General features: G+C 38.7%; 1 protein-coding gene and 1 non-coding gene across 2 annotated transcripts; both read right to left on the reverse strand.

The window, feature by feature from the left end:
• Window positions 1-58,300: 58,300 nt before the first annotated feature.
• SATB2 (SATB homeobox 2) lies at window positions 58,301-234,976 on the reverse strand. The gene is made up of 10 exons (XM_090268339.1): window positions 234,793-234,976; window positions 213,850-214,026; window positions 164,404-164,530; window positions 163,153-163,276; window positions 150,950-151,052; window positions 131,208-131,680; window positions 112,178-112,390; window positions 107,854-108,009; window positions 92,635-92,832; window positions 58,301-58,804 (listed from the first exon to the last, which is right to left on the reverse strand). The coding sequence occupies exons 1-10, from the start codon at window positions 234,959-234,961 to the stop codon at window positions 58,343-58,345; spliced, it is 2,202 nt and encodes a 733-aa protein (XP_090124465.1). The 5' UTR covers window positions 234,962-234,976; the 3' UTR covers window positions 58,301-58,342.
• Window positions 234,977-272,822: 37,846 nt separating this feature from the next.
• On the reverse strand, window positions 272,823-272,927 carry LOC150022471 (U6 spliceosomal RNA). The gene has a single exon (XR_016513435.1). It is a non-coding gene; the product is annotated as a U6 spliceosomal RNA (small nuclear RNA).
• Window positions 272,928-288,358: the final 15,431 nt, after the last annotated feature.

A 288,358-nucleotide genomic window follows, 5' to 3' on the forward strand; every position in this document is an offset into this window, starting at 1 on the left:
AGATATTCATTCTTACTACTTCTATTCAACATTGTACTTGAAGTCTTTGGCAATGTAATAAGAAAAGAGAAAGAAATAAAATGCACAAACATGGTAATGGAAGAAGTAAAATTATCTTTATTTGTAGACAATATAATTATGAACATAAAAATTCCTAAATAATCTCCAAAAATCTACTAAACCTTGTAAGAAAATTTAGTATATTAGCAGGATATAAGTCAATAAGTAAAAATGTATTATATTTCTATATATTAGCAACAAACAATTTTTTAAAAATGAAATGAGCTCTCAAGCCATGAGAAGATATGGAGGAATCTTGAATGCATATTGCTAAGTGAAAGAAGCCAGTTTGAAAATGCTACATACTATATTATATTATTCCAACTGCATGACATTCTGGAAAAGATGAAACTTGGAGACAGTAAAAAGATCAGTGTTTGCCAGAGACTAGGTAGGACGAAGAGATGAATATACAGAGTACAGGAAAATTTTAAGCCAGTAAGAATATTCTGTATAATATCATATGATGGATACACGTCATTATACAATTGCTCAAACCCGTAAAATGTGTAACACCAAAGGTGAACTCTGATGTGAATTATGGACTTTGGGTAACTATGATGTGTCAATGTAGGTTTATCTATTACAACTTTGTAATTCTGATGGGGGACTCTATGCATGTGTAAGAACAAGGGGAATATGGAAAACTTCTGTACCTGCCCTCAATTTTGCTGTGAGTCATAAACTGTTCTGAAAACAGTTTTAATTTTTAAAAACTTCACAGGGTTTATTTTAGAAATGACAAGCTGATTTTAAAATTTTATGTTGAAATGAGAAGAACTAGAATAGCCAAAATAGTCCTTAAAAGGTAAAACAAAGTTGGAGGACTTGTATTAATTAATTTGAAGACTGAATACAAAGCTATAATATCAAGTAAGTGTGGCATTGAGGTAAGAATAGGCAAATATAAAATGGAATAGAAAACAGAAATAGAACTGCCTTTATATGGTGAATTATTTTTTACGAGTGAGCCAAAGCAATCCATTGGGCCAAAAAAGGAAAGTCTTCTCAACAAATGGCACTGAAACTAGATATCTGATGAAAAAAAATTGAATCTTGACTCCTCCCTCAAACTATGCATACAAATTCGTTAGAGATGAGTCATTAACCTAACATAAAAGGTAAAACTTAAGGCAGATATAAATTTTTATAGAAGACTAAGAAAATATACATTATTTAAAAATTGATAAATTAGACTCATGAAAGCTGAAAACCACTTTTAAAAAAAACACTGCTAGTAAAATGAATAGTTCAGCCACACACTAGGTAAAAGCATTCACAACCTAGGTCTGTAAAGAATTGTATTCTTTAAAGAACTTCCACAACTCAATGACAAAATGGACAACCAAATAAAAATTGTAGGAAAAAGATCCTTAATGAAAGAAAATATAAAAATGACTGACACACATAAAAAGTGTTCAATGTTATTTGTTACCAATACAAATTTAAAATATAGTAAGGACCTACTATTCAGTATAATGGCTAAAATTTGAAAAACCTTATACTACCAAGTGTTGGTGATGATGTGAAATAACTGGTATTCTCATAGATCCTTGAGGTAAGAGTGCAAAATGGTATAACCACTTTGGAAAACTCTTCAATAACTTCCTAAAAATTAAACATATCCAATCCTATAATCCAGCAATTCTATTTCTAGGTATTTGCCACTGCCCCTAAAATGAAAACTTATTTATACAAAAGATTGGACAAGAATATTGATATCAATTTTATTAATAATAGCCCAGACTGAAAATAACCCAGAATTCCCTCAATAAATAAATGATTAAACAAACTGATATAGTCGTGCAATGGAATATTATTCAACAATAAAAAGGGATAAATCATTGATACGTGCAACAACAAAATAAATTTCAAAATCATGTTGAAAGAAAAAAGGCAAAGTAGAATTCCATTTATCTAAAGTTCTAGAAGAGGCAAAACAAAAATCTGGGATAGAATTCAGAATAATGGTTACTTGGGGTAGTTGGAAGAGATGAAGAATGTTGGGAAAGGGTCATAAGAGGACTTAATGGGATGATGGAAAGGTTCTAAATTTTAATTGAGCTGATTGTTATATGAGTATACATTTGTCAGACTCTTCAAACTCTAATTCATACCTGTACATTTTATTGGATATAAGTTATACTTCACAAAAATAGTGAAAAACTAACATCTCTCTAAATGACTGCTAAGCTGTCATTTTAGCCATGTTTATAATAAGTCCCAGTAACTTTTTCTAAATATATCAAATTTACCAACTATCTAGAATTAATTGCCTTTATTCAGGCCTTTTCCTACAGTTTCAACAAACAGAGGAAGTAAATAGATGATAGAATGTGAACTACAGATAAATACAAGCAACAAGACTCAGAAGCATGGTTATTATGAGAAAGTCCCTCCAAGAAATAACTTCAGTAGAACTAAATGATTCAGGCGTATTCAGAAAAAGAAAAAAAAAAAAAATCAGACTGAGATGAGAGTATAGTTCAACAATGGTACGTCTAATATGTTCCTTAATTTTATTGTAACTTACATTTCATGCTTTCTGTACTAATACTGAAGGAAATTAAAACAAAAGGATATGACTAGATCATTTAAATTTCTATGAGTAGTCTGCTGATGATTTGGCCAGAAGACTACTCTTCCATAGTTAAATCTGGCTAATCCAAAGACCCAATTACACCATATATACTTGGGTTTGTGTAAAGTTGGGTTGATTTCCAATCCTCCTCCCCTCCACCTGGGAGGCAAAGGCCAGGAAATGAAAGGTTATTTTCCACTAGGAAGGTCTGGTAAGAACTGGATAGCTTCACACAGAGGTGCCCCATTCATAATCACAACACTTAATGATGAACTGGCTATTCAGAGCGGCTTTAAATTTAAATAGGAAGACTAACGATCGCCAAAGCATTCTTTTCTCCCAATCTCTTTTAAAAATCAAATGTTTTCAAACCTCTCCTTACCTTTCTTTAGCAAACAGCTGCACAAGATAAACAAAAGTGAAAAAAATCATACAGTATAAATGCTCTGTGCAGAACCTAGATAGAGCTGCAAAACTGAATTCTTTCACAAATATTTTCTAACACACAATGCACAAGAAGATTGCACCATGAGTTACACCACAGGGTTTCATAATTGCACAACAAAAATCATTAGACTTTGACTCTGACCCCAAGGTCTTCTTGATCTTGTGAACAGGCACTCCACCATACTACTAAACTACCCTTGTAATATATACAGTTTATACCATGTCCTCTTTGACTACTCCTGCAGAGTGTAGTATAATAAATTAAAGAAATGTAATTGCAGTTGGTATAATTTATACTCAATTTCCTAAGAAACTCAAATGAAGTGATCATTTTCTGATCTAGTCTTTCTTTTTGAATCAGCAGTAAGAGACGTATACTTCTAACACATTCTAAATGAGGCATGTTATTACAGCTGAATTATTACAAAAGGCTTCTTTTCAAGTGATCACACTGGCTTGAAACAGCATGGAATCTGTGGCTCACTGATAAATGCATGGTAATCACATGTTTTCTTATTTTCTAGATGACTTCATGGATTATTTAATTTTAGATGTCCGCTACACTTAAAGGTGATTGAAAGCCAAATACCATAACCACCATGGAACAATGCATTCTATGGCTAATGTGTTATGATTACTTATAGTGAAATGTTTTGAAATATCTGAGAAATCTAGAAAACAGGAAACCATATTGAAACTACAACTTCTTTAGTCTTGAAACAATCAGGCCAAAAACCCAGTGCTCTTTGAAGTAGTACTTATAACCTTAAATTCCCCTTTCTATCTCCAGTCATGTAATTCCTACTTTTCTTCCTCTTGTCACTCTAATTTTTTCATCCTCCACTTATTTTGCTTAGATTTTTACTCATTTTTCTCCTTTTTGGTCTATGTTTTACAATTGCCTTATAGAAATTTCTTAAGTATTATGTTCTCCCTTGTGGCTATCTCAGCTAGAGAAGATAATAACTTTGAAATATTTTGATCCTCTGCATCTTGATTTATTAATTCATTCTGTTATTCAACCTCTACAATAAAACCCCACCATGAAATGACAATCAGACGACCTCAGTAATCTTACGCAACTGGTTGGCTAGAAGGTTCAAGGGTATAGATCATTGTCTAATTGTGTCCCTTCTTCATCTTCCTTTTGTGCTTCCTTGAGACAAGTTATATCTGTGATTCACTTTTGCAAACCCATATAGTTCATGTGGTGAATAGCATACGTTAGTGGCAAAGAAATGTAGCTAAATAAGTAGATAATGTTGGAAAGAAGTGGAAGGAACTAGTCAAAGAACATGTATGAATGACCCATGGACATGAACAATATTGTGGGGGTGGATTGTGGGAGCAGTGAGCTGGTAGAGGAGGGCAAAGGGGGGGGTTGGGACAACTGTAATAGAATAACAATTTTAAAAAGTATTATAATTTGTTTAAAGAGATGAAACACAAATAAGGAGCAACAAATATTTGAAGTAAAACCAAACAGAACATTTAGAAATAAAAAGTTTAGGGGGAGGGAGAGGTGAATAGGTGGTATGGGGAATTTTTAGATCAGTGATATTATTCTGTGTGGTACTATAAATGTCATTACACAGTTGTCAAAACCCATAGAACATGCAACACAAAAAACGAACTTTAATGTAAACTATGGGCAATGTTGGTTCATTGATTATCTTAACAAATGTACCACTGGTGCAGGATATTGACAGTGGGGAAGTCTGCTAGGTGGGTATGGTGAGAGGGGATATGGAAACTCTACTGTTCACTCACTTTTTTGGGGAGCCTAAAACTTCTTTAAAAAATAAATTCTCTTAGTTAAAAGAAATGAAAACCATGAAAAAACAATTTTTAAGCAAACAGATTTACAATTGTTCTGAATTCTTTTAATATAATAAGCTCAATGAAGCCTACTCATTATTATAGCTTCCTCTTTAACCTGTTTTGTTTTTCACTAGAAAAAATCTTCAATTCCTTCATTATGGTTGTTAGTGTGAACTCCTTTTTTCATGCCCTATATTGCCAAAATAATATCTACATCGTGCAAATGTTGATGATTATTTAAAACCTTTTATTCTTTCTTGTATGCATGTAAAGTCTTTGGGATTTTTTTATTGGTGCTTTCTTATTGTTTTATTTTAATGAGGACTATGTTTTTAAATATTTACTAAATATATATTTTATTATAAATAAATATATTATATTTCATTGTTATTATATATTACCAAGTATATATATTTGAAGATCAGAAGTAATATTTAAACCATTTTAGCACATATTATAAATATTTAGCAAGTACACTATCTCAACTGAAACGCCTATGTGAATTCAATAGCCATTGATATTATAAACCCAGGAAAATCATATTGTTCTCTGAGGCAAGTTGTTAGAAAGGAACTAAGAGAGCTTTAACTAAGGGGCCAGGGACATTACTATGCATTTGTCTGTTTAACCTTGATTCAAGCAGTAAGAGCATTGTGAGTATTTCTATGGAAGCTCAACCACCCAACATAAAGCCTTAGTAAGATAATAAAAATCCTCATCCACCTCTATAGGCCTCTTAACACCTGCCACCCCGTGAAGATTCCTATGGTACCCAACTCCCTAGTCCCTTCTCACATGCTCATTGTTACTTATGCCAAGGTCTATGAAACATTCGAAATATGCTGTCTACCTTTTAATATCCTGTACAACCCTAACTTGTGCACACCTGAGCCATCAGCAGCTAAGGAGGGGTTCTAAGAATAGCCATTCATAGTGTAGCCACAAGATGCAACATGAAGACCAAAGGCCATCAAAAGAAAGAGGACTCAAAGAGCAGAATGTTGGAGTGAGGCAGAGAGGCTCTTGAGAAAAAAGGAAACTTTGAGACACAGCAATTTTACAAGGGATTGAGACAAGTGACCCTGCTTAGCGACACAGAGGATGGTGTCCTTTAATTAGTCGTCTCAGCAGGAAGAATTTCTGATTCCGAAGGTATCACAAAGGGCAGGTACTATTCAGATATAGCTCTTAATTATTTTGACAACCATGGAGTATCCAACAAGAAGAAAGAAAGAAAGAAAGAAAGAAAGAAAGAAAGAAAGAAAGAAAGAAAGAAAGAAAGAAAGAAAGAAAGAAAGAAAGAAAGAAAGAAAGAAAGAAAGAAAGAGAAAGAGAAAGAAAGGAAGAAAGAAAAAGAGAAAAGGAAAGCAAGTTCTAAAAGTTTGTCAGACTGACTTTCTGGCTGTTTCCATCCACCTAAATGCAGTTTAAGTATATGTAGGTCAGATTTTACCATGTCCAGCATTTCTATATTGAATTCTAAGCAATATTGTATTTCTGAGGAATATGAAGTAGTTGTTTACTTACAATAGTATTATTATTACACTCTTTCTTCCAAAAATGTATGTGTCAAGACAAAACCTGAGAATAAGTCAAGCACAGACTTAAATTTTTATGACTTTACATGTTGTCCATTGAACACATAAACAATAATTCCAGTGACAATAATGAGAATCCCTGTTAATTTTATTATTTTACAATTTAAAAGCACACTTTGAGTTTCATTTAAGCAACAATATCTGAAGAAATTTCACAAAATTTTGAAGTGATTACATTTGATGATAAAAACAGATTTCTTATAAAAAATAACATGGAAAAATTTAAAGAAGACAATTAAAAGTACTTTAACACTACACACATATATTGAGAGAAACCAACAGTAAAATGTTGCTAAATTTCTTCTCAGACTTACCTAATAAATAATATTTAAAAATATATTATGTAATACAATATATAATAACTTATACTTTGATTGCTTAATAATGTATCCTATTGGGCATTTGGACTCCTTCTAATTATTTGCCATTTAAATAATCCTGTAATATATAAACATGTTCATGGCTTTTAGTCCCCATTTCTATTTAGATAGGTAAATAGAGAAGGAAAACTCTGACTCCAAAAAACCTCCGCTGCCTTGCGGCATACCTCTTCAGGGGAAAGGCTAAGGGAGTAAACCCCGACAGAAAATCCGGAGCCGGAGTCCCTAAGGCGGTTTGACGTTGTAGTCAACACCGGCAACTCCTGTGGCGCACCTGAAGCCAAGCTGTATTGACTCCGTCTTTCCCTTGGACCCTTCAGCTGCGAAGAGAGGGGGGGTCTGCTGCATGGGCAACAGCAGACCCTCCATATCACCCTGCCCAGGCTCTGTAGCTTCAGCTTCACTGGAGAGGACACTCCAGCGTCATCGCAAGATGTCGATTCAACACGGGAGGAGACAGATACCGTGTCACTCCCGAGTCGGACTGCACAGCCATTCTCGGCGGTGCAGATAGACTCTTAAGAAGCTACACCATCGTCTCTCGAGACGGACGGCTGCCGACGACGACGATATATATACATATATATGTATATGTATATATGTAAAATATATATTTCTTCCCATATGTATTTCTTCATATATTTCTGAAATAGTTGCCAAGAAATAATGGTACCGATGTATGCTTCAATCTATGAGAGTTATTTAACTTAATAGCCCCCTCAGTTTTATCAGTTTTTAAATTTCCACCAAGGAAATGAACCAAAAAGAAAAAGATAGATTATGGTTTTCTTTGGCTTATCTTTTAAAATTTTCACAGATGTAAAAAATAAAATACCCTGGTTGTTGCATGTATGAGAGGCAACAGTTCAGTGTTTCTCTCTCTCTCTCTCTCTCTCTCTCTCTCTCTCTCTCTAAAAATCAACAAACATATCCCTGGATGAGGATTAAAAAATAAAAATAAATTAATTTATAATTTATTTTGTTAATCTGTCTTCTTCTTTAGAATGTAAGTTCAATGAAGACAGATACCATGTTTGTCAGACCCTAGCACAAGACCTGGAAACTGATGTTCAATTGTTCATTGGATACATAAATGATTGATTTTTATTTGTACCAGCTTTTGTAGATCAGCATATTTGCTTGACTTGAAATGATGAAGATTCTCTCCTTGGCCAAACTTAGGCTCCTCTGAGCATTATTCTTGACTAGGCCTCATCCATGGCCAGTTAAACTATAGACCCTCAACACAAATGATTTCAACCACCCCCATCTTTCCACATTGAAAGACTTAAACCAACAAGAATATACTTCCTAACAGTTCAAGGACATGTTGTAGTCCCCCTTAAAGTGCCTGTTTCAGAAAGCTTCAGAAAACCAAAAGAATTTGTTCTAGCCAAGGCCTGAGAATAGGCCCCTGACCACCCTTCATTAGAGCATTTACTAAAGGGGATTTATAATGTCAAATCCTTCCTCTGTCCCTTTGAGATATGTATGTATCTCCCATAACTAAGAAGCATCTTTCTCAAAGACTTGAAAGCCATTCCTTTAAAATCTAATCATCATGGTTCTGTCTGGGTCACTCAGTTGGCTGGAGTGTCATCCCGTAAACCAAGAGGGTTGTGGTTTGATCCCTAGTCAGGGCACATACCTAGGTTGCCAGTTTGATCCCCAGGCTGGAGCACAAGTACAGAAGGCAACCAATTGATCTCTCTCTCTCTCTCTCTCTCTCTCTCTCTCTCTCTCTCTCTCTCTCTCTCTCCTCTCCACCACCCCCTACTCCTCTCTCAAAATCAATAAAAATATCCTTGCATGAAGAAAAGGGCCTGTGTTATCTCAGACTCTGTGGGAGGATGGAATCCTAACTTTGATTATTGCCAGCTAACGGTCACAGAATTGACATTAACCAATCCTTGGTAATTTTATACTTACCCCACTCTCACTCACCCCCATCACTACTTCCTCATTCTTCAAAACTCTCATCACCTCTGTGCAAATTGCAATTGGCTTAGTTCATGCTGGACCATCTTCCCTATTGTAATAGTACATGACTGATTAAAATCTTTCCTTCCCACTAGTATCTGACTTAATCTATCTTTCACAGAAGCTTATTCTTGTCTTCTCTACCATTTCAGTTAATATATCAGTAAGTGAATCAAATATTCTAACAAAATTAGTTATAATGTATATCTGCAGAGAATTTTATGATGATGGTACCAATCCACTGGCATTTTACATGTGGTTAGATACATTTTTGCTTGAATCCCACTGGAAGCATTGGGCTTATACGTATATGGTTATAATTTAAATAACATGTTAAAAAAACAGTTCCAAGCACAAAATCCCATAGGCCATTAAAAGCTATAAAATATTTTAGCATATGCCGAAAACTTCACTATCTTTCTCTCTGTGTCAAAAGGTTTATTATCTCTTCCAGTTGAAAGGTATCAAATCTCATAATCACCTTTTTAAAGGTTCTCCATATTTTTCAAGTGTGTTGTTTTCTACATGTGCCTCTGTGTCTTAGCAGTCCACAGGTAAACGGTAACAACAGCTACCATCAGTAGGTGCCAACAGAGTATCAGACTCTCTTTAAGGTGCTCTATGGACTTCCCCTCAAAATGTATCAACAACACAGTCAAATTGACATTGTTAAAGATGAGAAAACTGAGACTCAAAGAGGTTCAACAAATCGCAAAAAACACAGAGTCTGTAAATAATGGAGCCATAATTTGAACAATGGACTACTTGACTTCAAAGTCTGTGTTCTTTCTATTACACTACACAACCTCAGTGGATATAGCCATATACAGATTCTGGGCTCTTTCATACTTCTCATCCTTCATAATTAACATGCAGTCAAAACAAAAGTGAATGCAAGGAAAAATTATACTCAGAATAAATACTGTAATTATAAAGAAAGAGAAGAAAACAGTCAAGCTGTGGCAAAGCAAACTCCAAAGCAATCAAGGGGCTTCTAAACCTCCAGTTTTCTTTAAGGGAGCTATATTCATTCCTCTGAAAACTCTAGCTTTAGCATGAAGGTGGCATACTGTGGGAAGATCAAGGAAATTAAATTTTTTTTAATCTTATTGATTCCTATTTCTTTCATTCCATCTGTTTCCTTGGCATGGTGAAGGGGGTGATGATCAACGCAGAGTAAGTCGGCTCTGTCAGTCAGAAGATAGGAGCTGACAAACCAGACACAGGCTTGGGAAGGCCTTCCGTGAGGCAGAGAATCTGTGCCAGACGACAGGACTCATGGAGAGTCTGACAAAATGTTGCAGACAATCAGGAAGCGTCTGATCCAGATTTCGTAGATAATAGGCAGGGTCTGTTCTGTGTGTATGCGCATAGATTTGAATATTTCTGGTTGAGTGCCTCATTTTCACATAGACCAGGAAGTATATCACAGCAAAAAAGAAAATATAAGGGGTCAAGAAGGAGGGTCAAAAACAAAGGAAAAACAAATAACTAAATTTATAACACAGAAATCTTGAGTATTTTGAATCCATACAGTACAATATAAGGATACAAGGAGGAAATGATTCAGAAGTTAGTATCTCTTAATAGCTTTACTAGGGTACAAATATATTGGAATTTGTACCTTCTTTAAAATCATGCAACATTCAGTTGCTGTTCCACCAGAAAAAGCCTATTTTGTAATTTCTATAAGGTGGCCTTCAATACAAACTCTAAAATAGCCATTAAAATGATGATTTTTGCACATGAAAGAATCAGAAACAGATCATTGGACAATCTTGTAACTAAAGTCTATTAAGAGAGAAATTCTGTATGTCCTCATGAAGAGCTCCACGCAGAAGGGGCTTCTACTCTGGCAGAAAAAAAGACTAAAATGGAAAACCAGTTCATCAAAGGAAGTTCATTTTGTTAGGAACCAAGAGATTTACACGTAGTAAGGCTGGAAAACGAACCAGTTTTACCATTTTGTTACTCCCTCCCTCCCCCATTAAGTTACTATCATCAACAAAAGGCATAACCTTATCTCTTTACCTGTTTTTTTCCTGGACTTGAAGGTGCTCATCAAAACAGACAAGAAATGTCTGAAACTGTAAACTTCTGAAATCAGAAGACTAACTCAGAAAATCCCCATGTAAATAATTTGGTTATAAAACACCCCTGATTCAACCCTCATTATTCAGCTGCTACGGGTTGAATTGTGTCCCTCAAACACACACACACACAAAACGATTTTGGAGTCTCAACGCCCAGTACCTCAGAATGTGACCTTATCTGGGGAGAATATTTTTACTGAGGTAGTCAAGTTAAAATGAGATCACTAATGTGAGCCCTAATCTGATATGACTTCTGTCCTTATAAAAAGGGGAAGTTTGGACACAGAGTGGTATCACATAGAGAAGAGAACTTGGTTACCTATAAGCCAAGGAAAAAGCTTGGTATAGCTCCCTCCTCCCCAGCCCCGAAGGATCCAACCCTGCCAATACCTCGACTTCAGGTTTCTAACCTTCAGAACTGTAAGACAATAAGTTTCTGTTGTGTAAGCCGCCCCGTCTGCAGCCCTCACAAACTAACAGAGACTTTGGTATCAGGAAGTAGGGGGCTGTTGTAACAAACACCTAAAAATGCGGAAGTGCTTTGGAACTGGGTAATGAGCAGAGGCTGGAAGCGTTTTGAAGTACTTGATAGAAAGAGCCTAGAATGCCTTGAAGAGAGTGTTGCTAGAAATATGAATGTTAAAGGGGCTTTTGGTAAAGTCTCAGGTAGAAATGAGGAAACTGGATGAAAGGTGGTCTTTATAAAGCAGTGGAGGACTTAGCTGAATTGTATTCTATGGAATTAAAAGCAGAACTTACAAGTGATGAACTTGGATATTTAGTTGAAGAGATTTCTAAGGAAAGTTTTAAAGGCATAGCCTCATTCCCCCCTGAAGTTTATAGTAAAATGCCAGAGGAGACACATACATTGAAGAGGCACAACTTGAATTTGAAAAATACTCATCCTATCCATATTTCAAAGAGGGAAAGCATGCTCTGGTGAAAACTTCCAAGGTGTGGCTGGACAACCATTTGCTAAAGACGTTAAGCATGTGACTTGTGGACCCAATCAACCATATCAGCATAAACAGTACTAGCCTGGACTGAAGGGGCAGAACCAGGACAAAATGAAAGAATGCTGTCAGACCTTTGGGACTGTATCAGCAGGAAAAGGGTTGACATAGCTATTGAGCAGTAAATGTGTGTTAATGTCATAAAAAGAAAAGAATAACCCCAGGGCTGTCCTGAGGCTGGTGGCCACTGCCACCATGGGCCTTGAGGACAATGGGGTGGCATCTCACCTTCGTTTTCTGAGGGCAGGGCCCCCTTCTCCATTCAACACAGTAGGACCAGCCTCATTGCAATTCTCAGCTCCCCTTCCTGACTTCCTTGTTTCTATGGTCTCATGTCCAGTAATGGAAGTTTAACATGTATGATCCACGACTCCTTTCCATTCTCTCATATTCAATTAGGACCCAGTTCTGTTGATTCTTCCACTCTTCACCATCACTACTATTGCCAAGGGCTGTACTTGTAGCACAATAAAAAGCATTCTTAACCAGTTTTATGACATTGTGTAAGGAACTTTATGTGGTTTATGTTTATAATCTTTATAACAGTTCAGTGAGATAGCATGTTATTCATATTCATTTTACAGGTAAGGAAAATGAGGCTCAGGAGGTACTGAATGACTATGTTTACCCAAGACCAGACAGTGATGAAGTGTCAAAGCTGGGACCTGACCCAGATCTTGCAAAGCCCTGAGCCACACTTTAACCGAGATACCCCTCCTTTGAAATATTGCTCCTATTTTGTTTCTTGCTTTCCATTTCCACTCTTACCAACCTACGTTTCATAGACCCTTACCATTTTATTACAGCAAAAATTTCCTTGTATTTCTCCCTAATTCCCATCTCTCCTCCTTCCAACTTGTCTTTTTTATTAATGTAAATAGAAATCTGTCTATAAGTCACTCCATAGCTCAAAAAACTTCCTCTGACTTCTCACTGTTTGTAGGATAAAGTGAAAGTCTCATAGACTGGCATTTCAGATTATCGTTACTCATCATGGTACCTGTTCAAATGTTGCATATCCTACATGCCCAGTCTGTCTGTGAACTTATTGTTAAACTTTTATGTGAGCACTTCACTTGGAAAAAATGTCCTCCCTTCTTAAAATGTTATCATCTGTATTATTCACCCAAACCAACCTCAGGTTTAATATGTTGCCACTGAGTGTGAAATCACCTTCCCTCACAGCTTCCTCTCGCAGTTCCCTGTCCACCTGCCAACCACTTCCCATTCACTTAAAATCCTAATGAGGCCTTTGACCCCTCCTCCTTTTCATGTTAGCTGCTGCCAAACCATATTGTTTGTCCTGTCACTGAAGTGTCTCAATATACCTCTTTCTCTCCATTGTCCCTATTTCTGTCTGCTTTTGTGCTTTTGTGCTACTTGGGCTTGAGAACAAAGAGAACTAGCACTGGATTAAATTTCCACCCTAAAATGAGTGAAGATTGACAGGACAGAGGGGCCAAAGAAGGAAAGAGACTCAGGAGAGAGATTATAACAGTTTACATGGAAAGGAGAATAAGGGAGAGAGAGAATAAACTCCACATCAACTGGGGCTGGCGAATGGGGAAGAGAAGTGGTGACAGAAGGTTCTAGAAGCTTGAAGATGAGGAATTTGAGGAGAGAAACCAAGGTACAAGAAAGGTGGCTGGGATTATGAATCAGATCCCTTTAACTATCTATAGAAGAAGCAAAGTTTGCCGTTCTTTTAAAATTAAAGTAGTCCCCCTTTGTCAGTGGGAGACATATTCCAAGAGCCCCACTGAATGCCTGCAACCACTGATAGTACTGAATCTTAGATACACACTACGTTTATTCTTACACATACATACCTATGATAAAGCTTAATTTATAAATTAGGCATAGCAAGAGATTAACAATAACCATAAGATAAAACAATTATAACAATACGCTCTAATAAAAGTTAAGTGAATGTGGCCTTGGTAAGTAAAATCAGGGTGGCTTGCACACGAGCACTGTGGTACCTCAACAGTCAGTCTGATAACGAAGCTGACAGTTAAGTGACTAACAGACAAGGAGCACCTACTGTGTGGAGACACTGGGCAAATGGATGATTCATATTCTGGGAGGCATGGAGCAGGATGGCATGAGATTTCACCATGGTACTCAGAGCAGCGTGTGCTTTAAAACTTATGAATTGTTTCTTACTGGAATTCTCCACTTAGTGTTTTCTAACCATGCGAAGCAAAACTGCAGATGAGCAGGGACTCCTGTGCGTGTTGGCTGTTAACGCTGTGCTCACCTTTGACGTCACTGTCTTCTGTGAACCACGGTGGATAGTTTTTTTCTAGCACTGTTTTATCTACAACTCAACTCATAAAGATCTCCCCAAACTAACTCTGCATCGCATTTGAGGCTCTGAAACAATGGCTCCAACACATTACTCCCGCACCCTCAGCCTGCCAGGCCCTGGCACTGGGCGCCACCAGTAGCTCCCTTCTCCAAGTGTCTCTGCCCCAGCTCCTGTGGGTCTGAAACTTCCGGTCTCCAACCCTGCTCCCCCAATCCCCTCCATTCCTTGGGGTCTGCGAAACCGGGCTTCCTGATTCCCTCAGGGCTCTTTCTCCCTTTTTAAAACACAAACAATGCTTTGTTTTTTATCTTTTCAATCCTGTCCCTTTTTTAGCCTTGCTTGTCTCAGACTGGAATATTCCCTCCTCTTATCTTCTCACCAGAATGTACCCAGCCCTGAAGGTAAGAAATATGCTTTGCTTATCTTGATATAGCTGCATATCTAATACAAAGTAGATACCTACCTACATATTTACCAAAGCAAATGGCCTCTTTAACTTTTGCCCCTATTAGGCAATGAGGTGAGATGTCCCTGAGGTTTTTGCATGGGAAAGCTTCTCAAGGGAAACCTTAGTCTCTTTGTTATAGATGAAGCATCCATTCAAATGCACAAAGTGGCACAGTCTGAACCTAGAATATATCCTGGGACCCAGACCAAAGAAAGAGACAAATTTAAAGTTGTACAAACCAACAGTGGGAGGACCGTCTATACTTAGTGACTAGTCTGTCAGAGTGAAAAACCTCAAGTGGGTTGTAAATATAGGGTTGATTCTTTGGGAGATTTCTCTTCTATTTGCTGATTCAGCTCCTACAATCAAGAGATTTTGTTGGTGTTCAATTTTACTTAAGGCAGACTAAATCAACTGATTCCATGTTTAGTCCTGATTTGTGTTTTTCTTACCTTGGCTAAACTGTATTTTACAAGGTCCTTCAGTTTTAGTGATCAAAAATATGCTTTTATCCCTTTAATTTTTTTTTTAAGCCATCTACTTCTTTGCTTGTGTTCTCTATGAAAATCCAACTAATTTGTTACAAAAGATGATGTTTTCTAAATTTGTAGGAATCTGCAAGACTCTTGTGCTCCAACATTCTGGCTGATGATATTGACTGATTTTCTTCCCAGCATTCATTAGGACCCACTGCAAACTCATGTCTGCACAACATATAAATGGCTCACTGGTTGGTATAAAAGGTTGTTTAACATTTTGTATTCTCAAATACACCAATGTAACTCCTTTCATAATTCTTATCTCTAGAATGAGAAGGTAATATGGAGGGCATAACTTTCAAGAGACTGCTCATTTCAGGAAATTCAGTCTACCCAATGTTTACTTATGTATGATGACCTTAAATGGGGAAATTAGCAAAACAACAATGATTAAAGTTTCCCAAGCCTTGATTGGGCAGAAGTTTTAAAATCTTTCTCTTAGAGCCACATGATATGGTCATTAGGTGTTTAGGGGAATAACTATAAGATTAGACAAAGCAGACCAGTACTCCTAACCACTGAAGTTCTAGGCGAGGAAGGGGGGGGGAGAGGGAGAGAGAGAGAGAGAGAGAGGGAGAGAGAGAGAGAGGGAGAGAGAGAGAGAGAGGGAGGGAGAGAGGGAGGGAGAGAGGGAGAGGGAGGGAGAGAGGAAGAGAGAAGGAGAGAGGGAGAGAGAGAGAAAGAGGGAGAGAGGGAGAGAGAGAGAAAGAGAGGGAGAGAGAGAGAGAAGGAAAGAAAGAAAGGAGGGAGGGAGGGAGGAAGGAAAGAAGGAAGAAAAGAAAAAAAAAAGAAGAAAGGAAAGAGAGAGAACTTTTGGGTCCACCATGTATTAATTACCAGCAACCTAAGTTCTTCTTGAACAACATCCGACTTTCCCTCCCTTCACCCATACTTCCAAATAGAACTTTTCCAAATCTGAGACTCTGCCTTGTGACAATGTAGTCCCATTGCAGGCACCCACATATGATACACACATATTTACACATACCCACACATTTACACATGGAAGTTTTTCTTTCATATTTAGATTTGCAGAGGAATGGGAGGAAAAGGAGAAGAAAGACTTAAGGAGAAAAAAAAAACCTCCAGTAAGTTTGATCTAAACAAAATGGTTATTCAAATGGGTCCCCTACTAATTTCACAAAGATGCGTGATAATATCCAACATATGGCTTTAACTATGTTTTTTAATATTAGAAATTGAATGCACATTTTAAGACACAAGTTTTTCTGATATGCTGTTGATAATATAGGAGAACAATTTTCCATTTGTTTCTAATTATCTTAAAGACAGCCCAGGATCATTTACCCATGGTTTTAAGAGCACTCAGATAAGTCCACAGATGCGACAGGCGGCATGTGTGTCAGCTACTGCAGTGGGGCTGCATGAGGGTGGCTTAGCCAAGGCTATCCTCTTAAGTCTGAAACCACTAGATAAGGTTCCTAAGGTCAACCAGTACTAAAAAATAAAATCCTTCCTTTCTCAACATTCTTAGAGTGTGGGCTCTGGAGCCAGACTGCCTGGCTCCACCATTTAACCAGCTGGGTGATCTTGGGCACGTTAGTTAACCTCTTCTTGCCTCTATTTCCTCATCTGGAAAATGGGGATGTGTCTATATCATTTGGCCATCACAAGGATTAAGACACCCAGAATGGTGCCAAAAACTTAGAAAGCACTTGGTAATTCATCGGGCCCCAGTGTAATTCTGCTTAATCTCTCTCTGTCTCCTCACCCCCAATTCATTTCCCTGAATCTTGTTAGCAAGATTTCTTCCAGTTCTCCTAATATGTCCCCCTTACCACTGCTGGAAAAAATTTCTCTGGCCAACTCCCACTCCTTCTCCTGGTCTCAGTGCAGACCACACTCCCTCCAGCCTGAGTTAGGTGGTCCTCAACCATATGCCCATAGCTCCCTGGATTTCTCTTATCATGCTGACTTTAATACAATGTTTTAATACTTATTGGTATACCCCACTGGACTCTAGGCTCTGAGGCAGGGATAGAATCTGTTTTATTCATTGTAATCCTACTTCATGTAGAAGTGCTTTGCACTGGAACTAACTGGATTGTGTGGGGGATGGGGAAAAAATATCTTCCTTCATCAGTGTACCTATCTATTGTAAAATAGGTAATAATGCAGAGGAGCCAGGAGAGAATTACATGCTTACTTGACAGCATTTTTAATTTTAATCTTTCTTGAGATTTGATGAGACTGTTCAATCTGGAAATGCAAGTGTTTCTTCAGCTCAGGGATCTGTTCTTATACGTACACACACGTATGGTCATGCACATGCTCAACACCATTCTTTCTACTCCTTCCTCTTTCTCTGTCAATAATGGTTATTTTTTTCTTATTAGATCTCCTGAACTTTTCTTTTTATTTCTTATTCCACCTTTTCAGTCATGATTTTCATTTCTTTCACTTCATTTCTTTGCTATGTGTTTGAAATAGTTCCTCTGTTTAATCTTAATGGTTTTACTATTCTCATCTTTCCAAACACATTGTTAAAGCATTCTCAGTTCTCTTTTTGTTTTTAAGTTCCCTTCTACTTCTTTCTTTACATCTTCCTCCATGCATGGCAGTTGGTTCATCTTCTTCAAGTAACCGAGACACCTTAGCTTACTTCTATCAGTTCCTGTCCCAGAGGCGCAGCAGGCTTTTGGAGCCTGGGGCAGTGTTAGACTGGCCAGCTGTGAGAGAGAAGGTTGAAGTTTTTTCTCTGGATGATGGGCCATGAAGTGCCATTTGCCAATTAGGGCTTCTGCACTGAGAGCAGGAGCCTCTCCCACCAGCTGCAGAATCTACTCTCTCCCCTCGGGCCTGCAATAGCAAGGCTTCCACTGCGATGGACCAGAAACACCAGTTCTCTGGGTCTGCAACTCCTCCCTCCAGGCCCTGAGCCCAGACCTCAGGAGGTTGAGTTTCTTACAATCTGAGTGTAACCCACAGGGTTCCCAGAGGGAGATGGTGGTCATGGGCATGTGTCCAGGTAGCCATCTCCCATTTTTTATTTTAAAATTACCTGAGGTGATGAGAATAGGGGAGAAATATGACAAAGCCTTATATATTAAAGAAAAAGAAATTTTACACTCAAGTTGAAATGTTCCAAGTTGACATAATCAATTAGGAGCAATTTCCAATTTTAAAGAGAAAACTACAAAATCAAAATATCTCTGAAGTTTAATAAGATAGCCTGAAAGATACCTAAGTCTGTCTGGGAAAAATTAGCCTGGAAGTTTTATGTAATCTTTGAAATGTATCATGGCTGTCCCTGAAACACCAAATATGGAGGCAGCATGGTAATTAACTACATAGACTCAGGGCTTGTTCTTATCCTCATTACCTCAGTTTCATCATCCTCATTACCTCAGTTTCATCATCCATAAGATGGGTTTCATGATACTACTTACCTCACATAATTTTGTGAAGGTTGAATGACCCAATATTTGGAAAGTGCTTAAAATAGTACCTGGCATATAATAAATGTTACAAAAGTATTTGCATTATAAAATAAGTATAAGATCAGTACTGAAAGTTGTAAACACTAAAGGAACATTTTTGATATCCATGTCATTGAATTTTTTTTTTTTTATCTTTTCAAAATATCTTCACCATCAAAATGGGTTCACTGCTGCTTACTTAAAAATGATTCTCAGCCTGGCTGCTGTGGCTCAGTGGATTGAGCGTTGGCCTGCGAGCCAAGTGTCGCTCGATCGATTCCCAGTCAGGGCACATGACTAGGTTGCATGTCAGGTCCCCAGTTGGGGGCGCGAGTGAAAGGCAACCACACAGTGATGTTTCTCTCCCTCTCTTTCTCCTTTCCCCTCTCTCTAAAAATAAATAAATAAACAAACAAACAAATAAATAAATCATTTTTTTAAAAAAAGATTCTCTGGTAGATGCAACAAAGACTGTGGCGTAGACAGTCCTAGAGCGCCAAGAGTTTCCAGGGAGCAGAAAGAGGGGGAAAGAAGTGGAAATTTTTACTTTAAAATGTTTCCTTGATAAGTTTCTAATCACTATGTCCTATACCCAAAACTAATATAATATTGTATGTCAGCTGTAATTACGAAAGTTTAAAAATGAAGAAAATAAAATGTTTACCCAAGGCATATGTTTTCATTAGAGTTCATTTTTGATTTAGAATCCATTTTTTTTCATGGTAGAATAAAATAGTATTTCTATCAATTAAATAATATTAGAAATAGCCTAACATATCATATGTTTTAGAGATCTGTATACTCTCAAGACACAGCAGAGGAATACTTTACACTAAAAATGTTGATATGCTAAAAATTAAAACAATCACTTAGGAGCACTTTCTAATTTTTAAGAGAAAACTACAAAATTAAGCAGGCCTATTTTAAAGCATGGCCCACACTTTCACACAGTTAAAGTCTGACAGAAATGTGTACCCCAATGAACCCCTTTGCTGTCTCCTTCCTGCCTCTGCAGTTACAGGACTAGAGGAAGAGAAAATGTCAGCGTTCGAGCAATGACAGAATGCCAAAGTTATGCTAATTAAAATTTTTATAATAAATGATAAAAGCTAACATTTATTGGAGCATCCTGATAAGCACTTCACAAGCATTATTTCCCTTGATTTTCTAATTATTGAGGTTTTATATTTTACTTCTCTGATTACCCCTTAGCTCTCCATGATCTCTTAGGTTAGCTGTATCTTTACCATTCCTAAAGGTCGGGAAACCAAACAACTAAGTCCATTTCATTTAGTTTTAATAATTTAGATGAGCCAAGTGACAACAGAGGTTTGGGATACAATGTGTTTTTGATCCATGCTAAAGACGGATGTTAAGTGGCACTGCATAAATGCTTGACTGTGATCCACTGAATAAGCTTCAATCAGCTGTATAATTCATGCAAAACATTCAGCTTGATCCAGACATCCAAGGACAATGCAGGATTTCATCCTACTTGATCCAGGATGGAAGCATCGAGTCATTATATTATTTATCGTCAGCCTTCTATGTTACTCAATGTCTGCAGAATCCAGTTCAAAGATAATCTCCTGATAGCATTTTTGAAGAGCAGCCGAGGCTCGTGCATTGGAGAGAAAACAAATACATGTGACATGCAGAGCCAGGGAGCAGGTCGAGTTAGTCGCAGATTTGGATTTTCAAATCTACACCATTGCCCAGGTCCTGACCCTAACCTTCTGTCTCCCACTGGCGAAGAGAATCAGAGTGTTCTGCCTCATGGAACATGAGAAGCCACTCTGCTCTGTGAAATCCCCCATCAATTTTGCAGAGGTTTTCTGCCATTATCCTAGTCCAGGTAGGCAGTTGTCACGAAGCATTAGAGCTGAAAGAGGCTGACAGTGTAACTGTGGGCAAGCTCTGGGCTCAGCCCGGCCCAGCACCTGCCGCCTGCTCAGGCAGGAGTGTCCTCTGTCAAGACAGCCTGGCAAGAGGCTTCAGGAATCACTTTGTATCAGTGCCCTTCATTGACAGCACGCTGGAGGGCAGCCTGTCTAGCAAAAGCAGGACTGAAACCTTTGCCAGCCACCTGCCTGCCCCCATATGGTGGCCATTTAAAAACCCGTCACTTTTATAAAGAAGCTCTCGAATTATTCATTCATCAAGTGCGGTTTTGACTGGCCCGACTGTCTCAATGCACGAGCACCTGATTCTGTGATTTGAAGAGCTTTGTTTTTAAAAGGACTTCATTTGGGTGTTACTAAGGAAGAGATTGCTTCAGTGCACCTGGGTGAGCAAGTCAAGTCCATTCTACATTCTGGGCTCTGACTCCCACTTCCAGTGCCAAAGGAGGGCATTCCTGGGGAGCAAGAGTGTTTTCACACCCAAGTGGCTTCCAGCACCACGCCCAGGAGCCTCCCTCCCAGCCCATGGAGGGATGTCTCAGCGGTCTTACTTCTTCCCTCACTCTCCAGATCCAGAGGCTGATAGTTAATGGGGGAGAAATTGGGGGGTGGGGATCTGTCCCGAAAACACAACAAAAAAATGAATGGTACAAGAGGGTTCACCTGAGAGATCAACAGATCCCGGAAAATTTAACAATGGAAAGGGCCCAGAAATCCATTACTACTTGCATGCAAGTCAAAGTTCCACCGACATGTTTTCTTCTTTAAATTAGATTCATGAAGTAATATAGGGGTATGCCAATGTTTCAATGGCTATGCTGACATTTTCTTCCTTGTTTCCACGTTTTCCATCTCCCTCCACTGTCTTGTAAACTCCAGGAGATTAGGGAACCTCATCTATCGTATGTATCACTACAACACCAGGGCCTGAACAGCGCTTGACCACAGGAAGTCCTCAATAAATATTTAGTAAGAAAATTAAACAAATAAATGTAAAAAGGAATGAATGAGTGAATGAGTGAATGAATGAGTGAATAAATGAATGAATGACATCTTACAGCATGGCATCTCAATGTTTTCTGGCAGGGGTTGTGATAGAAGAGGTCGAATGAAGTTTCGTGATGAGAGTAATAAATATTGTTTGTTTGTTTTTTCATTTTGAGTTTAGTTTGGTACATTTTGGCTGAAAATTTAAAGTTAAAAAAAAACTGTAATAATAAATACTGTATCAACTGGACACCTGATCACAGAGAGGTTTTTAAGAAATCAGGCAGGTGAGAATGTACATCCTTTCTCCTAAAAACAGTCGCCAGTGACCAGGTGCTTTTTCCTCACTCTCACCCTGCTAGTCTTACCATCTATTCCTCTTCTGTCAGCTAACACTTGTGCTCAGATGATATCAGCCCCGCAGCTGTCACATGAGACTGAGCTTCTTCTGTCAAACTGTTCTCAGATCTCTAGCTCCACTTGTGGGGTCCCATGGACCCTCAAATGCAACAGTCCCAAACCCCTGCCCATCCTCTCACAGTGGCTGCCCCTCCCCTCTCCTCCATCTCAGTGAAGGTGTGAACATCATCCAATCCAGGAATCTGAGGACATCCCCAATCCCTCTCAGAAGCCACTTTCCACATCACAGCCCGTCAGTCACCAAACTCAGTGGATTCTAAGTCCTTCACCATCGCTCATGTCTATCTTCTCCTCCACTTGACTACAAAAACTTAGTTCAGGCTTTCATTATCCTAACAAGGATTATTGAATAGTCTCTCCCTGGTTGTCCTGACTCCGGTTTCGCCTGGGTAATCTTTCTAAAATGAAAACCTTCATGCTACTTCCCCACCCAGCTGCATTTCAAACCTCCTCATGGCTTCCAAATGTTCAAGAGCTATGACTGAGCCTCTGAAGTGGGCTAGGAGAGCCTTCAGGATGTAGGCATTGCCTTACCACTCAACAAGACTTCCTTTGCTTCCTTCCTCTGCTTCAGCCATGTGAGCCGACAAGGGTTTCTCAGTGGGTAAGGCTGTTTCGTTCTCAACATGCCACTTCTGCCCCCACACCAGATGAATGAGGCCTTGACAAAGAAAGGTAACACTCCCCTCCCCCAAGGGCGGGAATGGGAAAGGAAGCTAAAGAGAGAAACTTGGCCCATATTGAGACTGCTTACTAAAAAACCCCACCTGGTGCATTAACCCACAGAAAATCTTAGCCATTCTTTAATTTTGGTGTGAGAAGGTATGATTTCTTGCCTGGACCAGAAAAATGCCTTCTGAAGTGTCTCACCTTCAGTCCTTCTCCTAAGCCATTCTCAATGCTGCTGTCCACCATTTCCCCAAACCTCAGATAGGCTCGCATTCCACTCTTGCTTCGGTAGATCCCAAACTTCTCCCTGGCTCCTGCGAACGCCTTCCACATCCCCCAGTGCAGCGCCTGGCACACACAGCAACTTCCACTCCCTGCTGCGTCTAAGTGTACTGGTGACTTATAGACTGGGCCAACTACAGGTTTAATTTTCAACTGAGAACAGACAGGTTTCAAGCAACAAGAGCAGGAAACATTGGCCTGTCAGAGTCCATCACTCTGGTGAGAAGTGTCTGTGGTTAAGGTTGCAAGGCCTTGCTTCTTGCCTTTCCCAAACTTAAGCAGCAGGAAGCAGCTTGAGAACTATAGACTTTGAATGGCATGGAACATGGTTCAGAGCCTGGCCCTATCGCCTATGTGTGATCACGTACTTTCACCTTACTCTCTGTGAGCCTTGGCGGACATCATAATTCCTATAGTAATTGTAAGGCTCCATCGGTGGGTATGGCCTTATCAAAGGACATCTAACTTATTTTCTCTCATAACACAATATGTCCACCCTTTCAGATTACTTACCTCAGATTTAAATGGCATATGGCTTCTTTCTGTTAAAAACTGTTGTTAAAATGAAACAAGTAAAACATAACAATGAAAGTGTTTAGCCCATGGCTGGAGGTAAGATCTTGAGGCTTTGATGGATAGGCTGTTTTTTTATTTGTTTGTGTTTCCTTCTCTTTGCACAGATGTTGGTCATGAGAGACTGGCTGAAATAGACACTATACAAAGATCATATGACAGAAGGAGTGGACTCCAAAGGAAGGAAAACCCTGTATTTAATTCTTTTAAATCCTTAAGGTCAGCTTCAAAAAGGAAGTTGGAATAACTTAGCCAAATTGGTAGTGACTAGGAAGTGACCCAAACCAGATAGCAAATTACTAGCTAATAGAACCAAGTTACCTTTGTTGTGATGCCCAACTGAGCTTCAGGTCTGTCTGCCTGCCATTGACAGCATGGCCAGTGTCTGTCCTCAGAGGGACCATCTCCCACTGAGGTGGCTCCAGTTCAGGGTTTGGATGGAAGGTATTTAGATAAACTAATAATTGCATAGGAATGTGGTTGGCTCGGGAAAAGTCAAGACTGTGTTTAAATGTCTGAAATTCCTGGTGTTGCTAATAATTGTAACCTCTGCTTCAATAAAACACACAAATCATGTTACTGAAACATTTCTAATCACAAGGTATTATTTTTGGTCTGAAACAGATGCAGCCCTCGGCACTTAAAAGTAGGATGTCTGGATGGATTTACCTCTGCTTGAATGGAAATAAAAATCCTGGAACTTTAGCCAAGGCTCCAAATCTGAGAAGCATCCATGGGAGCAATGGCAGCTCAGCAGTGTAACTGGTGTGCCATTTCCATCACAACAATGAAGGGCCACATTGGGAGATCCTTATTAAAGGGTTATGAGCTGGCAATTTTGAACATTCAATATTGTCGGGCTGGATATTAATATGGATTAATCTCATTTAATCCTCATAGCAAACTGTCGATGTTGAGACTGAAACCTAGAAAGGTTAAATAATGGACGCATAGACATCCACTCATTAAGTGTGGAATTGGGATTCAAACTCAGGGCTGTCTATACTTAAACCCCATGCCCTTTGTATTTTCTTCATACAGCTTCCCTGGCCAATTATAAAGAGCTAACCCCCAAACAAAGGGGCACCTGGAGTCAAGTTGCCAGGGTTCAATTCTCTGCTCCATTTTTTATATCTCTGTGATCAAGGACAAGGCATTTAACCTCTCTGAGATAATAGTACCTATCTCACAGTTCTCTTAAGCAGATTAAAAGAGACAGTACATACAAGGCTCAGTGCTATGCCTCTAGCCTTGTGTTCAGTCCAGACACTCAGACATCAAGCCATTAGGCAAGCAAACAGGCTTCTCCCTTCAGCCCAGCCTGCTCTGGAGGACCTCTGAGTTAGTCCAGAGACCATTCTCTTTAATCCAAAAGAGGACCCACCCCCAACTAAATATTCTGCAAACAACCATGACTAAAATTCAACTGCTTCATCTACCTATAGGGCATTTCCCAAGTTTCAGTTTCACCTTGAGTTGTCCTCCTAAGCCTGTCCTGAAGAACACTCCTCAGCGGCTGCAAACTCTTAGCCCACTCATAGTAATTCACATTTCTTTACTATTTCACTTCGTGCTGGAGTACATGAATAAAGATTTGCTAAGAACATGTGGAACACATTAGTTGCTATGTGGATTCAGGCAAAAGGTAGTTAGTATCCAAATAAATCAGATTGATGCTTTATCTAACAACCATTAAAGCAAAGCATGAATTCAATATTTCTGGCTGCAGAAAGGACTTAGTATAAAAATACCAATCACCCCAACTGGAAAGAACTCAAGTCTTTAGGTATGGTAATGTTTTCTCCTTAGCCAAACATCTATGTACACCAGTGTTATAGAAGTTAATATCTTGCATGAGAGATATTAAACAAAGATAAGGTACTCAGCAATTGTATGGAATTATGAAAAATTAGGCAGTAGAGTAAAAGAAATTCTTCCTTTTTTCAAGTTAATTATTAACATTTCTCCAGGAAACAAACAACTGAGACTATTGTCTTATTTTCAAAGGTTGCCCAGGGGTGAGCAGAAAAGCTAATTTCATTAGATGCAATACGTGATCTAAGGGTGGTCATACAATCATTGCATGCATGTGTGCCTGACCACAAAAATACCCCAAGGACTGGGAAGTTTCAAAATGAAAATAAAAGTGGGATACACAAGGACATGTTCACACAGTGTTTGAACATGTATATGCTTCAATAAAATGCACAAATAATGTTTTCATTGTTTAAATACAGCCAATTGATCACTATTCAATGCATGTCAGGTGTCAGAAAGGCAGAGACTGACTTCCTCTTGAGTTTCATTTCTGGATTCTTGTAACAAGAAGTAGAGAAACTGTGAAGGACAATACATCACACAAAGCCATCAAGTAAAGCAGCAGAAAGGAGAAAAAGTCAGAATTCTAAGTTTTTAAGTAACCAGGAACTTTTTTAAAAAAGAGACCTTTCCATATTTATTCTCAGTTACACAGTCAATAAAGTTATGGATTACACATTTTTCACCATGAAATATTAAATTCCATTAAATTGAATGATTATCAGTGTGAGACTCCATAATATATGGAGATCACTTAGCCCAGTGACTGGCACATGAAAGAACTTGTCGTTATTATCATTATTATTCCCTTTTCCAGAAATTTATCTTAACCATGGAGTCTGTCACATATATTTCTGTTCTGAATGTTTCTCCACTGAAAAGCAAACATTAAGGGAAGACGGTTGCCTCCTTGGAATAAATCCTTGAAAAAGAGACTCAAATCATTTAAGTCATGAAAACACATGATTCAGGCTAAAGGCTTTGGCCACTTTCATCTGTTGAGGCCCCTGATGTAATAGAAATGCCAAAATTTACAGTGAATTCTAAATGTTTACCCTTTCCAAATCTATATTTTAACCCCCGAAATACAATGCAGTGTGCTATTCACAATATAATAACGAGATTTACTTTGAAGAAATTGAGATTACGTCCTTGTTGGAGAAACAGTTAATTTGTCTCGGGCCTCCTGTGCTTCCTCTATTGTCATAACTCTAGTAGAGTCTCTGGGACTCATCCAGTCTAAGTATGTGGATCCTCGGTGTTATGGGTTAATTTGTGTGCCCTCCAATAAAAATCATTTAAAAAGATGTGTTGAAGCTAAGCCCCAATACCTCAGAATGTAAATTTATTTGGAAATAGGGTCCTTACAGAGGTAAGCAGGTTAAAATGAAGCCTAATTGCAGGGGGTGGGGAGGGGGGTCCCTAATCCAATATTAAAGGGGGAAATGTGGACACATGAATGATATGCACTGAGGGAGGACAATATGGAGAGACAAAGGGAGGGTGCCATGTGAGGCTGGAGGATTGTAGTGATGGATCCACAAGCCAAAGGAAGCCAAAGATTGCTGGCAAACGAGTGGAAGCTAGGAAAAAGCAAGGAAGGATGCCCCTATCAACTTCAGGGGGAGCGTGGCCCTTGCACACCTTAATTTGAGATTTCCAGCCTCCAGAACTGTGAGCCGACAAACTTCTGTTGTTCTAAGTCACCCAGTTTGTGGTGCTTTGTTAGGCAGCCCTGGGAAACTAACACACCTGAGACTGGGAGGCCTTCCTGGCAGCTGGCATGGCCTCTTGCACCTGCTTCATCACTCACCATAGGATCCCTCCCCTTAGACATATGAGGAGGCAGGTAAGATTTCCTGCAACCAACCTGGCTTCAACAACTAGACTGAAATTTGTCTGCAGTGTTAGCATGGTTTCTTTAGCTGTGCTGTGTACACGAGGAGAAATAAACATCTCATGAATACATTTTTCTATGTTATAAAATAAATTTCCAAAAGAAAAGCAAGGAAAGGAGGCCACAATCTTCTGTTATATGTTCATTTTAGTTATAGGGCTATAAATTATCAGTATGTAGGTCTTTGATCTTTCGCTAAAGATAAAAATTAACCATTTTCTAAGGTGACGATAGTTCTTGGTCTAAAAAAGGGCAAAAGGAGAATGTGGTCAAAGTTTTAAAAATCTCATATCCATATTACAACCTATGTCAAATTAATATGTTAAGGCAATGAGCTGCAGTATATTTGAGTATACATTCAATTTTTTTTTTTTTTTTTTTTTAGTAATTTTTACATTTTCTTTTCCCTGAATCTCCCCTTCCCTGGAATGAGTTCCTGGATATAATAATAATAATGATTAAAATAATGATGATAATAGCTAATATATATCATTTACCACCCACTGTGCCAAATCTTTTATGGGTTTTATATCATTTAAGCCTCATAATGGTCTTTTGAAGTAGGTGCTATTATTTTTGCAAATGAAAAAACAAAATAAAAAAATTCAAGTAATTTGCTCAAGATAAGATGGTGCATGAATAGCGGGGCAGAGCTTAAGCACAGCTTTGTTGACCCCCAAGCCCCCTACTCTTTTTAAAAAATTACTTTTTATTGATTATGCTATTATAGTTGCCACAATTTTTTTCCCTTTTGCTCCCCTCCACGCAGCAGCCCCCACTCCCTCAGGCCATCCCCCCAACATTGTTCATGTCCATGGGTCATGCATATAAGTTCTTTGGCTACTCCATTTCCTGTACTGTACTCTACATCCCCATGGCTATTCTGTACCTACCTATTTGTACTTAATCCTCTCACCCCTTCACTCATTCCCCCCCACCCCCTCCCATCTGGCAACCATAAAAATGCTCTCTGTATCCATGGTTCTCTTTCTGTCCTTCTTGTTTGCTTAGTTTGTTTTTAAGATTAAATTGTTGATAGATATGTATTTATTGCCATTTTATTGCTCATAGTTTTGATCTTCTTTTTCTTAAGTAGGTCCCTTTAAGATTTCATATAATAGTGGTTTGGTGAAGATGAACTACTTTTGTTTTTTCTTGTCTGGGAAACTCTTTATCTGCCCTTCCATTCTAAATGATAGCTTTGCTAGGTAGAGCAATCTTGGCTGTAGGTCCTTGCTTTTCATGACTTTGAATATGTCTTGCCAATCCCTTCTAGCCTACAAAGTTGCTTTTAAGAAATCAGCTGACAGCCTTATGGGAACTCCTCTGTAGGTAACAAACTTCTTTTCTCTTGCTGATTTTAAGATTCTTCCTTTTTCTTTAACCTTTGGCATTTTAATTATGAGGTGTCTTGGAGTAGGCCTCTTTGCATTCATCTTGGTTGGGACTCCCTCTTCTTCCTGGACTTACATGTCTATTTCCTCCTTCACCAAATTAGAGTTTTATTTCATTATTTTTTCAAATAGATTTCCAAATCCTTGTTCTTTCTCTTCTTCTGGCACCTCTGTGATGCAAATGTTGGAACACTTAAAGTTGGCCCAGAGGCTGCTTAGACTATCCTCATTTTTTTGGATTCTTTTTTCTTGTTCTGATTGATTGCTTTTTGTTTCCTTATGTTCCAAATCATTGATTTGATTCTTGGCTTCATCCACTCTACTGCTGTTTTGCTGTAAATTGTTCTTTTTGTTGTTGGTGGTGGTGGTTTCCATCATTGTTTTTTAAAACAGTTTTATAAAATTCAGGTACATTTAATTTTCTCACATTTTTTTAACAAGGTTACTTTATTTTATTTTATTTTTATTTATCTGTTTTTAGAGAGAGGGGAAAGGAGAAAGAGAGGGAGAGAAACATCAATGTGCGGTTGCCTCTCACGCGCCCCCAACTGGGGAACTGGCATTCAACCTAGTCATGTGCCCTGTGTAAATTGTTCTTTATTTCAATTAGTGTATCCTTTGTTTCTGACTGACTTAATCTTTTTTCTGCTGTTAAGGTCCTCACTAAGTTCTTGAACATCCTTATAAGCAGTGTTTTGAACTCTGTATCTGAGAGATTGCTTATCTCCATTTTGTTTAGTTCTTTTTCTGGAGTTTTGATCTGTTCTTTCATTTGGGCCATGTTTCTTTGTCTCTTCATTTTGGAATCCGCCTTCTGTTTGTTTTTATGTATTAGGTAGAGCTGCTGTGACTCCCTGCCTTGGGAGCATAGCCTAATGTAGTAGGTGTCCTGTAGGATCCAGTGGCACATCCTCCCCTATCACCCAAGCTGAGTACTAGAGGTGCACCCTTTGTGTGGTCTGAGTACATCCTCCTCTTATAGATGAGCCTTGATTGCTGTTGGCAAGTCAATGAGAGAGAGTTACTAAGGCCAGTCAGCTGCAAGGACTGGCTGTGACCACTAACCACCAACCTCTGCCCCCCGTGGAGAATCAGCTGTGCAGGGGCAGGGTGGTGGTGCTTGACATGGTCTATAGCTGTCCACTGGGTGCGCTGGCCCTGCAGTTTCCCAGGTGGCAGGCCAAGATCATCCCCTATCTATGTTTTTTTCAGGGCCACCCTGCCTGAGCTGTAAAGCAATCTGAGATGGCTGCTACTTACGCTGCCAAGCCCCATACTCTTAAGCACTGCGCACCCCCTCCTCTGCTAGACATTCCCATCTCTGGTATAATTTAGATAAGGCTGAATGCAGTGACAAAGATGCTTGGGTGCTTCACATTTAGACTGACAGCTCTCGTTCTCAACCAGTCAACCTTGAGTTCTGTGGGTCACTGGTCAGCTCACACATATAAATCCAACAAAAATCCCAATGGTCATTTAGTGATGTTCATACTCTCTCTATTGACTTGAGTACTTCATTTTTAAACTCTTACTGAGCCATTCAGAGGTTATTTTCACCATCATTTGATAATTTATATGTACTTAAGAGCATCTAGAGTTGACTTTGACTTCAGGCCAGCTATAGATATTATTCAAACCACCATTTTGCTATATGATAAGGGGCTTAAAAATAAAATTTATAACAAATGTACAGTTGCACAACAAATATTTTACATTTCTAGGTCTGATGATTCAAGACATCAGGCCAACTCTGGGCCTATTTAGCTCTGTTGCATAGAAATATTATATCTATTGGAAGTACAATTTGATGGGAGATTTTTTAAATAGAAACAAACAATTCAGAAAAACAATAGGAAAACTTGCCATTGGTTGAGTTCCTATTCAAACAACATGCCAGACCCAGTATTGGGCACTCAGTGTACAAAACTGATCATAAGTTCTTCATTTCACAGATGGAGAAACTGATGCTAAAAGGATGTCAGAATTTGCTGGTGGCCTCACAGCCAGTAAAGGGCAGCATTAGGTTTCCAAGAGCGAACAGTCCAACTCTTCACTGTTTCACTACCCTCATTCTCTAGCCACATTGTTAACCTGAGGGGCAGATAAAAGAGTAATCTCTGACCCAGTGGACAGAGCCTGGAGTCTTGCCTCCAATTCCATTAAATTATTTTTTCTGCCTGGAAATATTTTTGTCTCGAGATATAATGATGAGAAGAGTTACCATCAATTACACCTTTAATTTTGATTAAATAATCCTGCCTCTGGAGAATCTGTGGGTTTTAAATACAGATTATCCAAAAAGACCAGAGAATCACTCAGTTCTCACTTATTATCTTTTCCAAGCACAAAATAAAAATATGACTTTAAGAGAGCCATTGATGCTCACCTCTTAGATGGGGGTATTAAACGTAATACATTTATTAGCCCACAGAACATGTACTCCAAAGTGGTCCTCAGCATAACCATGGAAGTGCTCACCAATTAATTCCATGGACACAATGAACTTAGGGTCAGTCAGCCTCAGCTCTTCCCCTACTAGCCTCATCTCCCTGGAAAAGGCCCTAAACGTCTCTGTGCCCAGTTTTCCAAATGTTGATATGGTAAAAACAATGTCTGCCTGTCAGGATATCAAGTCATACACAAATGCTATCAAGGGTTAATACCAAGGATGACACCAATTTGAGGTATTAATATTCCACCACTTCCTTTTCCTTATATCATCATTAATAGTAACATAAATCCTGGTAATTTACTACCAAATGCTAGGAAAGTACTATTTGTATAAATATTCTCTCATTTTCATGCACACTTCAATTAGAAAAAACTCAGCAATTGTTTTTCCTGGACCTTCTTCACCCTGAACTTGTTAGCAGCCAGCACAGAGCTCCCCATCCATCGACAATGGGCCCTTCCAACGCCCCATGCTACCTTGTTTGTCCACCTGGTAATAAATCATTGATACCTGCAATGAGTTACATGTTCAAACACTATCATTCTTGGCTTACTCAATAATGTTACAGGATTGAATTTTAATTCCTCATCACCACAGCCTCTTAATTTCTTTCATTTAACATGACTGACATACAGTCTTACCAAAAAGGAAAAGCCAACTGGCACACTTTCTGCTCAATGTGTACTAAGTCATATGTTAAAGTTTGTTTAATTTTAATTAATGGAGTCAAATTTCTCAAGCCCTCTTTAACTTCCTTTTGCCTTTCAGATGGAATAGTAAGAAAAGCTAGACCAATTACTCATCCTTCTCTGACAAAGAGCAATGATTTTGCCATCAGAAAATCGCTGGCTAGGAGAAGGTTTATTAACTAGTCACTTAGAGCTCTAGTTCTCAAAATTATCTACCCTTTGACATCACTTGGGGAGCTTTAAAAATGCTGGTGCTCAAATTGCATCCTGAGAAATACTGATATTGCTGTTCTGGAGTGTGGCCTTGGGCATTGGGATTTCTTTAAGTTCCCCATGTGATTCTAAACTCAGTCAAGTTTCAAAGCTACTGATTTAGAGCTTGGAGAAAGCTAGTTTGAGTACAGTTAGCAAGTTAGGAGAAGAAATTATAATAAGAGGGGTGAATATATCTTGATTTCTCATTGGTAGAGCACTGACTTGCAACTGGCAATTCCTGAGCATACACTGGTGTAGGGGTTTATTTATACTCCCTCTACAATTTCCCTAATAGCCTCCTTTCTTTGGGAGTTTACTCCTCGGCTTTCTTTGATTTTTATTTAGAGTGAAGACATTTTTTAAATGCTATGAAATCAATTCTGCTCTTTGCTTCTTAATGCCACAACTTTTAATAAAGAAGATCAACTTTCAGTTCAAGTTGAAACAAACAAACCCGTCTGTTTGAAGTTGCTTAGTAAAAATTCATCTAAATGCCAATGCCAGCAAAGAAAACAGAGAGGGCAACCTGAGAGATGGGGGACCATTTCCCTGAGTAGTGACTAAGACGCTGAGTGTCAAAATGACAAGCCAAGAAAACACCAGGCGAAGAAAGAGTCCTGGTTTGTAGCGCTCACATCAGTGCAGCTGAAAAGGCAGTGTGGTCCTAAATATTTGGCCTTTATTTGGAATTTCCTTATTTTGGTGAATTTAAATCCTTAGCACTAATATCATGCGGTTATTTTTGTACAGTTTATTTTTTCTTCCTTTTTGTCATTCAATATTCAAAACAACGTGAAATGTACATTTTTCTTCACATGGAGAGTGAATTCAGCAACAACTCAAGCACATAATTCTTCTCTGCATGGAAGGAGATTCTGGACATCTGCTCACCCCAGAGCTACAGAACAATGTGCTACATTTACATGGAGGAACTGGGAGAGGAAGTCTCCTGTGAGGCTCCTCACATCACACACTTCAGGAGAGAAGCAAATGCAAGCTTTATTAGAGGTAAAGAACCTACAACTACCTCATTTCTTAAAAATCTGTTTATTACTTGTCAGTTTGTCCCCTTAAGAATAAATGCTCTGTAAGACATGTATAATCTGTTTACACCATATCCTGGAGCCTAAACAATGCCTGGCATATAGCAACACTCAATAAATATTAGTTAAAAGAATGAAGGGTTCCTACTTCAAATATTATTACATCATGAAGATAAAGAAAAGTACAGTGCATTTCCTTCTTACTCTCACTACAAAGACATGTGTTTAAATAAGTGTTTTTCTCTTAAACTCCATAGACAAGTTTTTGCACATGGAAAAAGACACATTCAGTTCTCTGAATACCTTTTGCAGAAGATCTCCACAGCCCAGGCAAGTTCAACCGCTCTCACAGGACATCCAGGAGGGGTTTCTTGGAGAAGACAGGCAACCATCCAGGGCCCCAGCATCTTGTTCACTCACACTCTTAAACTGAGCCCGGCTCCAGCTCCAACTGTATCAAGCATTAGTGTTATCAGAATCACCCGGATGGTCTGTTAAATCACAGTTTCTGGGACCCCAAATTCACGCAACAATGGAATACACCTGTTTAGTACAAGAGCTTCAGAATTTGCACCTAGATTAGAACAACTGGTTCCTGTTTTGAGACAGCCCCTGAGTTCACCTGGATAAGCCTCTGAGTTCACCTGCAATTGCTCCCAGAGTGTCTTTCATCAAGCTACTTAATTTCTCTGAACCCTGAGATAAGATTTCTCATCTTGTTTAAAAAAGTTCAATAGACTTTATTTTTAGAGCAGTTTTAGATTCACAGAAAAATTGAGTAGATAGCACAGTGTTTTATATACCCCTGCCCCAAACAGTTTCCCCTATTATTAGCATCTTGCATTGATGTGATGCATTTGTTACAATTAAGAAACCATTATTGACATATCATTATGAACTGAAGTTCACAGATCACATTATGGTTCACTCTTTGTATCACACAGTTTTGTAGGTTTTGACAAATGCAATGTTAACGAACCCAGAATTACAGTATCTTATAGAATAATTTGTACTAAAAATGTCTTCATCTATTCTTTCCTACCTCCCTTCCTCTGAACCCTTGGCAACCACTGATCTTTTTGCTCTTTTTATAGTTTTGCCTTTTTCAAAATGTCACATAGCTGGAATGGTACAGAATATAGCTTTTTCAAACTGATTTCTTTAATTTAGCAGTATTCATTTAAAGCTTCTCCATGTGTTTCATGATTGAATAGCTCATTTCTTTTTATCACTAAATAATATTCCATTGTATAGATGTACCACAGTTTGTTTATCCATTCACCTACTAAAGGACATCTTTGTTGCTTACATGCTTTGGCAATTATAAATAAAGCTGCTATAAACATTCATGTGTAGGTTTTTGAGTGGACATAAGTTTTCAACTCAATTGGGTAAATACCTAGGAGCAGGCATATGGTAAGATTATGTTTACCTTTGTAAGAAACTGCCAACCTGTCTTCCAAAGTGGCTGTGCTGTTTCTCACTCCATCAACAGTGAATGAAAGTTCTTGTTGCTACCCATCCTTGCCAACACTCGGTCAATGTTCTGGATTTTGGCCAGTCTAATAGATGTGTAGTGGTATCTCATTGTTGTTTTAATTTGTATTTCTCTAGTGACATATGATGTTGAAAATATTTTCATATGCCTATTTGTCCCCCTTCTATCTTCTTTGATGATGCATCTTTTCAACTATTTTCCCTATTTTCTATTTGGGTTATTTATTTTCCTACTGTTGAGTTTTAAGAATCATTTTTATATTTTGATTACAAGTCTTTATTGATATTTGTTTTTGCAAATATGTCTGTGGTTTCTTTCCATTCTCTTAACAGTGTCTTTCACAGAGCAGGTGGTTTTAACTTTAATAAAGTTTGACTTTTCATTTTTCTTTCATGGATCATGTTTTCACTGTTCTATGTAAAAACTCATCACCAAACCAAGGGCCAGTTAAATTTGCTCCTATGGCATCTTCTGAAAGTTTATAGTTTTACATTTAAATTGGAGATTATGATTTACATTTTGAGTTATTTTTTGTAAACAGTATAAGATCTGTGTCTAAACTTACTTTTTGCATGTTGACTTCCAGTGTTCCAGAACCATCTATTGAGAACACTATCCTTTCTACATTGGTTTGACTTTGCTCCTTTGTCAAAGATCAATAGACTGTATTTGTGTGAATCTATTTCTGGGCTCTCTATTCTTTTTCATTGATCTATTTGTTTATTCTTTCACTGCTACCACATTATCTTGATTACTGTATGTTTACAGTAAGTCTTGCAGTCAAATAGTGCTGGTCTTCCTCCAACTTTGTTGGCTGTTCTAGATCTTTTGTTTCCCATATATTTAGACTCAGTTAGTCAATATCTACAAAAGAGCCTTCTAGAATTCTGACTAGGATTGTACTGAATCTATAGATCAAGTTGGAAAGAACTGACATCTTGAGAGTATCGAGTCTTCCTACCCATGAACATGAAATATACCACCATTTATTTAGATCTCCTTCGATTTCTTTAGAAAAATTTATTTTTATTGAGGCCTAACTCACATATACAAAAACTGTGCGTATTTAATGTACAATACTGTAAATATGTACTGCTTTCTGTATATTTACCCCTAAACTCATACACCTGTAAAACCATCACCACAATATATGCCAAAAACTTACCCATCACCTCCAAACGTTCACCCTCTATCATAATTACTATTATTATTATTAGGATTACTATTTATGATTAGACTGTTTAAAAAACAACCCTTTTAGCAAAAATTTAGTTACACAACATGATATTTTTAACTATAGTCTCTATGCTGCTCTGATCTTGAGGACTTATACATCTTGTATAACTAAAATTTTGCATCCTTTGATTTAAAAGTTTTGTTTTTCCTCCCCCATCCCCTGCAATAATCATTCCATTCTGTGCTATATGAGCTTAACTATTTTGAATTCATGATATAAGTATTTATAGTATTTGTCCTTCTGTGTCTGGCTTACTTAGTATAATCTTCTCCAGGTTTATTCATGTTGCTGAAAATGTTAGGATTTCTTTCATTTTTACTTATTATGTGTATGTTGTGATATATATATATATATGTGTGTGTGTATATATATATAAACTGTGTGTGTGTGTGTGTGTGTGTGTACTTCATTAATTTATTGATGGATATTTAGGTTGCTTCCATGTCTTAGCTATTGTGAATATGCTGCAATGATCATACAAGTACAGATATCTCTTTGAGATAGTGATTTTAATTCCTTTGGTTATACACCCAGAAGTGGGATTGATGGATTATATGGAAGTTCTATTTATAATTTTTGGAGGAAACTCCATGCTAGTTGTTTTTTTTTTCCTAAAATTGTTATGGTTTCAGGTCTTATGTTTAAGTCTGTAACCCATTTTAAGTTGATTTTTTTATACCATTTACTATAAGGATAGTAAGGACTATAAGGACTTACTATAAGGACTGCGCATCTACCAAGCCTGCGTACTCAGCACTCTCCTCTATGGCAGCGAGACGTGGACCACCTACGCAAGGCACGAAAGGAAACTCAACAGCTTCCACATGAGGTGCCTGCGACGCGTCCTGCATGTCGCCTGGCAGGATAAGGTCCCCAACACCGAGGTGCTGAAGCGAGCCAATATGAGCAGTTTGCATGCAGTTCTTAGCGAGAGACGCCTCAGGTGGCTCGGCCATGTCAAAAGAATGGATGCAGGCCGTATCCCCAAAGACCTCCTCTACGGCGAGCTAGCAGAAGGCAAGAGGATGACAGGGCGCCCAAAACTGCGGTTCAAAGACATCTGCAAAAAGGACATGACACAATGCTCCATCAATCTCAACACATGGGAAGTTCAAGCAGACGACCGCCTAGCCTGGAGGCTCGCGGTCAGGCAAGGTACGTCACGCGCAGAGGCTGCGCGCAACGAGGAGGCGGCCCAGAAAAGATCGAGGCGGAAGCAGCGTCTACAGCAGCAACAACAGCCATCTGCCTTCACCTGTACCAAGTGCGGCAGGGATTGTCACTCCCGAATCGGACTGCACAGCCATTCTCGGCGGTGCGGATAGACTCTCAGGAAGCTACGTCATCGTCTCTCGAGACGGACGGCTGCCGACGACTATAAGGATCCAATTTCATTATTTAGCATGTAACTATGCAGTTTTTCCAACATTGTTTATTGAGAATAATTCTTTGCCTGTTGTATATTTCTGGGGACCTTGACAAAGATCAGCTGACAGTTTATGTGTGTTTATTACTGGGCTCTATATTCTTTTCCATTGGTCTATATGTCTGTTCTTATGATGATACCATACTATTTTGATCACTGTAATTTTGCAATATATTTTAAAATCAAGAAGTGTGATGATGCCTGCAACTTTTTTTCTTGTTCAAAATTGTTTTGGCTATTCTGGGTCTTTTGTTTCTCCATATAGACTATAGAATTTCTTTTTTACTCTTTGTAAAAAATGCTATGAATGTTTTGATAGGGGTTGCATTGAATCTATAGATCACTTGGGTAGTTTGGACATTCTAACAATACTAAATCTTCCAGTCCATAAACATGAGATATCTTTCTATTTATCTGTGTCTGCTTTAATTTGTTTAATTGGTGTGTATAGTAGTTTTCAGTGTGCAAGTCTTTCTCACCTCCTTTGTTAAATTGATTAGTATTTTATTCTTTTTGATGCTATTGTAAATGGCATTATTTTGTTAAATTTCTCTTCAGATAACCTATTGTCAGTGTGTCTAAGTGCAATTATGTTTTTCTATGTTCAAAATTCCTGCAATTTTGCCGAATTAATTTATTAGTTCTAACACTTGGTAATCTATCTAAAGATTTGTCTATTTTGTTTATATTTTCAAAAAAATTAGCTCTTAGTTTTCATTGATCTTTTTTATAGTTTTCTTAAAATTCATTTATTAGCCCATGCACATTTTATGAGATTGCTAATACCCTTGGATTAACTGTTTTCTACTGTTGTCCTTATTTGTTTCTTTTTTATCTTACCCTCTTTTTATCTTCTGTTTTTATTTGAGCATTTTATATAATTTCCCTCTTAGCATAACAATATTTCTTTTTAAAAAGTTAGTTGCTGCCCTAGAATTTTCAATATACATTTACAACTAATCTTAATTTATGTTCAAGTAACATTCTATGCCTTCTCAAAAGTAGTCCCAATTCCTTTCTTTCATCCTTCTGGCATCACTGTCATTCATTTCATTTACACACAGGCTATAATCACCCAATACATTGTTGCAATTGCTTTGAACAAACAAGTATCTATTCAGAATAATAAAATTTTTATTTTACTTTTATTTATTTCTTCTCTGATAATCTTCTTTTCTTCTTGTAGATTTGAATTTCTGATATATACCATTTTCATCTCTCTGAAAAACTTATTTGAGCATTTCTTGTAAAGTATGACTAATGGTAACAAAATTCCTCAGGTTTTGTCTGAGAAAGTCACTGTTTCTCCTTTCTTTTTAAAGGATATTTTCATTAAATACAGAATTCTAGGGGTTTTTTTTGGTTTCTTTTAACACTTTAAATATTTCACTCTATTCTTTTCCTGCTTGCATGGCAAGTCTGATATAATTCTTATTCCTATTCCTCTATAGATAGGGTGTTTTTTATTGTCTTCCTCCTTTAAAGGTTTTCTTTTTGCCTCAGGTTTCTTTTTTTTTTTTTTTTTGTTTTGTTTTGTTTTGTTTTGCTTTGTTATGTTTTCTTTTTCTTTTTCTTTTTTTGGTAATTTGAATATTATATGCCTACATGTAGAAATTCTGGTATTTTCCTTGCTTGGTGTTCTCTGATTCCCTGGATCTGTGGTTTTGAGTCTGTCAATAATTTTGGAAAATTCTCAGCTGTTATTACTTAAAATATTTATTCTTCTTTCTTTTTCTCCCTCTGGTATGTAACACCTCCTGTAATTGTCTCACGGTTCTTGATAGTCTATTCTATTCTTTTTATTTTTTTCCTTTGCATTTTACTTTGCAAAGTTTCTGTTGTCCTATCTTCAAGATCTCTGGTTTTTGTTTTTAGGGCATATAATGTCTACTGATGAACTCATCCAAGACATTCTTCATTTCTGCTACAGCATTTTTTTTATTTGTAGCATTTCTTTTGATTAAAGTTTCCACATCTTTGTTAATATTACTCACTGTCTTTTAAATGTTGCCTATTTTTCCATTAAAATGCTAACATAGTTATTTTAAATTGCCTATATGATAATTCCCAAACTGGTGTCATATCCAGGTCTGGTTCTCATGAGTGTTTTATCTTTTCAAACTGTATGTTTTTTCTTTGTATTTGACATATCTTGTAAATTTTTGTTGAAAGCAGAATATTATATATCTGGTCATAGGAAGTGAGGCAATTAAGAGTTTAGTGTGAGATTTTATGTTAATTGGGCTAGCAGCCGGTTGATACTGTTTGCTGGGGCAGTAGGTGCCAGAGGCTTTAGTTTCCTCTCATTTTCATTGTTTTCCTCTTCTCAGTTATACCTTTGACTTCCCCAAGGAACTCTTTCTTAAATAGAGTCTATGTCTTGCAGATCTCTCACTGGTCATTTACTATTACTATACCAGAGTCCTGTTGATATGATGGGAAGCTATTAGAGAGGGGAAACATTCTGTACTTCTATGATTAAACCTCAGATATTTTAGTGGGCCTGAGTCCCTGAGCTGTGACATTCAGAAGCATTTCTTAGCCTTAGTTTTTCTTCCCTAGTCATGTAAGACAGGAAGGCAGTCCCTTGGTGGATGGCTCTGGAACTACCCAATTGTTTTAAGTCACTAGCTTTTCTGTATTTACCCATCAGGAACATCTGTCCCATGGTCTGTCCCACAGCCTTGATTGATGTTTCGAGTTCCCACGCTGACCTCACTCAGTCTACAGACAAAATATTTGAAGAAAGACATTGAAAAGGTGAGTTGTGGAATATCAAAAATGGTATGTTAACAGACACACAAGATATGTTAATACACACACACACACACACACACACACACACACACACACACTAGCTTAACAAAGTCTATAAATGGTACTTGGAGATCCTACCTCCAAGATAGGATCCTAAGGAGGATTATCAGAGATCTGAAGACACTGTTCAGTCACAGCTTTCCTGTGAATGATAGGATGTAAATAAAAACAAACAAGGTAACTAATTTGACATAGCATTCAATTAAGGGCCTCAATGTTCCTGGCTAGGCAAAGCATGGTCTTCTCCCCACAAAGAAAGGGAAGGCACTCTTGTTCAGGAAGATGCAATTGGTAAGGGTGAGATCTGCTGCTCTGGGCCTAAACAATGACTGGCTTCAGCAAACATGGCATTTTCTGGCTTCTCTCTTTGTAGATAGCACATGCTTTTTGAGAATTATCCTTTCATGAGAACTGCAGGAGAGAGAATGGTGTTGAGAAACGCTATTTGTAGTCACTCCCAACCGCACCTCTCTCTGGTGCAAACTCTCTTCAGGGAGAGTTCTGGCAAAGAAAAAAAAAAGAAAAAAAAAATAAAAAACACCCTTGTTTCCTATCAGTATCTCATTCATTGATCTAAACAGCCCTTTTTGAGGAATCAATCTACATCAGGAGCTCAGCATTCTAGCATTGCTCTTCATTAGAATTCATTAACGGCTAAAATCAATTTCCCATTCTGTGTCTTTTACTGCCCTGAAATCATCTGCCCAGCATATCTTTCTAAAAAGTTTGGTTCAATTTCAAACCTACTATTCCACTTTTTCAATAACCAAAAGGGTCAATATCCAACCAGTGGTGTACTGGTAAATATTTAACAGCCATCTTTCCCAAAAAAAGAAATAAAGGAGCATAATTTGTAGAATTTGGCAGTTTGCATGGTATAAATACTGTTACCATGGCCAACTTCAAGCTATCAACATGACATCAGCCAATGTGGGGAGGGAGAGAGGTGCACAGTAGCACACAATCATATAACATGTCAGCCACAGACAGATGCAAACAACCTCAACAGCCTAAATAATAGCAAGTGTTGGAAAATAATTTTGTTGTGATAAATTTTGAGCACTTATAATATTTATTTTAATATACTTTATTTAATTGTTAGCTTATATAATTTAAATTTTAATAATGGCTGTATTTAATAATTAGCTCACACTATTCCTAAAAACATAACAATGGACAAGCTGGTTTGCATGGGCTCTAGCATGCTCCTGAAAGGCAGCAATGGCGACAGACTGCGATGAGCATCACAATAAGAAGAAGGGGCCTGGATTTTAGCTACAGGGCCATCAGGGACCTGCTTAACTTTTCTGGTTTTAGTGGCTAGAATAGGTAATTTCTCAAAATACATCCCATTCAAGCCACAGGGTTTGAATCTCCAGTTTTCCATTGCCACCTCAAAAACTTCTATTCTGTTGCCATTTGCACTTTCATGGGCACATGATTTTACACAGATTTTTAAAAATGAGTAATAATTTTCCATGATAATAATTGCTAACATTTATTGAATATATATCATGTACCAGGAATATACTAATAATAGCTTACTAATTCCCCACAACTCAGTGAAACTGATACCATGATTATGACCATTTCAAAGATGAGTAAATGAATACACTGAGATGTTAAACAAATTACTATGGTCTCATACCCTGGCCTCTTTGCACTGAATCATTGTACTCTAAATAAATAAATAAGAACAGTTCACTGGGGAGGGAGCATTTTAGGACTATTTGGAGTTATGATTTTTAAAGGAAAACTTGACAAAACAAGAAGAGTTTGTTTGTGGGAGTAGATACACACACACAAAATCTTATTTTACCAGGGTAAATCTTTTTTTGTTGGCTTATGTTTTAAAAAGTACCCTTCTTTGAAAACAAAAACAAAAACAAAAACAAAAAACTAATGTCTATAGTAGTTCCTGACAAAGGAAAGGCTTCTTCATTAATTTTTTAAAAGACTGCCTTACTATATAATGAAAAAGATGGCAACATTCAGTAACACACACTTCCATAAAATAATCAGATATTCCCTTACCCACCTCCAATAAAATCTTATAAGATAGCACCGATTATTGTGAGAATTATCTTCATTTTAACCATCTGGTTCTTGTGAATAGAGAAAGTGTATGCACGTGAGCCTGAGAACAAGACTGAGAACTGTTGTTATCTTGATTTATTACAACATGTGAAAATAATTGCTTTTAGTATGGTTAATACTCATATCATACACAATACAACTTTAGGGCAAAATTCTTGTCTGTGTTCCATAGAATAATTTGACTCCAACATTCAACTCTCCTTATATGTACAAAACTGACTAAACATTCTAAGACTGAATAAATTTTGCATAAAATTTTCCAAACTAACTTGGTGATGAAAACTCACACACAAGAAGAATATGAAGTTAGTTTATTTATTTCCATAATGGGCATGAACATGTGACTTGGGTTTTTTTTAAAAAAAGATAATGGATGTGTACTCTCTGTGCTGGTTATTCTGTACATGCCCCTCAATCCTATCTCTCACTCTCTGTTCCAGGCACGGTGCCCAGGAGGCTGACCTCTGTTACCATCCAGGCCCCTGCGCCTTCCGGTTTCCAGTTACCTTGGGGCTATGGGAGGAATTGACAGAGTATTGAAACCAGTTGAAAAGAGATGGGACAAGAGTTTTTTTGCCCCTTCCTTGCTGTGGTTCTGAAGGACTTCAATATTCTGAGGCCACAGACCCTGTTACGCAGCCTCCCTTACCCTTCCACATCATGGCCCCTTCAGACCTACACACGGTGACAGCTTCCGCTGTTGTACACCTCTCAGGTGCGCAACATCCCTTCTCGGTTCTTTTAATGCTAACCATACCTCTATGAACAGGCCCTTCATTAACCTTATACAGTTAAACACTTTGCATGTGCCATCTGTCCCCTGCCCAGCTATTCATGGAAACACCACACTTCAAAGAAATGAAATATGCATGTCAAACGTGTTCTAAATGATGAGGTTGATGACTTGTCATTATGTGTGTATGTGTGTATGCACACATATATACAGATTTTCTCCTCTCACTGTTCCTCTCAACAGGGAGTAAATCCCGAGTTATTTGATTCGGGTAAAACTGACTTAAGGAAAATTTCAGGTGACATATCTGTTGCAGAAATGAAGTACCCTGGAAATGTGAAGTGTATTTGAATGCTGAAGAAAATAAATGTGTAAAGATGCATCTTGGTCTCTAGCCACAGTTTTGGCTACTAAAAAGTGAAAGCCAACAGAGTCCAGGAAAAAACAAGATCCATTCTATTCCAAGTTGTGCGACTTGATTCCACAGTTTTCCATGATCACCTCAAAGAACTCTCTTTTTCTGCCTTTTGCACTTTTTACCTGTAGACTCCATTTCAGTCACACACAAATAAAATTAATTAATAATAATGTTCAATAACAATAACACTTATTGAGTCAAATATTGCATGAGGCATTTGTTGTTTATCTGCAATTCAAATTTAACTAAGTACCCTGCTTTTTGCCATTTTATTTTGTTTTTGTTTTGTTACATCTGGCAACTCTACACATGTGTGAGGGCCTACCATGTTGGACAACACAGATGTAGAACATTTCTATCATTGCAGAAAATTCTACTGGAGATTTCTCTTCTAGATTGTTATAAACTCCATTTACATTATGTACTTCTTGTGCATAAAAACCAACAAAATGCTGTGCATCGTCCTCTTGATCTCTGAAGAGTAACACATTTTGATAAAAACATATTGTGAAGTTGAAATCCTGAATAATTACATTGACTTTATTTGTTTTGGGGTAAAGTGTAAATAGAGACCAAACCTTTGGACCACAGCATTCAAGTTAACACTTTAAGGAGTTGGATGGTCACTTTTCCTAATAATTAACCTTTTGAGATAGTCTTTCTTTCAATATCACCCAAGCCATTCTTTTAAAATATTTTTGTTGCAAAACACAATCTCCATATGGAAATGTGTTTAAGACATTATTTGTATAGATTGAAAAATAATCATAAGTCTAGACATTCCTTGTGATAGGTGATAGAGGCTGGGTATTCTCTTGGGATCGTTCTGACTTCTTCCCTTATAATTCTCTAAATCTGGCCAGAAATAGTTATCTCTCCCCTTCAATCAGCACCTGGTAAATACATGATTAGAATCCTTGATAAATTATTTAGAAACTAAAGGAGTAGATTGTGTTAAAGGAAGGTATTAAGAAAATTGACCTCTGTTTCTCTAATAAAAGTGAAAGAGACAGGATCCTTCCAGCCCAATCAATGCCATTAATTAGTTATTAGAGTAAATGAATGATTCTCTTTACCTGTTCTCCAAATTTTGGAGGAGCTAATCTGGCCAATTAACCTTTGGCATCATGGATTTCAAGCAATTTGGAAAACAACTCTTTTTCATTTCCCTGGGCTATCCTTTTGTCCATGTATAAAGAAAACTCTATCCAAGACATCCTAACAAACCCAGAAGGAAAAATCCCGATTCCCCTGATGCTTAAGAGAGAGGCGACTATCCTAAACAGGCAGGGCCTTTATTTCTGGAGGGAGACAGCTGGAGCATGCTTTCTCTGAGGGGCTGAGAACACCCTGCTCTGTACTCAGCTTCTCTGATCAGGCCTTCAGTTGGGCATCAGTTTACCCACTGGTAAATGGAGTTGAATAATATACACTTACCATTCCATAGTAAATGAATATTGAAGATCTTTGGCTAAAGAGGGCTATGAATATGTAAAAGCACTGTGAATACAAATCAAGAATTCATGACTTAGTAAAAGCTCAATATGTTGATAAATCTTGAATTTTTGCAAATGCTGAGATGTTTCACTTTTATTCAGAATATATAATAGTTAGGGATTGAGGTTTAGCCAGAGAGGCTTTATGCAAAGGACACATATGTAACTACATTCAGCAAAAAAGCTGTACATCTGGCATGTTGGGGGAGATTGGAGGCACCAATCAGTCAAAAGTTCTGACTAACAATTTTTCATAGCTTTTGATAGCAGCTCTCTCGTTTCTTGTCTTGGCCTCTCTACTAAAGCCTAGAGGAGGGAAAGAAAGGTGGCGGTTTTACTCAGGCAAAGCTCTGTTGTTTGCACTGAGTCCACTGAAGCAGAGACACAGCTCGTCCTCTCACTTGTGGGAAGCCCAAACAGCCTAGGAGAGCCCGCTGTTCACAAATCATGAGTTTAGGGGTGGCATTCTAATATCAGAGAGAAAAATGCTGGAATGGGATACATACATGCATATGAATTTTGCATGATTATGAGCAGAGACATGCTGGCCCATTCAAGGGCCTCTTTCTCTGGGCAGAAGCAGACAGCACACCACAGCACGTAATTTGGTGAGCCTATACGTACTTTCTTCTTTACCTGGACACGGTACACCTGTTCTGTGAACAACCTGCACAATCATTTGAGGTGGCCCTGAATATGAATTAGGGAGCATTCTTTGTTCTCTTCAGAAGGACGAATTTGTCTGTGTAAAGAAATTAGGTTTAATTTTCTAATGACTTGCTACTAGAAGCCCTGTACTCTACAAACTTGGCTTTCTGGGTAATTCCATTTGTCACCTTTTTTCCATTTAGAAATACAGAGTTAATTCAGTAGTTAGGAGTACACACTAGGCTGACTCTGAGCCACTTAAGAAATTCAGATGCTTGGCTGATGTGGCTCAGTTGGTTGGGCATTGTCCTGCAAAACAAAAGGTCTCCAATTCAATTCCCAGTCAGGGCACATGCCTGGGTTGTATGTTTGGGCCTAGTCTGTCCCCAGTGAGTCCCTGGTTGGAGCAAATATGAGAGGCAACCAATGGGTGATTCTCTCTCACACTGATGTTTCTCTCCCTCTCTTCCTCCCTCCCTTCCCCTCTCTCTAAAAATAAATAACTAAAATCTTTTTAAAAAGAAGTTCAATTGTTCTCATTATCAGAAAAAGAAAATACACCCATTCCCATGGAGAGACAATGATCTTTTTTACTTTCAACCCTAAAAGAATTTCTTTCATGGAATTTTACTTGGGAGCCACTGAGAGACGTTACAGGCAGTGGCTGCATCACTAGTTAACAGGGACTGCTGTGACAAGGTCCCTGGGGCGGTGTTTTCTTATAACAAACCTCGATACCAGCTAAGCACAGGTGAGTCAATCCTGAGAAAATTCAGCTAATTTTGGCTTCAGTGTGGATCTTCTTTTGCTTGATTTAATCAAAAGATAGAGCTTAGACTATCTGGGGTAGGAAATACCCAGTTTATTCCTCAGAGTGGTGATTCTCAAATGTCATCTGCAATTACCTTCTGGGTTGTGACAGACTTGTCACTGCTCCCCAGAGAAAGGAAAGGAAGAAGTAGACAAGACATGTACATTTCATTGCAAATTGGTTAATTCTCTCACATACAGAAGACCATGCTTCAGTCTAAGATTATGCCCTCCAAGCTTTGGAAGGGGTTCGAGGTTCCGTCTCTGACATAATGATGCTGGAGCAGGTGGTAGTAGTTGTATATTTTGTATGGTTTGGAGAATGTTTTTATTTGATCATATGAACTTAACAACTCTATTCACCCCCAAGTCTGAGGAGTGGCTATTGCTGGCCCATGGAATTCTAATGTCTGGCTGACAAACATGGACTATGTTTCCAAAATAGAATTGCTGAAAGTAGCAGATGGTTGAAAGTGTTATTTGCTGATGAGGGCCTGGCACCTGTTCTGTGCTGGTGCTGAAGGCTGCAAAGTCTCCCCACTGTGCCCAGACAATAGTCCTCCCCACTACCACTAAAGCAGAGCCACCTTCAGGAAAAACTTAAAATATGTGCAAGAGTTTTGATGCGGAACTGGTTGAAACCCACATTGTTCTTCTGTTTGAGTCTGGAGGCATTCAATGCAATGTTATCTGTGACCTGTCTTTGATGTAGAGAAGGTTCTCTGGTGTTTTGACCTTCCTTCTGGTGTTCAGCACCAATGGGATGCTTCCCCACTATAGAATAAACTATAAATGTGACCCCAGATCATCTAATGAGTGGCCTGCCATCAGGAAATTTTAGCGGTGTCCAACTGAATACAGAAGAATGGAGAATGACTGAAGGAGATTTTACCCTTGATCAAGTTTACCCTGAGTCACACTTACAGGAGTAAGAGTTCAGGACTAAGTGTACTTTGAGGTCACTCCTTGTTTCTGCTCATGAAAGCAGGCAGAAGTACCTTGGAGAACACTGTCCTTCCCTTACCATCTACAGTGGGTCTAAGTCGTCCCATGTCAGCTTTTAGTATTTGAGGTTTACATGTTACCTACCCATTGACATACTTTTCTTGGAGGCACACACAATAACTTCCTCATTCCCACATTTTGAAAACTTGAACACTTTGCTCTTGTGCAACAACATGGTGGATCTAGAGGGTATTCTGTGTAAGAAAAACAAGTCAGAGAACGAAAAATACTGTATGATTTCACTTAAGGTGGAATCTTAAAAAAGATGAAAACAGAAACAGACCTATAGGTAAAGGGAAGAAGTTGGTGTTTACCAAAGGATAGGGGTTAGAGGCATGGGAATAAAAAATAACAGATAATCAGACACTTTGCACCAAGCACCATCCTTGGTAATGGACTTATAAATATAACGAGGGCAAAACTATCATTTGCAGGCAGGCAGTGTGCTTTAGGTGCTTTAATCATGCTTCTCATACAGAAAAGTAACTACAGGTAGGCATTATTTTTCTATTTTTACAGATGTGGAAACTTTTTACAGGTTAGACAATAGCATAAAGTCACAGACACCTAAGAAGCAGGGTAGTCAAGATTCATACCAGATCTTTCTAATTTCACACCAGGCACTATGTTGTTTGAATAAGATGCAGTATCATTCTGCAAAGAGCTCATAGTCTAGTAATCCCATTGCTGTTGGCTTTTGGGCCCTGAGTACCTCTGATTGCTCCTATGCTTGGGGAATTTCCCACCTATGAATCCATATATCAAGATAAAAGACAGAAATTCACCTTTTCAACCTTACTGACATATGACTTAGGCTCCTTCAGTCGGTTGCACCTGCATGAGACTTCTATTTGGAAGGGAGTAGAATGAGGAAAAAATATGCCAAGTGGATTCCATTCTGTGAAGGGCAGTAGTGGAGCCCTTCAGCCTTTAGTGGCAGCAGATTCTGCAGGTATCATCCACGCCTAAGACCAAGGGACCCTGTTCTGAGGACTGTGCCCCATTGGGGAGCAGCATGGTCTACACTAGAGTAGATGTGGACATTGACCTTAAACTCTAAACCTCTGACACTCTCAGAAACTCTCTGAGCACTCTGATGTCTTTTAGTAAATTCCTCTTTCTGCTTAACTGGCTAGAATTCTGTTGTTGTCAACTAAAGATCCTAACTTTGTTTTCCTCACAGTGTCTTCAATATAAGAGACATTCATAAATTTGGTTTGTTGGTGAGTGAATTTGAAAATGATTAAATAGACTAAATTAACAGAAAGTAAACTTACAAGCCTCTTCACCATCCAGTTCACACTCTGTCTTCTGAATATAACTAGGTCTTTCTAATAAGTATCCAGCCATGTACTATGAAAAATAGAGACATTTATTATAGAAGATACAAGATACAAAAAACATTGTACACAGGATAATGATGCCTCAGTCCCTTTCAAAGTAGGCATCTTGGGACCTCACACAGTTTCCCAGAGTCTCTTCCACTGTTCAAAACTCTCTGCAAAATCCTTTCATGGAATCACCATCAGCTGACCCATCATATTTTCCTGATTCTCATCTATGGTCTGAAACCTTTTGCCCTTCAAAGGTGGTTTTAGTTTTAGGAAAAGCCAGAAGTTGCAGGGCACTAAATCTGAGCCATAGGGAGTCTCAGCCACCTGGGTGATTTGATGTTTCGCCACAAACTCTGCAGTAGATGTGATGTATGAACGGGTGTGTTGTCATGATGAAGCCACCAATCACCAGTTGCCCGTAGCTGCAGCTGTTTTCATTGTACTGTATCTCTCAACCAAGGAAGAACATTGAGGTAGTACTCCTTATTAATTGTTTGGCCTGGAAAGGCATACTTGTGATAGACGATACCTTCCTAATCAAAAAACACAGTTTACATAGTCTTGATCTTGCTGAGACTTTGCTACATCTTCTTCGGACCTGGAGAACCAGGCGACTTCCTTTGGGATGACTGGGCCTTCGTTTCTGGATTATAACCATAGACCCATGATTCATCTCTGGTTATGACCTTCTTGAGGAAATCTGGTTCATTGGTAGTGGTTTGAATCAAGTCATTAGCAACAGCAGCATAGTGTTCTTTCTGCTCTGGTAGCAGAAGCTGCAGAACAAATTTTGCCATGACACATTTCATGCCAAGGTCCTGCATCAAAATCTTGGACACAGTAGTTTTTGGAATCCCCAGGTCAGCTTCTAGTTCTCGCACTGTCAGTTGCCAATCTTTGTTGATTGCAGCAGGTACATGTTCAACATTCTCAGATATTCTACTTGTTGCAGGCCTTCCAGAATGTGGATCACTTTCAACAGATTCCTGACCATCTTTGGAGCATTTGTGCCACACTTTTATTGGCGCTGCACTCATTGCATCAACCCTGAAACCTTCTGAATCATCCAAATAGTTTCTGGGGAAGAATGTTCAAGCTTAATGCAAAATTTGATGCAGATTCATTGCTCTATTCAGTCATTTTGAATGTGACAGCCACACAGTACACATGCTCACTCAGCGGCATCAACCACCCCCACTGACTAGTACAGTGAAGTCATCATTGTTGACTCATGTGCATTCCAGTCCACTCTCCTTGGCTGCCACCATGCAAACCATTCTTATTAGTTAACAATGGCTGGACTTTTTCCACACAGACATATTATACCTCAATTTACCAATCCTTTTTTCAAAGCATGTCATCCAGAATTGATGATGATGCTATCATATGGTCTGATTAGTTTGAAGATGATAAAATGATCACTTCCTTGATCCAAGCTGTATATGTCTATTCATGCATTCTGGAATGATGTACGCTCTCTTGGTAGGTATATCGCATGATTAATAAAAGAAACCTAAGAATTTAAGGGATTAGTGGTTAAAATCCAACGTAAGCCCAAATGTGAGAGGTGGTTATTAGAAGAGCCAATGCAGTCTAAGGGGCATCAAAAATAATTCAAGGACACAAGAGATTACCAAAGGTGAAATGGGCTGAGTTTGAATGTCATAAGCTCCTGATCATGGAGAGACAAAGACTGCATGGCCTCTAGTTAAGGAAGTCTTCAAACTGAAAAGGGCTTTCTGCGTTGAATAAGAGGATGTCCTAGACAACAAAAATCATGGTTCAGTGATTCTATTATATGTTCTAAGCCAGCACTGAACCACAGACTAAAATTTAACCAAATGTGGGTTTACAAATGTCAGCCTTGGAGGTTCTGAGGTTTCAGGTACCTTGGTTGTGCATTAAAGAAATATTCAGGTGCAATTTAAAACCTTAATCCTGGCTGAAGTAGGGGAAGTTGAAAAATCCAACTAGATAAAAGCTGCTAAGAAATGTACCCGACTTAAATATTTATTGGTTAAAAAATAGCCTTTGTGCCTTCCTGGTGTTTTCACTGGGTTGAGGAAACTAACAAATGAGCAAAAACAAAAAAATAAGTAAACTATAGATTATGTTACAAGCTAAGAAAAAAATTAAAGTAGGGTAGGATAAAAGGATCCCGAAGGCAGGGTGGGTCTGCTTGCAATTTTAAAGAAGGTAGTCAGAGGAGGTGATATTTGCGCAGTGTATAGGGAATCCAGGAGTGATCCATGTGGTTCTCTCGGCAGTGGGGGACTTTCCTGGCCCAGCAAAGAGATAGAAGAGCAAGGGGCCCTCAGGGAAGAGTGGGCCTGTTTATGACACATGATCTGTATAATGTACTGTGTGACCACCACCCAAAGTCAAATCATCTTCTGTCACCATATTATTTGACTCCATTTACCCTTTACTACCTATCTCCTGCCCTTCCCTCTGGTAACCACCATACTCTGGTTTATGTCAATTGAGTTTTTGTTTGTTTTTCTTTTTGTTCATTTGTTGCTTTCGGTGTTATATCCCGCATGCGTGTAATCATATGGCTCATTTTCAATCTGACTCATTTCACTTAGCATGATATTCTCAAGATCCATCCATGTTGTTGCAAATGGCACTATTTCATCTCTTCTTATATAACTTTAACTAATGTCAACCCAATAATTTAAATTTTTAAAAAGTGACCCAAAGAATGGCCACCTGTGTCACTTAAAAAAAAGTTGACAATGCACGCAAGCAGAAGTAGTATTTGCTGGATTCCACTAAATACACAGACTCACTACAGAAAGAAAAAAATGAATGGGCCTGTCTTCACTGGGGACAGCATGGGGGCAATGTGGCTGGAGCCCAGGAGGCAGGGGAAGAGTGAAAGACAAGGAGATGAGGGAGGGTCAGCTCAGGTAAGAGACAATGTTGGCTCTGACCATGCTGGCAGCAGTGTGAAAGGTGAGAGGCTGTAAGCTTGTGAACATATGTCCAAGGCAGAGCCAAAAGGACTTTGCTGACAGATCAAAAAATAATAGAAGATAGATCCAGGGTTTTGGGTCCAGGCTACTAGAAGGCTGGAGTGCCATAGCTGGGTTGAACAAACTTGGGGAAGAAGATAAGTAGATTATTTTGGGACGTGTTAAGTGCACCATTCAAGTGAGGGTGTTAACAGGCACTAGAACTTAACCATTTGCAGATCCGGAGAAGGTCTAGGCCTCAAATAGAAATTGGAGTGCTGTGGGCTTATGGGCACAGTTAGTATCGTGATGGTGGATGAGGAAGGGGCCTAGATCCAGGAAAAGGAGGGTTAAAGAAGGGACCCTGAGCACTCAGGTTTAGAGAGAAAAGAAGGAAACAGCAGAATGTACTAAAAACAAGCAGAAATGAAATGGGAGAAGAACGGGAGAGTGTGGTGCCATTCATGTTTAAACAGGTAATTTTGAAGACTTCAGAAGGCTACTAAAACATCTCATTCATTTTCTTTCTAGTTAAGAGAGAAAACCACATTATAGCTCTTGACAGAAAGATGGAAGGGAAGGAGAGAAGGCAAGAGATTATAATAAAAGAGAATGCAGGGAGAAGGAGAAAGCAGGGACAAAAACAGGAAATACAACGTAGCAGTCCTTCAGGCCCACATGCTTCAAATTGCCTAAAACAACGTTTTAAAACATCAGACTTAATCCTACTTCAAAATTCATCTGAACTATATGAGGTCATTTGTAATATTTTATTATCCTGTATTTCTTTTTCTCTCGGAAGGAAGACAGGAAGGATTGTTCTAGATGGTCCTACCTAGTTATTTTTTAATGGTAACAATTATGAGATATATGAATTATTAGCCCTTTTGTGGATGAGGAAACTAGGGACCTGAAAAATAACTTAAACTGCAAACATGATGATAAGAGAGAAATACTAGTTCGCTGCCTCCTCACAGTCAACGTGAGACAGACGGAGGCTATAAAGAATTTTCTCCTTACCTTTTCCTTCAGGTGAATGAAGAGGGTTCCTAGGACTGCACAGTCTAAAGGTGCTCCTGAGCCTGCCGGACTCCCTTAGTCTGTGCTGGTTTGTGTTAAAATAGGAGTAAGCTTGTTAATGGAGAGTGAATAAATTATAGTTTTCTATTTAATTAATCACTGCTCTGCACTATTTATTACAATGTTAATGGAATATTTTTGTAATTATTTCTCCATATGTGAAGGTAACACTTTAAACCTTTTAAAATGTCACCGAAGAAGCTACTTTTAGATTCTTCTGGGATAATTTTACTAGCAGAGCATGTGATTTTTAAAATACATTTTTTTCTGACTGAACAAAATTTCATCATGGATGTCATACTCAGACAAGATTTTTTATTTTTTAGAAGTGTGTTAAGAAAAGTCCAAAGGTCTTCTCATATAAAATACGTTGGCCAATACATTTATGTTGTTTAGTTCATACAACCTTTCTAGAACATTCTAGGACATAAAAAGAGAGGTGGTAGAAATGCAAACTTTGAACACATGCAGACCTGACCTTAGATCCGTGGTAGAAATGCAAACTTTGAACACATGCAGACCTGACCTTAGATCCTGGCTCTACTATTTCCTAACAATTTTTAATTAGCAGTGTTTCAAATCACCTTTCCCTTATCGTACCTTTCATTCTTCATTTCTGTCTGACTCAATATGCTAGTTCCATCCAGAGGAAACATTGTCCTACCTATCTCCACAGAGCCCATAGCAGCGTCACATGCCCACCCCTGTCCTCTGCATGGACAAATGCAAAGAAAGACTTCACACCTTCCCACCGAGCATCCATAGCAACCACAATACGCTGTAAGTCCTGTGATAGTAGAATATACTGGGGACTATGCAAACATGAAAGACTTTGTAACCACACTGGCAGAGCAGATCGGGCAGGGCTTTCCTGGAAGAAGTGGCCCTTGGACTAATCCTTCAGTTTAGCCAGGAAAAGAAGTCAGGGTGAGGAAGAGGAAGAGGAAGAGGTACAAGGAGTAGCAATAGGGCACATGTGCCTCTTCATGTAGACTCTTCTTATCCTTTTCTATATCCTTTTTGATACCTTCTCTGGCAGAGGCTATTAGGTGCCTACAAATGTCCACTTCCCTCTGGAACTAATAGGAAAGCTAGAAACAGTTACCAGTCTTCCTTGCATTCAGGTGTAGGGCTTGAAGAAGTCTCCATAAAAGAAAGAAAGTATGCCATTCTTTAGTCCTCTTTCCACCCCAGTGTCTGGAAGGTAGGTGTGATGGCAAGAGCTCTAGCAATCACCTTGGATAGAGGGAGAGGGAACACAGGAGCACAGGGAAAGGGGAGGTGGGAGCTGGAAGGAGTGTGAGTCCTTGACAGCATCTCAAAGCCAGCTTACCTCAGCAACTCCTTTATGTGAGAGACAGGTAAACTCTTACCTCGTCTGGGCCATTGTCAATTAGTTGTTGTTTTTCTACTATATGCAGCTATTCCTAAGTGATCCACCTTTCAAGACCATTCTAGCTCACAAATAATGATCATTTCCTTCTATAAATTTATAGCATGTTTGCACCACTCACTAGACAAATAAATCTTTGTCTGCAGACAACTGCTGTACGGCTATTTCACTTTTCCTGGATTTATATGATACCTTCCCAAGAAGTTATAAGCTTCTTGGGGGAAGAGCATCAAGCTATATGTTTTTCCTTGTCACCTCAGTTTCTAGCAAATTATCTGGGTTAGAGCACATGTTCAATAAATGTTTACTGTCTGATTATGCCATGATTGCCCTTTAGAAAAATGTGGAGCTTTTAAATCTTTGTTTCAAACTCTCCAGAAAAGGAAGTAATGGTGTAAAGGGAAATATCTCCTGTAAGAAATAAAACACAAAAACTGAATCCATAGATCGATGCCTCTGAGATGCCGTAATAGGACAACATATAGTCAAGAAATCTCTTGGCCTTCTTGGAGATAGTAGCAGCAGAGACCACCTTCTAGGCAGAAACCAACCCAGCTGTGGGCACAGCCGCCCGCTTTTGAGTTTGTCATCGCTGATGAAGTTTGACCCCTAAAAACACAACCTCTCGCATGTGGAAGCTATTTGTGCTAAAAGTCAGATTATCTCACGCACGCTTCCCTTCCATGTCTTTATCCCCAACACAGATTTCATTTACATTTGCACAAGTAATGTGCTCCACCTTGTACTGAGCCACTAATTTTTCTTTAAAAACCTCAGTGCTCTGTACTTTGGGACTGTCTGCCTTTCTGCAAACACTTTTTCTGTATACTGTCATTAAAACATATCTACATGATCCATGGAAAAAAAGGCAAGTGAAACTGAGGAAGAAAGTGGGGAAAATCACATCTGTACATCCACCAATACAAACAAAAAAAAAAAAAAAGAAAAGAAAAAACAACACAGGAAAGACAATTTATAATATCAAAAGAAAACAAAATCACTTTTTAATTGACTTTCCCTTTGCCACTTCTGAAGCTAAGTACTTGGCTTCTTCCTTATTAATTTTAGTTTTTTGAGCAATTTCTTCCATTGTAAGCACTTTCTAAAAAATCATTTTCACACATTTCTCAGATACATTAATCCTTTCGGCATTCCCCTATGCACACATTGTGGTACCCCAGCTCCAAACATAAAAGACTTTTATTATGTCCATTAACCATGGACATATGTGCTCCAAAAGTTTCCTGACATGCAGTCATTTGTGGTTTTTTAATTATAAACAGAAAATATTCACTAGAAAAATAAGGAAGCAAGCCCATAAATATATCTTTATACATTGGAGTTTTGCTTGTAGATGACAAAACATTTGGATAAATGACTCTCCCGGGTGCAGGCTCCAGGATGTGAGCATGCGTGCGTTTGTACACACACAGGGATGAACATACATTCATGTGTGCAATTAAATCTGTGTATCGGGTAGGACTCACACAGCTCTGAGACTGCCGCTGTCTTATTTCTAAAACCAGGGGACAGATTTTTCCTTACACTCACCAGATCTCAATCCATATGACTGGGAAACGGGAAAGAAGGCAATGCCCAGTGCAATACTTGACAAACAAGGTCATATTTATTGAATGTGTTTTATTTTAACAACCAAAAAATTCTAACAGCCTAACAATGCACATAAGTTAAAAATTAATTATCACTTAGTGATAACAAAGATAGTTGATTTACATGGAAAAAAGAACATTTACAATATGTTAAACCTTATTCACATTGTTGATACCGCAATAAAACACAATTTGATTTCATTTCACAAAAAAAAAAAAAAAAAAGGCGGGAAATTGTGCTTTGTCAAGAGGCACTACAAGAGAAAGTTTCTTCTTCCAAATAGATATTATATGACAGATATTGAATAAATAGACATATATGCATTGTAATTCGCAAAGATCTGGCAAGACCACAGGCTAAAATGCCCACAGATTCACTTAGAACCACTGCAAACTTGGCAGTGAAATTAAAAAATAAAAGGCAAGACTTAGCATTGAAAAATACCTAATAAATTTTTGGTTGAAGTGTAAAAGATACCAAATGCGGATGCCATCGATAGATGAACCACCTCGTAAGAGCTTGGCAAAATCAGTTTCCGTTACGTGTACAGAGTGACCTTCAGCGACAGTGTAAGAAGACAATTTGGAAAGAGTAACTCGGAGATCAGGAAGCAGCAACCACGGACTTTCTGATTAAAGCTGCAGCATACTACAGAAGTAGGAAGGCTGGGCCCAGGGCTTAACTGCAAACAACCATCCTTTTGCAAAGGTATATGATGCTTGTGTCGAGATTAATTTTTAAAACATCATTATTTGAAAAAGTACAGGAAAATGTCCCTTTAAAAACTCCAGAGGTTACTGAGCAGCTAGAATTAGCTTGTATTGCAACATGTCTTCTCCCTGTATATTGTAAGTTCTGAGTTAATATCTACACATAGAGGTTTTTGTTTTTGTAACTCCTACCTTTTATACCTTTCAAATATATAAATAGTATTAACAGTTATATTACAATGTTTGTGTAGTAAACAGAAAATAACTTTCAAAGTGATATTGCATGAGGTCTTTGACAAGGTTGCATGAGAGCACAACTCAAAAAAAACAAAACAAAAATCCAACCGTGTGGGACTGTTTGATGGCCACGCTAAAGCGTGGATTAGGTTCACCAGGCAGGTCCTGAAGGTGAGGTCTCCTCTTGCAATTACTCTAAGTAGAAGTGAAAAGTAATGCTATTGGTGTTTCTGACAGGAAGCTAAAGGAGGTTGGGAGGACTATCGCAGAATGCAGCTTTAATGCTCATTCCACTAAACAGCCAGTCAGCATTAGTTCTGCTTTATATACGGTAATTGCTATGTAGGCAACTGGGAAAACGTTTCCGCTGGAGACGAGTAGGTGATTCCGCTGCAATTGCTTCACTTATTCTATTGCCTGGAGCTGCACAACGATTCAAAAACAGGTTCTTGTTAGGACTGCCACATCAGGGAAGGGATGAGGCTAGTGAGAGCAGGGACTGAAAGCGTGTGGTTAAGTGGATGGAATGTGTACGAAGAAGAGGAAGCCTAAAGTGAAACAGAAACGAGAAATGTCTTTTGGGAGAAGGAAGGATGGAGATTTATTTCAGAGGGAGCCCCTTTAACTGGGCAGCAACTTCTTTTCTAACTTAACATTACATTAAACTATTCTCTATTAAAGAAAAAAATGAAAACAGCAACAAACAACTTTTAAATGAGCAGGCTTATTAATTTTAAGATTTGAAGCCACGAGTAGGTACGTAAATTTCACAACAAAATGTGGCTCATACTATGAATTCCATATGTCCAATGACAAAATGTCATTTTATCAAGACTGCACTAATGTACAAGTTTTCTCTGTACTGAATTTCAGTTTTACTCATTTGGAATTCCACAGAAATACATCTGTTCACTAAAGTAATAACAAGTTGAATAACGGAACATAGCGAGTCATTTTAAGTGTGCATTGTGTTTTTAAGAGTAATTTGACTTATATCATTTAAGGTGCCCTGATTTTTTTCATTTTCTTCTTCTTTCTTTCTTTTTAATTTTTTTGGCAGTGTTGATTTATTTTGTTAAATACATACCTCAAAAATTACCCATCAAGCTGCCAGATAGGAAGCCATAGAATTAAAAAAAAAAATCAGGGACAAACACAGAAAATAAATAGGAATTCAAAAATAGTCACCCCACCCTGAGAGCAGGCCGAAGTTTATCAAAAAGCCAAAGCGACTCACTGTGAAGTGGTTTTTTTTTTAATACATAAACAAGTCTCTTCCTTAAGAACTCATTTCACAGTCTATTCTTTCAGATTGTAAAGTTCTCTGTCCCATGCAATTTTAATATATATATGTAAATATATAGATATATACATATACATATACACACACACTTGAAGCTTCCTTCATTTATTTCGTAGGTCTTTTCATCCTGGAACTTGCCTGATGTCTCTTCCATAAGTGCAAGAATAATGAAAGCATAGTCTCCTGTGATTATAATAACTATGATCCAGTCAATTGTAAAAGTGTAACACGTTAGCGTCTTTGCCAAGGCGACATCTGATTCCAAAATACTGAACTTATTCAGTCTACAGGTGTATCCTGTGCAACAAAGAAATGTCAAAAAAGGTAAGAAAAACAAAACAGACAAAAAAAGACAAAAATAAAGCAAAACAAATTTTTATAAAGAAACTAAAACAGAAAATCCTTGGACCGATGTATTGCTCTGCCTGGCAGGAGTTCCCATTATCTCTGCTCGATCTCAGCAGGCGTGGCCTTGCTCTTCTCCGCAGTCTCCTCCTCGGCCTCCACTTTGTACATCTCCTCTGAGCCTTCCTCGCTGTCGTTCTCCTCGGACTCTGTCAGCAGCTCCTCGTCCTTGTACTCGGCCACGTCTACCACGGAGCCCAGGTGCTCCTTGAGCTTCCCATGGTGTTTCACGTGGTACCGTTGGTTCTGGAAGAACTTGATGATGGTGTGTTTGGGGAGATCCAGCTGGGCAGAAAGAGTGTGGATAGCTTCCTGGTCAGGGTACAGGCCCACATCATGAATAAAACTTTGGAGGATCCCCAGGGCTTCCAAGGAGATCTTTGTGCGAGACCGAGGCTTTTTGGCACAACTGTCTTCAGTCGGGGGAGGTGGGGGAGGTGCTTCTTCTCTGGGAGGAGAACTCTCCTTGGTTGGCTGAGACTGCTGTCTATGAAGAACCTGATAATTAAAAAAAAAAAAAAAAAAAAAATTAACATGTGACTCACAATTTAACCTTTCCAAAGCCATCATCCTCTGAAATACATGTTGTCTATTCATCATTGGAAGAAGGCTATAATCATTTGTAAATTCAGGTGTTCAGAAAACTTAAAAGCATTACTGGAGATTTAGAATCATATCTATAAAACAAGAGGTTACTAACAGTAATGTTTGCTAATACTCTGAGGTACAAAGAAGTTAGTCATGTTGGCCAAGGTCATCTGAATTCAAGCAATCTGGCTTCAGAATCTTCCTTGCTATTAACCAGCATGATATGCCTGCCACCTCTCTGAGAGCTAATGACAAAGAAACTGGACCCAGAAGGAAAGTGGAAGCTCTGCAATTACAACTCAGAAGTTCAAGTCCAGACTCTTCCACTTAGCGGGTGTCCTTGTGCAAGACACTAAACATCTTTAAGCCTCAGTTTCATCATCTATAAAAGATGGATAAGACACTAACTTCCTAGGGATGTTGTAAGGATTAAATGACATAATGTATATAAGGAACAGTACTTACCTTAAATCACTGGTTGACAGACTTTTTCAGTAAAGGGCTAGATAGTAAGTATTTTATGTTTTGCAGGGCCATAAAGTCTCAGCTGAATGACTCAACACTATAGCATGAAAGGAGCCATAAGTTATATATATACAAATAAACATGGCTATATTCCAATTAAGTTTTATTTATAAAAACAGGCAGCAAACTGAACCTGGCCCATGGGTCATAGTTTATCCACTTCCAGCTTAGGGCAAATATCTAATAAATGACAATCATTGTTATCATCAACCTCATAATTACTCTTACAGGAATAGTTGATATTTGAGCCAGAAAATCAATCCTTCATAAAATTAGGAACTTTTCCTTTATTTTCTTGTAGCTCTGCTTTTGATTCTTAAATGTATTTTTATTTTTAATCATTTTTATTGTTATTCTATTACAGTTGTCCCATTTTTCCTCCTTTGCGATCCTTAAATATATTTTAAATAAAAATGTCAAAATTAATGTAAAGGTAAAACTTTTTCTTAAATTATGAATTTTAAGTGTTTGTTTTATACTCATTTGGATGGACATTCTCAATATAACTATAAACTATTAATCTGCTGTTTTGCACACACTTCATAATTTCTGCATTTTCATCCTTAGTATCAAAGTTTTCTAGTGGTAATTAATTAAATTTCTCTTTATCTCTGCCTATCCCCCACTTACTAAAACAAACAAACAAATAAATAAACTCTAGTTACGCAAGCTTATTCTTGATCTTCAAAATTGCTTAACAACAGCTCTCTGCATGAAATAATTTCCCATTCTAATGTTTATTTATGAACTTCTTCAATCCGACACAAGAAAGAAAGCAATACGGCTGAAACTGTCAGAGCCACCGGCCTGTACTCTCTTCATTGGCTGTGTGAGGAGGGCCTCAAGGGCTGCATGGACAGGGGCAGGGGACAGGGGGCATGGATCCCAAGCAGGGAGCTCGGCCCCTGCTCACACCTCACAACAGTAGCAGCAATGTGATGTAACTCAAAGGCAAACACAACAGGCCCAGTTAACAAGCTTTATAGGTACTCGAAAGGCAAAGACCTCATTTTTTCTACTCACATGGTGCCCAGTTCCTGGATCATCCCAAGACCATTAAGAACAGGGAGTTTACTTTTTTAAAAAAACACACATATTTCCTCTCACCATTCTCTCCTATTTTATACCATCTTTTCTATACTAGAGCAAATTAAATGTCTTCCAGAGTTCAGGGGGTTATCAGTCCCATTAGCGCAGAAGAAAACACATCTCATTACATTAAAGAATCACTGGTCCCACCACCTCTACCACCATCACCATCGCCTGACACTCTACCCAGATGACCCATCTTCTTTTCTTAGCTATAAAACATCAATATCAAAGCAAGCATTTCAGGGGGGAAAAAATCTCTGCCATCTATCCTAGTCTTAGGGACCATCTGATGAGAAAATAATTTCAGAGTAATCTGAAAATAGCAGTCTTTTATATAGAATTTAATAAATTTATTTAGGGCAAATGAAATTGTTACTTAAGACAATGATAAACAAAACAGGATGAGACTTTTCAAATAATAATTGATAATCAAGTAACAATCAAAATAGTAACAAAAAGGATAATCAAATACAAGTAAGAATATCTCGTAATAGCTGACAGCCTACAGTAGCGAAAAGAAATCTGAAGCAAAGGACCATAAAATAGTGGCACTAAATGTCCATGTGATGTTCGCCAATTAAAATGGATGTTCTTGGCATTCTCTCCATCACTTTTGACTACGAGTAAACTTGCGTGGTCTGCTGTGGTAAGCTGGCATCAGCAAAAGAAGTGACTCCATTACTTCAACATCCTAATTACAGCTGTCAGGAAAGCAGGGCTGCATGTGGGCCTGTCCTGCTCGTGGCAACTTCGATGGCAGGAAGACATTGGCTCTTAGGTCAAAATCTGGGCAGCCTGAGCATTGTAATAGATGAACCTCTATGTCAACAGGATTTTGGTTTCTCAGAGAGAAGGACTGAAATGATGTATGAAATATATATACTGGAAAAGCAGGTACTCACGCACGAGTACCCTCTATTAGAGCAATTGCATTAATTGGAAAACAAAAGAGAATTAAAATGCCCCATTTTCTAAATTATGCTTGCCTTCCTTAGTAAAAGTCAGCATAATGGTTCCATTTAATTAAATAATTAGATTGGTTCTTTAGGGGTTTTCCATTGTGCACTGGTTAGAGTTAAAGAGATTTTCCAAAATTCTACTTGGAAGTTACTATAATCTTTCTGCATGAGAGGGTCTGTTCCTCTCCTTACATCCAACCTATGGGCCTACGTCACCTCCCCTGCTTCACACTGGAACCTAGCAGTAGTAACACATGCACACTGGCCAGCCACCCCTGAAACAGAGAAACTAACAGTAATAATAGTTGCCACTCACTGAACGCTTACCCTGTGCCAGGCAGTTCTCTGAACTTCACGTAGGATTAACATTTATAATCCTGCCAGTGCATCATGAAGGCACTATTTGGATCAAGAACAACCTGAAAACGTGGAGTACCCCAGGAAAACCCTTTAAATTGAAAATTTAAACACAGGGAGCTGTCAGTCTGAGAAAGCAGGTTTCCAAGGAACAATGAAATCCCATCACAAAAGAGAAAGATCTTTCTCAAGAAGTAACAACAGAAATAATCTAGCAAGTGAAATATCTTGTTTCCAGTCAGACAATATTCTATAGTTAAGTTGCAGCATGGCGCTATTTATGTGAATAAGGGTAAGTGATATTTCTAGCGCCTTTGAACAGATAAGGAAAGAGTGGTCAGAATAGAGAATGACAAAATGAGCAACTCTACGGCAAAACCATCTTACAAGTCACCGAAAGGGCCTGCCTGAGGTTTTTCGGTGACACCGACACTTCTTTTGGCTAAAACCCCCTTTCGACTGCAATATGCATTAAGACCTGACATGCAAAGATTCCCCAAGTTATCTGGCCCAGGAATCTTCTTCCCCCCAAATGTTCTAATAACTCCAGATTGAGAGTTGTTTCTTGTCTCTGGATAATTTTTAGTAAAAAGAACTCGCTAGCCAATTTGCAGTAGCTTATTATTATGACAATCTAGGAATTTTTCTTAATGTCTCATAGTGCTTTCTTCTAGTGGTTTAAGGACTTTGAATATAGCAGAATAGAGCCTAATGCTTATAAGATGGTCTTTCTGAGACACGGAGATCAATCCAAACCTTCTGTTAAAATCTTCCCATTCCAATGGCAGAAACGTTTTTTCACTTTCCCACATCTTGACTAAATAACGTCAGTTCTGTTAGCCTCTTCTTCATAAGACAGGTTTCTGAACTCCCACTTAACTGAATTTTAGTTTTTCTATCTGAATTTCTCAGAGATGTTCAAAATTCTTTGTTAGGTAACTAGAATAAATCAAGTTTGGTCTCTGTCCTAAAGCAAATGCCCTGGTAACTTGAGTTTGAGGCCATGTCATGGGTTCCTGCTGGATGGACCTATAAACCATCCTGTTCCTCAGCTCATTTGATCAATCAGACATGTATTTCTGGCCAACTGATTTTTTTTTTTTTAATTAGAAAATTTTTCAGTTATTTCAACAAGATAGAGTATGCCCTGCCAACTTAATAGAGTTACGCTTTTCCTAACAAGATCTTCACACACCCAGGTATTGATTTCTGAGATTTTTAAGTTCAATGAAGCATCTTCCCAGATATTTAGGTAAAACTGCCCAAGTCTGCAGACTCTCCAGCCTCATCCATTGTCCCCTTATTCAAAATGGGCCCAGTATTGATCTTTTTCTCTTCCTAAGGTACATCATCTTTCATGTAACTTCCCCAAATAACAGAATGTGTCATTTTGTAAAGACAGCCACCCATCCCTTTACTCTTGACCTCTGTAAACTGAAGCCTGATAATTCATACTAGCTCTACTATGGTTTGGATTTTTCTTTATCACAACTGAACTTAACCTAGTGCACAATTCATTACTAATAATTTCTACAAAGAGAGTTTTAAAAGGTTTATTTAAAAATCTCTTTCCCATAGCTTGTATTATTGATTTTTTAATACAACGGTTAGGGGTAATAGCACTGACATTTCTAAGTAGCTTCAATAATAATAACAACAGCAATAATAATGGTAATAATAGGTGGTAGCATTCATAGTGAAGCTTATTATGAGCAAAAACTAGCCTAAATGCTATAAATATATTTTCATTTATTTTAATTTCAGTAATCTTGGAGGAAGGTATTTTTATCCCATTTTATGATGGACAAAAACTGGAGTTTGGAGAGTTTTGATCATTTGTTTGGGGCTACATTACTTGCAAGTAGCAGAACTGGGATTCTAAAATATGTCTGTCTGCTTTCAAATCATGTGCCCTTAAACATTATGCTCTATGAGCAAGATTACATAGGAAAATTGAACAGTCTCTAGAGCAGAGGTGACGGACTATAAATAAAATATCAGGCAGTAATAAATATTATAAGCAAAAATAGAGCAATGCATAAGTAGGAGAATTGGGGGGAGAGAAAGTTATTTTAAATATGGTGACTCAAGGAAGCCTCCCTAAGGAGGAAGCATTTGAGCAGAGGCCTGAAGGAAGTGAGGACAGAGCCAGGAAGAGGAGCAGGCAGACAAAGGAAACAGGGAGCAAAACGGCCGGGAGGCAAGAATATGCTCGGTGTATTTGAAGAACATCAGGGAAGGCAGCATGTTAGAACTTTGCCACCCAATACAGCCACTACTAGTGACATGTGTCTGTTTATATTTAGAGTTAAGTTAATCGAAACTAAAAAAGAAAAAGCTCAGTTCCTCTGTCACAGTAGCCCCGTTTCAAGTGTTGATAGCCACACTGTGCAGTACCATACTGGGGAGCACAGAAAGAGCTCATTTCCATCATCTGAGAAAATAGTGTTAGACATCCCTACACTGGACAGAAATGACAGCTGAGAGGTGACCTCGGCCAAAGCAGGTAGGGCCTGGGCACAGGGATGGAAAGTCCTCACGACGAACTGAAATCATAATCTGATCTAGCCAAAAATATAGTTAAGACTTGAAATTGATACTATACTAGAGAGAGGAGAAATATTCATATATCCAAATACTGAGTAAGAAAATCTCAGTTTATAGTATATTACTGGACTTTCAATGGAATTCCACAAATAGCAACACTATCATAAAGACAACCAGAAGGATGCACTGGCAAAACACCCTTGGGTGAAAGAGTGAAAAAAGTATTCATTTATCAAATCTTTGTAGAATGCCTGTAATTGAACCTATTAATTTACAAAGCTTTAAAATAAAGAGTCCTACCTTCAACAATTAAGTGTTGGTGAACAGGTTATGGGTAGGACATAAACAAATAGAAAAGTAAAAGTTCCTTCTTATTTATTTGCTGAAATCTCTCTGGGCTGAAATCTAACATGTGTACATAAATGGGCATGAGGATGTGACAAGGAAAAGAACACTGTAAATATATTCAAGAGACATCAACTACTAAATAAAACCCCAAACCTCCTTGCCCAGTGACAAAGCACAATCACAATATGGACGTGTTGTTTCTCTGCCTTCAAAACTGCATATTTTGAAAACACAAGGACAAAATGGTACCATGACAAAATTGACTAAGGAAGATAAAGCAGCTCTTCCTAAACCTCTCCGTGTTCAAATGCATTTTGAAGGTCTCAATGAAAACCAGCTGGGAGCCATGTGTAAAATATAATGGTTTTTGCCTGCAGGACGGGAAGTGAGATCTTGAATGATTAAGTTGAGGAAAGTATATAATTCACTGTATCATTATAGGGTGAAATGGATTGCTTATAATAAGCCAAGACCTTGTGGTCTTTTTCTGGAGAGAAAATGAGAAATTATTAAGGAGGTGACTGTAGATAGGGCTGATCCAGTGAGGTAAGAGGGGAAAAGAGAAGTTGCCCAGGTAGCTGCTTCCGCCTCTCTGTGACAAGCCTTGCCCAGAGGAGGAAGTCTCACCCAGAGCTTCAGATCCTCAGCGGTGACGCACATCAGCAGATGAGAACACAAACAAGATGACTTTTCTGTCTGCATTTATTTTGAGTATCAGAATTACTCGGACTTGTCTAATCTTACTCATCTATGACAAAAGAATGTAAAATAGTTGACACAAAAGAGGAAAGCATTCTGCTGCTAAGTGTCCCGAGAGGAATATACTTAACAGACAATAAGAATAACTGGTTGAATGGTCCCGTGCATAACTCAGTTAGACTTTGTTAAAGAAGTGAACCAATAAAGTCTGCTATTTAAAAACATACTATGTATATAAAACATCATATAACTGAGATATTTGTTTTAAGTTTCAACAACATAGCTCTATGCCATAATATTCCCCTTTTTTCAAAATCATCATTTAAGACTATTAATTTTGGCTCAAAAATTCAATGGGGAAAACTGCATTAATGATTAATAATGAATATAAATACTACATATGTATCCCAACTATTGGACTGTGAACCACATATTGGCACACTATGTGCCAGGCACACAGTAAGTGCTCAGTTCATCTTTCTTCTGCTGCACTAAATTAATTTCACATTTTCTCTATTTTCAGACCAGTTATTATTCTTGTAATGCACAACTTATTATTTTTGTTACTATTCCTTTATGGCAAAACTATGTTTTAAAAGTAAAGAAACTTTACTCATTACAGAAACTTACATTTAGTGGGCATATGAGAGCAAATATAATTTTTTTTTTACCATTTCTTATGTTAAAAATAAAAATTCCAGGGCATTGCACAACCCATAAGATAACACTGTATAGAAGTTAAGAGCAAGAGTTATGGGGTCACAAAGTTCTGGTTTTAAACCCAGTCCTTACCCCAAAAGCACATCATTTACTAGACCTGTGACTCTCAGCAAGTTATTTCTCTGAGCCAGTGTTTGCTATTCTGTAACATCTTCCATGCAGTAACATGAGGATTAAGTGAGATAGTGCAGGCTAAGTTCTTAGCAGAGTTCTCATCATAAATAAGTTTTTCACAAGTAGTCACTATCATTAAAAAATGAGGGAGGATTTAAGAATCAGTAGTACATTGCCTCATGTATTTTTCTATCAATTATGAATCATCAACAAATTCAGAGATCTATCTGTCCTTTTCACACCAAAGATCTGCAGATCTACAGATCTACAAGTAAGGATGTCCTCCAGTAGGTCCTCTTATTTCTTTTGCTCATGCGCTACATGTATCTTTGACCTTTAACATGGCACCTAGCACATGGGAGTTGCCTCTTAAGCATTTATCACACGAAATTATACTTCACAGACATAGTCCTACTGAAGGTGACATCTTCTATAAGTACAGCCTGGTATCCCCTTAGGGAGACATCCTTTATCAGTGGTTCTCAAAATGTGGTCCAGGGGAAATCCTTATACCCCTTAAGCGGTCCATGACATCAAAACTGTTTTCATGCCAGAAGTGAGATGCTCTTTGCTTTTCTGATCATGCTGTAATTTGTACTGAAGGCACAAAAGCAGTGGTGGGAACACTGCTGGCCAGTGAGCATAAATCAAGACAGCGGCGCCAAACTGCACTCAGGTTGTATCCTGCACTGCCACACACACAGTAAAAGTGCCCACTTTCATTCAAAAAGGTCCTTGATGAAGTAGTAGTATACTATTAATTACATAAAGTCTCAGTCCTTGAGTATACCTTTCTTAATATTCTGTGAGAGGAAATGGGAAGTACACACGAAGCACTTCTGTAGATACAAGAAGACGCAAGATGGCTGTCACAAGAAAGAGCACTTGTTTGAGACATGAGCTGAGCTAGCCACCTTTGCCATTCCTTAACCATTATTTTTATTTGAAGGAAAAACTAACAGACAAACTATGGTTATTCAGACTTGGGTACCTGGCAGACATTTTCTTAGAAATTAAGTAAGCCTATCACTTCAAGGAAAATATCTGACAGTATTTGTTGCCAATGATAAAGCAGGACCTTTCAAGCAAAAATTCAAATTTTGGAAAACCTGTAGCTGCCATTATAAGCTTAACAGCTCCCCAAATCTTAAAACCTGCTTGATGAAATTGGTGGTGATTTAACAATTTTTAAGTATGTCATGTAATGTAATCTGTCAAAATTTAGAAGATCTCATAACTCAGTATATCAATATTTTCCAAATGACCAATGCATGATATTACAACATCATGAATAAGTAGAAGCCCCAAAGTGCAAGTATTAAAGTAAAGAAGTATGAAAAGTTCATCAATATGATTTTAAATTCTAATTTGCAACTTTCCTTCAGGAAACCATGTGTAGAATTTTGCTATAGTAACAAAGAAGAATATTGCCTGCAAAGGCTATTAATATATTCCTTCTTTTTCTAATTGGATGTCTGTGTAAGGTTTGACTTTCTTCATTTACTTCACCCAAAACCATATATTGTGTCAGACTGAATGCAGAAGCAATTATGAGAATCCAGTTAAGCCAGATATTTAAAATATTTGATATATATATATATATGTATGTATATATGCACAATAGTACTCTTCTTATTTCTTTGTTTCAGATGTTATTTTTCATAAAAATATATTATTTACACATGTGCATATATTTTAATAATTATTTTAAACTAATAAACATTACAAATTTTTCTCAGAATTTCTAATATGATAAATATTGATAGTTATAATACATAATTGGAGTCCACAACAGTAAAAGCAAAAGAGGATCCTGATATCAGAATGTTTGAAAACTCTGAAATACATGAATCACACTCGACATATAGCTCTGTCTTTCTCCTAATGAAAATCAAGTGCTTTACCATAAAATTCAAAATGGACCCCACAGTTTAAAACATCCTTATCTGAGCCAAGTCACCCAGGTCTTAGAGAAGGAGTGTAAGAGAAATTCCACATGAACAATGACCAGACTCTTGACCTTATCATTTAGACATTTTCATAGGCAAAACATTCTCCAGGAAACACAGCTCAGCACTATTTCTAATTCCAAGTGATCGCACTTGAGTTGGCTCTTATGGTTGTAATTTCACATCCTAACATTATAAGACTTATTAAAAACCATGGTTTAGTTTGTTGCCTTTCTTTTTTTTTTTTTTTTTTTTTTTTTTTGGATTATAAGTATCCTAAGGTCAAAACTCAGGAAATCTGTTATTAAAAAAAAGTATCCATGAAGTGATGACAAATTGCAGACTACAGGTGTTAGATTACATTTTGACTCCAGGCAAGTTTAATATAAGTTGGTCTCCTTTTACAATTGCTCTTAGCACATATAGCTATAGGAAGGGGATTTTTTTAAAAATTAAAAAATGAGAGAGAGAATAAGAAAAAAAAAAAAAAGCGGTGCTCAATAAAAGAAGACCATGTCAAGAGAAATCAATACAAACAAGCAAAATGGTAGGAAGTCTGACATGGAAATATGTGCTCAATTTCATCTAGCCTGAGTCTGAGTTTCCTTTAATATTGTAACCAAGATGGTATTGGGACACTGTGTATGTTTTTAATGCAGCTTAATTATTGGTTCTCAAAATAAATACGTTGGACAAAGATAAAAGCATAAAAACACTGTGACACAATAATCTGTTAGAATAAACTTGGGTGTTGGAAGAAGCATAGTTCTGAAAACAGCCTTTGGCTTATATCATTTCCTCTTTGGTAACAAACTGAGAACAACTTATGCCAACAACTTTGGTATGGTTTGGGTGGAAAAAAAAAAAAAAGGTTGCAGTCATTAATCTAATTATTGGGAGTGGCCAGAATCTGCAAGCACTAACGAGGTAGCTGGGGGAGCTGATTCTGCAATATAAGGAGATGAGCTGAAAGACAGTAAATTAAACAGAGCCAAGATGAACAACTATATCTCAACCAGATAGTCACCATGCCATCTTAAAAAAAAAGTCATGTCTCCTGTTATATAAGAGAGGCAGAGCACAGAATCTATTTATTCTAATAGCAATTATACCTCTCCTTCATCAGCATCATTGAGAGCATGATTAAAACCATTCTACAACAGGTTGGAAAGAATCCATAAGGCAATTCGGGAAGAGCAGACTCTTGAGGATGGTCTGGCCATGACCATATGTCCTTCTGCCTGGGAGAAGCCACCTCCCATTCCACCCACCCATTCCATTTACCTGACAGCCGCGAGCATTCCTATTCTTTCTGTTCCCATACACCTCCACCGTCTTTCAAAATGTTTTCTCAAAATAGAAAGCTGAGTCAAAGAATTCAGAGAAGCCCTATCTTTTCAAGACCGGATTTAAGGTACAGGTAACACCAAAGTGTCTTTAAAGACTTCACATTTGTGTTCAAAATAAGGAAGGAATAACATGGACATGACAAGGGCTGACAGTTACCTCTGGAATTCTGATTTTATAACAAATGCAGGACTTGTTTCATCGGTAAAATCAAGAAAAGAGTGGCTTTTGCACCAGCATGAATGAAAGAAGGTCTAGTTGAAGTTAAAGATAACCAGAGTAGCTTAACGAAGAGGGTAAAAGATTAGGATGACTTGAATACCAGGAATTCATAATGTAGTAGAAGAACCAACCTGAAAATTCATAATACCACATCAATAGTAAAAAACTAAGAGAAAGAAAAGTGGGAAGGGTTCAGGATAAGAATGATTCATTAGAATTCTTAAACAGTTAATCCAGTTAGCTAAATAATTCTGAAGTACAGTAAAAATGTGACCAAAATGAAACAGTAGCAATTGCCAGTGATACATGGCCCAGTGAGTTCTAACATTTGTTTTTTTTAAAAACAGATTCAAGGTTAAAACAACAAAATGTAGAGACTACGTCAGATAAATAAATTTCATCCAATATTTTTAACCAGAGCAGAATTTTGATTCCTGTTAAGTGAAAACATGTTAAGTTAAATGGAGGTGGAGAATAGTTACATTTTTATAAGAATGGACACCAAAGCAGCCAGCCAAGAACTGTGTCAATGAAGATTTAAATAGTGATTCCTAAGATAAAGCACTAGAGTCAGAATTCAAACCACTTCCAAATCTCTTAGTGTTTATAAATCCCATGACAAAAATAATAATTTGAAAACACCTGTTTGGTAAAGAATGACCTAGAAACAAGGATATATGGGAGGAAAGAACTATGTATACTTTAAGTTACAGGATCTCAATAAATTATATAAGCTTCATTGAAATAAAGAATTACTCTTCCTGATTTATATACATGTTCTATAATGTGACTTAATGGTTAAATTTCTATAATTATTTAAATTATCTAATTAGTATATTATCCAAGTGCTTTACTATCTTTTGGACTTACTTGTTTCTTAAAAACAACAACAAACTATTCTCAAAATGTAGGTGGGCACGGTTGCATTTATTCTTCAAAGGAGGAAATTAATACACAAAATTGAGCTCTGCCCTCAAAAACCACAAACCCCAAAGTCTAACATGTAACAAACATGCCCTTACTGCTGTTTAACTGGTTACTGGAGAAAAATATATTCCATTTAAATTTAAGTTTTGAACACAAATTCATTAAGGTGAATAAATATCTTCTAATTAAAATATAAAAATAACACTTAAAATGACAGAGAATACTATTCAATGTTTCAAGTTAGGGTTATAAGACAAAGAAGTTAGAAAAATTCAAGTATATTATGGAGAAGTCCCTCTCCTAAATGTTAATCTCACTTTTAAAAAGCATAGACCTATTTCATCAAAATTTGCTAGCACCAAAATGACAGAGACTTCCTGACAAAACTCAGCCAGGACTCAATTTAAGATGAAAACTCCCCATAATTGTGATGGCACTAGTGACATTGTAGTGATGTTGTTTTCCAGCTTCTTAAAGAAGAGGATTTAAATTGTTTAAGAAGAAAGGGTGTTTGGATTAGATCCTTTACTTGGGGCAGAAAAAGGAGAAAAGGGAATCCGTGTGTTTGAGGCCTCCTATGGGGCTATTTAGAATCCCATGATAGGTCACATTTTCTGTATAATTTTTACAGTTGGGGCACTCAGAAGTCAGAACAATCTGACAGTTATGGTTGGTGAAAATATTAGATGTTCACCAAGAAAATACTACCTCAGCATATTTTCTTGCCTTCTGGATGTAACCACTTAATAACAGGACTTGAGAAAACTGCGCTGTGTGAATCAAACACACAAAAGTACAAATATTCCTTTTATAGAAAGCAAATCTTAAGCAGAGCATTATAATCAACCACTCCGGTAAAATACAAAATATCTGGCATGACCGCACCGCTGACATATTATGGTGTATCAGAACCTCAAGTCTAAACTGGGTAAACGAAGTCAAATGATCAAAGAAGGGTTTTCTCCTCAGACTGAGGCAGAGGCCATTGATCTCCAGGGAGTGGCAGCAAAGATTCCTTGTGGCTTAGCCATGAAAAGGTGTCAAATGAGAGCGTAACAAACTCAGCCTTTAGCTTGCAACTTTATTTCATTTCATTAGAAACCGGCTTCCCTGGTATTGTTTTCTCTTGAGAGAAAAAGAATATGGAAAAATTAAATCATATGAGGTCAAACTTACAAAGATTAATTCTAGAACACCGTATTACATTCTAAGCCACTTTGCATTTATTGTGGGGAAACTGGTTTTACATCCTCTACATTAATAATTTTACTAAATTATTTATTAAACAAAGCCAGGTATGGGAAAACTTGCTTCTCAACTTTGCAGCAAGCACACCAGGTGAGTAGAAAGCAGACAAGAGCCAGGCACTTTTAATTAGACTGTGGTTTCCTCAAGAAAATGAATGTCCTTCTCCCAGGATACCAAGGATGGTCACTGAGAAGAGAAATTCTCAGTTCCTAATTCCCTGGGGCAAAGTAACTGGATTGGTGCTTTCTCCCCCCACGGACCCCCACTAAAGATTGGAGTCTCCAAGCTGCAGATGAACCATTCCGGTCCCCTGAGGCCAGTCATGCAGCATCCTTACCTATTCGGATTCACAAAGCAAGTCCAATTTTGTCTCTGTGCCGTGTGGCCTTGGCTTTTCTGCGCATACAAGGTGGGGCCCAAGTCGGTTTACAGTGGTGAGTACATGAAACACAGGTTATTCTTGGACTGTCATTTATTAATTCTTGTACTACTTTCCATACGAACAACTGCAAACCGACTTGGGACCCACCCTGAACTTGCTGACTTTGTGCAGGCTGTCCGCAGAAACTAGAACTGTCAAGTCATTATGCTTTCAAATGCAAATTTGCTTAAGGGTGCATTTAATACAATAGCTGAAAATTCGGTACAAAACAAACATACTTACAAACCACACTGGCAGGGAATTAATCACTAACGCTCTGATTGGTGTTCCAAGGCTTCTTCACCCAAGTCAGGATCAGAGATTTCCCTGCCTCCTTCCCCTCACCCCCACCTAGTCAATGCCCTGGGCTGCTGCCGATTCCTTCTAAGCAGTTCTTGGGTTCGTTTCCCCCTTCCTACATACACTCCCATTGCTGTCATTCAGACCTTCGTAATTTCTTGCCTGAATTACCACGACTTCCTCCCAACAGGCTTCCTGCCACGGCCTACAGAGCATCTTTCCAGAGGCCTTCGGCGGCCTTAAGAGGGGTCCAGGCGTCTTGGGCTTCCAGGAAGGCCCCGTGACCTGACTGCAGCTTGTGCCCCTGCCCCATCCTTGCTCTGCAGCCCCCGCCTTTCAGGCTGTGCTCTGACTCTACAGCTGTAGCCTGCGCCCTCACGCTGTTCTGCCCCTCCACCTCCGGACTTTGCCTCTGCTGTCCCTTTCACCTGGAAAACTCCTCTAATGAGGAATTCTGTAAGTGGCCCTGAGCAGCACAACTTCCTGGGAGCCTTCTCCTAGGTCCTGTGAGGTGCCTGCTAGGCTTCAGGTACAGGTGCCCCTCTTTTGGGCTTTTCTTTCTCTGTCCTTACTTACAGGCTATATTACAGTTCTCTGTTCCTTGAACCTGTCTCCCCACAAATCCTGAGCTCCTTCGGGGTAGATTCTGTGGTACAGTCATCCCCACACACTCAGCACTTAGCACAGGGTCAAGCACTGTGTTTGAATGAATGTTTGAAACTTAAAATTGATCCTAAAATGTCCAGCATAGTTCTGTACTGGTAACAGCCATATTACACAAATCATAAATCTTCTTAAAATTTAGAACATGTCTAATAGCCCTAAGGGGAGGAAAACAGTGACAAGGTCACATAGACACTCATTTAAAAATATACATATTACCAAAAGAGCTGGATTACAATAGTTTGTAATAACTTACTAGATTTATACATATTCTCTGAATAAGCTAATAACAGTACATAGTGATTCAGGTAGTTCTTTAATTCTCCCTAAATTATCTAATTGAAAATCACTGACATTCAGAGACATACGTTAAGGGTGTTACTGTTCACAGCGATAAAAAACTGACAACATTCATCAGCTTGCTTCTCTCTCCCCCCTCTCCAATCTGCAGAAATGTTTCCACCACCAATAGGACTCAAAAGGCCGACAGCAGACAGTTTCTATGAAGAGAAAAGCTGCTGGAGGCAAAACAGCAAAACAACAAATAACAAAGAGAGAATGCACATAAGACCAAAAAAAAAAACCCAAACCTTTAAAAAAAGAATGTATGGGAATTCGGTGTATTTGTGTAAAAGTGGATCGGAGGTATCACAGTAAAAGCCTGACACAGTGATGCTTCTCAACTGAACTGCAGAAGAATGCTGCCTTTCTATACCAAGGACGCTACAGAAAGCACTGCAGGTTTTTTCCAAAACACACGAAACGCCAAACTGATTATTCTTGGAGTACAATGAATGACATTAACCCTTGTGCGAAGAAAATAAAGTTACTTCGAAGCATATATTTTTGCCCCCATTTTGAGTCAGCCGCACAATCCAAAGTGAGTAAGGTGAAGGGTTTCAAAGTGAGGGCCAGAACCTGTCTTTGCTGCTTCCTCCCTGACTCTGTGGCATAGTGAGATTTTAACAAAATTTGTTTTTAGAAGTATTTAAGTAAAACTAAATAAATCGTAGAAGCATAGAAAATCTAGGTGCTAAATATAAGCCATCTCATTTATACTTACAGAGACCAAATAAGGCATTTTGGTATTAAAGAACATTTAATAAAGAATATTTTTGTTCTTTTGTGCAGTGTTCTTAAGGCATTATATAATTACCCTTACTGAGAGTATAGTTTTTAGCTTTGTCAAGGTCTCTGTTGGAATTATAATTCCAGACTGAGCAAAGAATTCTATCAAAACTCAATTATCATATTAAAACACTTGATCATGTGTTCCCTCGATTCCCAACTTTCTATTTCTGAGACGAGAACAGATTTAACGAGATATTTTCAAAGTAGAGCTGGTAAAGGGAATATTTGTGAAAAGTACTGCCAAAAAGACAATTCATTTGGTAGACACAGAAAAGGCAAAATTTACCACATACACTGGAGCAATGGGTATTAAATAATCATCTTCAGATAAACTCTACAAATCAATATGGTCCTTCTGGTCCAAACTAAAGATGGCATTGCCTAAAGGAAATCTCTGAGGCCAATCAGCAATTAACTGAAAGGCTCTGATTAAAAATGCTATTGACTGGTTTTATATCAGACAGCTTGCTGGTTATTATATTTCATGGGCTAAGTAGGTGCCAAGACATTAAACTGTCAATAATCTATTAATACGGGACTGTTACACTCACTCTCTCTGAATCTGCAGGCAAAGTCATTCAAACCAAGTATCTGCTTAACTAATGCAAATTCCCCAATATGGAAATCCTACCTTTATTACCTCCCAGGTTAAATGCCTAGGAGTGCTGACAAAATATAACAAAAACATGCAGATAATAAATGCTTATTCAGATGAGTGAAACTAACATTTGTTTTTTAAGAAATTGCTGAAGGGATGGGGAACGTGTCCTGGAATCTGACTTTCTTCCTAAGCCATATTTAACAGTTTCTAAATTGAATGTAATAAACACTTTACAAAGAGAAATGAGAAGTTATTTAAAGCAAGGCTTATAGGTCCCTGCCACTCAGCATCTGGAAAGCAGTTATACATTGGGGTGGGGAATGAGGGGGGCACTTTTAATGAATTTAATAGAGAAAAGCACTTTAATTAAATGCTGTCAGAGTGGATTGTATTAATGACTGTACACAGAGGAATTTAAAGCGAGCCAAGTTTATTTAGCAAATAGAAATTGGGCTTTCAAAGCCTGCAAGTATTTATGTTTCTGCAGTCACAGTCCATCTAAAAGATGATGGTGCTAAGTGAAACCACTGAGTTATTAGATATGATTTTATTTATTGTATATTATCAAAGTTTCAAAGGCCTTGGGGGAATTAATTTCATTTTCAAGATGAAGTAACACATCTGATCAGAAAGGGTTAAGAAAATATTGTCCCCCAATTTTTTGTGACCTAGAATACTGGAGCAGCTGCATGGCTAATGGGAATGAGCTTTTCTAGGTTCAACCAGTCAGAATTCACTTCACCGCATAGTAGTGGCAAAGCAATTGATGACAGCATTTCTTCTATGACTTTTTCTCCTTTTTTTTTTTTCAGCGATTTGTCACTAAACATAATTTATTCAATTACACATAAGCAATAAGCTGAAAAATGACCAAAGCTTCTAAAAATCTCCATGAAAATTTGGTTGCCATAACTTTCTTAATGAAAAACATGAGTAGCACAAAGGAAAAGGTATCAAATGTTTGACTTGGGCCAAATAAGAAAAAAAAAAGAGGTCTTCCTTGGTATCTTCTATTCAGAGGGTGACCACAGAACAAACCTATTATTAATGATAATATTTTAAAAATAAATGAAGAAAATATGAGCCTTAATGCATGAAAACTGTAAAAGATTGAAAAGCTGGTCTGGCTGGAAAATACTATGTGTGTGTCAAAATGATTTTCTCTACCGTTTGTAAAAATGTAATTATCCATGATATGCTATTATCTATGATATGCTACAAGGGTGAGGGATTTCAAGTAAATGCCTTGGAAGCTGAGGATCCGCCTTTGGTCTTATGTCCCCGACACCACCATGTCTGTGAGATCACAAACCACTGCCATGATTTACCACATCCTTCTTGCAGTTTTATATACACACTTCTTCAGTCTGTCTTTAGATTTTAATTTAAAACATGAGGAGGTGGGGGGTGGTGGAATGTGAGGATGGAGGAAAAACGCAAAACACAAAGCCCGGCACCTATTTCCCTTCCAGAACACAGTAGTGATCACAAATGGAGACCTCCAACTTTTAAAATAAATAATATAATTTTTAATCCTCCTCTCCCTATCCAAGCTATTTATTAATATCATATGTTTAATCTGTGTCTTTGTAGTTCTGGGACTTAAGAGCAACTCTGCTTTTCCCCCATCTGTGCCAAGATGTTTCAGACTAGTCTTTGAAATGCTGCAAATGCAGATGAATGTGACATAAAATAGGAACTGATTACCTGCACATTCTATATGTGAGTAATGGCAACACAGAACACAGATGACATTACATGTTCATATAGTGTCCCCTACAACTCTGCTTCACATATGCAAATATGTAGAGACCATGGAAGTAGAGCATGCCATCTCTAGCATATATGTCCTAGGGGTTCAAAATGAAGTGGCTGGTTTCTTGCAAATAACATGATAAGAAAACATCTCTCCTGGTACATCAGTAGTTCTAATATGAAGATATATCAAAGAATTGTCAATTGATAGAATATACTGATGCATCTGATCCAGATTATGTTTTACAAGCCAAAGAATCTGTCAGTTTGCTCTCTCTTTTCATTAATAAGGAAGTGACTATATAAACTTACTGCACACAGTTTAATATTTTAATTATATCTCTTTGGGAGGCTTTTGTTTCACATGAAGCATAAACTCAGATAAGGATTTCTCTCAAACGTATACCCCTAAATTACACCTACATAAAACTACATGTCATTTGCCCACCATAATTCCTTTTCACTCTTCTGTTACACTTTTGAGTACATTGTTGACATGAATGGTCATAAAACTGAAATGTGAAAAATGATACTTAAATATTATTGGCTTATAATTGCCTGTCTACAGTATATGCTCACTTTAGCATATTTATTCATTTAGATCATAAGAGAAATTAGAAGACCTTTCATATCCATATATATATTTACCTTTAGTTCACATAATAGATTTTAATTTCCTGAAAAATTCAAAATAATTGAGTACTCATTTTGAAGTGAACTGAGTTCAGTTTATCATATTTTTAAAAGTACTGCTAAAATATCTTGTTTCCCATTTTCTAGAGTTCTCAAATCTGTTGGGTGTTTGACACTAGGAGATCATAGACTACAGACTCATTATGTACATGGTTCTGATTCTGCAAAATGAATCCACCAAGACACTCAAGTTAGCCTTGTATATTACATACAGGAAGAAACACAAAGACGGGTTTCTTTGAACATGAAGAAATAAATTTAAAGTTAAGGAAAGCAAGAAAGGAAAAGAGTAGAAACAACTACTGCATAAATAAGGTATTTTGATACCTAGGTGATTGAGTGAGCAATAATACCATTCAGCTTATTCAATTTGAAAACACCCGACCTTTCTCTCATGCAGTGGTTTTGAGCATATATTGTTTCTGAAAAATAAATATGTGGGATATCCTCAGAGCTTCAAAAAATTAATTGGAGTCTATTCAGTGTTCTGTTGGTAAATAGTTAAGTGGCTCTCTAGAGAAAAAAGCCCCAATTGGATCACGTGTCAATTTTTGTAGTGTGAATAACCCCAACATGGCCAGCTATATTCTACTGACAGTGTAATACTGCCTTTTAAATTCTCGAAAATGTAGCAATGGGTTCCTGGGAGCCAGTGTAAACTTACTCCAACACGCGCGGAATCTCTTGTAGAAAGCGATACCCATCCCTCCTCTGTTTCCCAGACTTGCTCACTGGTAACCCTTTGCTTGGCCTGATTTACCTGTCATTTTCCTAGCCCCACAGTGATGAGGACGACTCTGATGTAATACATAATTCCATAAAAGATTTCATATCAAAAGGTGAAGGGTTATATGAAATGCAGTGAATTAGATCTAGAAACAACTTGTGAAGAAATTGAACTTGTGCCCTTAGAATTGTCAAGTCTATCTGGTTTGCTTGATCTTCCATTTCTAGGGTTAAACCGAGTAATGATAAAATAAATGAATTTCAGAACTTTGGCAGTTTTCCTTTAATTGAAAGTATGCTTTTCTATCATTACAAGGGGAAGTTCCAGACTTCAACTTAATAAAAATCAGCAGTAGTTTTCAACTACATTAGATTTCCACACTAAACAGAAACAGCTGAGAAGCCACGGTAGGTAGGTTTGGCTACAAGAGTTGAAAACTCAGTGGCTGGCTTTCTCTTGCAATTGTCCTAACTATCAATCCTAATAAAATCACCTAGATCTCTCTGAGTCCTTACAGGGTGTTCATAATCTGTTACTGTGTTGCTAATTTCTTTCTCCAAAATTCATTTAACCTCCCAGGAGCAATGTGTTTTTGTTTTGTTTTGTTTTGTTTTTCACGTTTTCATTAAAATACTCAAACAGGGATCCGAAATAGATGAACCAAGTCACAGAATGAGTGTTTAGGTAAAAGAGTCTCTGAGATCTCTTACTCAAGGTTGTAACAGTTTATAAGACAGTGGGAGAAATCTCAAAGGGATGAAACCCCTTATCTAAGGTCACATGTCCAGCCCTATGACCACAGTTTGTCACTTTTCTTTACCATTATCTTTTTTTCCCATTTGGTTAAAGGTTCATTGAAAATAAGAGATAGAAAGTAATTTTTATTCTTTATAAGATAATCTTAGTTCCTGAAACAATGAACGGGAAGTCTTAGAGAGGTAATAAACACATACAAAAATTTTTAAGTCTTTAAAAATTTTTACTTTAATGTCATACCACACTCAGATTTAAGAAAATGCCAGTCATCTATATTAAATGTACTTTACAAACCAGAAGGATCTGCATTCAAAAGAAACATTTACATTTGTTCCACCATTATGTAAGACATCCCAATTTTTCAAAAATCAAATCAAATGGTTATACTTATCATCAAGCACTTAACCCTGTGGCTCCCAACCACGGAGCCATGACTCAAATATTTGTTGTGAATTGCACATCAAATAATCTGTTACCATCAAGAACAAAATTTGCAAATGTTTTACTTGTTTTCTTTTGTTTTTAGTCGATGAGAGCTGATTCTATAATTCCTACTTCAATGACACTATTCACACGTACTTCCACTCCTGTTTACTTGCAATTGTGAGAGGAAAAGGGGGAGAATTCCAGGCAGTGATGCCAAGAATTGAATCACTTACATGAAAGCCACCCATTATTATTGTTGGTATGAAGGACCCCTTAAAAAATGTCCTAGGGTCTTTGCAAATTCTGCATCTTTACTCAACCTATACCACTGAGCCTACTCTACAGACATCTGTGTTCGGCTCCTCGATAACCTCTGCGCAACAAGGCCAGAGGCCATTTCCTTCCCCTTGTTGAGTCCGTCAGAGGCCGGGAGAGAGCTGCTGACGTGGGGGATGCTCATTTAACCCGGGACCAAAGAAATCCCAGCATTGCCAGTGCCTGGCATCTTGACAACTTTGTGGGTTCTGGGTGTTGTGAGAAGGACAGCGGAAGTCCCAGGTTTTATCCAGAAGCTGAGTGGTCTTTTTGCTTTTATAAGCTAGAAACATTTTCTTAAAAAAGTACTAACCCACTTTTGTCACATTCAATGCATTTTTTTATGCCTAACAGGGATTTTGTTCAGAGCTAAGAAGAAAAGTTCTCACTTTTAAATAACTTATAATGACTTTTAAAAGAGCTTGTAAATGTAGAAAGATCAGCTGAAACTAGACAGCTCTGAGTTTTTCAAATATGACTCTTAACAAAAGTATAACATACACCCTCTAATATCTCCTTAGTTATAAAATTATATGCTGACACGATCCTTGGCTCAATTCTGAACTCTTTTGAGTAGAATTATTTACTTTATCCTCAATATTAATACTAATAATGCTTAGACACTTCTATCATTTCTCAAGTGCCTCCTATGCCATCACCTTCTCACGTAAGGCTCAGCCCTACGGATCCGGGATTACTATCACTATTTCCATAAAACTGAACGGGTCTCTGCAGGACCAGAGCGCTCCAATCCCAGGAGTGGCCCTAGTATTCAAACCCATGTCTTCTGAAGGTCCAGCACCCTCTCCTCTTTACCCATGCTCTTCCTCGTGCTTGTGCACGAGCCGCTGTTCCCAGCTACGTGGACAAGCTCTTTGTCAATTTCCCTCACCTATGCTCAAAAATGACAAAGGGTAGGGAGGGTGGCTGAAGAAATATAATTTTCATTTGGGTATTTTACTTTCTACTAAAATATTGTTGAGTCCGACAGTCTAAAAGCTTATAAAAATGGCTGTATTAGTGTGTGGGGGGAGGTCAGTTCTGTCAGTTCCATCAGTCCCCAGTATGTAGTCCCAGGAGTCTCAGAAAGGCTACTAGGACCCTCACTCCCTGCTTCAGCTGCAATCTTCTCTCAGACACGCGGACTTGTGTGAGCAATGAGCCTGAATCCAAGTATGTGAAATTAGCACCCCTGCTCGGACCAAAGACTCAAATGAGGAGAATTTCCTCGTGTGGGGAAACCCTTCTCTGCAGATGTGCATCTGTTTCCTCTGCAAGGACAATGAATACCTTTCAATCAAAAATTGCCTATAAAAGAAAAGCACTCTGATAGAACATTTAAGGCTCCCGTGGTCCTAGAACAGCGTGTATTTTTCTGCCACAACAATTCATTTGAAAGAGGGACTAGTTCCCATGCCTGGCCCTTCAAGGGCCACATCCAGCTTCATCAACACATGTCTATGAGCCTGATGGTTCGCTTCAAGGGTTTGGTCAAGTACTAACAATAAATCGGTCCATAACCCCAGTGCCAAGTAAGAAGGTAGCTGCTTTGAGAAGTCACCCTGAGTGGAGAGAATGAACATGACCAGGATTTAGAAAGCAGTGTCTGTCTGTGGGGTCAGGGAGAAATGAGGGGTGGAGGAGACATATTTACCAGTTTGCCATCAAAACCATCTTTTAAAGTGCCACTCAACCATTAATCTACATGTGCAATTCTTTGTAGAACTATGTAAATCCCTTGGGACTCTGTACTATAGACTCAGAAGGTCTGTTGGCTTCACACAGCCATGCTTGCTTTTTTTTTTTTTTAATATAGAAATTATCACTTCCGAGAGGCTCCACATGTTTTTAAAGATATTACTGAGTACATTCTGGAAACAGCTAGAAAAACTGAAGCAAAGAGCTGTCATTGAAAGGTCAGAATCAGAGAAAGAAATAGAACCTATGGATTCCACTAACTCATAGTTTGGATTCTAGATTAAGACAAGGTAGCAAGAGGGAAAATGAAAGTTTGTTTAAAAATGTAACTCTAAGTAAGTAAAGGGAAAAACTACTCGAAGTGTGTGTGAAATTCTATCTGTTTTATTCACTGTTATGCACGTGGTGCTTAGAATAATAGGTAGCACACGGAAGGAGCTCAACAAATATTTGTTAAATAAATAAGTAAAAATGGGAAGACAAAAATGGCCAGTCTTCTCAATCACGTCTGTAACTTGAGGCCTGAAAACAGTTTTTCTATCAATATTAATCATCTTAACCAAAAGCCAGACTTTGCTAAACATCTATAGAAGTATTGAAAGGAATGTATTTTCCTTCTCACAGATGAAATGTGACAGGGCCTCACAATGGCCTTAATTGTAGTTTAAGTTTATTGTTGTTGCTCTGTGAGTGCAGGAGGAGAAAGGATGCATTCTCATGCACTTCGTTTCTCTATTTATTTTGCCTCTTTCTTTCCCAATTTGCTCCATATTGCTCATATTTAATCAGCTTGTCCCCTCACAAAATTTATTAACCATTACCCTCTGTCTTTACAGGTTAAAAAAAAAAATGTGTTTCAAATTATTTAAAAGGAAGAAAAAAGGGCAGGAGGGATGTAGAGGAGGAAGAAAGGAAGAAAGGAGGAAGGAGGAAGAAGGGAAGGAAGGAAGGAAGGAAGAAGGGAAGGAAAGAAGGAAGGAAGGAAGGAAGACAAGCTAAATGTTCAAAAGTATTATGCATGTATGTTTCATCTTATTTTCCTCTCAGAACGCCAAGAAGAGGCCATAGTGCTAAAGGTTTTCTATTACACATAGTTTTGTTTTATTTCATCAGAAGAAAAAGAACACACAAATGTGTATGAATACCCTGCTATATCAAAACTTTTTAAAACAGACATTCAAAAAGATAATTTATATTAGTGATTTTAGTGACTTCTGAGCACTGGGCAGTGAAGACACTTGTATCATTGAGAAATATTTGAACCAGCACAAGCTAATCCTGGTTCTTCTCATTACCTATAGAGCAATGTTGGGTAAAACACCTTCCATTCAGCTTTAGGATCTAAAAACCATTGAGTACAGCAGTAATCCACAGTGTGTGCTAAAGGGATTGTGCTGCCTCTCAGAAATTCAAAATATCAAAATCAGACTATTATTTAAAGAAACATAGTAATTATGAAAGAGCAAGCTACTCAAGAAACCAAGGTTCTCTATGTTCCCACAGGGCAGGAAAAGACTAGGGGAAGTGGAATCCAGCTGTTGGACATTTCTTCTCCAACTAATAACTAACCCTGGATGTTTAATTTGGAAGGTGGTGTGTTATGAAGGTTCAGTCACTCACAGGGAGAGCTCAGCTTGGCAAAAACACTAGACCAACTCCACAAAGAAGAAGAAGCAGAGAGCTAATTCCAATTACTAAAATGTTGATTCCACTTTAAAGAAATAAATAAGCAGACCCAGAACACTACTATAAAATTCTAAGTTTACTTTTTATCAGGATCTTTAGCACAGTACCTGAACACATGGAAGTACATGATAAATGTTTTTTTAATGCAATAAAATAAAAAGGCATAAAACTTTAAATACACATGGAACTTAAAGTCACCCTAGGCATTTGTTTCCTTCCATGTGCTTACATGTCCACAGCACTTTACATAAAAAAATCATATAAATATCCCTTAATATGAGAATTTTATATTAGGCTTCTTAACTATACCCATAACCATCTATCCTGGTAAGTGCAGGGTCCTAGGAGCCATGTTCAACTACATGGCCCAAACTTTCTAGCCCATGGGCGGCCCGTTCACAAGTTCCCTACAGGGCTTCTATAGCACTTAGTCTTCTGCTTCTCATTCTTCATGACATTATTCTAACATTCTGCCAACAGAACTCTACTTTTAAAAGGCAGTGCTTTCCAAATTAAGCATTCACTTTGCTGGTTGGAAATTAAATGCTAAGAAAGTTTCCCTTTGTGGGGTTCAGGTACACCAGTCAATTTCCCTTTTATAAGAATTTAAAGTAGTAAGTATAAACTTGATAAAGGCCCAGAGATAAGTTATGAGGTGGAGCAAAGGTCATGGGTAGCCCAAGATTTTGAGGAGGCAGAATTATAATTCAGAGAAACTATGAATATAAGCAGAAGTTACAAGACAGACAAAGATGTGGAGTAAATGGGAAATTGCATGGCGGTGAGAAGAAAAGCTGGACAGTAGAAAGAAGCTGGCATGGGCTGGAGCTATGTTATGTCTAAGATAGTAAAGGAGAGGGTGAGTCCATGAACTACTGCTGCTTAACTGAACTCTAATCATATTCACAGTCCTACACCTGGATTTTCATGAGGTTCTACCACCCTCAATTTCTTTGACTACATCTCCAATAACTGAGCTGAAATTTCTTAAGCTGGACATTCTTTGTCAGAACATCTGGTAAAAGAAAAGCTTTAAGAAACTTTAAATTTGAAAAGTAGGCAAGCAACTTGCCTAAATCTCTGGAGAAAAACAAAGTCTTAGATAATGTCTAATCTACTGGCTATCAAGTCTAATAAGGACCTTCAGCTTCCTGACATCATTACTGAGTGCAACATATTCACTATACTTTGGAAGAAGGTCAGCCCAAGACATAAGTGCCCATTTTCTAGGGGAAAAAAAAAAAAAAAGGCCGCAAGTGAACTCCAAATCTTCTCTATATTCCCAAGGACAAAGTAAAAAGTTTGGACATGTTGAAAAGCTGACTAGTAACATAGAAATGAAGAATAAATGTATGCAGGATAACATAATAGTAATACGAAAAAAAAAAAGAAAAGAAAAAAAAACTAGTGCGGCTCCTCCTTGAAGGCCAGGGACTTCCCACAGGAGGGCCTACTTAGACAGTATTTCATTAAAAATGACAAGTGTTAATTTGCATTTCTCCTCAGGACTAGAGTAGGGTTTTAAAACTCTGAAACCCCATTCAGTCAGAAGGCTTCACATAGGGTCTTGGAATGAATCCAAGGTGGGAGAAAATTCCGGTAACCTGGTTAGAGAATTTGCAAACATCCTTAACTGATTGATTAACTAGCCTATGTATTTCTTTTCTTAAAATTCCTCTTGGAAGCAAATTCACACATCAAGATACAGCTACAGCTGGAGTAGAAAGGCATGATTGAATTTTCAGGGCTTCAAGATAGATTTAAAGTGTCCTCAAACATTAGCAATGAGAGTCATATTCCAAAGCTATCTCAAAAACGCTTGGTGTAAAATGAAAATTTCAATCACATCACTTCTCTGACATCACACCCAGGGTATAGGTTTCACTGCATTAAGTATCCTGTAAAAAAGAAAACTCACAAAACTAGATCTACTCTGGAGAATGATTCAAAACTGAATTGTGTACATAAACAGGTTTACATAATATGAAGAGCTAATAGCAAGAATTCAGGGAAACATACTAGCAGTTCTTCCCAGCACGCAGATAAAAGTCAGACACTGAAGGAAGACAAATGTGGGCTTACGGTCTCATTTTGAGGTTATTTAACTTCTGTAAGCTTCAGTTTCACCTGTAAAAGTAAATAAACCGCCCCCCTTCGTTTTTTCACAAGGTTTAAGAAAATAAGACAAGTACAAGACTCACATTTTGGAAGCCTCATTTACAAAAAGGCTAGCTGCTATTGGACTAAGAACTGTTATCATCATCATCATCATCATTAATACTGATATTTGTATAGGACAAACTCAAAATCAACCTCAGTGATAATTATGATTTTTTATCTCACACTGTTGGCAATTAATGATGTCTCTAGACTAGGGTGTCTCAGCCCCAGCACTACTGACATTGTTGGATAGAGAAGCTTCTGTTTGGGGAGGGGGCATTGTCCTGTGTATTGGGGGACATTTGGCAGCAATGCAGGCCTCTACCCAGTGGATACCAGTAGCACCTCCAAGTTATAATAACCCAAAATATCTCCAGACACTGTCAAATATCCCATGGGGCGTCAAAGTCACCGCTGGCTGGGAACCACTGTCTGATACCAATGGCCGGGAATCGGTGGGTTAGAAAACGCTGAGCCTTCCCTGTGCCTCAGCCGAGCAGAGGCACACTGCTGGTGTCGGCTGTCACCCACCAGGTCTCACATTCTTCCTCAGTGAACGGCATGGAATTTTAAAACAAGTACTTGTCAGGAAACCACAGAGCAGCAAGCTCAGAATTCCTGGACTTCCAAAATAACCCATGGAAACACTGTGGTGGAAATATAATAAAGCAATAAAGCACGAACTACACAGACACGAACAATTTGGCAAATGCTCCCCGATCAACCCCATTCAGTGACCTAGTCACAGCATGAGCAATGTCCTTTCTTCCCTAGCGCATTAAAGGAGGAGTGCGGTCAGAGGGAAGACGGGATGCCAAAACACGCCTGCGTTTTCACTCAGCTGGCGATCTGGCTTCAGGCAAGGCTCAGCGTCTCTGCTGCAGTTTTTCCAATTGTAAAATGCTGTTGTTAATAATGAATACTATGACCTAACTAGTTTTTGATTCTAACTTGAGAATATCTATTCAGTCTAGGGCCTCAGGTCATAATAACCGCTAGGGAGAAAATCACTACAACCACAAGAAATAATTTTGTCTCCAACTTCTGGCGTAAAAAATAGAACTTGCTTCACCTTTTTCACGGACTGTTTTGGTCTGCCTCACCACATCCTCTTACCTGTGTTGGTCTGCTTTGTGCTATATTTACATGGACTAGAAATATTATGTGTATTAGTATTTCACAACTTTCCATCCCTTTTTTATTAGCCCCTGAAAGAGCCTACTTAGGAATTTTTTTCCCCCTAATGCTCTTTCCGGCTTCATTAAATTTTAACACCAAAGATATACTGAAGGTCTCCCTTTGGAGGGCCACAAACCATTGTAAACTAAAGATGTTTCAAGCTCCCTGAGAACCAGCGTTCACCCCCTGGGACAATACTGCCTGCACTGAGGAACCAAGGTATACAGGGATCCACTTTATAAAGTGTGCTCGGAGCCTGAGTAGTTGCCTCTACACAGCAGGGACTTAAATGGGGGTTTCTGAAGAGACTCAGGATACAAAAAGAAAACTGGAGAAACCAGACAATTCAATGTGACATCAAAGCTACACATCACCTGGAGAGAGAGGAAGTCCTGGGGAAGAACCACCTCACTCTTCCCGGACGCCTCTGTCTCTGGGGCTGACTGTACCTCTTAGTGGCCCCAGGTCCAACTTGGCCTCACCCATAACCTAGCTTCATCTCTGAAGGGAAATACCATTAACATGTATTTCTTGGCAAGCGTGCAAAGGTTTCTGTTAGGTATTAGGATTATAAAAATAAATAACACACCATGGTTACCATGAAAGAAATCAGAACCACAGGGCAAAGGCACATGCAGCTTTGGTGTGGCGGCTTCAGTGTAGAGCCGGAGTCACAGAGGCGAGGTGGCCTTACAGGGGAGGAGTAACATGACAGGGTGACAGCAGGCCGAAACAAAGGGATGTGTATATGTAGCAGACACAGAGGGTGGATGGCGAGGACCGGGCAGCAGCAAGGCCAGCGTGCGCCCCGCATAGAAGGTATCAGCTCCAGCCAAGTGGCCCAGTGCGCCAGATCTCCTGATTTCTTGGATTGTTATGTGAAATCTGGATTTTATGTGAAATCTCCTCATTTATAAGTGTGGGTTTAAAACTTTAAAACCCTCTGAGGGCTTTAAAAACGAAACACAGCTACAGGCCATATAAGCCTATCAATTTGTAAGCTATTTGCAAACAAACAGCAAAAAGAATTTCCTCTCTCCTTTCTGTAAGGAGGGAGGCTCTGACTCAGAAGCTTCTCAGTCTCACAGGAAGTACTGGCTGGGGGGGAGGAGGTGACGGGAAGCTCCTTCTTTTATCCAGCATGTCTGGGGGCCCTCACTCAACAATCTAATGTGGTGGGTAATTGTGCACAAAGGTCATTGCTTCATCTCCTTACTACTTAAGAAAAACGTGGGCACAGTGCACCCTAACTGCTTAAAGAAATTTAAGTGGTACCCTTCTATGACCGCAATGTGTGCATTTTAATATGCTGCATATTTCAGAAGCTCTTAATAATCACTGATTTCACCCATACTTAACAATTTAATAAACGGTGCATTGTCTGCCTAATTAGACAAAATGTAACATTGTCAGACAAATATTATGCTACACGTGAAATTTAAAATTCCTGAAACATGTAAACAATCACATCTCCTTAAAATTTCAGTTGATATAAGGATACAAGTGAAGTCTGATCCTGAATCCAATGGCTTAACTGTTGGACAATTAAATGAATTTTAGTATTTTGGGATCTTTTTTAATCTAGCCCGTCTCAAGTCACAGAGGCTGCGCCAATTGTATTCTCCAGTCTCAAGAATTCCAATTATTTTTCTTTATTTTTCATATCATGATTATAAATAATCCAAAATTTTGTATCTTGCTGACAAACAAAATGCAGCATTCAAACCAGTGTCACTCAGACACAGACACAATGTAAAAAAAAAAGTGACATATTTGAAAAGTTTCATAATAGTTATGGGATCAAGGTCAATGGCTAAGGCAAAGTCAATGTAGAGAAAGTTGCCCTATTTTTGAACTCTTAAGCTAAGGTCTGAGTGATAGGAGTAACCTCTTATAAAATAAAAGAATCCTCTTAGTGATATCAGAAGTTAACATCTGCAAAGTGCTTAAAACTGAAAACAAAAACTAAAGGTGGATTCTCAGCCATTAAATATTGTTAGCATAGTCTAGTTTTGACATACTAACATAGAGGTAATAAACTCATAAATCAATTGGCTGTCTGCTTCAAAGATTTATTTTATTCAAACTGATCATCTGAAAGAAAAAAATAGCCTGTTGAATATCCTTTAGTTCCCTAAATCTGGAGACCTCATAGAAATGAGAACGAAAATAAAGGCAGAAATGTATAGGAGCCATTATCATCCAAATAAAGGGAAGCTCTCAATTATAATGGAGAATAGGTTTTAGTTTTTTTATATAAAACTTCTCTAAATTTCTGACTTTAAAATAAAAATGGGATTAAAAATGGGATGCTATTAATGTCTAGAATAAAGCAGTTTTTCACTCCTGTTCTACTTTTCCTGGATTGAACTAAGAAGACCCCGGAATCAAAAATGCACACAAAGTCAATGATTCCCTGAAGATGGCCTTCTGTTGGTTCAACATAAAAGTTTTGACCAGTTTACATCAAAGTGAAAAAATCAAAGGTGATGCAGAAGGTTGTTTTTTTTTTTAAATATGATTGAATGAGTTTGTAAGATCTTTTATCTTAGGCTATCCTTATCATTAATTTGCTTCTTAAAGTACTTTATTTTATAAAATATATGTATAATAAAAAGGAGCTTTCCTTAAATTTTTCATGTAAATTGAACTTCTGGTCAAGATGGAAGCATAGGTAGACACACTTCACCTCTGTGCACAACCATAAGAAAGATCACAACTAACCTCAAAACAAAAATCACCCAGAACTGCCAGGAAAGTGAGCTGTGTGGAAGCCCAACAACCAAGGATTTAAAGAAGCCACATTCATCCAGACGGGTAGGAGGGGCGGAGATGGGGTGCCAGGATGGAGAGGGCACAGTGTGGCGGGGGTGGTAAGGGGCCGGCACTGGCGGAATGAGTGGTCCCATATTCACACGTGGTGGATAAAAATTGGGAGGGACACCTTGGGAGCAAGCAATCCCAGCCCCAGGCCAGACCACACAGCCTAGGGTCCCAGTGCCAGGAAAATAAAGCCTCATAACTTCTGGCTGTGAAAAACAGTGGGGGTTGGGGTGGGAAAAGAAATTGCCAGTCTCTTAGGAGAGTCTGTTTAAAGGGCCCACATGGTCCTAGAACATTTGCAAACTCATCCACTCTGGGAACCATCACCAAGGCAATAGTAGAAGGGTGCCAGTCACATATAGGAAGGGGGTGAAGTGACTGGAAATGGTGCAATTTCCGAGCAAGCCTCTAGCAGCCAGGCAGCAGCATTGTCCCCTCTCTGACTCCTCCCCCACACACAGAGTCACAAAGCAGTGAAACAGGTTGCCTGCCCCTGGCAAATACGTAGGCTCTTCCCCATACAACTTAATAGGTGCACTAAGACAGGGAGTCAAAGCAGCTCTACCTAATACACAGAAACGAGCACAGGGAGGCTGCGAAATTGAGGAGAAAAAGAAATATGGCCCAAATGAAAGACCAGAACAAAACCCCAGATAAAGAACTAAACAAATGGAGATAGGCAACCTATCAGATTGAAAACATTGGTGGTAAGATGCTCAGAGAACACACTGAGTATGGCAAAAGCATAAGGGAAGAAATGACGGCAACACTAAGTGAAATAAAGAAAAATTCATAGAGAACCAACAGTGAAAGGAAGGAAGTTGGGGTTCAAATCAACTGTTTGGAACATGGGGAAGAAATAAACATTCATTCAACCAGAACAGAATGAAGAAACAATAATTTTTAAAAATGAGGAGAAATAGAAGACTTTGGTACATCTCCAAAAGTGCCAACATACGAATCATAGGGATGCCCGAAGAAGTGGAAGAGCAAGCAATTAAAAACTTACTTGAAAAAAGAATGAAAAAAAACTTCCCTGATTTGGGAAAGGAAATAGAGACAGAAATTCAGGAAGCACAGAGTCCCAAACAAGTTGGACCCAAAGAGGACCACACCAAGACACATTATAACTAATATGTCAAAGGTTAAAGATCAAGAGAGAATCTTAAAAGCAGCAAGAGGAAAGCAGAGAGTTACCTACAAAGGAGTTTCCATAAGACTATCAGTGGATTTCTCAAAAGAAAGAAACTTTGCAGGCAAGAAGGGACTGGCAAGAAGCATTTGAAGTAATGAAAAGCAAGGACCTACAACCAAGATTACTCTATCCAGCAAAGCTATCATTTAGAAAGGAAGGGCAGATAAAGTGCTTCCCAGACAAGGTAAAGCTAAAGGAGTTCATCATCACCAAGCCCTTATTATATGAAATGTTAAAGAGGCTTATTTCAGAAAAAGAAGATCAAAACTATGAACAGCAAGGTGACAACAAACTCACAACAATGAACAAATGAATCTAAAAAACAAAAATAAACTAAGCAAATCACTAAAACAGGAATAGAATCATAGATATGGAGATCATTTGGAGAGTTATCAGCAGGAAGGGGGAAAGAGGAGAATAGGGGAAAGGATACAGAAATTAAGAAATATAATTGGTAGGTACAAAATACATAGGGGGCTGTTAAGAATAGTAAGGGAAATGGAAAAGCCAAAGAACTTACATGCACAACCCATGGATATGAACTAAGGGGGGGATTACTGGATGGAAGTGGGGTACCAGGCAGAGGGGGACAAAGGGGAAAACATTGGGACAATTTTAATAGCATAATCAATAAAATATACTTAATTTTTTTTCATATAAATTTATTTTCCTAAATAAAAAGTTAGTGAACTTCTATTGGACCTCCACTTAATTTTAATTTCTACTAAATCTCAAAATAGTAAAACCACTGTGTATGCAACTAAGTGTGCTGATCTAATAGGGAGGTGCTCTGGTTGTTGAATGAGGCCCCAGCCAGGAAAGTACAAGGAGAAGCAAGGTGGGTGGTAAGTCCTGAAGGGTAAGCCCTGGGCTCACCTCTGAGGAATGACTGGGGCAAGCATCTGTCCAGAGCCAGAAAAGTGGGCTCCACCACTTATTAGTCCACCCTCATCACCTACTGACTCTGAGTTTACTGTGGATAGGATAAGTGACGGCCTCCAGGTGCTTCTAGTTCTACAAATGCATGAGTCTAGTCATTTGGGCAATTCACGCTGTGATTTTTGGAAACTGACCAATGAGAACATGAAAGCATTGACTGAGATGTCAATGTTTGGATGAAAAGTGATGTAAAGGACCAATTCACTTCTGACTTCTCCTGAGGCATGCAAGAATGGACCAAGGAGAAAGGAGAGAGGAACCTCAGGTAGAGCATCTCACCCCATTCTTCACTACTTCTCCTATGACATTTTGCTCAAGAAGCCACGCCCCCCCATTTTTCCATTCTCCTAACTTTCTTTTCCATTCTTTACACACATATACACACCTACATGTACTCCTGCCTTAACCCTCCTCTTCTTGCTACACAAAAGGAGATTCAGACAGCGAATCGGAAGGACTCTCTTTGGTCGCAGTTGAGATTGGTGCTATTGGGCAGAACAAATCTCATCACCTACCAAAACTGTCTGTGGATAAAATTCTAAGGGTGTAACTTTGGAAACCCTAGTTAATATTCCTTCCTAAAACTAACTGATTTTAGACTATAGCAAGAGTCAGTAGAGTTAAACTCATTATTTTTAGAAAGAAGTATTTCTCTCAATGATAGCAAAAACAAAGCAACAAGACCTGAGACCCAAATGAAAGATTTCTATAACAGAGGAAACCAAAGAAGGCAAAAACTCATCTTAAAATTCTAAGACTCTATCAATAATTTCTCTTAACGCTTCAAGTTGAGTGCAATGGTTTTCTCTAGCTCATGTGGATATTTCTTTTCCACAGCCCAATCAAAATTTCTTTGAGGAATTTTGAATCCATTCATTGGCTATTTCAGAGTTTTTTCTTTAGAAAATGAACTGCTGAGAACTATGAATTATGTTTTCTGATTGGGAGATTTAATTCTGCTTGAATGCACTTGCTTCACAATTGCACTAGTAACATGCCCTTCGGAAAGGATCTGCCTTTGGAATTGACTTCTCAGTCATTCTTCTCTGTATGAGCATATTCCAGCACACACTGTTCCCACTGAGAGAAAGGGGTCCTTGTGCTTCCGGACATGGCATGAGACACTTTCCTATGGGCGTTGGTGTGGTGCACCCCTTGGGCCCTCCACAGTTGCTAGCACAAGCAGCCTTGCTCGGGCTGGGAGAAGGGAGCACTGACCTGCACCGGCTCAGGGGGAAGCTGGACCACGTGCTGCATGCGCTCGCTGTGGTGGTGCCGCGACTCCTCCTCGTAGATCACATCCCTCTCGTGCTGGGGAAGGTTCAGGAAGCGACGGATGGTGCAGAGGTTCTCCCAGAGCGTGCGGTTTTCTGGGCTGGGGTTCTCTTTCCAGCGGAGCAGCTCGCACAGCCAGCCCTAGAGAGAGAAGGTCACTTGAGTTCACCGCAGAGTGCAGAGAGGCAGAGCTTGGCTTGACTGCAGACAAGTGCCACCCCACGTTATCATAGTTTTCTGTCAAAAGTGTTCCCACCAACCTGGGGAGATACTGAAACAGACTGGTAACTCTAAAACCAACCAATAACCACAAGGGGGTTCACACCAACGCCTGAGAATCTCCACTCCTGTTAATGATCTTATCACTCTTCCTATCACGTATATTCTCAGTTAAGGTAGAGTTCCTTTGTAAAAAGCACTCAAACAAAATTATAGTTACCTATCCTTAGAAAAAAGTAATTTGTGTTGGTCTACTACATTTTTTAATTAGCCAGTTGGACAATATTCCATCCTAAGAAAATAGTGAAGATGAACAAATATATATTACAAGATGGCAAATTCAAAAGAAGTAAAAATATCTAAGTGTGAATAGCATTGAATTCTCTAAGGGGAAAATAGTCTTATAATTAACAATAGCACCACAAAATAGAAACAACCACCTTAGCTAGAATGAAAACAATTGTATATTTGCTCTATCTTGGAATGCCTTGGGCTCTAGGCCTTGTTAAGCATCACCTTCCCGCCACAGCCACACCTGCAGGAAGGTAGGCAGTTGGTCGGGTCACACCTGCAAACGTGTGCCTCCCAACTCTGGCATCCATCCGGATGTTCTCTTGCTCGCAACTGCACGAGAAAGAAAATGTAATGCAAATAATGATAGATTATATGAAAATAATACAGAGGATGCTGTCAACATCGCTCACTGACTCATGTCAAAATATTTTACCCAGTAGCTTTCTAACCCATCATTTCTAAGCTACATCGCTAATTTTAAAAGCAAGAACTGTCCCACATCATGCCTCTTGCAAAAGAGCATGAATTTTTCCAAAAAGGTGCATAAGCAAACACAAATGACTGTGTGAAAAATAAATCCCAAACCTCAACAAATTTCTATATCATAACTTGTAAGCCAATGAAAGTTACTGACACGCATTCTAAAAACCCCATATAATATCATAAGCCGTTGTTTGTCTGACACTCCACTGTGTCTTCTGCCTTTACCCCCCCCCCCAAAAAAAAGCAAGATTTGATTATCTCCGCTGCATCAGCCAAGACAGCAACACCAGCTGTTCTCATTGTGCAGCCTCTTCCTCGCGGCCTCCATGTTAATAACCTGATCATTCCATTTTCCCCTTCAACTGCTGGCCGCAGCACCGCGAAGAGACAAAAACCCAGGCCCATCTGCAGCAGCTGTAGGCACTGAACTGTGAAGCCGCTGGGGATTTATAAACTAATCTGTAACACAACACTGCCTTGTTTTTACAAGTGAGAGGCCACATTTGCGCAGACCTGATCTTTTCTTACAATAAACTGGGAGCTGGGGAGAGTTAGAGGGTTAGGAAGAATGAAAACAAGATATCTAATCATTTGCTTGGAAATCCTTTTCCAAGTATTTTCATAGGTTTTTTTTTTCTTTCAACTCAGTGGAGAGACAGGTAATGGCTGTTTTCAAGGTGCAACATATATGAAAACGGAAGACAAATTTTTTAATCTCTATCAGAAAATAAATTGTATTTTTAAAACTCTCCTAGTCCCGAAGTGTTTCCTCAAGGGTTTCTTTGTAACAAAGGAAAGGATTCTTGAAATGGGAAATAAACCATCTGTGGAAAAAATAAGCTATTTCTCTGTCTTTTCACAGATCTGAATAAGTCTCCAACTGAACTCTTTCATTTTTCCAAACAGGTATGTTTAACATCCTCCAGGGGAGGCTATGGCATGGAGACCAACCATCGAACAGAAAATAAAAACAAAACCTACATCTGTTAAAAGATAAAGTTCTGAGATACCCAGACCTTCAGGAGGACAGCACCTGCTGTTCTGCTTAAGGAGTGAACTGCGTGGTGGGAAGCCACAGCTTGACAGGAGACAGGTGACAGCTGAGTGGTATCTTCACTCGTAACACTCAGAGTGTCTCACACAACGTTATTGCCGCATGTGATTTATATGTGCTGTTGTAATCTGCACTCATTACAATCACTTAGAACAAACTACAGGCCTCGTTATGGCCTGCGTGCTGTCTGCCATCAGTCTTTAAGAAGTGCAGTGCTCAATTTGCCCACTGACATGCGAGGTCCTGACCTTGAAGCTATTAGGGAGCGGATTAGACACAAGTGTGATCATGTGTGCAGACATAAGCAAACCAAATTAATTTCTGGCACAGGGAGGTAGCCAACAAGACCCTGTTCTTAGGGCACCAGAGAACCTCCTCAAATCCCTGATGGAGCTGAGCTAATAGCATGTTTAAGGGAACCCGGTTTTGAAGATGAAGCACATTCATGGTATTTAGAGGGTTATTAATCTAGTTTCCCCACAAAGTGTTTGCTCGGCTGATCAGATTAAGGGATGGAGCCTTCACTGGCGCACCCCCACCACAGCAGGCCCCGAGAAATCTGTGATACTTCACAGCCTTGGACATATTGCACCATGTGTACCCAGCTGCTTCAATAATTAGCTTATGAATGTATCAGCTGGTTCTGTGATTTTTATAAATAATAACTAACCTACAGAGCAGAAAGATTGTCAAGAGCCTTACACCAGCACAAAACTGCAAGGTGCTCTAAACTCGAACTTTCTCTTCTGCTAAACGCCCATATTCCCTACCAGTGGAGCTCCTGTAATGCCCTTTATAAATATTTATTTTGCATTGGAAATGGCAATGTACTTTGTCAGTTTTCTTTGCAGCAGCCATGAGTTGCCTTCTCCTCGGTCTGGCTCACTGCTTGCTCTCCCTGTTTTATGCTTACCTTCCAGAAATCTATTTCTTCCACCGTACTTCCCATCTCACCCTCCATCTTTTTATTCATTCGATCCTTCCACCAATCCACTTGGGATGCTTATCTCTGTTTCTCTGTAGGGTCTCTTATTAGCTTGTTTGGTAGCTAATGAATGTGTGAGAAAGTACCATACTCTTGCATGCACACACATGTATGCAACTATGAGTGAACCCATCAGAGAAGAGATAAAGAGTCCCCACACTGGCATTTTTTTTTTTTTTCATTTATATAATTTTTGCATGCCATCCAAGAAAGTTTTGCAGTATCAGGCAAAAAAAAAGTGTAAATGTCAAATAAAACAGTGACAGATGACAGTATTCTCTATTGAATAGCACTGTTTCTGCCGTGCATGTTCAATGGGAACTCATGAATTATTAATATACAAATCTCCTTTTTCTGTTAAAAATCTCAAGTAGATTTTTTGTTGTTGTTCCCTACGTGGAGCATTCCATGAGAATTATTTTCACTTCAGAAATGCTGATACAGAAGTTGCTCTGATTCCCAGCCTGGGCCAGCTCTGTGAGCAGGCACCATGAACTGTGGGTACATACCTATCTATGATTAATCGGTTACAAATAGTGACCAAAAGTTGGCTAAATACTCATATAGTCAGTTTAGATTTTTTTATTATGTTAAAACTGAGGCTAAATGAATCACAAGTGTTGGAGTACAGCTAGTAATCCTCACGCTACTCTGTTGGCTGAAAGGTCTCCTATCCAACCCTCGATCCCCCATGAGAAGCTATACTTCAAGAGCATTCAGCTTGGGTCCCAGAGACTTAACTGCTAAGTTCCAGCTCTGGCATTAAATAATTGGGTGGCCTTTGGGCAAGCGATTACCCTCTTGGAGCTTCTGAGAAAATAACTGTAAAAGATGGTCTCCACATTCCATGATCTGTTACCTTGTCATTTTTCAGAAATAGTAGATAATGATTAACTATTAGGGTTAAAGTACAAAGAAGAAATCACCTTGACCAAGTGATCAAGGTCAACGTCATCAGTGATGATATAGCGACACCATGAACTCCGTGACACAATGCACTTCGAAGGACTTCAATCCAATCATAACAAACCCAAATTGAGAGATGTTCAACAAAATAAATCAGTACTCTGAAAAAGTGGCAAGGGCATTAGGAAAAAATAAAGGAAAGACTGAGGAATGGTCACAGACTACAGAAAACGAAGGAGAAATAATAACAAAATGCAATGTGGTTCCTGGGTGGGATCCTGGCACAGAAAATGGACATTTGTGGAAAAACTACTAAAATTAGAATACAGTTTTTAATTTATTGTATTAAAACAATCTTAATTTCCTGGTTTTGATTATTGCACTACAGTAATGTTTTGCTGCAAGGTATTAACATTAGGGAAAGTTAGGGGAGGGATATATGGAAACTATTTTGCAACATTTCTGTGAGTCTAAAATTTGTTCGAACTAAAAAACAATTAAACACACAGAGTATCTGGAACTTACACAGAAAAATATACAGGAAGCCTAAGTGTAATGATGCCAAGAAATTTACAATTAAAACTCTTTTACCTTCAAAATCTAAACCCAGAGAAGGAATATAAGTTTAAATGCTGCATCCTTGCAATCAGTGGTTAGAGTTCCCAGGCATTCAGTGCACAAGCAAATAATATCTATTAACATCTCATTTTAGCCACCTTGTCAGACTCTTAAACAAATATATTTCCCTTGGTAGAAAAAACAAGTCTGACCATCCTTTTCAACTATGCAGGTGAGGTGATATGCACAGCCATCAAAATACAGTTTATTTAGAAACCAACGTGTTTCTGAAAAGTCGTATGTCGATCTACATTTACAAAGCAAATCATGTTGTATGTGTATTAGGAATGCTTACTACTTGAAGAACTGTGTCATTATTTCTTTTTGGAAGACGAACAATAACCCCGTAGTTTATCTCTCAGTAAAGGGGCAGTCATTCATGATTTACTGAAATGAGACATCACTAGTTCACATCTCAAAAGCATTAAAAGAGGACACAATAAGAACCACAATTTGCTCCTGTTCGTCCTTATGGTCTCATCTCCCATCAGTGCCCCTATTGACCTTGGGCTCCAGCTAGAGTGAATTACTTTCTGTCCCCAAAAGTGCTTGGTGCACTCCTATCTCCATGCATGGACTGTGGAATATACCTCATATGTGATTTCTCTTTTAAGCTGGTTGTGTTGTAACCAAAGGCTGGCTGAATATTTATACAGGCAGTTTAGCTTTCTCAGTATGATCAAGCTGTGGCTAAGTGAATTACAGTGTTTGATCACACCTAGAATTCCTCATGTTACTCCCCTGTCTGAAATGTCTCATATTTAACCCTCTGTCCACACAAGAAGCTGTACCTCAAGGCTCAGCCAACATGGCCTCACCCCAATCTCCTGTAAAAACTGGCTGTTCTCTCCTACGTGACCCCAAAACATTTTGCTTAGACTCTTACACAATTTTGTGATTATTATTGTTACGAGTGGGCATGTCCTCGTAGGGGTGGAGGGAAAGAGGTGGTTTCTTATTCATTTTAGCACTTTCAGAGAAGAGCGTGGTTCCTTGCACATAAAAACTGCTCAAGAAATGCCCATTAGATTGAACTGAAATTATTAGCATGCACAGAAATTAGCATAAAGGAATGTTTTACAACCTCAAATTCAAAGAGATATAGTAGGAGACAAGCGCTATTTTTCAGAAGCAATCCTGTCAATGTTCTGAGCTTTGTTTTCCCACCTGTAATGCATGAATATAAAAGAGAAAATGGGGTGATCCAATTTACCCCATTAGATAAGTGCAAACAGTGACAAAATTTTTTCAGAACATTAATTCAGTCTATAATCTTGTATTGAGCACCCATCTACTGTCTGCCATGCTATGTGTTGGTATGTTACATGTATCAGTTAATTTCATTATTACTTTTTTACTTAAAAGGTTAATAGAAATCACCAGCAAGGAAGTAATTATGACAATGAAGCTCAGAAAAAAATGTCATTATAGAGACTATGACATGTAAGGTGAGCCTTGAAAGATAAAGAAGGATTTCACCAGGCGGGGTGAGGAAGTGATCAGAAGCACATCCCAAGCCAAGATAACATTATCAGCAAATGCAGAGACTTAATATAATTATCACATCTGGGGAATCAAAAGCAACTTTGTGGGGCTAAATCACTATCTAGAATGGAGGTTGAGATCAGATTATAAAGAATACCATGCAAAAAAAAAGTTCATCTTAATCCTATGGGCCCTGGAAGTTATAGAAGACTTTTAAATATGATGGAATTAACTTTTCTTTCTTTTTCTCCTCCTTACCTTCCTCACTTCCTTCACTCATCCCTCCCTTCCCCCATCCCTCCCAAGAAATCAATAGAGAAAACACTATGATCAAGTCAAGAACACCACAGACTCACAATGGCCTGGTAGTGATAAAGTGCATACTTCATCAGCTTCAACATTTTGGAGTTTTTATTTGAAAAATACAATGACAAATATACCAAGTGCCACACTATATCAGTCATTTTTTAAAAATCTGTCCTTATCTTTTAAATCATTTTTTTCTGTGTATGTTGTTGTTGTTCAAATAAAGCATTTTAAAGCTTTCCTGGATTAAAATGAATGAGAAAAGGCAGTATCTATTTCACCAATATAAAAATTTAAAAGCTTAAAAATCTCAAGTAGTCAACAAATGAGTGACTACCTACTCTCCAAACCACATACAAAAAGGCTGAATTTTTTCAAATGACCAATGAAGTCTTTAAAAAAAAAAGAAAAGATCTTAATTTATTTATTTTTAGAGAGAGGGGAAGGCAGGAAGAAAGAAAGGAAGAGAAACATCCATGTGTGAGAGAAACATCCATCAGTTGCCTCTCACACAACCCAGCTGGGTACCTGGCCTGTAACTCAGACATCTGCCCTGGCCAGGAATCAAACCAGCAACCTTTCAGTTCACAGGTAGGTGCTCAATCCACTGAGCTACACCAGCCAGGGCCAGTGAGGTCTCTTAATACAGGCTAGTGTTTGAGTTTGAAGTCCATCATATATAAGCTTGAGTCCTAGCTCCAAAACTGAAGGTTAAAAAAGTGATTGGGGAAGGGAATCAAGAGGGAAGAGTTAGGTTCCTGTCCGTGGTACTGAAATGTCACTGTATACTAAGTTACCTGTTTTCCCACCCCCAGGACACTAATAATGATTCCTGCTTCCTCGTGTTTTTTCCTTAAAAAAAAAAATTGAGATCTATGTTGGTGAAAATTTCTTAATTTTTATAATATTTTGTAACAATACAACCAGGATTTTCTCAGCAACAAACACAGGTTCAATCTCCAATAAAAAAGATAAATAAATGGCTGTTCCTGCTAAGGATGTACTAGCCTTGAAGGCAGGGCCTTGTCCCAGTTGTTACTGTTCCACCAGATGTGTCAAACACAGAGCTGATTGTGAATTCAATCTACAGATAGTAAACAGCCCCCACCACTTTTGCCCCTCTAGGAACGCTATTGAATGAGTAAATCAGCAAATGAACAGTTTTTCGGGAGAATGACTCAAGCCTTCCTGCAACAGAAATCTAAAAGGACATTTACTCACCCACATTTTCAATACAGAAAATGTCAGCATATGTAGCCAAAAGGAAATGTTTTCTGAGTGTCTCAAAAGAAAATTCATATTATTAACCACAGACAGTTCGCTTTCTAAATGGAAGCACATGAAGTCCCCAAACAAACTTTTGTAACTACAAAAGGATTTCTCTTCAGCTGGTTGAGACTCTTCTGAAGTGTGAAATGAGCCGGATAATATTCAGCCCTTGTTTCTTAGTCACTGAATTCTCTTTTCATGAATCCAATAAGGGTCTATTAAAATAAATAAACTCCCTAATGATTCAAGATAACCTAATCAAGAAACCTGAAATGGGTAAAGGATAACTGCAAGGGAGACTTGTCAAGGGCTTCAGTGAATCCCTGACAAGGAGGTCATCTAAACCTGAAAAAATGCCTTGTGCTGAGCATTTGGTTACAGTTCAAGGTTAATTATTTTATACCTTGAATGTGTTAAGTTAAAATGATCTGCTTCTTTTTGCTTGTTTTTCAAAAAGGTACACTAAATTCCAAACTGTATTTTCATGGGGACCAATTTTCAGCTGTCTCTGGGCATGTCCCTCACATTTCTATGGATGTGTTTGTAAAGATTAAATCTGTAATTGAGAGTAATGAAAATTTTATTTCAGATCAACTCCTTAACCTCTGTTATAGAGGGCTCAAGTTCACAGGTGATTTCATAAAATCTGGTTGCCCTCCTTACTACAGATACATAGAATATACATAGTTATCTAACAGTATGAAAATTCGGCATAACTTTTATAAGTCTGTACACACATACATACATGCATTCCTGGGAATGTGAATCTGAAAAAGCTGTCTATATTTGTGAAGAAGATAAATGAATGTAGAATCTTGTACCTTTCCACTTAAGTACTAAAAAGGTACTCACAACAAAATGTACTAGATTGAATATGAAACAGAAAAACAACAGATATTTCCAGTCCCTGACTTCAGGTCCAAATTTTAGCATATCTATGACACAATACTACATATTGTGCAAAATGCCTCAGGAACTCAAAGTGCAGGCGGGAAAAACCAAACACAGAAAACTAGGAATGATACCTTCTGAAAGACCAGTGCTGGTTCTAGGGTGAGGCTAGCCACAGGAACCGTGTGCAAAATCAGAAGTGTGGCTCTCAACGTGCATGCCTCCCTATATTTTACATCCTAGGACCTCATTTGCCTCATCCTAGTCCTGGTCCCATGAAAGGAAGATGACAAACAGTCTCTACAGCAAAGCGGTAGGGATTATTCACAGGTACCTCCATTCTCCAGCTGTAAGAACCCTGCTTTAACTCAATGTCCTCTTTGAAAGAGGGTTGGGAGTGTTGAGAGACGTGGCTTTAATATGTGAGCTTGATTGGCTTTGACGTTGCATGGGAATTTCCAAAGGTGTCATGTCATAAACAGGCAAAATAATAATACAACTCAAGGTTTCTACAGTAGATAAAGATGTGCTTAAAACTAGTACATAAACTTTAGCAATGGGTAAATGCATCTGACATTTTAAGACCTGCTTATGAACTCTGTGATTAATCTCTGTTGATATCTAATTAAGGGCTCCCTTAAAAGCTAGTTTGAGGGTATGGAAATGTAACATAATTAATTGAGGGCACAATAAAAAGAGCCCAATTGCCCACTGTGAGACTGATATAAAGATTGAGATCTTGAGTGAATTTCTGCTGATAAAATATCACTAGAATCTAATCCTTTAAGATGATGATAAGAGAAAAAGGGAGAGAATGAGGCGCTCGATTTGACAGTTAAGCATCATACTGTTCACTGCCTACTTAGTGTGGCATTTGGGAACGTTGAGAAACCTAATTTCTTCACTATATGGCATTATAATTTTTTTCAAATGGTAATTATAGTGTAAATGTATCAATTTTTTATTTGAATTTTGTGGACAGCCCTGAAATTATAGTATACATGTCCCAGTTGACAAGAGTAGACTGTCTTCCTTGATAAACTGTCAAAATTATTGTGTTCCAAAGAAACCTGCCCAGCAAGGGTAGCTGCTTGGGCAAGCCTGGATGCCTCTTTTTAATCTGCTGAATCCAGGATGGCAAAATCATTAGGAGTAAGACTGAGATCACCAGCCCAGTTTACGTGGGGTATCATATGGCCAGAACTTTCTGCCATTTTTATACCAGAGATGGGGCAAAGATTTGCTTCCAAGAGCTTGAGCTAACCTGGACCCAACAGAGCCACCTAAGAGGTAAGGAACTAAATAATGGGACAAAGATAATGTTTTATACTGTGTAAATTTACTCTCCTACATAAAATGCTGGCCTTAAAAAACAAATTGTAGTTTTAACTTGTCTTATGTGTTGTACAGTATGATCTCAGTTAGGATATAAACACCCATGTGCACACACATGTGCATTAGAAGGGCAGACTCTAAAATGTTAATAGTAACTATCTCTGGGATGTGGAATTATGGGTAAATCATGTTTTTGCATTTATACATTTCTGAATTTTCTAAATATAGGATGTTATTACTTAATCATATAATAGGGGTTGTTTCTCTTAAAAAAAAATAGGTACAACTAAATTGTGCCTGACATTTTTAAAAAGAGATATAAAAGCAAAGATTAATATGGCAACTCATGACTGAATGAAAAGAATGTTAGCATATATACTGAATGTGATATAAAGTCCAATAGCAAAGGTAATAAAAGGAAGAAAACAAGCCAAATAATATATCCATTACTTTTCTTTATGTAAAGTTGTCTGTTTTTTCTTTATTTTTGCTTTTTTTTAGAAGGATCTGCTGAAAAGACCTGTGTATTTTAATAAATCATTTAGCCTGTTAAGCAAATTAGACCATTTATAAGGAGAGATTTTATAATAAAGCAGTGTGTCCACTGCCCTGGCTGGTTGGGCATCATCCCACAAAGCAAAATGTCATGGTTTTGATTCCCAGTCAGGGCTCATGCCTGGCTGCAGGTTCAGTCCCCACGCAGGGCACATACGAGACGCAACCAGTCAATGCTTCTCTCCCATTTTGATGTTTCTTCCCCTCTCTCCAAAATCAGTAGGTTTGTCCTCAGGTAAGGATTAAAAAAAAAAAAAAAGTAGTGTATCCATAAAAATCTGAGCCTGTAATCTCCATCTAAAGCAAATATTTAAGAATATAATTTGTCAAGACACTAGGTGAGAACATGGAATACATTTTTTTTTTTTTTGTAGAAACATAGTGATAAGAAATAAAGATCAGTACACTGAATCTACTTGATACTAATATACATAAAACACAAAACAGACTGAAACCCAATCTCCACGAAGAACACAGCTTCTATGAGGAAAATGATTTCAGATTCTGTATTGGAGGCCAGAAACTCATCTTGCCCAGCTGCAGTGGGAACACAATAGTGCCTTCCTCTGTCACTTCTGTACATAGTAGGAATAAGAACCTTAGTATCCAAGATCCTAGTGGTCACTTTTGTAGTTTGTGGGCTTAGGAAGGTGTGTGCGGCAGGGAGAAAACTCCAGGGTTGACAGAGGTCTTTAAATATTGGTGGAAATGAGGACATCCTTCTATCATCTCTTCTGACATCCCTATGGGTTCCAGTTTACTCCCAGATTACTCCCTTCCTTTCATCCCAGCAGCCTCTGCGGTTAGCCTTTTGATTGCCCAACCTGAGTAAGGTTCACACCATGCTGATTCTCTTTTTTTCAGTATCTCCATTTTTTTTCTACCTTCTAAATATGAAAGCAAGCCACCACCATCTCGGCCCCGAATAAAAGCAAATTTGGGGCCCTTCTGAAGTTATGAAAATGGAGATTAAAATAAAATAAGCCCTTTCCCATTTATCTACCCAAACCCAGCAAGAGAAGACAGTTACATACAAGGAGTCTGGCCTTTGGGTACATAAATAATAAAGACTTCCAACAGAAAACTAGCTGTAGGTCATGCTCAGCCTTCTATGAGTAGAACTACTGTAAGCTAACCCCACCCCCCCCCAAAAAAAGAGAGAGAGAGATAAGGGCAGGACATGAGATAAACTATGAGTTGGCATCTGGGGAGAGGGGCAGCTGATGCCAAGGGTAATAAATGGTGCTGAAGATGCTGTCACAAAGCTCATGGCCAGCCCTGGAGGACTGCAGTGGGAGAGCCTGATGGCTACTGTTTCCTCTCTCCGGATTCCACTTCACAGGTCACATGTGAAAAGCTGCAATTGGAGGAAATCAACCCTACAGCATGTAAGAGGGATGGGGAGATTACAAGAAGTTATCAAGGGACAAGGAGTTCCTGTGGCCACACAGACTACACTCCAGAGCGTTCATTCCCTGGTGACCCTTTGTATTTAAGGGTCATACCGAACTTTTGAAGAAAATGTTCTATATGCCTTTACATGATGGCTCCTACTAAGGACCCTCACTCCTATTTCATGGAGAACAATCATTGACCATTGTGCATCCTATCCAGTGAAAACCAACAATCTGAATATTTTGCAGGAAAAAAAAAATGGAGATAATCCTCAGAATTCTATCTCTTTCTCTCTCTCTCTCTCTCTCTCTCTCACACACACACACACACACGCACACACACACACACCCCTCTAAAATTAATCCTAATTGAAAATCAAGAAAAGTGATAGGTGAAAGGTATGCTTATGCTCGGGCAATGCTGCACACCTCTTTTTTAGCCTACCTTCCATTTATTTCTTCTTCTGTTCCTTCTTTCACTTTTCCCCCATGAAGAAAGGGGCAAGAGTCAGATAGGAACAGTCTATGGGTTGGGATGACAGACTGGACACAGGAGCTGGAGCTGATCTGGAGGAAGAGGTGGTCTACTGCCCTACAAATGCACCCTGGTGTAACCCACACACACACTTTCCAGCAATATATTTCCACCAACAGGAACACAGGCAAACCTGCAAAATCTTGTCACTCTTTCAACTCCCTTTCTGAACCCCTCCTCCCATGTGTCCCTAAACACTTAAGAGCCCTCAAGGACCATCTTGGCCCAGTACCCATAATCTCTCTAAAATTTTCCCTTCTTTTTCCTACTTGTCATTCCAAGCTTGCCTTACACATAGTGTTAAATATTATTCTTAATAGTTGATGACAGTAATTGACACCAAGGAGTGAATGAGGTTTAATGGAGAGTTTGTTTCTATTTTAAAAGATATTTAAAATGGAAAGGGAGGGGTCATGATGTATATTTGAACTGGGCTTTCAAGGGTCCAAGCCTATTCCATTTCATAAGAGTTCCTAATCAAAGGTTCTCCTGATTTCACCGCTCAGGGAGAACGGAGAGCCCTTACTATTCATCTGTCTCCTCTGTCACTCTAGGAACTTCTGACACCCTTAAAGAAACAGAATAAAGGGAGGAAAGGGAATAGAGGTGAGGAGGGGAAACCCTTTGTTCTATCAGTCCTACATTCCAAAGAAGAGGGTGTGGCCACTTCCCACTGCAGCCTGAATAGGTTAAGTACTTTGGCCAAGGTCCCACTACTAGTCATATATATACACTTTATGGATATGCACCAAGTACACATGCAAAATACCACATCATGCAACTGATTTCACTAAAGATGATCTTTATGACTCTAAAGCTGGTACTTACAAAATGGAATGAATGTCTTATATTAAATTACCACTTAAAAAAATCTTGGCACTTGATTTGCCAATCTAGTCAGCTGTTTACAATAAAATTCCACATTCATAAATGAGAATGAGACCATTGTCCCAAAGGAAAAAAGAAAAACTTCAAAGCACCTTATCCCCACTTAGGTTCAATCTCATCCTTCAACACATGTTAATTCCCAGAATTATATTTCCTCCAGATTCTACAAAATTGGGGCTACTGAGTTCTTTAGGAGGCATCAAAAATTTGGAGAGCTAAGTTCGGGCCAACTGGCTTTCAATCAGCCACCTGAATTATTTTTGGAGGCCGAAAGCACCCCTATTTCCAGAAGTCATGTTGCACAGTCAAGTAGTAGGAAGATGACAGGCATTTTGCATCAAGTTCCCAGACTGTGGTCTTCAGTTTGTCTTAAAAGTTTCTTGTATTTAAAGAAAGGACTGAGTGAAACTTTGATATTTATGTCGAGTCACAAGTAAGGGGCAGGTTTGCAAAATCAATTGTGTAGCTTTTATACTCACTGCACATTTACCACATATGTCCTTTATTACACAGTGGAAAACCATTAAATGCACAGTAGTTTTGCCAAGTGGCATTATGCATTTAACAGCTTTATTCGTTTAACAGCTCCAACTCTCATTATATTTTGCCATGTGGTACATGGGATTTTATGCATTTAACAGTTTAGAAAGGCTCCATGATATTTTCTTTTCATGTATTTCATACTATGATTGGACATCAAATCTTAGCAAACTGCATTTCGATGATTTCTTTGATGAGAGATAATAAGAATAAGATTACTACATTAAATTGAAAAGGGAAACAAATATTTCCATCCTCTTCAAAGTTCCTTGATATTCTACTCCTTTCCTTTTATCAACATCTGAAAAATAACTTAAGTCGGGTTACTGCCAAACTGCAGGTAAAAAAGGCTAATCCCAAAACCATATAATTAGTCTAAATACAGCATTTAACTATATGTCATCTTTAAAACTTGATTTTTATTGAAAACCGTCTTGCTTAATAGAAATACGGTATTCAGAAATCTTTCTTTATAGCATACAAAGGAAGATCTGTTAGGGAGATGATGGGCCATTTTGCTATTGTATATGCAGAAATGAAAACATTTGCCATGGAAGGTCACAGAGGAAATCAAGCTCAGAATCAAAGGACTCTCAAAATTATGCTTCAACCAACTTTTTTTCCTCTAACATGCATTACGCAATTGTTCATCTTAGGTATAAATAAGTAGGCATCTCAACCTAACCCATTCTATGACAGGGTGGTAGCGGTCCCTTTAAAGGAATTGAAACAGATAGTAGATCCCGTCAACTGTTGCTGCTTCCATAAATAAAAAAAAAAACAAACCAGCCCTAAGCATCTGTCTACCTTTCTCCCCAGAGCATTCCATTCCCCACAATCCCAGCACTCTGAAACACTGCGCTGGATAAGCTTCTATGTTTTTCTGTTAAAGATGTTAGCACTCACCCTGGACTCCCCACATGTGTTTTCTCCTGGAAAAACAACTGCGTTCTATACATAAAAGAAACACTGGTGTCATAAGATGTCTCTGAGGCTGGAGGAAAGCAGGTATTATAACAATGTCAGCCATTCCCCTGGTGGGAATAAGGGAGGCAATGAGACCTGGCTAAAACGCAGTCCCAGAAAGATGCTGGTTTGTACATACCAAGTTTCGTTCAAATGCCAACAAAGTGGAAAGAAATACATAGTAGTGTTTAGAATTAGAAGAGAAATTATTCAAGGCTGATTTTTTAAAAAAATTCTTTAAAAGACAAAAATCTGGGTTTTGACTTAGTCTCTATTTTTTAAACACCAGTGGGAATAAAAGGAAACTGCAGAGCAAGATTCAGAACATGACAGGTTCCCTAGGGATTATTATTGTTATTATTATTCTAGGAACAGATGTATTTTTATTGGTGGGAGGGGGAGAACAGCTCTCACTTTTGCTCTTTTAAAAACCACTCACCTGACTTTTATTTGCAGCCACTTTGGCAAACAGGGCCTGAGACACCTTGGCCCTTTTCATCTCCTGTTGGATCTCGTCATAAATGGCAGCTGTGATGTTGACGTTGGCGCCGTCCACCTTAATGGGGAGGTCTGTTGTCGGTGTCGAGGTTTTGGCCTACCAAGAGACCATGAAAATAATAATTTAAAAAGTGCTGCATTCAGCCCCGCCATCTGTGCAGAAATTACCAAAGGATTTCAGTCAGCTGATGCCAAACTGCATTAGTTACAGAGGGACACTTCCTGTCCATTATTCTAATCAGGTTAATTGTGATTGGAAATAATTGCAGTGCATTCCTATAGGACACGCAGAGTCCTGTAAACCCTGTTTCTTCCCTCACAAAATCCTAGACAGTTCACAGGTAGGATGGCCACTCTGTAGCAAAACACTATCACCTAGCTGCAAGACAAACATGCAGAACACACACACACACACACACACACACACCACACACCGAGTTACCTTTTCCTTTCTGAGAATGGCACACCTTGAAGGAAGAGCCAATTCTTCCAGAAAAAAATGAGTAAATGAGTAGAGGTCTCTAAATAATAAATTATTACTCAATTTAATGCGCTCCCCTGAGCCTCTCTCATTCTTTATTAAAGCTTTACGTATGTCATTCGAGTATGTATAGTTTCACATCATTATCATCATTATGCTACCCAGACAGTCACCTAATTTCACCTAGGAAATCAGTGGAAATGAAACAAAATTTCATTTCATAAAACTAGGCTTCAGAATACCTTTGATGTGGCATTTTCATTTTCTTAAACTCATATTGTGGTTTTATGTATTCTGCCGTGCTTGTTTTAATTGAATGATTTCCCATCAGCTTCAGAGACAAATGAAGGACAAGATAGGTGTCTGTATTTCCTGGGGTTAGGATAACCCTAAAACATTTGGAGCTACTTGATCCAAAAGACTGTCTGAGCACTTGCTCTGGTGTGTAATGAGAGGGGCTGGGTGGCCTTCTCTGCACCCCTGGCAGCAGGAATCTGCCCCAATACTTGGGTTCATGAGCATGACCAGCTGATTTGGTCTGAAGTGGATTTTTTTTTTCCCCTTTTTGTCCCCACTCACCCTTAATCCCAAACCAAGAGAGTAGTCCCCACATCACCACTGTCCCTCTCTGGGTGCCCTGAACTGTCCCCCACTGCACTGAGCACATGCAGGTTTGGGGGAGGGACCTGGCATGTAGTCGGGATGCTGTGGAATTGTTCTCAATGCTGTCTTGAAGACAGAGTTAATGTCCTCAGCTGCCATGAAGGCTTTGATTCCTAAGAGCAGTCGGTGACTTTTGCCATTCTCCTTTGACCTGCCTGTCTTATATGATTTTCTAGTTACTACAAAAAAATAAAAATAATTTAGGCCATACTTTTTATGTGCCAGGCATTCCAGAAAGTGTTTTACTTCTGTTATCTCATTTAATTCTTCTAAGAATGCAATGAGTTAGACATTATTATTATTTCATTTTTCAGATGAAGACAACTGATAATAAAAGAGGATATTAACTTGCTGGAAGACAGGCAACACCAAGTGAGACAACCATATCCTGAACTCAAGTCCTTCAGGCTCCAAAGCACGGGCTCAGGATCACTGTGCTAATCGGCCTCTAAAATCTACAGTTTATATGGGTGCTGTTTTTACAGGTGTCTTCTTGCCCTCAACTTTGGAGTCTTCCCGTAACAATCCAATTTTCTGTCATCTTATTCAAGAAACTTTTCTCTTCTCAAAATGTCTAGTTTAACCACAGTACCTTTCCTGTTAAGTGCACGCTTTAGCATATTATTTCTGCCTTTCTCAACTCCGGTTCCTTACTAGCCTCACAGACTAGCTCACCTTACCTGACTGATCAGATCTTCTCCAGAACCATGGGGGCTAAAATGAAAGCCCTCAAAGCACTAAAATATACAGTTAGCAGCCCAGGCCTTGCAATTAGAATAACCCAAGTTCAAATCCTAGCTCTACCACTCAGCCACCTGATCTTATACAAGGTCTTTAATGCATCTAAACCTGTTTCCTCATCTGCAAAATGGGGATAACAATGCAAAAGGGTGAAGATCTAATTCATGCAAAAGGCTCACAATACCCAATACACAGAAAGTGCTCAATAAATGATCATTCTTATCCATGTATTGTAGTTTTTTCATTAAGCACATCAAGGAACACTGGCCAATTGAAGGGCTATGAAAAGAGACTCTGGAGGTATAATTTTATATCTGAAATTTCTTCCATTTGTTTTAAACCAATAGTAAAGTGCTGATGGGGTCTGGAAAATAATCTCCATGCACTTATGTAAGACTGCCCCTGTGCCCTAGACACTGACTCCAATTAAATGGCTGAACCAGCGGGTACCCCTCTAACTTTTGTTCTCACATGAAAAGCTTTACCCAACTATACATCTTTACCATTGAGATATGTCTGTAAAGAATTTTAAGTAGGTAATCATGAAATGTTTATAACTTCCCTCTTCTCACTATTTAATTAATAGAAAAATGAGAATGTTCCTGAGAATGTAAAGTGTCAGTGCCATGGCTATATTCTCAAAAATATTTTAAGTAAAACATTTTATATTTATTTTCATGGAGTTCAAAATTGTGAAGTTAAATAATTAATTTTCCTGTTGACCTGTCCTGAAAGGGAACCTTTACCTAGGAATTTTCTAGATGGGATTTTGTGTTATCGACAAAAGCAAAATACTGACCGTGGGTGGCCTTGTAAGCTGGCCTATCTCTGAAAGCTATCAGGTCTTTGAAAAGATGCCTAAGAAATCTTCCTAGAAAAAGATGAAGGAGCAGAAGACAAAGCACATAGACCTGTGTGATTTCATGACAAGCAGAAGTGACTTTATGAGAAGGGTTGTCTGGTTAAACAGCCATAGCTGGACTCTTCTACAATGGTTTAATGGCCTTCAAAAGTGGCAAAAAATTTTGGTAAATTTAACAGAAGTAAACATTAGTGCAAATTAACAACTCACCCAATTCGACAGCTTAATATGTATACCCCAAAACTAAAAAAAAAAAAAATTCTATAATAAAAAGCTTGGTTACACTCATTCAAAGTAAGCAGTCAAGAGATTTAGTTTTAGTTTAACAGTAATTAAAACTCATAATTCACTACAGACTAAAGTATAAGTATCACAGTTTGGCAGTGCATGGTAGAAAATGATGTTCGATTAAAAATTGATTCCAGGGTGCAAAATTATAATAAGTTAAGATGTGTGAAAAAATGGATGAACTTGAAAAAGCTCAAATATTTCTACTAGAATAAACTTTTGCTTCTATGCTTAATCAGTTCCTCGAAACTCATAAAAAAAACTATAGTATTTAAGCAGAAAATCCTTTGGTTTCCATGTACCCCTTTTCCTGATTTGTACACATGTGTATCTGGTAAATGCTTTGAGAATTATCACTCAGAGGGAATGTGCAACCATCCCAGCTACAGTAAAAATGAGATGGCTGTCTCATAAACCTCGTGAGCAGTAAAAGATTAAGGGAAGTAGGCAATGGGCTTAAAATGACTGGGCTCAGATCTAAATTGAAAATGACTCTTCACTGACTTGGCCTTTGACCATTCAGTTAGGACCTCTGAAGCACACAGCATTACTGGAGGTCTGCATTTGCAGGAGGAATTGAGAGCAGAATGAGTTTAAATTGTGGAGAAAGGAGGGATGGCAAGCTGAGTCATAGAATCCTGGGGGAGATGCCCCGAGCAAGCAAAATAATGAAGACTTACCTTTGCACTACCATGGTCTAAGGGATCACTGAATGATCCAGTCATTCTGATCTAGCGGCTGCATATGTGTGCTTCCATGACATGCAGGTTGCTCTGCCATGTTGTCTTTTTCGGATTGCATAAAGCAGAGTTTGGACTACTCATCTGTCCCCTGCCCACAACTACCTTACCCCCATCCAAATAAATGTACAACTTAAGGAAAACAGTGTGCTTGCTATGCAAACTCAGCTTCAACACAAATCCTCTAACTCCTTTGATAACTAAGCAGCTGTATATATATTGCTAGACTACACCTCCCTCTACTCACTCTTGTTCTCCTGCAGTGTGTGGTGGAAGAATGGTACCTTTTGTTCCTGAAGGGACAAAATTGACATATGGTATAGTCAAGGACAACCAATTTTATATGGTTTCATATCATCTGATCAACATGTTTGGTGGATTAAAAAATTCTTGAATTATGTCTCTTAGTGTTCAAGGAAAAACACAGTCTCGGTGAAGGCAAGATGTTTCCAAGGCAAAGAGTGAAAAATGAATAGAGCAAATATCTCACCTGAGGGGTTCGGGAGGAGCTGGGACTGCTAGAGGCCGACGAGACCATGCTTACATTAGGGTTCATGCTCCGCTCTCTCTCATCCTGGTATATGCGATCCCGCTCCACTTCCGGAAGATTGAGAAAATTCTGCATGGCCCTCAGGTTTACCAAAAGAGACTGAGAGGCTGTCCGAGGGTCTTCTTCCTTACGGAGAATCTCAGACAACAATCCCTGATTAAATTAAAAATAGGCTAAGTCATATTTGCAGGTGTGTGTTTCTGTCTTCCACCCCTCTCTCCTTTTATTTGCTTGCTGTCACCAGTTGGCTGTAATGTCAAGAACCTAAATCTAATTCCTGAGGGTTCTCCAGCAGGAAGATTTGGTGGGAACATGCTTGCGTTCCAGGGACTGTGCCTTATTCTGGACCATTCTGTTCTGACACTATCATTGCTGTAATAATCATTGGTGTATGGAGATGCCAGCTAGCAAGGTAGGCGCTGGGGAAGAATTGTGAAGCTGCAATTACCACCAGGTGCCTCCTACAAGTATTTCAGGAACTGTTAGAACTCTCTCTGCTTGAAATTGGGAACACTTGGCAGTCCTGCTCAGCTTTAAAAATCTGCCAAGTGTGGTAAATTTAGTTCCGACATTTAAACAGCATGGGAGATTTACATCGACTTAAAAAAAAAAAAGTTTGGCTGAATTTCTATGTGACCCGCCATTGTTTTCAATATAGATGTTTCTTGTAGCAAAAAAAAAATAAAAAAATAAAAAAAAATTAAAAGACACAAACCAAATGGCTATAACCTGTGTTAACCCTCTCTGACAGCTTCTCAATCCACACACATAGCAGGTATCCTTGCTTATGTACCAGAGGGCACCCAAACATTTTTATGAGATGCCCTAATTCCATTAAAGGAATGGAAATGTAGTAACATCCAGTAAGGGGCCTGAGCACATATTGGATAATGCCATGTAGGCTCAGAAACTTTCTCAGTGTGTGACTTATCCACGTAGAAAGCTTTAAATAGGAAATTAGTGTTTTTATGTGCTCTGATGATAGACTTCACTCATGTACACAAAAAAGGAAAATGTTGGCAAGAGTAGAGAAAAGTAGTATGGCCATAAGAAAAGGGCCAGAGATTGAAGTGGGAACACTGTAGTACTTTGGGCAAAAGCAGATCCATTTCCATTCTGCACACTTGCTAGGTTATCACACAGAGGCATCTCTTTACATTCCCAGCTAACATCCATTCTCAGGATACCATGAGATCAGGGCCTAGGATCATCCCAGAGGCAAAGCTTAGATGTTAACCTCTGTATCTTAGAACAGATGAGGCAACCCCTAATCATGAAAAGTAGATGCCAAGGACATTTCCACTGAGGAAACTAATCATTCAAAAAAAAAAAAAAAAAAACACTATCAGATTTGTAATGTATGGCTTAACTATAAGAGGAATATACCATCTGCTGATTGGCCAGAAATCTTCAGGATAAGTATGGCCATCTTTGAAAATAAAGTAATGTATTCTAAAATAGTGAAGCAAATGTCACCTACAGGAATGTGCATCCCAAAGTTATCACCACTCTAAGAAGGTAATCACCATTCAGAACACCATGAAGGCAATTTTACTATAAGAAACCTACAAGCAGCATGCTATAACATAGTTCTGCAACTTGGGTGTCATGTCACTATGATTAGAGATGTCTGTATGAATGGAATAAAATAGGCCATACAATGAAGCTAGAAGAAATGTCAACCAGTGTGTGTCTGTGTGCATGCATGCTCAATGAAACAGCAAGGTAGGATGTCCATGTAAAAATACCCTACAGGTAAAATGATTCTAAGGAAATCCAGATTTCTTGTCATGCTTCTAGAAGCAACAAGTGACAAAGTCTTCCAGAAAATGTTATACAATCTGAGCACTGATTCTCTTTCTAAAATTAAGTCAGTTCTGCCTTAAGCAAGTCTACTTCCACTTGCACTAAGCAACCTGAAATATTAATATTACATTTGTTTCTGAGATAAAAATATCCAAGAAGAAAGTGAACTTAAAATCAATACTAATCTCCAACAACAATAAGACACTAAGATTGATATTTTCTGAACATTCATTAATGATGAACTCTGCACATAAAGGATAAGTTGGTCTTCCCTTCATCCTTTTCTTTCTCTCATAAGTAATTTCAGCATTTTAATATAAAAGACTATCAAATCTGGAGGAGTTTTAGGGTCATAGATACAGACATATTCTTTATGCTAGTTACGATTATACTTAAGATATCTCAAAAGTAAAGTTTGTAAACTTCTATATAATTATTTTTACACAAGGTATAGTATGGCTAAGAATTTGCACACAGAATAGTGAAATGAAAAAATAAAAAACTAGTGTTCTAATAGACTAGGTTTAAATTGTTCATTCTTCATTAATTAAAAAAATCACTCTGCAGTACAAAATGTTCTTACTTCTTTTTTTGCTTAATTTACTTTTTTCCCCCCCATATCGAAACTGTGGCATTTCTTCTGTGTTTTTTACATGTTGGACAACATCATAAGGAAGTGAATCCATCTCGTAAAAAATTCAAGACCAAACATTCCTGTAAATGATTGCTCATCAGCATCATCTCTGAAGTGAACGGGACACAATATTTGTATTTTAAAGAGTTGGTGGAATGTAATGTTGCCTCCGTTTCATTTGCCTAATTGAAGATTAAGTCTCAACCCAACAAGGTGGCCAGTGCCACCTCCAGGTGCTGCCCCAGAGAATGAAAACACTGCTCTAAATTATTTACCCAAGGTCTCGTCTGCATAGCCACCGTCCCAAAGCAGATTCTTTTTCACCTCTGACACTTTCAACAACAAGTGGCAAACAGGTGAACATAAAAAGAGTTTTAGTTGTTCTGCTGAGCCTTTTTTATTTTGGTTATTTATAAGCTTTTAACTATTTAAACTGGGATTTTTAAAAATGAGTCCAAATTCTGCAGGTTCATAAATGCTAAGGGAGTTTATGTAGTCAGTTGAAAATCATCATAGGGGAGAAAAATCAGAAGAAAATCTATGGCATAAGTTCCATACACCACAAATTGTCCCATCTAATTATCACGATAAGTAAATGTTTATCATAGTGAAACTGTCTTGAATAGAACATAAATTAATAATTTATTACACATAAACATTTCGAAAGCCCTTGCCACTATACTGTCTGGCATTTTAATTAGCAACCAGCCAGGCAGGAGCTGTCACTTGGACATTCCCATTATGCAGCCTGAGAAAGAGAAAATGTGGCATGGCACCTGGGCACCAGAAAAAAAAAAAAAAAGATGTACTTTTATGAATAGAGGGCTCATGAATATTGAAAATGTGAAAATTGAAGGAAATTAATAAATTAACCAGGATATTGCTTATTAAACTTTCATATCAGTAATCATATTAAAACATATTGCAAGTATTGAGTAAAGTGGTCATTATGTATTTCCCTCATCGTAGGCAACAGAGTCTTCTCATGGGAGAGATTAAAACAATTCCCTCCGTGGTGGGAGCCGTGGTTGTGTTAGACCAGGAAACATGTTGACTGAAAAGCAGTAGAACGAACATCTGCACAGGGTAGAAAGACATCATGCACAGATAGCTCTTTGGTTACAAGTTGCTGAAAACTGAAGGGAGTCAAGGGGAGAAAAAAAGCCTCAGCTTGGTTTTCCCCCTAGCCTTTTAAGGGAGGACTTTGTGAGCTTCATATTATTTCCTGAACCAGAAAAGACTGTATGAAGTCAGCAGAAAATTCAACAGAAGTGAAATAATTCAAAATGCAAAACAGGAGTTACTATAATGCCATCTACCTTGGTTGCTATTATAGGTAATCTTCACAGGCAAAACAGGCTAATTTTTTAAATAAAAAAGTGATGTACTTACTATTTCTACTATTTTAAATAATATCTATTTGTAACAAATTAAATGACTTTATAGCTTCTGATTTTGCAATTTCTGTTGATGAGCTATCTTATTTAAATGATTATGATTTCCATATTTCTTCAACAATTCATAGTTTGCCCCAAATTTTTAGTGTGCAGAATACATGTTAATACTCAGAAATGTTTGGGAAACATTATCACAAACCGCTCTATAAAATTTACTCCTCCCCTGGCCAGGTAGCTCAGTTGGTTGAAGTGTCTTCCTAATATGCCAAGGTGGCAGATTCAATTCCCAGTCAATGCACATACAAGAATTAACCAATGAATATATACTTGTAAATGAGCAGAACAACAAATAAATGTCTATCTTTCTCTTTCTCTTTTCCTCTTCCTCTGTCTCTAAAAATCAATTAAAAAAAAACGAAACATTAAAAGCATGCATGACCCATGGACATGAACTAAGGTGGGAGGCTGCTGGAGGGAAGGGAAGTACCTGGCAGAGGGGGGCAAAAGGGAAAGAATTGGGACAAATGTAATAACATAATCAATAAAATATACTTTTAAAAAAGACATTAAAATTTACCTCTAAGTTTCTTCACTAGCCCTTAAGGCCTTGTCTGGGACAAGTAAGAAACTGCCTTTGATGCGCCCCTAATCCTTCAGGACAGCAACAGAGAATCCCAACCTGGGCCAGGTTTTAGAAACACTGAGCCTGAGCCCCTCAGACTTCCCCAGGCCACTCCAGACCCAACAGCAGCAGTTAAAGCCATGACTAACTCAACTTTAACAGATCTCCATTCTTCATAGCTCTCACACCTTTGGTAATTCTCTGGGGTTGGGCTATATCTCCCACTGATTACCTACAGAACCCCCAAATTCAATATACCTATTACCAAAGAATGACAGATCAGTCAATTAATTCATTTCTTATTTATGACTTGATACAAAGCTCAGAAAGGAATGAAAAGATTCATTAAGATGCAGATTCTGCTGCCAAGCAGTTTACTATATGATGGTTTATAGAAGCACAATGTTAAAGATGACAAGTGTCATAAATTCCAGATAGAACTACTGCCATCTCAGATCAAATGAGAGTGAAAGTACTGCCAACCACAGGACTCATGGAAAATGTCTTGGAAGAAGTGGATCTTAAGTTGGCTGAGATCTGAAATACACATCGTACATGGATATAAAGACAATGGTGACACCAGGCAAAGAAGGAGGGACAGTGGTCAACTGGATAGTATTAGAACATCTGAAGAAAAAGAAAGAGCATGACTAATCCAGAATACCAAGAGAAGTTTGTGTTTCGTTAAAAGCTTAAAAAAAAAGAATACAAAAACTAATAACGGGGTAGGAGACATTTTGAAGTGAAAATAATACAGTCCACATGAATAGAATTCTGAACTACTGGAGTATACACAAACTAACTAGCAAACATTACCCCCCAAATGAAGTGATATTAGATAATCTGTTCAGCCTTTTTGTCACCTGCAACAAATTAGGCTTTCAATATGCAAAACATCTTCCTTCCAGAAAAACAAATGATCTTGATTCCATTTAATTGTAATTTAATGAGGCATAATTTATTTTTTAAAGTGATATACACCAGGTGTGTACTGAGGAAACTGGCCCAGCCAAACCCTAGTGCTTTTCTTTGGAAAAAAAAAGCCCCTCAAACTAGCCAGAGACTGTTTTCATTTTTGTAAACTACATTTCTGTTTGTGACAGTGAAGTTGGAGGTATAAAGGGTAACTTGTGATGTTCACATATTTATTATAACATATACCTTTAAAGTAACTTAACCCCCCAAAATACTCATTTATCATATAAAGAACTAATTTGAAAGTGTTGTGTTCCAATCTAAACAAAGAGAGATGTTAGAATGTCATAAAAATCCCAAAGATAGCTTATGTGTTTGCTATGCTAAAAGTAAAGCCATATGCTTGACATTTCTTTAGAAACATTTAGACTGGGTATTTTAGAGAAAATAAGCCCTATTTCCTCATAATATATTGTAATTATTAATTGTTGTGTGTATGAACAAAGTCTATAAGCTATTTAATGATGGTCCTCTTCAGAAATCAAGTTGCGTCTCTTTAAGGATATATGAGTTAAAATATTTACTATCTAGTGACAAGTCTGAAAATATACTCTTTTAGTTTTTTATATATTGCTTTTAACAAATGATGTCATGACCAATCAGCAAGGTAAAAAGGCACAGAGATGCCCAATTCACAGGTTAAAATTACAAAGGGTCAAAGGTGGCAGGGGCCTTGGCACTCACATGGGCCAACACTGTATCCTGCCTCTAAGCATGACCGATCACACGCTGCCCTAAAATTAAAAAAAAAAAAAAAAAAGGTCTCTCCAAAGGCACTCCTCATGTTTCACCATCTCTTTTGCATGCATACTTATCAGTTAGCCTTAATTTTTACACAATTCTGAAATTTCTGGTCCCAGCTGATATGAAAGCCAAAAACCAGCATCCTCCTAAGAAGACCAGGTAACACCAAATTCCTGGCCTTAATCCCACAACGTGAACTCTATAGAAATTTCAGTTGTTAACTCACAGTTCACGGAAGCTGAGAAGTCAGCTGCACAGCTGTAGAAAGTATGGACATCCTACATTCCGCGAGCTGACCTAATGGCATCAGTTCTCTCCTAACCTCCAATCTCATTTCCTTCTAGATGTTCCTAAGGGGCATTTTCACCTCGGTTACTGAATATAAACAGGTTTCCCTGGGCCTCATATTCATAATCTACAGCCTCACTACAAACCTGACTGCTGAAATTCATTTCTGTAATGCTAAAAATACTCCCCCTTTCCCCCCCACCCCCCAGAGCACCGCTTAGCCATGAAGCCAGAGTATTTAGTTTGATTTGAATAAAAGGTATACAGGGCACAACAATGACAATTTGATTTTTATTATTAAAAATGATGTCTTAAATCCTCAAAGAAAATGTTGTTATTGCATTAGTTTAATAAAACCTCTCTTTTATTATAATATTTCTTTATTAGGAAAGACAGCCTATGCATATAGCATTTTTGTAAGATGGGGGTGGACAGAATTGAACATCTAAAGGGAATTAACGTACTCTGCAAATATATATGCATACACAAGAATAACATTCTGCAGATACATGTTGTTGCTGCAGAGATGTAGACTGTAATGCACTAAAAGACTATGTCTTGTGTGTACATGTATATATACTGCAGTTTGTAGTACTCCCTCCGTCCTTTGAACAGAAGTGGCACTAATTCTATCTTGCATTTATGACACTTTCACCTTAAATCGTCGTTGGCAGCTGTCCGTCTCGAGAGACGATGGTGTAGCTTCTTAAGTGTCTATCTGCACCGCCGAGAATGGTTGTGCAGTCCGACTCGGGAGTGACACGGTATCTGTCTCCTCCCGTGTTGAATCGACATCTTGCGATGACGCTGGAGTGTCCTCTCCAGTGAAGCTGAAGCTACAGAGCCTGGGCAGGGTGATATGGAGGGTCTGCTGTTGCCCATGCAGCAGACCCCCCCTCTCTTCGCAGCTGAAGGGTCCAAGGGAAAGACGGAGTCAATACAGCTTGGCTTCAGGTGCGCCGCAGGAGTTGCCGGTGTTGACTACAACGTCAAACCGCCTTAGGGACTCCGGCTCCGGATTTTCTGTCGGGGTTTACTCCCTTAGCCTTTCCCCTGAAGAGGTATGCCGCAAGGCAGCGGAGGTTTTTTGGAGTCAGAGTTTTCCTTCTCTGATGTGCCCTGACTGGAAGATCGAACCAGCGACACTTAGCTCACAGGCCGACGCTCAATCCACTGAGCCAAACCAGCCAGGGCACTGTGCTACTATTAAACCTCTTCTTCCCATCAAACAGTAAACTCCTTGGAAGCAGAATCTATACATTTTGTGTTTAGTGGTTAGTTGGGGGATATACAGGAATACTGGGCACTGAGAAGACACGACTTTTTTGAGAATTGGGAGTCCTATCTTTGCTGACCAGTCAGCGGCAGGCCCTGATAGACCATGTGTTAAAAGCCCAACTCCCATTTGACTCAAGATACTTTCATTCAACCTATTGAAAACAATAAGATAACGGAAACCAAAATTTTGGGTGATGCAAACTCTCCTTTGGAAGAAATATTTCATGTACCCCAAATCTGCAATTTCTTAAATGAAACGTTTTCCTCACAGACAGCTATCTTTCTAGTGTATATAATAAAACTTCGCTTGTGCCATGTGACACATCAGAATACGGGGAGCAGGCAACACAAAGCAAGTGGGTACAACCAAAACAGTTCACACTTTTTAAATTTCAAACCCCTACACAAGCCACACTTGAACATGTACAATGGAGGCCTAGGACAGATTCTTGGCAATTTTACTAATTTTTACCTACCTAATCTACACAATAACAGATGCAATTAGATGAGCAGCTTCATCTCCTTTTCCACCTTATTCCTCCTTTCCTTGTCTTGAAAGTCTTAGATACTTAGGGGCGACGCGCAACCCAAGTCAAAATTTTCTAAACACATTAGCACCAAAAAGCAAAATAGAGAACTGAACAGGTTCCCCTTGGAAACATTTTACCAGGGGGTTCTCGGCTGTAGGCACGTCCGTGGTTTCTAGAAACAGCTCGAGTTCCTGGTAGCATATCTATTGCATTCACAAAGTTCTGGACTCTTGGTCATCCCATGAGTGATCTCTGAAACAACTGTTAGCAAACTACCCCCCAATTTACTAGTTTTGACTTCTTTGTCAAATCATTGGCAAAAATAGTACTTTTCAAAAACAAAAGCAAACCAAAAACATATATTTATTGAATATTTATATCTCAAATGTATCAAAATGCATTCAGACCTAAGAATTAAAGCAGGCTATTAACATACAAGTTGACTCTGTTTTGAAACAGTTATAAAATATTGGTTTTTCCAAATGAAATATTTCTGCATTAACTTCAATCACCTCCAGGGTCAAAAGCATCTGTTCTCACCAGCTCGTGTGACACATTACAGTACTTATTATACCACAACAAGATTACTGCTTCAAAAGTCTTGTTTACTCCTTCTCTTTAACTCCTTGAAGGAGGGATTGTGTGTTTCATCTTCTGCTCTGTGACAGCAAAATGATTGAGAATAAAGCAGGTACGAGTCTGAGTGCTGAAGTCTGAATTGCTGGGTTCAAAACTGGGCTCCAATTAGAAAAGGACTAAGTAATCTTTCTATGGCACAGCTTCCTCACATGTAAAATTAAGATAATAACGTACTTCCCTCATAGGGTTCTCTAAAGAGTTTATAACTGTACGTAATATATGTTAAGTGTACAATAAATCTTAGCTATCATTATAATGCCTAGCACAGTGTCTGAATGCTTAATACATATTTGTTAAACAAATGGATAAACACAGAACTAACATCTAAGTACAGTTCTTATATTCAAGGCCCTCCACTTATATTTTGCGAAGTGTCTTCCCGAGTACAGAAGAAAATATAAAGAATACATTTTAGGAAGCAGAATAATTAAAATTATTTGGGATAAAGAAGAATGTAAAGGAAAATTTAATAAATTATATAAAGTGAAATGAACGTAAGAATATTCAGGATAGTACTAAGGTATTCATTTTATCCTTCAGAAAAGTAAAAGAACTTTTCCTCCCTCAGTAACTTTATACCATTTAAAATAAGCCTTAATCTGCATCATTGTTTAAATATGGATCATAATTATTAGTGGATGATAAATTTAGCACATAATAACTTTTTGTAATGAAATGCAATCAGATAGATTAGAAATTACCAAAGTGCTCCATACATGGAAAAAATATTTCATAACCTTTCTTTTCCTCCATGAAGGCTTTGCTTTAGGAATATGCAAATAAAGATACAAGTAAAAATGAGATAGAGTTCAAGACATACAATACACATGTATGTGCACATGAATGAGTGTGTGTACCACTCTACGGGATAAAAAGTATTTCTTACAAAGTGTTGCAGTCAGAAAAGTTTGGAATTAAATGCTATAGTCTACAGTGATAAATTTAGGCACAAAACTTGTAGCTAAAATTTAAACTACCATGTAATTTCCAATTGACTTCAAATTGATTCAGTTATATTTTTCTCACAGCATTTCTGACCTTTAAATTTAATTCACTTCATTTGAGCAAACATGCACTTAACTCCAGGCCAAATGGTCACCATTTCAATCGATGGCCATGAAAAGAACACTCGTGTATTTTTTTTATTACTTTAAATAAGCAATGGTGAAAAGTATATAAATAGTGGGATCTAAAGCTAGTGCTTCCTGGTATTTAGTCTATAAAAATTCTACTTTAATTATAAACATCACCCTGAATTTGGGGAGACTAGTTACACAATAAAACAGTAGGCCTTCACACTGAAAGTGTCTCTACTGAGACACACTCACTAGAGGTGAAAGGAAGTCCTTACTGAGTACAAAGATGTCCTATCTGTATGAAATGAGTCGAGTGCTCCTAGTTAGAGAACAGTGACAAAAGTTTATAAAACCATCACCAAAAGGCAGCCTTCTTTTTTTTTTTTTTTTTAGTTAAAATGGTGAAACCTGAATTTTTTATAACTAAGTTCGTAACTTTAAGACCTTCGCACACTAGTCAGGGATGAAAGGAGTAGATAGAACAGTGTGTTGTCACGTTCGTGTCTTCTGATTCCTTGGGACAAATTTTGTGAAGAATGAGGGGAAAAGTCTTCAAATTTTCTGTTATATAAATGTTTCTATTTCAAGTGGTTGAGGACTGAGGAGAGAGTCGCATATGTTTGACAGCTATGACTCAACCTTCTCTTTACCTGGAGTGCAGACACAGCCAGCATCTCCTCCAAGCTTTTTGGCTGAAATTGCCTAAAAAGTGCTAATTAATGATAGTCTTCATATTTACAGGAGGAACTAAAGTGAGACAGCTATCTAGAGGGCCATCCTTAAGCCATCTAATAACTTCAAGACACTGCTATTCTAGAAGATATTAATATTATTATAATCTTTAAATCTATGAAGTCAAGCCAGTGATTCTGAAATGAAAGATTGCCTATTTTATGAAGCAAGCAGGACCATCTTTTCCTACTTTATTAATTTAATGTTGGAAGCAAAAGAGGGTATATTATTTGCTTCCAAAGCCAATAACACGTTCATGCCTGATCTGCAGCATTTCCTATTTACAGTCCATCTTTCAGAGGCTGGACTTCCTTTTTCTTACAGGTTTTCTTGTCATTCTATAACCAGCTCACTGGACCATGGAGTCAAGACCCCTGCATGTACATTGTGTTTTATTCCTGTATGGCTTGCTGAGGGCCATATCTCCACTGGATACTGAGAAATAATGGTGACTGAGACCGGAGGTCAACTAAGAAAGAATTGCAAACATCTTTGGAGGTCAAATTTTCTACAAATATGAATTGTAATGTAATTAAATCATGCCTATCTTTGACTAATAATCTGTATAAATTCTGTATAAATCAAACATGAGAGAGAGAGAGAGAGAGAGAGAGAGAGAGAGAGAGTGAGTTTCTCCCCTACAAAAGTCACTGGTAATTCACTGAAGCCCGGACTTCCAAATATTTGGTTGCTACAATTTTCATTTTGTTGCTACACATCTTTTCCTAACTGTGCCACTTCAAATTATGTTTAGCAAGTTCTCAGACGTTTTTAATCTTAATAATATGAGTATGCATATACTCTAAACATGGTGCCAATAAAGCATAAGAGCAAAATACAAGTCATTTCGCACAAAGACATTTATATTTCTAGCCATTGACCTTAATGCCAGCTTTCCTGATACATCATTCAATCTAATTTTCCAATCTGTTGAAACATTCTCCAGTTGCTTGGTGACTTCATAAATTGTATTTATAACCCTGGCCTTAATTTTTTTTTAAATGATGTGGCCTTGATGAGTAAACAGCAGATTTTTGGCAAAGTCTCATAAAAAATAAAAAGTAGTCAAATAAGGACGAGGCAACCAAATGAGTTCCCAAAGGATTTTTTAAACCCTCTTCTCTGTCAGATAAAATCAAGATAAACAGCTTTCTCAAGCCAGGCCTTTGACAAAAGGTTGAGAACTGAGTAACTCTGTGACCTTTTCATGGACCCGAAGAAGGAGCAAGATATCAAATCAGAGACCTACTGTTACGGAAGAATAGCACATTCTGCAAAACTATCCATGCTATGGAAAACATGTTTCTAAGAACTGGCTCAAGAGCCCTACCTGAGACACAAAATGAGCCTGAACTTTCTGAGATATGGCAAAAGTCTTGTTTTCAAATGATACAAACTTCTCATTGCTGATTCTTTAAGGAAGGATGTGTCCTGAACCCCACTGTCAAGGTAAGGAGACTGTGGTGCAGAAAGATATGAGAGTCACAGCTAATTGCCCTTTCCAGGCATTCTAATGCTCCCATTCACATGTGGCAGGACATCCATTCCAATGGATTTAGCCTAGTTTGGATCAAAGCTTCCTCTACTTCATTTAACAGATTTGCTCAGATAGAAGGTCTCAGGAGAAACAATGTTAGTAAATGGGGGGGGGGGTTTTTCTAAACATATGAATATGTAGGTCATTGAATTTTAAAATAGAGAACAGTTTATCTATTAAGGAAGATTCACTATACATATTTTATGAAACCATGCTTATCACAGGTCAGTGGACATCCCATGACCATTCCTTAGAAATACTAAGTTTTTATAAATATTATCATAAGCCTCTGGTTAATGTTTTAAATCCATAAAGTTAACGAGGGGCAAAAGAACATGTAAGGTTGGGATTCATAATCAAACTTCAAAATATAAAGATGCAAACACAGTAAATAGCTAAGCAACTTATTTCATGTCCATAGGTCCAGTAAGTGAAAGTAAGCCAACACTAAAATAAATTCAGGATATAAGCAAGGGAAAATAAATACGCAAAAATAAAACCTGACAGCACCGGTCCCATTACTTCTCAAAATTACTACTCCTACAAATACCATTTGCATCACTGACAGAACACAGGAAATGGGGCAAGGCCAAGGAACAAAGCTAGACTTTCAGACTCAATAGGTATGGTTTTCATTTCCATAAAGTTGGGAAGATCTCCTAAGAACTCAAAACTAATGCCTGTTTCTCTCTCCTCTCTCCCTCTCTCTCTGTGTCTTTCTCTCTCTCTGTCTCTGTCTCTCTCCCTCTCTCTCTCTCCCCTTCTCCAACTCCAACATTTAATACATAAGTAAATCTGATCAATATCAGCCTGCTAAATTCAGGGGACTCAATTAAAAAATATTTTTCAAAAGAAAGTGATACAGTAGAAGCTTCTATACTATTTCTATAATAACATCTAGCTTCAGATTTCTGAAGGTACTAAGCACAAAATTGAAGGTAGGTTCATAATCAAGATGTCAACTAGGTTAGCAATGACACTGATCCACAACCTGGGATAAAAAGCACATCCAGAGATAAAGATTCTTATGCAGGTGATTATTAAGGAAGTGCTTCTGGGGGGAACTGGTGAGGGACAAGGAGAAGGAAAAAAATCCATGAAAGGTGTCAGCCTTAGCCTGATCCTGCAGAGAGGTCTGGAGTGGAAGTCACACTTCAGAGCTGTCCCTGCTACACGAGGCAAGGGAGCTGGGCTTTTGTGCTCACTCACCTATGAAACATTGGTTTAGCATTTCCAGCTCTTTGCCAATGTGAGCAAAGCAAAATCCAGTAGCCTGAGGAGAATCCTTTGAATAAAGAGCCAACTAGCTGACATCAGGTTTTAGAGGTAAAAGAAAGAGGGGAGGGGGTTTGGTGGCAGGAGCAGTAGAACTTCAAACCCAGAGCAGGCATGCTATCTGTCTCAGCCTCCTCTGGTGCACTGACCATTCCCCATCACAGGTACCAGAAATGTTTAGACATGTACCATAAGATTGCCTGAATATTAGTGACCAGGTCAGAAAGCATCTTATCACTTCTCCTTTACCATCTTCATTGGTTCTCATTTGTCATAGAAATCTTCAGAGACATGAAAAGCAGGGCTAACCTTTTTTTTCAAAGGACTGTAAAGAAGAAGGTGATTATATTTTTAGACATAAGAATATATTTTAGATCTGGCTGGCATGGCTCAGTGGATTGAGTGCCAGCCTGCAAACCGAAAGGTCTCTGGTTCATTTCCAGGTCAGGGCACATGCCTGGGTTTCGGGCCAGGTCCCCAGGTGGGGACGTACAAGAGGCAACCGATTATTTCTCTCGTACATCAATGTTTCTCTCCCTCTTTCTCTCTCCCTTCCCCTCTTTCTAAAAAATAAATAAATAAAATCTTTTTAAAAAAGAATGTATTTTATACATAAGGTCATAATGACAAAAATGGGCTCTACCCTCTTGATGGCACAGACAGATTTGACCCTCTGCTACACCCTGCATCTAGGACACAGTCTCATGCCTACGCTGAAGATTCACTATCCTGGCATTGCATGGTCTCACATGTGCTGCCTCCCTTGCCCAGCACATATGACTTAATTTTATGGTCTTAGTTTAGACAGTATATGTTTGTATGAACAAACCAGTAGAGAAACATAAAAAATAATAAATAATAAAATAAGATTGGTAAAGGGTTGTCTGCCTCGACCCCAGCAGCAGCCATGACCTTGTCATGAGGTGTGCATAGGGCATCATTTTATCAAACAAATGTATATAACAGTTTCGAAAGACATATTGATTAATATAAAATGTATCAAAAGCAACCTCTCAGAAACATAGCTTTATTCCTTAATTATATTATCTTATATCACCAAATAACATACTTAGAGTGGCAATGAAGCAGATATACTAAGTAATTAATAGCTTCTCTCTGGAGAACTGGTGTTTTTAAATGCTGTTTGTCATGAATGTGAGTTTTTCATCTAGGAGTCTTAAACATGAAAAACTATATTGATATGCTTTTGTAGTTTTTTTCCCCCCCACAAATCTAGCATCACTTATGAATGCTATGCATGTAATTTTGTTCTAAGCACAAACACACAAACTGCCAGATTTGTTCTTTGTTAAGAATGAATCCAGGAACATAAACCGTAGAATGAACAATTGCTTTTCATTGAATTTGATAGTAAATGAATAACAGACATCATGAACTACTTTTAGGAAATATTCAGTAGCCTGAGGAGATGCTACATATCAGTAAAGAAACTGAGTACAAGACTGATATTGGCCTTAGGTGTCCATCTAAAATAATGGTTCTGATTCTGCTTGCTTTGAGAGAAAAAATGTTAGATTCTCTTCTGTCCAAAGAGTAACAATTCATTTATGTTATTATCTATAAAAGTTCATTTTTATTTACTTATTATAGCTGGTAAATTATTATATCACCCATACATGTCTGATTCCAGTCAAAAAAAGCCTAACATTTGGAAAAGCCATGGTTGGTTTCATAGGGCACAGTACACCGTATTTTCCACTTAACAATGCTTCTGGGGAAACGCAGCTGTCCACCCTTGCTGTTAGTGGCTACAGTACATACAGCGAAAACAATCTGCCTGCTGACCTCCAGCTTAAGTTCAAACTATGTCATTCTGTCAATACCATCTACCTTGATTAGGTTGGGCTTTATACACAACAGGTTATGATCCCAGAGGGATGAAAAGCTTTCCCAAATTAAAAGCAGAATTTTAAAAGGAAACACTCATACATTCCTATGCAGTTTCCACTTGATATCCTCAAGGCTGGTCCATGAACTGCAGCTCATGTTGATTGAAAGTGAATGTTCCGTTCTGGGTGTAGCCATCTTACAAATTTAATGGCAGGAGGAAAAAAAATCAAATGTGTTCCATGCTTCAATTAGACCTTTTATAACTTGGCACTTGAAAGATGGCAATGCCAAAGAAAAATCATTAATCCATAAAAACAGACAAAAAGGAATGTGCAGGAGAAGACAGAGCTTCAGAGTCTAGGGCCTTGGCAGAGCATTCCCTCACACCAGCATGGTCTCTCTTTTGTCTAGGCTTACTGTGAGTCTTCTCTTATGCTTCATGCTATTTGGACAAAATGTATACTCTATTTGGTTTTAGTCCAAAGTAGTGCAACCATGCTTTCAACTTTATACTTGGCCAAAGGAGCTGCATGTAGAACCAGGCAATAAAATGTTAGCTAGTCATGAAATGCCTATTCACACACGTGAATGATAAATGAAAGAACACACACACACACAGAACTGCAAATACAGACTACAAGATGCATCCTTCCACTTTGTATTTTGTTACAGTATGCAACAAACTTGATCAAAAGGACCAGAGTTTTTCATAACCTCACTCCATATAACTATGGACACCCAAATGCTCCCTGAGTACTGAGTCACAAGAGAGAGGTGATGGAGTGATGTCTGGAACTGTGTAGACCTCTGTGAACCTCCGAACTCATTTCCAAATGATGTAAACAGACTCTGTCAATAATAGAATGTATAAATTTGCTAAGAACCAGGGGAGCAAGAAATTTCACCTCTCTGGGTCTCCTGCCATACCTAATCTGTCAGCACCAAACCTCAAACAATCCTACTACTGCTCCCACTTCTGTAGTTCCAGCCCTGCTGAAGTCGGTTACCAAACCACAGTGGTTGGTTCTATCACACGTGCATGCTTTTTAGCTTCAGCTGAGACCCCAAACCACCTCACAATCCCTTCTATCTCAAACTGGCTCCTATCCCAATCAAACTATCAACCCATTTCTGGCCTCCCTTTCTACACCAAATTCGGGACACAGTAATTTGCCCCTGCTTCTGTATCCTCAACAGTTAATCATTCCTTAACTCCTGAATTCTGGATCCTGCCTTCACTATGCTAATGTAATTACACTTTAAAGTTTTCAACGATCTCTACCAACCAATCACCAAATTTCATGTCATGGATCAAGCTTCTCCCTCCCATACTTCTTAGGTTTCCACACATGAACAAGCTTCCTGGAAACCGTACTCATGTCTTCTATCTCACTACCATGTCCCCATTCTTCCATCTTCACCTAACCCCATCTCTCCTGGCACTTCTTCGGTCTCTTCCCAGTGGGAGTAGTGGTGATGGTTTCTTCCCCTCATTTCCCTGAGTCTTTAAATCCCAGGCACTGTAAGTAAATTTCAAATCTTCTTCCCTACCCCTGACCACTCTTCTGAGTACCAAAATCCTATTTTCAATGACTGCTACACATTTTCACTTTAAGAAATATGCCTGCACCTCAAAGTCAAAATAGCCCAATCCAAAATAATCACCTTAACTTTACCCCAACCATCTCTATTAATATCCTCCTTGATTCTCTACTAATTAAAGCTTTATTCTCAATCACCAGGTTCACTTTGGCTTTATGTTTAGTCCTCCTTTCTTCACCTATTCAAGTGGTTGCACTTTCTGTCAACTTTACTTCCACAATGCTTCCTGACTCTACTCCATTGATGTAAGCCTCATTCAAAACTTCTACTCATTTCAGCTGAACACTTTTGGTAGCCTTGTAAATGATAGTCCTACCCTCTTGCTATCATGATGGGAAAAGAAATCTCCCTAAAATCCAGTTCTGGTTATTAGACCATAGCATATTCCTGCATTAGATCTTCGATGGTTTCCAGTGCCTATTAAAGTTCAAAGTTCTTAGCATGGCCCAAAGACCTTTTCTGATCTGTTCCCTCCAGATCAAAGTTTTATTATCTAGCTTTGCTCTCAACTACCAACTATTCCCATGTTTTTGACTCAACACTTTTCTCATGAATTCCCTTAGCTTAAAATATCCTACGTTCTACATCCTTTGCCTGTTAAATTTTATTTATCCTTCAAGGTCTAACTCCCCAGCAAGTTAACACTCAAGTCAGTTGTTTACATATGTGCTGGCCCACAATCTTTTTTATTTTTGCACTTCCACAGAGCTTAGATTCCTGCCTTGCATTTAGTAGATGGTTCACCTTAAACCCACTGTCCTCTTAAAGACTTACCATATTCCTTACCCCCAGCTCCTCAGGGATACCCACTTCACCCATTGCTTACATTCTCTTATACTAATCACCGTACTTCACATTTTACTTGAGTTATTTGGGTTTATTTCTTGTTTCACTACAAGGTCCTTAGCTCCTTGAGATTAGCACTTTTAGTTTTTTGTTACTTAGATAAGGGCTAGATGAGTGGCTCTCAAAATATGGCCTCCAGACCAGTAGCATCAGTATCACCTGGGACCTTATTAGGAATTCAAATTTCTGGGTCCCACCCCCAGACTTATTGAATCAGAAAATAGGATGAGACCCAGCAATGTGTTTTAACAGCCTTCTAGGTGATGTGGATGTGCGTTTAAGCCTAAGAACCACTGATGGAAAAGAATCTCTTACTTAAAAGTGTTCCTTCAATAAAATAAGACGTATGTAAATAAGCTGTTTATCTTTCTATCATTTAATATTATACTGGCATATAATTCCCCTAAAACATTAAAAATATGAATAAATTATTCATTACCACTTCATTACTATCTTAAACCTGACTTGTATATTTTAAGGGTTTATAAATTATAGAAATTATAACATATAATGAATGATACTCTTCATAAAGTTCAAAAACAAAGTAATAATTGATTGGGCATACACCAATAGTTTTAAAACTACCATTTAAAAAACATGGTAATGATTACCACAAAATTCAAGATCAGGGTTATATCTGAGGAAAAAGCAGGTGACAAGATGAGGGAGGAGAGGAGCACATAGACCCAAGACATTGGTAACATTTTGGGTACTGAGTTGGTGAGTTCGGACATGTTCATTATGTTGCTGAAATTGATTAATTAGTTATAGCTAAGTATGACTCAATGGCAATAGTAATTCATAAACTAAGCATTATTAACTAATCTAATTCTATGTGCTCTAAGATCTGTAAAAAAAAATTTTAAGAGATAAAGACAAAACTGTGTCACAATTCCATTCCTAACATTATTCTTTTTTTGTTTTATTTTTATTGTTTATACTGTGACAGTGTTCCTGCTTTTTCTCCCTTTCCCCACCTCCACTCAGCCCCACCCTGTCCCCACCTCAAGCCCATATTTACACAATGGAATATTATGCAGCAGCAAAAAGAAGAAACTTTTGCATTTTGAAACAGCAGGGATGAACCTAGTACTATTCTTAACCACCAGTTAATGTTCATATTCAATGCTAATTGTACCTGTGTGCGGTTGAATGCCACTCTTGCAAAGACAGCTTGGGACACACTGGCCCTCTTCAGCTCATCTCTGACTTGCTGGTAGATATCTGGAGAGACTTCCACGGAAGAGTTTGTTGGCTCTGGCTTAACTGCTCTGGGAATGGGTGGATGGTTCAGGAACTGCTGGTTGATGGCTTGAGGATGCTGGTGAGCCAGGAGCCGGCTAACAGCAATCTGTTGGTTTATCAGATGGGCCATGGCTATTTGTTGCCTGACAAGCTGTGGACTAAGCTGGGGAGAAAGAAGACCAGGGCTCATGATGGGTTGTAATGCGGGCACTTGGTTTCGGATTGGTGTACTGTGGTGAATTTGGCTATGAGGAGACTGTTCGTTGGTTTTCCCCAAGGATGCCAGCTGATTCATATTTGGTAAATGCATTGGACGCTGGCCCAGAACACAATAGTCTGAAAGGTTTTCTCGTTCCACTCTTTCCACTGTTAAGAGATAAAAATGATAATTACCATTATTTTCATTGGTATAATTTAGTGTTAATATATTTACTACTGTTTCATTGCATTTTTGGCAAATTAATGGCATAGACATTTTTAATACAAAACTGGAAGCCCCAAAATAAAAGTAAGTTATCCTTTCCTGCAAAATGTTAGAATAATAGATCTTTTATAGGTGATATGGAAGTAATAATATTTGTCACTTTAATTTTCTTACATTCTTAGAAGTAGGCATTTTAGTGAATAGCCAAGACAGAAACCACTAACCATAATAAATTCTAAATCCTTCCATATTTCTAAGATCTATCATCTCCTCCTGTTATAAAAACCCCAGCTGTTTTCATCTCCTATAGTTTGTGATTAACGGTAAAGTTTGTGGTCATGAGAGAATGATAAGGACAACATCTCCTGCCAAATTAACTACAACCTCTTAATGGAATTCCACGTAACCACTATTATACAACTATAGAAACAGTCATAGACAATGATAACACATAGTATTATCTTTTTATCTACTCACTTGCTATCTTTGTTATAGGAACATTTCTTCAATAAATTAATATTTTAATGAGTATAATATACAATATGATAAGAAAGCTCACAAAATTAATACCATCACCTTGACTTGCCACTAAATAAGATGCTTCCCCTCTCCAGATTATCTCCTTTTTACATTCTATTGTACTTTAGTAAAAATTTAGGGAATAACTTTGAAAGGCAGAAGAAAATGACAGTATTATATATGTTCAAACATGAGGCAGATTTTTTTCTTCTTCCAAGGATATTACTCAACCATCAGTGAGTCACCTCTTAGTCAAATACTCATCTAAATCTCCTTATTACTTTGTTATGTAAAACAAAGGTTTGTTTGGAGAAAATACATTAGGCTAAAAAACCCTCCATAATTACTAGCTTTGAATGCTTATAGATGTAAGATACAAAATCTGATTTTTAAACAAAAATTCCAAACAGATTCAATAATTATTTCTTACAATTGCAAATGTTGGATATGACTGTGCAAAAGCCTATTAAGATAACTTTAAAGAGCACTCCTTGGGGTGGTTAGGTGCTGGAGAAAGTATTCACCCATAGGAAAATTGTTTTGAATATATCACTATTTTGTACCATCATTATGGTGCCTGTAGTTTGGCATACGGTCTACTGTGACAGAACCATATTTGAATCACAAAAGGACTGAGTCTCAAAAAGATTTAGGCAGAAGTGATGTTTGCTAGAAAACTAGGTGAGATCACTCAAAACAGTGATGATTTTTGTCTTTGGCTGAAAAAACTAGTGACAGATCACATGTGAAGAATTTGAATAGTTAATTAATGAGCTGGAAGGGTAGGGAAAAGCAGTATTTCTAAACTAATATTTTATGTAATCTGTGATTTTAAAATACATATGAGGAAGTAAATGAATACATAAAAGTGTAAGTAGACATTTGATCATTTTATCTACATGTTTAAGTTTTTATATATTCAAAAGTCTCACTCTGAAAATAAACATGTATATCCTGGGTTCACATTACATTCAGACATATACAGTATTTTTTTTTCTGCTTTAAAAGTAACTGAATGGTTACCTAACTTTCCTATGAACCCCCAATAAGTCAAAAGTTTACATCAAACTTCTTTAAGTGTTCAATTTTTAACTTAATCCTTTCAATGTAATTCATTTAGTTTGTATTCACTTTTCCTTCATGAAGTTCAAGGTGAACAAATTATATTAATCTTATCCTCTAAAGGCAAACATTTTTTAGTCATTAATTAAACTTTAAGGTATACAATCTTAAAATCAAACCAAGCAAATAGTTAAGAGTCTTCAATAAGGCAAGCTAACACGATTTTCATACAACAAAAATTACAATTATCATTTCCTTATTGAGAAAAGAAGTAGAGACCATAGACTGCTTCTAGAGTAAAGTCATACTTTATAGGTAGAAATATTTGGCCCTGGGTAGACATTTTATTTCCTTTTATTTGTTTATTTGCTTTTTAATTCAGCCAAAATAAAGACAAATTCAAATATTAAATTATGTTTTCAGGTATTTAAGCAAAAGTTTTATCCATTTCTTTCTCTACTTAAAAAACATTGACCCATTCTCTCATAGCATGCATTCTTTGACCAAAATGAATTTTCCAAAATTTCAGCATTTTCTTTTTCAATGATTTAATTACATTTGAGTAAGTTACTTTTTTGAGATATACCCAAATCACATCATCAATAAAAAACCACTCCACACACAGATCTCGTCATAATCATGCATGCAATTAAGCAAAAATATCAGAGTTCCATGCAACCTATATGAATTGGTGTAGTAAGAATCAGAATAATATCAATTCATATTCACTTAAGATTATATTGTACATAATAGTTCTCCCTTTTCTTATGAGTTCCTAGATTTTTCTAAGTTCATATAGTTAAGGACAGTGACCATAGAAGTACCCTTAGAAATATGTGGTAACACCATAAAGTACTAACTACTTAGTTAACCATAATAAAGAAATTGCAAATGCAAATGCCTACACACTCAGGGAGAGAACAGCCAAAGAAGTCAGCCACAGGGGTACTGAGAAGAGCAAGCAAAAGCCTGCTCAGCCCAAAGGGAGCATCCCCTCACTTGGCATCAGCCAGTTTTTGTCTTCCTCGTATTGTCATTTTTTCAGATTTTTTTAAGGAAAATTTAAAAAATTAATTTTCCTTAAAAAAATACAATCTGGATTTTTACATGATAGCTACTAATTTTTAAGTGTTGGTAACTAATTCCATTTTCAAAATGCAATAAAAGCCAATCAAAACATTTCTGAAAACCAGATGCTGCCCATGGACAGCCAGTCTTAATTTTTTGCCTACTAAGACTAAAGACATCCCCTTTGTTGTTAAAGAAAAAAAATATATTCAGCAACACTTGTCTAAGATGGTAAGGCAGACCTTATACCAGGACCACTGCGACACAGAGATGGGTCACTCCAATAGGATTGTAGAGTGTGGAGAGAGTTTGGGTCCAACTCCAAATACAGCATGGAAAAGAGGAATGTACAGCCAAAGTGCAGTGGATGGAAAATTAGTTAAGAGGAAATATCAGAAGTAAGGAGGATTCTGGCTAAACCAACCTAACAGGATTCTTTGCTGAAGACAGGTCAGAGTAAATCAGACATCACCTGGGGGAGAGTGGAGGATGCAATATGGAGGGTGATCAGATATCAAGGTTATAGGGGGTTCTGGTTCAACTGCCTTGGCAGGGTTCTTGCTGAAACTGGAATTTACGAGGAAGTGTACAGATGGGCCTAGGAGAAGGTTCAGGAGCCTATCAAAAGTTTGGTCGAGCAAAGAATCTTTGTCAATGTTTTTCAGTCCCTGACAGCTCTACCAATAAAAGCCAAGTTCTTTACTCATAAGAATGAAGAGGGAAAAGAATCATCATCCCAACATGACAAGTGTCTAAAAATCAAATGCTCATCCACAGGCTGCATTTCCACGGACCCAAGGCAATGCACGATTGCAGTAACGGTCTGCACATATTTTGCCAAATTTAAAGAAGTTTTCCATTTTTTTTCTGTTCCAACTCTTACAGAAATAATATCAGAATAACAGTTAGCCAGTTAAGTCTCAGCAGGTGCAATACAAATGCTTAAAAAAAGTCAAGGATTGAGTGTCGGCCTGCGAGCCAAGTGTTGCTGTTTTGATTCCCAGTCAGGGGCACATAACTAGGTTGCATGTCAGGTCCCCAGTTGGGGGCGCGAGTGAGAGGCAACTAAACTGTGATGTTTCTCACCCTCTCTCTCTCCTTTCCCCTCTCTCTAAAAATAATGAAATAAATAAAAAGAAACAAATAAATTATTTAAAAAAAACTTATTAAAAAAATCAGAAGAACATCACAAACTGAATCTGGGTATTCATTATTTCTATTTCTTTTTCTTCCCTCCCTCCCTCCCTCTATCCTCCCTCCCCTCTCTTTCTCCCTTTTTCTTTTAAAATTATTTGGAAGTAAACACAAGGAATGAAACGTAGACCTAACAGAAGTGCCTGATTTTGTGTTTTGCCTTTTTCACTTTGATAGAAAATATCGTGTTAAGCCTGTGTTCTACTAAATCAAGACTGAAGACAACACCTTGGCTGTGAAGGACCATCTTAGCTCTGCAATATTCAGCCATGGATCAGAAATCTTGAAAAGAATGTGAAGAATAAAAGGCAATGCTGCCTTTGATGCTGAAACCAACGTTCACATTCACAACAGAAAATATTCTCCATGAAGCCAAAATGCTTTCTAACTAGACATTAGAAACATAACTGCTTCTAGAACTTTATGTCAGAGGTGCAACTGATTCACTGTGAATTTGATTCTACTGTTGTTGAAGTCCTGAGGGTGATCTGTGGAGTGGAAAGTGCCTGGGAAGGAATGCTGTCCCAGCTCCAAGCGCAAGTCCCCAGACACGAACTATTGAAACAAGTGGGGCCAACATACTTCCGGTAGCTGAGAGGCTTTCTGTAGCTATTCTCACCTTTGCGTACACAATACAGATCTGGAATCTGCTCAGGTTTCGGAGAAACTCAAGTTCCAGGAGGATCTTACTGATTCGTTTGAGCTTTCTGGGACTCAGTGAAAACAGCAGGGAATGAGAAACCAGTATCTAACCACCCTCCGAGCTTCTGGGATTCCATTTAACTCCAAGGTAGGAGAGGTTTTTATAGCCCTATATTAGAATTCCACGGCCTTTCCAACTTCACAGTTGATGTTCCAACAAAAAGCACCCCTTGGCCATTAGCTATTTAATGCCCATGATTGCTGGCTATGGCAGGTTGTTCACACCCCAGAAGGTTTCACTCCTCCCAAGAGATTTATCTGCATTACAATGAGAAGATATTTGGTTCAAAAATCTCATTTTATTTCAAACAATTTTACAGTACATCCAGAAAGCCAAGTACTTATTCTAATTATTGCAAATCCCCAATACATATATTTTAGGTGGTTGCAAGAACATTTTCAATACTATATATATATATACACACACAAATCTTCTCTTATGTTCCTACTGATACTTTTTTTGGTAACTTTTTAAATTGAAATTTTGGGTAAATAGCTTTTCATCTGTTGGGAAAGATGTACGATATAAAGATTATAAGCAGAGACTCCTAAACCAAACTGCTGGGATTTAAATCTCAGTTCCACCACTTAGTAGATGTGTAACCTTGGGCAGCTTGCTTAACTTCCCTGTGCCTAGTTCCCTCATATATTTATTGTGAGTTAACAACTGTGCCTACTATCAAGGATTATAGTGTGGATTAAATGAATTAATATTTGGTGATACTGTACTTAGAACAATATCTGGCACTAGGCAATCTTTACCATTACTATTATATTCATCTTGTGTGTGTATGTTTGTGTGTAGGTAGAAATGAATGAATATAAGTTGTACATTTCAGGTTTCTGCTGTTTCAGAGATTCTCAAAATATTGTCCTTTAACCATTAATATCCATGTCACCCAGAAAAATGTTAGAAATATAAATTCATGGGCCCCAGATCAGAATCTCTCTGAGTTCTTATGTGTGCTAAGATTCCAACAATTCTTTTGTACCCTAAAGTTTGGGAATCAATATATTACCTTTGCTTTTACTTATTGTCTTTTAAGATTATGCCAGATGCTTATTATTATCTCAAAACTGTAAGAGTAAAATTTAGATTATCAGTATCTATGTGAAAGATCTTTGTTAAAGTGCTATCATAAATTATCTGTATAATTATTATTAACAAATAAGGTTTCTCATTTCAAAATTTCCTAATTAGGATCTTCTGGCCAATGGCTGCTATTTCTTAAAGGTCATCTAAAGAATTGCAATTTTTTCTTTTGTTTGAAGTAACTGTGCCATGTTTCATCATATCAAGCTTAAAAACAAATCCGTACAGTTTTAAAGAATTCATTATCAGTATAGAATCGCATGCTTCTTGGTACATGCTGGAATATGTTGCTTTTCCATTTCTCCATGTGAGGCTTAAAAGTTTATATTCTGACCTATGAATTAGGAGGCAGGAGAATATATGGAAAAGAAATGACATAATCTCACAACTCTCGAAATTCTATTTACAGGAATGCTATACAAATAACAGCTTTAAATTTCAAAAATTACTATGAATAAAAATGGGGAAATGTTCAAAAAATAAAATATTCTTTAAATGTATAGGCATACATCATTTTATTGCACTTCACAGATACTGCATTTTTTACAAATTAAAGGTCTGTGGCAAACCTTGTGACAAGCAAGTCTATCAGTGCCATTTTTCCAGCAGCTCACTTCATATCACATTTTGGTCATTCTCATAATATTTCAAGCTTTTTCATTATTATATTTTCCTTCTTATATCCTTTTTTCATCATTGAATTCTATTTTCATTATCATATTATTATACTGATCTGTGATCAGTCAGTAGCCATCAACATTAAGGTAAGACCCTCCACCAGCAAAAAGATCATGACTTGCTGAAGGCTCAGGTGATGGTTAGCTATTTTTAGCAACAAAGTTATTTTTTAAAGATACATACATTATTTTTTGAGACATAATGCTATTGTACACTTAATAAACTACAGTATAGTGTAAACATAACTTCTATATGCATTGAATAACCAAAAAATTCAGGTGACTTGCTTGTGATATTCATTTTATTGCAGTGGTCTGGAACCAAACCTACAGTATCTCTGAGGTACACCTATATACACGTTACATTTACATCAACCAAATGAAGAAAGAAAAGTTTCCTACAGTATTTTTAAAAAGCAAATGCTTAATGGTTTATTTTTATTTTCAACAGAATAGGAAGGCATCAAAATGTCCTAACTTAAAAAAAAAATTTTTTCTCTTCTGTTTAGTGCTTCTTTCAGATGTCATTCATATTATGTCTGTAAAGATGTTGTGTAAATACAGTAAAATTTCAATATTCGAAATACAATCCCCAAAGCATATGGCTGAGGATTTATGAGCAGCAAAAGGAGAAGCATCTGATTGGCACAGATGCCTGCCAATCAGAGCTAGGTGGCATAGGATAGGCGGAAAGAAGAGCACACTGGGATTTTTAAGGCCTGAGTTGTAACTAGCTGGGTGATTTTGGGATTACCTGTAAAATGAGGAGAATTACCTGTAAACTGGTTTTAAATCAAATTTCCAGGTTACTTACCTAATAGCATCTTAAAGTGTATTGCTGCTAGGATTTTCAAAACAATTCTCTTTCTCAGAATAATTGCTTCTGCCTTTTGACTCTGACTAGAAGTAAAGACTCTCCTAAGACATCTCTCTTAATGAAACTGCACACAGCAACAAAAACGTTAGTATTTATATAGCGGTAACAGTGGTAGTTGGAGTATTGATCTTGCAAGTTTATCATCTATCAATACTGTATAAAAGACTGATAATTCTTCCAGAACTATGAACCTAATGTTTCAACACAAACCTTAACACAGTTGATTTGTGAAATAATCCTGGGAGTTTGTCCATGATTATAACGAGTGAAAAGTAGTGAACTGGGTAAAAGGTTTTGAACTGAGAAATTTCTAGAATTTATGGTCTATGAATTTTTCCTTAAATCATTGAGATGCTTATGCAAACACAAAAAGATTAGTATGAATGAATGCTATAAAATGCTAGTGTATCCCCGAAATATCTCCTAAAACCCTGGATGGCAGAACATAAGCCAAATTTTTAAAAAAGGATGGTAAATTTCTCTGCAACTCTCTTGGCCTCAGAAAGTACTCTGCAACTGATTTTACAAAGATAAGACATAGGCTTGCCTTTGGTACTCTTGGTAGAAACATTGCCAATGAAATTGATAATTTCAAATGGGTACCCAAACCTTTGAGCATAGAGAAAAGATAATGAACACATCGTTGCCTTGGATTTCCAAACCATCATCCCAAATTCCCTATTCCCCCACCCAAAACCTTGGTGTCCAATTTTAAACACAGTGATCATGTCTAATACCAGTTAAGTCAGATAACTTGTTCCAAGTCAAATAGCTATCCAAATGTAGATAAATATTTAGGAATATTCAAAAGGATTAGGGCTGACTCTAGTCTCATAAGCATAATAAGCAAACCATATGGCCAGTGAAGACTACTTTCTTTTTATTCTTTTCTCTGCATAACTCTTAAGTTCTTAGGGCCTAAATGTTTCACAAATACTTTTTAATGGGTTTCCTTTAGAGAAAAATGTTTTTATTATGAGTGTTGGAATTTTCACCTCATGCTAATACACCTCTTTTAAAACATGTTGGCATTGCAGGCAACATCAGGCCCTATCACACATAGAGTAGCTGCAGCACTGAGCTAAATCCTTTACATATTGTCAATTAATTCTCACAACAATTTTATGACATAGATATTATAATGCCCTCTCTAGTGAAGAAGTTCAAAAAAAGTAATGCCACAAACATATTAAAGGAAAAATCAGAAATCAAACCTACGTCTTCAGGACCTTAAAGCTTTGGCATGTGATTGTTAATTTTAGGGTTTCAGTCAGGACTAATCAACTTTACTACAGATAAATCCTGCTTTCTATTTCTATATGTGCTCACACATGCATGTAGCATGTACATGCACAGGTGGCATGATGTATGGATGAGTTATCTGAATGGTGAGGGCCCAGCTTCATGCCTCCACTAACATCCTGTAAACCTTCCTGAGGTGACAGACTAAAAAAGCTGTTCAGTTCTATAAGTGATGAAATCACTGATTCCTAAAAAATTGAATTAGCTAATCAATAAAATAAGATCATTCACATTTGTTTATTGTTTTACTTTATATGATAAATATTTATTAACCAACTATTATGTGCTAGGAATGATGTCAGCCCCTAGAGATACAGTACTAAATAATATTAGCTTTAAAAATAAAATCTCTAGCCCTGGCTGGTGTTGCTCAGTGGATTGAGTGCCAACCTGTGAACCAAAGGATCACTGGTTCAATTTCCTGTCAGGGCACATGCCTGGGTTGCAGGTCCAGTCCCTGGATGGGAGCATGCAAGAGGCAACCAATTGATGTTTCTCTCCCTCTTTTTCTCCCTCCCTTATCCTCTCTCTAAAAACAAATGAATAAAATATTTTTTTTTAAAAACTACCTACAGATTTGAGACAATTTAACTGTTTGGTATACATAGATATAACATCTGCCTATGATTTAAAATGCTTTCCTATTGGATAATGAAACATACTTTTTTTTCATTCCTAATCTTGTCATTTATTATCAACCCATACCAGTCAGCTAATACAAATTCACCTTCATTATATGTCTTTTCAGGAATTTCCTTTTCTTTTCTTTTTCTTGTGGTCCAAAAAGCTTTACCCCAAAATGAGTGTCATCAACATGGATTCCCACTTGACAGATGAATGACATGAATCATACAACAAAGAACTTTTGCAAGCATTCTTTATAAACTCTGTAAATATGAAGTGCTTCTTTGAACCAGGTAACCAACAAGAAATAAAATGGGTATTCAACTCACGTAACATGGTAATAACCTGAGAATCTTTAGCAATCACAATAAATTCACATATGATTGAACTACATGAAATTGGTGATACGCAACAGTTTTGACCTACAAAAAAGGTAATTCCATATGGATCTACCTGATACTTATGTTGACTCTTCTCTCTGAACTGCACTGCACATTAATGCTAAACAACCCTACTATTCACCCGAAGTCTTTCACAGAGCTAAATTCTTTTAAAAATGTAAATATCATACTAATTTCCCTGAAAACCCAGAATAGCATCCCACCTGCCAATATTGAATATGTCCAATCACAAAAAATACTACTGATATACTCTCTCCTATTCAATAAGTAGGCACAGTCAATTAGTTATATAAAAACCACTTTCTGTTAATACAGAGACGGACATGATTTTAAGAGCTAAAGCTAATATCTCATATATAACAGATATAAATACCACACCACTGGGGGGAAATAAAGCTATTACCAGAAGAGTTCACTAAATATAATTAAAGAAAATATTAGGCATCTGAAAGGGCTGAAGGGCAAAAGAAAAAGAAAAAGAGCTAAGTCTTTTAGGACTACAAAACCTAAAGATTTTTTCCTCTAAATTTGTTAAAGAGAATCTGTCTCTGGATTGAGAATTTGCTTGCAAAGTCTCTGCCTCAAGCAAGATATTCAGAGCCAACTTGTTAACTCCTAATAAAACAAGGTTTGGAAAGAAAATGCTTCCAGCCCTATAAGTGAAAAGTACCAGCCAGCATTGTGATAATGCTGTATGACTAGTCTTAGGTGTATTTTCCCCTTATTATCAACTTCCTTTTTCCATCATATTAAGATCCACAAAAACATACATGTCCACCGTAAAGAAACTTGAATCTGGACACCTCTGTTTTTTGGCAATAAAAGCTCATAGGACCCCATTATGTTCCATGGAAAAAATGAGCATTATCCACCTTTATCGGTACTGCATCAGAACATTATTGACCCTTTTGGTTTCAAACAATGCTTTATCATAGTTTGAATAATACCTGATCGTTTCAAGTATTCCCACAACTTTCTGTATGGGTAAAAGCTACTTATATCTAATAATATCTTTATTTTTATTAATTATTTTAATCTGAAGCTCTCATTTCTGAGGTAAACTCACGCATGACAGAAAAGAACACTTGAGAAACTTAGCATTATTGTTCTGGACATTCTCACTTTGACATTTATCACTATGTGTGTATTAATTCTTTAGGTTAACCTATTGAAAAAAAACTAATTAAGGAAAAAATCAACCCACGATTCATTCATTTTTCTGAGATTTCATAGAACTTAAATGTCTTAGGCCATTTTTTAAGGAAAATACTCAATAAACTAGCTGGAAAAACCTCAAAGGGATATTTTTCTTAAGCTACATAAATGGTCCCTATTTTTTACTCAGTAAAGGTGTTACTGTCTCTTTCAATGGAATTGACTAACTATTGCTAAATCTTTAGCTCACTAATTAGCAGAAAAAAGAGAATGATTCTAAACAATTACTAATCTGCTAAGGACATTTGTAAAATAATTTAAATAACCAAGTATTTTCTTTTTTCTCTCAGTTGAGAAATCAGATAGTAAATAAGATTAGTCACAATATAATATGTGTGAAAATAAAACTGTTTGAAGTGCATATATGTTTAAATAAGTTCATCTATATAATTTAATTCTATTAATATGCACTAAGTACCTACAATGTTCAAAGTTCTATACTCACAGTGCTCTAAGGAAATCAAACAATGAATGAGACACCAGATGTTTCTTCAAGGAACTTTTAGTCTATTAGGGGGTTACTCAAGAATCAAAGCTACTATGGAACATGGAACTAAGAAAGGTGACAGCTTGAAAGGCCCAGTGTTAGAACTCATAGCCTGACTCATATTCCAGATGATTCAGGTCCATTCCCTTGGTAGGTCAGGACTCTAATTTCAGATAACCTCAAATGCTTGCAAAGGTTAAATTGAAGGCCTATCATCAGTCAGGGAAACAGCTAGTTAAATTGTTAACCACAGGCAACTGTCCTGTTAGTCCTAGTCTTACATTGCACTTGTACTTTAGAGCTTCGAGCACCTTGCAAATTTAAGTGCTTTTCAGCTTTAAACTTTGTAAATTGTCTGAAGAAAAACAAATAACAATTTTTACTTAATTGATCAAGAAACAAAGAGAATTCTTCTATCTTAACCAACTGGTTCCCCCCAAATGAGAGGGCATCGCTACAATCATGCCAGATTTTAAATAAGCTAGACATTTCCTGGTCTACATGCATAAACTCTCATTTCACAACTCTGTAGATTCTTCATCAGTCACCACCGGATCTATCTTTATTTTGAGTTTTTAATCTTGCTTCTGGGCAGGACAAATGGAAATCTGAAACTATGAGAAATCCAAAGCACACTGTAAGTAAATGCTAAGAATTAAAGAGGCTTGTCCCCGTACAAGGCCTTAACTATGTCACGCCAGTTCAAGTCCCTACTTCTCTCTCATTGTTTCCCAAACATCGTTGATACACACCTGTCTCAGGTGTTCTCCTCTACCAAAGCCCAACCCAGTCATTCTCTCCCTCACCGCTAGATAGTCACATCACCTACAACCCTCACTATATGGCACAAGCTACCTTTTTCTTTACCACTCAGTCCATCTTCAAAATCTGTGTCCTTATCCAATTCCTCTCCTCCAGGTTCTTTTTCTTCCAAAGGCAAAGTGCCATCTGTGCCTTAGATCCCATCCCCTCCTGGTTTATGAACTCTAGCTAAACATCCCTCTTCATCTTCAGAGCCATTGGCTCCCACTGGCTCCATCCTCCCTCTCCTGAGTATGGGGTACAAAGGGGGAGGGGGAGAGTATACATTCTACTTAACCCTAGTGCTGCAGCTCGCTGCTTTATAGCATCTTCTGAGCCAGTATCTGCCATCCTCATTTCCTTGCCTCCTTCCCTTCCTGGATGCATATGTTCCCTTTGTTCTCACACTACAGGCAAATAGCTTCCTTCAAGTCATATGGTCTCCTTTTTGCCAAAGCTAAGAGCTCCCAATTACTTCTTCTCTTCTTCTCTTCCTGGACCCTTAATAACATTTCTCCACTGCTAACTCATCTTCTCTTGGCTTCCATGAAACCTTCCTTCCTTCCTAATCACGTCTTCTTAAACCATGGTCCTTTTCCTTTCAAAGCTTCCAATCCCCTCCTGGTCTCACCCTCTCCTTTCAGAATGCTCTTTAGGTATCATTTTAAATAACACACCCAAAAAATTGGCTCCAAAATCTATTCTCTAGTCCCATCTTTTGGTCATCTGGCTCCACGTTTTGAACAGTACAGTGGATATTTCTACCTAGTTCACCAACTCTCACTGAAGTTATCAGTAACTTCCTCTAAATATATGTTGTTCTATTTCTGTCAAAAATATCAAAAGTCACTTAAGCTCAAAATGCTTGGATTCTACTCTGATTTCTCCTTCTCACACACATGTTGATTGGTCCCTCCCTCACTCTTTCTCACTACTTCCACCAAAAGCCAAGTCTCACATCCCTCGCTGTCTTCATTTCCACGTATTATGGCAGTAAACTTTATTTTGCCCACTTCCTCCAGTGCGTACATACTGCCCTTCTCTCTCCCACCTGCCTCCCCGTGTGTTACTTCTTCTGAAATTGCTTCCCTGCCCCCAAACTTGACACTCAGCAAGTAGAATTTACGGACCTTTCTCTGGTGCTACCATTCCACTAGTTTATACCAATGCTGTCTACTAGCCAGATATACCGACAGGGCTGCCTCCCCTGCGAGGGTGAGGGCAACACAAGGAGAGGTAGGAACCACATCTTCTATGTTACTGGGTGTCTCTGACTGCTTCTAACACTGAATGTGGCCTCTAGTAGAGGCACTTGCTAAACATTTGTTAAATTAAAATTAGGTATTTAATTGTGACTAATTTTCTTACAAGGAAGATTTCCTGCCATGTATATAAAGCAGATGTTCAAATTTATTTTTAGATGACAAAACATGTTATATTATCAATTATTTTTATGTAGAATGTAGACTCCTTGAAACCAGGACCTGCGTCTTATACATCTTTCAAAGAGTAAGTATATTGGATGGATGGGTGGGGAGGGAAGGAGGAAGTTAGGATAGCAGATCCTTTTCCCCTTTCTATCCTTTTTTAACGTGTATTTATATATACATGTATTTAACATGTATAAATATGAGCAGATAGCAAATATGTTTTTTTCAATCTTCAAACTACATTGTTGACAAACATTTGTTTTTACTTCTTTAATCATTTATGAATGAACATTTTTAGGCTAGAGAAACAGCTACCAGTACAGCTAGAATGAGCTTCTTAAGATTCAAATAAGGCCCTGACCGATATGGCTCAGTTGGCTGGGCCTCGTCCTGCAAAGTGAAAGGTTGCCAGTTCGATTCCTGGTCAGGGCACATGCCTGGGTTGCGGGTTCAGTCACCCGGTTAGAGCACATACAAGGGGCAACCAAGGGATGTTTCTCTCACACATTGATGTTTCTCTCCCACTCTTTCTCCCTTCCTACCCCGCTCTCGAAAAATAAATTTAAAAAATGTTTCTAAAAATAAAACAAAATTTAAAAAAAGATCCAAGTGGGGAATTAGCTCACATCTGAGCTTAGGGTTCTAGACATTCTCCAAGCACCGTTCGTCTGCTTGCTGGCACTACCAATAAGCTTCTAATCCTAAGGCCAGGTGGGTAAAGTGACTGATGAACGATCACCAGTGTTCATCAGTGACTGTCACCGTGAATGCGTACATGGCTCTTCCGAATATTGGAAAATCAGTAAGATAAAAAGCAGTTGATTGTGAAAGTGATGTTTGTATCTCTGGGAATCCAATATTTATATAAAATTCAAGGATTTGATGTTGGCATGACTTTAAGCAAGGTACAATATAAGGAGGGGACAGACCAACTTTCTTGCCAAACACCTTGATTTAGATCCAAAGCTGAAAGCAAATTTCTTTCATAACTCGGAAGAATTAGGTAGACTAAAGTACGTTACTTTTACCTCATGAGAGCTAAACAACAGCAGAGGCAGAAGTACTGGCAGTTGATTAAAGGCATTGTCCTGACCACCGATACCACCATGGCGAAGCAAGGGCTGCCTTATGGAACCAGGTCAGAGGACATTGATTTCTCTATTCAACTCCGAGGCACCGCTTTGTAAATGACACAATCATTCTGGGGTACAAGAGGTGCTTTAAATGTGGTAACATTATATCATTTCAGCTATAATGATCATAATTACTTATTTCTTTTAATCACAACCCACTTAACCACTTTAGTACAGAGGACTAGTTCAAGGAGTTTAATTTTCATTCAACATCTAATCTTTGTGTTTACTGAAACCCTTCATGGGCTTTGTTTACTGTCTGCTTGCTGGCCTGGACGTTTGATCTTGCAAGACTAGATCAGACAGGGTCAGATAAAATACTGATTACTAGAATAAACCAGGCTTGGGGAAGTCACACTGATTTTTAAAATCCTCGTTTCTCCCAGCTTTTTAATATTTTGCAAAATAAGCTCAAATAAACAAATAAAATTAAGACAACGAGCAATCAGGGGGTTCTTGAGCAATGCCTGAGAAAAAGAAAGTGATGGGGATAATTTTGCTTTCTGGCCAAACTATGGGGTCTAGTTAGGTCCATTCTTTCTAGTGGCATTATTTTATGACACAAATAATTTCATAATATCCACTAGTATTTATGTGAACTTTCAACAACCCCTTAATTCTTGTGACATATTAAATACTTGAGATTGACCTGACCAAGACAACAGTTCATTTTGCCAGATGAAAAATACTTAAGATATAAAATTATTTTCTTTTAACTTACTAATTTTTAATTAAGAAACATTTAAAATATATGAGCCCTTCTTTGTTAAGGCACTATTTTATTCTTACAAAATCTCTCGCAAAAGTAGACTGTCATAAGAGTATAATTTCTAATGGTATGGCATGCATAATTCCCTTACTTTCATAAAAATGGTGGTGAAAGTTGTCTAAAATTAATTAATACAAAAGAAGAATTAGGTTAAAAATGAGTTTTATTAAAATGATAGAACTAATGAAAGAAAAATGGACAGAGTAAATCCCACATAATCCCAAGAATTCTTGAAAATAGTGTTGTAATAGCATGAACATTTTTAATTCCTTGTGGATTATTTTTGTATCCAACTCTAAAACTGCTACACATGAAACAACTGTTAATAATGTGTGTTTTTTATTTTTATTTTTTGCTTTTATACAAAATGTACATTTTTTTCCTTATACTTTGGAGCTTATGAGCTCTACATTGTAAAAGGTAGGCCAGAAGCAATTATATTATGAGATGAACAGCAATCAAAAAATATGCTGTCTAAACCAACCTACTACCTCATCTACCCATTTCATTTTCTTTAATATCAAAAACTCATGGGATGCAGGTTCATGGTTCTGGACCTTAAAACCAGAGTATACAAATTCTGTCTCCTTATCTACCCTGAATTAACACTAATGTTAATTCAAATATGTCTGTGTCAACCATGATTGTCTTTGAAATTAAAGAAAAAAGATAAACAGAATGTGCTTTGCTGTGATCACGGGGGAAAATAAAGTTAACATGCTAAGCCAAACCAACCTAGGACTTTTTAAAGAATAAGTGTAAATAGTTTAGCTTTAAGAACAACAGATTCAAAAAATGCACAGTACAATGTTTACTTCAAAATTTAGACAATTCCATTTGTATATAGTTTTTACATCTGTTTTTAATGATATCAAATTATTGATTGTTCATTTTTCTCATATTTATTTAAGCATTAACTATAGAATTTGCAATATGATCTTTTTTTTCTTAATCCTTCCAATAGACTTTTATTTTTGCCAGGTTTTAGTCATATTTACTTTGATCTTTCAGAGTATATAATTATTTTACTGTTTATTTATTTCTATGAGAAGAGAAAAAAATTTTGACCTAGGAGATCTATATGTGGCAATTTGTAACAGAATCACATAGCTTATGTTGAGGAAATCATGGTTTTGATTAAGAAGCAACCATTTAGTTCCCACTGTTTTATTAAAACAGACATTAGCAGATAATAGAAAACATATTTAACAATGTAGCCTGCATTTAGTTTGGGAAATCAGTAAGTTAGTTTGAGATTTTCTTCTCTACTGACTATCAGCCATGGTACATGTAAATAGGTAACTTTGGGCTGAAAGGGAGGTGGGGGACCAGGAGGGACACGGAACTCTGATTCCTAAGCTCTCAGGAAGAACCCTAAGATTGAATTCTGGTTTTGCTACTACTAATTTCCTTCTTCTTCTTCTTCTTCTTCTTCTTTTTTTTTTTTTTTTTCATTTTGAAAATGTATGGATACAAACAAATTTTACAAGCAGAATCATTCCTTTCTCATGAGAAATGGATTCTACTAGATGAACCCCCACAGCAACATCTATTCATAGCATAAAGCTTCTATCAAATGAAACATGCCTGAATAGGTCCAACACTTCCTTTTCTCTAGGGGTCGAAAGTTAATAAAACACTCTTCTCTGGGTGTTTATTTTCTGTAGACCATTATACCTGTCATGAATTCTTTGTTTTTCCTCCCACTCCCTTGGCTGATGAATCAACACCACTTGAACTGTTTTACGGCAGCTTGTGTTTACTTCACACATACCTTAACCTTCCCTTTTCTCTTCCCACTGACACACACACATGCATACACACTTTTCAACAGGAATGACTAGCTCCATCTCTTTGAATAGCATGTGTACACAGTGTCTGGCAGCCTCTTCAGGTGTGTGGATCCTTGACCTCCTGATGAAATCAAGGTCTTAGTCTGCTTTTACGGCACTTAAAAATTTAACTGTGCATTTACTATCTTGATTTTTTTTAAAAAGAACTTAAGAATTGGATTTCTAAGAAAGGAAAAAAAGAGAAACCACAAGTGTTAATGTGTGTGTGAACGCACGCACAAACACACACACACACACATACATTCTGTAGTGGCAATTCAGAAAATACTAGAGTGAAGGGTTTCCAGTCTTTCTAAATCTGGAATTATACTCCAGACTATTAAAAGAGGACACTCTCTTCCTTTCTCTTAAACAGCAAGTAAATGGGATTTAACAAATGACCTTGAAGCTGTGTGATTCTTTTGATTTTTAGCCAAAGAGGGTATGTTCAAGCACGTTAACAATCTTATTTTAAAAGAAAACTTGGAGATAACACTTACAAGAAAGAAATCCTTCCGAACCACACAATCATATCTTATAATGTGCAGGAGTCATACATTGTATCCTGTACAAGAGTTAATATTAATAATAGTCTAAAGCAAGTGCCCAAAACAGAATCTAAAGGGTCCTGAGAATTTTAGAGTATGTTGAAAAGAAATAGATCTTAACTCAATATTTAGTGAATTCAATTTCTCCTGGGTAGTTAAACATCAAGACTGTTCTTATAAATTGTACATTTAGCATAAAATGCTCTCATTTCTTTGTAATCAGAAGTGTGCCACCAATGCATGTGAAGCTGATTTCCTCTAAAAGTAACCTTATAAACAAGCTCCCAAATACTCAACAACCAACAAGCATTACTTTCACACTCTGTCTCCCGAGAGGAAACTTGCAGGTAGTAAAACAAATAAATCCATCCTTTACTTTTACCAACCCACCATAAATGTCATCTGGCCCTCAGATGGGGGCAGTGAATTGACAGCAAAGCTATGAGAACCTATAATAAAATGTGATGGATGATGTCATAATCATGCAAAATTTGGACTGGAAGACCCTCAAACATCAACCTATTAATGTTACCAAACATTCCCCAAATCACCTCAGGGGCTGGTAGCATTTGAATTAAACAGCATTTGAACTGGGTGAGAACAACATAATTTTTCCAACACTGATATATTTGCAAAGCAAAATGCCACAAATACATTTAAAGAGCTGGATGGTCTAAATAGCATGACATTTATTATGTAAGGGAGTTATATATTCAGGAGCAGACATAATTCCATCTATAAGACATTACTACTAGTATGACTACTACTATTAATTATTGTTTATAGTATGATAGCTATTAATTAAGAGATTGTTTTGTGCTAGTATTAACTTATTTAGTCCTCACAGCTAGCCAGCAACTTTCATGCTTTTATTTTTTTCAATTTTCAGATGAGCAGACAGAGTCTTGGTGAAGTTAAGTAATTTGTTCAAGCTCACACAGCCAGCAAATGGAAGACAAAGATTTGAACCCAAGTCTGCCTGACCGTAGAGTCCCTTTGCTCTAACCACTGCTCTAGACTCATCTCCAAATAAACACAACAACAAAAGTCCATTTCTGACCAAAGATTTCCTGATTCCACAGCAGTCCTTCTGCGTTGATTTAACCTAGAATGACTGCTTTTAAATTTCCATTACTATATTAGTAGAAATAATTTATTGATTAGCTTTTTAAATAAACATGTCTATGTGATACAACCATTTCAAAATATTTTGAAAGATCTCAACCTTCACAAGCATGTCTTGTGAAAACATAAACTTCTTCTATTATGCTAAGAATTTTACTTTTAGTTCTGATACCATCTTGGTTTTAAGGAAGCCAATCTGGATGTCTGGATGGCAATATTAAGAATCTTATCTTTATAAAGACTATATAAAATTTTATTTTAAAATTATACCTAAAGTTAGCATAAATTCCAGAGTATCAGCAATTCATTGGCCTAAGAAATTGAAAATAGGCTTTAGAAAGAAAAAGTTTACCTTTAATCTTCTTGTACTTCTTATACCATCTCCCAAACTCCTGGCACTTGGTTGCTGACACGTTGGCGTAATATGTGCTATTTACAATGGATGAAATCATACTCTGTAAAGAAAAGAATGGTTGTTTTTCATAAATATGAGTATTCCTTTCTAGGGACAACAAAGGACACACTACAGCCCATGGCAATCTCCTTTGTCTCTTCTTTGTCTTTTAAATTTGAAGGGGTCGCCCTCCTGCAAACTAAACTATTAATCGTTCAATATGATTACCTACATTTACTGTCCTTTTCACGTATATTTGTATGATGACAGTGCTTTCTCCAAAAAGCCAACCCAGGGACAACGTCAAAGATGGAGGAGGCAGGACATAACACATTAAGACACCCAGGGAAAGAACAGTTGTGATTTAGGAACCGGAGCAAAAGGTGAGATTAGGAGCTCCAGCATCCGTCATCCCAATAATGCCTTTCAGATGTTTCTGTTCCCTTTCCAACTGCAACAAGCTTAGAGAGCCAAGAATCAGAGAACATCCGTGCTACACACTGCAGAACAACATTTAGGGAAATCAGTTAAATTAATATAATTTATAGAAACGTGTGATTAGCACTTGTGTGAAAATTCACCAAAGGAAAAAATTAACAGTGCTATTTTAGAGCAGGAGGAACTAAACATAACACTTATACTGTGTTTCAGCCAAAAATGAATCAAAGCTAAAACTTTCTGAATGCTTCAGTACTTAGTCCTTCTTGCTCTTCATCCTCCTCTTCCTCCTCAGCTACACCCCTTAGCTGACTTTGTTTGTAATTTTGATACAAACGAAAAGAGAAGGAGCATAACCTGATTTGCAACTGAAAAATTAAAATTATAATCACACACCTTCAATTAAATTTTCTACGGAGATATGTTTTCAGTCAATATGGCATGTTTGGACCAACATTTGTGGCAGATGTTAACTTAAACCTGAATGACTATGATAGTACATGTGCTTGTTTTATAAATAAATTTTATTGCTGCAGATTCTGTCTGAAAACAAATGGACATAAACAATTCAAGAGATCCAAATGACCTACATTAGGTTCACATCCTGCCTTGAAATCTTTCTTTAAAAAAGGTACCACAGCTATGGAGCAGTTGAGCAAAATCTTAAGACTTCTAATGGGATTTCTACAAAATAGCTGAGATTAAAAAGATAACAATAAATCAAGGTAATTGCAAATTATTTACCAGGAGGTTCAAACACCAGCAAACAGTCCTGCATAGCCACCCATTTGAAACAATTCCCTCTGTGAACTCCCTCTCTCCCTCATTTTTAATCAGTTTGCAGTAGTGGTGGGGGAGGGGGCTCCTAATTCAATTCACAGAAACCTTTTCGGGCCTTTATACATAGCAGATGGCTATCCTCCCCCCATTTACTGATCTCTAAATGACAATTCTGTTCTCTAAAGGGAGATAATAAGAACTCTTTTAATCTAAGGATCTGAGCATAGCCCTAGGAACGCAAAGAGTATATCCTGAGTATATCACAGAACTTTGGGAGTCTTGCCTGCTGCCCCAGAGGATCAATGGGTCCCTAATCCTCCTGAGGCAGGGTCTGCTTTGTCTATTATTAATGAAAAAGTAAAGAAGTCTCAGGACTAGCCAGGCTAGTTCCCTATCTGGCTGAGCTTTTCTATCTGTCTGAATCTGTGAGACCCTTGGGGACAGTGGCTAGATCTGTTTCTCTTTTTTTTCTCTCTCCCTCATGTCTAACACAGTTCTGATGTGGGATATCTGAGTCACTGAAATATAACAGATGAAAAAGGACAGAGATGAAATTTAAAAATGCCAAACTGAAATGTCATAATAATGAAAAATTTAACATGAAAGCAGCCTAGTAATAGATGCACCAGCCACACTGGTGCATGTGAATAATGGCAAATGTACTTGTCTTCTCTCTATGTTGTTTGCATGAAAGTTATCCTCTGGAAAGGCATAGGCTATATAGCCACGGCAGGAGTCAGAGCTCCACCTTCTATTGCAAAGTGATTAACCAGAGCAAAAGGCAAAATCAGAAGCTCCAGCACCTATCATCCAAATAATGCCTTTCAGATGTGTCTGTTTCATTTCCAACTGCAGACTAGAACGTCTAAAACGCAGCGTCTCAAGTACTGCCTATAGCTGTACCTCAACTCTTCCTGGCCCTTAAGACCAAGCCACAAACTGTATTACTCTGGCCCTAGATAATCCACATTTCCCTCACTCCCTGGCCTTCCTACTTTGTCATTGCTCCAGATGCATCTTCATTGACACTGCACAAGGCAATTGTCAATCTATGTAGCAAGGAAATTAATAGCCGGGTTTCTACTGGCTCTATCACTGGGTCTTACATTCCAGTCACATTCATACTCATTTAAAAAGGAGTTGGCTACCCAGAGACTCAATCAGGTTTATTCTTTTCCCCAGATTATTATAAATTAGTTTCTATCTTTATTGATCACAGAACATAAAAATAAATTGCGTTAAGCTATGAACTGAGCCAAGGAACTATGAATAGTAAATAAAGAGAGCTTCCTAGATAATTAGACTATTTAGTCACTAAAAAGATCTCTTTGAATTTGCAGCAAATTTTATTCCTATTAATACTCTGCAGGTCTTTACACATAGTTGACATTCAAAAAAGTTTTACTGATATAAAAAATTTAAGTATATTTTACTGATTATGCTATTACAATTGTCCCAATTTTTGTCCCTTTGTCCCCCTCTGCACAGTACCCCCTTCCCTCCAGCAATCCTCCTCTTAGTTCATGTCCATGTAAGTTCTTTGGTTTCTCCATTTCCTTTACTATTCTTAACATCTCCCTGTCTATTTTGTGCCTACCAATTATGCTTCTTAATCTCTGTATCTTTTCCTCATTTCTCCCTCTTCCCCCTCCCCACTGATAACCCTTCATATGATCTCCATATGTATGATTCTGTTCCTGTTCTAGTAGTTTGCTTAGTTTTATTTTTGTTTTTGTTTTTTAAGATTCATTTATTCATTGTTGTGAGTTTGTTGTCATTTTACTCTTCATAGTTTGATCTACTTTTTCTTAAATAACTCCCTTTGACATTTCAGATAGTAAGTGCTTGGTGATGAAGAATTAACACCTTTAGCTTTACCTTGTCTGGGAAGCAGTTTATCTGTCCTTCCATTCTAAATGATAGCTTTGCTGGATAGAGTAATCTTGGTCGTAGGTCCTTTTCATTACTGTGAATACTTCTTTCAAGTCCCTTCTTGCCTGCAAAGTTTCATTTGAGAAATCAGTTGACACTCTTATGGGAACTCCTTTGTAGGTAACTCTCTGCTTTTGTCTTGCTGCTTTTAAGATTCTCTCTTTATCTTTAGCCTTTGGCATTTTTGTTATGATGTGTCTTGGTGTCGTCCTCTTTGGGTCTTGCTTCTTTGGGACTCTCTGTGCTTCCTGGACTTGAATGTCTGTTTCCTTCACCAGAGTAGGGAAGTTTTCTTTCATTACTTTTTCAAATAAGTTTTCCATTTCTTGCTCTTCCTCTTCTCTTCCTGGCATCCCTATGATTCAGATGTTGGCACTTTTGGAGATGTCCCAGAGTCTTCTTATTCTCTCCTTGTTTTTTTAAATTCTTGTTTCTTCATTCTGTATTGGTTGACTGTTTATTTCTTCCTTATATTCCAATTCATTGATTTGAACTCCAGCTTCCTTCCCTTCACTACTGGTTCCCGGTGAATTTATCTTTATTTCACTTAGTGTAGCCTTCATTTCTTCCTTCATGTGTTTGCCATACTCAAGGAGTTCTCTGAGCATCCTGACAATCAGTATTTCAAACTCTGCATCTGATAGGTTGGCTATCTTCATTTCACTTAAGTTTTTTTTTCCTGGGGTTTTTATCTGTTCTTTCATTTGGGCCATATTTCTTTGTCTCCTCAATTTGGCAGCCTGCCTATGTTTGTTTCTGTGTATTAGGTAGAGCTGTTTTTTCTCCCTGTCTTGGCTCACCTGTTATGTTGTAAGGGGCGGAGCCTTAGGTATTCATCTATGCGGGGTCAACCTGTTTCATTGCTTTGTGGTGCTGTATATAGGGGAAGGGTCAGAGAGGGAACAATGCCACTTGCTCAGCACTCTCCCCTTTTCCAGTCACTTCACCCACTTCCCTTATACAACTGGCACCCCTCTCTCGTTGCTGCCCTGGTGCTGGATCCCAGAGTAGGTGGGTCTGTGTACATTCTAGGACAGTGGACACCCTCTAAATGGACTTTCCTAAGAGACAGCCCATTTCTTCCACTGCCCAAGCCCCACTGGTTTTCACAGCTAGAAGCTATGAGGCTTTATTTTCCCAGTACTGGAACCCTGGGCTGCACACAGTCTGGCCTGGGCCTGGGATAATCCCCCAAGTGTCCCTTGCAGATTTTATCCACCACACGTAAATGTGGGACTGCCCATTCCACTGGCTGCTGCCATGCATTGCTGCTGCTGCCACACTGCCATCATACCACGTCCTCTCTGCCCTGGCTCCCTGGCTCTGCCCCTCCTACCCATCTGGATGAATATTTCTTCTTTAAATCCTTGGTTGTCTGACTTCTATACAGTTTGATTTTTCTGGCAGTTCTGGTTATTTTTTTGTTTTGAAGTTAGTTGTGATCCTTCTTACGGTTGTGCAAGGAGGCAAAGCATGTCTACCTATGTCTCTACCTTGGCTGAAAGTCCTGCATTGCCGTGATATAAATTTTTATAATCCAACATCAGAAAGCTTTGAAAACAGAAGAGATATGTCTCGGTAATACTGTAGATGAAAGGTCATGACATGTCTTATTATTTTAGTTTCAAACATGAACTTCCCCTAATCCTAAATTAGACTATTATATTCTTATAGTCTGAGTCTGAATCACTAGGCCTCACTAGAATATTCTGGACACATACTGCAAGGCCATCTTAATGTTAATGTTGATTTACTTTTTTTAAATCAAAACTTAATTCATAATAAACACAACTGAAAGGGGCTAACACAGACCCAGCACATGCTGACCCTTACTCTACAAGGAATAATGTTCTCCAGAGGCCCTGGGTGCAGAGAAGCTGTATTTACCACACTGCATTCACTCTCCAGCCATGTTTTATACTTTATTGCCACTGAAAATTGGGACGCATCTTATAATCAACAGCATGCTAGATCTGATGAGATACAGTTGCTGCAAAATGGGATGAGTAATGATTAAAATCTCTTCCACCTACTACCCTGCCAAAAACAATCTGATTTCCATTTACTGCTTTTTAAAATATGTATATAATTTTGTAGTTCATGTTGCTCTTTTATGTTTTCCCATCATTCCAGAGCAACCACACAACTGGACTTTTAGGATCCCCATACCTTTTTTATAAATGAACAGGATCTTTTTCAATTCAGAATGCAACAAAATCCTGAGTATCCATGTCCACATAAAGAAATGCTGATACAAATAACCCAAAAGATATGTATTGTTATTTGTAATACTTAAACAAAGGGACTATATTTTGCGAAGGGTTTTAGTAAAGTGACTTTGCATTAACTAAGCTCATTCCATTCTGCATGATGATAGGCTATGAGAAAGAATGCAGAACACACATATACAATGAGAGAAGGAGGCAGCCTCCTTAAGACACTTAGTGACAGCCATAAACACCACTTGGACAGTGATATAGACACAGCCATTTTATGAAAAAATAATATTTTGTATTAAAATAAACAGAAAAGCTTAACGTGTCTTCCCAACTCAGAGCATTTTAGAAGTTTCAGACTTCTTTATAATTAGTCATGAGGTTTTAAATATGAAGACTGTAGATGGGGCATAAACTCTAAGTGTCCTCATTTGCAGCCACTCTGCCACATCATTTGCCACTTGTATCTGCAAGTTATTTTTTTTAATGAGGTATTTGAGAAATCAAAATATACCAAAAGTAGTTACTCCAAAGTTTACTAGCTCATTTGAATTTGCTGTAAGCCAAATTGTAAGAGAATATTATAATATTGTTATTAGTACTTACTAGAGCTAAGTAGATTGCCTTATCTAAAAATAAATTTCCTTTTAGGTTTCTCAGACAAATTTTAAACTCATTTGTTTGTTTTTTACTAGCCTAGAGAATAGATGTCACTTGGAATTATAAGTATGGTTTCAATTTTCAAACTAAGGGCCCAGAAGCTCAGAATGAAGTTATCTTGTCCACAAACAACAGAAAGCACCACAAGGAGACACAACTACAGCCACACTATGTCATCGGTTTCTTCAGAAGGGAAACTAATGAATGAAAAGAAGGACATATTCACCATCTCCTTTATCTGCTAGCAAAAGCTCAATAGTGGATACTGCAACCAATCCTTTAGACAAAGCAAGAAACAAGGTGATGAAAAACCAAAACAACTGTGTGACCGCAGGCCCCTTCTATGAGTCAATTAAGTTTAGAACCAGATCAGAAAAAAAACTAAAATATCTAAAGATAATTTAAAGCTTAATAGGTAAAGCAAAACAATAAACATGGATTAAGATGATTTTTACAAAATATTTAGAAAGGTCTGAGTATCCTATTTTCTTCCCCCAAAAAGAAAAATAAAATAATTAGATATGTTTTACTGCACTCCTGTTGGCTCTGTCAGACTTGTGAACGGGAATGTTATACTAAGCTATCCTGCAGGTACATAACACAGTTGCTATTAAAAAAAGAACATTATAAAACCAAAGTGAATGGTTAGCTATTCAGTCAGTGAAGACATCTTGCCTGAGCAAGAAGAGTGCCAGAGTTGGGGGAGAAGCTGGCACCCCGGCCTCTTTTTCCACGTTAACATGGAGTAGGAAGCATGATATGAGCAATAAATAATACATGCATTTTCGGCATCTTCATTCTGCTTTGTGATACACTGAATAACACACAGAACATGAGATTATAATGATACTTCAATTAAGTATGGTAATAAAAAAAAACTGATTCGGAGGATTATTTTGTCATGAAAAATTCATTTACTGTCGTTTGGCAGCTTTCTACTATCCCTTTCTATCCCCAGGTCTGAGCTATTCAATCAGAATTGAAAACTTTTACCATTCTAGTTGAAAGAGACACTTTCTCTGGGCTTTGGAGTATAAAAAGACACCACCGGAGAGCTTCCCTCCTAAACAGCTGCTGAATGGCTTGCTTACCTAATGGTGGCATCCTCATCTGTGAGATCAGGTGCCGGCACCTGCCTTAGGGCACTGTAAGGGTTCAGAGAGATGACCTGGGGGGAAGTGCTGGCACAAGCAGCAGGGTCAGTGAAGACCAGCTCTCTCCCTCCCACGCAACTATCTCACAGGGTTGTCTCAATCACCCAGCTAGGGGTTCTTCTCAGGCTGTCACTCTGAGCCTCATTCTCCACGAGCTCATCAGGTTGGGTCTCAGACTAAAACAAAACAACCTCGCATGAAAATAACTTGAAGGCACAGTTGGCAACTGGTTTATAAAAGACAGGGCTCATCCCCACTTGATACACAAATTTAAGATTAAATTGAACAGACAACTGGCAACTGGTTAACACAAGACTGGTCCAGCACTTACCGTCCACGTGTCTTTAGAGAAGACACGATCAATTTGCTTTCTTCTACTACCCCAACTGGCTGCCTGATTTCACTGCCCGATTATTTTTGGCACATTGTACATTTAAGTTAGTCCTTTAATGATCCCCAAATGGACAAGGTTTGCTTGAGATGACAGAAATAATTATCTTACAGTCTATTTCTTTAAAAAAAAAAAAAAAAAAAGACTATAAATGCTATCTCACCCTCATGCTAGAAATTTAGTAACATTTTCACAGTTTAATAACTCAGTCATTTTGTTCCTCAAATAACTGACAGTAAAACCTCAACTAGGGGCATGGGACAGAGCTTTGAAAGCATATCTGCATGCTGAGTGAAATAAGTCAACAAAAACGGGCAAATATGCTGTGATTTTACTTTTATGAGGAACCAAAATAAGTAAATTCATAGACAGGAAATAGAACAGAGGCTACACGGGGCTGTGGAGAGAGGGGACTAGGGAAGGACAACATAATGGCTACAGATTTTCTGTTTGGGATGACGAAAAGTTTGGAAATAGACAGGGGTGACGGCTGCACAGTACTGTGAATGTAATTAATGACAGTGAATCATAAACTTAAAAACAGTTTAAAAGATAAACTTCATGTTGTGTATATTGTTCCACACAAAAAAATTACTTAAAGCACATCTAGAGTCACAGAGAATACATTGGGGAAGGGTAGAGGGACATTGGAAGGGGCATTCATTTACAATTTATGTGTTCTTTGCAATGTTCAGTTAACAGGATGGTCTTTTTAGTCATTCCATTTGATCACTGTAATAACCTGTGAGGTCGACAAGGCAGGTATTGTGAGCTCTTCTTATTTTAATGGATCAACACCCTGAGGACTGGGGTTGTATTGTTTAACTCTTCCTCAGCGAGTAATAAATAAGCCCCAGAAAGATGTGTTCACACGTTTTCAAATTGGAACAGTGAGGTAAAACCATTTAAAAGGGGGACCTGTGCCTAAGCTATGATAAATAAGGCTGCTTGGGGCGACCTTGTGGCCGAAAAAGAAGCTGGAAAATGGTGACTCAGGGGGGCATCAGAGGAAAAGGAAGAGGCTGTCAGCGCATAGGCACCCTTGAAAGGTGAAATCAAAAATAAATACGCAGACACAAAAACACAGCCTATACTTTGCAAGTCTCGGGCCAGACAGAGAATAACTAAATCATGGCTTCCCTTCCTTTAAATATGTACACCTCTCAGACTATAATCGTTGCCCTTCTATGGACCCTTTCATGGACTTTTCCACTCTGGCTGTCAAGGGTGCTCTTTTGAACTGCAGACCATTGGGATGTTCAAGGAGTAAATACCAGCCACTGAATCACTCACTCACGCAATTGCTAAATTTGAGTGAGAAATACCTACTATGGTTTGGTTTGGGGGTAATAAGGAAGAATTATTTAAAAACATATCTTTTACTCGTGAGCTGAGTTTACTTTAAATAGCCCAATAACCTGTCTTTTTCCTTTGAGGTAAGCAGTATTGGGTGCTTTCCTCTCTCCTTCCTAGATCGAAGACTTAATCTCTCATCTTCACCACTAGATAGACCTTCAGTGCATTGTAAATTCCCTGACTCTTAATTGGGACTCCAGTAATGCTGGTGGAATGCACTGTTGAATTACTGTATCACCTTCTTAGAACAAAAACACATTCTTTTTCACACTAAGCAGGCTGAACTTCAAAAAATGTATGCACCTCTTCTACTGCAACCACCAACAAAATAAGCAAGCTTGTCTCCACACTGAAATGCAATCTAGCTATGCATTTAGTTGAATAATCTGGAATGTTTGAGGGTAATAACTGTAGGATTAATAATGGGGTCCACATTACATGTCCATGTTGGCTAAGGACTACCCCGATGAGACAGATGTTCTATAATCACATACAAGAAGCCTAAATCAAACCTCCCCCAAATCCAAACAGTAGAACGAAGCCCCCATTTGACTAAAAATGAACTGGGCATCATATGTCAAATTATAGCAGTCACTGTTCCTAGTTCAAAACATTTTAGAGCTTCCAAGAACACTAAAATTAATAAAACTTCACATTTCACAATTCTTTCTATAACATTTTTATACTTAATGCTTTAAACACGTTGGCACAGTGGTTCTCAACCAAGAGTGATTTTGTTCCCCGCATAGAACATTTGGCAATGTTTGGAGACATTTTGGTTGTCACAACTGGGGGAGGGGAGATGGTGGCAAGCTACTGGCATCAAGCTACTGGCATCATGCTACTGGTAGAAGCTAGGGATGCTGCTACACATCTTACAACACACAGAACAGCTCCCCACCACGAAGGCTTACCCAGCCTGAAAGGTTAACAGGGCCAAGGTTGAGAACTCCTGCTTTAAATCAAGATATACCTTGTGCTGAATGCTGAAAACGTAAAGATAAACAAGAGTTGGCTTCCACTACTGTGGGCAATCCATCAAGTGATAGGAACAGGCAGAAAACACGGACAACAGGCTGTGATAAGTGCTGTGACAGAGGTGTGTACAAAAGGCTACTAAGAGCAGAGGCAGCAGCTACTTCAACCCAGAGGTCAGAGCACTTCACCAGCAGTGACTTACCAGCTGGAATTTGAAAGATGACTTCATCAAGTAGAAGAGAGCAGTGCATACTGGAGAAACCACATTCAAAAGCAAGCAAGTGCCAATCTGAAGGACTCCAGGGTCATCAGCACCATGTGCAAGGGCTACCAAAACCAGAGATTGACACGGTACATCTCCCTAAAGGGCCACTTTCACAAGCTCAGGAGGAAGTTAATAATTTAAAAGATAATGTGATTTTTATGATATTTTTTAATATCAAGAACACAGGTATATTGAGTAAAAAATAAACATTGCATGAGTTTTTAAAATAACACAAAAAGCTACTTTGTTAAACTTGTAATACTAAGGGTACGAGAGTACTAGTTAGGTTTCTCCCACCTCTGGAATATTTTGCTGAAGTTTGAACAATGGAAAATGTTCCAAATAATTAACTCCATGTGTTTGGGGCATAAAGTTGGCACAGATAAAGAGAGGAAGATGGCTCTGGTGGGAAATCAGGCTGGACAGTGTCATCTTGATTGTTCTTAAATGTTATGCTATCGAGTCAAAACTTCCTTAGGACTGGATAGGGGGAGTGACTGGAGGATTACAAGCGAGGAAATAGCGTACATTAGTGCTGGAAAAGCAGGTGGCAGGGGAAAAGCTATGACGCATGGCAACTTAAAATATTTCAGATGAGAGGTGATGAAAGTCTAAATAAGGCAATGGCATAAAGGAGGAAGATGTTAGATGTGGAGGTGGTAAAAGCCATAGGATCAAACATAACATTGACAGAGAAGAAATTTTTTAGGTTGGGCAACGAGGTGGGCAAGCAATGAGTACAGAAAACAGGGAAGATTTTTTATGATGGAAGTGAAGATCATCTCCTCTGAACCTCAAGACAAACCTCTAAATTATGCAAAATATGTAGATACAGTTATGTCCCATTTACAGGTGCATCTAATGAAGCTCTGAGAGTAGAGGTTGCCCAGAATCACACATCTAACGTAAAATAACTGACATTAGAGCTCAGGGCTCTCAGCATCTGACTGGGTTCTTTCTATTCATGCCCTCTCTCTACTCACATTTTATAGTTATAATCAAACCTGATAATCATGATAAATCAGTATGGACCAAATTTCCATAGACCTGAACTGGTGATATTAAGTTAGGAGCTTGTCCACTTCCAAGCAAAGCCCATTTTGACTTCCATGTAAATCCAAGAGACAACTAATTGTAACTAATTGTGAAATTCAGAACAAATAATTGAAAGGGTTTTATTTTTCTTTCTTAAATTGTTCTTTATCCAACCCCTGTATATGATCAGAATGATTCAAAATACTTATTTTTATAACTTCATGAGCTATCATAGTGGAATAAATCAAAATTCTAGCAGCAAGCCTCAGCATCTACATGCATACCTGCAGGTAGGTATTGAAATGGCCTGGGTGAAAGCTGTAAGCACAAGAGCAAGTATATAACTTGTTCATAATCATTTCACTAAAAATGGAGTATCACTTCTCCCAATGCATTTTCACCTAGTGAATTCACTACAAAATCTCTACAAAGGCATATGATGCAAAGATCATCTCTCTCTCTCTCTCTCTCTCTCTCTCTCTGCTAGAATGGGGAAAAGCTCAATAAGTAAATATAAATAGAGATGGGTTTGGCATGACTGACTCATTCCACTGACCAACTAATGCAATGATATGGAACCTAAGCTTTGGCTTGTGAGGTCTGGTTTAGGGTCTTGGTCTGTCACTTAACCAGCTGAGTAAGCTTAGGCAGGTAAAGTGCTTCTCCCTGGATTTCTTGATCTATAAAATGGAGACACTGATACCTAACTCCTATAATATAAGTGAAAAGTTAAAGACTGTGAAATGTTTTAATACACTCCCATTGCATCAAAGCTTTCAGTAACCGATACCTTCCTCTGTTACAATAAAAGCACCATAATCTACATATTTTTTCCACCTAAAATGTAGTGTGACTCTATAAATAAAATGCAGCTGTCTAAGCAGGTGTGCCCCTCCTACTAGAGAGGCCACTAGTGGCTTCCTACCTTTCCCAGAACCCTCCCTGGAGATACTGACCTGGGAGAGAGGGCATTCTTTGGCTAATGTGCTCTGGTTCATCTCTTTGAGCAGTTCCTTTAAGGCATTGCGGACTGTGGCATGGTTCCACTGCTCCGCAGGCAAGTCTTCCAACTTCGAACAACTGGAAAACAGAACAAGAATGAACAACGCGCAAACCTTAATAAAGAGGGACTTGGGTTCAGCAGTCACCCCTGGATCCCACGTCAGCATTAGAAGAGCTGCTAAAGAACAGGAGCTAATGTGGGGCGGGGAGCAAAAAACTGCTTCTCTAGGACCTTGATAGAGCTCAACAATCACTTTAAGTTGGCAATCACACTAGCCTGAGAAAAAGTCACTTTGGATATGAAAAAATGCTGTTTTTTAAAAATAAGATTTCTCTGATCTGCTGATAGAAATGGCATGGCAGTGTGATTATAAACTTCCACAATACAAATTTAATTACCAGGCCTTCCTAAGGTTAAATGTAAAGAAATCCTCCATCAGATTTAAAGTTTAAAGGCCCAAATTTCACTCTCACAGAAAAATTCAGAGATATCCAGAAAATAACTTTTAAAAGAAGACACCAAAGCATTCCTAGACAAGCATGAAAATTTTGTGTTCCTATTAAAGTAGAAATTCTCCAAAAGAGGCAAATTCAAAATCCTTACATTAAAGAACAATGTTTATATTATGTGACAGGCATTTTATAATACAAGACTGCAGAGAACCTCTAGATTCTTTAAAATAGGTGTAATTTGTTCTGGATGCTGTATCTGTTGGGGGGAAAGGCAGAAACAATTCCCAGAAACTCTGCAGGCCATCAGAGACAGAGAGGAAGATTAGCTGTCCTGTGCCAGCGCCTTCTTAGTAAGCCTTCTACACGGGCAGAACACTTATCCGTCACAACACAAACCTGAAACAGCAGAGGTGTTTATTCTTCAAATACTATGTGCTAAGCATTTAACAAGAGGGCCCGTTAAAGTAGGGGCTGTGGAAAGTTTCCCTTTATGGGCTGCAGATTTTTAATGATTTATCAAGCTTCCCCTAGGTTACCACTTCACTGCTTCTGAAAACAAAACATAAAACAGTTGGAATGTGGACTGTAAAGATGCCTGGTGAGGTACCCCTCCTTCCCTCCTCTCTCCTTTTTTTCATTTCACCCAAAGTCTAGAAATTAACAAAGACAGGACGCGCTGATCTCTGCCGTGACTCTATGATCGACGGAGCTGCTCTGAGAGTAAGGAAGGGCAGATGTTCAGAGACACCCACCTCTGTAATTGGATTTTCAACGTCACAACGTGATAGACATCTTGCAGCATGTCGGCCACTGTCGCATCGGGTGCATCTGTCACATAACTGAGGGGGAGAGGGTTCCACCTCCCCAGCTTGATTATTCCTGCACAGGGAAGAAAAACATAATAAACACCTATCTGCTATTTATTAAACCTTCCCATTGTTTGTTCAATGTTAAGGAGGTCATTCAATAGTCAACATTCAAGGCCCACTCAGAGAAATTTTACAACCCAGGGCAATAACCGATTTCTTTCTGGCTGACAACTGAGTGAGTTAACTATACAGGAAGATGAGAATAAAGGGATGAGGTTCAATCACGGTCAATCAGTTATTTTATGTTTTCCTGTTTCTTAAATTACTTACAAAACCATAAGGATACTTCCTTCCCCCAAAGTCTTGTTTCACACTCTAACTTAAGACGGATGCTAAATATACCAGACTGCTGATTTCATAGACAAAAAAAAAAAAAAAAAAAAAAAGCAAGTCTTAAGTAAATAGAAGATTTGGTTTTGAATTGTACGAGAAAATGCCTGTGTGTGGGTTCAGCATGCACACAGTCACATCCTGACTGTGGTCTAATCCCCAGTGTGAACAACCTCTGGAGCTGAGGAAGCAGCGAGGAGTCCATTCCCCGGCTTGCATTTGACCAGGCAGAAGGGTTGTTCTCCAATAGCACAGTGAGTGACCGCAGATCAGAAATAACAGAGATGCCTTCCACTTCCTTTTTTTTAAATTCCTCAGCTGTTTTTAGAGTGACAATGGTACCCTTTCTCTGTAGGGTTCCTGTGGCATATGGTAAACACACGACAACGGAGAGAGAATAAAAATCCTGGTCAAACTTAGGCTACAGAGAGCAGTGATTTTAGGAATACCCTTGTCACTGGAAGATTCATGAGACAGCTCATGCAACATGTTGTGAAAATGCTAACTTATGCTTAGGAAGGACCCATCTTATCTGGGCATACATAACATCGATGAAGAAAAATAAAGAGAAATGCATTTCACAAACCAAACAGAGTAACAAAAGTTTTATTCGTATGCCATGAAAAATTGAATGGTTCCCAGGATATCAGAAATTGTCACGTACACATGTACACATACACACACAGCATGTGTTAGTGACAGAAGAAAACCAGAGCACTTTTATTTTGATTTTGATAATTTAGGTAAGTACAACTACATTGTTCTTTCGAAAAATATTTTTTGTCATCAAAAAGAAAGGACACCTATATACCCAGGTGAACTTTTAAAAGCTTCACAAAATGATGTTTTATAGCTATAAGCTGAAATTCCAATAATAGGAAATGAACTCTCTGGTCAGGCCATGTCCTGTCCAAGATGAAATAAATGAATGCGCAATGCCTGACATAATGCTTGAAAACAGGGAATAAACAGAACAAAAATATTAAAATGATGCACTGTTTCAGTATTAAGATTTAACAATCTGGTGCTGAATATGCTGCAGTATAAATAGTGCCTGGACTCAGATCCAATAAAGTAACACAGCTCTCATTCATAGTACCGTATGTCTCCAGTTCTGGCTCCTTAAGTCATATTTCACTTGCCAAGAAAAGCTGTTTTCTTGTGGGGACAGTTTTCCTAACATTCACTCTCATGACAATGAAAAGTGCACAGCACACAGCATGTAGTAGTCATGAAATGAACATCCAGGGCCCACTGGACAGCCACCCATGAGAGGCAGGGTCTGCCTATTGCTTCTTTTACTTCTGATATTTGAAAATACTAAAAAGATACCATGTAACGTGTCTAACATATTTCCTTTAAAAAAAAAAGCATTCCACAATTCTAAATTCCTTTAAAAATCATTGCCATGATAGCCCATAAGTTGAGTATAAATTGGCCATGTTCTAAAGACATGATATTTCATTATCAGAGATTAGAAGGGGATAAAAATGAAACTGGCAGTTGTGTACAAAAAAAGGCAAGTAGAAGAAGCTGATTTTTGTGGGACATTTTGGTTACCAGGAATGCAAAGGTAATATCAAGCAAATAAATCCTGCACACTTCAATACACAACCCTAGAGCAGACCCACCTATGCTGCTGTGTGTGTTGTTATTCATTCCTTGTTATTGTTGAGTAGTGTTCCACTGTAAGAATATACCACAGCATGGTCAGAAACAACAGAATATTGCTGTATGATTTCATTTATATAAAATGCAAAAACAGGCAAGACTAGTCTATGGAGCTAGAACTCAGAACGGTGTGTTGCCTCTGGATAGCAGGGACAATTGACTAGAAAGGGATGTAAGGGAATTTTCTTGTTTTGGTTGGTATAAAAAGTGCCAAATTTCATAAAACCAAACCATGTGCACACATTGTACTGCATGTCAATTATACCTCAAAAAAAAAAAATAAATAAATAAGGTGAAGTGGGGTGGGGAATCTCTACAGGAAATGATAGACAAATCACCCTGCTAGAAATAGGAACTTCCATTTAGGTAAATTCTCTCCTCACATTCATGAGCTAGAAGGAGACTTGTTTGGGCTGGATTTAGACACACACAGGTGCCTTCACAACACTTAATACCTCTACCAAAGGCAGCTGCTGCAGGTTGGTTTCTGCCTCTTGGAAGAGAGCTGTTGACAGATGCTATTTTCAGGCAATGGAAAGTGGCATGTGCTTTTTCTTTTTTGCACCCTACTGACTAACCTGCACAGTCCTAGAAGTCATGTTCTTTGCTCAACTATGTACCAGGATCTGCAGATGCAAGATCTGCTGGACAGCTGTGTCCAGAAAGCTGTTCTCATCCAGCCAGGCAGGGAGTAACTCTTTGTAATAAGTATTTCCTCCAAACGAGGTTTCTGACTAATGTGTTAACCCTCCGAAAATACATGCCTTAGATATGGTCCTCCTTCTCTGCTATAAAATAGACAAAAATATTACTTGGGCTAGGAGTTGAGTGTTAATTGAGGAAATCAAATTGGAAAGCAGTAAACCATACTGGCTAAGAACGCACGTTTCCAATTCCAATTGCCTCTAGTCACACCCTGGCTCCCCCACCAGCAAGATATATAGACTCAGCAGCTACTTATTTTCTCCATACCTCAACCCTCTCATCTGTAAAATGGAACAATAAAAATATTGACAACATGGGAATACACTGCAGATTAAATGTAAAGTCTTTTTTTTTAGAACAAAACCTGGATATAATTAACCTCAACAACTGTTTACAGTCATTATTTAATGTTTTTAATACTTCTTAAAAGAAAACTATAGTCTGTTTATTTCAAAAGTTATGGAATCAAAGATTTTTTATGACTCAATTATCTATCAATCTTTAATTCAGTTGTATGCCTGTAAAAGGCCCTCACTATTTTAAATCACAAAGGAGGACTGTACGTCAATTCTGTCACGGCTTCTATTCCCCCAGCCCTTTACATTTCTTCCTCCTGTACTCCTCGGGGCCTCCTTTCCTTTTACCTATGGATAGATTTAGATCTCCTTTACTTTAACAATAACACTACCACAATCTCTTCCCCTCTGTCTTTCATTTTTTGCACCAGCAAATGTACTGAAAGTGCACCTCCAATTTCTCCATCAGATCTTCTCCCCTAGATATCTAGTTTCAACACGTCCCACGTGGAAATGGAGGTTCAGAAGGGGTGGGTTAATTGAAGGATCACAGCCCAGAGTCCCTTCAATTACCACGTTCCCGCTCTTCGCAGCACCCTCTAAGTCACCCGGGTTCATGTGTGTGGCACATCAGATGAAAAGACTGGAAAAGAGCTTGGGTCCAAGTCTGGAAGGCCTTGAATGCCTGACTCAGTAGCACACAGTATGGGTCAGAGGTCAGGAGCACAGCCTGGAGTCAGAGGTAAGTTTAGGTCCCACCTCATCTCCTTTCAGCTGTGAGACTCTAAACAGGTTGTTGAATCTCAATGAGTCTCAGTTTCCTTTATCTGTAAAATGGGGATAATAACAATATCTACCCTTTAGGGTGTCATGAGGTTTTAAAGAAACAGAATTTAGCACTGGGGTTGGCACACAAGGAGTGCTCAGTAAACATCAGGTGGAAATAGATCCTTGAAAGTTTTTGAGTGTAGATATAATTTAGGAAAATTAACCTGTACTGGAATACAGATGGATTAAGAAAGAGAAGTAACCTGGCTGGGGTGGCTCAGTGGATTGAGCACCAGCCTGCAAACCAAAGGGTCGGCAGTTCGATTCCCAGTCAGGGCACATGCCTGGGTTGCAGGCCAGGTCCCCAGTTAGGGTTATGAGAGAGGTATCCACACACTGATGTTTCTCTCCCCTCCCTTCCTCTCTCTCTAAAAACAAAGAATTCTCTCTCTAAAAAAAAAAAAAAAAAAAAAGAATCAACCAATAAGGCATGGGTAAGTGGAACAACAAATTGATGTTTCTCTCTCTCTAAAATCAGTATTAAAAAAAAAAAGAGGGAAGCATTTTGAGGGAAGAGAAAAAGAGCTGCAATTCAATAGATAGGTGTGTCTAATTATAACGGTAATAGCCTCTTCCTTGCCCCCTCTAAGGACGAACACCAACCCCACCAAATGCTACAGTGCAGTGAAGGAGGACAAAGAAGGAGGAGCAGTCTCTGCGCCCACTGGAGATAACTGTCTCACAGCACTGGAAAACTCTCAATAAAAATGGCGTAACTATAAATGTACAGATATTATTTCCAGTGCTCACACTCTATCAATAGGTTTTGTAACCCCAATCTGGAAAATGGGAAAAACTAATTATGATTCAATTAGATAGTACTACATTTACATGGACGTGCGTGCACACACACACCTCAAGCCCAGCTGGGCACATAGTAAATGCTCGGTAGATGCCAATTCCCATTTCTTCTCTGAATACATACCACATTCTCATTCTGTCTAGAGTATTGATTCCCCAATATTCACTTCTAGAAGTCATATATATTCTTTAAATTCTGCCTCAAGAATAATTCTAACCCGGATCAACCCAGCCTAAAGCAATTCTTTCTCTACACAGCTGCACAATAAATATTTTTGGTTGATTTGTGTATCTTATAACAGACTTACTTTGTCACAATATCCCTTATGGTACTTTATAGTTTGAGAACAGCAAAGGGTCAGCGTTTTAACTGGAAGTGAGCTGAAGACCAGAGCAGAGCCACTTCTCAAGGACACTAGTGGGTTATAGTCCAGACTACACCCTGGGATTGATCTGACAAGTTTTTTAACTGTGGGACCAATAATACTTTTTCCACTCAGCTCTGTTCATATGCCACTGCCCAAACACACAATGGGCCCGTGGAAGGTGGGGCCATGGCTCATCCACAGTCACATATCAGGCAGGATCTTGACATTTAATGTTTAACAAAGGAACAAAGGAGACCAATGAGCAAAGAGGTGACAGGCCCAGAAAAGCCAGCTATACTTGGAAGCTCTCTGGAAAAAACTGTCTCCCACAACAGTTCCATTTCAGAAATAAACATTGTTTCCAAAATCATCTTTCCTATTTCCAAGGAATTTATCATCTGCAAGCATTTAGAAAATGCCTGGTGTTGAAGACTATTACAGATGCAGTCTCAAGGTCTTTTGAGTCACAAATTATGGGTCTTTATGGTGGGGTTGAAATTCATACAAATGTTAACATGATTGAATTGAGCACAATACAAATAAAATTGTTTATATCCAGACAAATCTGCTCACTAAAATTCAGAGAACCAATCCACTCTTTGTGTAATGCCGTTAGACCAAATAACAAAATGCAATTGTAGGTAAATTTCCCATTAGTGACATAAAATTAGGTTGGGAATGAAGGCAATCTTTGTCTAAAATTAAAAAGATGCAATAATGGAAACCAGTTTTTACTCTCTCAATGTAGTATTCTGTCGAAGTGTTGACATTTCACAAAAAGAAATATCAATATTGTCCCCATGTGGGAAGGCCACCCTCCCCTCCACACCCCCACTATTATTAGGGTTTTCTGGACCCAAGGGTAGGTAGGATGACGACCATGTCCAGCTTGAAGCAGCTAGAGGAGCTTGAGACCTTCGCCCATTGTCCTTTACAAGATTACAAAGGGTCTTAATATCTGAGAGGGAGGGATAGTTATTTTTTATGAACCATGGGTATGGACTTGGGGCGGGGGGATTGCTGGGGGAGGGAGATGCTGAGTGGAGGGGAGTAAAGGGGAGAAAATTGGAACTATTGTAACAATATAATCAATAAAATACATTGAAAAAAGAAATATCAATATTTGTGTTCATGTTTTTGTTAGTTTTATCAGTTTGTACTCAATCTCAGAGAAATCAAATATTCTTCTCAGTAGATGCATAATTTATATCATTAGTATTATTTATCTCTAACTATAGAAAAACAAGAGTGGTGATAATATACATTATAGTTCATCAATATTTGATTTAACTTTTTTTAAAAAGTTGATCACTTCTGAGAAAAAAATAAAATGTGGTCATAATACAACACAAGCAATAGAACATCAGAAGGGTTTGTATTAAGCAGTAATCATTTTTATTCATTCAATAAATTTTTCTTTGTATCTCCAGCATAAGTCACAAAGATGCAAAGATAACCCAATGCACCCTATCTCTGTAATTATGGAGCACACAACTGAGTCGAGAAGCTTATTATTGCTAAACACATAACTAAAGGAAACCACTCTTAAAATAAACCAAATGATAGCTTTTATCCCCTGTACTTCAAATATGAGAGACATTTACTTCATGAAGGCCTGCAGCGGATACCTTGTAAAGGACACAAAAATAATTCTCAGAGTTTGCGGTGGCATATGGCTAGATTGGTATATTGTAGAATACAACCCACCAACCAATCTGTGAGACTGACATAGGATCCCACCAAGATATCAGTAGTATTCTTACAATACAACTCAGTGAATAATTTTCTTTTATTCCAGGTAGATTTTAACATTAGTTTTCAAAGCAAAGTGAAAACTCAGCCTGGGGGTGGGTGGGTGAGGGTGGGAATGAGACATTAGCTTTAATATCTAAAGTCTGAGGTTTATATAGCTCATATCTCCCTGGAAAAGATCTCAGCAAAAGACTATCAATAAAAAAATAAGTAAATAAATAAACAGCCTCAGATTAAGCCTTAGGGTTTCTGGGTTCATAGTATTATTTCCACAAGCACCAGCTGCTGATGAGGCCCCTTGTAAAAATAGGATTCATGACAGTGATTGCATCTGTCTATTCTCCTCAGAGTGGTAGTGTCCCTATGTTATAGCATATAATTTTTTGTCGTTCAGCTATGCTTTGTTAAAAAAATTAAAAGCTGTCTGTCCTATATAATAATAACATAGAATTATTTATCCATAAATCAGTTCATAGGAAATCACTACCCAGCAGTATGTAATAACTCAGCCTGTCTCTAACCTATGGCCAACTGTGGTATATCATCAAATTGTAGCAGCATAAAGGCATAAATTGTAGTTATTATTGTTAAACCTGTGGAGGGAAAGACTTTTCAATATAAAAAGAGAGAGAGAAAAGAGCAACACAAGAGTGATTTTTGAAGTGTATATATTTTCCTTTTTAATGCATACCTGAGCAGTACCCCAACACAACTTACTGTAACTCTTCTACACCTTCTTCTTTGATTTTAAAGACTACATTTCAAACATCTTACATTGGGGTAAAATTAAATGGAAAATTAAATAGCATTCTTCTAGCATTTTACATTATTCAAGTGGCATTATAATTTACACAAATTAATGAAATGTCACAACATACTTGTCTGGAAACCTACAATACATTTAATCTTGTATGTATAACAATACAAAAGAAAACACCACATAAAAATAAATAATTCAATAATTCAGAGTAAATGTTGGGGTTACATTGTTATATAAATTATCTAAAAATCAACACACACATACAATGAAGGTACAATACTATATCCCACCTCCCCAGACAGCTCCTCTGCCTGCATTAATTGGAGTATTATTGACAAACACAAACAAGCTAATTTTTTACTCGTTAAGAATAATAAGTTTTATTCTTAAATCATATTTGTATCTTTCAGGAAAAATTATCACCAGAAATTATTAGTATTAAAAAATGAAATATGAAGTTAGAGCATTTTTTGAACAAACTCTAGTGATATACAGCTCCCTGTCAATCTTTTCTTGAGCTCACTACCCCCTTAAGCTACAGAAATGTTCTATTTAAAAATATATATACAAAGCCCTGGCTGGTGTGGCTCAGTGGAGTGAGTGCTGCCCTGCGAACCAAAGCATTGCCGGTTTGATTCCTAGTCAGGGCAGAGAATCAGAAGGTTGCTGGTTTGACTCCCAGGCAGGGCACATGCCTGGGTTGCAGGCCAGGTCCCTGGTTGGGGGCAAGAGGCAACCACACATGGATGTTTCTCTCTCTCTCTTTCTCCCTCCCTTCCCCTCTCTCTAAAAATAAATAAATAAAATATTAAAAAATATATATATGTGTGTGTGTGTGTGTGTGTGTATACAGTACAATTTGGTGCCTTGTAATTGTATACATAGTTTTTTACATTTTGCAGTACAAAGATTTTGTCTCGTGTAATAGATGCTGCTTCACATTTGGGAAATGTTATGTTATAACCCTGACTTTATTAGATTATTTAATATAAGCACTAAGTAACAAGACTAAATTAATAAAGACCCTATTGAAAAAAAACAGAGAGAGAACAAAATTATTCCACAAATTAAATAAAACTTTCTGAAGTTGGTATTTTAGAAACCTTTATTTAATTTTGAAAATTCCGATTCTTCTGAAAAATAGTCAAAATATTGGTCAGGATATGAAAAAATATGGTTGGTGTTTCATCAGAGTGCCATTTAAAATCATTACACAGGGTACTAAAACAAATAAGAAAGAAAGATGTTAACAAGAAATTATTTGTGATCAGTTCTAAGCTCCTGTCACAGGATAAAAAACTATTTCATCTGGTATATATTTACTATTGTTCTCAGTTTAATAGTTCAATCATTATCTAACAGAGTTTGGAATTAAAGGATAAATTTTGACAGGTAACACAAACTTCTCCATTTTTCCTCCTTTCTATTCAGAAATACATTTGCATAAAGAGATTTCCCTCTTGCATTTGTCCCCTTAAAATATATTCAATAATCAAAGACACGGGGAAAGAATACACTTTTAAACAGACTTTGCTATATTGTAGCAGATGCTATTCATGCCTTACCTGTAGCAGTGTTTTGGCATCTAAGTAGTATCCACTGAAGATCTAAAAATACAGTTGCCACACATAGTTCCCATCCTAATTAATAACATGTACTTTTTTCGGATGGGAGCTGGAATGTTGCAACAAGTTTTCCTGAGGGCCTAGCTTTCCAGGTGCTTCATGACTGAGCTCAACGCCCTTGAGAACCCTCCCAACAGCATGCTCCCAATTATATACGTATTCCAAAATTGTCCCCCAGGCACATTCTGTTTCCTATAACTTAAGGTTACATAATATATGATCTTAAGGCAATATTATAATGGCATGCTGATTATCAAAGAAAATATTGCCATATAATATGAAGGCAAAAAAGTATACTCGTTTGTGTTGTACATTTTTATTCATGTTTCAACTAACCTGATTTTACAGTAATTTGTTAGGAAACTACAAGAAATGGAAGCAAATATGACTGTAACTATTACAAAATGGTAACTGCTTTTGGTTTTAGAGGTTTTGTTTTGTTTATTTCATTTGACTTTTTTTGTTCCTTTAAGGACATTTTAATAATTTTTACTTTCAGTACATCTTCATATCCACTCTCCTATTAAATCTAATAATGTACATGGCTTGCAGGTTTCAGGTATTTTACATTCAAAAAAAAATCTGACAGTTCTTTGATTTCCTTTTTTTGGAAATGTTATACTTAAACTCAGTAAACCAAACTTTTAAGTATAGCACAACCATTTGTTATAATTAAGATGCCAAGGGCCCAATACATAGGAGGAGCTCTCTCATTAGGCAAATGTTTCTTGAATTGAATCTAAAGTATATCTGTAGTCACCATATAATTGGTGATGAATAATGACAATGGCCTATTTGAGCCCCCTAAAATATTCAGCCATGTCAGAAAAATGCCATATGAATCAATGGGCAACTGAACTGTAATTGAGTCTTAGCAATTATCCCTGAAAAGATGGCTAGCTATCCTTGGTATCTGAGCAGTTAGAAGTGCTCTGGAGTATAGGGAAAGATCAAAAATGGCTTCTTTTTCTCCCCATTCCCAGAAATTTTCAGTTTAGTAAGGATTGTGCTGTTGAGAATGGTCACATTAAGTGAATGAGTTCAAAGCTCATCCCTATAGCATCTGCAGCAATGCTCTGTTCCCCACCCCCAAACCCAGCTTCTGAAACATAAGCTCAAAGGGGAGATTCCAGGAGATGGTGAGGATGAACCAGGTGCCAGAATTACTGTCCAGGTAAAAATGAGGACCTGGAGCATGGAGATCAATCCACTCAATTTCCTCAAAAGAAAGGCAGGAGACCAAAAGATTCCCACATTCCTTTTTTCCAACTTATCAGCTAATATTCTCATTATTCTCAAGTAGGATAAGCAAAGAGAAATGAGAAAATTAGAGCATGTGAGAAGGAAAATGGGGTGGAAATCCATGGACACTGAGTTATATTTCTTTTTAAGCTTGTAGTATTTGACATAAGCTAAATAAGTAAAAGCCAGAAAAAATGGTTTCCTGTGTATGCATAAACTTCAGAAACCCTTTACCTTATGTAGACCATAAACTGTTGGAGGACAAGTCATGTCAATTTAACTGTTTTACACAACCCTCACTACAGCCCCATAAGCATGAGGATGCCTAAAATACAGTGGGCGTGTGTTGGTCATGAACAAGAAGGCCACCCGGAAACAGCAGCAGACAAGGGGAGACATCTAGGTCTGATACCTAGATGCTGTGGCTGTGCACCTATGGGCAACTCACTTAGCCTCGCTGGGCCCTCATTGTCTCTCCTAGAAAATGGGTATTTAAAAGCAAAAACAATGTTCCTTTCAGCATTATTTACAATCGCCAAGATATGAAAGCAACCCAAGTGCCCATCACTAGACAAGTGGATAAAAAAAAGAGCTGGTACATAAACACAATAGAATATTACTTGGCCATAAAAAAAGAATGAAATTTTAACATTAACAACAGCATGGATGAACCTAGAGGGTATTATGCTAAGTGAAATAAATTAGACAGGAAAAGACAAAATACCATATGATTTCACTAAAGAGCAAACTAAACAAACAAAATAGAAACAGACATATATACAGAAAACAGACTGATAGCTGCATACTGGAGGACTGGGTGAAAATGGTAAAAGGATTAAGAACAACAAATTGGCAGTCACAAAATAGTCACAGGGATGTAAAGTACAGCATAGGAAATATAGTCAATAATATTGTAGTAACTAAATATGATGCCAGGTGGGTGCTTGAAATATCAGGGGGAATCACTTGTAGATTATTATCTAACCACTCTGATGCACACGTGAAACCAATACAAAATAATATTTAATGTAAACTGCAATTGAAAAACAAAATTTTTAAATAAATAAAAATAAAAGCAAAAATAATAAAACCAATGCCACCAAAAAAAACAAAAAAACAAAAAGTCTCCTGTATTCACATAATGGTAATTATAATAAAATACGTAAGCTAAACTGCACCAAAAATTATAGTGCTGTATAAACATATGCTGGCATTCATGAATTGTAAGTTAATATAAAAAAGGTAAGCATAACATTTTTAGAATGTTTTTAAAGGAAAGTTTCTTTCACTTGAGCAAAAACACCGATCTTCTAAAATGTCACTGGCTAACATGGCAAATCGTCTGATGCAGTCAAAAGCTTCTTCTACCTCAGTAACTGAAGCAAGTCACTCCCTCTCTGCGCTTCCAGGTCATCATCTTTAGGAGTAGCCGAAACCTGAGAGTTGGCGTCAAGAACTGCGTTTCACTGCTTGCTCTCTGCTGCAGAACACCAGAGACCCTCTGCCTGTGTAAACACTCACAGTGTCTATTATGAGAGCGGAAGGGAGATGAAAGGAGTGAGGGAGAGGGGGAGAAAGGGAGGACCACTCTGCCATGGCTCAAGGGCCGCAGCAGCTCACTTTGCAGGCTCACTTGATGCTCCCTACCTAGACTCTGTTCCCAGCATCCTGCTAACCCCCAACAAGTAGAAACTGAGCTCCCACATTCTTGGCACCCTGGACATCCAGGAAGACCAGCACAAGAGAGACTCTAGACAGTTGCCGAAGGCACCAAGAGAGGCCTGAGAAGACAAAACCTTCAAACCAAACCTTCTCAGGGAATTCACGCCATCGCCAGAAATGTACTGATCATCACCCCCTAACAGCTCTGACTTTCTAAATTAAAAACGCTGCCCAAATACATTGGCACCCAGTAATGGAGGTTTTGATTACTGTCATTTTAAAAACACTTAAACCTTCAAAACCGAAAATAAACTCAACATTGAATTGGTAGATTGATTTTTCTTTCATTAAAATTCTACTTTTCTATAAAAAAGGGCAAGAATTCAGCTTTTTACTTCTCAGGGAGAGCTCATTTTTAAACTTTCAAAGTATAGTAAACAATTTCTAAATTCAGGATAATTGAAGGTCTGCCAGCTGGTGAGCAAAACAACAATGGCTTTCATATCAACTACAAAAGGAAACATGGCTCAATCAGGATTTTATTAACTGACTATCATTCTGCCAACTGCACTTCTTACTCAAATAGGTAAAGCTGCTAAATGGACTACTACCTGAATAAATACAATTGCACTCATTATTCTTCACACTAAAATTATTAGCTAAGAATGACTTTCCCAGGGATTCTTCTATGTTAATGAAACACAATAACACAATTATTAAAACAAGTAAGATATTCTCAGATCAATTTTGCATTTCCATTACACCAAAGAGAAGAAATAAATTGTTTATATGCCTTCAGAAATAAGTAATTTCCTCTCCTTAAAGATATTTTTGTATATAGCTAAATAATGCCCCCAGCATAACCCACATAAGTAAATAAGTCTAATTCATTCAGGAAGTATGATACTGAAAGTTAAGATCAAGGTACTGAAATCTCGGAACTATCTAATTATAAGTACTAAGAAATTCCCTAGGAATCACTGACATATGAGACCCTGAAAATGTAAATAAGACTTACTTTTACTTTTATTCAGGCCTTCAAAAATAAAAACTGTTAAGGAAGATGAGAAGACAGGAATTTTATGAGAGTTAATACTATAAATTTCTATTGTGTTCCATTAGAAAAAAAAGACTAGAAAGGAACTTCAAAGGCTATGGTATTTGGTTTCTTTTTTTTTAATTCAAACATTCTTGAAATAACTTGAGTGGTGTTCTGTTTTGATTCTAATATCAAGCCACCATCAATTTCCCAGCTGTAAAAGCAAGAAAAGAAACAAATTTCAAAAATGTATTTGGTCACTAAGTCAAAACATTTTTTAAAGACCAGTTTATTTCACTTTTTATTTTTATTTTTGTTGTTATTGTTTTACCATATATATTCTATAACATATGGGAGCACAGAAAATATTCACTATAAGAAGACTGATTTTCTTCATATCTGATCTTTTATAGAATGATGAGCTGCATGTACCTTAATAGGCCCAAATTTTCCTCTCGTACTTGTTTATAGCTATTCAATAGTGTATTACCATATTCACTTTATAATGATCCATCAAGGCATTGGGCATTTCTTTTATGCTTCTCATGGTATTGCTATGTTGCTACGTTAGAAGAAAGTAGTCAACCAAATTATCTAATATCACATTAAAATTAACTCACACCAGAAACAAAGAATAAGTTGCTAATTTTTTAAGTCTTGATGTAATACTTTTTAGTATGATTCACAATAAGTTCCACTTATTTAAGTAAAAATGTCCCTGGATATTTACATATCAATTTGTGGTTCTTAAAACACTTAAAACACTTCAAAACCCATTGCAATCCATCAGGAACTATCTCATTCATCTTAGTGTCCTAGCCTAGTGACTGACACTTAGGCCCCAAAATAATGCCTGAATAATTATACTGAAACACAATTATGTTCTAAGAATTATGAGTCCAAAAATGACTGCAAATTTCCTCCCCAATCACATCTATGACATATAATTTTTGCATTTTATTTGCATTTTGCCAAGTAAAATAAATAAGAGATTTTCTTTTTCTCTTACCCTTACCATCTACCTCATTATTTAATGACACAAAATATTGGGTTGGGTGGTGCATCTAATAATAAGTGCCCTAAAACACAAATCTTTTACTCATCCATAAACGACTCCCTGTGAGGTAAACCCGTGTAAAAGACTAATTATGGAACTTCCCTCTCTGGTCTATTCCTGATGATGTAGACTACGTCAACTGTTTAATATGTTTCTTACTACCCCATAGGCAGGAAATAATTTCAGTTACAATACAAAATGACTTCACATGAGATAGGGGTCATTTTAAATATCTAGCAATTTTCAATATGGGTTGGATTTAGATTATAACTGTTTATGTATCCAAACCTGGAGATAGGGACCCAATTCCTGAACACGCATCCTTTGCTTGGTTCATACAAACTTTTTATTCTTTCCCCATAAAATGCAGTTATTAGTATGAAAATATTTTCTTAAAATATGCTTTAATAGAGTCTAAAGAGATGCTTGAGACTTCCATATCTGCTGTCTCTATTATCTTTTTGGAGGATAATTAATGCTTCACCCCAGGGCATTCAAAATAACTGTTGCAATGAAATTGCCCAGAGTGGGTATCCTTATTCAAACATCCATTCGGGACAATTTAAGGTATTTGCTTTTGCAAATGTAAGGCCTACACATGTGTTTTACAAAAATGACAATAACATTTGCATTTGGAATGCAGAGGAAAATGACCTTTCAAAGTCACCAGAGCACAAAGGGAAGTCACAGTCCCACTAATCCCTGGAAACCCCAAAATCCTCAGGGAGAAGCCAAGTTGAGGGCAGAAGAAATCATAAAAGCCCAGGCTAGTCTGTCTCATCCACACTGAGCAACTGCCCAAGTGTGACCTGACCCACGGTTATTAGTGAAAATATCACCTCTGTTGTTAACTTATTCCCAGCAAATACATTCCTGTTTTAATGGAAAAGAAGATCTGGGTTCACACTAATCAGGCCCAAAGGAAGGCCATATTAGCAATTTGGCAGGTGCCCGAGGGCCATACCTAATCTGCATAAAATGGAGCAGATTGCAACCGCCCTCATCTTTTTTATTTTTAAACTGGTTTTTGAAGCCGAGCATACATAAAATCTCAGAGGGAGAGACAAGGAGATGGTAGTGCATACATTTTTCTTCATGCCTTTATTTTCATTCTTTTGTACTAACCACCTTCCTGAATGACTATTTACTGAAACAAAGATAACAGAATAAAGAGTGCTAGGAAAAGGAGTAGGCAGAGATCACAAATGATAAAACCCCTTATATCTTTTAATAGATCTTCACAATCCTCTATGGTACAATTTTAAATCAGCTTTAATATGAATTTAGTGTTTTTATTTTTGTGAAGACATGATAAATGAGAATATACACCAAATTTTAAAAACAGGCTGCAACTAGCAGATTCCAAGACTAATAATTATTTTTAAACCCATGATCTACTTAATAGAGAAGAGAATTATATCAAGTGTCACCCTTATAATCTCAACATTGGCTCCTGCTGCTCATAGAATAATTTAAAGTAACTACTCTTTATATCCTAGGAATTCATAATCTAAGTCATTCAATTCCAGCCTGAGTGAATCTGAAAAACAACTCAGCAAAAATAAATGGTGAGTAAGGTAAGATACACAAAATCTGGAAAAGAAGAATACGCACAGAGAGGTAAGTGTATCAATTTTTTAAAAATATTTTATTCATTTTTATTTTTAAAGAGAGGGGAAGGGTGGGAGAAAGGGAGAAAAACATCAGTGTGTGGCTGCCTCCCACATGTGCCCTGACTGGCGACCCTTCAGTTCACAGGCCAGAGCTCAATCCACTGAGCCACATCAGCCAGGGGTCAAATATTTTTTTAATGGAGTTAATGTAGACATAGTCTCAAGAGAGCCATGATAAAAAAATAAATTAAAAAAAAAAAAGGTTTCTATTGCTTTAGAAAAACAGAAGATGCTTAGCAGGATGCTAAGGAGCACAAGGATGTTACAAATAAAATGATTTCACTTTAAAGAAGCCATATCGTAAGTGCATTCCATACCTCAGAAGACGATGAAATTAGGGTCAAGAAATAGGGAATGCCTTGTGCGTTTGAAAGAGAATTTAAGAGGATCTTAAAGTTGCTTTCACGGTTCAATGAGAAGCTACTATACAGCACTAAGAAATGATTGAGAAATACCAAATCTATCAATATCAACAAAAAGCAGGCACAAGCTTTTCCAGAGCTACGGAATCTAGGGCATAAGAGACTGTTGCACAGTATGGGCCATATGGAAACTAAACAAAGACTATTGTAGTCTACAGTAAAAAAAAGATGAATGCTGGCAACCTAGGAAGGAACAACAGAATCTGAGGACAGTGAAACAGAAAGGCATGTATGATACTGGAAAGTAGTGGATTAGAAGGAGGAGACCAAGTCACCTGACTCTTGGGGCCTCAGTCTCCTCCCCGGTAACCTAGACCATAAGACCCTCCACCTCGTGGCTTGTTGAGAACATTAAATGAGGTACTAAGAACTCCAGTTTTCTGGAAATTCTAAACTGTTAACCAAATTAAGCTGCTATTGTTGTTGATGTTACGAAGAGTAAACACAATGACAAAGAGTTTCAAATAACTAATTTTTTGTATAGAATTTGAAAAACAGGAAGACGTTATTTTCTTGATAGTTGGTGAATGAAATTTGAAAAATAGGAGGACATTATTTTCTTGACAGTGGGTGAATGAAAACCCTAAAGAGCTGAGTACATGTTCCAACAACCTGGGTTTGAAGTGCTGAAGAATGGACACTCTTTGAACTTTTAAAGACAAAGATATAGACAAGATTTAACTAACTTAAAAAAAAAAAAAAAAACGTTTGACCAGGTAAAGTTATAGAACTATGGATTCTCGAGAGTGGAGGCTATTTTGTAATTTCCTGTATACAGAGAAGAGGACAAAATTCCAGGTAATTGCAAAACACTGTATTTATAGGTTATTTCTATGAGCTGGACACTTTCTCATCAGATTAATTTTCACGAAAATCCTATGACATAGATATGAGTGTCTCCATTTTAGATTAGGCTAGATAACTTGCCCATGGCGGACACAAAGATATTAAATGACAGAGACGGGAAGCCAGGTTTGCCTGACTTAAAAGTTCACATTTTTTCCCCCCACATCACGGAACCTCCTACCCTCTGGAGAACTCCAGCTTAGCCTTTGAAGCCCGACTCAAACAATACCTCCAGATAAAAGAGCACTTTTCCTATTTCCTTCAAGAGAATTAATCTCACTGCACTTGTATTTATTAATGAGATAAATGACTATATAGTTCATATGAAACCCCCTTTTCCCATTAAACTGTAGAGTACTCGTAGAGCTTCATCTCAGTCATCCTAGTAGCTCCAGCACTGAGCTGAGCACCTGGCATAAAATAGGCACCCAATTAACAAGTACTGAATGAAGCAATGGAATTTAAAGACTCCAAATTGCCATAAAGTAACCTGATGCCAACTCTTTCATGCTGTTATTTTTATTAACCACCCTTATTCATTTATTGAAGGTCAACTATGAGGCAGGTAGAGTTGCTGTAAGTGTCCTATAGCAATACACCTATGTATAATAATTATAATTATGTGATGTGCAAGTTATGTGTTTTAAAAACATGTAATAATTTATAATACATATAAATTATGTTATGTAATTTAATCTTCAAATTATTGCTACATATAAAAATTATCCTCATTTTACAGATTAAGAAACAGTAGCAGAAAAAGATTAAGCAACTTACTATAGGCACATAGCTTCTAATAATGATAATAATAATATTATTTAAGTGTTTATTTTGTGGCAAACATGGTATTAAGATTTAATATATAATATCTCCTTTGATTGTCAAAACAAACCAATGAGATAAATTTTATCACATTTTGAAGATGAGAGCACCAGGGGACAAAAAGGTTAAGTAGCTTCCCAAGATTACACAGCTAACAAGCAACATAACTACTCTTTAAACTCAGGATTTTATGACCCCAAAGCCCACATTCTTTCCACTATATCAAGATCCCTTCTACTATGTTATGTTGCCTAAATCTTTCTAATTTAAATACCTGAGATAAGCACTTAAGATAAAATAAATCTCTAATGGATTATTTAACCTAAATTGGTCACATTTAATAAACTGATCAGACAATTAAAAATAGCATAAATGTAGATTAAAAGGAGGATGAAGGCCTGATTCAATGAATTGACTCAGTTGTATTTTGTTGGACTCAGAACACCATATATTACTTTTGAATAGAAAAGGCTATAGAATACTAATATTCTCTTCCAAATGCCTTTTTCCACTCATTCGTTTTTACATTTATGGATTGTTTACCCAGGTACTAGGGTGATGAAAAAGATAGGCATGGTGCCTACACTCATGAAACTCAGAGTCTACTGGCCCTAACCAACAAGGAACGACATAAATAAAAATTTAACAAATGCTAGGCATGAAAATGATAGAATGCTGTACGAAAAAATAATCAGATAGTCATGAAAAATGGCCCACGGGATGCCCTGATGAGCAAAACTGAGGGAAAGAATGCATGCTGGTCATGAAGCAGCAAAAGCTTTGATCTAGACTGAGAAACATGAAAAGGCCAGTGTGACTAGAAGCAGGAATGTGGGGAGTAAGTGATTAGGATGGAGGCCTGCGCAGATTAGACAGAGCTTCGCAGGTCACCACGAATACCTGGATTTTACTCTAAATTCAACAGAAAACTGGGGAAGGGTTTTAGGCAGATGAATGACAGTATTCAATTTATGTATTTAATCCATCACTCAAGCTACAGAGGGGTCTCAACTGAAGTGAAAAACTGAGAAGCCAGTTCGGAAACTATTGCAATGAGTCAGGTAAGAAGAGATGGTAGACTGGACCAGGAGGGAGCGGTAGAAACGGAAAAACTTAAGACATTTCAAAATCTTCCTCAATGCGAGATCACTGGTCTTTGACCCTCCCCCCACTAAACAAAAAGAAACATGAGGAAAACATAAACGAGTTTCAAAGGTACTAGGAATGATCTCTTTTTTAAGCAAAGCACTAAATACAAGGATCTTGTTTTTGTTTTGTTTTTTTAGTGTTGAATATATACATTGTTTATATTTTTGTGTAAGCATGGCATATTTAACATTGAAAGAGTTAAAGAGCCCTGACAGGTGTGACTCAGTTGGTTGGGAGTCATCCAGGGAAGGGAAAGGTCGCTGGTTTGATTCCTGGTCAGAGCATATGCCTGGGTTGCGGGTTTCGTCTCTGGAAAGGGTGCATACCAGAGACAGCCAACTGATGTTTCTCTCCCTCTCTTTCTCCCTTTCTTCCCCTCACTCTAAAAATAAATAAAATCTTTAAAAAAAATTTTAAAGATTATCAATGCTTTGGGTTTTAAATGACTGCTATACTTCAGACATGCTCTATAAATTCCTCAGTTTGACCCTTAATCAGGACAATAAAGCTCTTCACCAGCCCAAATTCTAATGCAACAGGTATTTTCTAATTCCAGGTTAATTGTAGTAATAAGAAAACTGTAAGTTAAACTTAAATTCTGAACTTTGAAAATGTAGTATCTTAGATATCAGTAAAAATTAACCATGCATTAGTCAACTGGGAATATAATTCAGAATTTTAAAACTTATTGGCCATAACCCCAATTAATTATAAACATACATGACATCCAAATATAAAGATAATTATTAAAGAGTTATCTGTAAAAATAAAAGAAACTCTAAACAATCCAAATGTCTAAAACAAATGGGATGGTTAAATAAATTATGGTATACTCACACCATTAACCATTAGGAAGTCATTAAAAATCAATGCCATGAAAAATATTTGTTATATTATGTTTTTAAAATATTATAGATATAGTTCATTGCCTATGAGGAGGGAAGAAAAAAGATTATGAGGGATGTGGGAAAGACTGCCAGCAAAATTTTTAGGACAAGAAATATCTTGTCCTTGTCAAAGGGAAATTTTACTTTATCCTTCACACTGCTTTGTATTTTCAAATTTTCTACAATGGGTGCATTTATTACCGTAAAATTGCTGTGCTTTCATAGCAAATTATTAAGCAAAACAACCTACACACAAAAAGGAAGCTATTTGCATTCAGAAATCTCTATTCTTTTATAAATTCTTGACTATTTTGAGGTGAGAAACCCTTCAATTTAGAAACCTTTAGATAGAAACACAAACAGTTATAATGTTGCCTGAAAGAATATGAACTAAGAAAGCCTTGATATTCAAAGTTGCTGGGTAGGAACACCAAGAAATTAAATCAATCTGATCAGTTAGCAAAAATCTCCTATTCTTCACCACTTATTCAGCCAACATCTACTTAGTGCCCCTGGGATGGCAGGATACCAAATCGCAGGGAGACACAAGGAATCAGAAGACAATCTCTGTCAACAAGGATTCCTTATCACCTGGCTAGAGAAAAAGCAGGTAATTCAAGGACACCCAGGACAAATTAGCAAACAGTAAAGGATCCCCCTGCAGATGCCAGGGAAGGCAAAGTGAGGGGAAGAACCACCTCTAAATGCTGTGCTGAGAGGCTGAGCTGGATATGACTTCCCCTTCCCAAAGACTAAAGAGGATTGCCAAAGTGGACAAGTACCTAATGCTACTCCATGAAAGCAATGTTAGCACCATGACAAAAAAGGAAAGAACTTTCACACAAAAACAACCATCTCAGATGCTAGCACTCCTGCGTTCTGTTATGGACCTGCTTGCTCTGATTTAGCTCACTTCCTCCCTTCATGGGCTGCCTAAGGAGTGATTATTATGTTAACAGATAGAAAACAAAATATAAGTGGCAGCCCTAATTGACATAACCAATAACTTGCAGTTAATGATTACTTACCTTAATTAAAATAGTGCACATTATTTAAAAGAAAGTTTTAAAATACCATAGGAAAGAGCCATAGAAGATATAAAATGGCTCAGTATAATTTTGGGGGCAGCCACAGAAGAAAAATATGTCATTTAAGCCAGAGGTTATTCATTTACCATGTATACTTAGTAGTAAAGAAGGTATATTCATTTTAAAAATATGAATATTGCTTTAATGCTGTGTGAGTCATTTTAGGCTTTCTAAATAAATAATACTTATGAAAAACACTGCTTTAAATTAAATGACATTTTAAATAAAACCATGAGGAGTCCAAACAAATACTTTTGTTTAAAAAAGTCATTTGGCATTCTTTATTTTTGCCTTCAAATTATTATTATACTTCATCAGTTAGAATACTGGCCTCACCATTTGTTTTTCCTTTTTGGTGATGCCCTTAAAATAACTGTGATGCTCCCAGAGCTAAGAGCTTTAAACTTGTAAATAACCCCTCCCAGCAGCCCAAATCTCCATATCTTAATATCATGAAAGCTGGAACTGTAAAATAAAATCTGTTAGCAGCTGAAATCTTAATGAGGTTCTACAAAGAAGCGGCTTTTCTGCAATGACTCAATGCATGGAAACAGTTGAGTAATTATAAATGCATGGGCTGAATGTGAGTTGGCAAATCTCGTCGGCAGCCGTCCGTCTCGAGAGACGATGGTGTATGTAGCTTCTTCAGAGTCTATCTGCACCGCCGAGAATGGCTGTGCAGTCCGACTCGGGAGTGACATGGTATCTGTCTCCTCCCGTGTTGAATCGACATCTTGCGATGACGCTGAAGCTACAGAGCCTGGGCAGGGTAATATGGAGGGTCTGCTGTTGCCCATGCAGCAGACCCCCCCTCTCTTCGCAGCTGAAGGGTCCAAGGGAAAGACGGAGTCGATACAGCTTGGGTTCAGGTGCGCCGCAGGAGTTGCCGGTGTTGACTACAACGTCAAACCGCCTTAGGGACTCCGGCTCCGGATTTTCTGTCGGGGTTTACTCCCTTAGCCTTTCCCCTGAAGAGGTATGCCGCAAGGCAGCGGAGGTTTTTTGGAGTCAGAGTTTTCCTTCTCTGATGTACCCTGACTGGAAGATCGAACCAGCGACACTTAGCTCGCAGGCCGACGCTCAATCCACTGAGCTAAACCAGCCAGGGCAAATCTAATACCACAGAATGTACCCAGAACTAGGGTTGTCCCAGTTCAAATGAGACTGTATTCCTTCACCAGTGCAGGCACACGACTAACCTGAAATGTCTTTGGCTGAGAGATAGGTGTCAGCCCATAAAATTACATCCCTTGACTCCCCATTTACACGGTGACAATCTGTTCTGGCCCACTAGCAGCCTGTCCTTCAACAACAAAGCACTTCAGAAGAAACACGGCCTAATGTTGGATACATCTGGCATAACAGAAGCCAATGACAGTTGGACTGGAGCAGTGGTTCTCAAAACTTGAGGATATGAGACCCTCACCCATAGGAAAGTATGAAAATGAAGATTATGGAGTCTGCCACCAAGGGTCCCAATGCACTAGGGTCAGATAAGCCCAGGAATCTGCACTTACAGGAGCACTCCACAAGCAAGCTGGCCTCAGGGAAGGGGGTGGGGGTGGTAATACAACAATAGGGTGTGCCCCCTGAGGGAAGAGTAGAAATGCCAGAGGGAAAATACAAATTATGGGTGGGGGTGGGGAGAGGGGAGCCATATGGGGGGTGGGGGGGGATATATTCCCTCTACCATTATCATTTTTCCAGGGAAAAGAAAAGGAATTTCCTCAAAAGTCTTCTCTGAATGTTCACACATATAAATGCAAACTTAGAACATGTCCTAGAAATATTTTAGTGCAATTATTCATGGTAAAGAAATCAAACTCCACATGCTTATTTCTAGTTATTCTTAAAAAGGAAAAAAAAATAGGGAAAAAAAAAAAGCTCTCAGGGCCAAACTCTCAGATCCATTCTTACTTAGGAATTCTAAAACTTCAGGAATGCTTCATTAAATGAATACTGCACAGTCCACGGTTAGTACTATTACTTATTCTCTGCATACCGCACATAAAAAAAACCAGCAGAGTCTTTACAATTAACACACCTAACGACAAGGTGGGGAGTTAATATGTAAACACAGCGAAACCCTTTATTTTCATGATTATGTTTCCACAATTCTCTCTTATTTTTCCCTAAGCCCATTAAATCCCAAGCTCTATATACTAATAATATGTTTAGTTTCCACAATGTGCAGTTCTTTGTGAGAAAACCCAGGAAAATATCAACACCTTCAGCTGGCAATCTACCCCGCTAAAGAAGAGAGGTTTCCACAGAGCCTTCTGAGAGCTTAGCATCTTGCGAGCTATAGGCATTCCCTAAGTCATGGGGCTTATGGTACTCACCATGAAAGACATAATGAACGCCTTTATACGGGTGAACTATGCTCGACTTAAATCAGAAGAATAGACTTGAGAGATAGGAAAGCCATAGGAGTCTTACAGGTACAAAAGCCTGCTTTTCCTGAAGCTTACAATCATTAAGCAATGGCATGCTTAGAAGAGATATGTACTCCATAGTTTAGAAAAGTGAACATCAAAAAGATGAAAGAGCCCTGTCTGGTGTGGCTCAGTGGATTGAGCACCAGCCTGCAGACCAAAAGGTTGTTGGTTTGATTCCCAGTCAGGGCACATGCCTGGGTTGTGGGCCAGGTCCCCAGTTGGGGCGTGAGAGAGGCAACCGATCACTGTTGCCCTTGCACATCATGATTGCTCTCCCTTCCTCCCTTCTTTCTCCTCTCTCTAAAAATAAATAAATAAAATTAAAAAAAAAAAAAGATGAAAGAAAATATGGGTGTGATTCTATGGATAAAAGTTGTTTGGGGGGAGATGGTTTAAGAGTTGTGAGGCTGTGAAAACAGTTGTATGATCACAAAAATGTGAAAATATGAGTGGCATCATGAGAAATAGTAATAATAAGATTAACATTCACTAAGTACAAAGGTCACATTTTGGTCATTGAAATAGTATCTCACTTAATCTTTAAAACAGTCCTAAAGTAGGGAGAGCTCTTAACCCATTTTATAGATGAAGTATAGAGACATTAATTCTCCTAAGGTCAGATGCCCTAGTAAGAAATGAGGCCAGGATTTGAACACTATACTAAAAGTCTTCTGTGTGGCTGCTTACCAAGTTCTCCCATAGGTTTAATTTTTTTTAAATATCATAACAATTGTGGAAAGTAGAACAGAGAAGTAGCAGGAATCTCTAAGAATCTTATTTAACAAAGTGATCACAGCACAGAAAGACCTGAGACAGTGAACCCTGCTAAAGTTTAACGAAGTTTTTAAGTGAAGTCACGGACCAAATTATGACCTAGAAAAAGACAGGACAACTAGTTAAGGGAGCTGATAGCATGATAAAAAGATAAAAAGCAAAAAAGTAAAACTACCCAATTGCCCACCTATCTCCATAGCATCTGCTAAAGCAGAAGAAGCTTCAGACTGAAAATGCTAGAACAATGGCTAAGAAAGCTCTCAATGATAATACAGAAAATAAAGCAATAAAAGAACATCAGGCTACTGTAAATGAGGTAAGTCTCCTGGCCCAGGAATTTACATCCCGTACAAGTGATATGTAATGGTTACACACACACACACACATACACATTCACAAAGAAGCAAAAGAATTCCAAAACAAGTCAAATTTTAACTCAAAGTTCAGAGTTTAAAAAGCAAAAAAGTTCAGTCCTTAAAGAAAGTATAGTGCCAAACTAAAACCACGTCCTTTGACTCAAGGTACAAGAATGGCAGAAATATTTGAGAAAATCTTTCATGATACCTTAGTGGAACTGATAGTGCAGTCAGGTAGTCTGTACCTCGTTCAATAATAAACTAGTCTCAAACAGTCAGCCGTCAAGGTGGTGTTCCAGGTTACTGTACAGAATTCTTTCTTTGCCCATTCAACATTTTGCCATTGATTTGGATGAAGATGCTTATAAAATTTGTAGAATCACAAAAGCCAATATAATTGATAATATAATTTAAATTCAAAATTATCTCAATAAACTATTGACACTTGACTAGACAAATCAAAATTAAATTTAACAAGAATGAATACATTGTTTTTAAAATATATATTTATATATAATGTCTTACCTTGCCTAAATTCATGTGTGAAAACAAAGACAAAAGCTTGATCATAATAAGATGACTTAATATGAGCCAGTATTGTGAATATCTGCTAAAAATAATTAATGGATTCATAGAGAGTGAAGAGCACATAGAGATAATGAGATGAGTTAGTTTCAGGGAGCCACTGACAGCCAGGGAGCATCCAGACACAAGGGTGATACAGGCAGTAAAAGGACAGAAAAGGGACCAAAGGTACAGACTTCTGTGGTTGGTTAGTCTACAAGAAGTCTTAGAGACGGCATGGATATTATTTTCCAAATACCTGAGTTGCCCTACAAAGTACAGTTTGCCTGAGACTATTTCCTTTACAATCCTTGGGAATGATAACACCAGACCAACTGGTGACAGACATATACAGCCACACAATGAGGTGAGTTCCCCATCCCTGGAAGAAGCCAAGTGCAGTCCAGATAAGGCCCAACAATTCATGGAGATTCCTGAATATGGTGGGGAGCAGAAAGAGATGATCTCTAGTTATGTTTTATGACTCAACTATAATTCCAACAGTCCATTCCAGTTTTTCACTTTATACAGCCAGTCCTATATGCTACTCAGCACTAGAGGGGAGTGGATTTACATTAGATTTATCGATTTACAAAAGGTATTAATTAAAATAATAGTTAGAAAGCTGAATTTAGATTATGTGCAAACTTTCAGCATTTTACAGAGCAGTATCTGGCTATAAGACATTGCAATAGTTAATACCATTTCCCCGAGGAATAGCTTTTCCATGGACAAGATGGTGAATTAACACATTTATCATGGATAAATTAGTCCGTGCCCTACAACTGTGCCTATTTTACATTTTCAAAACCTTACTTTAAAAATCAAACTAGATTTTTCTATACTATGGTGTCATAACACCACCTGCAACAAATGTCAAGCTTTTAAGGAGAAATTTTGCTCAAAATATGCATGCTGTTTAGCATTGTTTTGTCTTTAAAGATCGGTCACAGTGAGAATGTCCTTTCTACTGCAGGGGGTAATGTTAAGAAATTCAACTTCAAAAAACGTCTCTAGCTCATCTTCACAATGTAATGATACAACTGCTAAGTCTGGGTTTAATTACAAGTGTGCAAGGAATTAGGGAGGGAGGAAGTTTGTCAGCATGCTCCCTCTCTCTCCATCACTGCCACCTCTCCTCTGACTGACTTTTGGAGGGCGGGGGGCGCAGTTCTACACATGCTACAGGCCAGAGTCATTAATAACCTGTGCAAACAAACTATTATAGAGATGATGAAATGGCCTTTCTCCATGTGTGTTAGTTTGCAGTTAAGGCTATGAGAGACTTTAAAAACACTATAGAACAAAACCTTCATTTAAAAAAAATATCAAGAGCAGGTTGTCTTCCTTGCTCCCTAAAACTAAACCAGGACTCCTTGAACTCTGACCTGAAAGGACTCTTGGTCAGCTATATCTAATCCTAGGCTCTGAGATTAGTTTAATGATATTTGAGGCAGCTGGGATCAACTGTGCTGAATTTTGTGGCCACATTGTAAAACAAGTCATTGTTCCTCGGGCAGAATATTTTCATCACAATGACATTTGTGTTAAACTGCTATTACTGATCTCCCTTTCTCAATGCAGATAACTCGACAATCAGAATAAGACCATATTAATGCCTCATTTATCAAAATTCAGTATTTTCCTGTATAACCTGTAAATCTAGCTTCTTCCCAAACTGGACAAAGAATGCAGGCAATTACCATCTTTACCAATCTCCAACCTGAAAAACTGACTGTTCAGCACAAGATGCTATAACTTTAACTAGGGAATATTTTAGGCTATATTTCAAGGAGGATGAATGCCCCATTATTTTAACCAGCTGCTCAGGGTGGTCACTCTATTTTTTAAACCAACATACTACACAAGAATGACATCATAAGCCTATTATAAAATGAAGTGTTAAAACCTGTGATGAACTTTTCTACTATAACTAAGCAGTTAATAAGTGTAAAAGTAGATCAAAACATACACGTATGGCCTGGTAAAACATTTACATTCACCTCTGCAAATATAAAAATAAAAACTTTTTAAAAAAGTCATAAAAGTCCTTTTTGCCTCTTGCATCTAAAGCTCTATTAGTGATCTTAGGTGCCTGGAGACTTCTTATAATTAAAGAAGCCCAAATGTCAATTGCTAAAAAATGGTATTTTTTGATCTTGGGAAGTTTCTTTCTTCTTAGGATAAAGATCCCTTTTGGGCCATAATACTATAGTAAATTTGAATCACATTGAATTACTTGCTCTACTCTGCCCCCTTCTCATTCTCTAACAAAGCTTCCTTGCCGCCTCGGAGAAGACTTCCTTCATGTCACTCTTGATATCTATGAAAAAATGTTTCTCTCATCTTCGTCACCTCAGTCTCACTGAATACTTCACTCCATCCTTACTGAGTAGAATTTATTATCCAGATATTTATGTGCGACTCAACCCCTTTAATTTTCCTTGCTTATTTTTATATTCAAACAAGAAGAGGAAGAATGAATAGTGTTCTATTTTCTTAATATATTTGTAAATGAAACAGTTTTTAATATGAATACCTGTCATGTTCTAGGCACTATCCTAAGAAGATAACCTGGATGTCATTTTACCCTCACAACATTATGAGAGCAGGTACTATTCTATGTACAAATAAACTGAGGTTCATGGAGGTTTACACACTTATTCAATGTCACAAAGCAAGGAAGTGCTAGAGGCAATATCTGAACTCCTGCACTGTGAGTACTTTAGCCATAAGACTTGTATACAGACAATATGCAAGCAGTAGGTGCACCAGGACACGGTCCCCAGACTGGAATAACTCACAGACCGGGGGGGGGGGGGGAACGAGGAGTAAACAGATAGACTATAATTTATTGTGTTCATGTTGCTACAAAGATTGATACAATAAGAGCACAGAGGGAAAAGCAACAACAACAAACAGCCAAGGCTGCCCGGTGAAAGGGCAGTGGGATGGAGGGATGACCCGCCGAGGACTGTACCTACAACTACAACTGCATGCTCGCTGCTGGAGAACTAGAGAGGGAGCAAGCACTTTAGAAAATGCAGAAGGACAGAAATCCATGAAGGAATAGGGAACGTCTGAGGAACAATGAGAAATTCACCTCTGGATGAGGGTAGGGCATACAAGCAGCCCCATGGTTAGAAGGTGGTTGAAAAGGAAGACTTAAGCCGTACTGTGGGGCCCCTGACATGGTCACTAGAAAAATGGTGTCGATCTCAGACAGAAAAACTATTTGAGACAGATGGCAGCTAGACTGTAAGCGTGAAGTGATGCAAACTTTGAATAAATTTAAACAAGGAAAAAATAATGAATCACAATGGTGGCCTGGATCATGCAGTAAATTTTGCAAATTTCTATTTTAGTTTGGGGCAGTCTTGGTAGAGCATTTCTATAGACGTAAAATAAAGGATCAATGGGAAAGGAGAAATAGAAGATACAAGAACTCTGGGGACAAATGATGAAGCAAGGTACCCCAAAAGGTGAGTCAGCGCATGAGTGAGCAAGGGGATAGGAGAGCCTTGGACAGGTAAAGGACCCCTCGGGTAGGTGCATGACCCCACTAACAGAGCGGCACACAGAGGCAGGAGCCTGACTCAACACTATTACTTTGTCTTTTGTGCTATTCTCTGCAAGCTCTGTGTCTTTGTCTTCTCTTCCCAACTAGGTAAGAGGTCCCCCAAGGGGAGAGGCCACATTGTGTATTTCTTTGGATCTCCTTCCATACTTTAAACAATGCAACCATGTGTGAGCTGGTTAAACTGCCTTATCATGGTAGTTTGAGGAAGAAATCGGAGATAGAGCAAAAGGGGCAACACCTCCTTTAATGGGGACAAGTTGCAGATAAAAAATAGAAGCTGTAGCTTTGCTTTGTATGGTACAAGCTGCCACAGAAGGAACTGTAAAATACACGGAGAACATAACTGAACTACTTATCAGGAAAAGACTGTGTAATAAATTGTCACATTATAAAATAATCCTGTTAGACCGGGAGCTCAGAGTGAATCTGTTCTCTCCTGCTTCCCTCATAGCAACCATAGGCAAGTCTAGCTGATAACGGAAAACAACAGCGCCCACGACTATTGCAGTGTTGTTTAATAAAATATTTTTTAAATTAATACATACATTTGCTAGCTCCTTAGTTTCTCAAATTAGAAACATTTTTAAATAAAAACGGTACCTTCTCATAAACTGTATGTTTATGACTTAGTGTTTAATCTGAACACAGTATTCAAAAGCACACATGCAATCATTTCTAGCATCATAGATGCTGGCTCACGCGTTTTGAGGTCCTCAATTTTACAGATAAGAAAACTGAGGTTCACAGAAGTGACCTTTTCAAATGCATGCATGCTTAACAATGACGCCAAATTTAAAGCCTGGTTTTTCTAACTCATTTTCCCATACTCTTCCATTAAACAAACCTAAAATTGAAACGGAACTCTTCAGTTGTTCTCTCTGAATCTAATCAGAAGTCCTTGCTGGCGAGGTCAGCTTTCTGCCCCTCTGCTCTCTGTCTTTCCTGATTTCCCAGGATAGATTCACAAACAAGCTGTGGCCAACACTGCTACTTATCTGCCCAACGTTCACCCTACCCGTTTTCTTCCTAAAGAATCCCCTTTTATTTTTTGGAGCAGCATTGTGTCAAATACAAAACTTGATTTCCCAGGGTCCTCAGACCTGGTACTGAGATGAATGACAAAGTCTTGGGGGAAGATGTCCCTTCCAGAACAATAAAGACAGCGCTTTATGAGAAGAGGTATTTGGCCTTTTTTGTCCACTTTCTCCACCCCTCCCTGCCTGGAATGGGACCGGGAGGTCTGGAGGAACAACAGCCATTCTGCAACCATAAGAGAAGCCAGGAAGACAGCCAGAGCCCACACCCCTGAAGCTGACAAATACTGCATTAGCCCGAACGGTCCACCTACACGAGACAAATAAAACCGCCGTTTGGTTAAACCACTGTTGAAGAGTTTCTGCTATACGCAGTCATTTGCAGTCTTAATGGATTAATCCCCAAACTACCGTCTGAGTCTGCACTGACGTATTCTCAAAGTATCACTCCCTGGACTCAAAATCTTTCAGTGGCGGTCTCAAATAGGAGGCCGCCAAATAAAATATTAACTCTTTAGCCTGACATCCGGCTCTTTACAACAGATTCTTGAGCCCGATACCTCCTAAACACGTCCTGCACAGCAGCCAGACGGGACTGCCTGCCGACGGTCTCTCTCCTCTCACCTCGGCCCATCAGAGCCCTGGTCTTGTTGAGGCCTTTCTCCCACATCACCTTCCTCAGTGGTCTCAGTGGATCCCTCCAACATGATGAGATTTCTTCCTCTTTTTAAAATTTTAAAGCAACTCTGCCCCTCTCCTATGTTCTCTTCATGACAGCCACTCTGCTCCTGGGCAAGAGCAGGACCTTGCTGTTCAGATATGGAGGCCCCGTCCCCACCCATGGCACAGTGCCTGGCACACAGCAGATGATTAATAAACACTGCCCCCTCTGCTGAAGCATCGCTGCTGATCCCAGAAAGAGTCCACGCCAATCCTCTAATGACTTATGAGGGAGCATGTGTGACAGCAGGAGGAAGCTGAGCTGCAGTTCTAACTGCTGTATTGTTTTGACACCAGCACAAGTGATAATGGGCTGTTACTCGGTGTGTCAAAGCGCTCACTCAAGACTCCTGAGCCAGCCTCTCCTGCCTGTCACAAGCCACAGTCTGCAAAAGCCTTTCTGTTGGAAACACCATGTGGCTTCTGCTTAAGGAAAGCCTGTGGCTGGTCACTCCTCTCCCAGTGGGTCAAAAGTAAAACAGAATGATTCCAGCAAGAACCGGGTCTCACTGGGGTTGGTCGGCACACACCTGTCCCTCCAGGAATGATCCCTGGCACATGTGCAAGAAAGGGTAAGGAAACAGGATGCTGTGGCAGGAACGCAGTGACTAGGGCAGAGCAGCAGCCTTCTGATTAAGTCCAGGCTACCCCACAGCGATACTGAGAAAGTATTCACATTCAGTTCAGACTGCAAAAAGCTGGGGTAATAAAAGGAGGAAAATCTACAGGATGAGAGAGGCTGTGCAATTTGAATACAATCTAAAAAACAAAATAACTCAAATAAGAATGAGAGTCATAAAATTTGCATATTAAAATACAGGGCCTGAAATGAGAAACACAGAACAGGCTTATGACAAGTACATGCACCATGACTACAAGTCCCACAAGAAAATGTTATTTCAGTAACAGAATAGTTCTAAGTTTGTCATCAGACCAGTGGCCAAGGTCTCAAACAAATAATGGTTCAAAATAAACTAAAGCAAAGTAACTGTCATATATGTCACTAATTGAAATGGAGACTAAGTCATCAATATTATTATAAATTATTGGCTACTATCACTTATTAGGATATTATAATTAAAAATAATACTGCTTTAACAAGCATTTAATCCTAATGATGCGTGCTGATTAAAAAAATAAGTGAGTAAAAGCTAATAAACAAGTTATTTAATTTGATGGGAAGGTGAATACTTCATTCATGAGAAATTTGACTAAATGAATTAATCTCGCATGCCCCCAGTGAGATATGTTTGCTGGACACTCAGTGGCCCATCACCTCTCTAATGTCTCCCCACATAAGATCTGCTGTGGCCATGCAAACCTTTACGATTAGAAACTAGACCTATGGCACTGGCACTGTGCTCTGAGGTGGTCCAGCATTGTGCTGCTCCAGCTCTTCCCCTAGATGTGATGCTTCATCTTACTCTCCAAGGCCTCGGAGGGCAGTCTCCAGGCCCAGCACCACTTCCTGCTCCCAGCTCTACCAAGCCTGCCTGCCAACTGGTCACATCACCATTGCCCCCACTGCTGCTGTAAATGGCCACAGCGTAAAGAGGTAGCTGTCATATGCACAGGCCTGGGCAGGGGTGAGCACTTGGGAAAGTTAAAAATAAGACAACCGGATCCAGAAGGGAGTGGGCATCAAAACTTGGCAGGAGTCACATTATAATATTTGGCTGAAGAAACATCACATTTCTATTTTAGTGTGTGTCAGTTATTTCCATATAGGTCTCATTATTCTATTATACCAAACTGGGGTACTTTCCCTATGATATAGTGGATTATACTTTGTGGGAAAATAAGTTTTAAAAATACACAATTTTAAAAAGACTATTTTATGTACAAATCTATGAATGGATAATTATCAAACAGGAGACTATCCACTAATAATTATATTTGACTTTGAGGTACACCATGCAATTTTTGATACAGATTTACCTTCATAATTACACTTTTCTTAGAGTATTATTAGCTTTCAGTTGGTAATGCTAATACTAAAATAAACACACACAAAAACACAGTGGGACCACACAGGTACAAGCTGGCAGGAATAAGGTCTTCAAATGCTATGTTTTCCCACAGGTAATTCATGCTTAATTTTCTTTTTTTAAGAATAGAATATTGCTCAAAAAAGTGCAGGGGTAGGAGATAGAAGTATTTTGAATACTAAGGGAAGGAAAAGAAATAGTGAGAATGGAAAAGACTGGAGGGTGAGGGGAAAGCAGTTAATAAATCAGAATAAATTAGAACTGCTACTTTGGAGATCACCACCATTTCATTTCTTATTACCAGCTAACTGCATTATGCAATAATGTAACTGAATATAACATAACATGACCTAATGTCTTTATCTATAAGGCTCTTTAGTCTCACAAATGTCACTATTTAAAATTTTTTTAATGCCATGATCACTGGACCCAGGTAAAAGTGCATCAAAGTAACAAGATTCAGCCATAAAGCTGTCTCTTGTGAGATGCTCCAGGAAGAAGAAGAAAAAGAAGGAGCCATGATTCAAAGGTGACATTACATTCAAATTTTCCAGGATACAAATATACCTACTGACAGTGTGTCTCCCAAGGGAAAACATTTACATTCTTTCCACCACACACAGTCCCAGATGCCTTTGAGGTAGTTCCACAAGTGGAATCAGGTCAGAAGAGAAAAGATATAAGCAACTATTTCAGTGGGGGAATGGAAGGGAAAATAGCCTATCTTTCAGCACAACTGTGAAAAAATGTTGTGCTAAAAAAGATGGCTTCACTGTAGTCAAGCTGCATTTGTACTTAGGTAACTCGATATTTAGAACTCTTATACAAGGAGAGTTGAACACATGCAAAATATCTGTCAGGTGACTAAAAAGCTTGCTGCTTGTTTGATGACAAAGCCATCAATGAACATTTAAATTTTAATTTGTCATTAATAAAAGCTACTGAATTTTTTTTAATTCACAGTTTCAACCACATGATTTTGAAGGAGAGTTTCACTGGAAAGACGCAATGTATTAGAGAATATTTTGTCCACAAGAAGAAAATTTTCTTTGCCATGGAATAGGATTTTGTTGATCAAAATACATGAATATCAAAGGATCTATTCTTCTTATACCATCAGAAATTAAAGAGACTAAGGAAACAATACCGGTAATTCTCATTCAATATTTCAGAATGAGGGGCTTTTTGATTGAAAGCTACAGAAAACAAAAGAAATTAACATATATCTGGTTCCACATTGTAAATTAATAACAATAGTAATTATAATAGTACCTACCATGTACCCTGCCCTTCTCTTTTAAAATACACTTTATATGGCTGGTTTCACTGAATATTTCTAACAACCCTGGAAGAAAGGGGTTATTGCTACCCCTATTCTATGATGAGAAAACTGAGGCAGAAAGTCACAGAGCTGGAAAGCAGTAGCACCAAGATTAGAAGTCCAGCAATCAGTCTCCTAAACCCATTATGCCTAACCACCACACCTACTGTCTGATTCTAGAGACAGGAGTTGGAGCCCCGAGCCCCTGTTACACCATGTTAGACAGCTCTCAGCTGCTTCAACAGGTGAGTTATGCCACGATGCTCCCCTGTTCCCCATGAGCAATTCCCAACAGTGCCTTAGAGAAAAGAAGCTAGCAAATCAGCATGCTTTTAACCACTCATTTTCATTATGTTAGAAATTAAATAGTAATTTAAAAAAACTAATATGCAACTGTGAAACTTTATTGGTAGCCTTTACTTTCAAATCTTAGCCTGGTTTACTTCCACATCCTCACAATGTTGTACAATACTATTTGTTGTCTGATTTGGTTTGTTTAATAAATTCTAACATTTAAATTGGATAACCATTTTCAACCAACTTTTTGTTACACATAATAAAAAAATGTACCTAAGAAGAAAAACATTACATAAAGCACCAAATACAAGTCCCTGTCATACAGAATAACATCTCTTGTGTGTCTGGATTTCTCAGCCTAAAATCTGAGGCAAAACAAACCAAGATCTCTCTGCCTTATGAAGTTCTGTTTTTCAATTTGACCCAAAAAATACCTGGTCTTCACTCCTGCTCCTACCCACCCATCACAAATCGGCTGTCATGAATCACAAAGGGGACCAGGCAAGTGGTTATGGCAAACCTGGGTGAAAAATCTATCACTGCCCAGCAAAACCACTGCCACTGGCAATCAACCCATTATCAATCCTCTCTCTCACAGATGACACTCTTATTTTCCCAGAATACCTAGTACCACAAACAGAACTATTTTGGGTCCACACATTTCAAAGCCTTTTTAAAATTCAGGACAAGCAAATGACTGTGGCAGCTTGGGGACACAGGTCCTTTGAGAAGTGCTTAAACTCACAACAACCAAATTTTGAGTCTTAGCCTTCCACCACCACAGAGACCTACAACACACTGTTTTTAGTCCAGTGGGAAGAAGAAGAAAAAATCTTGCCCAGTCTTACTATGAATAAATTACCCTCCAGAAGAAGTCAACACACACCTTCCAGGAAAGTATTAAATGCACTTAAGAGGGAATTTCCTAAGTGCTACCTCACACCCGGAGCCCTGGAAAATGCTCCATGCTCCGCACAGGATAAAACAACTTATTTCTGAAGAGTAAGTGCATGGTAAATAAGTTCTATTAGAAAGATATATCTGCATTCCATGACTTTAGAAGTTCAATCTGGGCATCACATGCCAGCATGTTTAAAAGAAAATGTTTAGTATGGGATGTAAATCACCTCAGGATGCCCATGTGGGAGCAGTGCCACCTGGGAACAGCTCGCGTTGGATTGTAGCACACTCCGCGGCTCCATCCCTGTGAACGCACTTGTAATGAAAACAGGGCAATATATCTTGATTTGTCAGAGAACAAATCAGTTTTATCTGTTCGTTTTGTGGTTTAGTGTCATAGGTATTTTAGAAAGCATAATTTATATTTCCTCAGGCAATTATATATGAAATTAAATCATCTCACTTTTCCAGAAGCGTCAAAATATTTCAGATTAAGTAGAATGCACTCGCCATGTCTTTGACGTTCTCTTCCCCCAGTCTACTACCAGGAGAAAAATTAATAAATAAAAGGAAAAGAGGGACCAATATGTAGCATTTTGGTTGTTTAGTTTATTTCTGTTGTTGGCACTTCACAGATGTCCCCATTTCCCCTTCTTTTCCCACATCCAGCTGGAAATATGTAGTATTTTAATGAGCTGGTCTAGTTATATTAGGTCAGGCCGTGTAGAGACTTTTATTTATATTCTCAACAATAACCCACTATCACAATAATGCCTAATCATGCCATGGAGAAGCAAGGGGTATAGTGGTAAGCCACTGCCTCAAGAAGCAGAATAACGGGGTTTGAACATTTGAGTCCTGAGTCCATCATTTACTTGCTGTGTGCCTAAGGGTAACTCACTTAATCTCTCTGTGCCCCAGTTTCCTCAGGAGTAAAATGTGGATAACTGTACCTATGCCACACATGGTTTGTGAGCAATAAATGAGTTAACATATGCAACACAGTTACAACAGCGCCTGGCACAGGGCAAGCTCTGTGTTTGCCGGCATTATAATTGGCAAGGATAGATGCGCCACTTTTTTTTTAAAGTCTAAACATACATGAACATAACAAAACTATGTCTTATTGACTAATATGGAGGCATTCCAATGGGAGATAAGGGGAAAATGTCCTTTTGATAGGTCCTTGATGGGTTGATAAATTGGTAATTTTAGTAAACTTCAAGACAATGCAACCAAGATCCTTTATTAAGTACTAATAAAGGGAGGACACACCATTCCTACAAGTGTGCCAATGCCCCTGATTTACAACAGAGTTGAGTCTATTCTTTATAATTTACCTGGTTAAATTAATATCTGCCTAGAGGCAAACAAATTCAAAATTGTATCATTAGTCACAATCGGACATTTTCCCTTAGTAAGACAGAAAAGCAATTGTTGATCCTAATTGCATTAGTTTAAACTGCAAATGGGTGCATTTTACAGTAACATCCCCTGGGAGTTACAAATAAAAAAGGAACATCAGAGCGAATTATAACTTAATGTGTGATGTAAGGTATCTCTGATTTGTATCTTTATAAAACACTGGTTTTATCACTTAAACTCTTCTTTCAATATAAATTGATATTTTTTGGTACATGAGTACATTTTAAAAGATAACCTGAGTTACATAAATCCTGACCAATCCTTGCTACATCTGTTAATAAATCCTACCTAAATATTTATTGAAAGCAGCTACTTCTCTCTCTCCAAGGGCCACCAACATAATCAACATAGGAAAAGAATGATCCCCACCTCGAAGGACAGACCTCAGGGTGAGCTGAATGACTCCAGAAAGCACACAGAAAGACAACAAGACTGGTGCCAATGATGCTACTGGGAAAGAGTGCAGGGTGAGGGGCCAAATACATCTGAATTCTAACTAGGTCCCTCTCACACCTGCTAAGCTATTGGGTCAGTATCAGAACTCTAAAATACAGATGAGATACAGAGAGGTGCTCGTCTCTTGCCATGCCCACAGGATCCTAGGTCAGGCACAAACAAACCGCCAAAAAGGATTACAACCAATTCCTCCTTCAAGCAGGGAGCTTTCACGATTTGTTTGACAAATTCCCTACCCAATACTGGGCTGTCCTCAATCAATTTAAACACAGGAAAAACCTTGCCTAAGAGTTTCCCCCAATGAGTCTTTCATAAAATCTCCATCCTATTGCATATGACAAAAACCAGAGGCTAAAATATAGACAAACTGTCATCAGTTATTAATTCCTAGGACATCTTTAACACAGGACTGTCATTGTGAAACTAGTAAGCACTCAGTAACTAACCCGCACAATGCTCTGTGTGTGCGCGTGTGTGTGTGTGTGTGTGTGTGTGTGTGTGTGTGTGTTTAAAGGAGAAAGACCAAAATGTGGGTCAGAACAAAACTATTATAAAAACAAAATATGAAATCAATTAACTCAAGTTCCTGAATGACACAATGTCTTTTTACTCTTCTCCCTCATTAAAAAACTTAACTCTTTACTCTTCTCCCACATTAAAATCTTAACCCTTTACCACAGAGTAAGAGAGAAAGCAGGTCAATGCCAAATTTAAAAAATAATAATTGGCCTTTCACCTGCAATTAATCAAATGGAAGAAATATAGTCTCACACAAATGCTGGGGTAAGTGACTCCAACTGTGTGGCATGGGACAGGCACAGCATGTGGACTGACCTCCTAATTTACTGATCCCCTTGAAATCTTTCTAGATAGAAAGCTAATGTTCCACATTTGATTTGAAAATCAAAAGCTTCACTATCGTTTAGTATTATAGATATTAATATGTAAATGATACATTATAATGTTAAGTGAAAAAACAATTATTGCATACATACGACCTCAACAATGTAAAAGAATACCTAGAACGCTAATGAAGGAAGAATATCTTATAATGTTAGCTATGGTTATTTTAGGTGGTTGGTCCATGGCAGCGTTTTGTCTTCTTTCCACTTTTTCTGTATTTTTTAGTTTTCTATAACTAACAAGCATTAGTGTTTTATTAGAAAAAGATTTTTTTAAATTTATAAGTTTATAAGGAACTTATATATACAAAAATGGGGTCTAATAAAGTAAGTTCTTATACTCATAAAAAGCCATCCCAAAACAGCAAATTCAATTTTGTTATTTAAACTCAAAACAAGCTTCCCACTCAATTTAAAAATATGTATGTTCAGTTAACAATTCCAAAATGTCAATCTTTGGCTTATGCCTAAAAAATATAGTTACTACCAGTTTGAATTGTAGACTAAATTGACAGACTAGAAATATAATGCCACTAAACGGGATGTTGGTTAAGCACACATTCTCTGGAGCCAATTTTTGGTGTCAAAAAGCTATTTACCTCTCCAAGTCTCAACTGAGTCATTGGTAAAATGTGGACAATAATATTATGTACTTCATGGCGTTATTATGAGGATTATATGCACCTAGAACAGTGCCTTCTAAATAATAAAGAAGCACTCAATAAATATTAATGCTTAACATTATCAACCAATTAATAATATTAATTGTATTAAATATATTCATAGCATGTCTGTTATGTAAAACTTCTTGAGTGTCCTTTACAAAATATGAACCATGGCTTAATATAAGCTAATTCTGATGATGTTGCATTTGCTCCATTCCAAATATGAGTTAATCCACATAGGTAAATTTTTTCAGAACACTGAGGTTTACCCTTTTAAGTGCCTACATTATGTATTTTTTAATCCTTGGGACCCATTCAAAACTTTCCATTTTGTTTTGGCTAAGAAGCTACTTTACAGAAGCCTAAATTTGCCAAATTTAGACAAGATGGAGAGAACAGGGCCAACATATGCATAATATGACGTCAGGTCCTACCTAATATTTTATTATATATTTATGGTTTATTTTCTGTGTCCCCTACTGGAATGTAAGTATCTTGAGGGCAGTGGCATTATATAGTTGATCCTTTGCTGTCTCCCCAACACCAAGAATAACAATGCCTGACACATACTAGGCACTCAATAAATATTTGTTAAATGAGTAAATAAAACAATTATGTGTGAGAAAACCAGAGAATTAAGGTGTAATCTTTACAATTTTCTTTGTAGTTTTCCTCTCCATAAAATGGGAACAATACAACTCAACCCCATTTCTTCCATTGGTGCTCAAAAGGCTAAATAATTTTGGTATTATACATCTTCCATTGCAGAATAGCTAAAGCAGGGCCCTCCTTAAAGAATCCTGCCCAGCATCCCAAGGAATCACTGTATTCATAAGTAACAAAACATGACATTTAGAATTGTTCTTTATTACTGTGGATCTGACACATATATTTTCAAAACAAACAAACAAACAAAGCCACCATCTCAAGTTGATAAAACTGGTCAGAGTTTTTGATCTAGAACAGACTGCCCTCTTAACCCCTCCCAGGACAGTGGGCCCAGCTTTTACCACTGAGATTATTAGGCCTATAGAGCCAAGTCATTGAGGGCAGAGGTTTGGCTGTGCTATGAGCTTTCCAGCTTCTCATTCTTTGATTTACAAAATCGACAGAAAGAATATGTTTGATATATTTCTCTGCCTAGCATGAGCTGGGAGCTCCAAGAAACCTTGGGTGCTGTGCATTTTCATATAGCCTGCAGCAATCTTTCCCAACCTGAGTAACAAGCTTGTAAAACAGTAGGGCAGACTGCTGTTCTGTCCTGGATGATAGATACTTGTTTCTCCAAACCAAAAAGCAGCAGACAGATACAGGAAATCCTTTGGGTTTTTTTCCACATTGACGCACAAATAGTTTTGCCACCTACTGATTTTGAGCAAGTAAATGGTATGCACTCGAGAGTCTTGATAAGACTATAGCTCTCAAAGCTTCCATAAAACAACAACAGCAACATTGTGTTTCAAAAGCTCTGGGTTTAGATGCTCATCACAATCACGTGTAATCCATCTGGCACCTTAGAAACCAAACCAAGGTGCCCATGAGTGACCAAATGGCCAGCTGAATGCTTTCAACCCTGCCTCTCACAGGCGCCACTGAGCTTGTCCTGTTTCACAACACAAACAGAAAAGAGGTTCCTGACATCTCAGGGTCCCGCTTCGTGTGCCAAGTTACCTACATAAGTAATATACTCCCCACCTACTGATATGATGCAGATGAATGAATTATTATGGTATTGACATCCCTTAAGAATTTTAAATTACAATAATATTGTATCTGAGAAATTTTGGACAAAGTATAAATGTAAAATGTACATGAAAATAAAAACTGAAAGAACTAAAATTCTGAAATCTCACAATTTCGCAAATAAGTAACTCAAATTATAAGATCTAGATGAGAGAGCTCTTGTCCATATATTTTTAAAGGAAGCAGGGAGGTTTTCAAAAGCATTTTAATATTACAAAATGCTTTATGGCCAAGAATTTTTTACTATCATGAATGTCAAAATAGACTTTATTTAGGAGTGGGAATATGATGATATGGCACCAAGACTGAGAGCTGTATCAATGGAGTACTTCAAATATGAAGGCTCTACCGGAAAGGGAACAGCACTCTCTACTGTAACATTTATAAGTGTGTTAATGAATGTGCTTTTTACCAAATGAGTCCCTTGAATGGAATCCGTACATCTTCTTAAACACAAAAAGCCTGGGTCTGCAGCATATGACTCTACCTTGCATTTAAAGTCAATATAGTAATGAAAGACAGTTATACTTTAGAAAAGGAGATAAAAAATTAATCACAATATAAATTGTATCAAAGTATCACCAATTTTAGGTTGTTGGTTACCTACTCATGACTCCTTAAAGCTATGTATTTTTAATAGGGCATACTTTAAATATTAAATAAAAGTTGTGTATCACTGTGAGTCAATTCGTTTAATCTGAATCACTTTACATGAATGACAAAAGATAGACTAAATGATCAGCCCCCTGCAAATCACAGGCATTAACACCTAAATTGTGAGAAGATGGATTTCAAGCAGTTTAAAAAACACACCAAAGCTAATTTACCACCATGGCCAATTGCCCCAAACAAAACAGCTAGCTGAGGACATTACTAAACACTTCTCTCATTATGCAAGAAATAATGAGCTAGATATTTTTAATGAATTATTTCCAATGATGTGATGTTTTTTAATGGGCAAGTAGAAATTCCAAGGCCAGAGGTAAAGTGAAATCAGATTAATTTTCTTTTCACTACCCTTAGAAGTTTTTACCAAATGCTTCCTACTCAATTACTAGATATCCAGTAAATCAAGTCAAATAGGGTCTTCACCCTCTACAAAGTTACACACAGACAGAAATTCTGTCAGATGACCTTCATGTGAGTCATGATTACAAATTTATATATGTGTCCAGAATAACACATACTTATGACAACATAAACAAATATAAGAAATACAGAACTATAAACATTTATATTAGATATTTTCTTAAGTATATATTAGACAAGGAAGTAAGATAAGCATTATTTTTCACTTGGCAGAAGTAGCGTTTCAGGTTTGGTTTTTTTTTAAAGATTTTTTAAAATTTATTTTTAGAGAGACGGGAAGGGAGGGAGAAAGCGAGGGTGAGAAGCATCAGTGTGTGGTTTCCTCTCCCAAGCCCCAAACTGGGGACCCGGCCCGCAACCCAGACATGTGCCCTGACTGGGAATTGAACCGGCAGCTCTTTGGTTACAGCCTGGCGCTCAATCCACTGAGCCGCACCAGCCAGGGCGTGTTTCAGGTTTTGCTGTGTGTGAACGAACAAACAGATGTGCTCAGACACAAATATGACTATTTAATTTTATGTACCAAAGGAGGGAAGAGTATAGGGGGCTTGTTAGAAATTCGTGTCAGCCCAGACACTGTTTCACACTTTGGCCTGTCCAGCTCTAATGAGGGTTGAAATACGGTTAACAGCAATTTGGGGGTTGCTTTTTTAGCTCTTTTTTTCAGAGCCACAGAATTTTTTTTAAAGCAGTTTGTTTGTTAAAAGTTTGCTCCAAGGCCTAAAATTTCTAAATATGCACATTTTTTCAACATTGCCCTTATAAAGAAAAAACTGTCGAGAGTATACCAAACGTGAGCGTTTAATTAAAGAAGGAAAAAAGAGGAAAGCCCAGGCAAGAAACCAAAGAAGCAAGACAAGGCAAGAGATCATATTAAGCATTTCAACAGGGAGAATGTCAGACTTTCAGAGCAGGAACAACTCGGCTCCAGGCAACCCATGTCTTTTAACCACCCTCCCTCAAAAACAATGGGACTTTCTGAACTCCTTTCCAAGGTTATGATTGAGCTTACTGATTGTTTATTTGAAGCCATAGTATTTTCAGTACTTACAGGGTTAGAACTGATATTAAACTTAGTAAAACAAAAAATAGTTTTGCATTAATTTGCAGCAAACATGTTTTAAAAATTGTTTTTAAATTTAAGAACGTGGGAAACCCATAGATTCAAAGATTTGACACATCAACCAAGTACAATATATAAATTTGTATGACTCCTGATTTGAACACACAAACACTAAAAAAAAATAAAATAAAATTATAAAATAATTAGGAAAATTTCAACCTTGACTGGATGTTTAATGATTTTAAGGAATTACCGTTTTTTAAAGAATCATGCTAATATTATAGTTATGTTTTTAAAGTAAGCTTTAGCTTTAAGAGAGACTTAGTGAAATATTTGTAAATGAAATATGAGCCCTAGAATGAACTTTAAAATAATCCTGTGGGGGAGAGGTAAGAAATAGGTGGAGGCAGAGATGAAACAAGATTGACTATAAATTGTTAATTCTAAGTGATGAGTTCATGAGCATTTAATACACTAGTCTTTACTTTGTATATGTTGTATGTTTTCACAATAAAACATTTTAGAGAATTAATTTAAGAACAGAGCATTTTGAGCGCTAAACAATTTAAAATAAAAGTGTACTCATTTCTAATGATAAAATTTACTTTAAAAGCAGTTCCTATGAAAAGTTTTTCCCAATAAAATGTACAAAGCTAGTCCATTGGGAAGTCTGTAATAATAAGTTAATAATATATAAAATAATAAAAAATTAAGTCATTCCTTTTTTATAAATATCCTTACTACTTTGGTTTTAAATCTTATTCTACTTATTTATTCTTATCATTGTTTCTATGAACTAGACATTATTCTCCCTACATACAATGCATTCAAACAGATAAGGTCAACATAAACACTGACAAAACATCTCTAAGTTTTGACTAGAAGAATTTGGATCCCAATAGTCCCATAAGTACCTTTTGAATAACTACCTTTTATGACTCTAAGTTCTTACTGGAGTATTTTGCCACCATAAGCATAGCCAAGACATGGCTATGGAATGATGACATGAAATAATCTGGAAATGGTGACAGCTCATCAATAAGGAGTCAAATTACATTTCACTTCTGATAAAAAATAGTTAATTCATGAATGGGGGCCAATTTCACAATGATGCCAAGAAAAAAATTCCTCAAGGGTTTACCAAACATTTCATTCAGTCAACAAACATTTATTATTCTCGTAAACTTCATATTGCGCTATGTATCTATCACTCTGTTATAAGGAAACAAAACAGTCCTCTTCATGAGTCCAAATCTAATTATTAAAGAAAGTAAACTGGCACTTTTTATGAAGGAATATACTATTTCTTCAGGGTAATAAATATTATCAAATTAATTTATTCATTCTTCCAACATTGACTCTATGCCTGCAAATGCCATGTAAATTCCATGAAAGCAAGATTTTTTTCCTTTACTTCATTATCCTCAGAATCTAGGAGAGTGGCTGACAATGATAGGCATTTAATACTGCTGAATTAATTATTTTGAAGATCACAATTACTAAGGAATAATTCGAAGAAATGGTCTTCTAAGAGCAAAAGAGTTTCACCAATAAAAATACAAGCCAACAAATGGCCTATTTTTAAAATGAAGACAACAATGGACAGAAGTGGCAAATAAATAGCTTTCCCTTAATGAGGAAAAGCAAGAGTTTTCTAGAACTTTTAACCCATAGTTCCTATCTTGTCATCTACTTTTAAAAACTAACAAGAGGACAAGGAATTCTTAAGTATTTTTCAGGAATAAAATGAACACTTAATTATAAATTAGCACAAAAATTGTAAACAAATTTTATATGTATTTCTATTCTCTGAACCTCAGTATTTGATATTCTGAGCATAGAGGGTCAAGAATCAACTAATAATATGTACACTAAATTCTTCACATGTAACTAAACTACCAAGTGAAAGCTTCATGAACACAAGATAATTTTTTTCATTTTTTTATTCCCAGAACCTAGAATACTAACTGGCACATGGTAGGCACTTAATACTGCTGAACTGATTATTTTGAAGATCAGAATTACTGAGCATTATGCTTTATTTTCATATCAGAAATCATTTGGGCCTGTAAGCAAGAATTGTGTATTTGAATTACTCAGCCTTCAACAGACAACAATTCTGTGACATTTGTTTTTTTGTTTACTTATTTGTTTTTAATGAGGTCTGTCATGCTTAACCTTAAAAAAGTATCTCTATGCATAATTTAACATTGTCAAATAAATACCATTATTATTTATTTCATAAGCACCCAATCCAAAAAGTCCTAACTTGTGCTTACTTCGGCAGTACATAAACAAAAAGGTCCTTTTTTCCTGCATCTTAGGGCTTATGTCAAAAAGTAAAACATAAGCATTAAGTAAGAATTGACAGGCAGAAAAAAAAAAAAAAAGAATTGACGCGTACCCCAACTCTGAGCTCTCAGTGATGAGGTCGACCACTGGACAGTGCTGTCGGTAAAGACCCTGACTCTGGAAATGGATCACTGGGCTTCTCAGCTCGGCCACCCACTAGCCCTGTACCACTGGGAAAGTAACTTCCCCCTCTGTGTTTGCCTCAGTTTCCTCATCTGTGGAATGGGAAACATACAATTTACTTCAAAGAGCTGTTGTGAGAATTTAAGTGACTTAGGAACTGTAAATCTTTAGAATAGTGCTTGACATAGAGTAATTGCTCAATTAATGCTACCTAGCACTACTAAGAAGCCTCTAAGACATCCTTTGGCTTATACCCATAGGGGCTCATTAATGACCTCTTCACTCTTTTTCCTTTTTCTTTTTTAAAGGAAAAAAAGACAGAAATGCATCTGAACCATGTGTAAGTTTCCACATTTACAGATAAATTAGGGAAAAACTAAACTGATTACCAAACTTGAGCAATAAGGTAGAAATAACTTCCTACTTTTTAAGAGAAGAATTCATGGAAATAGAATTTCATACTTATATGTTGTTTACTGATTAGAAAGAGGAGAAAATCTCACTTAATCTCCCCATTCACCCTGTTGACATAATATATTTCCTGTTTTTCTTTCTATGCACACAGTATATGTGAAGTTTTATATAGTGACTGTATAGAGCACTCTGCTAGATTCACATATTAAATGCATTTTTCTGTATTTCTTTTTAAAAACTATTTTAATTAACTGCATAAATTTAATTATTTCAACATAAATAAGAAATTATGGTGATTAGCATACCTCCTTTAAACCCATAATTTTTATATAGTCAATACTCCAAAATAAACAGCCAAAAAGACTGTTGCTTCCTTATTGTTTGGCACATTTGTTTTTAAATAAAATTCACTGACCAAAATAAATTTTAGAAGTTATTTTAAAATTTACAGAAAGCAGGGGAGAGAAGGTGCCCAATTACAAATCAAGTCAAAGGTGCACAGTGAGGTATCACATCGCCAACTCCCAAAGCCCACCATCCACATTGGCAAGTACTAATAGCTACTTAAATCGGTAGGATAAAGAACTCTTGACAATGTAGAGAGATCCACAGCTGTTACCAAAAGCCTTACTGAGCAGAACTGAAAGAATGAAGAGAAGAAGAAGAAAAAAGGGAGCTATGACTTCAAGTTGGGAAGGGAGGTGGGGATTTCTGCACAGCAGTACCCTAGCTAAGTTCACATGCCTCTTCTAAGAGACTAGAAGACTTCTGAGTTAGAGGCAGGGACCCATAGTCTGCTGTATAATATAAAATGTACTTGCTGTTCTCTAGACCTTAGCCTACCTGTTCTGGAAAAGGCGAAGAGCCTGCCATCTTTCAGCTTTTTGCATATGCCAAACAGCATATCAGATGAATCCTGCATCTCATATCCTTGAGAATCAGAGAGTTAACGGTATGTCTGCTGGGAAATGCAGGGTTTGGGTACAACAGAAGCATGGTCCCCATGATTTATTACAGTACCTTGTCCTTTTATCTCCCTTGGGTCCCACTATCTGGTTTGAAATAAAGAAGGTTACTATTAAAAAAAAGAGGGTAGGGGTGGGAGTTGGAAATCCATGAATTTCACTTTAGTGGAATTTCTATCATCCTTTAGAAGCAAATATTCTTTTCCTTTTTTTTTAAACAGTTTTATTCATTTTTAGAGAGAGTGGAAGAGAGGGAAAAAGAGAGGGAGAGAAACATCAATATGAGAGAGATACACTGGATCAGTTGCCTCTCTCATGCCCCAACTGGGGACCTGGCCCACAACCGAGGCACTTGCCCTGACAGGGAATTGAACCAGCAACCTTGCGGTTCACAGGCCGGCACTGAGCCACACCAGCCAGGGACGCAAATATTCTTTGTTACTCTCTTCAGCTCACCTGAAAGGAATGCCCTCCCTCTCAGAAAAGAAACTGACTATCCCACACTCATAAGAATGGTAGTCCAAGAAGTCCAAGCAGTGTCACTTCAAAATAATGACACTCCTAATATGATTTTCTTTTTTTTTTAAAGGCAATCTGAATAGTATTCCAATTCAATTATCTGAAACTCTTCTCTGATCATGTTAAAATGAAAACTCATGTTTCAAGAGCCTCCATTTTTAAAATAGGCTCAAGCAATCCACTATCCTTGTTGCAGTTTAACTTTGCCCAACTTTTTCAGCATAGGAAGAAGAGGTTCAGGTATACTCAGTTTCTCTGCTGCAAATGGATCTGCCAATGACTTCCCCACCTTTGGAAAATTACTTAAACACTAACAAACAAAACCAACACAGAACAAAACAGAAAACTAGAGACGTGAAACCTCAGGCTTCAACTATGTAGTCCTATTTTGTTCTGCTGCCTTTTTCTAGCTCTCTCCCACTCTGCTGTTTGTCCAGCAATGGACCACATGTCTTATCCTGCATTCTGTTTGTTCTATAACAAACAGGCAGCAAACCATACATTTGATGACCTAAATGACAAGAAAGATCTAATATATTCACTTCAAAGTAAACAATTTTAAGTTTTTCTATTTACCCAAACCAGAGATCAGTAGCCTACTTTAAAACAGAACAAAACAGACAGTGATTTTTGTTTCCCTCTGTGAGATTACAGTATAGGACCTAGTGATAAAACCTTTGCTTACCAACAAATGAAGTGTATCTGTGATCTGCAGTTCCTTCGGAATGTTAATTCAACTTTTTAAGAGTGTAATATTTAGTGTTTTTTAACCATGGTTTCCAAAAACTTTGGGAACGCCAATATTCGCTTTTGACTTTTTCACTGTTTAAACCTCCAACTGTAGACGATATTTCTTGCTAGTGTATCTCACCTGGGTGTGCAGAACTCTCGGTTCATATCACTGAATGGAACAGTGTGGCTCCCTAGTGCACATTTCCTGAGCGCCCCTTCCCTGAGCCTGTGCCAAGAATCAAATCTTGGCCACTTAGTGCTCCGTGCTCCACATGTGAGCTCACGGCGCGTTGAGCAGCCGTGCTAACTGAGATGGATAGCCCTGTCAAACAGGAAGCTGGCACACCAGGATGCAAGCAGTGGGATACAATGACCTTTACATTCAGAGAAAAATATCCCTAAAATGGCATGAAAAGTTTATGGGGGGGAAGGAGGCGTTCTTTTATTTTATTTAGGCAGATAGCATGAAATAAAAGCAATGGTGCCCGTATACAATTTGCTCGGGATCAGATCTTGAATCCCTCGCACAAGAAGGAAACTCCTCAGAGAAAGAAAATGAATCATCCTTTATTACGCTGCTTTGAAAGCAGCAGACTCTACAATTCAGCTGTATTATGGCACCAGATAGGCCAAGTGCTCCAGTTTAGAATATACTTGGACTCACAGTAATCTTTGGAGCACTACCTGGCTTGGGAAAACATTCTGAACCCCCTGGTTTCTAATGGGTTGCTTTCTTGGTAGAACTAAGATGTAATTTAAATACTTAATTACAGCATTTTTTTTTTTTTTTAAGTAATGATCTGCCTACAGGATCAGAGTCAAGAGCTTGATAATTTAAATTCCATGTCCTTGGGCACCATATTTGTAACTTTGCATAAATGGCTCAATCTCTCATAGTTTCCTTATCTGAATAAATAGACGCTCTGACTGATAGTTTTTGGGAATTACATAAAGAGGAACTCATTAAAAATGTAGCAAAGATCCTTGGCACATACACAAATGTTAAGGTGGTAATTTGTAAAAATATACATAGGAAATTAATATACAAAACAAAACCTGGAAGTCACATGTTTCTCTCCTCTAGTTATAACCATTATCATAAACTGTACAATTTAATCAATTCAGCTGAAAAACAAGAATAATCATTCCATTGGGTCAAAAAATAAATTTCCATTCTTCAAGGTTTGGGGCGCATTTTGTTATTTGTTTTGTCAATTCTTTGGCGGAAAGAACAATGGGCTGTGCTTCAGAATGCAGCAGCACAAGCTCACAATGGGCTCCCGGTGTTGTACAATACATGCTGAAATAATGATGCAATTTTAATATTTTATTAAATAAGTAAGAGGAATTGATCACAAAGGCACTTAGTTTTTTGTTTTTGTTTTTGTTTTTTTAATGAATGGACTGCATCAAAATATAGAGCAGTTTTCAAAAATACAAAAGTACAGTAAGATGCATCCATTGTTTTCTATTTAATTAAAAGCTGATTGTAAAGTGCAAAAGCTGAATGCTTATAAATCATATATTAAAGTTTGATAAGTTAGAAGTTAAACATTTCAGCACCGGGGCAAACAATACTAATTTGGGAAATTAGAGAAAACACCAAAGTTATCAATGCAAACAAAACAAAACAAAAAAACACCTGTGATGTCCACTTTGAAATACAAGGTGATTTTGGTGGCTCTAGAAGTGCTGGTCAGATACTCCCCAAAGCAATCAGAAAACAAGAATCTGCAGAAATATTCTGCTATTCACTGTTTGGAAAAGATGCTAAATCTGACCATTTTCCTCCAACCCTCATTTGGAGAATTATTTCAGGGAACACATTCTGCCCCAAATCATGACAGACAAAAGGCCCGAGGAGGAGAAGAGAGATGCATCAGTACCTTGTGCCTGAGCCGCAGAGCTGTGGGAGTACCCCAGGGCCAGGAGCGCAGTCTCCACCAGCTGGCTAAAAAGCACATCTTTTCGAACCAGGACAAACTCAGCATGTTCTTCTCTGTTGTCATATTCAAGAGAGCCGTCCAACTGCTCCACCACACAAAAGACAGGTATCATCAAACCTGGAGGGACAAGATTCAAAAGCAAAACACAAACATTACAAAGGAAATCTCAGTCACCATGATGCGAAGGGAAGAAGACAGTTATAAAAGTCATTCATCTGTGATCGACAGTGGTTTAGATTAAACAAGCCTGTTAGTCAGATGGGCCTAATGGGAAAGCTGTGGTTTTTTCCCCTCCATTATTACTATCAGACCGCAGCAGAACTGCCCCAGGCCATGGCAGAAGCCCTCAGATTCAAGTCATTAAGAAGTAGAGCGCACCAATCAGAGGTCCTGACTGAGAGACCTCAAGTTCGGAGGGGGCACATAGGTGAGTTCAAGGTGACCTTCTAGACCCTCCCACCCTTTGTTCACGTCTGTGGTTTTATCATTAACTCTTAATCAGGACTAGTATTTTCAGATCAGATCTGCTTTTGTCTGGAAATGTTGTAAATTACCTAGTAGGATGGCAGAGTTGACTTTAGGGCCTATGCTATTCTGTGAATATGTACAAGAAAGTCAATAGGCATTTAAAAGAAGTTTCTCCTGTATCTGCTATTTTTCTAAATCCTGGTAAATAGGTTATCAATTAGCCTGAAAATACCCTGTTCCTGAAAGTCCTGACTGATGTTTAACTTATGTCAAAATATACATCAAAATACAAAGCTCTGTCTTTTTAAAAAATTATTAGTTTATACATTAACACCCATTACCACTAGAAAAGGATTATCTCCTCTTGTGTTTTCAGAGAAAAGAAGTAAACTACCCTAAAGAATAAAGCAAATTAGTCTAGTTGAAAATCTGTTGAAATCTGTTGTCACTGAAATATTTCTCTGCTTTGTATCAAAGTGTGAAAAGCTAAAAACTGTTTAATTTGCCAAAGATTTTTATAAACTGTTTTTTATTTTTTTTTAAAAGTCATACAGACACTTAAATCTAAACATAGCCAAGGCATAAGAAGATCAAAGTTTTACCAACATACAAGTAATAAACACGGACTCTGTCCTGTGCAAGTCACACAAATCGGTATGTTATGGGATAATGATCTGCTCTGGGTCTCCTCTTTGTGCAAGAAAAAATCAAAACTTATGAAGGACAGACGAGCAGGCAGAGAGACGGGGGAGATGAAGGGCTCACTGGTCACTGTGAAGGCACTTCACGATAAAAATGACACCTCTGTGTAAAACGACATACAGAATGCAAAGGAGTCTTTCTAGAGCCGCTCCCTGCTGCCTGGGTCCTAGAAGCCTCCTGACTCACTCTGATCCGGAAAGAAGAGGGTGGGAGTAGACACTTTGCAAACTACCAGGTCACAGATTTAGATTTTTGTTCTGAAGATAATACAATGGTATGACTGGTTCCCATGTGCTAATTATTATTATTAAAGATAATAAGTATTGGGTATAATTATTAAATATAATCATTATTAGCAATAATAATACTCATTAAGAATTGCTATCATTAAAGACCATGGTAATTATTATTAAGCCTGCACAACAGTCTAACAAGTCATACCATATCATACCTGGGACAACTAATGACTCAGTGTTCACTCTTAAGAACAACAAAGCAGCATGATTGTTTATAGCAAATATACTATCTATGGTATAGATTTATGGGAAATAGGAAATAAGGATGGAGCAGACTGTTTTAGACAAAGAAGAGAATTTATCCTGGCTATGGTGCCTTATAAAATATTATTTTAATTGTGATCAGTACTGATCAGCATATCACATGCTTATTTATTTATGCCCAGTTTACTCCCAAATGTATGTAAGACATGTAATGAATAAGAAAAATTATATGTCCTCTAAATTATCATTTATCCAAAGTTCATTTCCTGAACACCTACTGTGTGCCAGATATCACTTGTGGCACCAGAGTTACATTACAAGTAGAACAAGTCTTATGTGGCTCCTGCCTTCAATGCAGTTGCAGGTGTTGTAAAATCTTCCTAAGCGAGCATAATGACATTTTATATGACCCATTCCTGAGAGTCCTTACCAGCAGGCAACAGCACCCATTTAGACCTTTTAACTCTTACATACTGGTATATAATCTTTGTTTGAGGAAGCAGGTGGATTTCTATTTTTAATGATTTAAATATATGCACACATAGGGCCATGTAGTCAGTGGTGCCATAAGCTATTTCACTACTAATACCTGTGTGTACATAAGTTTCAATGCTGAAAATCCATGTGCAGTTCCTAATGTCAACACCTCAGTGTCACACATCTGGGAATTACAGATAAGACCTTTAAATGAATCCAGTTTCTCCATAAGCTATCACGCATCCATTACTTAGGAACCATAAATCCTCCTCAAGTGTATGGTCAACTGAAAAAACTTAAGACCCTATTAATTCTTAAAAATAATATCAACAGTTCAATGAATTAGATTTGAAATACATCATTAAAGCACAGGGGTCTACTCCATGTAGGGCCTTATACATTGAAAGTGTCAATGATGAAAATCTTTCCTAAACATTTCAGTTCAGTGATTGAAGCAACTGCTCTCTGACACAACAACCGTTTTGCACGGTCAGAAAACAAACACCCATCCCTCATATGTATCACCTACATTTTTAAAAAGAAAAAAGAAAATAAAAACAAAGACTTTGGGGTAATTTATAAAACAGCATTAACCAGAAGAGTATAATAGGTTTGTTCTGAAAGCCCATATGTATAAGATACCAAAGAATATCATGAACACGTTATATTTAGAAAAATGTGCCTCTTTACTAGAATTTCATCGATCTAAACAATTATGAATCTTTACAATCAAATCCAACTTTTACAAAAGAAGGGGAAGACAAGAAAAACAGATTCAATTACCAGTGACAATGATAAGAGAAATGAAAACTAGTACAATTGAGGTCTAGTGTGGGTAAAGAAGTTAATCTATAGGTTCTTAAAGCCTTTGAAAGGAGTAAGTCCTTGGGAAAGAAAACAATAAAAGGCTGAGTAGAAATATATGCCCCCCTCCCCCAAAAAAAGACATTTATGCATTTGGTCCTCTGAATCTCTCCAGGCACAAAGAGGAAAAAAAAGAAAAAAGAAAAAAGTGACAATGGATAAAAATATAGGGAGAGTGTTTGGAAAGCACTTCAAAAATTAATTAAGAGTGGGAAAAATTAAAAGACAAGTTCCAACGAAAGAATAGCGATGTAAACCTAAAATGCATTTACAACAACATTTAGAAATAATCAAAAATAAGACAGAAACTCTTGTTCTAGCCCTCTACTGAGAGCTTATGGTATTATTTTTCTTTGACTGTAGCACAGACCCATTTCCAGATGACCAAGTAGAGAACTTTGAACCTTTCCACTGTAAGCCTCACTAAGCCTTTTACAATTGTGGGAGGTAAGCAGGTCGTGCAATATAGTGGACAGGCACAGCCGTTTGCAAAAATTACAAGTTATTCTGACAATGGGATAAATGGTGAATTCTGTTGTCATAGAGGCAAGGTAAGCATGATAGTCTCTCTAGTAGAAAAATGCTTTCCCAACTGTCATTAGTTACGCTGCTCAAATTGTCATTTTCATTATGACACTATTTCTGAAGTGTGCATAATTATAAAGAGCTAACCTGGTCTTTACCACCACAGCCCTGAGAACAGAGACAGCAGGGAGATGGTTAAAGACTCAGGTGACTAGTTCCACTCAGGAGGCAGGCAACTCTTGAATCAAATCCTGGCAGTATCACTCCTTATGGAGAGAATAACCTTAGGCAATTTATTTGACCTCTCTGAAGCTCAAATTCCTCCTAGGCAAAACATAGATAATAATATTTACATCACAGAGTTGTGGGGAGGATTAAACAATATAACCTAGTTAAGGAGTCTGACAGATACCCCTCAAGCAATGGAACCTATTTGGTTTTCTTTTTTCAAAATCAGTATTAATACCATTTTATAGAGGAAGAAAAGAGACCAATCATTTTTTTCAGTGTCCCATAATCAATGTTCATGATATTTACTAAAAGGCATTTCTTCCTAATAAAAATATTACTAATAATCACTGAGTGGCTTAATTATATAAGATACAAATAATAATTGCCTAAAATGTTCAATGTGCCCCACAGCAAAATGGTGAAAATGTTAGACGCACCAAGCTCTAAAACTGCCTATCCAATACAATAGCCACTAACTACATGGGACAGTTGAGCACTTGAAATAAGGCTAGTCCGAATTGAGATGTGCTATAAGTATAAAATACACATTCAATTTCAATGATTTAATACCAAAAAAGTAAATAAATATACCACGAATATTTTTTAATTAACTGATATAGAAATAGTATTCTGAATACATTGAATTAAATAAAACTAACTTATTTTCACTTGTTTCATTAACTTTATTTTAAATTAAGCTGCTAGAATGTTTTAAATTATACATGTGACTAGTATTCTCTATCAGACAGAGCTGCTCTAAGCAACCTGCCAAACACCAACATATACGATGGTTTTCCTGACACAGGATAAATTCATCAAAAACTGATAACTGAGACAATTGAACTATAGTCCTGAGCATTTCTCAAATGCTCCTCAGTTATCTTTCTTCTGTGTCCCAGACCTTAGAAGACTTGAGAACAGGTGTACTGTTGGTAAAACTCCAAAATCTAGCATGGTATCTTCTCTGCATCATCAAACAAATTGTAGGCTATTGTTTTATTCCTAACTATATTGATCAAACTTCTTTCATAAGGGAAAGGCTTTCTTCCCCTTCCTTCATTTTAAAGAACAATTACAGCCTTCTGGAAATACCACCACACTGGCATGAAAGGTACCTGAGCAAACAGGCTCTGGGTGTCTAACCTCAACAACAAAGGAAGACTCAGCAGGAGGGTGTCGAAATGACAGTTTCCATGCCTTCCACAAAAGTTAGGTCACAAAAGGACCTGTCATTGGCATAGTGCCTTCTGATTCATCAAGTACTCTAACATATCTTCATACCTTTATTATCTCCCCACGTTTACCTCGTGAGAAGGTTATTCAAATTCTCCTTTAATAAGTGAGGAAACTAAAACTATGAGTAAATAAGTATCATGCCCCCCACCAAACACAAACAACGAGGAAAAAGAACAGTTCGGGTTAGCCTACTCTATATCTCAAGCATTCTGCTTTCTTGGGGGTCAAAAATAATACTCCCGAACCCACACCCAAAGAAGTCTGAAGGCCAGGCCTTTAGTTAAGGACCCTTCTCCACTTGCTACGTCCCATTGGTGACATTGACATGCATTGATAATGAGTGAATTCCCCTGGTTAGTGCCTACCACACAGTGAGGCACTGGGCTGCTAGGCAGAGGAGGAACCAAACACCGGTCTTAATCTTCAGTCCCTCACACACAAAAACATGTTCAAATAAAGGGTCATACTCTATCTAATGTGGGTGAGCATGGTCTCCAGCCTCCCACCCAACCCCTCTGAATCCTGGGTCCACCCTCATTCTTGGACCTGCCCCCTGAATGACAGGAGCCAGTCTGAGATGATAGGAGGCTGGTCCTTCTCTCGTTGTTCAAAGGACTCTTGCCTGGAACCACTTGTTTAAAGAAGGAAGGCAACCACACCCACTCCCTTCCCTGGTGGCTGCCAGTGTATCTGGCTCTATCACCCAAGAAGGTCCCAGGACTAATCGAATATTACAAAGGCTTCGGGGCAGGCAGAGCTTCTCATCTCTGCTCTTTGTATAAAACTGAACCTGGAGTGAAGCACCACGCTCAGCAACTGCAATCAATAAATCACAGAACCCCTGAAACACAAACAAATACTACCAAGGAAACTGAGTGTATAGTACAGAGTCTTTCAGAGGACTGGGAGAGAAAGGAGTGAGGGCTAGCAACTATCATTTCTTATTGCAAATTTACTACAAAGACAAAACAACCACTTAGTTGCTATGTAACCCCATATTCATTCTCTCTCTCTCTCTCTCTCTCTCTCTCTCTCTCTCTCTCTCTCTTTCTGTCTCATACACACACACACACACACACACACACACACAATCACATTCACACAGGCAACAAGAGAAATAATTTGCCTCTAGGCACTTCTTCTTCCCTTCCTACAACAATAAAAGCAAGTTTGAGCGCCAAGAATGGCAACCAGAAACAGAAAGAAAAAATACGATGTGTCCTTGACCTCTTCCCTGAGGTCCCAGGCAAAACTTCAAAACAGATCATAGGTTTCAATCCTACTCTCCTCTCTTCTACCTCTGCTGTCTTCTTCCAGGCACCCAACCTCATGAGCTAGGGTAGCCAGAGGCTCCACATTCCACCATTCCACTCCAGCCACCCGCTTCCCCAGGGGACTGAGGTAAAAAATTCCAAAGAGATAAAAAATAATAAACCTTGTTGCCTGGCCCTTTAATAGTGCCTTAATCTCCTTAGATAACTTTTCATTGTAAAAGAAACACAGTGTATCCCACATTAACTTCTAATGGAAAGGATTTCAGGTAATGAACCAGTCTTGAGGTAGGGAGAGCAAAAATTTGGGGGGGTGAGGAACCCAGCCCCAGGTGGGCCAGAGGTCCCCTAGGCTCCCCTAAATGGCTCCACTTTCCCAAGTTCCTCTGTATCCTTCTCTGAAGGATTAATTCATCTGTTTTTGGTTTTGACTCTTATTGAGGAGGGAGGAGCCCAGACAAATGTGGGACAGCTGAAGACCTGGGTCACTCACAGGTGGAGAAACACAGTCAATCCTACAATTATGGAGAAAAAGCAAAATTTGCTTACTAGCCTCTCTAAGGGACAAACTGAGCCATACATGTAGAAATTCAATTTCATGTCCAGCCATGATCCAGCTGCTTGTGTCTCAAGATCAGACCTCCCACTAAAGTTTCAACAATCAAGTTCCTTGATGCCTCTCCCCCTGTGGGGAGGTGGGGTGCAGAGGGGATAAGATTATCAAGAAATATTTTACTCTCTAGTAAAACCAGAAGCGACTTTGCAGAACCCCAAGGTAGATCTTAACTTTGGACGATAAGAACAAAAAGAGACCAAAGTTGGGGTTGACGGGTGAGCTCGGGTCCTCTTCTCACTTATAACCCCATAGGCTCCAACTGAGGTTCTAGTGGCAGAGAAGGGAGATGGACCAGGTATTCCAGAACTGTGCTTCCAGGCCTGTCCCCACAATTCAACCTGAAGTCAGATCTGAAGGCTGAAGGATAAACTCCAGGTCTCCAGATACTCTTCAGTTACAGAAATGTGGTGGCAGGACCAAGTTGGCCTGGAAATTTGCAAAATAGGATTTCACAGGCACACAGGAGGCACAGGGTGCGCCTGAGCTACACCTGGGAACTTGGCCATGGCAAGCCTGATCCAAGAAACTAAAATCCCTGACGTCAGAAATGTCAGTTAGAGAATGAGAGGGCCACCTTTCCTCCTCCGACACAGGCTGGACTTAGATAAATCTTCTTCAGTCCCCTGCCCTCCTTCCCACCCCAGAGCCTGACTATAGCAGGCGCAAAATAAATGCTGGCTCAGTTTAACAAAATGCTCATTCCAGTTAGACGTTAATAACCACCATTAATAGGTAGTGTCGGTTCTGTTTTTTTCCCATGACCCCCCAGTGGCTGAGCTTGTCCACGCCACTTTGGCCCTACTGCATTGCACTCAGCTTTGGCAGACACAGAAATCTTTCCAAGAAATGATCCACACAAGTGGATTGAGGAGCTTGCTTCGTGTTCTCCCAGGGAAGCACAGCAGATCACAGGGCTGGGCACAACCACTGCTGACAGAAACTGTTGCCGTATCCCCAGGAGGGCATTGCAGTTGACTGGTGTACAACTCAAGTGGCTGGCCACACTCTGCCCTGTGACTGAGAACACCCTGGAACCCTGCAGGGTCCTAAATTTAATGACCACAGAGAAAGACAAAATGTTTACTGCTCCCAGATGTTTTTTAAAATTTTTTTTCAAGGAAAAAAGTGGAACATGCAAGTTGTATATCACAAACAAGTTCAACACTAAATTCCTAAGGGTCTTTTCAAAGTGGATTACAAATGCATATATTAATAAGTCTTGAGACTCAATGACATGTTAAATGAACTAGACCATGATTCATGAATATCGGGATTTCTGTCCTCCGTTTAGCAAATTTTTATTATGGAGGTTTCTCAAAAGATAATTTATTTAAATAATATTTAGGTGAAGATGCATTTGCCACTCCCCTCATTCTCCTGATCCTCTCTGGAACAGCCATTTACAAGTCAGAGTCCCATGAGTCAAAAGAACTCAATAAAATTGTCTTTATACAAACATCTGCTTCATCGTCTCAGGTTTTGAGCTCCACCTAAATGTTATTTTATCTACTTTAACAATTAAATTTAAAAACCCTTGATTAATTTTCCGAATAGCATGTTAAGGAAAGGTTAACTGCACTGAGGTTCTCTACCAAGGAATTAATAAAGGAATCAAGCACTCGGCTCTCAATAAGACAAGACTACCCAGATTTCTAGTGGGAATATTTCATAGCACAAGCATGTTTTCTTTGGGGAGTTAAACTCACCAAAATTATTAAAAACTGAGATCAAACATTGGTGCAAAGTCCCAAAGGAAATCATACTAGAGTGGAGAGATTTTTATTAAATAAAACCCTGAAAAGGTAAAGTTTTTAAAATGAAAAATAGAAGGCATTCTCCCTTACAAAAGGAAATCTTACTGTCTATGTCTACGGCTCAAACAGCAAAACACACATAAACATTTAATAGATGTGTAAAAGTCACTGCTGGGAAGTGAATGCAGATCTCACACAGCCGAGCCTCGACAGGCAGCTGTCACCATGCTCGCCCAGCCACTAAAAGCCACTCTCCTTTGTGGACCCAACAAATGCCTCCATCAAGATGTAATAGCAACCAAGGTCTTGAAAACGCTAACACTAGGAGGAGAAAAAAGAAAAGAACAGGCGGAGAAAGCAAGAAAGTCAAAATCAGAGTGTGTATTCTACAGTTCCCTGAGGGCAAACTGAGATCTCTGGATTGCAATACATAGGATATTATTGTTGTGACTGAAATGGAGTTAATAAAACCCAGCTCACAGACTGGGGACTTGGGTCCCCAACGATGGACTACATATCCGCAGACAAGGTATTTTAAGTATACATGTACCTGTGTAATTTATAGCAATTACTTAAATAGGAAAATCAGAACAGAGAAAACTAGTGTACTGTTTGTTTGTTTTTTCATTTTAAGATATCCACTTTATAATTTATATAATTTCAAAAGAAAATACTAAATGTAGTATAAAAAAACCCTAAGCAACCACTTAAGCCACTGCATATAAATCCAATGAAAATCTTATATTCATCCTTAATATTATCCAAAGGATACCACCCAGCCAAAGGAGGAATAGTATTCCACTTTTAACAAACTTTAAGAAGTGTCACCAAAGCCCAAAGTGATCTGTCTCCTGAAAAAAAGGAACAAATCTAAATACTAAAATAATAATAATAGTAGTAATAGTAATAATAGCAATGTTTCTATCTTCCCTAAAGCAAAAAAAAACACCACCTTTGGAAATTACCATACCATTTTGAATTTGGGGTAATCCCAGGTATAAAACACTACAATTTCAAAAATATCTCACTCCCCTTGGAGTCCCTGGATTCATAAATTTTTTTAACTCTGTAATAATTTCTGAGCCACAAAATGATGCATATCAGTGTACTTTCTCCCCCTCCCTTCAAAGGCAACAGTTTCAAAATAAGTCTGTTCTCACAAGCACAACACAAAATCACAGAAAGACAACTCGAAGACTCTTTTTCAAACTCCGCATTAAAGGAGAAATCAGTTCCTTTTGGGGTTTAATAGAGATTTGAGTGTGAACTCAAGGTTTTGTGTGGCCAAGGAAGATTTGCCTGTCCGGGATGAGAGGGGCTACTTTATTCTAGCACCATCTCAGCCCAGATCTAGATAAAAATGATAAAAGAAACTATACCTAACAGTTTCCATAAATGTAAGTTCATTTCTTTATTTTGGTAACAGAAGTAGGATTGACAAACAGATATGTTTTCAAAGAGCAAGGCTGTGTTTATTATACATACGAGAGTCTGGCTGTGAGCAAGATGACTTCATTGAGTCATATTAAAGGAAGAAAGGAACTATATCTCAGAAGCTTTCCTTGGTTAGAAAGAACTGTCTCCCTCAAACTCGCTTTCAAGCTATACATCAATCTTCAATATAATTATGTTTGACAGAATATAAGCTCTTGGCAGTTAACTTGTTTACAATAAATGCTTAGTTTGGGTACATGGACTGTATTTCAGTCTTATAAATATCAAACACAAACCTACAACAGTCCCATTATGTAGCTGAGAATTATTTTGCTATAAATCTTTTTATTGGGGGGCCAAGGGAATTACTTTGCAGCTTGTTTTCCACTAACCACTTGGAACAGTGTGAAAAGAGGTACGTTTTGACTCTGACCCTGTGCTAATTGGAATTCTATACATTTCCATGGGAGAATATACAGTAGCAATCCTGAACATGCAGGTGGGTCCCCAGACAGTTTTGCCATGGTGGCAAAAAAACACACATGCAACAAAATGGTCCTCACTGAAGTCATAGCATTTTCCTACAGTTCTTTTCTCCTTAAACTCTCTTGGAAACTAATGACCATTTGTAAAAGCATTGGCAGGCTTTCAGTGGTAAGCTCCAGTTTGGGGAGATTTATAAGTTAGCTGTAAAAATGTGCTTGAGGCTCAAACTTACTATATGAATCAGCCTGTAAATAGAGTTAGTTTCCCTGAATGTTACCTGGAGATTCATTTGAAAAGGAAAAAAAATCAGGATCACCTTATTTACCCTTGTAAAGTGCATTTACTTGGGTCTTAAATGTGCAATAACTTCCCTTTCAGAGAACAATTTGCTCCTCTTATACACCCTCAATAATAATAAAGGGTGTTTGGTCTTCTCATATCACATCTGCCAAACCTATAGGGTAAAATCTTGTCTGAATGGAGCGTGGTAGGCTGAACGTTAGGCATAGCTTCGGGAACCCCCCAGCTTAGCCCCATTCTACATGAATGCTGTTTTCCATCATATACCTTCCCTGGCATTCTCAACACCTTCCGGTTAGCAAATGATGACAATTTATCATTCCCAGGCTTCTTCACTTATTTCTCACTTTCACAATTACCTTGTAATCAGATTCCTATAATACTTAAGCTTTAACATAATATTAATACATAGAAAAGGTAACTTTAAGAATCCTAGTTTAAGTATGTTTTCCAAAATAACTGATACTGGGAAATATAGTCACTTTATTACTTAAAAAGTGAGATTCCAACTTTATTCCTTCTTGTCAATGTCATGATTTCAGATGACGTAAAATAAAAAATATTTTATGTCTCTTGGCTTCTAATATAGAAGACAAGTAAATGATTTATAAGCTTCAAGGGCTATCAAATATAATTTTATTAAAAACTTTACCACATGACTTTAGTATATGAAAAAGAGAAAGAAGAAAAATATTTTCATTGCATTATCAGCCTCAGAGATCATTCTGTTAATATCAAAAGAACTAGGTTGCAATGTGAACTAATGGAAAATTGTTAATTTCACCTAAAATAATCATTCCTTTTTTTTTAAAATTAAATAAGCCCTTTTAAAACCTTACTATTTAACTGCTATTTACTTGGAAGAGGGGAGACATAGAGAAGGTGACTGTGAAAAAAAATACCTTTTATTGTACAACAAAAATTCCCTCCAAGGCAAGAAGACACTGTGCCAAGTTCCACCCAGAATTAATGTTTAGGTTTAAATTATAAAGTCCAGAAAAAACAGAAACACTAAAAGATCCTTAAAGCTTGTGGCATTCGTCAACACTGTTAGGTTATGTAAATGTTAAAACTGAAAACCCTTTACTGACAAAAGTATTTTAATGAAAGCACTATTAACGGGACTCCTGAACTAAATTTTTTTTAAGTCTTCTGAGCTGTCTGATATAAATTCCACCCTGAAGCAGATTATGCTCGGGACAGTTGGGGATTATGAGACCTTCACCACAAAGGGTTTACTGCCTATCTCGTTCCTTTCATTCTGCCACACTCAGAAAGGTTTTTAAATATTGACCCCAAGACAGCTCTTAGCTACAGATGATAGAAATATTCTCCAATAACTGTCAACAGACTCTAACCATGGGCTCCTGTGCTCTGAGAGCCACCATTATTTGCGGTTTTAGTAACCCCACAACGAGCAGAGGTTAACTCCACTATCTGGGCTAACTCCACTGTCATCACCCAAGTTTCCAGGGGCTCACAGTTCCTATGAATAGAGTAAGAAATACAGCCTAGAGTGAAAGAACACTAGCCACTGATTTTGGCTGCTGCTGGCCGGCTGTCTCCAAGTTGCTGAAAGCTCCACTCTGGGGAATGAGGGCTAGAGCCTCAGCACTGTAAAGGATTATCGATTTAATGGTTCCACTGACTGCAGATGGAGGCCAGAGCCTATGCATCCCAGGCAATCGTCTTCAGCACCTGAGTGAATGTCAGGTGATGAGTACACATGAAAATGGGGGGTCCCCCACAACCCCATGTGTGCCGTGAAGAAATAAGGGTGCTCATTATTCACCTTCAACTCTCTCCCTCCCCCAGCCTGGTTATGACTTCCAGAGAAGGAAGAACAGCAGGCCCAGGGACCACACCTCACCCTCTACTTGGCAGGGCTCTACAACAAGAGGAACATTCATTACTTCTGACTTCAATTTACACAGGTTAAAAAAAAAAAATTTTTTTAAAAGAGGACGTAGTTACACCTCAGGTAGAATATAAGAAAATGTAATATCCCTTCTCAAACTGTATATGAAGACAAAATCAATGAGTACTTTTAATGTCTCCCAAGTAACCACCTCCCAAGGGCTCCTGTCTGAATTTCCCAGGGAGGAGCAAGAACTAAATGATCCTTCCCCAAAACAGATTTAGCTAATAAACAAAACAAAGTAAGGGAAAAGCACTTGTTATTCTGCATCTTCTTCAAGACTAAAAATGTGTACATTGTGTGACAGGTCCACCTCATTTTTCTTAATGATGTTTTTATTATTCTTTCACTCAATTAAAACAGAAATGGATATTGCATCTTCTGACTATATAATTGTTATTGTAATCTGTTTTCGATCACTGCTTGGGAAATGGGTCCAAAACAACATAAACTCTCCACTGCCTCAGAAGGCAAGTCATTTTCTTTTACAACGACACTTAAAGAGACATTTATCATGCCACTCTCTGAGCATCTTTGGATTATGACAAAGAAAAGTTCTTGTTCTGTTAACCAAAAAAAAATTTTTTTGAAAACACTGCTATTTGAAAAGTTTTTATATGAAGATATTTTCCTACTAAGCTATCAATTTTGCCTTTCCTTACATGAATAAATAATTGGAACAAATACAATAAAAGTATGCAATTTAAATATAGAGAATAATGAAATTTGAAAATCAATCTTATTCAGTTATTAAAAAGAACTGATACACTTACTTTCCAACCAAATACAAAAACAAGTCAAAGATATTTTTTAAAAGAAATAAAAAGATATCTGTATTTAATGTGATGAAATTCAAATAGTTTCTGGCTAGAGTCTCTATTAATTTTTTTCATATCTCTGCAAATCTTCAACAAAACAAAGAAAGTCACTAAGCTGCAGTGCACATTTCAGCGACTGTGTAACTAACCATCAGTGGACAACAGACAGAATGAAATGCATCCCTTTTCATAAATGCAGTATTTCCCCTTAATCGTTTGATCTTTGTTGTTATGTTGTTCTGCAGTTTAATAACCCATTTTGGTAAGACAGAACTCCATTCCAATGCTAACGCAACTAGTTAAAGGGCTGAACCAAATTTGCCGTACACACTAGCAAATAGAAACAATATTGGTAGTACTTCCCCTGGAGTGTCATTACCCTAAGGTATTATAACCACAGATAAAGATAATTCTTACTACCGTATAAGAGTAGCATAATTTCTGGATAACTTTATTTGAAGGTTCAAATTCCTGAAATTTCTATTAGTGCTTTGTTCTTCATTTTAAGCCTTTGTCAAACTAGTAACTATTATATTCTCCACCTCACTTAAAATGGAAAAAAATATACTCCTTAAACCCAATTGCCATAATGATACATCTAAGGCACATTTATTCCATTTAAAGTCACTTTTCCCTAGATTTTTAAAAATCTGGAATAAGTAAAACTTTGCAAATGAGAAGCAAAAGACACAAGTTGTAGAAGATAATTTCTGATGCGGGCTTTCACTGCTACTTAATTATACTGATTCTATCACAATTTTTAAGTCCCTCACTATTAAGCAGCAAAACAATTTCATTAACTGGAAACAAAAAAAATTATTTAGAGTTCCATGATTTTGAAAACTCCACCATTGAACATTTTTCACATAAGCACTGTGTATCATGAAGAGCTTGTGAGGCTTGTTTCATGTAAAAGAAGAAAATAAATGTTTGGTTGATCACTGACAATAAGGGAAGCAATGTGACTTCAGAAAATGGAAAATAATACACTACAGAGACTACATCTGTGCTTTTTTCTTGGAAATCTGTAAGTCCTCAGCTGCCTTTTGTTTTAACTCATACCTCAGGTTCACTCAGGGCCATCTACTATGACTTTGAAATATCTATCATAGTATACGTTAGTAGTAGGATGATGAATCCTTTGTATATATAAATCCATTTTTAACACATAGACATTTTCACTTTAAGGTAAAAGAAATACACAGCTCTCCTTACTGGCAACCTAAATTAATGCTGAAGAGCAGTGGTAATTGGAAGTGAGAAAGGTTCCCTATAATCAGTCAGCAGAGGGAAATCACTCACTTTAAAATTGCTATAAAGAAAAGAATGAAAACGAAAAGACGAACTCTCTCTTTTTGCTAAGCATAAAGGTCTTCTACTTGAAACCATTTTCAGCTTCCTTTCTTCCTTTCCTTCCCTGTCCCCTACTCTTCCCCTTCCTTCCTCCCTTCTTTCTTTCCTTCTTTTCTTCTTCCTTCCTTCCTTCCTTCCTTAAAAAATAATGAGTTAAAGTGTATGGGTGAGATCCAACATTTCACTGCTGTTCTTATTCTTGGGAGTTGGGGGAAGAGGAACTTGCTGCCAAAGCTTCTGAAAAGAGAGTTTGGTCTGCTAATTTTCCGTTCACAAAATCTAAATTTCCCTTATGCATCTCACACAACTCATGAAATAATATGAAACAGTATTATATCACTGCAAATTGAGACATTTTTTATCAAAATAAAGAGTGATGATGCCAACATTTCATTTGTCATTTCCCACTTGTCACTTTTCACTGACAAACTGTTACACATACAACTTTTGTCAAATGCTTCATCTTTAAATATGTTCCAAAAATGCCATTGTATCTCAGCATTCGTGTAAAATAAGATAGTAAAAATTACTATGTTGCCACACATTAGTCATACAGGTTAAAAAAAGACTACTTATTAGATAAAAGAATATAAAGGACTATTTATTTATTTACATGCTATGTAGGATAAAGTTTGATTTCCTGAAATATAACAAACTATATACATGTTGTATGCACTGAATATGAGGTTATTAGTTACAAGAAACTTTTTTAATGGTGAAGAAATGGGTAATTTTCATCTAAACAGAAACCTAAAATCTCTGAAAAGACCAAAGAAGACAATACAATTTGGGATCCATCTAGCCCTATTAATTTAATGATTATTCTTTGATACATGCATATAAACTGTTTCTATACTAAATTCTTTACCAAAAAAAATAAGGGTTTTAAATTATCTGCTTACCAAATACACCTTGCCAGATATACTACATAATTACTGTGTCTTGCCTGGAATAAAATTGATTTCCATATCTTAAAATAACTCATTCATATTCTTAGTTATCTAATAAATGACGGTAAGTCTATTTCCTTCACTACGGATATATTCAGAAAAGGAAAGAAGACTTAACATAGGACACCTAAGATGTAGAGACAGATTCTGCTAGTCACAATCCTCAGGAAAGGATGATACTGCTTATTTTCTATGGGGGTTAAAAACCAGAATGCCTTAAGGGACATCTTGTAGTTCCAACATGCACGCACATACACACACATTTCACTGAGGATGATCTTGAATATATAATGGTCAGTGGGTTTCTGCTGATGGAACATAAGGCTTACAAAATTACTCGAAACATCAAATTATGCTCAGGACTTTGAGGGGCGGATACCCTATGTTCTGTTTAATGTGTACGTTCCGTTGCATATATTTTTTTGACCAAGTATATCTTTATTTTAATAACAGGCCAAGGACTAAAAACACTTTAGAGAAGGGCTATTTTTCTACCTCAGCAAAACTACAGAGGATATGCTAGATTTTTGGATGACCCCAAAGCCTAAGTTCATTCTATTTAAAAGATCTTAAATACTTTAAAAAAAAAAAAAAAAGTGGAGTGGAAAAAGGAAATACAAAATTTTCTCTTTTGGAGTAATTACATGAGTTCTACCTACAAGTATAATGGTATTTATCCTTGGATAAAATGAATTTAATGTTTTCTTCATTTTTCCCATGTTGACAATATGTTCCTAAATTTCTGAGTATTTATTAATACATTTCAACATGTCCATATCTGTATGCTTACATATCTGCACTCCTTTCAAAAAGGAAAATGTCTCTCAACAACTGCTAACATGGAGACTACACCTAACCTGAACTGTCTTTCTTTTACTTTTAATGGAAAAGGAACTGTTCTGCACTTAGACGAATAGACTAACTGTTGGTTGTAGACAATGTTCAGTTCTAAATGAGGCTCTGCCCAACAACCATGATCACATTTGCTTTCGTGTGTGGATACATCAGAGTGTATTGAAGAATAAATTTTTCTCCTTGCAACAAGGCAGTATATTCTTGAAAGGGCTGCTGATAGCAACAAGAATAGTTCTACTTCCAGTCAGCTAGTCATAAGATAACTTCAGCAGATGATTCTATAACAAAATTAAAGTATTTGAAAAACTAATTCTTCCTGCCCCATAAAAGCAAATATCTATAAGAGATATTCTTAGTTTTTAAACATTTTCCCCTAAAATCTAGAACCTTTAACACCAATAAAATCATCAAAATTCACAGGAAAATAAAAATCCAAAAGATTTCTGACGTTTAATGTCTCCTATCAGCAAATACACCATCTGGTATACCAAGCACTGATCATTCAGTTTAAATAAAGCTGTCTGAAAGTTCTTCGTTAAACCAAACATTAAAAAATGAAACTGCTTCTGTTAACAATGAATGAAGCAAAATAATTTATTGCTGTTAAAGCACTACTGGCCAGTGGCTTTCAGCAGTCCAGGAGGGAAGCAGAACGCCTTGCTTCCTCTGGAAACTTGATTGGCATCACTTTGATTTTATGCTGTAGGTTGCTTGGCTAAAGCATTACATACAGCAGAACATTTTAGGCAGTTATGCTAATGGTGGTAAAAAGGATCATCTGATTCTTATTTTCGTCATTCTTAATAATTTTTCTTTTTCTAAATCTTCAAATAGTTCTGTAAGTTTTAATCACCAATTTCACAAATATAAATTTCCCCACCATTAATCATCTTTTTTCAAAATCCTTATGGAGTGAATTACTAGCTGACAGGGGACGCCAATTCTAGTAAGTGAATGTTACCCAGCAGGGATATAAAGCTGTCAACACCACGGTGCTCTTGCTTGCTCTAAACTCTCTCCCAGCCTTCATATGTTTTTTAAAGAGATATTAGCCTTTTTTTTTTCCTGAGGACCTTCTAGAAAAGCTGACTGTCATACACATCTGAGCACTTATATTTTATTACATACATGCTTTAAAAACACTGCTTAAATAAGACCAAAAACATCCTAAAAAGTGTTGGAAAGACAAAGCAAAATTGAACTCTTTCTTATAGTATTTTAAAACTAACCACATTATAAACAATGCACTAACTTTTAAGTCCCCCATTAAAACACAACCTTGAAGACTGTGATAGTGTATCTATCACCTCAACTAGTTAAATCCAGACACTGCAATAGAGCAAACTCTCTTCCCTAAAAAAGTAGAATAACAGAAAAAAATCACTGTTGCAACCAATGCATTCAGAAACACTTATTCCACTCACTGTTTATCAAAAGCAAAAAGATAAATTGCCATTCTATTTAGCAACCAATTAACTTAATGATTTCTTCTATTATTAGGGGAGGAGCTCCCCCTAAAATCACTGAAGATTAACAAATACATCCACCCAAATTTTGAACTCTATTTTTAAAACCTATTATTATAGTCATTATTACCGTAACCTTTTCAACAGTGACAAGACTGCAATATATCTGAAAATGGTAATAAAAGATGTAGCGCTATAATATTTTTGTAGTTGTCTATGCTTATTATATTGTTTCATAAATAAATTTTAAACAAAAGGAGGTAGTGTGATAGAGCTATAATCTATGTTATTCTCCCCCAAAAAAGTTTTTCAAGTCTTAAAAACTGCTAACTAGAAAAATATTTTAAACAATTTTTACATTTAGAATGTACATTTTAAAAGCTTTGCTCTTCTCAAATATGTATGATTAAAAGTTACAAGAAAATGAAATTATTAACATTTCAATGTCCATTTAGAAACTATTGTATATAAACTTAAATCCCCAATGTAATCATTAACATTCAATAAGAAAACTTTGTATTATCAAAAATTTATGTTCTAAATCTTATGTTACATTTTAAAGCTTTCTAAATTAAAGTATTTTCAACTTATTATGCCACAGAGTAAAATATTTCTTTTAAAAAAAACTTAAAAAACCCATTACATGTAAACTATTGTAACCACTTTACTATTAAGTATTATGAATGGTAACTGTTGAGACAAAATAATGTCATCTTTATTTTCAGTTTGGGAAGCAGCTAGTAAGACCTTTGCTGTTACTAAATGAAGGTAAATCTCAGAAAAAGTGACAAAAGTAGTTTGTTGAAACAAATCTATTATTCATCACCAAGACTTAATAACTTCAGTTTATATCAAATCTAAAATAAGTGGTCAAATGTGAGTTATAGTCTTAGAAAATATGAAAATCAACTACTATTTTACACTAAAGGTAGCCCTGGTCAACAAAATTAGGTAGTTTCTTTCATAGTTCAATATAATATAAATAAATAAAACTTGTTTTGGGAAGCACGACTGTTAACAATTATATTCTAAAATATTTAGAAACGTCTCTCAATTTAGTGAATTTTATTAGGTCTTCAGAAAGAAATAAAAATTTCCTACATTTTTTCTTTATGCCTAAGGCCACTTTGAGAATACATCTCTCCAAGGATTTCTAAAAGTTTTTAAATCAAACATTATCACCACATATCGTCTCACATTTAGTTCCACCATATTTGCTATATATTTTTCTTTCTTACATGCACATATTTGAAAAGGACACAAAAAGTCTCAAGTTATTGTTCCAGCCTCATGGCAGCACATTAATAAATACTACTTTTAAAAAGTGGGTCACAGAACTATCAAGTTTTCTGTTGCTTCATTAAAGTATGTCTTCAATCCCCTAAAATGGAAGGCATGTAAGTCACAATCTATAGCCAAATAATTTTTTAAAGCTGTAAAAATTGTGAGAATAAGTGCTTCTCAAGGGAGACGATTAATATAAGAAACTAAAGCAAGTCATACTGAATGTCTATCATAAAGACAGTACTAGCAAAATAAGTAAAAATAAAAATGTGTTACTTATAAAATGCCTGTATTTAACTCTTTAAAGGGAAGTGAACATGCGAAGTCTTTACTTCAAAAAATATACTATGGATATTTAGAACATGGGGATAGGAGCTTATCAGTAAGTTTCACCAGGGTTTTGTATCATTATACGCAGGCTAATGTAAAGAATTACATTAAATAGTCTAGTGATGAAATTTTTAGGACAAAAACAAAACTCTAGAAACAAAAAAGCTAAACTAGTGATTTATCCCAAACAATAACACTGCATACTGTGTGGCATTATGCATTTTGTTAAAAATTAACAACTAGCAAATGGCATATAAACCTCAAAATAATTGGAAAAAAATTAATTTCTTGCATCTCTTCATGTTCTAAAAGTACTTTTCCTACTTTTTAAAAAGTATTTGTTTATGTAGTAAAACTACAAAAGATTACCTTTGAATAACAGTAAATTCTTGGAAAGGAAAAGAGAATGTAGCCAGTAAGGCTACTATGCTATTTTTACCTGTTGTGCTATAATTCCTAACAAAGTTAGAAAGGCATATGACTTTAAATTTTGTAGGAAACAGTAGCATTAAAGCCTCTAAGGGCCTGATAGATTCATAATTCTTCATCTCACACTTGAAATGTGGCAGGAAATATTCCCAGTTGTTACACATTTGTCTCAAAGCACTATCTTAACTACGAGGTAACACCCCTCTTGCTCCTGCACTAGACTGAGCATTGAAGATTAGTCCACAAAAGCGAATGCACCTGAACTTCATCCCTACGACAGATACTCTGAGGCAAGTCAAAAGAGTTAAATCACTAAAAAGCTCTCTAGGAAAATCTAGAAACAGTTAGCTGGCTGTGACATAAACCTGCCAACACCTCAGCACACAGTGGCAAAATGCCCAAAAAATGCCACCCTCTGGGTAAACCACTCTCTTGTTTTAACTTGAGATGAAGCTACCAGTTGCAGATGAGAGGCGACGGGGGCATTATTTGGCAACCTGGAATTCACTTCCTGTAATCCTACACCGCGACAGAGCCTAATCAACCTGAACCCTGACACCCGGGCCATTATCACCGGGCCGCGGGCTGCGCGCGCCTCCTTGCTCTGGGCTGTTACCTCCCACGGCCTTGGCCACGGCGCCGTTGGGCCTCCCGCGGGCTCCCATGGGGCTGCCGTTCTGCTCCAGCCGGGCCACCTTCACCGGGGGAGGCCCCTTGACGTCGGGGCTGCCGCTGCGCCGGTCGGGGCTGTCCCGCAGACACGGGCTCTCGCTCCGCCGCTCCATGCTGCTCCGACTTGGAGACAAAGTTCCCACCGGCAGGTCGCAATAAAACGCGCAGGGACCTAGGGAGGGGGCGGGAGGGGGGGGGAGGGAAAGGGGAGGGAAGAAAAAAGAGGGAAAACCGCTCACACACGTGATAGACGTTCAGGCCAGTGGCAGAGCGACGCTCCACAGCCACACAAACTTCCTCCCACGCTGCCCCAGGGGTCCGAGCCGGGAAACCGGTCCCAACCTCACTTTGGGCAGCCCAAAGGCAGCCGAGAGCTTGGAGTGCTGAGACTCGACCCAGTCGTTGTTCCCCAGGAATTACCCTCGGTGACAATATCGGGGCCCGCTCCCAGGGACGCCAGAAGTGGCCGGTCCATTGAAACAGGGTTGGCATAAACTGTTCCCGGGTGCAGCAGCTTCAGCGTCTGAAGGTCACGGTTGTGGAAGAAGTGAATTTCATAAAAAGACATCTCATCGACTCAATGAGGGAGTCGGGGATGTACACCAGCCCATAAGACACCAAATGAACCACATGATGAATGCGCGGTTCATGGCCGGGCAGGAGCCAAAGGCCTGGCAAGAAGGACCCCTTGCACCCCCGCGTTTTACCAGTACCGAGCCAGTCTCGAGGCAAAACATACTTCGCATAAAACCAACTCTAATTCCACAGTAATAAGCATCCAAAAACATTTGGAGGTATTCATCAGAATAACCTCCAGAATAACCATCACAAGGGCGGGGGCTACGATTGTTATTATCTTTGGAACTTGATCTTCATCCGATCCCAAGTTATTTTTTAAAGCCCTTCAGCATAAAACACCAACGTTTTGTTTTAAAAGCATTTAAATTATTACTTGCAGGAGCAACCTTCATCAACCCCAATTTTTAAAATTTCTCCAAAAACTTTTCCTCTGGGTCGCTTGGCTGGCAGCGCTCTCCTCGGGAAACCCGCAGATCTCAGCACCCCTGGATTTGGGGGGGACGGCGGAAGAGGGGTAAACACTGAAGAGAGGGCACTCACACTGTCACTGGCATCCCGTAGAAGCAGGAGGCCGGCACAACAAAGTGCACTGGGGATCCTCTAAGGCGCTCTCCCCGTGGGAGAACCGTGTCGCCACGGCTCAAGAAGACAAGGTGGGGGTGGCAGAGGGGAGGTGAGAGATGCGAGAGACGAAGAGACGGAGCCCGAGGGCTGCGGGCAAAGATTCCGCCCACACTCCCGCGGCTCCGCTGTCCCGGAGGGTGAGAGCTTCGGGGACGGAATTTAGCCGGACCCGGGGTTTCCCCGAACTCCCGAGCGCAGCGCGGTAGCCCTCGCCCTGCGTACTTACTGCTCACGGTCTGTCTGTAACTTGGCTGGCTGGGGCTCTGTCCATGGAGCAAAAGTAGAGAATCCAGGGTGGAAAGTTTCTGGTGCTCTGCCTTGCAGTGTTCTCCTAGTCTTCCCTTCTCTTTACTCCTTTTCCCTTTCCTCTTCCCCAGGTCCTAACGTTTTCGGTCCTGGGTCAGGGTGTCTTCTAGTGCGGAGATGGTTGTTATGATGATGATGATTGGGGGGGGGTGGAGGAGGGGGAGGAGGAATAGAGGGAAAGGAGGGCTCCTCCAAAGGGGCACCCGAGCGAGCGGGGGGGAGGGGACGGCGGAGGAGGGAAGAAGAGAGGAGGCAGAAAAAGCCCTTCACACCTTCGGAAAGGAGACCCGTTCTGGAGAGAAAGGGCTGAGAACTGGGAGGCAGCGGAGGCGGGCCGGGGCTGCCGCTTTGCTAGGCTGCCAACTCGCGAAGAGGCGCGGCCGGAGCCGTAGGGCCGGTGCCACCCGGAGCCGAGAAAGCGCACGGTCCTGGGACCGCGCGCGAGAGAAAACGCGGCGGCCGCCCAAGCTGTCACCTCCAGCCTCTCCCCTCTAGGCCGCCGCCGCCAGCAGCCGGAGCCAGACTCACTGACAAGCCGCAGAGAGAGACACACTGAGAGGGAGATGATTATTAGTTGCGTTGAGTCATCAGGCAAAGTGAGTCCTTTTGGGTTGTCCTCGGTTTCCGATTTCTCCCCCTCCCCCTTTCCGTCCCCAGATCTAGCGCCTTCAAAATAATAATTTGGGGTGGGGGTAGGGGAAGTCTCTGGATTATTTCGGGATGGCGGTTGGGGGGGGTAGATCTAAACCCAAGCCAGACTGGTTCTCCGCAGTGAAGAAGGAGAGTGGGGGGCGGGGAGGAGGGCTGGGGAGGTTGCCGGGGGAGGGGGGCCCCGCCTGGCAGGAAATTAAACATCAATCAATCAATCGCTGTGAGCCGGGCGACCCAACAACAGCGGCGGGGCTGCGGAGGAAGCAGAGGGACAGGCGAGAGGCGAGTGGGAGGCAGGGAAGAGGGAGGAGGAGGAGGAAGAGAGTCGGCGATGGGAAAACGGTGTGACGAGGACCGCGCGCGCGGGGCTATGGAGGACCGATGACAGCACCGAGTGCCGCGCGAGTGGTGGGTGCTCCCGGGTGTAAGCGGGCGCCGGGGCCCGGGGTCTGCTCCTCCTTCTTGTGGCGGGTCCAGGGTGCGGCCGCCTAGCCCAGCCCCTAGGCGACTCGTCCCGGCGCGGAGGCGGCAGCGACAAGGCAGGCACTGGTTGCCTGGTCTCCCAGAGGAGGCGCAGACCCACGCGCAGGAGGCGGCCGCGGCTGTCTCGGCTCCGGGTTCTAACTGCGCCCAGTACTTTCGACTTTGGAGATAGGAGGGCTATCGCCTCCCCCACCCACCGCCTCCGCCCACCACCCACCGCCTCCGCCCCTTGGAGCAACTTTTCCCGGTGCCTGCGAGCTCCCCCTCCTCGCCGAGCCGGCCGTCCGGGCCCGCCGCACTACCACCCGCGCGGGGAAGGCCGCTTCTCCCTTAGAGCTGGCACGGTCGCGGGTCCAGAACAATAGCCCGGGTATCCCAAATGGCAGGAGCACCGGCACTGCCTGCCGTGCTGTGGGTAGCACAGCAGCGAAAGCTGTGTGGGGGGCGCAAGGCAGTGAGCATCCCTGGATGAAGTCCCTGGAGCGCTCGCAGCGCCGGCGACATATCGAGCCTTGCAGCCCGAGCCGCCTGGAGGCCGTGCCCAGGTGGCGGCGAGGGTGGTGGGGCTGCCTGTCCTCCGGCTGCGGGGGCGGGACTCCTGGGAGCCGGAGCAGCTCGGGCCCTAGGCTTCGAAAGAGGGCAGAGCTGTGCAGCGAGGACCTAGCCTCTCCGTCCCCGGGGAGGCCGCGCAGGGCGTCTCGGACAGGTCCCGCGAAGGCGTAACTGAGCCACAAACTTTTGCCGACTCCCTGGGCAGCAGCCTGCTGCGGCCCTACTCCGGCCGTGGTGTTCACTTAAGGTGGCACGGGCATTAGCCAAGCAGGCCAGGCTCCGGCCGCGCTTTTGTCCCTTAAGTCCGGCTTGAGCGCACGACCTCCTTAAAGAAAAGCACGTGGACAGGAGCCTCGGCCCCAGCGAGACGCCTGGTACGCCGGCTGACACTCGCGGTCCCGATCCGAGCGAGAAAGCGTGGACGCGTCCCCACTTGTCTTGAAGCCGGTGATGCCCCCTCGGTTGGCCTCACCTCCTGTCCTTCCCGCACACCTCGCCTCTCCTTCCTTATCCCCAAGACCCCGAAGACACCCCACCACCTCGCTGCCCGAACCGCCAGTCCCCCTTAAGAAGCGTTAACTGTACGGCGGCGCCAGAGGGCCAAACTAAATTCGATTTCGGGAAACGCTCTTCTCAGGGGGCAATTCTGGAAATTCCGAGCGGGTGCACCCACAGCGGGAAGTCGCATCAATCTAGTGCGCACCCCGGGCCAGGCCGAGGTCCACTCGCCGCACCCACCCGGTGGGCGGCGTGCGCGCGGCCACCCACTAAAAAGAAGGGACTTGGGAGGCGGGGGAAGCCTCTGGAGCAGAAAGGGTCCAAGAAGAGAAACCTGCCCCAGTCCTGAGTCTCAGCGCCCAGATTCCGGAGAGCCCCAAACCCAGACGCCGCCCACCAAGTTCTAAAGGAGCCGGAGGAGACTCCAGAGGCGATCCGAGCCCAGCCGAGAAAGGAAGACAGCTGGACTGTAAACCTTCGGGGATCCCGGCAGTTTTAGACAGCGTTTTCTTTTCCCTAATTTTTATTCCTCAAACCCCATTCCCACCGCACCCCCCCCCAAACGAACCTATTAGAGAAAATGAACAATTCAAGTCTGTGAGAAAAAATGGTGGCTCAAGTAATCAGCTTGTGGTGGTAGCTGAAAGGGTTTTTTGGCTGCAAAGAAACAAACTGTAAGTTTGATCGACAAACTTTCTTCTCTTTTATGTACTACCACGTCTGAATGGGAAGGGGGTGTTGCAAAACCCAACCACCACTGTCCAAGTTGGAGCCCGTTTTCAAAATGGGGAAAGGCGCATTTCTTATTAATATCTCAGCAACGATAATAATGCTGTTTATTTCCTTACCGTGGTGTCGAACTGTAGAATCCTCCTCCCTCCGGATCAATGTCCAAGATCTTAGAAGAATTGGTGATATTGGGTCTTCAGTACTTCTGGGAAAAAAATGCAAATGGTTTAGCCAGGATCTTTCATGTCTGATTCGTCACTATTATTATATCTGATGATAGGAATGGTTGGAGCGATTCAATCTTAAGTCATTAATGAGCTATTTTATAAACAGCACTGTTTGAAGATCATTTACTTTTGCGAAGGATCACTTCGCTAACCTCACAGGCTTATGTCAACAGCACGATTACAGGACTTCAGTCACACTTTTATAAACAACACAGCCGTATTGTTAATCGGTTAATATTTTATAAAGTGTAAATATTTTATTATGTTTTGAAGGGAACTATTGATTCTAAATTATTAAACCCCTGAGAAGGGCGATTTAAATAAAGTATACAATTAAGCACAATTAAACGTACATTGTGGCTAGTTTGTTTTCAGATTCCGTACCCTTATAAATTCATTGGTTTTCTCTTTATTGGAGTTTCCTTTTGTCCATTCTTAATAGTGAGCAAATCTATCATTTTAGACAAAAGAGCTCAAAATATTTAAAATTACACTTAACATAGAGGGAAACGTCAAATTATATGAATTATTTACCAGAAATGTGTTTTGAATGTAGACTTATATGTATAGTAACACATTTTACAATTTTCTTTCGATTTTAAAAAGGAGAATTCTAAGTTTTGTGATATATGCCCGGTGTGGGTGTTTTTTCTCCTTGAGTTTTGTCCGTAATAAAGGCTTTTATGTTTCAAATTGCATAAGCTTTTTACTGCACAATTTTTGTATTGACCTTATTTCAACCAAAGTAAGCAGTTATTTCCAGCATGTTTAATTTGACAGTAAGAACTTTTAACTAACATTTTAACCTTTCTTAGGATTTTCTACTTTTTAAAAGAGTAAATAAATTATGATGATTCAAAAGTTTTGTTTGGTTTCATTTCGTATTCTTCAAGTAGTTTATTTCCAAACATTTTAAAACAGAATCATACTCAAGAAAAGAATTGGTGTTAGTTACCTTTTTTTTTTATTTTGGTGTTAGTTACTTAAAAAATAATAATAATAACTTGACCCAGAATGCATTTTTGTGCATTATCTGATAGTTTGCTGCCGTACTCAAAGTATGAACTTCACACTAGGAGACATTTTTATCTCTCAGCTTGCTTCTCACTGACGTTTCTGTCGGGAATCCACTCAAATTTTTCCCCCTTCTCCCCACCCCCAATTTTTTTCATATGTATTTTAGTCAAAGGTCGCCTGTCTTTCATAATCACACTTGAGATTTGTTATTTTAAAAATCAACGGATCTTTATACGCTGGGCTTATACGCATGTTTTTTCCTATTTCCATGTTCTCCGCTTTTCTCTTTTGCTCTTTTCAGGCCTTCTCCTTTCTTTCATGGCCTGCACGTTTAATGACACCATTTCTTGATTTCTATCTCCGGACGCCGAGATTTTTGCTATGCTAACTCTCAACTCTGGCCAACCTTCCTTCCCCAATGCCCGGGCGGGATGGCTTAGGCCCAGCTGCGCTGGCACAGGGTGCCGGGTGCCAAGCTTAGGACGCCTGCTCTGCGCTGGGCCAGCCGGGCCTCTGATGGTCCAGCATCCATAACCAGGCTATCTAGATTTCCAGCCTGGTCACCAGGTAAAGAGTCCCTCCCGGCCGTGCGCAGCCTCTAGAGAACACTGGAAAGTGGTGCCGTGTTTCCTTTCCACTCCCGCACGCAGGCAGGGAGAAAACTATGGGAAGCGCCAGCATCAAAACCCTTCGACGATTCTTAGGTACCCACACCGGCCTGCCTCTACCCCACTGTCCCTCCTCCACCACCACCTCGCTCCGGGCTTGCTCTGTTGAGGGCAAGAGGAGGGCAGCGGGGAATCCGTTTCTTTCACGTGAACCCACACCAGCTCTGAAGCCTATTTCCGCCCGAAATGTTCGGAGAGTTGGGTGACCCACATTTTCGCGGACCACTTAACTGCGTGGGGCCGGGACTGGCAATTGGATGCCCCAAGTGGACGAGGGCTCGGGGCCAGAATGACCCGAGGAGAAAGCCTAGAAGGCCAGATCGACTAGGGTGGGCTGGAGCCCTTTGCCAGATTGCTCCCGGTTGCCTGGGTACTGACCCGAGCACAGGGGGCGGGGGACACTTACTTCGTTATCCGCACACTTTCCTCTTTGGCATCAGAGCTGGACAAATACCAACCCGCGCCAGGCCAAGATAAATTACTCCTGGATCCCGCAGCGGTTCAGGGGGCCTGGGCGGGGGCGGAGCGGCGAGGAAGCCGTCCGGCTGCCTAAGGTAGGGGCGGTGGAGGTCCTGCTTCCCTCCTCAAATGAACGAGCCCTGCGGCCTGGACAGAGATCAGTCCCAGGGCGACGACTAACTGGGGAGGGGTGGTGGGTAACTAGACGGTGAGCCGAGCACCCAGGAGACCAGAGGACCCGGGGGGTCAAGGGAATAGACAGTGCAGGGCCCAGACGGCGGTAGGGGACGTACGAAGGTCGGACGAGCTTCGGGGTCCCAGTTGAATGGGATGAGAAAGGGCTTCGGGGGCGCGGGGCAGGTTTCGAAGCTAGGGGAGTCACTGGGTCTAAGGCGCGGATGTGCTGTCGCCGCGGCCGCGGGCTGGGAGGCCCAGGAAGGCTGAGTGCCCGAGAGCTCCGAGCACAACTCCAGCGACACTGAACAACGCCCACGACACTCCCGGATCCCTTCAATCTTTTCGAGAGTCAAGAGCTTAATATCTGGATCTCCCTCTACAGCAGTGCAGCGATAGAACGACTGCCCTGCCAGTCTAGTATTTTTTTTTAAGAAATAGAAATCGACTTTAAACGGCCGGGGTAACAAGGCAAAGGGGGGTGGAGGGGACGAAACGCCAAAGGAGCGGCCTCTGCCTCCCCGCCCCCAGCCAGCGGCGACGGGGTTGGAGCTGCAGTCGCGCTCCAGACCCGCTGCGTGTTCTGTCTGGAAACACCGAGCAAGGTAGAGGGGGTCGGTCCTATCTCCAATCCCTGGGCCCAAGGTGGCGGTGAAGAACCCCCTGTCACCCCGGAGCCCGGGTCACTGCCAGGGTCCCAGACCCGAGCAGGGGCGTTCTCTCGCGACAGCGCCACCGCGTGGGCTGCAGCCCAACCCTGAGGCTCCTGTTCAGTCCGCAGCGGCCCGGAGCCAGCCCTTCCGCGTAGCCTCAAATCCTCAGGTTAAAAATTCGGCGGGGGATGGGCAAGTCCCTGGCCCGGGACACAGACCGACTCTCCAAAATAAAAATGCGCGGGGCCGGCAAAACGTCGACGCCCCCAGTTTGCTCCAACGGATTGTGGTGAGAAGTACACCTGGAAAATCCAGGCCACAGCACCTCATCCGCACCCCAAACCCCGGACTGGCCAGCTTGCTTCACTAAATCCGTGTCCAGCCCTAGCAGGGACATGTGAGCCCAGAAAGCCGGGTCCGCAGCGGTCCATGCTTCAGCCACTTTGCGACTCTGGGCCAGCGCTGGCCTCGAACCGCGCCCCGAAGAGGGAGAAAGCCTACTACGGAACCCACGGCACTTACTGGAACAGAGGACGAAGCAGGTTGTCGGTCTGTTCGGCGGTCCAAACCCATCCGGAGTGGCGGGGAACCTAAAGGGCTTCCTAGGCTGTCGACTCGCCTGTTCTCTCGGTCTCAAGAAGCCCCACCACACCCTCTTAGTCCGCCAAGGCTTGACCCTCGGGCTAAGGCCCAGGTGGCGGTGACAGCAGTGTCCTGGGGCTCAGTTCTGCCCCACCCCGCGGGGCTTTGCCTCCGGGCCCTGCGGCCAAGCTCAGCAGAGCTAGGCATCACCGCGCGCTGCCCCAGCGCTACGTCAGGACTTATGGGCCCCCACGTCGGGCTTAGAGGACATCAGTAGGTAGGTTGGGGGCTTATTTTAACTAAATTCAACTGTTCACACGGGCACGCGCGCGCGTGCACACACACATTTTGGGACTGTCAGCTATTAAAAAGGACGACCCAGAAAGGTGTAAATTCACCTGGGGTCCACCCAATTACAAATCTCCCAGCCCCACACAAAACAGAAGCAAGCCCTGGACTCCTGAGCGGTCCCCCAGCGGTCGGCCAGTGGCCACAGGCTTGCCGCGCGCCTGGAAGCGAGCAGCACAGCCCGCCCGCTGAGTTCCGGCGCTCCGCGTCCGCCTGGCCTGCTCACCCACATCCTCGTCATTGGTCGTGACCTGTTCGTTTCTAAATTCTAGTATCCACAGGCCACGTGGAGCGTTCTCCAAGAAGGCCGGGCCTGGCACCCCTGCCAAGTGGCTCACCTTCGCTTGCTGCGCCTGCCTCTGCCCTGGGTGCCCAGCACCGAGCTGACGCCGTCTGCTCACCTCCAGGAGCCGACAGCGGTTGCCTGAGGCGTCGCTTGTCCAGCCCTGGGGCTGATTTAAATAACTAATAAGCTCAGAGAAATTTTACGAGGGCAACTTTTCCTTTTAGTATCAATAAAGCCAAGTAATTGGGTTTGTTGGTTACCTAAGCGCTCGAGTTTCTCAGCCTCTCTCTCTCTCTCTCTCTCTCTCTCTCTCTCTCTCTCTCTCTCTCTCTCTCTCTCTCTTCCTCTCTCTCTTTTTCTCTCTCTCATTCAGAAGCAACGTTTAAAAAAAACGGCTCTTCTGTGTGCGTTTTTGTGTGGCATGCAAGTGTGCGTGTGTGAAAGAAGTTGTTTCAAAAGTCCTTCGGCTGGAGAACAATCATCATTGTCGCTCTGTAATGAGGAGTTTTGAAAGGTGAACTGTTGTTATTTCAGAGGAGAATAATGTTGACAACAATTCAAGCCTCACAATACAAGTACAATAGAAATAAGGGGAGGGCGTCTAAAGATTTTTTCCTTCAGGATGTGATAAAGACATTCGCAGTACCTTCCTAATAGTTTACATTTTAATTAGCTCTCACTACTTTTTTACTTCCACTCCTGCATTGTAGTGATATCTGTTGTTTTCAGTAGACTGCTATACTATAATGCATTCTAAATTTTTACCTTTATTTTATAATCCTTTGAAAGCATGTTTTTAGTCGTAAAATATTTTCCACCTAAGAACCATGCCTCAATTTAAAAATATAAAAGAACTTTCATGAATAATAACTGCAAATAGCACATTCGTTAGTGTCCGCAGAGTTGGCGCCTACACAAAATCTCAGAAATCTAAAGGCAATCTAAGCATGTTTTTCTTTCCTCATAGGGATGTATATATTTTTCATATCTGTTGTATGGAAGTAAACAGATCTTTTAAAAGTCTTTTTAGAGAAGTGTCATGATAAAATATGCTAAAATACCAAATACAACATAACTAGTATTTGCCATTATCAGCCTAACGAGATGAAGAATATTTCAAAATCAGATTATTGTTAAGGTCAGAAGCTAGTCAATGAAAAGTGATGAAAATTCAATATTACAAACTAACGGAGCGGGAAGGAGCCTGATACGGAAGTTCCCAGGAACACACCCAAACCTGTGTGCTATTTTCAGTGTTCACATATATGAAGAACTTTTCCTTTACACTTTTAGTTAGAAAATTGACGAGCTTTAGACTGTGGGTCCCGAAGTCAGCCAAGGGTCGCCTTCTCCCAGGTAACTTCCGGAGGCCCAGAATTATTCCAAGGTAGACCCAGCCCTTGGCACAGTCCTGGCAAACGGCGTTCTACGTACCCTTCTCAGCGCTGCCACTTCCCTAGCTTCTGCGCGGCACCCGGCACTCGCTGGCTACGGGCACCAGAGTGCCCTACCCTCATCTCCCTTCTCGAGATCCTCAGGGTGCCGGCATTTGTCTGCAAAGGGAAGGAGTCCTGAGCTGTAAGTGTATACTCTCCGTTTCCTGCTTTCTCAGAGGGTTAAAGACCACCTTCCTTCCCACCTGCTCCCCGCTGGCCTCCTGATTCCAGGCATCCGCCTCAGTCTTGCCTTGACCAGGCTCCCAGCGCCCCACCGCAGTGACCACTGCTAGGGCACTCACTGTAGCAACCCCTTGTCCCCTACATGGGCCACGTTAAGAATGTGTGCTCTCGGGCTGCCCTTCAAACACCAGTAATTTGAAAACAGTGGCAGGGGAAAATGAAAAGATTGGGAAGTGCAGGAGTGAGGGCAACTCAGAGCGTCTGCAGTGTGCACCTTGGCCTCCCCGGACAACCCAGGGCCGCCCTTCCCCTCTCTGACCTTCAACTGAAGGTCCCACCCCAGCTGTGGGTCCCTGAGGGAGCTGCTTAGTGGCCCAGGTTGTCCCCAGCTTTTCAGCATCCCCTGCTATTTCATGTTTTGGTTTCAGATAAACTGTTTTCTGAGGTCGTGGAAACTCCACTTTTATTCTTTTTCTCTTTGCTTCATTCGCAATCCTAAAAAAAAAAAACACAGTATCCCCCAAGCCTGGCTTCTGCCAGCCCCTTTGCAATCTCCCGAAGCTCTGTGTGCAAGAGGAGAAGAGATTTGTCTGTTTACAGCAGATTTAATTAAGACAGTTTTGTGCCTTGAACTCTTGGGGCCCCCAATCAATGCATTTTGATTTGAGAAGTCAAATAGAATCACATCTTACACTTACGGGGCCCCTGTTGGCCAGCCAGGCTGGGGACAGACGCTGTTGTCCTTCCACACCAGCCTGAACCTGGTCGACTAGTGCCCTGCAGAACTTGTCACCCTGCCTGTCCCTTGGTGACCTCCAGTGGCTCTTCCCTCAAAACCCAGGCCTTCCAGGTAAGGGTGTGAAAGGTTGAACACCCAGAACGCTCCCAGTTGCCCTTAGGTAAGGAGTCAGGCATAAGATCCCGCTCCCCGGCTTCTGAAACCCTTCAAAGCTCCAGGCCATAGCTCCTCGCCCACCCTCGCCCAAACCCAGCAGTTTTAGCAGTAGAGAAAGCAGGAGAGGCAAGTCTTTCCTCCTCCCTAGTTGTGCTTCCAGTAGTGTCCCCTCCCCCCAAGTCAGACTTAGGTGCTGGATTGCAGCCGGAGCGTTTTTCTAATTTGTCATCATTGGAAAACTCAGACAATTGGAGTGTAACACTTTAAGGGCTTCCAGGAATATGCTGACATCAGACACTCAGTGGAAGGGGCAGGGGGTCTGCGAGTGGGGGACACAAATAGCGGCAGACGTTCCAAGTGCTCTCCTGGATTTTCCTCTTTCTGCAGCCTAGTGGCATGGCGCACCGCACTTGTCCGCCCTTACCTCCCCTCCCCGCCTACTCCTCCCCCAAGCCACCCCCGCCGCTGTAGTCTTGGGAAGCATCCCCTTCACTTCTTTGGCCCTCAAAGAGAAAAGGGGAGATAGTGTCACGGTCTCTCAGTGCATTCCCCTCCCCCGACGTTGTCTTGGGACCCAGGACTCAGAGACCTGGGCCATGTTGCCCTCAGTACTTGCTACGCGGAGTGTACGCCTATTTCTTTCAGCCCTCACCTCCAGTCCCCGGCCAGCGTCCACGTCTCCGCCCCACAGCCTTCCTAGGTTCTGACCCCTGGGAAGCTGCAGACCTGCCACTAACTTCATCATACCACCTATAATGGTCTCCTTGGTTTTCAGTAGATTTGGAATTCAACAAAAGTAACCTTATTTTTAAAATATATTTATTTATTTTAAGGAATTGAGGCTTTTGAAACATTCTGAGCATGCCTGCGGTTTGGGGGATGGGGGTGTCTCAGAGGAGTTTTCCTGAAAGCTTCTGGGAGCAGACAGTCACCTTTGCTGTCGCCAAGGCTTTGATTGGGTTGGCTCTAGAGGACTTTATATGCTTTGGTTCTTGGGCATCCCTGTCCCCTGAAAAAGAGCCTCCTGCAATGCGGGGTAGGAGGATTAGGTTGGAGAGACAAGTTTCCAAGGGGCTTTTTTACTTTATTTAAAAATTTTTTTTTTTTTTTTTTTTTTTACTTCTGTGGAGGACGGATCTCAGCACTAGAAGGGTGCAGCAGTAGATCCCAAGGCCTGTGACTCGCCCCTCCCATATATGTCAGGCCGCAGCGGGTGACAGTGTGTGGTGTTAGCTCTGGAAATACTGCCTGGCAGTGTGTTGAGCCATGGCTTCTAACTGAGGCCCGGTCACCCTGCTCGTGTGTGCATATTGCCTGGGGTGTTTGCGTCTGCGTGTGGGGTGTTGGGGGAGCTGGCCTGGTGTTACATCTACCCTCCCACCATTTTCTGGCGCGGGGCTTGAAAGTGGACTCAGTGAATGAACCCATGAATCAGCTCCACAGCGGAGGGGCCTTCTGAGTTAAATGGGCTGTGTGCAGCTGCGGCCGACTGCCCCTCCCCTCCTCTGAGCAGGCTTGAGGTGGCCCAGGAGCCGCGCCAGCAGCCCCCGCCCCTCAGGCGGAGCTCGGGCCTTGGCAATCTCTGCACTTTGTCATCACGCCCGAGTATTTGACATTCGCAATTATCTGCAAATACCCTGATCGGTTTGTATATGAAACACTTTTTTTCCTGCCTAAAGGTTGAAATCTGGTAAGTTTCAGACAAGTGGTTTCGGGGGGAGGTGACCCGGGGGACCGGCCCGGTGAACCCAACTGAGCTTGGTGGGCGACAAGAAGGGACGGGTCTGCTTGCTGGCCCCTCCTCCCCCAGCCCCGCTCCTAAGAAAGGCCCCGCGGAAGTAAGAAAGCGCCCAGGAGGCAACCCCGGGGCCCTCCTTTATAAGGAGCGCCCCCTAATCCTTGTGAAGGGGAACCTGCAGGGAGAGTGGGGGTCCCACTAGAGGTAACCTCGGAGGTTAATAATTTTGATAACCGGAAAGGACGCTGCTCGGCCTGGTTCCCATCACTGAAAGTGTCAGTCACCAGTTCTAGACTCCGCAAAGAATTACCTGTTCGAAGAGCCATCCCAGAGAGCCCTCTGCTCCAAGCTTTTCGCACCCGCCCTCTGCGGGAAGTAAACCACGTCCCCTTTCAAAAGAAACGGATGTCCCTTTGACCCTCCTCCGCCCCCAGGAGGGCAATGCCAGCCCCGGGATCGCTCAACACTCCTACATCGCAGCTTTGGGCTATCTGCTTAATATACAGCCCGTCTACAAAAAGAAAAGTAGTGGTGAAGGCAGCGAGGATAAAGGACCGAGATTTATTTGTCTGATTTTTCTGCTGCCTTAGGGGACTGATCCTGGCCCCTGGCTGAGCCGAGGGGCCTTGGGCCCAGGCACTGGGAGGCCAGACCCTGCCCCTACGAGGTGCACACAGCCTGGGCACCCGCTTCCCCAGCTCCACCGCATGTCTCGCGCAGTGTCTCTGTTGCCAACAAGTCGAGCCCCTTTATAAGGGGTGTATCAGCAACTTTAGCAACACCAAGCCTTTAGTGAACCCCCCTCCCCAGGCACTTAGCTTGCAGTTCTGCTACAGACACTGGGCTTAGCTGCTTTTCACACATATTGCTCACATTTTCCGGGGCAATGGGAGGGGGTCGGGTTAGAGAAAGGTGGGGGAGGAGTATTGCAACACCTCCGAGAAAAAATTGCAGCGGGAGGCGAGGTGGGGAGGGGGGGTAGTTTAGAAAGTCTGTCTTTGTAATATCCCAACCACCAAATCACTGGCGTATTCTGGAAAGGAAGAGAGAGGGAGGGAGCAGGAGGGAAACAAATTCCTTCCTCTTGACTCCCAACTCCCTCCCAGTGCCCCTAGTCCAAGTCACCCGGGCTGGGAACCCAGAATGTGTTGCTGGGAGGACATCAGCACTCCTGGCTCCAGCTCAGCCCATGTGGGCAGGAAAGCGCGGTCAGCTCGAGAAGGTCGTCACAGTCTCTCCTGGAGCCCTTGACCCACAAAAGCCCCACGCAGAAAAGGCAGCTGAGGCGACTTCACGCACAAGTCGCAGCCCCTGCCACAGACTACCCGAGAAGCAGCCCGCAAAGCCCGGAGCACCGGCTTTCTTTCACTGGACTTCTTGGAGCTTGGTCTGCGGTTTGAGTCTGGCTGCGGACACCCAACCAGGCCCTTAGATTAGGACCCTCCTTGGCCGTGGATGCCAAGGTGGGGTGCGGAGGCCCCAGGCTGCGTGAGGCTGGAGAGTTTCTGCCTGGGTAGGGGAGGGAGTGGGCGGGTCACGACCTCAGCGGGGCCGGAGAAGTTTGGAGATACCCACTGCTCATTGCACGGCCTCCGGGATGGCCCTTGGCCTGCGGAGGAGGAGGAGGCAAGGGCAAGGCGCCCCGCAGAGAATCAAGCCTTCACCCCTTTATTTCTTTTTTTTATTTTTCATGTCCGTATCTTGGTTAGATAGACGTTTGACTGCTGTATTCCAGCCGTTTATCCTACATAAAATGTCCCACAGATTGGGCGTAAAACTGCGAATTTAGGGTCTCAGGTGACTCATCTTCAGTATTCCATTCCCTACCCAAAAACTTCGCCCCTGGGTACCAAGGGCAGCGCTCAATTTGGCAAAATTGATAGCTGTTCCGGCCCAGAGGCGTGCACATCGCCCAAACCCTGTGCACCGGCACGCACCCTCGCCAGAGCTCCTGCACAGCACACCCCTAACTGAACTGGCGTCCCCAAGCACGTGCAAGCATCCTCCCGCTTTGAAACGAATTCGCCCCGCGTCTTTCTTCCCAATCGGCTCTGCCTTTGGGAAGCTACTGAGACCCGAGTCTCAGGAGATAAGTCCTGAAGGCAAGAGCCAGCGGCTTAGGGACTCCTCTGCTCACCTGGACTTGAGGCAATCGAAGGCCCCAATTAACTATCGGTTGTATCAGGAGTGATGGGTTGCAGAGTGGCTGCGCGCCGTAGAGGCGCTAGCTCTCCAGGTCCGGGTCTCCGAGGGCATCTGGAATCGGGGTGGGCTGTGCAGATTACCTGCAGCGCTCGAGGATCCCAGGCCAGGAGCGGTGTAGTGGGGATGACCAGTTACCTCTCCAGGGATCGGCCCTGACTTTGTCGGTAACTTAAGCGCCTCTGAACTCAGAGAGTGTGTGTTGGGGCACCTCCTTGCACACAACCCACCCAACCTCTGCTTTCGGGGCCTCTCATCTCTTCCTCCATCCTCCTACCCCTCAGCCCCCCACCCTTACCCCACCCCCCCCCTGTCCTGTTAGAGGCGCGCCGCGGACAATCGGTTTACAGAGCCGCGGGTTCAGATGTTTATTTCCAGATAATTGCTTATGCAGGAAAATGCTTGTTACCCGGGCCGTGAGCTTCCGCCCTGCGCTGGCCGACCCAGCCAGCCGCGGCTCGCTGATCCCACCCGCGAAGCCACGAAGGAACCGCCGGCAGGCAGGCGGCTGTGCCACCCTGGACCCGGCCACTGGCGCTGCTCCGCTCTCCCAGTAGGGGGAGCAGCCACCGGCGTCAGGCCAGCCCGGGTCCCGGCCCTGGCCTTAGGTCGGCCCTGCTACCAGCGTCTACCCGGAACTCGTAGCGCGGCGGCCTCTTCACCTGCCCTCCAGGTGCTCCCTGCTAGCAGAGAAGGGCACATGGAACCGAACCCGTTCCTAACTCCCGGTTGTTTCACAGCAAAGATCAGAGGCGAGTCAGAAGTATATTATTCTTTAGATATAAAGAACTGTGCAGGTGAGATTATCTCCTTTGCTCATATCCAACGGGAGGGGAAAGGATAGAAAACAAAATATAGGTGGGAATATAGTGATGTGTACATATATTGTGATATGTAATATCTAAATTGTTCTTCAAAAAAAAAAAAAAAAACCGAGCCTTTAAAAAATTTTTTAGGTGATCTAATCCCTTTTCGCTCTGTTAACAAGTCGTTTATTTCCAGAAACTTTAGATGGTCACAGCAGGAAATAGGAGTTCAGGTGAGACCTGCTGGCTTTGGGCAGTATTATCATTAATATATTTTCTTCCCTCCTGACTCCATGCTTAAGTAAGGATTCAGAAACTTTCATTTTAAGATGTGACCAATGTTTAGAGAACAACCTTGATCTAGGGCTAAGGGAAACTCACAGACTACCCCACTGTGCCCTGTGTGGCTACACACCTGTGCCGCATGATCAGTGATTCCTGGTCAATGCTAAAACAGAAAAAAAAAAAAAAAAAAAAAAAAAAAAAAAAAAAAAAAAACAACCTTCTAGCTGTCATATAAAACTCCTCTCAGGAACCCACAACACTTAAGAGCTCTCCTAAAGCTAAGTCTTCAAAGTCTCTTCAGAGAGAATAACAAAAGCAAAGACTTTCACACTTGGAAGGAAACTTAAAAGGCCATCTAGTCTAACAGTTTTAATTCACTGGTGAGGAACTTGGACTGTATAAAGGCAAAGAATCACACACAAGTTGAATTCCCTGGAACTCTCTACCTCTGACTTTTAGTCCAGTGCAGTTTTGAGTACAGGGCATTAGAAATAAATTTTACTGTTGTCATTATTCTTGTAATTCTTATTATGTTTCCATATAGTTTGGAGTTTTGTAAGGCAAACTCCTTTAGTCATATTATAATAAAATCTGCAAGGTCTGTGTGAAAAGGGTATTACAGTTGCCTCAAGGATAGCTAAATTTTAGAAATGGAGTTACGGTATAGCATTGAAGCATTTAGAAGAAAAACTAAGCAGAAAGAGTTGGATTGTTTTATCTTGATTTAAGAACCGTGGATATGTGCAAATATATGAATGAATAAATGAATAAACAAAACAGAACATACATGGGATTGTGGTATTCTGAAGGCATTCTCCCACATTGTATAATTTTTCTCAAAAATAAGAGCTAATTTAAATGTTTGTTTATAGACTTCTACGTGTTAAATTCTGATTCATTTTTAAGGACCAAGGTGGAAGAATATAAACATTTGAAAAGTTAGGTTTGAAAAGATAAAACTGTAATTTTAAAAAAGTTGATTTAGTCACAGTAGAGGGTATTTTTTGAATGAAGTATTAAGGGATAAGAAAATCCTCCCCACTAGCTTTGTAATAAATCCTGAGATATAAGTGGTATTTTTTTATCCATCTCTCCATAATTATCCTCTTTTTATTTTTTGATAAGGTGAACACAAAAAATATTTACAAGGACACTGCACTATTCCTTTTTACATCTGGTTCACAAAGGCAAAGAGATACATTATCAAATGGAAATGTCTATATCTCTTTCCGTAACTAATGTCTGATCTTTAGCAAATGGAGCTGTGATGTCATTGAAATGGGTATTGGACAAGGTATCAATTGATTTATTGATTTCCCTTCTTCAAGTCCTCTGGGAATTGGGGAGAAAAAGAAAAAGCATAGGTTGGCTGAGATGTGCAATACTTATTCTATCATACACATGCAAAAATTATACTTGGCTGATAAAATTGACAATTCAGAAGCATCACTTACAGAAAATCATAATGGAATGACATTGAGGCCACTCTACTGATCAACCTGCCTCTCTTTTACCCTGTCATTTTATTAGCCTTTCTAACAGTAGCCTTTCAGAAGTCAAAAAACATTAAGTTTTCAGCTAGCCTACATACCACGGGAGCAGGAGGAAAAAGGAAGTTCACAGGGAAGGAAACAGAATAGGCACGTTTGCTTTCAAATGCATAAGCCCACAAGTCCTCTCCAGCCCTAAAAGCTGGGTAGTACTACTGATGACTGGCACTTGCTGAGGATCTATCTCACAAGAGCTCTCCTGTGGCCCTCATGCTGGAGTGACTGCCCACCTGGGGGGTCTAAGAGCTTCCTGTGGCTTAAACCTGTGATGGTTCACAGCAGAGTAATGGCAATAAAGGGAATAAGGCTGCTCTGATTGTCTTTGGTTTTGTAGGAGAGGATTCCAAAGCCAAGCTCACTGAACTTTTTTTTTTTTTTTTTTGAGAAAGACTTTTAATCTGAGTCCTGTTAAAAATGCTAACTAAACCGCCCGGAGAAACTTTACATTGTAACATCTGCCTAGAAATTACCACACACAACAGTATCTACAGGAAAGCTGAAAATATATTAATAAAAACAAACCTCAGACTTCCTCTCCCCTGGCACTCTGTATGGGTTAGCTGCATTGAATAACAGGGAGGACTTACTATAATGCATTCTCAGCACAAGAGCATATTAGCTACTTTTTTCTGCTGTTCCCTCTCCCTACTCCAGGAAGAATTGAACATCTGTACCTTCCAGAGCCTTCTATTCCTTTAGTTCAATCTTCTGGGTTTAGCACCATGATCTAGGAAATTCCTACTCACTAAGGTGAGTCACCTTTTCTCAGCCCTGTGTCTGCAGGAGTGGGCAGAAGGATATGGCAAAGAGAGCTTCCTCTCCCACCCACCAGGAGAGGGGTGTGGTTCCAGAACTTGTGGCTCATTTTATGCCAATCATGGGCCCCCTCTTGAGGCTGGAATCTAGGCATTCTCTTCTCCCAGAGAAACTGGATGTGGATGTCCATGAATAAGGATCTGACAATTGCATGAACCCCTCTCCTCATCCTAGGGAATGCTAGTGGTGAAGAGGATATTACATAGGGAAGTACAATGGAGAGGAAGGAGAATAGAACTGTGATCACTTTTAAGGAGATTATGCCAGTTTGTGTTTGGAGTTGGTACAGAAAAAATGTCTTTTTAAAATATTAAATTTATTTAAACAATACATCCGTCTTCTTTAATGACTATTAAAAATTCTTAACATTTCTGTAAATATTGGTAGGGTGGGGGAAAACAAAGCTTTGTGCTTCAGAATTTTAAACCTACAGGATAATTAATTACATTCTGTCTTTGTCACCTACTAGCCGCATAAGCCTAGGCAGGCTGACTTCCAACTCTGAGGCTTATTTTTCATATTTGTCAAGTGGGCATCACATCAACAGCTATCTCATCAGATTGTGAGGATTCAGTGAAATGTTGCATGTGAGTTGCTTAAAACAGTTCCTGGAACATAATGAAAACTTTGAAAATGGGTCTTCCTTTTAATTCATTATGCAAACCACTGAATGTGAATAAGGAATTAAAGGTTGGATCACATTGTTCTCTTAGATTCATATTTTTTTAGACAAAATAATGCAAAGAATCTTATATCATTTCACCCCCAATGAAATTTTTTTGAATTGTATTAAACAACTCTTTAGACCCTTTTCCTCAGCTCTGTTGCACTTTCTTCCCTACCCCAGAGGCTCCTTAGCTGGGTGAGATGGGCAAAGATCATCAGAACTGTCTGCTAAGAGGCCATTTTGGACTCCTTCATGGAGGGCTATGCTCAGGCAGGTAGATCTTTTTATCATGCAGTCTCAGGACATTATATTGGCTCGGTGTACTGAAAAAGAGACTCAGCGACTATCCCCTAGTCTTTGATTCTTGCTACCGAATAGTGAGAAAACCATAGGCTTACCCCAAGAAACATCTCTCTCACTCTTCTGCATGAAACTTGCAGAGGAATCAATGTTGTTTTTTCAGTGTTGACAAAAAATATAAAATATTGCTATTTTCCTCTCTAATACAATCATCTGATTTTATGAAAGAAAATGGTTATGCCTTGCTGGGTTGAACAATATTCTCTGTCCAGTTTATAAATTCCTATGCCATTCTCCTTGTGGCCAGACTTTTCTCCAGGCTGTGCTCTTTAGCTACACTGAGAGCACTAGCGGCCCCAGAAGGGGGCAGTGGAAAAGCAGAGCATTCAGGAGCAGCCATCACAAGTCATTCTCTTCACTTGCCCCAAAGACCATTTGCAAAACGGGGGACTCTGCTTGAAGCCTCACAGGAGCATTCAGCAAAAGCAGAGCAGATTGTAGGAGTTAACCACCAAAGACCCACTTCCTCCCTCCTGCGGTTTTGTGTCTTTTCCTGAGGATTTCTTGAAGTCCACACACTAAGCCAAGTAAGCTTTCAGTTAGCTGGCAGGCTCATCGTACACCTGGCCTGCCATCGCCTTTGACTGGGGATGTAGGTATTAAAATGCAGGAAGGGAATGCCAGAAGGGAAACCCCCAGAGGCTGCCTGGTCTCTCTTTGATTCAGTGTGTTGTCCTTTGTAATCTCTGCTTAGATATTTACATCCGTTTGAAAACATTCATACAATAAAATTCCAATGACCTTCCAGACCATGTTCACTCCACAAACCAAACACAAACTGATTTCTTTTTACCAATCAAGTCTCTAATGCAACTTCAGGGGAGACAGGGAAGATGCCATCAACCAGCTGGAAGAACCCTTGTCCAGAGATGAAAATCCTCTGGTTCGTTGGGGTGGGTTGGTTCATTATAAACTAAAGCAGAACCATGTAGCCTGAGGTATCAACTCTCTCACTCTTTGCCTCCTCTCTTGCAAAACAGCTATTTGTTTGTGTTGTTCCTGCAGCCATTTTCAGTCCTGAGGAAGGGAGAAGGAGAAGAAAAAGGGGATGGATCTGGACAATAGCCACCAAACTGGATTGGCTGAAAGGTTCGGGCTTCTGCTGACCTCCTGGACCTCAAAACACAGGTCACAGAACCATTTCAATTCAACATATGTACTGAGAAGCTATTGGTTTGTACATTCTACTGCTCAGCTACCTTCTATCTCAAGAATAATAAAAACTACCAAATAATAGATATGAATGTTACTAGGCCCTTTACATGCATTATTTCATTTAATCCTTAAAACAACACTGTGAGATAGGTACCATTATCATGCACATTTCACTTTCCAAGGTGAGTTTAGAGAGGTTAAATAATTGCAACTGCTAATTAGGATCTGGGTTGAACTAGCAGATCCAAGCTACTCAGACTTTCCATTGGGTTCTGTCATAACCTAATAGTGTAAAGTCAGAGATGAGTTTTTATGCACATGACCTTGTTTAAAGGCACAAGTGAGCAATCATTCTGAAGTGTGTTTTCAGACCAGGAACTGCCCCAGGCATGTTAAAAATACATCATGGACACCCTCTAAGAAGTTACAATCTAAGATCAACTATTAGTAGGACTACTCCCTGATCGACCACTTGGGTGAAGAACAAATACATGGATAAACAAACAGATTTCGTAGCCCAATGTCCAATGGTACAAGTTCTTGCCGTGGAGAGATAACTGCAGAGGAATAACCTATTTAGAAATCCAGGCTTAGAGGAGGGGTGATCACTATCTCACTGACGGCATTCAGGGCTTGGTTCTTGGAAAAAAGAGTTCTCTCTGATGCTGATGGAATGGAGACAGATGAACACAATGGTGGGGGGAGGAAACTGGTGTGGACAGTGAAATGCACACCTGCTAGGGACATGGTCTCACCAGGGCAGTGGTCAGAACAGCCAACAGGAATCACATGGACAGTGACCAGCTGTCAAGTCAGGGTACAGGTGATGTTTTCCAGGCCACATATTTAGCTTGTTACTGATACCCCCCCATTACCTTTTTATTTCTGTGTATTCATGATTACTGTCCCTATAAAAGCCTCCTTCAAATATTTTGTAGGAAAGATGACCAGTGTTTGACACCTGTTAAATCATTCAGCTAAGATGTGAATAAAGTTCTCAAAATATAATGATCGATGGATTACCCATTATGTGTTTAGAACTATGCCAGATGATGTGAAGAAAGCAAGGAACTTTTAAGAGGTCATCCCTATCCGTGAAGAACCTGGAATTCATTTAGGAGGTAAGAGTCACTTCGGGAAAAATAGTTGGCAACAACTAAAAGGGCATCATCAATTTTCCAAGAGGTGTAGAACAGACATATATATAAAATGTTATAGAAGTGATGTATATGTTTAAGAAATAAAACAGTTCAGGAAGGTGAAATTTTAACACCATCTAGAAAGAGAGCTAAGACCACGGTGGGCTGGGGGACAGGGCCTGACAGGAGCAGAAACGGGGTCTGTGGGGGAAGTAGAACAGCCTAGATTGAAGAATTCAGGGAGACGATATGTGGTAGTCAGACTAGAACTATTTATGGAAGCCTCAAATGTCGCCCCAACGGGTACAGTCTCAATGAAGAAAAAACAAGAGCCACAATAGCTCCCAACTGCCCTTCTCCCAACTCTTGATGCACTTAAAAGTGACTTAGTCTTTTCACTATTACAAAAAATCATACATGCTTATTGTAGAGGAATTTAAAAGTACCTATAATAAAAACTCCAGCCCCAACAAAAAAAGGAAAAAGAAAAAGAAATAGAAAACCACTCTACTAACTATACTTAGCAAATTCTGAGGTAAAGAAGGCTCACAGTGACAAGGATTTTAGGAGAACTATCATGGCAACAATATGCAGGGCGGCTCTGAGGGGAAAAGGTGAGTGTTAAGGAGCCAGGCTAGATGGGTAGCAGGGTAAGCCTGTCACAGAATCCTGGGGCCAAGCCTGGAGCAGTAGCTGTGGGAAGGAAGAGGAAAGGTTGAATCTGAGACCTTCTAGAGGAGGCCACTGCCAGGTGTTCTTCTGATAACCAAACTGGCTCCTAGCCAGTCCCTTCAGCCTATCGGAGTTCCAGCCCCAGGGCACAGTCATGGGAATCCTTGCCTGGATTTACCCATTCTAATCATTTTCTTCCAGAGTCTGGATCACCAAGCATCTTACCAATTCCCCTGATCCTAGTTAGGTGGCCTTAAAGTAGGCTAAGAGGGCAATGAAGTTCTAGAATTAGTATCTACCTGAGAGAGAAACTGTTTCCCAGCATTTCTAAGTATTTTTCATGGATCCAGACCCTCAGACTGACCTGGAGCCTTCTTCAGACTGAGCAGGTGTTGAGGGGCTCGGAGTCAGCCCTGCGCTGTGGTGGGAGGCAGGGCATCTCCTTCAGGGATGGGATTGTAACTCCCAAATGGTCAAAGCAGTATTCGTATATCATAATGCAGCTCAGCACTTCCTTGTCTGTCCTCTCCCTCCCATCAGCAAACAACTTTTCCCAGTTGCTCATGCTTCTCCCACTCATTTTCCAGCTTTGTTTTGCATTAGTAATCCTTTATCATTCTTAGTATAACCACCAGCAACCTCTTTGCCTCCAAATTACTTCCAAATCACAAGCCAAGAACCAAATTGTTTTAAGAGAAGTTTTTCAGGCAATTAAATTATTTTTTTCTCTTCTGTGACAAGGAGGGTGGATGGATCTTCAGAAATACCAGCACTTATGTTAACAGCAACACCTATGGTTATAACAGTAAGGAGCTTGTAACAACCTTTTGGCTTTCATCTAACATTGTTTTTCTTTTCCCAGGCACATGACTTGCCACCTGAAGCCTATGCATTTCCTCTTGCAGCTAGGTGTGAATATGTGACCAAAATCTGGCCAATTAAATGAGAGAAATTGTGGGTGCTACTTCTGGTCTTAATTTAAAAAGGATTAAGCATGCACTTTCTGGCTTCATTTGTCTGCATGAGAAAACTACAAGGACTGGAAAAGACACTTTGAACCTAGAAAAGAGATTCAAATATTAAGAATGGCCGACTGCCTACCGGTCACCTCTGGACTGCAATATGAAAGACAGGCAAGCTCCTATCCTGTTTAAGCCACTCTACTTATGTGTCCTCTTCTTATATCAGCTGGTCTGTAGTCCAACTAGTTTTATCCTATTTTACATGTAGGGAAACTATGAAGTCAAATAACTTCCTTATATCATTCACACAATCTTCACTGAAGATGTCACAGCAGAACTAATAACTTGGAAACAGTATACACAAAAGAGTTGAGGAGGCTTGAGGGAGGCTGTGTAGTATAAAGAATTCCTTATGGCCAGGAAGTCAGAAAAACTATATTCTAATAATTATCAGTTATTATTTACTGAATGTTTATAATGAGCAGGTATTAAGTAAATGTTTCATATTTATTATACCACTTAATGCCCTAGAGGCAGATGCTTCTTAAAATCCTTATTGTACAGATAAGGAAACTAAAAATCAGAAAAGTTAAATAACTTGCCCAGAGTCACAAATTAATTGTCAGAGCTCAGATTTGAAGCCAGATCTGATTCCATCGCCTGCATTTATTAATGTGATATTGATAATTCACTGTTTCTAGGTCTTACCCTAGGTCATCACTAGCTATGTGACATTTCACAAGGAATTTTCCATGTCTAGATTTTATTTTCCTTAACTATGAAATGAAAGCATTGGCTAGGACCATTGCTTAGGTTCCCTTTCATTCCACTACTCTGTTGAATGACTATAGTTCTAAGTTTGGCTGTGCAATAATTTGCTGGGATCTAGACAAGTAGTTGAACCTATTTTTTTTTTTTTAACATGCACCATGTCAGTGATCATGCTGATCTGTAAATAAATCACAGAAGTGCAGTCAAGCCTAACAAAATAATCTGTGGCATTGACCCAGAGATTATTGCTACTGTTTCCTCAGCCCTCTGATTCCCTAACTCCCCTGCTTCACATTTTTTCCTTGTGGTTGGCTGCCACATCACTACTCACTGCTTTAATTCAAACACATGGTGGAAACCGAGGACTTGTTTTGGCCTCTAACACTTCCAAATCACACCATACCCAGGGGGTGAATCCTAGCTCCTACTTATACAGTCAGCACTGTCAACATCATCATCATCATTGCCATTATCATCACCACTCTACTGATAAGAAAGCTCTTAAAACCATTGTTTCCTTAGGTTTCTTCCTCTTCCAGCAGTCCAGCTCCACGGAGCTGACAGCTCTGGCTCTATCCCACCCTGAAGTTGTGAGCTCTCAGCACCCTCTGCTGGGCTCTGCCTGCAGCTCAGAATCTCTCTCCAATAAGGAGCTGGCTGGGTCTTTCCCAGATCTCCCAGGGAGGTCACCTGAGGGAAGTAAGCAGGCACCAACTTCAAAGGCATCCTGGCAGAGTGGGAGGCGGTGCTCCAATTACGCTTCTTCCCTGGATCCCCAAGTGGCAGTTTTCCAAATCTTGACATTCAGGCCTGGTGAATTACATCCTCATTTTGAAATGGGTAGAATTCCTTGAATTCAGGAAGCTGTGGACCACTTATCTTCTGGCCCATCTCTGTGACCCTCTGCACAGCAGTAGAAGCCACCAAAGACCAGATGCCAAGGTTTCCAATTAGATCATCCACGATTCATCCCTAATTCTGTCACTTCACAGCTCTCAAATATTGGTCAAGGCAACTTTTTTGTTGTTGTTTTGTCTTAGCTATGACATATGGATAAAAATCTATACATGCCTTGACTGCCTCACAAGAGGTTGTGAAAATAAAAAGTGATAATTTGCTGAAAAGGACATTGAAAACTGTAGACTACTACATAAAAGCCAGTTCTTCCTAGCCTGATATCAGTGTCCATGCACTGATCCACCAAGTCACTTTAGGAAAACAATAAAGCAAGTTCTTACAAATAAAATGTACTACCTGAAAATTTTAAACCTACAAAATCCATAGAATGATTAGCCTTCCAAGCCTGACTAGGATATCAAGCTCATATCAAACTTCTCAGTAACCTACAATGTAGATTCTATAAGTAGAACCTGGCATTGGAAGATGCAAGGATGACCCCGGAAACTAATGCCAGGCCAAATCTAGTTAGGGTCAGGCAGATCTGTATCTCATCCCTACTTCATTCTCCTGCCATAGAAATCAACAGGGGGGAAATCAACCAACTGGTTTAAAGTGCCTGAAACGGGAAGGGAGGATGGGAGTCCCAATGAGCTCAGCCAGGCTGACAACCAGACACATAGGGGAGTTTTAGTTACTCCCCTGCGCTGAGGACACCCTTTCCTCTTGCAGACATTTCTGCCTTTGCAGTCTCATTCCTTTGGCACCTCTGCCCGTGCCCTGGATTTCAGCACCCTTTCAGGTGGCGTCTGTCCTAGTCATTACAGGGGTGTATTCTGTATAGGTGATTTATAGTTTTGTAGTAGACATCTTTAAAACTAAAAGAAATAAGTAGAATTTTAATAATAGATTTTATTTAGCCCAATATAGCAGCATATTTTTATTTCAACATATAATTAACATAAAAATTACTAAGGAGATATTATATGTATTTTCCCATACTAAGGCTTTGAAAACTGGTATGTACTTTATATTTCTACCCCATCTCAATTTGGACTAGTCACATTCCAAAGGCTCAAGAGCCACATGTGGCTGGTGGCTACTGGATTAGACAGTGTAGCACTGAAGCATGTCATCTAATGCCATTTTGTTTTTTATCTTCAAAGCCATGTTTACAGGGCTCCCAGAGGACTAGAGAGATAACCTGATAGGAAATGTCTGTGGCTTAATGATATTAGGAGGGGATTAGAGTTGTCCAGCCTCTCTACTCTTCCTTTTCCCTTAATAATCACTCCAAATAAAAAACGTACACACTTACACATGCACACTTGAACCATACAGGTTCCTTCCTCTCTTCCTAGTAACTTACGTATTTGAATGGGAACAGTGGCTTAACTCCCGCAAAATGATATTAAGGTGAGAATTTCAAGTCAAGTTATGGGGAGATAGTGGCAGATGTGCTGGGAGTATGGGACACCTTGCAGGGGTCCTCAAAATAAAAAGTGGGGGAGGCTACCTTTCCCTTTTGAGTAGGGATAGACCTATTCAGTGTTGTGGAAAAGACTGAGGGTCCTGGTGACTTCCGTACAGTGAGTTTGGGAATACAGTTACCTCTAGTGTTTTTTGGCTCTCAATTTAATTCAACAGGCATGTATTGAGTGCCTACCACGTAACCTGTCAGACAGTGAAAACTCTGAAAATAGGAGCATCTCTTCCTCATCTCTGTAAGACCAATGTCTCAGCTAGGTGAGTTTATATAATTTCAACCAAAAGCAAAAGACATTTGATATTTTCATTGTTCTGTGCAGCTTTATGTCAGATAAGTTAACACTTGGGAGACTTTCTCAAGCATGAAATCCACTGATGAACCCTCATGCCTACCTGGAGCTTTCCTGAGTATGTGGGGAGGGAACTCCATTGTGAAGGCCACAATTCAGCCTTGATGTCTCACAAGGTGGGAACTGAGGTCACCACATCTTCTATATAGCTAGAGAGCTTTGTTTTTGTTTTTAAGATTATTTATTTATTTATTTTTGGAGAGAGGGGAATGCGGAGAGACAGAGAAGGAGGGAAACATCGATATGCAAGAGAAACATCAATGAGATGCTTCTTGCACGCACCCCAGCTGGGGAACTTGGCATGTGCTCTGACTGGGAATCGAACCAGGATCTTTTGGTTTGCAGGACAATGCCTAACCCACTGAGCCACACCAATCATGGACTATAAGATTTTTATAACCTGATAATTTTCATGGACAAAAGGTGGGCAATTGCTAGAATTTTAACAGCGCTTAGTCCACTTCATCTTTAAAGGCCCCTGGCAGAGCTCCAGATGAGGCTGTAAGGAAGAGACAGCAGGGAAAAAGGAAGACCCAACAATCCTTATGCAGGAGAACCCACTGGGTTTCGTAGCCCAAGTGGCCAAAGGAGATGTTTGTATTGTTAGAAATGAACCTCGAGTTTTCAGTCCTCACAAGCTGCCAAACTCCATGGATCATTTTGTAAACCACAAAGTCATCAGCTTAAACAACAATATAAATAGCCAGATTAATTCATAAAATATCCACACAGTGCATTGTAGCTTATTACAGAGGAACGTGGAACAAAAATCTCCCTGGCCTCGGACATTTCTCAGGGAATCACAAACTGGAACTTTGAAAAACAGAAACGTCTGGTCAGTTCATATATGGTCCACGAGAACAGGGATCGATCAGGAATAGATTATGCTCCAAAGGTCTATCTGTAATTCCACTGTTGGAAACCCAAATGCATTTTCCCATAGAAACATTGATTTTGATTAGGAACCTAGCCTACCTACGAGTACTGTTTAACCCACAGTGCTGATGAAATATGATACTTTTACCATGATACATAGTAGGGTGCTGTGCCATTGCCACATTAACAATAAGAACTAGAGGAAAATAAATAAATTGAAGAAGAGCTTGTTAGTCACAATAAAAGCTGAGGTCAGAGGAGATCCCATAACAGAGTCTGTGACCCAGAGACCCTGTCCCCCCACCCCAGGGCTCCCTCCAGGGCCTCACTGCTTTTGCTCCCCTCCCCCAGATGACTGAAGACAAATGTTTGCCGTTGGACCATTGGAGAAGGGTGTCCCTTCTTGGAGAAGGGTGCTTTCTCCCCAAACTGCTGTCCCAGTTAAGCTTGCCTCCTTTCTGAAGAGGAGCAAACCAGGAAAGGAAGAAAGGAAGCCTGAAAATTATTTTCTTAGCTCACTACTCGGTTATTTGAAAAGAAAGAAGTAGCGCTGTACTTACTAATGTGAAAGCCGTTGACGATAGATTTTTAAGTGAAAAAGTTTTCAAAATAATCTAAGCCCAAAAATAACATATAAAATTATATACAGTTTCTATATGTGTATCTGTATGTGTGTGTGTGTGTGTGTGTGTGTGTGTGTGTGTGTAGAATAAAGTACTGAAAAGACACATCTTAGGAGAGGGAGTGAACTTTTTTCATTTTTCAGGGAGGAGGAACGACAAAGCTCTCGCATCTTTGTGAACTTCTGTACTGTTTGCATTTTTTTTTATAATGGAAAAGTAATTGTGTATTAGTTGTATAATTGAAAATTTATATACAAATAATAACAGAAGTCTAATAATATTATACATGTAGTTTGGGTGGGCCCAGGCTTGAGCTTAAGTCTTGTTCTCCTTGGATCTTGGCATGTCTAAGCATGTCTGGTAGGGTAGAATTTCTAGGAATCTATTTTTGAGATAAACAGCCACCTGGGAGAGGTTTTTGTCTCAAAGGAAGAGGGAAGCAGGCACCCATATGTGGCCTAATAACCAAGGCCCAGAGGGTGAAAGAAAAGAGCAGGTGTAAGCCCAGACCTGTGCAGTTTGCCACAGAACAGGGGCAAGTGGGTTTCCGCATTAACTGATGGCTGGAAAGTTGGAAATGGCTACTCAGGGGCTCAGAGAAGAAGGGCACTGGACAGATGGGCACAACAGCTATTCCTCTTCCTTACTTCCTGAACTTGGCTTTCCTTCTGCATTCCTCAGCAGGATAAATGTCATCAAGCCACCTAAGTTTAAAATTCTGCAGGCCTGTTTCTCCCTTTCTATTGTCCCTCACATCCAGCTCACCACGCACTCTTAATTCTCTCTCAAAATGCACCTCCCAACCACCCGCTTCTCTCCATTCTTCCTGCAGTGACTTTGTACTCCTCGCCAGCAGGACAGCAAAGCTTTCCTGCCGCAAGCTATCCACCCCACAGCTGCAGTCAACTTAAAGGTTGTTTTACCTTTTTCATATCCAATGGTTCTTCCAAGTTCCTTGGAAAATCATCTTTGGCTCCAAGCAGATCAGCTCATCTCTGCCACTGTCCTCTCTTCTCCCTCTGCGGCATGCTTGTGTTTCCTTCTTTCCAGGCACGACAAAATGACTAACTTCTACCCTACCCTATGGTTTTACAACCAGGCCTTTGCGTCCACTATTCCTTCTGCTTGGAATGTCTTCTGCAGGCTTATCTGTCTGGTGAACTCTTACTCATCCTTCAAGAACCAGATAGAAACACTCCGCCCCTTCCCTCCGTAAGCAGCCAGTGACTTCATCCTCTGTGCTCCCGGAACACCTTGTACATGCGTCTATCACAGCACAGTCACATTGTATGGCCAATGCTGTTTCCCAGCTGGCCTTCCAGCAGAGATCAGAACTCTGCCAGAATAGATTTTTACTCATTTATTCATTCAATGAATATTTATTATTTTCTATGTGGCAGGCACAGTTCTAGCCATTGGGATTATAGCAGTTAAGGTGAACAAAGCTCTTGGAGTTTTGTTTTAGAGGGGAAGAAAAACAAAAACAAAGATAAATATTTAACATAATGTTGGGTACTAAAAAGAACTAGAAAGACAAAAAATTAGAGTAAAAGGATGTAGTGAGGAACTGGGAGTCTCTACTATTTTAGTTGTGATATTTTTAGGTCAGGGAAGGCTTCTCAGAGGACGTGATATTTGAGCAGAAAGCCAGATCCAGTGTCCATCTGGGGATAGAAGCTGAGGCAAGGGGAGGAGAATTCCACGCAGAAGAAACAGCTAGTGTGAAGGACCTGAGCTGGACACGAACTAGGTGTGTTTGAAGTTCAGTGGGCAGGTCCATGAGGCTGAAGTCGCCAAGAAGCAAAGCATAGAGAGGAAGGAGAGAGAGACAGGACCTTGAAGGCCATGGCAAGGAGTTTAGATTTTATTTCTGAGTGTTGGTGGAGTGATTTGATTGGCTATTGTGTGGAGAATAAGAAGTGCGGGGAGTGGGTAGGGTAGAAGAAGGGAGAACAATTCGGAAGCTCCTGCTATAGTCCGTGGGCGACATGGTGGTGACTGGGCAGGAGGCGGTAAGGAGGGTCTGAATCAGCTACACTCCACATGGAGATTCTATAGCAGTGACTGAGGTCTTGAAAAAGAGAGAAGCCAAAGGGGAGTTTAGGTTTTTGGCCCAAGAAACTGATAGGAAATTTTTTTTTTTTTCATACATCCTCATATGGTACTTAATATGCAGCAGGTTGTCAAGAAGTTTCTGTTTAAATCTGATCTGCAGCAATAAGGTATCATGACTTTCATGCGAATGGTGCTACTAATTCAGTCTCATATAGGATTTTTATGAATGTTCTTATCTTGATATGGAATTTTAAGTCAGAAATCTGGTCCTAAAACCCACCCTTCAGGAGTGGTGCTCACGTTCTGAATGTTAAGCTGTGTGTGTGTGTGTGTTTATTTCCACAGAAAATGTGGCCAGAAGAAGTCAATATTTTAGCTTCAGTTATAAATAGCATTTGGTTTCCTTACCATGTTGCTGTGTTTTGAAAAGGACTTAAGGAAGGGGTGGTGAGGATGCAAATAGGAATGGAAAGAATTCAACAGAAGATCTGAATGACAGGCCAGCCTGCCTCTACCCCCATACACACACACACGCACACACACACATTCCTCTGAGCATTATGTCAGCTGAAATACCTTACATGTCTTTGGCTCACCTTACATGAGACTCTCTGTCATGCCGCATATGTAACAATGTGCTAAATTACTAAAACAGACACAACAATAATTGGAAAAAATACTGCCCCAATTTCATCTTGAAGTCAACCTCCATCTTCATCATAAAAGATCCATTTTGTTTGTGACAGCTTCTGCTTGAAAAGTAAGTGTTGCTGATGTAACAATGTACTTCTGCACTGAGATCAAAGGGTAAAATGAGACACTAGGCCTTCTTAAGAAATATGGGTCTAAGCAGAGTCCTGGAACACTCAGTGAAGACCTTCAGTGAATACCCTTAGTGAAGCACAGGCACTCACAGGTGTTTTTGCTGTAATGGTGTATATGTGATATATATTCCTGAAAATGTTGAGTTCGGTGAATCTTGCACTCAAAACAACAAGTTTGTGAAGAAAATATAGTTGGTGCAAACCACTCAAAATCTATGGGACTTGACAATGAAGATACTATCTAAATAAATAACAACTAACACAATTTAAAATGAATATACTAGCACAATTTAAAAAGATGATAAATTCCTAATAAAAAGTATAAGTATGAAATTTAAACTTAAAAAAGTCAAATTATTTTGATAAAAGAGGCTTTAGTTAGATAAAAGATGGTTATAGATTTTTTTTGGTCATTTTCCCACTGATAAGCAGAGTCTGGTTCCCTCTCCTTGATTCTTAGTTGGCCCTGGTGACTTGTTAAAGTGATGTTCTAGGACGTCTGAGGTTAGATTATAAGAACACTTGGAGCTTCCACCACAACCTTTTGGAATGTTGGTATTGGAAGAAGTGAACTGCTATGTAAAAAGTTCAGCCACCCTGATATCAACAGCTGTGAGGAAGCCTTAGCTATTTATGTGAAGAGAAGAGGAAAGGAGAAGAGAGGAGAGGCTAGGGAAAGAGGCACTCAGCAAGCGCCCAGTTATTCCGGCCACCAATCTACTAGAGTCATCCTCGCAAAGGCCCTGGATGCTATGAAGTAGAGAGGAGATATTCCTTTCAAACCTTGCCCTACTTGCCAGTACATGAGTAAATCAAATAGTTATGTTGTCTAAACTACTAAGTTTTAGGATGACTTGTTATGTAGCAATAGGTAAATGGAAGGAAGAGTTGAAATTGGCGAACTATGGCAAAAAATGTAAAAAAAGAAAAGAAAAGAAAAATAAAAAAAAAAAAAAAGAAAGAAAACAGTTATGGGGAGAAGCAGCCAATCAGGTTAATTCAGCCAAGGAGAAGACCGTGGAGGGGATTATACTCATAACCAAGGCTTTGCTTTCTTCAGCTGTATTAGGTGCTCCACTTTCAGTTGCTGTTATTTGTTGTCACAAAATGATAAAATGCTAGGAAAAAAATATATTTAAGTGAACACAATTTCTGCCTTATATTGACGTTCTTACCCTAATTACTAATCGCATAAGAATTAATTCTTATTCAAGAAAAATATGCTGTAGAAAACAGATTGTACTTGCTTTTTAGAAGCCCATGTCCACAGTGTAGAGAGTGAAAATGTGATGACTGTTTCTTGGATTTTGTGCTTCAGTTTCAATTCAGTGAGTCACTATGGACAAATGACAGCAGGCAGAAAACAGCTGCTGAATCCAGGAGAGAAAGAAAAGATCTCTCATACACAGAGTGCCCTCTCTTAGCTAGAAGCAAACAAGAAATAGAAGAAAACTTTCTCAACCATTTTCAGTAATCCATGAAAATCCTACAGTTAACTTTATGTTTACTGGTAAAAGATCAAATGCTTTCTCCTAATATCAAAAACAGGGTAGTGATTTCCAATCTCACTACCTCAGTTCAATACTGTACTAGAGGTACTAGCCAGTGTAATAAGGTAAGAACAAGTTAAAGACATGCAGACAAAAAGAAAGAAGTAAAACTGCCTTCATTCACAGACAATATGATTCTTTGTGTAGAAAGTCCTAGGGAATCTATAAAAACAATTACAACTAATAAACAAGATTAACAAGATCATGATATACAAGAGTAATATAAATAATCAATTTTGTATTTCTATATGTTAGCAACAAACAATCTGAAAGTGAAAATAAAAAACAATCTCATTCACAATAAGATAGAATAAGGAGACTTAAGAAAAATTTTATTTGTGGAGAGAGAATAGTATATTTAGGAATAAATTTAACAAATTGAAAAACCTGTTTACTGAAAACTAAAAATCTTTGTCGAGAGAAATAGAAGATCTAAATAATTGGAGAGATGGTCCTTATTTATGAAATATTGTTAAGATTTCAATTTTCCCCAAATTGATTAATAGAATCCCAGTGGGCTTTTTTTTGTTTTTTTGTTTTTTTTAGAAATTGACAAGCTGATCCTGTAATTTACATGAAATGCAAAGGACTTAAAATTACTAAAACAATTTTGAAAAACAACAAAGTTAAGAATATAGACTACCTGGTTTTATTTTACTCTTTAAAATATTTTGTTTATTTATTTTTAGAGAAAGGGGAAGGGGGAGAGAAAGAGAGGGCAAGAAACATCAATGTATGGAGTTTCCCATTCACTTGTAACAAACAGAATACGGTAACTTCCTCCTTGTTCTCTCTCCTATATCACGAACCCTGGGAAAACCTAGCTGACTTGACATGAGAGCAATCAAGTAACTCTATAGAGCAGACCTGAGGCTTCCTCTCAAGGGTCACGTGAATAAACTGTCTTCAAAGTAGATGAGCCCCAGTAAAGACATCAGGAGACTGCAGCCTGGGTCAACATCTTAACTGCAACTTTATGAAATCCTGAGCTTGAACTGCCCAGTTAAGCTTCTCCCAAATTTCTGACCAGCATAAATTACACGGTAACAAAAGTTGGTTGTTTTAGCTACTAAGTTTTGCAGTAATCTTTCATACAATAATAGATCATTGCTATCATCAGTCTGAGCTGCCATGGTTAGGCTGGGTGACTTAACACATTGCATAGGGGTGGCGAGAATTCTCGTCATTTCTAAAAGGCATTTAAATACCCCGGTACACAATGTCAACAAACAGTTATTTCTCACAGCTCTGAAGGCTAAAAAGTCCAAGATCATGGCACCAGCAGAGTTGGTGTCTGGTGAGGGCCACTCCCTCATTCATAGACAGCTGTATTCTCACTGTGTCCTCACATGTCAGAGTGGGAGTGAGAGCAAGAGCCTGCTCAAATGACCTGGGCTCTTCCTTCCCTTATAAAAGCACCAATACCATTATGAGGGCTTCACCCCTGTGACCTCAACCAAATCTAATTACCTCTCAAAGCCCCATCTCCAAATACCATCACATTAGGGATTAGGATTCAACATATGATTGGGGAGGAGCCAAACATTCAGTCCATAACAATATTATATATTTCTCCAGTAGACATTATATCGTATAAACAAATGCCTTTTTTCAATAGGGGCCATCTGTAAGAATTAAGCAAAAAATTATTTGAGTGACTATTTTTCTGAAGTCACTAGGATGTACACTATGTACCCAAGATGGTACATAGCTATAACTATTCTAGGTGCATAGGTGAGAAGGTAATTCATTACACACAATGGATGTTCTAGCACACTAGGGTTTGGTGTTCTCAGTGAACACCAAAAGAACTTAGGAGAAGTCAACTGCATGGACATGGAGCTAGACTGTACTATAGTCCCCCTTATTTGAGGTTTTGTTTCTGACTAAAAGTAGTAATAAAAATAGGAATAAACAATTCGTAAGTTTTAAATTGCACACTGTTCTGAGTAGCATGATGAAATTTCACCTTCTCCAGCTCCGTCTGACCGGGACGTGAACCATCCCTTTGTCCAGTGTACCACAATGTATATGCTCCCCACATTAGTCACATAATAGGTTATCAGATCAACTGTGATATTACAGTGCTTGTGTTCCAATCACCCTCATTTTACTTATGAAGGACTCCAAAGCTTAAGAGTAGTGACACTGGCAATTCAGATATACCAAAGAAAAGCCATGAAGGGTGGTTACTTCAGTGTCATCAGAAGGTCAGTAGGAGCCTGATACTATGTCACATGCCTTCATTGTTCACCTCACTTCAGTTCTTCCTGCTGCCATTTTATCATCTCAGGTCATCACAAGAAGGGTGAGGACAGTACAAGATATTTTGAGCTAAGAGAGAGCCCCATTTACATAATTTTTATTACAATATATTGTTAAAATTGTTCTATTTTATCACTGTTTTTGTTAATCTCTTACTGTGTCTAATTTATAAATTAAATATTATCATAGGCATGTATGTATAGAAAAAACATGGCATTATTATTGGTTTCAGGCATTTGATGGGGTCTTGGAACGTAACTCTCTCATGTAAGAGGCGCCTACTGTATAAGTTCATATCCAGGCTTTCTCTGTAACCTCTTAAACAGAGATAGATCACCTGATCTCTCTGTGCCTTAGTTTCTTCATTTGTAACAGGGGACGATAATATTACCTACCTTCTTTCTTGAGTTATGAGGATTAAATGAGTTAATATATACAAGGTCCAAGGTCAGCACATAGTAAACATTATTCAAATGTAAGTTATTATTTTTGTAACTATTAAAATGATAAATGCTTGTTAATGTGTCACCTAAAAATCATCTTGCATTATATTAGTAGTATACACCTCACACTAACCCACGTGATAAATGACTCCCTGTCCCCCACTGCCGGTCCTCTTGCCTGAGGTTCTTCAAAATGCTGAATTAAATCTTTCAAGGTGCTGGAATACAATCTAATAAGATACTGCTTCTGCTCAGGAAGCCCCAGAAACTGCCACGCCGGCCTGCAGGGATGAGCAGTGAGGATTATGGGTTTGCAATGTGCACTGAGGAAGGAGGATTGTAAGAGAGCCCAGGGTTTAGAATTTTCACTGACCCCAAATGAGCTCTCAGCCACAGAAGAAGCAGAACGTGTCAGCCTCTTTCTTTCATTTTTCCTTAGCACTGATTCTAAACTTGAAATTAAATAGAATTTAAACTCCAAACAGAACTGACCTTCTAAACTCCAAGTTTGCAGCATGGGTTCAATATAAGCTTGAAAGAGATACTGGCACGGATCTCTGAGTTATTGACAGCCTGACTCCTGGAGAGCAGTTTACATACTGGGAGAGTCTGACCCAGGGTCTTAATGTAATAACTATTATACATTAAATGTACCTACTTATCTGTAATGTAAAAATAATCCTGTGATTTAACTGCTGATAATACTTGTTTTGTGGATGAGAGCCATGTTACAACTGTGTGTGAAAAGAATTTTAAACTAACCCTACTGTGGGCAGGGCCCTTGGTGGGCACTTGAGTGCTAGTTTGAAGGAAAAAAATGTGTGTAAGAAGCATGTGATGTTTTTGCAGTGGTTTGAGGCCTGGGTTTGGTAATTATACTCTCCAATGCAAAAATCCAGTGTGGCATAATGAAAAACACACCTCTGTTCTGCTTCCAAAACGAATTCCAAATAAAGGACAGTCTTTGCCCAGGCTGATTGTGTTCCATGAAGTGTGCCTTTGCTCCACTTCTGTGTCTGTGAGAGCACCAGGACTAAAATAAGACATAAAAACGTGCGGCCTCCTCCCTTTTGTTCCTATTAACTCTTTGCCTCTAAGCTACACTCCTCATCACCCTTATTGCTCAATTTGAAAACACACACACCAGTCTTAAAAGAAGGAAAAGTAGTCATGTTGGTAGCAAATCAACTGTATAGTTCAAAATCATTATTACAATAAAGTATTGTTCATTAAGTACCCTAAGGAGTTATAAAAAGGATGGTTTCTTTTGGGAAGGAATAAAAAAACTAGCAAGGAATTACAGGATTTAGTGCAAAAGTCCTTTTTGGCTACAAAATTTTTATCCAAGTCCTCCCTGCAACATCAAATATGTGGCTACAGGAACTCAGAACAACCAGAAAGTGCCTCTTGGATTTTGAAGCACATATTATGAACATTAATCAAGAGGAGAGATCTGTTCAGTGTTTCTGTATGCCAACCAGCGGGTATAAAAACAGCAGGTACTCCCCTTGGCTGCCTACATGGAGGTTTTTGTTATTCACTGTTTACATACTGTTGAGGGGCTTATCAACTCGGTTATGGGGTATTATTCTCTTTATATTCTCGTTAGGGTTACTTGGTGGAGAAACTTCTCTCAGAACTCAGTATCTTGAATGATTGTACTTTTCATGAACAATTTTCATACAAAGGTTTCATTTTTTTTCCTTGCTTTTGTTGTTAGGCAGCTCAGTCAAATTCCTGCCTGTATTTCCTAACTTGTACTGAACTTTTAGATATGTATTTTGTGTGATAATGTTATCCCTTGTTTTCTACCTTATTTGTCCAACTCTAGTTTTCCTTTTTCCATGATTTCTTTACCTACACTTTTTATCTTTAATTATGTTTTTCGCTATATATTTTGGAATAAGGCACAATTTAAATTTCTAAATAAAATGTCTAAAACAAAGTAACTATATTTCTTCTAGTTATGCTGACCAGAAAAGAACCATTGCTTTCTTTACCATGTGACACATTTTAGAAGATATCAGCCCAGTGGTCCTGGATATATTTTGGTTTATCTTTTCTTTTTTATCATAACAATTGCTGCCATTTATTGAATTCTTCCTGTGGTCCAAATACTTTTTTACTTCCAAAAATATGGAATGCGTCATGAATTTGTGTGTCATCTTTGCACAAGGCCCGTGCTAATCTTCTCTGTATTGTTCCAATTTTAGTGTATATTCTGCCGAAGTGAGCGCTATTTTAGTTTATTTTAAACATTCTCAGCAGGTTCTAACATCAAACATCATTTGGTTGGCTACTTTCTTCCTTGTTATGCCTGGTTAGCATTGATATTCCTCTTGAACCCACTTCCTCTCTCCCATACTTCTATCTTCTAACATATCATTGACTTAGAAGATCTTTTTGCTCTTCTTGAGCATTGCCTCAAAACCAAAATCGTAAAAAGACAGCTACAAGGCTCAAACCATACAACAAACTACCCTATCTCTACCAGCAGAACCATAATAAACAAATTAAAAACTAATAATAAAATGAGAAAGATATCTGCAATATATGACCACAGGTAAATTTTTCTAATATATGAATTTCTTAAGAGGAAAAAAATACTGAAAGAAATATGAATTAAAGGCATGAACAAGCAGTTGAGTAAAAAGAATACAATTAAACCAATAACATATTAAAAAGTTGAAATTTACTAGTTGTTTAAAATGCAAATTAAGATTCTGTTGATATTAACCCCTCATTCGAGCTGTTGTTTTAAAATATCTTCTCTCATTTGGTTGGTTGACTTTTTGTTTTGTTGACAGTTTCTTTAGCTGTGCAGAAGCTTTTTAGTTTGAAGTAGTCTTATTTATTTATTTTTGCCTTTACTTCCCTTGCTTTTGGGGTCAAATTAATAAAATCTTCTCTAAGACCAAGGTTCATAAATTTAGTACCTATGTTTTCTTTTATGTAATTTATTGTTTCAGGTCTTACATTTAAGTCTTTGATCCATTCTGAATTAATTTTTGTACATGGGGACAAACTGTAGTCTAGTTTCATTTTTTTACACATGGCTTTCCCATTTTCCCAGCACCATTTATTAAAGAGGCTTTCTTTTCTCCATTGTATGTTTTTGGCTCCTTTGTCAAAATTATTTGCCCATATATATAAATGGTTTTATGTCTGAGCTCTCAATTCTGTTCCATTGGTCTGTGTGTCGGTCTTTCTGCAAATATCATGCTGTTTTGATTATCATTGCTCTGTAGTATAATTTGAAGTCAGGTAGTGTGACACCTATAGCTTCATCCTTTTTTCTCAGGATTATTTTGGCTATTCAGTGCCTTGTGGTTCCACACAAATCTGATGATATTTTTGTTTTATTATTATTTTTTAAATGTCATAGAGATTTTGATGGGGATTCCACTAAATCTGTATATTGCTTTGAGTAAGATAGATATTTTAACTATGTTGATTCTTCTATTCATAAACACAGAATATCTTTGCATTTCATTGTGTCTTTTTCAATCTCTTTTAATAATGCTTTGTAGTTTTCAGTATATAGGTCCTTCACAGCCTTTGTTAAGTTTATTCCTAGTTATTTTATTCTTTTTGTTGCAATTGTAAGTGGAAATCTTTCCCCTTTCTTTTTCTGAAAATTTCATTGCTAGTATATAGGAATGCAGTGGATTTTTATACATTAATTTTGTATTCTGTAAATTTACCGTGTTTGTTTATTGTTTCTAATAGTTATTTGGTGGAGTCTTTATGGTTTTCTATATAAAGAATCATGTCATCTGTTAAAAGTAACACTTCTACTGTTAATTTCCAAAATATCTAAAGAACTCACACAACTCAATACCAAACAAACAAGGAATCCAGTTAAAAAATGTGCAGAGGACCTCAACAGACATTTCTCCCAAGAAGACATACAAATGGCCAACAGATACATGAAAAGGTACTGAACTCTACTATGTGTTAGAGAAATGCAAATCAAAACTACGATGAGATACCACCTCACACACACACATTAGAATGCCTATTATTAACAAGAGAACTTTTAATAAGTGTTGAAGAGGTTGTGGAGAAAAAGGAACCCTCATTCATTGCTGATGGGAGTGTAAACTGTTATAGCCACTATGGAAAAAACTATGGAGGTTCCTCAAAAAATTAAGAATAGAGTGGCCATATACCAAGCAATTCCTCTTATGGGTATCTACCCCAAAAATTTGAAAACAGTTATTCACAAAGATATATGCACCCTTATGTCCACTGAAGCATTATTCATGGTGACCAAGACATGGAAACAACCAAAGTGTCCTTCAATAGATGACTAGATAAAGAAAATGTGGTACATACAATGGAATACTACTCAGCCATAGAAAATGAAATACTGCCATTTGCAACAACATGGATGAACCTTGAAAATATTATGCTAAGTGAAGTAAGTTAGTCAGAAAAAGCTTAGAACAATATGATTTCACTCATATGTGGGATATAAAACTAAAACTCATAGACACAGACAACAGTATATGGTTATCAGAAGCAAGAGCAGTGGGGGGTTGGTAAAGGCTAAAGGGGCCAAATATATGGTGATGAAAGATGATTTGAGTGAAATGTACACTTGAAAACTACATAATCTTATTAAACAATGTTACTCTAACAAATTTAATAATGCTTCTGCATTTCATATAATTTTTTATCCAGGTTAGATATCACTGTTTAACATTTCTATTACTCTCTTCGTCACAAGTCCCGGTGCCATCCCACTGTACCTACTAGTGAACATCCCAAGTACGGACCAATCATTCTGCCTCTCTGCCTTCCACATCACCTACTGTTTATTACTGGAGGGAATTATGCAACAGTACAGATCAGTACCTTTATATATTGAGGACTAAACTTAAGTGGGCTCACTTTTCATCTCCATTGCTACTCTCCTAGTCTGGATCATCATGATCTTTTATTCATTGCTGCAATAGCCACCTGAGCAGTCTCCTGGCTCTTGTTTAATCTTTTTTCCTGGAGATTTGTTTTCAAAACACAAGGCTGATTACTTTATCTCCTGAATTACTCTTCAGTGGCTCTTACCGAACATTTATTTCAGATCTCATCATTGACACTCTCTAAGCTGCCTTCCCAACAGACCCTTGACATTCTTGCTCAGTGTTTCTTAAATATTTTTTATCTTGGTCCACACATATAATGAAACAAAAATGTTTTTTAACAAAATTGATCCTTTCTCCAGTGATGCACTCGAATATGTTTCATTCCATTTTATTCTACATCATTTTACATGAAATATTGGCTATGACCAATGAAACTGGTTTCATAGCTGACAAATGGATTGCAACTAGCACTTTATAAAACACATTAGCTCTATTGTAGAAAACTCTCCCATTCTCCTCTCTAGGAACCTTCTGCCACATATTTCTACCAGCTGTTGCTCATCTTCCAGGGCTCCACTCCAGGAAGCCTTTTATTTTTTTGTACTCCAGTTATGTACTCACTCTGTAATGTAATTGTTTGTTTATGTACTTATATTTTCCAGTGTATTGTAAGGTCTATGAACCTAAGGGATAAAATTTGCTTGACCCAGCTTCATAACTCTAATGCCCGGCACATAGCAGGCACTCAATAAATATATGTTAGATGAATGAATGATATATAATGTTTGTTAGAAATTTTTTTACATATAGGGTGGGGCAAAAGTAGGCTTACAGTTGTTTGTATGGAAAATAATACAGTACTTAATTTAAAATAATACAATAATTAATTTAAAGTAATACAGGAATAAACTGTTTTACATACAACTGTAAACTTACTTTTGCTCCACCTGGTATATGTTAACATATATCCTTTTAATATTATAATATTGAAAACAGATTAACTAGCCAACATTTGGACATTTAAGAATATGGGTTATTGTTGTGATACAATGTTGGGAATGATTAAAATGAATATTTATTGCTATGAAAAAATGCCATTGGTTTATTGAGATTAAATAAAATAGAGCAGATGAAGTGTTCCTTGGCACACTGAAGGTACTCATCCAATACTTAGCAACCAGTTTTGTCCACTTTTGTTATGGATTAATGAGATGTATTCATAATAAACAGATACTAGGCTAAAAGAAGACCTGGCAGTAATGAAAGGAAGGTAGCTTCGAGAGTCCAGAAAAGAAGAGGGAAAGAAGGAGGGTTAATAATACCTTTGGAAGGTAACTTTGTGATTTCAACTCTACACTTTGATTTTACAGATGGGAAGAACAAGTCCAGAATGAATAAACGGCCCATCTTTGGACAGACTGAGACTTTTAAAAAATACTAAACAGAAAGGGTACCTGTGACATGTCTTTCAAACAAAAATATTTCTGAAGATACCTGCGGGAACTGAGAAGAATCTGCTGGAAAGTCTTTGCAGGAACTCCACCTTTATGAGGACATAGAGATTCACAGAATTTGGTGCATTTAATATGCCATATTAGCTTCTTCTTTCTCAAATGGAATTCAACGCAATTATTTTGATTTAAGCTTTCTTAGTTATAAAACACTATTTAGTCCTGCATTCTTGAGGTCACCTTGATTGCATTTTTCATGCTTTGCTCATCTCGCATTTACTGACTTGCTTTGAGAGTGGGTTATCAATGACTCATCTCATCTTTTCCAATTTGACCCTTTCTAATTTCAATCTGAAAGGGTTCTTATTCTTATTTTCAATGTGTAATTACTTTGCAGATGTCCATTTTTAATATTAACACTATAGTCTAACTCACCAGTGTTTTTTTAAACAAAGTTTGATGAACAGCAAAGATTATATCATTCTAGCTACACATTTTTAATATTTATGTTTCTAATCCCAGAAATTTCATTAGATCTACCAGTGTAAAGTGTGAAATATTTGAATTGGGTTTTTTAGTTTTGTTTTGTTATTTAAACTTTGGCAGGACATAACAGGCTAGTTTACATAGCTTTAAAAATCCAATCCACAACTGATAGGAAAACAACCCCATTCTGAAAATGAAGGAAAGTTAAAAATCAGCTTTAAAAATGATTTAAGTTCTGATTATTTATATATTATTAAAGTAACCCAATAGGAACAAATATAACATATACAAAAGGATAAAGGTCAAATACAATAATAATTTCATTCAAGCAGATACATACAGTATAGACTCTCTCTGAGGATACCTTCTCCTGCTACTCATAATCCAGGACTGGCTTATTTCAGTATCTTTCCTATTTTCCTTCGTTTTCTTGTTCTCATCTCATCTCCTTTGTCCCAATGCCTTCCCCACAGTCATTTCATCACCTCTTGCTTTGTCTTTCTTTGCACTTGGTGGAGAGAAAGGAGCCCTCCTACTAGCAATGATGGAGCACCATCTCCCTGGGTGCTCAGTCAAGAGAAGAGAAAATGTGGACTCCACTGGGAATTGAGTCAAGAGGTCTTCAGAAGAACCTCAAGACAGCTTTCAGCACCACTTAGTTCCTTCTCTTCTTCTGTTTTCGCAACTGACTCCCAAATGCTAGCTAGGTTTGGCTTTTTAAAAATCATACAAATTACTGTCCTTTACATGAACTACTATGCAGTGCAAAGATTATTATGCATACCATTAAAGATGTGTCAGGCTAACATTCCTTCAGTTGTATTTGATTTAATCTCTCAACTGTATCTTTCTATACTCAGTCATAAGACTTTTTGCTTATGTAGGACGTTCATGTACTCAAGTTTGAACAATTAAAGGAGACAGTCTATAGTGCATTAGAGCAAATAGAGTTCAGGAACTGTAAACACAAAATAACATATTTTACATTTTTGGTTTAGTTCTCTGAAAAGAAACTCTTCCAGCAGTCATGTCAAAAGAATGAGTATAGAAACTTTCTTCTAGGTATAATTCACTTGTGTGAGCATTTAACAGAACACCTAATCTCATAAAAACTGACTGTATAGTTTTAGTACATATAATTATACAGTGTACATATATATGTAAAAGGAAGAAAGCAGCAGTATGGGAACGTGAAACCAAAATTCAGTTGCTACCATAATTGTCTATGATCTAAACTTTCTTGAGTCTTGGGTGTTGTATTCTCAAAACCAGTTTTTATATTTGAATATATAATTCCATTTCTTTATGATTATGGGAAAAGTTAAAATACATATTAATTTGCTGGAATGTATTACACAAAATTCTTAGATATTGTGAAAGAAGGTTCCTATTCCTCCTTTGCATAACTGCATTGTTTTGTTTTTAATTTAACAAAATGTGGGAAGAAGATGAACTGAGGGGTTAACCTCTGCTGAAGATCTGTTGTACTTCTAACGATGTGTTGTAAGACTAATGAAGTGTTTTGGAATCTTTGTAAAACTGTGGCTGTCAAGTCTCTGGAATCAGATGTTGGATCCTCAATGGATATCCACTGGACCCAACAAACAAAAATGGTTAGGAAAAATTCATTGAATGAATGATTTTATATAATGATTCTATTGTACAATGAGCTCATTTATTTACTAAGGTAGCCAACCAAAAGTTTACTTAGTCAATTTCATTGATTCTTGTGGCCTTATTTAGATATAATCTATAAAGTAGAGAGTCATAATGAAAGAAGGGATGGACAGGTTTCCATCATTGTACTGTATTGAAAGCATGGTGTGAAATATTTCATTGAATTGTGTTGCATACGAAAAGAAGATGAAAACTTTCAGGACTATGAAGAAAATACTTCCTAAACTTTTGAATCACTGAATAGCACTGGGGGGTAGGTGGAAACTCTGAAGACAATAATTTTAAAACAAAAACAAACGAGTCCTTTAATTATAGCATAATTATCCATATTTCAAACTGTGAATTCCTTTTTGCTTTGGTCTTTTAAATAAATTATGCATGTTTTCCATAATGGGGCCCCACACCAAAACTCCTTTTTAATCTGGGAAAAGCATTTCCAAAATCCAAATAAGTATCCAAACTCTGGGATATTAATTTGACTTTGGATTCCTCCATAAACTTTCCATGTTTAGCAATCTTTTTGAACTGCCCCTTGGGATACACATGTTTGTATTACACATATTCTATGTCTTTTAATAGTAACATTTAGGAATTCAGTAGGAAAATATAATGCCCTTGTAAATTTGATCTCTTCTGCAAACATCAGAACATGAAATGTTCTCTGGCTTACCCCCCACTAGGTTTACATTAATAAACCATCATTTGTAAACCCAACCATATAATTCCAAAGAAACTTCCAACTTCAATATTATATGCTGTTTTATTCTGTTGTGCATTTAACAAAGGATTAAGGCATAATGCATTTTTAATTAACTGAAATATTAATGGCAAAAGGCTTTTAAGAGCAAATTTTTCAAGAATTGCTCATTATAAACATGGTTTCAATAAAATTTATTTATAAAACTGGGTAGAGAACAAGTAATGGATAATTAAAACTTTTAAAAAATGGTTTCATTTTATATAAAATAGTTAACTTGAGGAACTTTATAGATAACAGTAAAAATGTGGGAACACTCTTGGGGGCTATGTACTCATTCACAAACACTGAGATTTTCTACTTTTTTTTTGCTGAGCTTTTGTGACACTGCTTGTATTAAACATGTAGAGCCTTGATTGTGTTTAGCCAACCAGACTCTTTAATGGGCCCACAGACCACCATCATAAATGCCTTTCTAAGTAGCCACTAGGATTCCTAAAATTGCAGCTGAGATGATGAAGAATAGCAGGACCTGAACCAGAGTTCTTATTAGTCTAGTACTGTCTTATTCTTAACTCTACTGTTTATACTACACAAAGCCAAGTCAAGATTTTATACTTTGTTCTTGTTAGCATTTCAACACTGACAATGAACTGATTTTCATGACTTTGAAAAGTCTGATGCCAGTTAATCCAGTTAAGGTATGTGTGGCTAAATTGAACAGAAACCCAACAGTGAATCAAGTAATAAAATTTTGTTTTTCAAATAAAAAGTCCAGAAGAAAGTATTACAGACATTAAGGAAATCATTCAAGATTGAGGTTCCTTGTAGTTTTCCATCCCATCTTCCTTGGTGTTTGATTTTCATGATTACAGGATAGTCACTTTATATGTAGAGATCCTATCTGTGTTCTTAGCAGGAAGAAGGAAGTGCATGGAGCCAATTTTCATGCCAGCTGAGTCTGTCATTTTTTAACAAGGAAAATAGCATTCCTCGAAGCTCTGCCAGTAGAATTCTGCTTATATCCCAGTGGCCAAACTCTCTCACATGAGTCACTTCCAGTTGAAAGGGTAGCTTGGAATTCCTTTTTGTTTGGGTACTTTGCTTCCCCCAGTAAAATCAACTCTCCATTGGAAAGGAAGAAAGGAGGAAAAAGAATATTGGGTGGACATAGGAGTGGCTGTAACAATGGATGTGGCTTGTTATGATGACCAAATTAATGATCCATTTTCTACTTTACTTCATGTTGTATAGATACAGCCTCAAGTATACCCTCCCATAATCAGAAGATCCAAAAGCGTTTTATATCCCCAAAATAAACTCTAGCTCTCAAATCCTCCATTCTTTCCCGTAAGCTTAGCCAGAGCCTCAGGGACTTCTCAGGTGTATCACAAGGAGTTAGTAATAAGAGCAGGGGTTGGAAGGGTTGGTCGAAAGGATGGTTTGGGCATATTTGTCTTAGTCATTCTTTTCGCTCATATAACCTAAATTCTATTTCATTTTGGCGCAATGAATTGTAATCTGATGATCATATAATTTCTGGCCTATTTATGTTTTTGCATTAAGTAAGAAAACTTCTCTTCTTTCCTCAATATTTCTACATCAGGTAAGTCTACAACACTCATGGGATAATGACTGACCCAGATTAGGGGTCTGCAAACTGAAACTCATAGTCAAGTCCAGCTGGTTGCACTTTTGGAAATAAAGTTTTCTTAGAATGTAGCTGCACCTATCCCTCGATGTATTGCCAAGATAGCTGCTTTCACATCAGCAGAGCAGAGGTGAATAATTGCAACAGAGACCATCTGGACTGCAAAGCCAAAAATATTTTCTATGTGGTCCTTCACAGTTTGCTAATCTTTGATCCAGATAGTCAATATATAAAAATGAGCAACTGTTTGTATTGTGTGAGAATTACTTTCTTCTAAACATGTGACAAGTACTTTTTCTTCCTGTTTTAAGCCCAAGCCACTGGCCAGCAGCAGAAGCAAGGACTCTGCGGCTGAAACCTTTGAAGAGATTGATTAAAGTGACGCGAAGTGAAGCATAGGGGTTAATTAGAGAGACTCGAATGGGTGAAGTAACAAAGTAAGAAGCTTTAAAAAGTTATGACTACCCATATCAATCACTGGAGTATTATTACCAGTCCTCATTTATAGACTAAGTATGTAATTCAAAGTTAAGTCATTTTTCAAGGTAGAAAGATCTAATTTTCAGGATAATAACATCAAAATAAAATTCTCCCAGAGAAAAATAATTTAGTTGTTTTTTTTATTTTTTTCCTCTACAATTCCAAGTGAAATCACATATTTTCTTTACTGGGTTCCTAGAATATTTTGGTGGATAGTACCGTCAACATTTGTCTAAACATCTGTTTCCCCCACCAGTTCAGTAAGGGAGGCACTGGCTTATGGAGCTTTTCATCCCCATTGCCCATCAGGGTTCAGAGATTATAGTACGTACTCAAAACATGATTTTTAACTGAAGAATTAATGTATTGGGTTTGAAATCTTATTTTACTGATTCATGGATAGTGCAAAAGAGGTCTGTCTGATCATCAATGGTTAGCGGCAAAGGATTAAGTTTGTCCTAAAAGAGGTTTGTCCTTTGTTTTCAGCTCCTGAGAGGCAACTTTGAAGCCCTTGAAATGTCTGGCTGGATGAGTATTTTGTTTGTTTTTTTGTTTACTTGGTGCCTTGGGCCACACCACACAGTCTATGCTGACAGTGTAATTTATGGTGGGGGGCCCTTCAGCCATGCAATATCAGCTTGACTTCCGGAGGGACTAGAAGCCAAGTTCAGTGATGCAGCCAGTCAATCATGTCTATGTGACTGACAGACTGAGCCCCAGTGAAAACTCCAGACAGCAAACTCAAGCGAGTTTCCCTGGTTGACGACACTGTGTGTATTGCCACATACAGTTACCAGAAGAAACATACTCTTGTGTGACTCCACTGGGAGAAGACCACTCTTGCTTCTGACACTCTCCTGGACTTGCCCTATGCACCTCTTTCTATGGCTAATTTTAATATGTATCTTTTATGTAATAAACTAGAACCATGAGTATAACAGCTTTTCTGAGTCCTGTGGGTTTTAGTGAATAATTGAAACTGAGGGTAGTCCTGGGGATGTTCAAACTTATAGGTGGTGTCAAAAGGGAGAACAGGTCTAGGGACTCACAGACTTTATTAAGTAATAACAGCAACGACTTGATAAACACTTTCTATACGCAAGGGACAAAAATGTGAATTGCTTCATTAATTTTGTAGACAAAAATCCATAAGCTGGCACTATTTTATACCTATTTATAGATGAAAAAATTGAAGCTTTAAGATCAAATACCTATTTTAAGATCTAAGGGGGAGAAACAACTCCCTGACTCCAGGGCCCAAAACCTATCCACTGTGACAAAACTGTGCTCCTTTTTTCATAATGTAGAGGAAAGTGGCAGAGTTAACCCCCAGTCTAGGTCCCCACACCTTCTGCACATGGATCGGGCCCACAGTGGGGATCACTGTGAGAGCCGTTGGTTTCAGAGCAAAATACGCTCTTTGGTTTTTGACAGCTCTGTTTCTCTCATCCCTAAGAACTTCTGTGACAATAGGTTAATAACTCCTCCTTGTAAATTGGCTCTGTTTCCTCCTTTGCAGAAAAATAATAGCCATTTAGGAAGCTGGTTTTATTCTTGCCAAATAAACATCCCATGAAGTCAAATAGTATAGAATTTGTCTACTTAGGGTGGGAAACTAAGAAAGCAACAGTCACTTAGTGTGGGCTTGATGAGGGTGCAAGATTATTTTCTTTTTCCTTTGGTAACTTCAAGGTCACAAGGAGTGGAAGAAATGGGACTGGAACCCCCTGGCCTCACCCTTAGTGCAGCAGTGTAGAGGTAATGCTGACCATTGGGACCCCTGGAGCAGACTGGTCAAGGATGCCAAAAACTCTGTTCTCAAAGTCTGGCGGTTCAGGCTTACAACATATAAATGGCACAGGCACAGCTTCCATATGTGCACTATTTGGAGAGTAGTTATGTGAACCTTCCCACTCCTACCCTGGGAAGTCAGGGATGTCCGGCCTCAGCATGTGAGTCAGACGCAAGCCACGTAGTCTGGAGTCTAAGTAGATCACAGACATAAAAATAGCTCTTTCAAAAGTACATCTCAATAGCACTCAGGTTCTAAAATAATTACTCACAAGTCTTTAGGTTGAGATACTAAAACTCACTGCAAGTCTTCTTCCTCCTTATGTAAAGCACAATGAATGTTATACCACTCAGAACTAATAGACAAATTCAAAGCAAGAAGGCGTGGTCACTGCTGTTCACATCACCTAAAAGCAAAATGTGGGGACCCTGATGTTTATTTTCATTTATGGATATAATTCACTCCTTGACCAAATGGGTATTTCCTTTTATCACATTTCAATTCAAATATTGGAAATTTAGAGTATAAACCTATGTGGCAAATTTCCAGTGTCAATATGCCCAAGCAGAAATTTGATATTTGGTTTCTGCTTTTTCCTGAATGGATCTGTTCTAACTATCAAGGAAGAAAGGTCTTTGATTTATTAGAATTGGGTCAGTCAAATAAGGCCCAGCAGCCACCACAGACACAGACTTAATGGATTTATATTTAAGATGGCTCCAAAGGCTGAGGGGTTCAGGAGTTCTTATCAGATTGGCATCCTTTGGATAAAATTTGTCTTGAGTCACCCTTAAAAACCTTATAAGGGTTTCTTCCATCTTTTCTTTGTGCCCCTGAGAATTATTATTATAATTTTTTCTAGTTTCATCTGCCCAGAGCTATGGGTTTTTCAATCCCACCATTAGTGATGGCTGGCCTTTGTTTATATTCCAGAAACCCGAGATTGTAGAAACACCATTCTCTCGGACTCTGGCCGTGCATGTGGTGTGGTCTCCGTCTAAGCCTATGGTCTCTCTGGGTCAAACATCTTATTTCTTAATGTTTTTTGAATTATACTTTTAACTCATATGCCTCTCTCAAAATGGTATAATTTAATTAAGAACAATCTGAAATTATAGTTGCCATTTTGGAGAACTTAGGACATGAACAGAAAAGAAAACAAAACCTTAACTATCCATTGGTCTTATTTTTTGACTGACATAGTGAAACTTCTAAGTGCAGTTTGGATTCTAAAATTGCCTCCCTAAAAGATTTTCCAGTAACCAGAATTTTAAAGGAAAAGTTTATTTAAAAGTTCAGACCAGGCCTCCCTGGACTCTACCAAAAGGGAAAAAGAACTAAAAGCCTCCGTGGAACAATGAACAATCTTCAAGCAAGATTTCAGCACCCAAGTTCCAATGAACCCCTTAAATAAGCAAGGAGAATCACTTCTAATTAGAGGACAGAAACAAACCTTTTGAATAGAGCCAGGCACTGCACTTTCAACTGGAAGTCCTCCCACGGTGTTTAGACTCTCCCTGGAGTTATAAAATAGGCGACAGGGGTTTTTAACACCCATCAGACTCTCCCTCTTACCCAATTGATAACTTCTATATTTGTCTGTAGCTGGTCAGTAGCTGGCTTTCTCTCATTTACTTTCCCCCCATCTCTATGAAAAGCTGAGAAATTAATTCATAAAAAAAGGGGGTTATTATGCGTCACTTGAGAAATATCTGGTTCAGATACGGAAAGATATCAGAAAATAGGTTTAATGGAATAAGCTCTTGTTCCAATTGACTTTTAAAAACAACATTGACATATTTAACTCTTGAAAAAAAAAAAAAAGTGGGGCCTTAGTTACTGGGTTACAAGATAAGGAGGAAAGCAAAATGACAGACCTTTTTAACATGATTTATAGTATTTAAAATTTTGGTTTATAAATACACACATTTATAAATTGTGTTTTCAAAAATTTCATGTAATATTCCCATCAAAATGATTCTTTGGAAAAATAGGTAATTTAATAATTTTAGGTTTAAAAACTGCTATATGATTTCCCACTCGTTTTACCACCATATTAAAAAGCAACATCAGCAAAATATTCTAGTTTATGCTAATCTTAATTTTTCATTAAAAACTAATTTAAATTCCTAAAATTCCTTTATTGGTTTTCCTAGCCAGTCCTTTATAAAATTGAAAATTGTATGTGTAGGTAAATTGTATCATAATAGATAATGTCTGTATAAAGGAGATAAATTTATATAAGGCTAAGAATCATAAGTTTTGTCAAGACTCTCAATTTAAAAACTTAAATTACTATTATTTTGAGTTAACTGAGAAATAATCTTTGGATAGTTGAGACACATAAGTTTAATAATAAATGTATTATTTAATACATTATAGGATAGTCTTCAATTAACAGGTTAGAAAGATGTACAAATGCCTTTGGCTTATGTTAATATATGTGTTAATTTTAAAAGAAGTGGTTTTGTTTTCTTTTAAGAATGTGATTGCAAAGGATATTTCTGCAGAGTAATGGATATGTTTCAGTTTACTATACAAAAAATTGTCTTGAAGTAAAAAATATCTGGTTGTATCAGAATAAAAATGATAATAATAGATAAAATTTTTTCTTTTCTTGTTCTGACAGTCAATATTACTTTATATTAGTTTTAGGTTTACAGCATAGACATGAGACAATCATATACTTTGCAAAGTGATCTACCTAATATTTCCAGTATGCACATGGCACCATACATAGTTATTATAAAATTATTGGCTATATCCCCTTGCTGTATTTTACATCCCCCTAACGATTGGCTATCTCACTAAAATACAGAGTGCTGACAATGTATCCGGGCATCTGTACAGAAGACATGGAACTCATCTCTCTGTGTATCTGAGTGTTAGTCCTTGACAGGAAACACAAGAAGCAAGTTTCAGGCTGAGAAAAGGACCAAACCGCTTAGCAGCATTATGGAAGGAAGATTTAGGCATTTCTGAGTAACTTTATTTGACAGTGAACCCCTTGGAGTATAAGCATTAGGGATTTGAAAAACTTTTAGTTATTATAAGAAAGATCTTCAGCAGTCTGTTTTTCCTTTCAATCATACAACTGTACATTTTTTCCCCACAATTTTCAAAGTAGGCAATCCGTTGGCATCATGATCTTTCTTGCTCCTTTTCAGTTTTGCTCTTCCCCTTCCCTGACCCAGGGAAGTCTAGAAAAAGCATATAAGGAAGAAAATGATAAAAGGGCAAGTCTAGTTAAAGGTAAATAGATAGAACCCTAAGAAAGCAAAACCTTTATCCACAGAACATGAGTGAACTTGAACACGTTTTGCTGGGATTTAAACTTAATAACTTATATCCTAAAGACTTTTTGAGGTAAACAGAATTCTGGCCTCTAAATTAGCACTTAATTTAATGAATACATATTCTCTGGTTGAGGGACATCTAGAACAAGGACAAGGGATAAGTTTATTGTTTTTAAACTTTCATTTGCAATTGGATCAATTTGGTCTAATGTAGAAATTCCTCCTTGCAGGCCTAGATGATAGCATGTTGTGCATTGTAAGTTGATAGGAACAGACCTGTGGGGCTGCCTAGAGTCTGTGTGGTGAGTCCAGTCTGAAGGCATGAGGCTTACTGTTTGTTTGCTACTCAGTACAAAACTTCAAAGGCTGGCATTTCTTTATGCTGTTACTCTGGTAAAGTTTCTTTTTTCATTTCTGCATCTCAACACTTAAAACACGTAAATTGACATTTTACTGAATTTGAAGACTCATGAGATCTCTCTTTGGAAAATGCTTTAGTGGTTCCAAGTTTGGCTATGGCTTTTACAATGCTATAAGCAGGATACCATTGTATATTTTGAGTTTTTCTCAGCTGCTCTGATGGCTTTTTACTTGTTTCCTTGCCCTCATCTCTCTTTCCACGTTGTCTTTCATTCTCTTGTCAGAGTTCTGAAGGATACATTTAATCACATCACTGTCTTTAGAATATTTATTGTCTCTCCATGGGCCTATAGGATAAAACCTTAACCCCTTAGGAATACATACAAGGCCTTTCTTCCTCCCACTTTTCTCCAGAAAGTCTTCTACTGTGCTCCATGCAAACAAAAATCATGGCTGTTTTGTTCACCGTTCTACCCCAAGTGGCCAGCAGGTTCAGAGGTGGCTAGGCATGGAGCAGGAAGGCGAGAAGACAGCAGGGTGAGGACTGGAGGAAACTGGCAAGCCCACGCCTCTTTTCAAGAAGGAGGCGGCACAGGAGTTGCTACTCAGTTCCAGTCATTTGTTGCCACGTGAGAATACGGGCCAGTGTTGCCAAATCTTCCATTTTTTTAAAAGAGAAGCCAGAAGTCTGGAATTTTATGAGAAATCTTCCAATTTTTAAGTCTTGGCAACTAATTCAAAATATTTTTAAAACACTGTATGGGCCAAGAAGAAGAAGAAAAAAAGTCTGCCAGCTAAGACTGTGACCTCTTTGGTAAGAGCCAGAAAATGTTTGTTATCTCCCTAGCCCACACTATGCTTCCTGCCATTTCCCAAACACACCATGTATTTTGTAACTCTCTTTACAT

The sequence above is a fragment of the Furipterus horrens genome, unplaced genomic scaffold (assembly GCF_987537825.1).
Source record: "Furipterus horrens unplaced genomic scaffold, mFurHor1.1.pri manual_scaffold_1, whole genome shotgun sequence".
Classification (NCBI taxonomy): domain Eukaryota; kingdom Metazoa; phylum Chordata; class Mammalia; order Chiroptera; family Furipteridae; genus Furipterus; species Furipterus horrens.

Coding starts and splice junctions, on each gene's coding strand:
- SATB2 (XM_090268339.1), bottom strand. CDS start 234,961: ATGGAGCGGCGGAGCGAGAGCCCGTGTCTGCGGGACAGCCCCGACCGG. Junction 92,833..107,853: donor TGGCTGCAAATAAAAGTCAG/GTGAGTGGTTTT, acceptor TTCTCTCTCTAG/GGCTGGCTGTGCGAGCTGCT. Junction 58,805..92,634: donor TTCCCCCTGAGCCGGTGCAG/GTCAGTGCTCCC, acceptor TTTAATTATCAG/GTTCTTCATAGACAGCAGTC.